The sequence below is a fragment of the Schistocerca cancellata genome, chromosome 5 (genome assembly GCF_023864275.1).
Source record: "Schistocerca cancellata isolate TAMUIC-IGC-003103 chromosome 5, iqSchCanc2.1, whole genome shotgun sequence".
NCBI classification, from domain to species: domain Eukaryota; kingdom Metazoa; phylum Arthropoda; class Insecta; order Orthoptera; family Acrididae; genus Schistocerca; species Schistocerca cancellata.
This window is the reverse complement of record NC_064630.1, coordinates 246388279-246643832: the sequence shown is the minus strand read 5'-3', so window position 1 is coordinate 246643832 and position 255554 is coordinate 246388279. Positions and strand designations below refer to the sequence as shown.

The window sequence follows — 255554 nt, the reverse complement described above, 5'->3', positions numbered from 1 at the left end:
ATGTTTAGAAGGAAAATCGTAGATGAAAATAGCAAGATTGCTCCAAAAAACCAAAATATCCATTCATACAACACAAAGAATAATCAAGATTTACATATGCAGTTTTCACATACAACACTAAAGCAAAAAGGACCCTTGCAAGCAGAAAAAAAAACTGTATAACAAATTACCTAAGGAAATTAAGGCAATAACTGGCATGCATAAATTCAAAACTGCAGTGAGTGACTACTTGCTACGGAATTGCTACTATAGTGTTGATGAATTTTTATCTACAATGTAAATATGTGAAAAATTTAAATAGTTTATACAATGAAGGCCAAAATAAGAAATGTGTACATGTAGATTTATCTCTGTATTATATGTGGTCTATTACATACATGTGTGTGTCTGTATAATCTAGGCCAAAAGTATGAAATGTGTGCGTGTAAAATTTATTTGTGTACTTGTGAAATGTTATTCCCATATGTTAGAGTTATATTGCTATATACTGAAAACCATCAACAGTTTTTCTGTTAAACTTTATTAAAAATTATTTGACCTGTCCTATATCATTATGTACCCCTGTACAGTGTATGATTCACAGGACCAATAAATATACAATTTAGAAGAAAGATTAAGGAAAGGCAAACCTACGTTTCTAGCATTTGTAGACTTAGAGAAAGCTTTTGATAATGTTGACTGGAATACTCTCTTTCAAATTCTGAAGGTGGCAGGGGTAAAATACAGGGAGCGAAAGGCTATTTACAATTTGTACAGAAACCAGATGGCAGTTATAAGAGTCGAGGGACATGAAAGGGAAGCAGTGGTTGGGAAGGGAGTAAGACAGGGTTGTAGCCTCTCCCCGATGTTATTCAATGTGTATATTGAGCAAGCAGTAAAGGAAACAAAAGAAAAATTCAGAGTAGGTATTAAAATCCATGGAGAAGAAATAAAAACTTTGAGGTTCGCCGATGACATTGTAATTCTGTCAGAGACAGCAAAGGACTTGGAAGAGCAGTTGAACAGAATGGATGGTGTCTTGAAGGAAGGATATAAGATGAACATCAACAAAAGCAAAACGAGGATACTGGAATGTAGTCGAATTAACTCGGGTGATGTTGAGGGTATTAGATTAGGAAATGAGACACTTAAAGTAGTAAAGGAGTTTTGCTATTTGGGGAGCAAAATAACTGATGATGGTCGAAGTAGAGAGAATATAAAATGTAGACTGGCAATGGCAAGGAAAGCGTTTCTGAAGAAGAGAAATTTGTTAACATCGAGTATAGATTTAAGTGTCAGGAAGTCATTTCTGAAAGTATTTGTATGGAGTGTAGCCATGTATGGAAGTGAAACATGGACGGTAAATAGTTTGGACAAGAAGAGAATAGAAGCTTTTGAAATGTGGTGCTACAGAAGAATGCTGAAGATTAGATGGGTGGATCACATAACTAATGAGGAAGTATTGAATAGGATTGGGGAGAAGAGAAGTTTGTGGCACAACTTGACCAGAAGAAGGGATCGGTTGGTAGGACATGTTCTGAGACATCAAGGGATCACAAATTTAGCATTGGAGGGCAGCGTGGAGGGTAAAAATCGTAGAGGGAGACCAAGAGATGAATACACTAAGCAGATTCAGAAGGATGTAGGTTGCAGTAGGTACTGGGAGATGAAGAAGCTTGCACAGGATAGAGTAGCATGGAGAGCTGCATCAAACCAGTCTCAGGACTGAAGACCACAACAACAACAACAACACAATACAAAGGTTACTATGATGTTGGTTGACAGTATAGCTCATAAAATGCCAGATTTTAATTTATAACCTCATGATACTAACGGTTTGTTTCTTACATGAGATTTGTGACTGTTGATGTTTTATGCTTATACTTTAAACGCCCGGTTATGGGTTCCACAGATTGACAGATACGACTAAGTTCCATTGAAAAATAGTGATACGACAAGGTGGAGCATACGTAAAAACATGTGGCCAGCAATAATTTGAAGTTGCTAACCCCCTTTCAGTTCAATTTGTCAGATAGTGTCCACGCTCACTGATTGCCACACGAGATCTGTTGACAAACAGTAAAACAAGTGTCACAGTTTAAAATTCTGGATAACTCATGGTAGCCCTGCTCAAGCGTGAAGCATACATAAAAACATGTGACCAACAATAATCTGAAACCGCTGCCCTATTTCAATTAAGTTTTCCTGCCAGTACCCACGCTCGCTATCATACGAGATCTGTTGATGCACAATAAGTAAAGAATCACAGTTTAAAATTCTGGCTAACTATTGGGAGTCCTTAACGTCGTTTATGAACCCTACTTTCATCAGAATATTGTCGACCTTATAGCCCTTACTTTCATCAAAATATTGTCGACCTGATAGTATCATGTTTGATTCCCTGGCCTGTACCTATACTTCCTTCTCTAGGTGTTAACAAAAAGTGTGTTCGCAATGCCCAATTCATTGCCACCAAAGATTCCTATTAATATTCCTCCCTTTTAATGTCTCCTGCAGCGAAAAATTCACATATTATTTTTTGTTCCTTATGATACCTGTATCAACGACTGCCGTCCAGTCTGCCGTTATGGTTAATCATCCCCCTAGACATATTTTATGGGCTCATTAATATTATCGTACACTTCTTCAGTTTCAGTAGTATCCACATCTGTCATATGATTAAAGTGTCCATTGAATAGCCATTCAGTTTTACTGTCAATGTTATTTCCATTTGATGCAGGACCGCTACTGCTGCAGTCTGCAATGGTTCTGGAAGTAGCCATGGGCTGGCAGGGGAAGGAATTTCGCTATACACAATGGGAGTAATGTGCACGTAACAGTAGAGTGTGATATTAATTGCGCTTGTGAGGATAACAACTAAAGTATGATGGTGGGTTGCTAATTAAAGATGGAAGTGAGACTACCTTATGTAATAATTAACAAAATTACATGACAAAAACAATTAGAGATGAAAATAGTTATGTGGAGAAACGAAAAGTTGATGATACAAATAATAACAAAATTACATGAGAAAACAATTAGAGATAAAAAACTGTTTTCAGATCTGGACCTGACAGTTTTAGAATAGCAGTGATAATACACGTCTGTGGCACATTTTGCATGATTACATCACATAACTTAACTGTAACTTAGTCCCCAAGAACACTTGATTCTGCAATTTCTTGTTAGTCCTTTAGGTTCAGCAAGCCACTGTTTTAATGACTGTTGTGGCTGCTTCTTTAGACAGATAAACTTAAATCTTACTGCAGCTATGTAGATCTGTGTTTCAAAATGCTCATTGGCTTACAAATGAGGTCCTCATAAGGAAGTTCTTCAGGACAAGAGTCTGGCCACCACTTAAGACAGAGTCTGTACATGTCAGTTCGAATTGTGAACAGGAGATAAGCAGTGTCCACCATATCTTTAATGTTGTAAGCTGTGAAGTGAGCTACCAGTTGCACATGATATTCCAGCCAGTCCTCATCTTTACTGTTAATGTGGCAAAACTTGGGAGCAGCAGTTGGTTGTGGTGCTACTTGTTGAGACAAAAACATGGTCTTATGTTGAAAAATAAGCAGCAGTTGTTCAATTTGCTTTGCCTGAAACTGAATAACTTGGTTTAGAGACATTTCTTGGGCAGGGGGCTCAGACTCAGTTAAACACTTTGTTGAATACAAAGATAAAGGTGCAATTGAATTTCACTGTAACAAGCATTTCCCAACAAGCTACAATGTAAGCATGGGAAGGCTATTTACTGAATAAATATACATCCTTCAGCATCGCCATTATGTGGTGGGCAAAAGACTGAAAAGGGCTACCTTCATCAGCATTGTGGCATATTGTAGCAAGTCAAGTTCAGGAGGAGGTCGAGTGTATACAGCACACACACATATTATTAGTAATTTTTTAAAACTTGAAAATGCTAAATACTTAACTTTGAAAACCAGTGACACTCACACAAATGACATGCAATTGTTGCTGTTGCTGACTCTTATAACATTTAGCACTTCCTTACAGAATAATGGTTTCACATCAGAGTACAATAGCCTTTAACCAATAATAAGTTCAGAAAAACTGTTACATTGGCACACAGCCAGATGTGCACTATGACAGTGCTGTCATCATAAGCAATGATTGCAGTGGATCACTGATTACATGGAGAGTGGGGTGAGTGGCTCCACACTTGGATATGAGGGACTTTTCAGCTGCAGCAACATAAGGAAACACATGGGGGTGTTTCTATGCCAATGTTTCCGATTTGTTGCTGCATTTGGCAGCGACTGTCTTGACTTGTGGTGCCTTCTTGAGGTAACAACTTTTGCATGCTACCTTATTCTGTGGATGTCACCACACTTCCAGTTTCCTTTTTCCAAAGAATTTTCCACATATTGCTCATTTTCACATTATCATACTCCTCCCCATTGCCTACATCCATACCATGTTCATAGTATCTCTCATAGAGATGCCTTACACTGAAAATCAGATCCACTGTCAACCTTCCTGGCTAAAAACATATTGTACCTCTCTGTCCTCCTCGTGCTATCTTCTGTACTCTCTTTTCCAGAATCTTCTCAAATACCTTGGCACCATGAGACATCAAAGTGACCCCCCTGTAATTTTGACATACAACCCTTCTTTAAAAAAATTGGTACCATGACTTTCTTTTTCCAGTCTTCAGGCATACTTCTTTCTTTCCATACTATTTCCATGATGTGATAAAGCCATTACACTCCTACAGTTCCAGCTAATATCACCATCTCCACACTTACTTCATCCAGTCCAGGCACTTTTCCTCCCTTCCAAGGTCTTCATCATTTCCCCTACTTCTGTCCAGGTAAGGTCCATCTCAACATCCTCTACATTTCCTTGCTCCTCATTTTTCTCTTTCATATTTCCACTGGAGTTAACTAATTTTTAAAAATATTCCGCCCGCTTCTTCTCGATTTCCAGTGCATTTTCAACTTCCTTTCCTTCTTCATTGATCATCCTAACATTTTCCATCATGTCTTTTTTGTTAGTTGTATCCATTCCACAGAGTGCCTTCCCACTCCCATAACTGTCTTCTTCCATCATTTTTGCCCATTCTTCCTTCCATTTCCTCTTCTCTCCTGGTGCTACTCACTTAGCCACCTTCTCATTGTAATTCTTTCTTGCTTTCTCTGTCCTCGCCTGAAACCATATACAGAATGCTTTGTTTTTCTTTACAGTTTACTGTATCATTGCGTCACGGTGTTTCTTTCCACCTTCTTGCATCATTGGTTCTTTTGCAGACTTTTCTGCTGCTTCCACCACTATTGTTTTGAACCTTCCCCATTCCTCCTCTACTGACTGCTTTTCATCACTTGGTATGTTGCTCTTTATTAGTTCCTGAAATTCTTCTTTGCATTTCTCCCCTTTCAACTCCCACACTCTTATCCTCCTCTTCCATCTTTCTTTCCCCTTTCCTTCTTTAATCCCTCTGACTGTCACCACTAAAAGATGGCGGTCACTATCTAGGGCTTCAGAAGGTATTATCTTGACATCTGCAACGGTTCTCTTTGCTTTCTGGCCCATGTTACGTAGTCTACCATAGATTTACTCAACAAATCAAAGCTGTACCATATTACTTTATGATGTTCCTTCTTCTTAAACCAAGTGCTGCACGCTGCTTGTTCATTCCCTTTACAAAAGTCTTAACAGTTTTCATCCTTTCTCATTTCGCCTTCCCCACGTTTCCATTCCTGCTACTTCCTCATACCCAAACTTTCCTTGCTCATACATGTATTTAGGGAACCCATTTTCATGACCCTCTGTCCAGTTATTTGTCTCTGCATTTCCTCTTCAGAATCCTCCTTGTCTTTAGCAGAATATCCAAAATGGTGGTGCATATGTGGGGTGATTGTAATTATAGTTTCATATATTAAAAAAAGATGCTGTGACTTACCAAACGGGAAATCACTGGTAGATAGACACAATAAAAAACACACAAACACACACATAAATATCAAGCTTTTGCAACCCACGGTTGCTTCATCAGGAAAGAGGGAAGGAGAGGGAAAGACGAAAGGATGTGGGTTTTAAGGGAGAGGGTAAGGAGTCATTCCAATCCCGGGAGCGGAAAGACTTACCTTAGGGGGGAAAAGGGACATGTATACACTAGCACACATACACATATCCATTCGCACTGTCTGCTTGTGTCTGTATATGTGCGGATGGATATGTGTGTGTGTGCGAATGTGTACCTGTCCCTTTTTCCCCCTAAGGTAAGTCTTTCCACTCCCGGGATTGGAATGAGTCCTTACCCTCTCCCTTAAAACCCACATCCTTTTGTCTTTCCCTCTCCTTCCCTCTTTACTGACGAAGCAACCATGGGTTGTGAAAGCTTGATATTTGTGTGTGTGTGTGTCTTTTATTGTGTCTATCTACCAGTGCTTTCCTGTTTGGTAAGTCAAGCATCTTTTTTAAATATATTTTTCCCTTGTGGAATGTTTCTTTCTATTATATTCATATCATTAATTATAGTTTCAGTTTGAAATGCTGAAAAAAAAAGAACCAGTGCTCAGAATGACATCAAATTTGAATAGAAAATTATTGAAGAAGGGGGAAATGTTATGGAAACAATAACATTTACGAAAATTTTACCACTGGATGGTGCTGTAAGTGGCAGAATATGCAAAATAAAAGATTTCGAGTTCCTGCTGCTCTTCAATTTGGATCTAAGATGCTTGGCATTACTACTGCAACACAGGATTGTACACTACTGATAAAGCTCTTTTACAAGAATGGTGACAGTGCACCGGTGGTTCTGCAGAACTTCCAGACACTCAAGGGTATGAAAAAGGGTTTTGGTCCACTGTTTGCCAAGAGTCTGGGGAAAATGGTTATGAAGTTCAAAAAGACTAGTTCTTTTGAAGTGCCGTATGGCAGAGGGAGGAAAACAGTTTATCCAGCATCAGTAGATGATTGCAGGAGGGGTCAAGTGGTGCTGTGCAAAAATGTAGTGCACTGGGAACAGCCCGAACTTTAGATATGACTATGACCACAGCGCATAAAAATCTATGAAACATTCTGCACTTCTATCCATACAAAATTTCCCTTGTTAGGGAGTTGCTTCATGCTGATGTCCCTGTAAGACCAATGTTTGCTGTAGAACTTCTTGCTCATGTGGAAATGGACAATGAATGGCCATGGAACACTCTGTGGATGGATGAATCCCATTTTCATCTCCAAGGAAAGAACTATACACAAACCTCAGAATATGGGCAATGGAAAATCCACTTGCACATCAACAGTTACTGCTTCATTCTGCAGAGGTAACTGTGTGGTATGGGTTGACGAAATTGTTTATTGTAGTGCCAAATTTTTTTTGAGAAGATGAGTCTTGCAGGTCCTGGTACCTGTACAGTCATTGGTAAACACTTGGAGTCTCTTTGTGTACCTACATCATTCCAATAATTCCCTATAAGTTCCTTTTAAGTCTAAATAATTTCTCTTATTTCCACTATTTTTCAGTTCATTATGACCTACCTGACCTATTCCTTTAAGAGCTGTGTACTGAAGTACATTGGCAATAATTTCTGTGTGTCCTCTGCTTTCTTGAACTTCTAGAGCATATCTTTTATCTAGCAGGGCAGCAACTGATGCATTTTCTCCAAACTTACTTTTTAAATTTTTGAAAGACTTTCCAGCAACTACTGAGTTTTTGTGTGTGTTGCTCTTCTCATGCTGCTTCTAGGCAGACTTAAGCTCTGTTACACATTTAGAATTAGTGAATCCCTCAATTATAAAGTTAAGCAATTCACTGTTTGTATGATGACTTTGGAGACAGAAAATTGACAGACAAAACAAAATGCAATATCATTTATGGTACTATGTTTCAGCCATGGCTGGAAATTTCTCTCTCTGTATCCACACAAGGGAAGAGGAAAATGCCTAAATAGAGGGTTTTTGTCTTATCAGTAGGTTTCATAGCTATACCACAAACTGAAACAGTTGGATTAGTGCTGCTGGTGCTAGTGTTAGAAATAGAAAATAATGCTTTACCTTTATTTTCTCTGAGTTTTTCATTTTACAATTATTTTAATTCTTTTCTACTTCCATTTCATCATCATCAAACACCATGTTTCACTTTCTGGATCATGAGAACTAACCTCTGCAGTTACAGATGGAGATGACCTAATTACCTCATTTAGTTTAATAAATTTTTGTTGCTGACTGAAGAAGTCTGCACAAATGGTCTCAGGTTTATTTAATCCATGGGAGAGTGTCACGGAGATACTGAAGGAATGAAATGGAAGACTCTTGAAGATAGATGCAAACTATCCTGATAAAATCTATTAACAAAGTTTCAAGGACCGTCTTTAAATGATTACTCTATAAATATGCTACAACTCCCTCGATATTGGTCACATAGGAATCATGAGGTAAGATTAGAACAATTACAGCAAGCACAGAGGTATTCAAACAATCATTTTTCCCACACTCCATACATGAATGGAACAGGAAGAAATCCTAATAACTGGTACAGCGGGACGTATGCTCTGCCATGCACCTTACGGTTGTTTGCAGATTATGGATGCAGATGTAGATGCAGATGTAGATATGCTAGGCCATTTTGCCATGTTGCTACTTTCACTTCCAGTAACACATACAATTCACTAAACAAAAATGAAACATAGACCATGATGATAGAACATCAGTGCCTTCAAAACTAAGTTAGCTGAGGAGAAACTAAAGGATCAGAAAACAAATGAGAAAAATTTTATAGGACAGTGGTGAAGCATTTCAACTGCTGCTGCCCTCTCAAAGAAATAACCAGGATACGAACCAACTCTCATCTTGAAAGTAATACACTTGAAAGTAATACAAGGCTGAAACTTACACCTAGGCTGATTAAGATGAGGCAGAATATATATGATCTTGACTGTTTATATAAGGAAACAAAGCTACATATATTTAAGGAAAAGTACAATCAACCCAAAAAAAACTTTTAAGACAGACCTTTTACACTTGAGGAAACAGATGCAATAGAGTGTTCAGCCAACATTGGTAAGGCATCCTGGAGACTAATCAATAAAAATTGTAAAGCCAGCAGCAAGGGACAGAGTGAACCAATTAGCATTTGACATGAAGGCCATCTAGTGAAAGATCCAAATGAAATATGTAATTTATTCCATAAGCATTTTATCTCTCTTTTTGATCGATCAGTCCCTATTATAGATCTACAGGCTGGCACACCAAGTGATTCATGGATGATATAGAGCTTGAATTTATGGAGGTGAATCAGCAGGAAATATTTAACACAATACAGAAGCTAAAGAACAAGTGCTCATCTCGAGTGTGGTGCTAAAGAAATGAGCCAATGAAATAACTAAATCCCTTACCTATCTTATCAAATGCTTTATTAATGAAAACATATACCCAAATGCCTTAAAAATAAGTGTAATTCAGCCAATCCATAAGAAGGGAAGTAAAGAAGGAGTTTCAAATTATTGACCATATCACTAATCCCTACCTTCAGTAAAATATTTGAAACAGTTATGCTATCACAAGTCACAACATTTTTCTCAAGACACAGAATGCTTATCGAGTCGCAGCCTGGTTTTAGGAAAGACCTAAGCATGGCCACTGCTGTCACCAGTTTCTTCCATGAAGTATATAGCAATATAGAACAGGGTGTGCACACAGCCAGAATATTCCTTGACCTGAGCAAGTCTTTTGACTCAGTAAATCATGAGCTTCACTTAAAAAAACTGCGGGTGTACAATATTAGTGATGCATCAATGAAACTGTTATCCACCTCTCTGGTGAATTGAAAACAGTGTACCAAACTTACACATCAGATTGACAATAAGATCTTAATTTTTAAATCCACAAGTGAGACAGTGACACAGGGGTCCCTCAGTGCTCAATTCTTGGGCCTTTCCTCTTTTTAGCATATATTAATTACGTTGTACACCCCATTAACTTGCACATTGTAAATTATGATGATGACACATCAGTTTTATTTCATGGTAAAGATTGTGGGGAACTGAAATTTTCAGCAAGTAATGGGATACTAGAATTAAGTTCATAATTTCATGCACAAGGATTAAAGGTCAATGTAAATAAATCCCAGATTCTAATATTTACAACTGGCAGCTCACACCACTCATGCATAAATGAGGTATATGGCATAGTGGCAGAGGAAACAAATGAATGTAAATTTCTAGGGGTCCATCTAGACTCAAACCTCTGGCTGATTAACCACATTAATGCTGTACGCAAAAAAGTCAGCAATGGGCTGTATCTTCTAAGCCAACTGTCAAAAATGGTGCCCACCTACACGCTTAAAACTGTGTAATATGGGACAATCTATCCCCATCTTAGCTATTGTATAGAAATATGGGGTTGTGCTGCAGACATTCACCTTAGCAGATTACTATTGCTGCAAAAAAGAGGGTTAAGGATTATACACGGACTAGGCTATAAAGACTCTTGCCGTAATGTTTTCAGACCGCACTAGTACTTCACCATATACGCTTTGTATCTTTATAAATTAATTACTTTTTTGTCTCAAAAAACTGATGTAACTAAATGTAGTAATAACATGACCACAACACCATGCCAAAAGAGAATTACTACCGACAAAGAACAAGATTAAAAATGACGGACCAGAGCCCATATACTAATGGACTGATATGGTATAATAAACTGCCAAAGTCCAGGAAAAACAGTAATAAAAAGCAATTCAAATCAAAACTAAAAGAATTCTTAACTGAAAAGTGTCTCTATTCACTCAACAAATTTTAACTGGTTAAGTTTAAGAGCTGTAAAACAATGTATAAAAATAATTGGCTCTATTAATATGTGTAAGATATAATTTATTTTGACAAGCATCAATTTACTGTTTAATTATTACCTATAAGGCTAGGATCTAAATGTATTTTATGTTTGTAACAGTACTTGATGTTTGCAAAAGCTATCATATTGATGAGTCCACACAAAAAAATCGAAATAAATAAATAAACAAAAATGTGCTTTTATTGTTTGCTGTTAATGGAACTTATAAAATACATGTGCAAACACAAAACAGATACTAGGGAAGAACCACTCTTTCAGTAGATCAATCAACTAGTTCGTTTGCTTGTTTTTCAACATGCACAGATCATTGGATAGATTGTCCACCTGCTTAGCTGGGTGGTAATGTGCTTGTCTCCCATGCAAGCAGGCCCGGGTTCAACCCTCGGCCAGGTTGGAGATTTTCTCTGCTCGTGGGCGGTGTTGTGTTTGTCCTCATCATCATTTCATCCTCATCACCGGCTTGCAAGTCACCCAATGTAGCTTCGACTGAAATAAGACTTAAACTTGGCAGCCAAACTTCCCCGGATGGAGCCTCCTGGCCACCAGTGCCATACACTCATTTCACTTCCATTGGCTAGATTGAGGTTAAATTCATCCTTATAAAATCCACTTCAGATATATTTATTTTATTTTATGGCTTCAATATGGGCCAATAAATTGCTTATCAAATTAACAGAGTGGTTTGTCATATGTCTCTAACTGTATGTAAGTTATTTTAATTTTATAAAATGAAGTTTGACTTTAGACTTTGATTCCAAAATTTGTCTGCCTTATTTGGGTGGGACAAGCAAAATTTGGGTGGGCCCAGGCCCACCCCTGATGCTACCACTGTAACTAGTGCCACTCCACATCTCCTTCCTTCCTCATTGTCAGTCCAGTACAGACAATGTCCAGTTCTCAATTCCTTACTTCCTGTACCCTTGCACCTGGTTTCTGACAATCCTAGAATATCTAGTCTCTTCCTATATGTCAAGCACACTGCTTCCTACACCTCCTCTACCAGTGTGTGTGTCTGTTCAATGTACCAAACCATATTATCCATTTAATACTGATTGACCCCTGACTTTGAGCTCATATTCTGGTTACATCACGTGTTGCATATCATTGTGTTGTATCTTGCTAGAATCATAGAAATGTCTGCTTTTATTCTATTTATGAATACTACATTTTAGTTGAAAATGGGGTAATATTTGCAATAATATTTAGGAAAAAGTGTGCTTCTTTGAGCATTTCCTTGTGAGGGTCATCTTTGAGGAGGCATAGAAGCCAGACCATAATTAGGAGGAAAGTTCCCTTTGCCATGCTTAAAGATACAACCAGGTTCTATATGTAGACGAACTTCCATTATTTTCTGAGTAGTTGTTTTATCACTGTAATGTCAAATGCCACATGCTGTGATTGAGCTTACATTGTAGCTTATGCGGCGCTGCTTCCATTGTATGTTATTACTACTGAATACTCCCTATATTTGTCAGTTGAGAGTTTTTAAAGTAATTGTGCTAGTAGTTCCAATCTATGTGAGGCTGTGGTGAAGTGTAGTTGTCATAAAAGCATGCTGTTGCTCTAGTAATGTGCCAAAAGTGCCCATTCACCAGCAATTAATTGCAACTTTTTACCTGCTTCTAGTACAACTTTGCCACAGTTAACTGTTGCAAGTAGAGGGCAATAAAATGAGAAATTGCAAATGAACAAGCAACATACAAGCAGCTGTCATAAATGAACAATGAAATTTAGTGTACATTTTAATGGGAAATGAAAAATCGATTAGCTTGAATAAATTATGCAGGAAAGAATGATGAATGAAATAAAACCTACATTCATCACCTTCACTGGTGGGTGATGTCCTGTTGCCACTATTGCAGTTGCCTATCTGGAACAGCAATGGTTCTGTTGCTGAGTCCAGATGGTGGGCTCTTTGCGTGTACGTGTTTTCAGGTGTGTACACATGACTCACTGAATTGCTCAAGACACTCTGAAGAACACTTCCCAGTGTGAAGTGACACAACTGTGAAGTATCATTGATCTTAAGGGCAAGAATGCACTTACCTGCTACTCACCAAGGTGTGTGGGCACAATCACTGGTTATAACACTCTGGCTCGCTGATTGCTGCAGTGTGCGGGGTTTGCAGTTCTGCAATTTTGACAGGTTACAGTACACTGGACTACTAAAATCCACAGTGTGTGGGCTTGGTCTGTAATCTGTACTGCAAGTCCCATGGCAGATCTTGCTCTTTTAGTCATTTTGATCATAATACAGTAGATGAACATAATTTGTTTATGTGGATTATTGGAAATAATAAACAAAAATGAAAGTGCCTGCAGAAGCTGCTGTGACCATTTGGTTCTTGGTATGCCATTTGACGAAGGAAATATGAAGCAGATGTGGAAAACACATATGCTCAGTGCATCCTTCCCTGCACCAAAGAAATACAAATGGAGTTTCTGTCGTCTTGCGCAAGGAGTTAAGAAAATATGAGGCTAAATTTTTTAACTATACCAAAATGTCAACATCTTCCTTTTATGAACTACTTTCAAACATTAGAGAAACAGTAAATGGAATGACAACACACTTGTGCTCATGTATAGACCCTGAAGAAAAGCTACTGGTAACGATCAGATAAGCATCTTAATATTCAATTTAAATATTTTAATGCCATCAGGTTTCATATAATTAAATACACAGATCAATAATACAAGGAGCATACAATAAATAATGCAACACATTTTTTTATCAGCCAATTTCAATTGCAAAAATGTAGAATTTGTTGTGGGACATTGTGGAATATTCCTGTTTCAGCCTCTGCAGTTTCATGAAATTCCAATAGGTGATGGCAGTATACATAACCTTCAAAATGGCATCTGTATTGGAGGTGCATTCCAAGCAGTGAGCTGTCAGTGAGTTTCTGTTGATGGAAAACCAGAGTGTTGCAGATATTTGTAGACACTTGCAGAATGTCTGTGGAGATCTGCTAGTAAACAGAAGCATGTGAGTTGTTGGTCAGTGCATCTGTCATCATCACAACAAGGTTGTACAGAATTGTCTGATCTCCCGTGTGCTGGTCAGCAACAAACAGCTGTGGCTCTTGCAGTGTTGGAATGTGCAGACACTCTCTTTCGAGGTGATCAATGGATCACAATCAAACATCTCACTGCTTAATGAAGCCTGTCTGTTGCTAGTGCTGACACACTCATTCACCAGTTGGGGTACTCAAAGGTGCACACCTCACTGCCTAACACGAGACCATAAAGAGCAGTGAAGAATAATTTCTGTGGAACTGCTTGCACATTACAAGGCTGATTGTGACAACATTTGATCAAACTTCATTGCAGGTAGTGAAACATGGGTTCACCAAACTGAACCAGAAACAAAACAACAACCCCAGAGTGGCACCACACTATCTCTCTTCTGAAGAAAAAGTTCAAAGCTGTGCCCTCAGCCTGTAAAGTCATGGTGATTGTCTTCTGGGACTCTGAAAGGGTTATTCTGTTTCATTCCCTCCAACATGGTGCAATGATCAACTTTAAGTGTATTCTGCTACATTCAGGAAATTGAAGAAACGGCTTCAGTATGTTTCTTGCCACAAAAATGCAAACGAACTTCTCCTCCTCCTTGACAAAGTGAGGCCTCACACAAGTCTGCCCACCTGAGGGAAGCTCACAAAACTCATTGGACTGTTTTTCCTCATCCACACTACAGTCTGGATCTCACACCATCTGTTTGGGCCAATGAAGGATGCACTCTGCAGGAAGCAGTACATGGGTGATATGGGGGTTATCGATGCAGCAAGATTTTCGCTCTGATGTTGACCAGTAGAGTGGGCATACAGGCCCTCTCAGTACAGTGGCTTAACCCATTACAGTGATTGGAAATTATACTGAAAAATAGGGTTCTGTAGCCAAAATAGTGGGGAATAATGTGGTGTATTGGAATTCTGAGTAAAACCAACCCACTTTCAAAAGAAAAATGTTGCATTACTTATTGAATGTCCCTCGTACACACTGTTTCATTGTAACTCAATACTAACTGTTTATGTTATTCCGTGTGTTAGCAGTTTGGAATGGTCACTTGATTGGGATCATTTGATATCTTAGAGGAAGTTTCTGGAGACGTCACATCAGCTACATTTACATATATGTTTGTGTAGCTAGCTGATGGCTGGATGGTACTAATTACAGTGGTGTTCCATGGATAAATCTTGGGTGGTCGGTTCAGTTGACAATGACTTTTGACAATGACTTTCATAATACTAATTTTGGTTATTGTCTTCAGATGTTCAGGCAGTTGTTTGTGATCATTCAGCATTGATAACAAAGAAGTGGGAACATGTAGGATTGCCGCTTACAGGTTAATGGTGCAGTGGGCCAGAATCATTGCCACACATACAATAGTACCTGACAAAGGTCATGTCTGTATGGTTATGCATTTATCTGTGGTGAAGGAATACACCTTCAATTAATAATATATTTTAATAATGAAAATCTGTGCTCTCGTGATCGAATCACCACAGTAACAGGTGTTGGACAATAGATCTGCTCAAACGCTGTTCCCAGAGGGTGTACACTCCTCAGCGATAGAGCACATTGTCCAGTCACAAAATGCTAAGAAAATTATGGACATGTGAGTGGACAAAACTGGTAACTGTCTTCCCAAACCACAGGCCGCAGTGTGCTTTCGATTGGAATGAAACAAGACTGATGACTGGACAATGCTGACTAAATTATCCCATATGTGTTGTGGGGAGCTCACATTAAGCTGGCTTGCAGCAAGCAGAATCAGGCACCTGGGGAAGCATCTACAGCATTCCACTGCTCAGCTCTCAGTGATCTCTGCTTTGTCTCCTGCACACCCATGTACCTCAAGCTGTTGCTGAAATTTTGCCTGATGGTACATCTGCGGGCACCCTGATGAATGCTGGGCTCCCTAGCTTGTGTTGGCTGGAGCTACAGCTTTGGCATTGATGCATTTCTCAGTGTGGCTGCCACACAGATCTGCCCTTGGAGAAAGGAGCTCAGGATCTGTGAGAAGGCACCATTGACCAGCTTGTGGCTGGCATATTTGGAGCTTGTGCACTTTGTTCTGACATCAGCATGAGTGCGATGGTGGCAGGCTGGTCTGTGGTGATTAGGTGGCAGCCAATGGCAATTGACACTAGTTTGAGTCATAGGCTGCTGGATGTATTGTGATGGAGGCTGTCCAGTTATTTGTTGCTCTGCTGTTCACAAACAAAATCCTCAATGTTCATAGCAGTTGACAGTGATATTGTCTATGCCAGAAATATGCTGAATGTCTGTGGAAAACTGTGACATGTACTTCAACTGCAGAGACTGTCACAACAAACATGTGGTGTATTTGCCCAAAGTGTCAGCGATGGGCTTGTGGTTAGTGTAAATAATGAAGGAATGGGCTTCTACTGATGGGCAGAAGTATTTTACTGGCCCATATACTGCAAGCAACTCATGATCATAGCCACTCCAAGGACAATGTGACGTTGATAGCTCCCATGAGAAGAAGTCAAGTGGCTACTAACAACCAACAATTTGCTGCTGAAGCACTGCAGGTATAGCGGTCTGGCTAGCATTCACAACCATGGCTAGGTCAGCACCATATACTGGGTAAGTTAGCAATATCACTTCTGCAAGGTTTCATTTGGTTTCAGGAAAGCCTTTATCCAGAAAGTCCAGCCAGCATCCAGTGCATGGGTGTCCTTCCCTTCATGGTGGGACTGCGTAGAGCTACTGTCAGTGGTTCCTGCACATTGACAGCATTGGGGAGATGGCGCCGATGAAAGTTCAGCATACTGAATTATAGTGGCATAATTCTTTATGCATCTGTGGGGGCAGCATTTTTAAGAACACCTGTATCTTGCCAGGTAGTGGTGTGGATCTGCTCAGCATTATTAAGTGCCACTGAACATGCGCTTCAAGTGGTGAATAACGATGTCAGCCTCAGGCAGGTACTGAAAGATGGTTGTTAGATGTTGGCGGTGGAGTTTAGATGACTTTGAGGAGACCAAGATGTCATCACGATATGCGAATATGGTAATCCAAATAAGACGCCATCCAGGAAGTGCTGTCAGGTCTGAGCAGCTTTCCAAAGGCTGAATATCATATACACTATGTGATCAATAGTATCCAGACACCCCCAAAAACATACATTTTTCATGTTAGGTGCATTGTTCTACCACCTACTGCCAGGTACTCCATATCAGCAACCTGTCAGTAGTCATCAGACATCATGAGAGAGCAGAATGGGGCGCTCCACAGAACTCAATGGACTTTGAATGTGGTCAGTGACTGGGTGTCACTTGCATCATATGCCTGTACGTAAGATTTCCACACTCATAAACATCCCTAGGTCCACTGTTTCCAATGTGATAGGAAGTGGAAATGTGAAGGGACATGCACAGCACAAAAGCATGCAGGCTGACCTCGTCTGTTGACTGACAGGGACCGCCAACAGTTGAAGAGGGTTGTAATGTGTGATAGGCAGACATCTATCCAGACTATCACACAGGAATTCCAAACTGCATCAGGATCCACTGCAAGTACTATGACAGTTAGGCGGAAGGTGGGAAAACTTGGATTTCATGGTCAAGCGGCTGCTCATAAGCCTCACGTCATGCTGGTAAATGCTAAACAACACCTCGCTTGGTGTAAGGAGCATAACCACTGGACAATTGAGCAGTGGAAAACCATTGTGTGGAGTGATGAATCATGGTACACAATGTGGCAATACAATGGCAGTGTGTGTGTATGGCGAATGCCCAGTGAATGTCATATGCCAACGTGTGTAGTGCCAACAGTAAAATTCGGAGGCAGTGGTGTTATGGTGTGGTCGTGTTTTCACATAGGCAGCTTGCACCCCTTGTTGTTCTGTGTGACACTATCACAGCACAGGCCTACACTGATGTTTTAAGTACCTTCTTGCTTTCCACTGTTGAAGAGCAATTTGGGGATGGCGATTGCATCTTTCAATACAATCAAGCACCTGTTCATAATGCATGGCCTGTGACAGAGTGGTTGCATGACAGTAACATTCCTGTATTGCACTGGCCTGCATAGAGTTCTGACCTGAATCCTATAGAACAATTTTGGAATGTTTTGGAATGCTGACTTCATGCCAGCTCTCACTGACTGACGTCAATACCTCTCCTCCGTACAGCACTCCGTGAAGAATGGGCTACCAATCCCCAAGAAACCTTCCAGCACCTGACTGAATGTATGCCTGTGAGAGTGGAAGCTGTTTTCAAAGCTAAGGGTGGGCCAACACAATACTGAATTCCAGCATTACCGATGGAGGGCACCACGAACTTGTAAGTCATTTTCAACCAGGTGTCCGGATACTTTTGATCACATTGTGTACGTGCCCTTGAAGAGTCCCGATGGTGTGCTGATTGCCATTTTTTGAATGTCCTCAGGTGCCATTAGAATTTGCATGATCCCCTTTTTGCAGCTGGTTTTGCTGAAAATTGCTGAGGCCTGTCTAAACTCCTGAATGTGCAGCACTGGATATCGATCCAGAACTGCTCATGAATTCAAAGCATGATAGTCACCCACATTGCCACCACAAATTGTCTCTTTTGAGGAGTAAGTGCAAGGCAAAAGACCATGGCTGCTTGATGGTCAGACAGTGATCTGCTACAGCACAACCTTGAACTCAGCCTTTGCTGCAGTGAGCCCACTGGGTGCAAGTCGTCATGTATGGCATAAGGCGGGAGGACCACGTGTAGTTTTGGTGTGGCGGACCATCCAATGTTTCATGTCCCTTGGAGCACCAGGCAGGCAAGTAAGCTCTGGAAATTTATCATGATGTTGGCATAGGGTATGGGGCACTTGACTGGTTTTACATTGATAAAAGTGATCCGCCACCATTGTCCCACTATATTCAAACTTGTGGTTGCATCTATCAGCTGATGAGAGTTCGTCACCTCATATTTAGCCCACTGATCCTTTATGGGTCCCCAGTGAAGTGGGAATGTGTAGGATCAGCACTTACAAGTTAGTGGTGTATTGGGTTGGTTTTATTGCTACTGCCAGGCATTGTGTTCAGGGCGTAGGCCATGGTGACAATAACTGATAAAGAATACGTCTCCACAAGTATACATTTATCTGTAGTAAAGGAATACACAACCAATTAACAATATTTTCTAATAGTGGATGTCTGTGCTCTCACTATCACGACTGCAATATCAGGCATTGGACAATAGATTTGCTCAAACGCTACTCCCAGAGGGTGTACACTCCTCAGTGATAAAGCACATTGCCCAGTCCCTTAACAGTGAGAAAGAAATGGACACTTGAGTGGTCAGAACTGATAACCCTCCCCCTGACCCATAGGGTGCTGTACAGTTCACAGTCATGATGAAACGAGATTGACAAATGGACAGTGCTGAGTAAATTATCTCATACAAGTTGTGAGGACCTCACATTAAGCTCAACCCACATGACCGATGGCAAGCAGAATCAGACTCCTGGAGAAGTGACTACACTGTTCTGTTCCTCAACTCTGACTGGTCTCTGCTTTGGTCTCCTGCTTGCCTGTGCACATTGCACTGTTGCTACGATTTATTCCTACAGTGAATCTGTGGGCATGCCAGCAAATGCCAGTTACTGCTAGCTCGTGCTGGCTGGAACTACAATTCTGGCATTTCTGCATTTCTTGGTGTGGCTGCCACAATGGAAACGGATGGTCAGGGTCATCATCATTTCTTGCCAGACTTTCTGTCAATACTCCAACTAGCTATACTTCTTTGTTATCAATTTCTGTGTACTAGCCTTTGTCTTCTTCAGCTTTAAGGGGCTTAACATGGAAGTCTCATAAGGTTCTTCAGTAGCCTCAACTCTTTGTCCTGGTGTCCTATTTCAGTAGAACAAAAACTGTTATCCATATCATTTCTAACAACATTTACAAGAAACATAACCTCGCTGATGTAAACGTAAGTGGATTTCCTTGTAGCACTTGATCTTCTTTATAAACTGCTGACTTTCTTATACTACTTCCTGAAACTATCTCTCAGATTTTCCCATTTCTTTTGCAGTGATTTTCCTGAAAAGAAATGTGTTTTATTTTTTATGTACTTGGCTTCTGGATGTTCTTTTGCTGATATTCACTACACATATCGCTTGGAAAGAACTGCAGTCAGTGAAATTATGCAACAAGTTTGTGAAGTGATATGTATCAATATGAAAGCAAATGCCTAACCCAAGTGACAACAGAATATTGATTGGATATAGCTGACAATTTTGAATCCAAAGCAGATTTTTCTCATATTGTAGGAGCTACAAATGAGAAATATATCTGTGGAATAAAACCAGGCAACATTATAAACATTTTTTCATTAGTTTTAATGGCACTCTGTGATATAAAATATAAATTCATGTACATTGATATAACCACATTTGGGGGTTGTTAGTCCCCCATTATGCACCTCCTCAGGTGGTGGACTGGGGAAGCCTCCCAGATACGGATGGCACTGGGGAAATGAAATACCTGAGGTGGAGCAAAACTAGCAGCATAGGCAGTGTTTGTACTCCAGAGGAGCAGTCAGCCAAAGATGTCTGTACTCCACATTAGGAACAGTCTCAAAAATTGGATTTCCAATCAGTTCTGAACCAAGAATGGTGATTACACTTCAGACCATTGAGTCACAATCTGCCACAGGAAGGTAAAATATTCCAGAGTTAAATTAGCCCAATCTACAGATCTCTAGGTGGGAAGCTGTTTTGAGTCATGACCTACGACAGTAAGGTAAAATATTCCACAGTCAAATTAGCCCTATCTTCAGATCTCTGGGTGCGAGCTGCTTTTGTGTCACAAAATGCTAAGTCTTCAATATGAGAGAAGCAACCTTTTCAAATATACACATACTATTATTCACTAATCGGAGACAACATAATGACAGAAATAGAAGATTAATTAGAAAAAAATAGCTAGAAGAGTAATTAGAAAAAAATAGCTGGAGCTAAAGTGAAGTACTTCATAAAGGTGAAAAATGCCTTTGATTGAATTCAGGAAATCTTTTCTGTTTCTGTGGTAAACCAAATGGAAACCAAAATGGAGCCAGATTTTAATTAGTAAAATCATAGTTAGTTAGTTAGTTAGTTAGTTCCATGTTCCATGGATCATTTTGTATGATGGATCATAATCTTGTGGGATGAATCATTTTACATTCACATCACAAATTAATTTGTACATGTGTTATCTTGAATACCTACACCATGGTGTTGACCACCATGTGACTGCAGGTCACATGTCACACAGCCTATGGCCAGCCATTCTTAGTGCAGGCACGGTGCTAGCAAATATGGTAGTGCAGACATGGCCCAGCACATGCCCCACCATTGTACTCATGTTAAATAGCTACATGATGGTACCATGCCAATCATAGCATCTCACACTGTTGTAGACTCATATTCCTATGGTGCCCGGGGCTTTAGAAGTGCATGGAGCTCTTCACTTCAGTAGTCTCATCTTGGATTTTTCTACTGCTCGTACTGTGACACTACACCATTCAGATACTATCCTCAGGATATCAACCCCACTCTGGAACTGGACTACCCTAGGGATTCTGCTTCATGGCACTCTGACCTCAGTGTCAGCCAAGGACTTTGCTGATAACTGCCTAGATCATTTCATGCTCTATAGTATTATTCTCTTTTGGCTTTACCCTTGTTGTAGAGTAAACCTGTTGTCTACTCACAACTAGTGTTCCAAAAATGAGGGTATTTAGCTTTAAGTTTTGGGGGGAGCTTCTCTATGCTCTTGTGCTTGTTTTACTTTTTACTTATACTTTTTTGCCATGGTGGCTGCCCAGCAAGAGGAACCTGCATCATTTGTGAACTTCTTAAGTTTCAGGCAATGCAGTTAGATCAACTGATGGACAAAATGTCATTACTGTTGGAGGACTGACAGCTTCTGCAACAAGCCCTCTTCAGTGTCACCCACACTGATGGGAACAGCAGCAGACATCATTCAGCTCCACCATTCCACAAGTTTGACGCTGCCATAGAGGAATGGGACAAACTGCAACTGTTTCAACATTTCTTGGCCTTCAACATTTCGAATGGTGTTCAATGCTCATATTTCTTTTCTTGGGTTGGCATGGATATCTTGCACATTTGCATTAATTGTTTCCCCCTTACTCAGCCTGAATATGTTCCTTTCCTGGAAGTCACTACCACTCTCAATAAATATTTCAACTCACAGGTGTTGGTTGCTGCCGCTCGATATAAGTTCTTTTGAATGAAGTGCTGACGTACACAGCCCTATCAGCTCTGGTTCATGGTTTTACGTGATATGACCCACATCTGCAAATTGGTATGTCTTACGTGGGTGCCATGGTGTGGAACACTATTGTTCAAAATGTTACTGATTCCCAATTTTGGGCTGAGGTCCTCAAACTATCAGACCCTTTGCTTGAGGATGCCATTCATATAACCAAGGTACCCGGATTGTTTGACACATCAGAGCTGGAAATGTTGCCTTCTGTGCTGCCTGCTCGCGATATCCACCATTCTTCCCCACATGGTATGTCTGCTTCTTCTGGACATCATAAACAATCTACAACAGCCTGCAGTGACCTCATAATGGTGGCAAATTGCAATCCTGCCCTCGGTGTTACATCTCTCATGATAAGGATGCTTGTCATTTCTGCTGAGCCAAACATTTGGTTTTGCAAAAAGGTTGGGCACATACAAGACAGTTTCTGTAAGAAACTGTGAAACCTTTCTGTTCACATGGCAGTCCACAGTTCTGAGGCAATGGATGTCCATCAGGTCAATGTCGATGATGCCACACTCCTGAACCACATGGCTGGGGGTGGACAAGGATGTTTAAACAGTTGCTCCCTGGCAACAAATTCATGATGATGTCATGGGGCCATTTTTGGATTCATGGTGCCTTATTGTAGTGGACACCTTTTCTAAATTTCCTTTTGTGGTTCCTTTGAATTCCATGATGCTGGCTGGCAAGATTCGAGCTTTAGTGACTATATTCTGCCAAGAGGGATTACCAATTACCATTATATCTGATAATGGCCCACAGTTGACTTCAACAGAATTTGTATCATTCTGTAAAGCCAAAAGTCTGCTCAGCTACTTTCTCCCCACAATCCAATGAGGAAGTGGAAAGATTCATATGTACATTCAGGGTGCAAATGTTTAAATTAAGGCAGTCCCATATGAAGGAAAATGCTCTGCTCCTATTCTTATTGATCTGCTGTATTATGCTGCAGGGGAATAAGTCACCGGCTGAACTTCTGCATGGCAGTTGTCATGGGAATATGCTACATCACCTCCATCCTCCACCTTCCCCAGATGCTACCTCATCCTCCTTGAAATTTCAGGCCACTCATAAAGTATACTTTAGGGTTTTCAGCAGTGGTCATTAGTGGGAACCTGAGACTGTTGTCCAATCTGTGGGCAGAGCAACCTATATTATTCAGGACAGGTCATGACACAATCATCTGAGACACCAGAATCAGCTGTGCCCACAGGCTATTTCTGATCCTGATGTGGACCTTCCTGTTCCAGAACATGCTCCAGCAGATGATGTCTCCCCTAGCAGTCATCCTTCACAGGTTGCAAGCCAGCTGCCTGGCTCTTCAAGCAGGATTCCTCTGTTGCAACCATCATCACTGCAGCCGTTGGAGCCTGTGTCACCTCAGCCATGGGCTCCACTCCCTCCACCAAAGCAGCCCAGCTATCACAGGCCCTGGTGTTACAGCTGCCACCATCACAACATCGTTGTGGTCCTACCACTGCCATCCCAACTGCCACCGCTTTCCTCTTCAGCGTCATCTACTGTAATGCCTATGGACCTAGACACACCGTTTCCATCACAGGAGTGCTCACATCCAGGGGGAAGAGGTGCATTCTGCCTCTGGTTTTTCTTCTAAATTTTCTGGGTTTCCAAGCAGTGGATGCTGGAATGTGGGTCAGCTATCTCTGGACCCAGCTCGTGGTCCGACCTCATCACCCTGCCTCCGTCCGAGATCTTACCATCATCCCCATGGTCCTGCACAGTACTTTACCATGGTGAGGCATTTTGGTGTGTGTGTGTGTGTGTGTGTGTGTGTGTGTGTGTGTGTTTGTGTATGTGTGTGTGTGTGTGTGTGTGTGTGTGGGAGGGGGTGGGGGGAAGAGTGTGGTATCATCAATACCTACACCATGGTGACAGCCACCTCGTGACTGCAGACTGCAAGTCACATGTCACACAGCCCATGGCCAGCCATTATTAGCACAGTCACATTGCAGGTGAGATGGACAGCAGAGCACAGCCCATGCACATTGCTGTCTTCATGGCAATGCAGCAATGCTCAGACACTGTACCCAGGTCAAATAGCTACAGGACGGTACTGCGCCAGTCACGCTATGCCACGCCACAGTAGCCTCATTGATGGTGGGCATATTCCTATGCTGCCCAGAGCTTTATAAGGATGTACAGTCCCTCACTTGAGCAGTATCATCTTGGACTTCACTACCACTGATACTACGAGGCTACACGACTCGAATTCCCATCATTAGGATTTCAACTCCGCTCTGGAACTGGAGTACCCTAAGGATTCTGCTTCACAGCACTTCGAACTCAGTGTCATCCAGGGCTCTGCTGATAGCCATCCCTATTGGCTTTACCCTTCTTGTGGAATAAACTTGTCTACACATGCCTGCTGTTATTTGTTGTTCCCCATTCATGAGCCTAAGAGTATGTGTGGTTACATTTTTAAAATTTGTAACCCTTTTTTGTGATATTAGAAGGGACTTCAAGCAGACCAGCACATATGATCTACAAAATATCACAAGGTTATAAAATCCAAATATTCCAAGCATGGTGCACCTACTTCTGCTCACTTGGATGAGGTGATAGAATCTTTCTGAGTTCCTGAAAGAAACCTGTGAAAAAGGGAGAGCTGGTTTTTATAAATTAGTAATGGGTAACTTTAACTCCAAAGTTAGAATGTACGAAGAAGGTGATTCATTTAATGGCAGATATGGAACAGATGAAAAAATTGCAGAGGTGAGAGACTGGTTCAATTTGCTGAATGTAAGACAATGCCTATTATGAAAACATTCTTCAACAAGCAGCTTAGTCACAAATGGACTTGGAGGGGTCCTAACTTAAAGTGAAAAATGAAATAGACTTAAGTTTTGCTAACAGGCCTCAAAATGTTAAAGATACCTCTGCACTGGACAGTTTCAATAGAGTGATGACGATCTTTAATTTGTGGGGCGCTGAACTGCGCGGTCATCAGAACCCATACAAGTTCCCAATTTTTTCACAGTCCAGTTTTTTACACAGTCCAATCTAGCCATTGTCATGAATGATGATGATGATGACAACACTAATACCCAGTCCCCGGACAGAGAAAATCCCCAACCTGGCCAGGAATCGAACCCGGGACCCCGTGATCCAGAGGCAGCAACACTAGCCACTAGGCCGTGAGCTGTGAACTTCAATACAATGATAATTGGCTAAAAGTAAGATTTTAATTGAATGCAAAAGATGATTAACGGAAAAGGAAAAATTCTAAATTTCTAAAATCTTGAGGAATAGAAAGAGGAATTTCAGGAATGAATTAAGAGAAAATTAAAAGGAATGTGAAGCAGAAGAAGTAACAATTGTACCAATCACAACAGCTGAAGAAGTGGGTGCACAAGGTGCAAATCTCAAAACCTAAGAAAGAAGCTTACAAATAAAATGATAAGTTTGATGGACAAGAGAAGAAAAAATGAAAGTAGAAACAGACAAAGATAAGACAGAATATACAGAACTGTGCAAGGCTCTAAGAAAGAGCATGAAAGAAGACATGAAGAACTATGAAGAAGATACACTAAAAGACAGTATCGAAAATAAATCTAGTTTAATGACAACCAAGTGGAAGCTTATGATTGGAAAGGATCAGCTAATAGCTTTAGACACAGATCAAGGCTGAATCATGGATAGGAAAGAGATAAAATGAACTGCTCCTTCCATAATGAAAACTTATGTTAACTTGGCCTGACACATTCCACATCATTACAAAATGTCATAGTTGTGATCTATGAAACATGTAATAATGTAATGTAATATATCGCTCTATCAGTACTGTCATACTGCACAGCATTTTTAGTAAAATTTTGACTGCCAGATTGAGCAACACACTTGACCTAGCTCAACTGACTGAGCAAACAGGGTTTGACACAGGATTTGCTACAACTGATCATATCCTCACTCTATGCCAAACCTTTAGTAGAACAAACAAGTACCATCTACCTCTTTGCCTTCCATTCATAGATTTTGAAAAGGCATTTTATTTGATCAGTCAACCATCTGTGTTTGAGGCTCTAACAGAACAAGGAATAGAACAGTAATATGTTACATTTTCGGATTTATTTCTTTTCATTTATTTATTTAACAAGATCTGATTAGGGTTATCAGGCCCTCTCTTACATTGGACCAGGGCTTCACACACACAGTACCTTTTTTACATCATAGTGATCTAAGAAATAATAATTTTAATATGAGAAATAGTATTAAAATCCTTTTAGTATCTAAAGTGGCATTGTGAGTAAATAATACTGACTATGAACTACTAAAGTTAATACCAGCAGTACTTGTACTGGCACTGCTACCAGTAATAATGGTAACAGTAACAACAATAATGATAGTAGTAGATATAAAAAGAATTTCTAGGTGTAAAAGATAGATTTTTTCTGATATGGCAAGTTCTGGTGAAAGGAAATGTAAGGAGACTACACTAGCTAAGAACACTGGGAGATGAGTACAATCTAGATGGAAGGAAGGATGTACAAGTGTAATAAGTGTGTACAGGCACAATGGTAATCATTATTGTTATCTTAGTAGATATGTCATTCATTGTCTTCTGAAGCTGGAAATGTTATTCAGTTCTCTAATATAATGTGGGAGATTATTCCAGAGTTGGGTTCCTGCTACTGAAAATGACTCAGAGAAAATGGCTGAACAATGGAGTGGGCAGAAAGGATTTTGTTCTGGTGGGAATGGGTGTTCCCACCATGTTGTTCTGACAAGAGTGTTAAGGTCGAGAAGAGATATGGGGGACAGTGTACATTGATAAAACAATAGAGAAGACAGAGGGTATGAAAATCTTTGTGCTTGTCTGTACACAGCCAGAATAGCTGTGAATATGAGGGTGAAATGTGATGATTTTCAAATGTCATAACCAGTGCCAGGCACTATGAGCTTTATTGAGAAAGGCCTTGCAGGATAACATTGCTGTAAATAATAATTGGAAGCATAAGTGCTTGTACCAGTTTCTCTTTCAGGTCAAGAGAAAAGAGCCTTTTATATTTTTGTAGGGCATGAAGAAAAGCTGATGTATTCTTGCACATTGTAGTTAAATGCTCAGTCCAGTTTAGACTTTCATCTATTGTTACTCCTCTACTCTTTACTCAAGGAGAAAAGTTGATATTTACTCCATTCAGGGCTAAAGAAACTAGGGATTCCTGATCATTTGGGCCAATGAGCCTAGAATGACCAGCCAGTACCACTTGAATTGTGGATGGGTTGAGCTTTTAATGCTATGCCTTGCACCCATTTTGATAGAGCACACAGGGCAGTATTGAGATTCTTGATAGTCATTGTCAGGTTAATTTATTTTGCACTTAGATACAACTAGGGGTCTTCAATGTAGATGTGGTATCTGCAGTAGTATAAAACTGATGATACATCATTGACACACAATGAAAAGAGTATAGGACCTTATACAGAATCCTGGGATTCCTTGATACTACCTGCCTTCATTGTGACTTCATTGTGCCGAACATGCCACATTGCTGGTGAGATGTCAGGTCTGAGTGGAACCATTGCATTGCATCTGGCAAGAAATTTAGGCTGCTACGTTTGGCAAGTAAAATGTTGAAGTAGATGGTGTCAGAGGCCTTGCTGAAGTCTAAGAAGCACATGATAATTGTCTCTTTTGCATCCATGGCAAGCTTCGTGTCATCTGTTACTTTTGTTAAGACAGAAGTTGTGCTGTGGTGTTTAAGGAAACCGGATTGGCATTTGTCTAGTAAGTTGTTTGTAGTTCAGTAGTTTGTTAGCTGGTCATGGACTACATATTCTAAGCCCCTGGACAGTGCAGGAAGAATGCAAATAGGTTAGTAAATAGAGGGTACTGTGCAACATCCTATTTAGGTAGTGGCTTAACTAGTTCCTGTTTTCAAGCTTCAGGCAAAACACTTTTGGATAAAGGGAACTGAAGGTATCTGTTACAGTGGGTAGTAGTGAGTCAATACTAAGCTTCAACATTTGGACTGTGATGCCAGAATGTGCAGTAGATGCTGATATGATATGCTTGATAACTTTTTTTACTATATTCCAACTCCTAATGTAACCAAAAACTTTCAAGAAAATGTCAGTTGACTTGTACATGTTATCCAATCATACTTTAATCATTGGCAGAAACTTTAACCATCCAACAATTAATTGGGAAAATTACAGTTATGTTAGTGGTGGGTGTGATAAAATATTCTGTGAAACAGTACTAAGTGCCTGAACTCCACTCATGATGGAAAAATGTTGGATCTAATCACACTGAACAGACCTGACCTCTTTGAGGATGTACACATTGAAACTGGTATCAGTGACCAAAGTGGTTGTGGCAACAATGATTACCAAAGTACAGAGGACAACTAAACCAAGCAGAAAGTTATGTGTGTTCAATAAACTAGATAAAAATAAGTAGTGTCATATCTCAATGAGGAACTTGAAACCTTCAGCATAGGGCAGGAGCATGTAGAGGAACTATGGCTCAAGTTTAAAAGATAGATATGTATCCAGTAGAACAGTCCATAATGGGAAGGAACCTCCATGGCATAAAGTCACTGTAAAGAAACTTCTAAAGAAACAGAGATTAAAAATAATTGTAAAACAAAGTGTAGGACTATGAGTAAAGAGATGCTGAGTGAAATGCATTTGGCTGCCAAGAGAGCGATGTGTGATTCCTTCAATGAATATTATAGCAGAATATAGTCAAATGATCATTCACAGAACCCACAGAAATTCTGGTCTTATGTAAAGGTTGTTAGTGGCACCAAAGTTAGTATCCAGTCCATAGTGAATGAGAGAGGAACTGAAATTGACGGTAGCAAAGCAAAAGCTGAAATGCTTAACTCTTATTCTCAAATGTTGCTTAATGAAGGAAAATCCAGAAGAACAGTCCCAATTTAACCCTTGTATCTTTGAAGAGATGAAAGAAATATACATTAATGTCAGTACTGTTGAGAAACAGCTGAAATCACTAAAGTTTAACAAAGCTTCAGGGCCTGATGGAATCCCTGTTAGGTTCTATACTGAATTTATGGCTGAGTTAGGCCGTCTTCTAACCATAATCTGTCATAGGTCCCTTGAACAAAAAACCCTACTCAGTTCTTGGGACTGAGCGAGGTGGCGCAGTGGTTACCACACTGTACTCACATTCGGGAGGACGACGGTTCAATCCCGCGTCCGGCCATCCTGATTTAGGTTTTCCGTGATTTCCCTAAGTCGCTCCAGGCAAATGCCGGGATGGTTCCTTTGTAAGGGCACCACCGATTTCCTTCCCTAATCCGATGAGACCAATGACCTCACTGTTTGGTCTCTTCCCCCAAACAATCCAACCCTCAGTTCTTGGAAAAAGCAAAGGTCGCATCCATCTACAAGAATGATAGTAGAAGTGATCCACAAAATTACCATCCAGTATCCTTGACATCAATTTGTCGTAGAATCTTAGAACATAATGTGAACTCAAACATAAGGAGTATCTTGAACAGAATGACCTCAATGCCAACCAGCATGGATTCCAAAAACATTGATCATGTGAAGCCCAACTTGCACTGTTTTCACAAGACATTATGAAAACCTTGGATCAAGGCAATCAGGTAGATGCAGTATTTCTTGATTCCCAAAAAAGCATTTGTCTTAGTAGCACATCTACACTTATTGTCAAAAGTTTGAGCATATGGAGTATCAACTGAAATTTGTGACTGGATTGAGGATTTTTTGGTAAGGAAGACATAGCATGTTATCTTGGAAGGAGAGTCACTGTCAGGTGTAGAAGTAACTTTGGATGTACCACAGGGAAGTGTGTTGGGATCCTTGCTGTTCTTGTTTTATATTAATGACTTTGCAGACAATATGAATAGTAACATCAGGCTTTTTGCAGATGATGCAGTTATCTACAATGAAGTACTATACGAAAGAAGCTGTATAAATGTTCAGTCAGGTCTTGATAAGATTTCAAAGTGGTACAAAGATTGGAAACTTACATTAAATGTTCAGAAATGTAAAATTGTATGCTTCACAAAATGAAAAAAAACATAATATCCTATGACTATAATATCAATGAGTCACTGCTGGAATCAGCCAACTCATACAAATACCTGGGTGCAACACTCTGTAGGGACAAGGTGGAGAGAGGGTGTAGGGCAGCTATGTGCAGTCTGGAGATTAGATGGAGGGCAGGGGAGAGGTGGGGAAGGATGAGGGTAATGGGAAAGGAGAGAAGTAAAAATACTTGGTGTGATGGTAGAATGAGGGCTGTGTAGTGCTGGAATGGGAGCAGGGAAGGGGTTGGATGGGTGATGACAATGGCAAACTATCCTGAGAAAGTCTATTAACAAAGTTTCAAGGACCGACTTTAAATGGTGACTGTAGGAATGTACTACAATGTCTTACATATCATTCACATAGGGATTGTGAGAATAAGATTAGAACAAGTTTCTGCATGCACAGAGGCATACAAACAACCATTCTTCTCATGCTCAGTACGTGAATTGAACAGGAAGAACCCTAATGACTGCTACAATGGGATGTACCATCTGCGATGCACCTCACGATGGTTTGCATAGTATAGATATAGATGTAAATGTAGATGTAATGTGCTTTAGATAGAATTTTTCATGGCTACAGTTGTTTACCCCCATGAAGTAATCAATGAGTCTGTTTCATTTGTGGTTCAGTTGTGGTTGTAGGTAATGTGAAGTACCAGTTCAGTTCTTCAGATGGCGTAATTGGATCAGCTGTAACTTTACTTTGCCTGTAGCAGTACCATGCAGGTTTTTCCATGGAGCAGCTGGTCTACTTCTGTTGTCAGTAAATGTATGGACACACCTGAGTTTTGCATTTGTCCCAGGTTGATTGATTCTGTTCTGTTTCTGCTTTTAAGCAATATGATTTTCAGGCCTGGGGTGCAGTTCTTATGCTCATTATGCAGTGTGTCTGAAATTCATGATCTGTTTTAGTTTTTCATTTACCCAAGGTGCAGGTTTTCTTTTTACTTTCCTGGCCTTTATGGGGGCATTTTTGTCATACACTTGGTAAGTTTGTTAGTAAATATATGAGGTTTTTTGTTTATGACTGAGAAGGGAATAAAAGATTTTCCCCAAACTATTTCTTGCACCTCAGTTGCAGGTTCAGATAAATGAATGTGTTTGAAGTCTCGGCATGTAGTCAGTTGTATTTCTTTCTGGAACATTCTAGCAAGTATGTCACAAAAATTATGTCATGGGTAGACATGCCAGGAGCAGATATTTGAGGGATATGAATTACTCTGTTTGGGAATTTTGTTGCAAATATATCTATGAGAGTGTGACTATTGTTTGTATGATAGGTAGGAGCAAGCTGAAGGAGTGACAAGTTTGAAAAACAAAGTATCTGGTTAAATTTCACACTGGAAGGACTATTGTATGGAAAATTTATGTTAGTGTCACCAGCTATGATTAAATGCATGCATGTCAATTTGGGACTTGAAAGAGCAGTTTTGAAACAGGCAAACTTGCTTATTTTAGGAAATTTGTGGAATACACATATTGGGCACTTTCTGTTAAAGAATTTGGTGAATGTATATTCAACTCGTTTACTTCACTATTGTTAGATGTGTGTAGCACAGTAGGTGATAAATCAGATTGTGTTTATGCCCATATTCCACCCCCTCCACTTCCACCTCCAGTCTGTTGCATCTGTTGTGTCTCAGAAATATTTAGATTTAGCCATCTACATTTACTGAACATGTGAGAATACTTTGTTTGAACCAGGTCTCTAACAAAAGTATCACATAGACGTCTATGTCTTGAAATATGTGACGGAAATCTTCAATATGAGCTGGCAGAGATTAGACATTAGCAAGTGTAATGTGGAACTTGGTACATTCAGGTGCAGAGCTAGTGAGAACGCCACTGCTGGAATATTAGTGCCTCTGTGACAGGGCTAGCAAAGAAACAATGGATGGTGAAACACACTGAGGTAGAAGAGTGCAGGTTTCCAGAAGTGAAAGCAGGAGATATCTCCAGGATGAGAGACGTTTTGTGGCCAAGGCCAGGGGGCTTTTCAGTGGTCATTAAACAGCTGACTGGTGACAGGAAAAGAAATTTGCTAAACAGAGCTAGAATAATCTGCACACAGCAGTATTGAAAGCAAGATAAACATAATAAAAACAGAGTGTACTATTAACAGTGCTAATGGTGAGTAGCAGCAATAATATGATAAGAAATTGCTAAATAAAAATGGAGTAAGACTAAGTTGATACAGTGACTGACACAAAAAAAAAACTTGAATTAACAGTGAAGGAAATCAAAATTGTTAACACATTAGTTATTTTATGGTTAATTATAATCTACAATAACAATACAAACATACAATCTGGCAGCAGCAAAAGTTGACATATTCTTAGCTCCTAAAGACAGGTTTTCAAGTTCATTTGCTTTGCAAACTGAACTTTTTCAGTTTCCGGTCTTCAGCATTATCCTGCCGTCATCTGTCGATAGGTTTTGTAGCCCAAATTTTGAAACTGTGTTGTTCAAAATGCTTAATTTTTCAGAGGTGAGATCCTTTCATATTGTCAGACCTGACTTCATGATTTTCTTCTTCACTTTGAAGATTTCAGATCATTTTCTGTTTGACACAAATTTCACTATTGTTGATCTAGATTTTGTATATCCTGGCATCCTACATTCAACTCTTTGACTTCTGTCAATATCATTCAGTGTCTCATGGGTAAGATTCATCACCTATTCATCTGTATTTGCTCTACTATTCTTTGGAATCCCAAGCAGTCTGAGATTATTGTGTCTCTGTTACAGTTTGTCAGACTTATTGACCAATCTCCATTCAAGCAGTCATGCCCTATCCTCAGTTTCTTTTAATGACTTGTTCAGAGTGTTGATCTTGTTCCCATTTGTCTCCACAGTTTGCTGTATTTTGTTTGTAACTGCTGTAGTGACAGTATCAGTGGTGGTCTGGACAACATGCCCAAGTGTGTCCTGTGCTTGCAGAATGGCACTAACCTCAGCCTTGATAAGTGCTACGTAGTCAGCAATGCTGGGTGAAGCAGCCACACTTCCTGGTGTTGACTCTTGGTGGCCTTTCTGCTGGTGGTGCTGTATATGGTTCAGTGGTTTTCCATTTTGAGAGCATATTCAAGTAACATATACTGAAAATGACACTATGCACTTACCACATGACTCTTGAATATATAGAACAACCTAATTGCTTAATAAAACCTCCAAATTTATGGTAAACTCATGAGCTGAACTAACGTTTGTCATTCACTCACTACCATCATACAACATAGAACATACAGGGTGAACATTAATAAAACTGACAAACCGCAGGGACGGATTTCTGACAGGAAATGGAGGGAAAAAGCCCCTATGAATGTGTGTCTGGAAATGTGTCATTGTCACTTTAGATGGCACTGATGAATGAAAGTTCCTCAGACCATACACTGTGTGTTCCTTGTGTGTTGCAGGCTGTGTGATTGAGGCAGCATACTGTAAGCAGCAGAAGGGTCTGGTATTCATATTGGGAACAGGCTGAGATGATGTTTGCGTATGGCCAAGCAGATGGAAATGGTCAAGAGGTAGCATGATTATACAAAAACAGGTATCTTCACAGACACCAACTACATCATACACCATTTCAAGCTCTTTTTGGGTGTTTTCGTGATCATGGGTCCTTTCAGACAGAAGAATGTGTACAGAGGTGGTAGACAGTGTGTACACCAGATTTGAAGGACTGAATTCTACAGGATATTGAGACAAAACCTAGTACAAGCTCCAGGCAAGTGGCCCACTATCATGGTGTAAGCCAAAGTACAATTATGTGTATGCTGCATGATGGCTGCTACTACACCTATCAACTGCAGTGGTGCACGGATCATTAGCAGCAGATTTCCTTCTACAGGAAATATTTTGTCAATGGTTTTTGCACCAGACCATTGTAATTATGGGATTTCTGTCACCGGTCCTCTTTACCAATGAAGCAACCTTTGCCAGAACTGGGATCATCAGTTTCCATAATCATAGTCTCAGGGCTACAGACAATCCTCAGGGAATGGTTGAGGCATCTCATCAGCATCGGTTCAGCATCATTGTGTGGGCAGGGATTCATGGTGACCATGTATTTGAACCAGTTATTATTCCACAACACCTCAACAGAGGAACATACCTGGACTTCCTGCAGAATAATCTGCCTGGGATGTTTGAGAATGTACCTTTGGAAAAACGGCAGGTTATGTGGTTTCTGCATGACAGAGCACCACTCCACTTCTGCATTACAGTTTGCCAACACCTCAACATCTTCCCTGGATGCTGCATAGGACATGGAGGCCCTATAGCATGACCTGCTACATCACCAGACTTAAACCCCTGGATTTTTACCTCTGGGCATCTGAAAAGCATTGCATATGCTGAAGCAATTCCTGATGTGCAGACCCTTCAACAATGTGTTCACGAAGCATAGCACCCCATGGAGGCCACTTTAAGACTGTGTTCTCGGACAGTTTGTTGTCATTGCACACACACTGTCCATTTCTGGACATATGTTCATAGGACCTTTTTTCCTCCATTTCCAGGTGGGATTCCATCGCTACAGTTTGTCAGTTTCGTTAATGTTTACTCTTCATACAGAACCTCCACAGCACTTGTGAAAATTGTTACAGAAACCAATGAATTTCTCAGTGACAGGAGTGTAAAGCAAGAGACTACATCTCAAAAACTGTTTTAGCTGTCTTAGAAATAGCAATGTCTAAATTTTATTGGAGAATGGAGGGAATCCAGACATATGGATAAGAGATTAAATAATCTAAGGTTTGCTGATGATATTGTTCTGTTTGCAAATAATATAGAAGAACTTCAAATACTGGTTAGTGAACTTGTGTTAGTCCACTCTGAATTTAGTTTGAAAATGAACTATGATAAAACCAAGATCATGATGAATGAACTCACACTGGAGCGAAATATATCTGTTGTAAGTTTCTATCTGTGAGTGGTTACATAATATGTCTATGCGGATTAACTTGTAAATACAAAGAGAGACCTAAAGCCAGAAATATTTTGACATATTAAATTATTCTGGCAAGCTTTTGGGAGACACTCTTCAGTTTCGAATTGCAAGATGTCAGCTGCACTGAAGAAAACAGTTTTTCACCATTGTATACTGCCAGTAATAACTTATGGGTGTAAGATATGGACATTAAATGAATTCATTGTTAGAAAACTAATAGTAACCCAAAGAGGAATGCAAAGATCAGTGCTGAGCTACACAAAGAAAGATGGAAAGAAAACATCTGATATTGTATGGACAACAAAGGTCAGTGACATAATGGAAATGGCAGTGAGCTGGTCATGTCACTAGATGAAAAGGTGGTGACAGGTGGTCAAATCAAGTGCTAGATTGGAGCCCAGTTTACCAAATAAGATAAGGAGAGGATAACTGGGCAGATGGGACAGAGACTTAAGAAAGATAAGTGATGATAGCCACAGCTGTTGAAATTTATGGTAAATTTGCTTGAATAAAACCAAAAACAGCTGTTACTTGATGATTTATTCACATGACTAGCTTTGATGCATTAAAGCAGTATCATCAGGTGATACTACATATAGTTAAAAAATTAAGGATAGCCAATAGAAGTAAACCTAAATGAAAAGTAATTAAAGTAACACACATATATTGACACACAGGGATTCCCCCAGTGTTCACCATCAAAGAGGAGAAGTAGTCAACAAATAGCATTAGGGTGAATGGTGCAGAGGATGAGGGACTACGGCAATAAGAACTGTAGTTAATGTAATAAATATGATTAAATTGTAATACAAGAAGCATAAAATAAGATACTATCAGCAGAGTGTTTGTTTCAGAAACATAACCCATTAACCAGCCCCATTACTACAAAGATAAAAACCCCAGAACAAAAAAGTTACACAAGATTAAAAATCAGGAAATGTGAAGTTAGTTAAGCTATTGGGCCTACATGTGCAAACTGAATGCAGATAAGGACCAAAAGGTATTAAAAAAACTTACTTGTGTTCCCACCCAGATCTTTGTCCATCCTTGTCTTCACTGTAGGTGGTGTCTCTCATCCTCAGGTCTGAGTGGTCTGCCATTACTTTTTAACCTTCCACAGCCTGTCCTTCCTTCCTCCCTGACAAAGGAAACATAAGTTCTGAAAACTGCATAGTGTGTCCCTTTCACTATTATGTGTTTCTTTTGGCAGCATTATACATTTTGACTCCTGAAGGTAAAATAATGGTCAGCAATTCTGTCTGATTTATCAGTTTTCTTGATTGAATTTTCCTTTGATAGGATTGAATGACACATCTCATGGTTAAAACAAATTTTTGTAACTACACACAGATCACAATAACGCAGCGTGGGAGCAGGTAACACATTAATTAGTCTTTTAGATTATAGAGAGAGAGAAGAATTAAGGAACAGTACAAATACTGTAATTTGTTCTGAAGTGATACTGTGACTATCTTTTAGTTATATGGGGCTCCCAAAGGCAAGCGATATGCAGGTCACATGAGAACAGCCCCCGCTGTAGTACAGAAGCTTCCCACGAAAACACACACTATTGCATGTGCAGGTACCATTAAAAGTCCATTACAATTTTGTAAGTTGTTGGGGATTTATGATGTGAGGATATTTGACTGCTAAGCCACTCACATGAAAACAAATGATATCTAAGTCAGTTTACGATACTGAGTTGCACAAACAAGTTGTGATGTCTCTAATGCCTATCATGTGAAGGAGTCTGGGGAAGTTTCTGTGATAAACGTGTAACCTTATGATAGATGTTAAATATTGTCTGCTGCATATCTAACCTGTGATGAAAGCTCCTGTAATGAAAGTGTAACCTTATGATGGATGTTAAGTACTGTCTGCAGCATGTAGAGCTTGTGAACCATGAACATTTATGGGAAGCAGGTTGTTCATTATACTACTGGCAACCTCTCTGCTATTGTGTTTCTGACAACTTCTCTTTACCGGGTGTTATGTTCTCTCACTTTTTAAGTTGAAGGATGTGGCAAGATGCATTGAAAATGGGGATACTTGAGTTCCGATTTGCATTTGTTGTTTTTGAGAAGGTCAACAAACTTATTTTATTTGAGGTTTTACTGCAATTGAATTCAGAGAAAGTGTGGCAGTGTTCCATACTGCTGAAGACTTTATATTGATTCCCACATCTAAAGAAATTTGTGACTAGAAAATATTTTGAATCTTATGAAGATGTTAGCAGATCTCCCATAATTACGCTTCAGGAATGGAATATAGTCATTGAGGAAACACTGGACAAAGCACTTCAACCTAAAATAGGACTATATCAAAAAATAAATGCTTCTTTGACTAAAAAGCATAGTATTTCTCTGACAGGGTAAGACATTTTTGCCTTATCCTTGCAAATCTGTTCATGTTGTATTTCTGAGGTAGTCTGGCTATCCTCTGTCTTGTCTAGGTAACATATTTAACTGATTAACACTGCAAGATCACAGGTTAACGTAAGTGTAACCATCAGAATGTTGAATGCAAGCCAAGCATGCAAATGTGCATTCATTGTGTTATACAGGAGCCAGATGTCACTTTGTGGGATGGATTTACAAGCCTGTTGCACTTAGTCAGACAGTACAAGGACTGTTAATGCCATTTGTGGATGACGCTGGAGATGTCATCTAATGATGTCCCGCATGTGCTCAATTGGAGACAGATCTGATGATGGAGCAGGCCAAGACAATATGTCAATACTCTACAGAGCTTGTTGGGCTACAATGGCGATATGTGAGTGAGTGTTGTCCTACTGGAAAATATCTGCTGGAATGCTGTTCATGAATAGCAGCACAACAGGTCGAATCACCAGACTGATGTACAAATTTGCAGTTAGGATGTGTGGGATAACCACGAGAGTGTTCCTGCAGTCATATAAAACTGCACCCCAGTACATAACTCCAGCTGTAGGTCCAGTGTTCTAATCATCGCTGGCACTGAGGAAGAAGCAGCTTTCATCAGGAAACACAACAGACATCCACCCCAATCTCCAATGAGCTGTCAATTGACATCACTGAAGTCACAAATGGCATCAATGGGATCAATGGCATGCACACTACTGGTCATCTGGCTCAGAACGACCTTGAAGTAACCAGTTTGCAACAGTTCGTTGTGTCACTGTGGTGTCAACTGCTGCTCATATTGCTACTGCAGATGTAGTACAATACATGAGAGCTACACACCAAACACAATGGTCTTCCCTCTTGGTAGTGCCAAGTGGCTGTCCAGAGCCTAGTCTTTGCAACCGTACACTCTCATGACCACCACTGCTAGCAATCTTGTCCAATGACTACATTTCTGCCAAGTCTTCCTGTAATATCACAGAGGGAAAATCCAGCTCATTCAAAATCAGTGAGGTTTTGATAGTGACATCTTTGTCACCTTAAAGGCATTCTTGACTAACATCAACCCACCATATCCAATGTCAAAGGTAACTAATACTCATGACCATTACAGCGTGTATTTAAAGCAAACTTTATTTGCGTTCTCCTAGTGGCACTATTAGTGTGAAATGTGAATAGACATTATCTTTCAGATGTAGAAAAACACCTGCCCACTTCTATTAATGTCACACAACTCCTTAGTGTTGGGATTTTTTTTCTGTCAGTGTATATGTGTTGTACTCGCTTATTAGAATTGTAAGCCAATCTAAAATGAAGAGAAAGATTGAAGTGCTGAGAATAAATCTGTATTATTAGACCATAGCGTATGAACTGTCAGATGTTTTATTTGGGTTTGTTTATGTGCCCATTCTATATTGTTGGCCTGCTCTGCAACAGAAATACTTTTACAGTGGAACAATCACATATAGTTGATGATGAATGGCTGGCTATCACTTGCTTTCAGGAGCTTTTTGCTAGGGAAGAAATGGGAACTGGTTGGGAAAGTAAGGCATTTTTGGTGGGCAGCGGGGGTGGGGGAGAGGTGAGAATGTCCAAGACACTAGGTTGATAAGATCACAACAGTTGTGATGATGAGAGGAGGCAAATGGGAATAAATGCCTGGCATGTGACCTCCTCTACTCTGCTGGCATGCAGGAAATCTGCCCTTGTAATTCACTATGACTGCCTGATAGGACTCTACTTGTATTTCACAAATAACACATCAAATTTCCTCATTTAACTTGTGGATGTTACAAGGTTTATCAACATATGTCAGTGGTTTAAGATAACTCCAAAGAAATAAATCACAAGTTGTTGAGCCACATGGCTGTGGTTGTCACTGTTGGTCACCCTTACGTGAGATGAGGTAGTCTGAAAACCATTTGTCGAGCAACTCAGTCATTTCACAGGAAGTGTAAGAGACAGCACCATCCAGCCAGTACCACAATTTTTGAACATTCATTCTGTTGGAATAAGGCCACAAAAAGATCTGTCACTTCACAAAATTGGTTTCAATTAATAAAGCTTGTCTTGCTTCATATTCATTAAAAAAGAGCTGATGGTGCCGCCCACCCAAAAGCCACACCAAACCATTAACTGCTGGGGATGCATTTCCTCCTCTTGAACCATGCAAAGAATTTCTGATGTGTGGATATGGCAATTCTGTTTATTCATAAATTTATGTAAGTGGAAGTTAACCTCATCACTAAAGATGATGTTCCTCACAAAACTCCTGTCTTCTTGTTGTGTTCTCATAAACCAGTCAATAAAATGTTGCCTTTTCTCTTGATTGGCTTCTTTCAGATGGCGCATTAATTGAATTGTAAGGGTGATATTAGATAGAATTCAGTGTACTGAAGAATGCCCTATGCCTAATTCTTAGGAATGTCAATGAACTGCCTTCACTGTTGCAAATCACCCACATCAACCAGAATAAGAGCACCAAAATTAATATTTGCTGTTGAGTCCATTTCACTGAAATTGACAACAAGTCTGTGAAATGTAGATTCATTTAGTGCTAGACTGCATGAAGGAGTCGCACAGCTGCAGCACAACTTTCTACATTTTGATAAAATGTTTTCAGTAGCACACGCTGCACAAAAGTAAACTGCTCTGTAGTTTGACACACAGTAAGAAATGTGAAAAATTGAGACTGAAGCATCGATTGGAATGTTTATGGAAACTGAAATGATAGAAGACAATGTGATCATGTGATAAATAAAAATGCACTATGCAATTAAAAGCTGACAAGATTTCTGTGCCATGTTTCATTGGGAGATAATTGGAATGACAAGGTGAGAAGTAAAAATGTATTAAAAGAGGAAGAAAAATGAAAAATGGAAAGAATAATACAATTTGGAAATAGCAAGCAAGATGAAAAGTTAGGGGAAAATTTTAAATATTAGGGAAGACTCCTGTGATCCTTACACTTCTAAAAAGTCAAAAGCACTCCCCTTGTCTCTCAGTGCCACCCAGGCCTTGAATTATTCACTAGATAACTCTGTCAGTGCTACGATTCTACCAAATTAAGCCCTGAAAGCAGGTCATCTATTCTTGATATCCTCCCCACGCCAGCCATGGACACCTTCTGCTGCCCTTCTTACTCTTGCAGTGTCTTCACCTGACTGTATTACATACCCAAACCATTACTGCTACCCTTGTAATTTTTCCTACTGCAAAATCTGCCCCATGTAATTTCTACTACATACTGAGCCCAATCACTGCTAAGTCCTACAACATTAAAGGCAGAGCAACTTGTGAAACCATTTATGTTGTTTACCAACTGATGAGTGATCACTGCATGGCCTTTATACAGGAATGTCACCATTAAACTAGCTGTGCACATAAATGGACACAGGACTATCCACCTTCGTGATACCCATGCTGGACATGCTCTACAGCTTTATTCCCGGGATCTGAGTCTGATAAATCACATTGGTCATGTTATTTGGATCCACTTATCCAGTTCTTGTTTCCCAAAACAAAGTAGATGGGAACTTTCTTTCCAGCAGACCCTCTCATCTACCACCCTCCTGGACTTAACGTTCATTAATAACTCTATTCCTTCCACCTTCAACCCTCCCCCCTCCTTTCCCAGTTTGGTAGAATTTCCTATATCAAACTTTCTTTATTTTTCAGTCTCAGTTACAATAGGGATCATAACTGTTCCTGATTTCTTAAAAATTCATCATGATATGGTGTGTTTAAAAAGAACGGGAAAGGTGGTAATAATGAAGCACTGCAAAAATAGATTGCAAACTCAAACTTGTGTATTGCCTACAGGTTCACACAATTGACTTCATTACACATTCATGAAACTATGACTGAACAGGCGAGGAGAGACACTCATAGTGTAAACTATCCTGATTGGTGGAACTGAAGCCAACAGTTAACTGTATAACACTATAAAGCCTGTAAGTCTTAAATAACAAAAAGAAGATTCACAACATAAAACTGAATGTGAGATATACCCTCCTCAAAGCAAAAGTCAGTAAAAATTACTTAACTACTGATACAACTGCTAGACATTCACTAGAAGCAGGTTAGATGACATTGCCTACACGTACAATCCACAAGAAGCCAAACACTGGGGAAAGAGGCATGTCATTCTCAATGGAGAGAAATCTTCTGAAGTATGAGTGATTTCAGGTGCCATTGCTGTTCACAATATATATAAATGACCTTGTGGATAACATCGGAAGTTCACTGAGGCTTTTTGCGGATGATGCTGTAATGTATTGAGAGGTTGCAACAATGGAAAATTCTACTGAAATGCAGGAGGATCTACAATGAATTTACACATGGTGCGTGTAATGGCAATTGAATCTTGATGTAGACAAGTGTAATGTGCTGCGAATATATAGAAAGAAAGATCCTTTATCATTTAGCTACAATATAGCAGGTCAGCAACTGGAAGCAGTTAATTCCATAAATTATCTGGGAGTAGGCATTAGGAGTGATTTAAAATGGAAAGACCATATAAAATTAATCATTGGTAAAGCAGATAACAGACTGAGATTCACTGGAAAAATCCTAAGGAAATACAGTCTGAAAACAAAGGAAGTAGGTTGCAGTACACTTGTTTGCCCATTGCTTGAGTACTGCTCACCAGTGTGGGATCCATGCCAGATAGGGTTGACAGAAGAGATAGAGAAGATCCAATGGAGAGCAGCGCACTTCATTACAGGATCATTTAGTAATCATGAAAGCATTACAGAGATGATAGATAAACTCCACTGGAAGACTCTGCAAGAGAGACTCTCAGTAGCTCGGTACGGGCTTTTGTTGAAATTTCGAGAACATACATTCAACGAGGAGTCAAGCAGTATAGTGCTCCCTCCTATGTATATCTCGTGAAGAGACCATGAGGATAAAATCAGAGAGATTAGAGCCGACACAGAGGCATACCAACAATCTTTCTTTCCATGAACAATATGAGACTGGAATAGAAGGGAGAACCAATACAGGAACTCAAGGTACCCACCACCACACACTGCCAGGTGGCTTGTGGAGTATGGATGTAGATGTAGATGTAGATGACAGATGTAAGAATTTTATTATTTACTCAATATCTGTTAATGTGCAAATGTAATTTTATCTTCATTTTCCCCTCATTGTCTCTGTTCCACTCTCCCACCCCCTACCTCTCTCTCTATCTACAACTTCTTGAATTTTTCTCTCTATTTTCCCTTTTATCCTTGTTTCCAAATGGGGTGCACTCAGTCCATGATGCCAATTGTGTAGCTACTTGAATGAGAAGTAGCAGCTATGAGGTCTAGAAAGCCAATAGCAGTCAGGAAAGCATCATGCTGATCCTGTGCTCCTCAGTACTGAATCCAAATGATGCCATTAGCACAGGGTGAAACAATTGTTGCTAAGTGCTGGTTAGCCCATCTGGGTCAAAAATTGGATCTCTTCTTCTTCTTCTTCTTCTTCTTTCTATTTCCAGACTGAATTATTGCTTTCACTTTTTAATTCTCTTCTTCTTTTAATCCATGTTTACTTCTCACTCTGCCCCATCTGTCATTGCTGAACTGAAACTGTTGTGGTGCTTAACAGTATATTCTCTGTGACCTCCCACTCTGACACTTTTTACATCATCTTTGCAGCTCCAGGTCCTCACAACCTAGTGTGTAAGACATCTAACCACACCCCTCTCCCCCAACCCCACCCTCCCCTTTTCCAAACTTCCACAGGCAATCCCTCTGTCTTCTCTGGACAAGGGACATCTAGTTAAAAAACTAGAATTACTACTTTCTGCATTAAGTACATCTGTCAGCAATACAAAACATAATGTTTTGATGGTTAGTGTTGGCCAGTCGTTCTATTCCTGTATTTTTAAAAATTTCCTCAAACTGTATTTTCTATTTGATGCTATAGATTATATAGATGGTCAGAGCATTCCTAAAGTTTAGTTTTCTTTGTAGTTAAGTGAGGTGCTGGACTCACATCTGATTTTTTTGGAGAGGATTTTGGTGTGGGGGCTGGGTAATGACACAATTGTACTGGAAAAAATTAAATAGGAAAAATGAAATGATAAGAGATTTCATTAAACTGCACCTTTGTCTTTGTATCTCATTTTGGTAGCACATAGTCAGAACCTTACAATACATTACACACAAACCTCTCAAACACAGGGCACCTTTATGTTCAGCTAATTTGGGAGAGTAACAAAGAAACCACAAATACAGTTATTATTTTGTTAAAAAATGAACTTGGTTGCTACTATTTGAATTCCACAAAATATGTAAAGGAGATCTTGTATTCAGCAAAAAAATGCTGCACACTTTCACTTTACCCAGAACAGTAAATATTGTAATCCTATACACTGAGTACACTTAATTAAACAGTGCATGCCTCCACAGCTGGCCTAAAGAGGCCACCTCTCGTAGGCAGAGAAGCACAAATTGGCTGTATACAAGCCAGCTCAATGGGCCCCTTGGCCACTCTGATGCTTATGGGACTTACAGATTACTTTGCTGTCAGACTGTGTTTCTAAGTTGTGTGTTTATACTTTTAGTGACATTGTTCAGTGTTTCAGTATTTTCCTGTGTGTGGAAGCAGATTAAAAGTTGGTTGGTAGGAATTCTGATACTGTGTTTGTGCACCATTACAATACTTTTGGCAATAAGTGCAGTATTCTACTCAGCATATTTCATTTTGCAACTCACTATGGCCAGTATGTCAGTCTCTTGTAGATTACCAGTGGGCTCTCACCAATCAGCAGCAGGCTTTCTCCATTGCACTAAACAATCCAATGACATAGTTTATGCACCAGAGCTCTTCGCCATTGATGTGATCCCCACTGTTTCTTTCATCTCATGATACTGCGGAAGGTTGGGATTCTTATGAAAAATACCTTCAGCAACATTTCCAAGCTTTAGGTGTCTCTGAGCCAGGAATGTGTAAGGCTCTCTTTCTGTCATGGATTTCTCTTCCTGTTTATCACTTTTTGTCAGGTTATGGCTCTTCAGGAACCTGCCAGTCTCTCTTTTGATGAAATGTGTCAGTTGTTCTCTAACTATCACTGTGAACGTACCCATGTTATAGTTGTCTGCATTGAGTTCTACCATTGTCAAAAAGACCACAACAGTCATACAGAGTGTGTGTAACAGAACTTCATTGGCTTAGCCATTGTTGTTAGCGCTCACAGGGACTCATATTCTGATTCAATGGTTTGTGAGGCTATAATACATTTGATGCCTGTTAGAGAAATTCATGAATGTGCCTTACAATATGAAATTTCCTCTCTCACAGAAGTTTTGAACATTGCTCAATCTTTTGAAGTATCCAGGGAAGCATGAAATCAGATAGAAGCTTTGTATTAAGTAGATGCCATTATTTCTCCCCCTCAGCTGCCATTGGTTAGCTCATGGGGGGGGGGGGGGGGGAGGAAGATGAGACCACACAACCGTGCAACCATAGCCTCCATGTCACACACGACAGCGCCATGCTACACAGCAACAGCAGTCAGTATCACAACAGTGACCATGTGTGCCTCTCCCATCATGCCCTTGTTGGTTTGTTCATCATGAGTGGGCTGTGTGCCCAATGTGTTGCACGATGTGCAACCATAGTAAAGAAAGGAGATGTATTGTGTCTGTATACAACTCTCAATCTCATTCATCAGACATGAACATGGTCATGAACAGTGTTTCCCAAGTGACTGAAGCTCAAACCAAAAAGCTCCAACCAACGTGTATGTTGAAATACACATTATGAACAAAGTGTTAAAAATTCAAGTGGACACATGTGCGGCAGTAATAACTTTGTTAAAGTCTCAACCTATGTGGATATCAAATCACTGGCATTGTCTCATCTCTTATCATTTGGTAAGTTACAACAAACAACAAATTGCCATATTGGGACAGTTTTCAACTCATGTAGTGTGTAAAGCAGTGATTCAAATTATACCAATACCAGTGCCTTTCGTTCAGTGTCGCTAGCACCCCTGCTCTTTTTCAATGATTTTTGGAGCAACCCATGGCTTCCACACCAGACCACATTAATTACCTGGATGATACTGTTGTCTCTGGTTCCTGAACAGATGAACACTTGCAGAACCTTTGTGCCTTGTTCATGGTACTGCAGGCTGCTGGTTTGAAGTGTAACTTGGACAAATCACAATTCTTTGAACTGTCTATCATCTATCTTGATTTTGAAGTCTTGCATGCTGGTGTTAAGCCTTTATGCCAGCATGGTGATGCCATTACGCTTTGCTGCATCCTACTAATATCAAAGAGTTGTAGGCCTTTCTAGGAAAGGTTGCGTACTACCATAAATTTCTTCCTGATGCAGCCACAGTGACTCTGCAACTTTGTACTCTTTTATGCAAAGGTGTTCCTTTTCCCTTGTCACTGTCTGCAAGTATACTTTTACCCTATGGAAGTAAAAATTGCATTTGGCAACTCCCTTGATTTCCTTCCAACTGAACCAACATCTTGTTTTGCCCACAGATGCCTCCCAGTATGGCCCTGGGGCCATTCTTGCACACAAATACATGGATGATTCCACACACTCTACTGCATATGCTTCCAAAACTCTTAATCAAATGCAACAATGCTACTCACAGATAGAAAAAGAAGCCCTTACTATGGTGTATGCATTCAAAAAAGTTCTTGTTTTCCTTTATGGTTCTAAATTTCATTTTATTACAAATCATAAACATTTGGTTTCTCTTTTCCGCTCTTTGGCATCTTTACTGGACAAATTAGGTCCACCACCTGCAATGCTGAGCTCGATTTTTGTCATGCTATGAGATTCATTTCTGACTTGAGCACAACACGCTGTTACAGATGCTCTTTTGCAATTGCCAATTGGCCCCAATCTGGCACTTGATCAGGAATGTTGTATTTTCATTTAGCTGTTGAAGCCCAAAACACTGTGGACGGTTTTCCCATTACCAATTCTTGGATTTCAGCAGCTGTCATGGATGATCCTGTTTTGCATCAGGTTGTTCACTTTGTCCAATGCAGCTGGTCAGATGAACTACTGGGCATCGGGTCCCTTATGTAATTATTGTGCTCTTTGCCATGACCTCACTGCTCTTGTTGATGTATTACTGTTGGCCACTGAAGAGTCAACATCCAGGGATGTGTACACGTCTGCATTGTGATGAGACATCAAGTGCCTTCTCCACCTGGACCATTGGAATTTTTCTCAAACAAAAGTGGCCAGCCACCCATGGTGTGTTTCGGCTGGGTATTGACAATGAGATCACACACATTGTGTCAGCTTGCCCAGAGTGTGGCACCCATCAAGCAGTACCATGGGCCTCCCTTCCCACATGGCCCACCCTTAGTGCCACTGGGAGCATATTTGTGCTGATTTTCTGGGTCCCTTCCTTAGCTCCTTTTGGGTTGTGGTAGCTGACACTTTCCCAAAATTTCCTTATGTGATTTGTTGCCAAGCCACATTCACAGGAGCTATCATCAAGGCCCTTGCAAAAATCTTTTCCTTGGAAGGATTACTGTATACACTTGGGACAGACAATAGTCCACAATTTTTCTATTATGACTTTGAAAATTTTTGTACAAGGAGTGGCATCTGGCATGTTACAGCCCCTCTGTTTCATCCACAGTCAAACGGTGAAGTGGAGCAGCTGATCTGTACTTTAAAAACACGGATAAAAAAATATATCACACAGTCTTCTCCCTAGGAAGCCCTCGATAGGTTCTTGAGCTCAGGTAGGTTCACTCCCATTGGTGACAAAAGCCTGGCAAAGCAGCTTCACAGCCACCAGCCCTGTACACTGCATCACCTGCTCTGGCTGACACCTGGCCACCCATCAGCACATGTCTCGCAGTGGTTCCATCTGGCTCTGCTGTTTGGGCCCATGGGCTAGGCCAGCACCCTAAGTGGATACCTGTTGTTATCCATCACTTTTGAGGCCACTATCTCTGTTTTATGCACACCTCCAATGGCCTGGTGCCACAACAGTACAACCAGCTCCACCCTTGCATGACCAACCTTGCAACAGAGACTTTGCTGCCCCTGGTGTTGCCTCTGCCATGTGCACCAGCCCCTGCAGTGCAGTCTGTGGCCCTTTTGACTCTTGCACTCTCTTCATTCTGGATGCTGCCGCCTCCAGGTGGGGTGGTTAGTGCCAGGCCTCCTCCATCTCTAGCCCCTGTTACTGCTACCACTTCCACTGCCACCACTATCCCCTTTGTTGTCTCTGCTGACTCTGTCGTCAAGTGCCTGACCGCAATGTACACTCATGCTCATAAATTAAGGTTAATGCTGATACATGGTGAAACAATGCTCTGGTGGGCAGTTTGCGGGTTTAAATCAACTCGGGGTATGACCATGTGGTGCATTTGACCTGCGGTCGTCACACGGTGGCGCTGGCAGCGGTACACATACGCAAAGGTGTGTTGGTGCATGTCAGAGTATGGTGCAGCGAGTAAGTGTGCAGACATTTTCAGACGTGCTAATGGTGACTGTTCATTGAACATGACTAAAAGAACACATATTGATGACATTATGAGGGGTAGAATCCTAGGACGACTGGAGGCTGGTCAAACACAGCAGGTTGTAGCACGGGCCCTCCATGTTACACAAAGTGTAATCTCAAGATTATGGTAATGATTTCAGCAGACAGGAAACGTGTCCAGGCTCTACAGTACGGGATGTCCACAGTGTGCAACACCACAAGAAGATATCTCACCATCAGTGCCAGCAGATGGCCACGGAGTACTGCAGGTACCCTTGCTTGGGACCTTACCGCAGCCACTGGAACAGCTGTATCCAGACACACAGTCCACAGACAACTGAACAGACATGGTTTATTAGCCCGGAGACCAGGAAGATGCATTCCACTGACCCCTGGTCACAGGACAACCCATAAAACCTGGTGGCAAGAACACAGTACATGGTCATTTGAACAGTGGTCCTAGGTTACGTTCACGGATGAGTCCAGGTACAGTCTGAACAGTGATTCTCACCGGGTTTTAATTTGGCATGAACCAGGAACCAGATACCAACTGATTAATGTCCTTGAAAGGGACCTGTATGGAGGTTGTGGTTTGATGGTGTGGGGTAGGACTATGATTGGTGCATGTACACCCCTGCATGTCTTTGACAGAGGAACTGTAACAGGCCACGTGTATCGGGATGTCATTTTGCACCAGTATGTCCACCTTTTTTCAGGGGTGCAGTAGGTCCCACCTTCCTCCTGATGGATGATAATGTACGACCCCACCAAGCTGCCATTGTGGAGGAGTACCTTGAAACAGAAGATATCAGGCAAATGGAGTGGCCTGCCTCTTCTCCAGACCTAAACCCAATCAAGCACATCTGGAATGCTCTCGGTCAACATATCACTGCACGTCTTCAAACCCCTACGACATTTCAGGAGCTCTGACAGGCACTGGTGCAAGAATGGGAGGCTATATCCCAGCAGCTGCTCAACCACCTGATCCAGAGCATGCCAACCCGTTGTGCAGCCTGTGTACGTGTGCATGGTGATCAAATCCCATATTGATGTCAGTGTACATGCTCAGGAAACAGTGGCATTTTGTAGCACATGTGTTTTGGGACGGTTATCTCAACTTATCACCAATACCGTGGACTTACAGATCTGTGTCGTGTGTGTTCCCTATGTGCCTATGCTATTAGCACCAGTTTTGTGTAGTGCCAGGTTGTGTGGCACCACATTCTGCAGTTATCCTTAATTTATGAGAAAGAGTGTTCATGGACATGACACCCCAATCAATGATGCTTGGTTACAATCTCTCATGAGGGAGTGGGTGCCACACCTATACATGCTTGCACCATTTCAGATTGTATTTTCTGGTAAAGGCATACCTGATCCAGCAGTTGTCCCCTTCTGATGATTACACAGACATCTCTACAGTGAACAATTTTCCCCAATGGGGAAGGAGTGTAGTAAGCCTACACAGTGAGTGCACACAATTTCTGGCTTATCATTTTCCGTAAGGCCAAATGTCACGGTGAACCACCAGCTAAATGTAAGATACAAACAATAAACTCCACCTTTGACAAAAAGAAAAAAAAAACCATGCACACTGGTCAATGCTGCCAGTATGCAAAAAAAGGTAAAGTTAAAATATAACTTGTATTTTACAAGTGGCTAAGTGGTTAAGTGTCTTACTATCAAGCTAAAGCTCTGGAGTTCAATTCCCAGTTGATTCAAGTATTTTTTGTTATTTTTCTTTCACATTTGGTAATGTGAAAAATACCAAATGCATCATGGTGCAGAGTTCACACTAAACTGTAGGTCCCCCTACAACTAGCATAGTAAGTTACTTCGAAGTTGGTGAGAAGGCAACGGTGGAACAGCTCCAATAGGACCACACCTAGTAAAGCAATGTGGTGTTCAAACCAATCTTGAATTCAAGGAAAGCTTTACCTCACTTTCCCACATCCTTCACATCTATATTGCATAACACTGAGAGTAAAACAATATTTTGATTGAAAGGCCAATTATTTTATTTTAATGAAATTAGTTACTGACAAATTAATGTCAGTTTGTAGTCCTTACACTTTTCTCCATGTTAGTTCATTATACACACATTCATTATACATTCAACACAATACATAAATTGTTTGTCTTATATTTGTGCCTTTAACTTCAATTTTTCAACTGTGTAATTACTGCAACCAGAAATATACAGAAGGTTAGCACTATTTACTTGTGCAGTTGTCTTTATTATTTTGAAAAACAAAAGTTTTGTTCAGAAAAGTAATATATAGTCCCTTTTAATAACAACACTATTTTCAGTCAGAAAATGGAAAGCATTGACTTGTTCAGCAATAAACTACATGTAACCTAAGTATTGTTTAATTTTTATATCACTGTGTCTCAATAAAAATACATCCCCAACATATTAAAGAGCAGCTTTACAATTTAGTACTGCTTAAATCTTGCTAATATCATCTAATATTTAAATATTATCAGAGTATACAAAACATGTCTAGCAGTTGTTTGAAAAATCCAAAGTTCTACCTTTGCAACAATAAGTAATCAAAAATCAGCAAAAATTATAATTTTTAACATTTGTGACAAGTTAAAACTGTGTCCCTGAGTGGGATTTGAACCTAGATCCACACCGTTCATGGGCTGTAAGTGACTGACTGTGCTATTTGAGCACTCCTTTTGGACTGCCTAAAAGTTTTAACTTGCCACTAGTTCCTGTCCTCCATAATTTTCATTCTCAAAGGGGAATGTTCAACTTTCAAATTGCATACCATTACTTTTGGATGTAGGGCGAGGGGGCTGGGAGAAATGCCATGTGTGCTGTGGGGTACTAACAGCAGAGTATAGATAACTATATAAAATTATGCCAAATTGTACTCTCTTTCAGAACCGACAACTGGCCATAAAATATATGCACAGAACATAGAAGAGATAGTTTAATCATGGTCCAAATTCTGCAAAGTGCTTGCACCAATATACAGGTAGCCTCTAAGTAGTACATGAGGTTAAATAACCATAATTTCTAATAAAAGTATGTTTTATGACAGAACATGTAGCAGAAGTGTCATATTGCAGTGCTCTGAAAAACCGTTTTCTTAAAAGCTACAGGTTGAAATCCTGACTATCCTGCTGCATGTTACAAGTAAAACTTGCCAGAAAATGCTCTTTCACTAGACTTTATGATGATGAATCTGTGGTCTATTGCTCATGGTCCCCCCCCCCCCCCCCTCCTCCAACTCCCCCTGTATTATATCTACTATCAAGTACACAGATGATCTTACTCCTGCAGAGAAAAAATACATACTGCTGCTTAATTTTGTTCACTGTGTTCCAGACATTTCAGTTTTAGCTAGTGAGTCACTACATTAGTACCATAATAATGCATTCATTTTACAATGTATATTCATGCCAAATGGAAGAAAAATGAAGGATTTTCTTTGGTTAGGGTAGCATGCATCCGGTATTGCGATTTATTTATGTATCAGAGGCTGCCATCCTGTCAGCAGACCACTATACAACTGCAGTAAGAATACTATGCAATTATTAATAGTTGTAGTAGAACTGTTTTTAAATATCAAATCTTCGGTATATATAATGCAGTTGGTATTCATAAACTTACTCCGTTTATGTTAAACATATCACATATATATGTGTAATGCATCACATAAAGTAGAAAAATGTTCTTTATTTTTTATTTACTTTCAAACATTAATGGCTTTGAACAGTGCAGTCCATTATGGATATAACAAAACCGAGGTTAATGTATCCACAGTGGATCATACAGTGCACCAGCTGAAAACATGTCACTAGACATAACATGTTTTGTACCTGTTTTTCATATTTAATGGACCATTCATAAAGAGGAAATTCATTTATTAATGATTATAAGTTAACATATCATTGTAAGAAACAGCTTTTATTTCATAAAAAACAGCAATTATGACTACCAATGCGATATTCAAGCAATCAATATGTAGTTTTATTGTAACATTATATAAAACTGTTTTGCTAAAATGCTTCAGTTGGGAAGCATGTAAATAAATGAATCAATTACAATTTATCCATCAATTAACTGGTTCTAATACTCTTTTAATGGCTGATGTATTTCAGCTAGCAAAAACAAATAGGCAGATTCATAGGACAGTCTAAACACATGTCACATATAGGAATTCTCTAACATCACTTTTGCTAATTACTACAAATAAACACTGGCATAAAAATATGAAATAAAGGGTAGTACAAAATGGCACTTTAATGTGTGCTATTTCAAGGGAAATTTCTGCATTATGAACTATCTATCAATAATCCAAAGGCAGCACATGTTTAAATTTAAATCAATTACCTACAGCTTGGGAACAATGCACAGATTGCAGTATTTTTAATTACTACAATAATATTCCAAACATACATAAAACAAGTAAGTTCATGAATTATATGTAGGATGAATTGTGGAATCTATGTTTCATGGTATTTTCTTTTTTCATAAGTTTTCCTCAGTTTTGTTACAAACACACATTCCAGCAATACTGCACACACAGCTGCATGTGCAGGTGTGAAGACTTGCTTGCTCATTACTTCTCACATCTTACTGGCGGTTGCGTCGGCCTCCTGTGGAGAAACACATTTTAGTGAAACAGTTTCACCTAATTTATTCGTCATGTGACATTTGCCAACTGGTGCATTAAATAAAAGTAATAACAAAGAAAAATACTTCATGCAAATAACTCTTTTAATTTGCCTATGGTACCATATATTTTGACACTCCACTAACAAATATCTATTGGAAGTGCTTTTTCTCCCAATATTTTATAGTGGAAATGATGTCTTTAACATTAGTAGATATTGTTCATATCTTTATTCTATAAAGTGTGAGCATTTATCCTTGTCTCTTGCATATTTACATTTTAACAGAATGACTACTCATCCCTGTTTTAATAGTAGTCTACAAGTATGTTACCTGACTCCTCATATTTATGATAGCTTCCACTGGTCTTTTTAACTACAATTTCAGCTGCTATTACAGGAGTTCTCCTTTTGCAGCTAATTCTGAATGATTGCCTATATCTTTCACTTAGCCACTTAGTCCATTAAATGCATTCCTGTCAGCCTGCCCCTCTGCAAGATCTTGCACGTACCTAATACTGATTCACCTCTCCCCACAAAAAATCTTATTCTCCAATTTACAGACAAAATTCATTACAAACTGTACCAAAGCTGAAATCAAATTTCATTATTATATGTAACAGAGTGTATGTGTTTTTGATGTGAAAAATAACACCATATACATTATGGTATAACACATGCATGTAAAATTTAATGTTTTAATCAAAGCCAATGAAAATATAATCATACAATATTAATAGTGGATATATTATATACTAGCCTTTTAAACAATGGCTTTGCCTGCTGATGGAAACAGGACATATAGCCCATAACTCTCCTCCTCCTTCTCTCTCTGTCCATCTCCATCTCCCTTTCTCTCTGTCCATCTCCCCCTCCTCTCACTATCCATCTACTAGCCCCTCTCTCTGTCTATCCCTGACTCCCCCCCCCCCCCCCACCCCTCTGTCTGTAGATCGGCTTCTCCCCTCACTCCATTCCATATTCTTTGTTCATATCCTCCTCTATCCTCCTCTCCCTCTCTCTGTCCATCTCCTTCCCCCACTTACCTCCATCTGCCCATCGCCTTTTCCCATCTCTCTGTATTCATCTCCTTCTCTCCCACTTCTCTCTGACTATTTCATCCTCCCCCTTGCTCTGTCCATCTCCTCCTCTCCCTCTTCCTTCTCCCCCTCTATGTCCTCATCCTTCTCACTGTCTGTTCTCTTGCTCCTCCCCCCTGTCTCTATCCATCTCCTACTCCCACATCTACCTGTCCATCTCATCCTCCTCTCTTTCTCTGTCCTCCTTATCCTCATAACAAACTTGTCATGCAGGGCAGCCTAGATGTCATGGGGTTACCAGACCTTCTCACACCCACCCTCATCTCTGTGGGAGGTAGATGGTTCTTATCAGGGCAATACTTCTTCCCACACAGTAATTACAGGATGTTCCTCTCAAAAGAGGCCCCACAAACATGTTTAGCAATTTCGCTGGAACTGCACCGTGTAATTTGTGATGTCTGATGTGGCAACACTGCACTCTTGGAACATCATTCGATGCAACAGTGTGTTTCCATGCATAGCTATAGCTGGAGCTTGGTGTTTAGTGTTTAGTGGCAATTGCAATTGCTATTGTGTCGAAGAGCGCATGTTTCTGATAAAACAATATTGAATTACTGGTTCCATTAAGACATGTCAGTAATGTTTGTTGAAGGGTTTGGTGATCAGCATATACTGTGTAAATGCTGCATGCAAAAGTTATTGAACAAGATGGAGAACACTAGAATGGTGCTGGATCTTCATGGGTGGGCGACAGCTGCTATTATCAGAAGGAAAAGTGACTGACGTGAAATGATTATTGGTGTCTCCTGCATAGTCTGATCAATGTTTATCTTAGGAATGTGGAATGTGATGGAGCACATGTCACAGAGCTGTGAAGAAAGCTAGCATGTATCCATACAGGTTTACAGTTGTTCAGAAACTGAATGTCAATGACAAAGAAAGAGACACATTACATTTTGCCATTGATTTCAGCAATTTATTGCTCATAGGCCAAGAATATTGCAGTACACATGGTTGAGTGATGAGATGTGGTTTCACCTCTCTGGCTATGTAAACTCTCAAATACACATTTGTAGTATAATGAAAATCCACATGCACTGGTCCACCAATCTCTGTATTCACAAAAGATTGACATGTTCTGTTCAGTATCACAGTGTGGCATCATTGTACCTGTTCTTTTTCTTTTTTTAGTCTACAAATGCAGTTTACATCAGAATGTTCTGGGAATTTATGAACCAGTTGGATAATGAAGAACTTACCCTCAGCTGGTAACAACATGATGGTGCCACATGCCACACGTCTCAAGTGACCATGGCTGAGATTGAATCATTTTTCCCCAGCAGAGTGTTTTTGAAAGGACTGTAGCCCCCCCCCAAGGTCACCTTAATTAACACCACCTGACTTTTTCCTCTGGCAAGATATACAGGAACAACCCACACAACTTAGAAGATTACAAGAGATCCTCATCTGTGAAATCCAGGCAGTAGCTCAAAGGACCTAGCAGTGACATTTGAGAAACTACAGCGTTGTGTTCAACAGTGTTTACAAGTTGACGGTGGTCACTTCCAGAACCTTTTGTGTTTCATTTCTATTTCCCCATGAACACAGTACAAAATGTTAATTTCATTTCATTTCCTGGTTTTTTATGCAAAACCTTTAAGTGTAATTTAACCAAATTTTTATTTGTGGGGCTTCTTTTGAGTGCAACACCCTGTAGTATGTGTACCACATTTGATTGAAATTGATCCAGTGGTTTAGGAGGAGACAGGGAACACACACAGCATTCAGCACTGACAGGTTTGTCAATATAAATAAATGTGCAGTTAACTGTACCTTCCAGCATGCATTACAGTGTTCCAGTTTATGAATCACAGTCTGTAAATACACAATTGTAGCCAATTATATTGTAACAGATAATGTTTCCTACAGCTGACTGATACTCTGGGTAACAAGTCAGTATGAACAACTTTTCCGGGAGAACCTTCAACTAGCTAAACCTTCAGCAGTTGCAGTTATGGAGGCATTACAGCCAAACTAGTTGAAATTTTACACAGAGTGCAATTTTGGCCTGTAGATAATCCAACCATCTATTAGAATTTTAGAGATTTGATAAGACTGTGTCAGGATAAACTGACATTTATTTATATCATTTATTATTTTTCAAATTAAAACATTATTCTAATGAATAATTGCCATATTAATGAGTAAAGGTTCTTAATATGTGTCTAACTACTATAATAATTCTATCTTTCCACATTTCACAAAAGTGAGAAGAAGAGAAGCTGTGAACGGGGGTGGGGGGTGGGGGGGGGGGTGGGGGGGGGGGGGCACTGCCGGCATAAGATCAAGTTATGGGTTTCAGCTCCAGTGGGACACATACTTTTAATCTTCTAATCTACCAGATAGTTTTTAAGTAATTCTGTTATTGGCATAGTGTTTTTATGCTTAGTATATAGTTTCTGCTTTGTCCACAGTATCTCACTCGGAATCAACAGATTTCACTATCATTCACTTCCACATGCGAATGTAGTGTTCCTATGTCATATCATTAGAGCTATTCACTTACCATATTTTACTAGTCAATAGATCTGAATGTCTTCACTGAATTCATTCATTACTTACTCATGCTTCAGACAAAGGTTTTGGAATTATGAATCTGATTCACAAATGAACATCTGAATTGAAACTTATTGCCCTACTTAGAAGCATTCACAAGTTACTACTTGAGCAATAACAACTGTTTGAACCTTTCAGGCAGATTGAAACAACCACACAGTTTTAATTTATCAAGAAGTTTCATCACAGTGCACACACTGCTGCAGAGTGAAATATTCACTCTGAAAATAATGTGTTAGGCTGTGGTTAAGCAATTTCTCTGCAATATCCTTTAGTCTGGGAGTTCACACTCCATGAGATAACTACTGCGAAGTTTGTAAAGTAGGGGAGAGGTACTGCCAGGAGAAAAGCTCTGAAGAAGGGTCACAGTCATGCCTAAATAGCTCAGCTAGTAAGAACACTGCCCGCATAAGGCGGGTTGCAGGTTTGAGTCCCGGTCTGGTACACAGTTTCAATCTGGATGAAAATTTCCTAAAATTGAATGCTCCACTGCAGAATGAAAGATTCATTCTGGAAACAGTTATTTACTTTCAGATGAGCATTACTCTGAGATAAAACAACTTTGTTTTTAAAAACATCACAATTGTTTTCTTACAACGTGCACTGGCATCAAGAAAATCAAAGCGTTCCAGGGTATGCTATTAAGATAAAAGGAAATATTTCAATTTTTATTCAAGCTATGTGCACATGCATTCCATGCAAAACATATGTAAGTACTAAGTCTAAAATAACTAAATTATCTTTATTTTAGTATTTTGAAGGGCATTAAATTGGGAATCAAATTCCTTCAGTCTTCAACAATTCTCTCTCTCTCTCTCTCTCACACACACACACACACACACACACACACACACACACACACACACATCCCTATTTCCTATTTGTGTTTGTATGGGTACCTATTTGTTCAACTATCACAATCACTGTTATTGGCGTTATTCATAGTTATAGCAAACTGCCTTTTTTTCCAATAATTTGACTCCAAGACTTCTAAAATCTGTATTTTGTTGTTGCCCATATTGTTGAGTAAAGATGTAGTGATTACTAGCACAGACTGTTCTTAAGATTAACTGTATTAATCTATGTTGATATTATTGCTGTTTACATACAATATCCCTGTTATATGAGCATGGCTTCATTAATGAAACAGTGCTGTAGGTTATCTTAAATAAAACTTTTAAAAATAGAAGCCTAATCTTCTCATACCATCCAATTTACCTCCAAAAATACTATCAATGAATGAAAAAAATGCAATCCCATTTGACAAGCTTTTACAGAGATCAGAAAACAGTCTGATAGTTTAAAATGTATGGCTATTCACTGGTATCAAACGGATGTAAACATAAATGTTTGCACAGTAATGGATTGATTGCTCTGCAAGATACATTGCAAACTTGTATATTATGATACCATCAGTTGAAATAATATTTCTCAGTGTTAATTTAGTAAGCCTCTAAGTTAACAGACCAATTGCTCACTGTATACAAGCTACACTTTGTATAAAGGGCTGTGACTATGTTACTTATTTTTTCTTGCACTGATATTCATGAATTAATGTGGCAAGAACATTGTATGCTGTCTTGTCTTTTAGAAATATTTAATTACTTCTCTTATCTGACACAGACACCTTAGATTAGATACAGATTATTTTCCTTATCTGTATGTTAGATCTGCAAGATACTTTGTGTGATTTACCTTTTCCAGCCTTAGCACCTTTGCTTTTACACTTCTTAGTTATTTGTCGGCTCTGTTCACATGAGGGGTCACTGTTGGCCTTAAGAGTGTCACTCCGTGACATTTGGTTTTGGGGGGAACACTCGCTCCATGTGCCTTTCTCATAACGGCAGGCTGCAGCAAGAATGGGCAACCATTAATATTGCCTTTTACTACAATTCTGTTATTGCACTCAACTACACAACATAACAAAACAACAAAACAGTAAATCAAAACCACAGCAGTTTTTAAGGCTGCTAAATTAAGAAGACACTGATTTACACCCATTTCACTAACAGTGAATCACTATATTCATACAACATTTTATTAATGTAATACTGCAGTCACATTTCAAACCCTATTATGAGCTTCCCCGTATTGAAATATGCAATGATACAACTGAACAAATAAACATGTGCTGTGTCTCATAATTCAATATATTTAAACATATAAGTTCAAAAATAGTGTTCCAGTCATGTATGTGTTGGTGTGGAGGAGTATAGAATTTCATATGGCCCAACACATATGCAAACAGTGACAAATAAAGTGACAAGCCAACCTATAGGAATGGTGGGACATGATTAAATCTTTCCCATTCTCCTCCTGAGTTTTTTGCTAAGGATATTTTTCCAGCTGCTATTTATATTGTGTGGGGAACAAGGTTAACTGATATTTGAAAAACTCAGAGACTAGATAAAACATTATTGCAAAATGGAGTTCACATTACCCAATCATTATTAAAATAATCACTTAATTCTTTCTTCAAATTCAGAGTAATCTTCAGTATTACACCAAGAAATGTCTTCATTTATTCTGATGAAATATTTTTTTCCATGAAGGCCACAATGAATTTTTTGTTAGTGGAGCCACCTTTTGTATCTTTCTGTTGGCAAAACATTTTTATGGTTACAATTTCACAAATAAAGCAATCCATAAAATAGAGCTGGGAAGATTCAAGTTCAGTTGTTGTTTGGCTGCCTTCAGGGCTAATGAACCCCTGTTGTTGGAGTGACAATGGAAACTTTATACGACCAACATCAGGAAAAACCTGTCATTAAAATCTGGTAGACTGCACATTATTGTGTCTTTCTTCTTCATTTCTAATTTCACATTACCAGGGATTTATGACTGCTTTGATCAAAAGATAGTTCTTGCTCACTCTCACACGTAAACTCTTCTTCATCCTCAGTACCTTCTGAAACCAACTCTGTAATATCATTGCCACTTATACTCCTTACGCCTACCATCTCCATACAAGCAAAAACTGTACAAAAAGGACTGAATTACTTGCACGTGTCTAAGCACTTGACCTAAGCGCTTGGTCTAATGGGGCTTAGGGTGAGAACTACCTGTGACTATGTCTTGATGATGCTGCTGTATATGGGAAAGTGTTATCATTGGAAAACTGTAGGAGCATACAGGATGACTTTGATAGAATTTCTATTTTGTGTGATGAATGGTAGCTTGTTCTAAATGTTCAAACATACAAGTTAATGCAGACGAGCAGGAAAAATAATCTTGTAATGTTCAAATACAGCATTTGTGGTGCACAGCTGGACACAGTCATGCTGATAAAATATCTAGGTGTAAATTTGCAAATCAATATGAAATAGGGCAAGCAATAAGATTTGTAGTAGGCAAATGGTCAACTTTAGCATAAATGTAGTACAAAAGAGTGTTAGATGTCATTCAGCATTGGAACCAAATCAGAAAGTCTGTACTTTGGATGAGGTCTGATGATGGAGTGAAAAGTGTTGAAAGCCCATAATAAACCTGAGTTTTGTGAACTGAATATCACCTTCATAAAATCTAGTACTGGATCTCAAGGCTTAATAATGTAACTTGTACTTTTGTGCAATATTTCAATCTCAGATCATTACAGCTGCCAAATTATAATTTTTAGCTAGGTTGTCTTCTTGTGTGCTGAGCAATTGTGTTCAGTGACAAATGCATGTACAGGGTTTTTCACAATTCATGTTACACACGTCTAGAGGCTGTAGAGGGGACTTAGTAGATCAAGTTTCACACAGGAACCCATGTCTGGAAATGTCATCCAATGACGCTACAGAGTGTCAGAGTTATAGAACCAGCACCTGTAAATATATGAATATACAAGGTGAGTCCATAATGAAGTTACAAACTTTTTAGAATGATGAAGGAGGATAACTGTATCGATTTGAGATAAGGATATTGGTACTGTTAACAAATGAGTTGAAAGTTATAAGTGAAAACCGTTCTCATACCTCTGACAAAGGAACACTGTTGTTGCTGAGATTTTAGGATAGGCAGCTTTCAGAGTTGGTAGCATGGATCAAAACATGGAAAAAATGTCCAGTAAATGTGGGCTCTAAAATGCATAATTGAGGAGCTAGGAGCACATGTTCACCTTTGCTACTGTGAAACACATCATCCTAGAAAGTTTATACCATTGTCACAGACTCACCTTGTTTATACATACATTTACAGGTACTGGCACCTATAACTTTGTTGCTCTGTAGCATCACCGGGTGATGTTTCAGACATGGGTTCCTATGTAAAACATTAGCTACCAAGTCCCTTCTACAACCTCTAGAAGTGTCTAATGTGAATTATGAAACACCCTGTATATAGCTTGCACTTTTGGCTTTTGTGATACTGCTCAGTGGAATAGCTTTCAACTCAATTTTAATGACACCAAAGGCCATTCCTGTTATTATTATTCATATTTTGTGCTTATCATAGTTTTACCTGTGTATGTTTCCGCTGCTTATGGTGCTAATTTGACTACTTGCTTAGTCCGCTTGTTGTTTTTTAGTTGCTTTCTGACTGCACTTGTTAGTAGATTTATCCTTTTTGCAAATGGATGGAAAGTGTGCTTGTTGTGTATGGATACATGGTGAGTTGGTTGCTGTCTAGAAACAGTAGGAGCTGCATTTGCCACAGCTGACAGACTTCAGGCTGCTGCCATGCACTTCAGTGACATTAATGCACCTGTAGCTGCTGGAATTCTCTGGAAAACATGATGACACTGTCTCTTCTGATGTGCAGCATCTTATCAGGTGAGTGGTGGACAGAGTTGGATTCACATACCTTTGGGAAGAAAACAAAAATGGGAACTGGCCGTGTGGATATCCCGCCACATCTTAACAACAGGTTTGAAGAGCTGCCCAGTGTTGATTACACATCAAAGCCAGTGTGGTGTGCATTGTCTGTTGATCCAATAGCCAGTTTTCCTGTCACATGTCAAGCACAGAGGGTTCATATGCTGGTCATTGTAAGCCCCAACATTATGCGGGTAATGGAACCTACCAGCAAAATAGCAAGCAGCTCATGAAAAAGGGCCAGTATGCACAGGGTGTGCTTGTCAGGAGGTCACATCTGAGATGTAAAAGAGACTCTGCTGTCAGCTATTGACTGCACTAGGAGCAACTAGCATTTCATGTCTCACTGTTTGCAGCAACATACCCAGAACAAATCAGGGTCCTCTGGTTTGACATGAACTGGAAGCTTTAAATCAGAGGCTCTGATGATTTTGCAGTGATCTCAGGAACAAAGTTCTTGAGCTTCACTAATAATCTGAGAATTGTAGGGCCCCCATCAATAGATCAGGTATGAGTGCTACTCAGGTAGAATAGCATACATTACATCCACATGTAATTTCCCCCACCCCCACATTAAATAAAACCCACTCCCCCCTTCCCCATGGAGTTAACGATGCATTATGTGCAATATTGGGAAAAATATGAGCCATGTTACATCCAGAGAATAACTTTTTTCCTCTGTTGATCAGTATGAGAGGATGTTAATTTGTTAACAGCAAACTGCAGGTGCACCCATAGAACATCATCACAGAATTCATTTCACTTGTTAAAGGTAAACAGTGCCAACACAATATTAGGAATAGAAAACTGATTGAAACTGGAAGTGAACAGCAGCATAATCCTAAATTAAGATTGGGATACATATCACATGGATAGATTATGCACCACAGTATCTAACTCTATAGTGTCTATTGAAGTTCTTACAGATTTCAAATGTTAAATAAGCTGAGTGAATGAATGTAAGCATCACTGAAGATCACACATGGTAAGTGGATGAAACTCCCTGACAGATCAAAACTGTACGCCAGACCAAGACTCAAACTCAGGATCTTTGCATTTTGCAGGCAAGTGCTCTACCAATCGAACTACCCAAATATGTGTGCAAACTTCACAGAAGTTCTCCTGTAAAACTTACAGGACTAGCACACCTGGAAGAAAGGTTATTGGGGAAACATGGCATAGCTGCAGCCTGCCCCCAGGCTGTTTGCAGACTGAATTTTCCACTCTGCAGTGGACTGTGCACTGATATGAAACTCCCTGGCAGATTAAAACTATATTTTGGACTGAGATTCAAATTTGGGAATCCTGTTCAAGTCTCAGTCTGGCACACACTTTTAATCTCCCAGGAAGTTTCATATCAGTGTACATTCTGCTGCAGAGGAAAAAATTCCTTATGATAGTTGGATGATTTTATAGACCACCAGGTATCAGAAACTGTAGTGTCAGAGCATTTCAGAGTAAATCTGGAGAACACTATTGCTTTTCTATTCATGCTATTATAATAGAAGAGACTTCAATTTGCCAGTTACAGAATGGAAGAGTAATGTGGATAAAACTGATGCCAGAGATGGGCTTCTGAGAGATTGTTCTGAATATTTTCTTTTTCTTTTTCTGAAAGAATAACCCAACCCATGAGTGCATGCTAGTAATTAACACACCTAAAATTTTAAATAAATTAACATGGAGGTGAAATCACTAATTCCATGTGCTACAGGGAACATTAATAAAGGTAGGAAAATATTTGTAATTAGCAAAAGTGGCAACAAACAAATTGCAAAGTAAATGAGCAGTCAACATTAGGTATTCAGCTTCAGGAATGTAGATGTGAAGCACTTACAGATAAAATTCAGGAGCATTATATAATACACCTTTGGCCAGTAGATCTGAGCGAGACTGTAAGGGATTGGAAAGACCTGCAGGGTTCAGTAACCTAGTTAGAAAGTTGCTATGAAAGCAAAGAGTGCTTCACCACACATTTCTATGCAGTAAAGGCCTTGTTGACAAACGAAATCTGATCAAGTTCAAAAAGGATGTAAGGAGACCAGTTCAAGACATTTTCAGTGAATTTGAAATTGCAATTTTGCTAGGCAATCTGACTAAAAATCCTGACAGTTTAGTCCATATCAAATCATTAAGCACACTGAAACATTTATTCAGATGTTCAGTGACCATATGGCATTGAAATGGGAGAAGAAGAGGGAAGGATGAAATAGTGTATTTGGTTTAAGATCATAATATGGTTCCTCATTTTAGTCACTTCACAGACACCTAAATAGCATATATTGGGATAGATGATATGGAATAGAAATTCAACTGAAATTGTACAACTGTGGAAAGCCACCTTGACTGGACAAGATACCTGTGAGATTCTATGCAGATAACGCAAAAGAACTTGTCCCCTTGTATCAGCAGTTTATCAAAGGTTGCTAGAATGACAAAGGGTACCAAGGAACTAGAAAAAAGCACAGTAAGACCCTTTCACCAGAAGGGTCATCTGGTGGATGTGCATAATTATAGACCAGTACCATTGACATCAGTTTATTGTTGAATTATGCAATAGGTTTATATTCACAAAGTATTACCTTTTTGGAGAGTGCAAAATCTGGTGTATAAAAACCAACATGGATTCTGCAAACAGAGATCTTATGAAACTCTGCTCATCCTGTCCATCCAAGAGATTAAAAACGCCACAGACTCTGATGCTCTTGTTGATGCCATGTTGTTTGACTTACAAAAAGCATTTGATACAGTTTTGTGCTGTCATTTAGAGAACAAAATATGAGCTTACCACATAGCCGACATGATTTGTGACTGGATTGAGGACTTCCTAGCAAATATAACTCAACAGGTCATTGTTAATAGGATGAAAGTATCAGGTGTAAAAGCAACATGGGAAGAACCCCAAGGGAATGTTATAGTTCTCCTACTGCTTACAACATACCTAAATGATCTAGTGGATAAAATAACAAGCTTTGTGAGGTTGTTCTCAGAAAATGCTGTTGTCTATAGGAAGCTAGAAAAACCTGCAGCAGATCAATGACTGGTTTAAGGTTCACAGTTCACTGAACATGAATAAATGTATTGTATTGCATGTAAGCAAATGAAGAGCTACATTACTGTTTGATTACAGCACTGGCAGATGCCAGGCTGAGATTCATTGGAAAAATCTCAAGTATGTGTAATTCGTCACAAAAGAAGTATGTTTCAAAACACTCATTCAGGCAGTTCCTGAGTATTGTTCATCAGTCTGGGACCTTTAAAGGGTTGGATTAACAGAAAAGATGGAGAAGATCCAACAAAGAGTGGTGTGTTTCACTTGGAATCATTAGGTAAGTACAAGAAATTTAGGGATATGCTCACCAAACTCCAGTGGCAGATGCCACAAAAGAGGTATTGTTCATAATGGAGAGGTTTGCTCTGAGAGAATGTGTTAGCTGGGAAACATATCACTTCCTGCCACTTATGTCCCATGAAATGACTATGATGAGAAAATCAAATTTGTTAGAGCTCATACAGAGAATTACCAGAAGTTGTTCTTCCCATGCAGCACTCATGAACAGAACAGGGAAGAGAGGAATTGACAGCGGTACTGGACTTATCCTCTGCCCCATACCATAAAGTGGCTAGCAGGGTACAGATGTAGGTGTAGGTGTAAGGATGGGCAAACTATAGTCCACAGACCAGAGACAGCCCCAGTAAGATATATTCCAGCCTGTGGCAATTTTATTTATTTATTACCTCTATGATCATGATCATAGCCACACTTTTCGTAATTTGAACATATGGTTCAAAATTTAATGTTATTTGCTGTTGAAACTTTTCATTACTAAAAAAGTTGCAAATTGACCTCTTCTGATATTTTTGTCTTTAATTAAATCTGTAATCAGGAAAGTTTGTTAGTCACTAACTTAGAATGTAATGTTATTAGAGTGTGACATATGCTGCTGCATGTCAATCACTTCTGGTGTTTTAAGAACTGATCCTCTAACAACCATTGTCTATAATCAAGGAAAGCGTGAACTGCAATGCATGATTTCAGCATATTTGCTTTCTTAATGATATATGGTTCCAGGGACACAGACCTTGCCTTTGGCACAGGAATCAGAGAGTATAAAGATGTTGGCTTCGGTCCATGACGTAATGCTGTTGTGGCATGTGACATAATATGCATGCAGACATCTAGAACAGAACATTGACAACACTTATTTTATTTATGTATTCTTTTTTGGAATGGAGGTAGTAGTGCCAGACTAATCTGTAATATAGCCTTAGGTCTTGGTTAGATTGGAAGGTGACAGTTTGTTTGAGATTTGGCAAAACCAATGAATGTGAGTATGAAATCTTTATTGTGGTGACATACAGCTCTTCAGTGTAGACCAAAGTCTATACTAGTTTGAAAGATGACAGTCAGTGAAGCCATTGAATGTGATGTCATGAGAATAACTATAATACTCCTGTGATGGTGCATATTTTATCCTCGCTGGATTTCAAAGAGTAGTTTATGCCTCCCATTTTAATTATTTATAAATTAGTTTCAAAGCAAATCATTAAACAAAACTAGAAAAGGCACAATAACTCATCAGCAGACAATATTTAGCCATTCTATATAATTCCTCAATGGTACCTCCTTATGACAATACAGACAGATGTTATAGTGTGGGTGCATTCACAATAAGACATACAGAAAGCAATGAGGTTGCTAAGCTGCTGGCTTTCATTGATGATATCCCTAGTACAAATACAAATACTCTCTTAAAGATACTGTAGACCAAAGGATGATGGGCAAAATGTCTTGTCTTGTATGATGGTCAAGCAGTCTGTTGCCAATGTGGTCAAATGACTCTGCCATGTGCAGCACTCTTACCTTTCTCCTTAAATCAGTGAAAAAGAGCAAAACAGCTGAAAATTTACTGATGTTGACACAGAGACAAATGTAAATAAAATGAAATTGCTCTCAGATTACTTTTGTGCATCTTCATTTTGACATATGGTGTATGTTCTCTTAGTGACAGTATTTATAACAGCTCTCACATCAGTTTATCTATTTTATTTAGGAAATATGTAAATGGAATCAATATTCACCAACTCTCAAGCAACATGGTATATAATTTAGTTATCTAATCATAATGATTTCTTACTATGACTCAGCTTTTATTTCAAATGCTTATACATCAACCTTATATTACACAGGAGCAATGATGTTCTTGTTCCAGGCATGCAGTGCTTGGTGGTCACTTAAGAGGGAGCCAAGGACATATAAAATTCATGTAATAACTGCTAGAACATTGACACTATTTTCTGTTACTGTTGATCAATTTATTTGGCAAATAAGAAACCTAGAGGATGAACTTCAATGTTGTGAATGCAGTTATGAAATTGCTTGGTTTAAAGTCATAAGCTTGGCCATAACAGTTAAAAAATGCAGCATTCAAGAGAAGCCCGTGCTAGGTATCATTTAATGGAAAGGAAGATTTAGCAGCAGGACTCATTCAGACCACATAACAAGCTTAAATCCAGCACAGCACTATTTTAACAGAAAATTTCATGCACACTTATACAGCTTTGGGCATGTCTAATTTCATTACTTTTTGGGCTCTCTAGGTACACTGTAAAACATAAATTAGTCTGTATTAAAATAGCTTTTGCATTATGATATACTCAGTAAAAATAATGAAGCAATGCAATGTATAAAAATTACATTTTGTAATGGTATTTGTTGCTTTTCCCGAAGACAGAGCACAAAACAACAGAGATGGATAAACTGTAGTAACAGGGGGACAAACTGTGCTCCTTAACACAACCCACCTTTTTTGCACTTTTTCTGAATTGTCTTTGTCTGCTCACATGCTGCTTGGTCACCTTTCTTCAGTGTTAGAGTACGAGTTCTCATGTTAGTTTTTGGGTCACATTCTGACCATGCTCCCTTCAGGTAGCGACAGGGATCTGAAAGAATTAGGAGATGTCATTAGTTCTAATTCAGGCAATAAAATTTAAATAAAGATTATTACATTCTCAAATTTATGACAAATTAACAGCTTCTACATTTATTGCAAGAAGCAAACATATCATTTATTTTGCTCAGTCACCTTTATTACAATATTAAATCATGTTGTCATGAAATGTGATTTGTATGCTTTGGCAGAACACTGATTTACATGATGAAAATACAGGGTGTCCTGGGGGGAATGGACAGTATTCAGGGATATGACCGGAAGTATAATCTGAAGCAAAAAAGTCTAGTAAACATTGGCACTAAAATGTATAAATTATTAGTTATGAGCACTTGTTCAGTAAAAGGACATATTTTACAGCAGCAAAAATCATCAAGTGCTCACTGCTCTTGAGGTACACACTTTAGAGCCCATATTAACTGAAAATTTTTTCCTTGTTTTGATTCATGCTATCCTCTAAAAATATGGAGAGCTAAGAGCATGAGATTTGTTGCTCACAGCTCTTAAGGTATGCATTGTTGAGCCCATGTTTACTAGACTTTTTTACTTTGAATAATTGTTCCTGTATATCCCTGATTATTGACCACTGCTCCTGGGACACCCTGCATGCATGATGTTTCTATCAGTTTTCTGGGGATTTATGCCTCCTAAAGGAAAGTAGTGGTCAGACTATCTCTCACTTTGTGACTTTAACATGTTTCTGAATGTAATTTTCATATATTTGCATGAATAGCGAAAAGATAACTGGGAAAACTGTTTGAGTAAACTCTTCAGTTTCAAGCCACATAATTTAAAATAAAATTCTTGAGCTTTCAACAAGTGTCTCCACCAATATCTTCAGGAGTAAACATGGCTAATTTCTGGCCTAGGCACTGCATTGTGCTTACTTAGGTGGTGCAACACTGGAACCTTCCAGAAAAGAGCCAAATTGAAGCATGTGTAGGAAAATGAGTTGTGCAATTTTCAGCAGGTCCATCCCCTGTGAGACTGAAAGATGTTGCATGGGAGAAGGGGAAACACTGTATTTGAAACTTCTGCTCCTGCCTCCCTGTAAGTGTCAGCTATCTTTGTTTTCATTTGGTGTCCAAAGTCTGTCACCATGCCATAATATGTTTCTGAGCCAAGGTCTCCATCTTTTCAAATTGTTTGCCAGTGTCCTAGATTGTGTAGAGCTAGGCTGACTTCTCCAGCTCCCTTTGTTTTATGTCACAAATGTTGTATGCAAAACGCTTAGTGACAATGGGAATTATTTGGCCTATATATGATTTGTGATCAAAAAGTAATGGGAATTTTTGTTTTTCTTAAAGAATTTTTATTGATACATACATCAACATCAACTTTTTCCCCTTCAAAGTAATATCCTTCAGATATAATACATTTATCATCATCATTGTCTTCTTCCTTTCAAGGATGAGGCTGTTGCCTGTTCTGAACTCACAAACATAAACATTCCCACCTTTTTCTAGGTCTTCCAACATCTCTTCTTCCATTCAGCTTGTAGTTCAGGATCTTCTGAGGAATTCTGTGGCCTGTCATTCCCATGAGGTGTTGTTTCACAATATTTTTGAATTTTTTCATTCATGCTGAAAACATTTAATTATGTTCAAATATATTCATTTCTGATCATATCTCTTCTTATGCAGCTCTTCACCTTTCTTAGAAACCTCATCTCTGCTGTTTAATTTGTTGTTGTTGTTGTTGTGGTAACCCAGATTTTGCTTCCACAGGACAACATGGAACCACCACTGCTTTATAGAATTTCATGATCGTTTCTTTTTGTACTTTATGGTCCAATGTTCTGCTAATGGTACATGGTGCCACAGACAAGTTGGAATTTGTGTATTTTATTTTCAATATCAGGGTCCAAATCGAAACTTATAGCACAGCCTAAATAGGAGATTTGAGACACTTGTCCTAAAACTGAATTATCCAATCAATTTTTGGTCTGACTGGATATTTTCCTCAGAATACCATTAGTTTTGTTTTGTTACTAAAAATTTTAAAGTTGTACTTCTTGCAATTTGTTTAGCTGGTATACTGATCTTTTGAATAATAACAATGTCATCAGCAAACAATAGTACATTCAGGTATTCCTCATTCATTACTTTAATTCCTTTGTTTACTTCACATTTCCATTTGTGAAGAATGAAGTCAGTGTAGATATTAACAAGGGTAGGTGGTAGTCCTCATCCTTGTCTGACACTTTGGTCTATAATTATTTCTTCAAATTGATTCCTAACTGTGTTTATTACAGTGTGTGTAGCTTTGTAAAGCCGTTTTATTACCTCTATTAGATGATAGGGATATCTGCATTCAGACATAACCTTCTATAGGCTATCACAGCTCACACAGTCAAAAGCCTTCTCAAGGTCAATAAAGGCCATATGGGTTTATGTATTACATTCTCTGTGATGTTTTTAATTACAAATACATTGTCTGTGCATAAATGACCTGATCTAAATCCATTTTGTTCTTCAGAAATAATAGCTTCATAATATTCTTCTGTCATTATTGATGATCTTTGAATATAGTTTGTAGCCAGTATTTAGAAGACTTATGCCATGACAGTTTTTACAGTCATTAGGTTTCCCTTTTTTGAAAAACCTGCTGTATACCAAGGATGTGGGATCTGGCATTTCGACCAACATTCATTTATTAATTGTAATACACATGTGCCATCACATTTTCCAATCTTGAAAGCACTACTGGAACTAATTTTCCATTAGGGTTTTCAACTCTTTCAGCAATTTTGTATATGTCTCACCAATGGTGGCAAAATGACGTCTGTCCATGGTTCTGTTCAGCCTCAGGAATAGCAATAAGTTGCAGTGGCCATGTCTGGTGAATAAGGTGGCTAGGGCAAAATAACTGTTGGATTTTTTGCCAAAAAATCAGGAACAAGAATTGAAATTTGAGTGAGAACATCATAGTGATACAATTTCCATGACTGATTTTGCCACAATTTTGGTCATTTTTGTGGGACTGCTTCATGCAAGTGGTGCATAACTTTCAGGTAGTTTTCCTTATTGACCATACAACCATAATGCAGGAACTCATGAGGTACTATCCTATTGTAATTAAAAAAAAACAGTGAGAAGAACCTTCATATGTGATCAAAATTGTTGAGATTTTTTTTTCAGTCTTGGCTTTTCAGGCAGTTTCCACAGGGATGATTCACCCTTGGTTTCAATGTCATGCCCATGTACCTATGTTTCACCACTTGTCATAACCTTCTTTAGAAGTTCTGGATAATTGTCAACTTCATTCAGCAATTCCTGAGTGGTGTCTATGCAATGCTTTTTGTCCAAATTCAACTATTTCGGAACAAACTTTGCTGCTATGCATTTCATGCCCAAAACATCTGAAAAAATTGCTTGGCTTGAGCCAAAGAACATGCCAACAGCATCATCAAGCTCTCTGATGGTGACTGAGCAATTTTCCAGAACCATTTTCTTTACTTCTTCCACATGGTCATCAGTAATAGGGAGTCCACAGCAGTCATCATCTTCAATGTCTTCTCAACCCTCTGTGAAACATTTATACTACTTGTAAACTCCTGTCTTACTTATGGTAGATTTGCCAAAAGCCACAGTCAACGTTTCAAATGTGGAGCTGCACTTTCTTCCATTTTTCAATCAAAATTTAATATAAAAATTCTTTGCTCAATTTTTCCAAAAGTAAAAATTCTCCAATTCTTGAAAACACAACAACCTTTTCAGCTGCCAATTATAAGCTAAATATTCAAAACAGCTGAAATGCAAAAATATATCAGGAACATGATCACCAACAAGATAAAAAAAGCTTTGAAAATTCATATGTATAAGGCCAGCAAAATTAAAAAAAAATTCCCATGCTTTTTGATCACACCTTGTAGATATTGCCAAATTCAGAAGGGACACTGTACGTGAAGGGATATAAAGTGGAATGATCAGATAGGTTCAATCACAGTTAAAATAGCTGGCACACTTCAGATCACTGGCAGGATACTGGGAAAATGCAGTTGGTCTTTGCAGTCTGTTTACAAATCGCTTGTGTACCCCATCTCAGAATAATGCCCATATATGTGGGACCCATATGAAATAAGCCTAACATAGAGATTGAAAGTGTACAAAGAACAACAATATGAATGGTCACAAATTCGTTTGACTCATGGGAAAGAAAAAAAGCTTGAATTTGCAAATTCCACACAAAAGCCTACTTACAGAATTACAAGAACCAATATCTAGAGATATTCTTCATCCCTCCTATGTATCACTCCTGTAGGGACAGTGAAAATTATATGAGACTAATTACTTTATGCCAGAGGCATTTAAGCCATCATTCTTTTCATGTTCCTTATGCGATTAGAACAGGAAGAAACCATAATATTTGATACCATGCTAGGTATCCTCTGCTGTGCACTTCACAATAGTTTGCAGAGTTTGTATGTAGATGTAGGTGTACAGATTCTGGATCTTGGAGGCAATCTAGAATATTGGTTTTAGTCCTCATCTCTGGAGCATGTTTTCTATTTTGTTGGTCGTAGCCCCACTGCATGAAGAAATGACACTGCCTTGTTCTCTTACACTGTGATACAAGAATCTTTCATCATTTGCACCTGAAAAAGTTTGTAATATCTTCTTTTACCTGGAAATGAGCCTCAAATGCTGAAATTCTGACTGGAGATTGTCATAATAATGTGTCATCATAGGTCTCTGCACTGAGACGCTAAAGACAGTTTCTTTGTGCATAACATAATGAAACCTACTGGCATTGTGGTGGCAGCCTCAGTGGTTTCATTTGGTATATATTAAATGACAAACTGGCCATCTGCCTTCTGGTCTGCTAACACACCCAGGAGAGGCAGCTTTCCATCCATGTCTATCTCACTATCTTTGGTCATGTGTGCTGCAGAGTACTTACACTGTCCGTCTAATAAGATGACATGGGACTTTGTACATGTCTTCATAATTGCACTGCATGATAAAAGAGGCAACCAATATGAGATTGTATCTAACAGTTTTAACTGAGATCAGTCAGGCAGGGTAACGGGCTTCGGACACTGAATGAAAATGGTGAGGGATGCTTGTGGCTTATAGGGATGCAGCAGCAGCAGTTTCAAATGAGGTACTGGTCTGCTGTGTCATGAAATATCATTTGATCATGTGACAGAAGTTGCTCAACTTGCCCTCCCATGCATGCATCACTTGGTCAACATCCAGAAAGTTCTAGGTGCTGCTGCCTTTCCTATATAATCAGAACACAGTGCCTACTCCAGTAGTCAGTACATTTACTCCTGAAAACAATGTCGACAACAGCCATCAGAAGCTCAGTGATTTTATCTGAAATGATGTGACTCGAATACTGAGAAATGTGTTGCCACTGCAAAAGACTAGGATATAGCAAAATTGTTAAAATCACAAAGAGACAAATAGGGTTGTCATTACTTATATTCAGGAATCAAATCTCCTAGGACCATCAATAGGAACACAAATAAATACAATGCAGCAGTCCTAGGTGTCAGAACAATTTATTCTTTCACCACATAGCAAAGGTCTTCTCCTTCACCTTTGCCTCTCCCAAAAAAAACCTCTGTTATTCTAGAAGCTAATATTACTGTGATATGTTGTTCTATATTCCTTTCACCAGTAGCTGCAGCAGTGAGGGAAAAATGAAGAGACTCACACAGCATACATAAGTGTGAGACCTACATCAAACTAGTCTTTGGATTGGAGGCAACAAGTCTTCTGTAGACCCCATAAAGATAAACCTACAGGAATGTTGAATGAGTCAAGAGAGACTTAATCTGTATGTTGTATTAACAGTGAAATATCTTTGGATCATTTAATGCTATTTATGTGTGTGTCAGCCAAATTTACCCTTTAATTAGAAAGAAAGGTGTTATTTTTTTAAGATTCTGTGGCTTCTTCAACTATGTTTGATAATTATTCTTCATCTTCTATAGGTAGATAAATATTTACTTAATTGCTTTGGTATTTTTAAGACAAATAGTTACATTCTGTTATAATATACAACTACCTGTCATGCAGATCTGCATTGCCACTTGCTATGGAGCTAACAGCAATTTTCAATCCAGGTAATAAGATTTTGTAGTAGATGCTAATGCGGTATTTTTTTGAATTTTTCTTTGAGTTAGTAGAGAGACCCAATTTCTTACGTTATGTTAAATGGAAGTTGATTGTACACTGTTTCATCAGAGTACATAACTTGACTACCAAGCAAGCCGTTTGTGTCTTTATTATTTTTTAGTGTGTGAAAGTCTTTCGCAAGCTGTCTTAATTCATAAGCTAATGAACTGAGAATAAGGGTTAATATTCCTTCTGCAGTAACAATTTAAAAATAAAATTATGAGCTGGAAAAAAGAGAGTAAACAGTAGACAGAGTTTTAGACAGAGGACATTATGAAGTCATTTTCATGCTGCTATAAACCTTTCACATGCATGAAGATTATATCAAACAGAAATAAATTATACAGTGCTTGACAAAAAAAGTGAAGCACCCCAAAGGGAAGGAGGAAATAAAATGAAACTAAATGGGTTGAGAGGATGCATAATGTGATTTTAGTGATTACACAACCATGTCTGATTGCAATGAACTTAGCAGTATGGGCCCACATATCAGTATGATATTGCACCTCCTGTAATCTGGATGGAAGCACTCATTCACTTAGGAAAGCTGCAATAAAATTGTTATATCCTCTCATGAGCCAAGCTGGCCCAGAGTACTTATAATACTATCTCACATGAGTATGTGGCATCCACATATCCCTCACAGTGATCACTCAACAAGTGACAATATCACACCCATTACATACCCTACCATACTTGGCAACAACACTAAACACGAACAAAACTAATGCACTCTGGAGCCCATTCTACCTATCACAGAGAATTGCAACTCAAATCATTTACATACCCACTTATGATGTGTAGGTATACACTGTTACATTGGCATCCGACCATGTCTTCTGGATGCTTCCCTTCTTTGTCAGGCACTGAAGATAAATCATGTTGGTTGTTGTTGTTTAATACTCATGTGGGATTGGAATTCAATAGTAGGAAAAGGAAGAGAAGGAAAAATATTAGGTCAATATGGACTGGAGGAAAGGAATGGAAGACAAAGCCTCCAGGTATAATTTTGTACACAGCATAATTTAATCATTGCCAACACTCGGTTTAAGAATCATGAAAGAAGATTGTATATGTGGAAGAGACCTGGAGACACTTGAAGGTTTTAGGTAGATTATATAATGATAAGACAAAGATTTATGAACCAGATTTTAAATTATAAGACATTTCCAGGGGCAGAGGTGGACTGACTACAATTTATTATTTATGAACTGTAGATTAAAACTGAAGTACCTGCAAAAAGGTAGGAATTTAACGAGATGGGACCAAGGGCAGAGGTGGACTGACTACAATTTATTGTTTATGAACTGTAGATTAAAACTGAAGTACCTGCAAAAAGGTAGGCTAAACAGAAAGAACCAGAGGTTGTAGATAGGTTCAGGAGAGTATTAGGGAATGATTGACAAGAACAGGGGAAAGGTATATGGCAGAAGAAGAATGGATAACTTTGACAGATGAAATAGTGAAGACAGCAGAGGATCAAGCAAGTAAAAAGATGTTAGTAGAAATCCCTTGGTAACGCAAGGAGTAGGAATTAAGTCCTGGGAGAAGAAATAAAAACTTTGAGGTTTGCTGATGAAATTATAATTCTGTCATAGATGAGCATTTGAATGGAATGGACATTGTCTTGAAAGGATGTAGTCAAATTGAATCAAGTGATGAGGGAATTAGATTAGAAAATGAGACATTGAAAGTAGTAGATGAGTTTTGCTATTTGGGCAGCAAAATAACTGATGATGGTCGAAGTAGAGAAGTTATAAATGTAGACCGGTAGTGGCAAGAGAAGCATTTCTGAAGAAGAGAAATTTGTTAGCATCAAGTACACATTTAAGTGTTAGAAAGTATTTTCTGAAAGTATTTGTCTGGAGTGTAGCCATGTATTGAAGTGAGACATGGATGACAAACAGTTTAGACAAGAAGAGAATAAAATATTTGGAAATGTAGTGCTACAGAAGAGTGCTGAAGATTAGATGGGTAGATTACACAACCAATGAGGCAGTACTGAATAGAATTGGGGAGAAAAGAAATTTGTGGTACAACCTGACTAGAAAAAGGGATCAGTTGGTTGGACACATTCTGAGACATCAAGGGATCACCAATTTAGTACTGGAGAGAAGCATAGGGGGTCAAAATCATAGACAGAGACCAAGAGATATATATAGTAACCACCTTTAGAAGGTTACTCAGAGAGGAAGAGGCTTGCACAGGATAGAGCAGCATGGAGAGCTACATTAAACCAGTCTCTGGACTGAAGACCGCAACAACATCTGTGTTCCTTGATAACTGAGATGGACACACATTAAATACATGTTACTGTGTTAGTACTCATTCTTCCCATAGCATTCCCAGGCTGAATGAGAAGATTCTTTGTACAGTTCTAAAGGTTTGGTAATGAAAGTAATTTTATCTTTGTTAGCACACTAGCAGCTCGTGACAATATATCTAGAAAATTATTAAAATGCTGCTGCAGCCATTAAGTAAAATCCTTTGCCATATTTTAGATGCATCACTTAAGCAACAAATAGTTCCTGAAAGACTGAAGTGTGCAGTTGTCAAACTTCTGCTTAAGAAGGGAGATAAGGCAGATACTGCAAACTATTGGCCAGCCTCACTACTGACAAGTTTTTCCAAGGTTTTATAGAAGCTAATGCAGGCTAGTCTTGCTTAGCATCTCAGTGAGAATAATATTATCAGCAAAAATCAGTTTGGATTTCAGAAGGCATTATCAACAGAAGATGCAATATTTGCAGCTGCTGCCATGTTTTAGGTATCCAACAACAAAAAGATGATAATGGTTGGAATATTTTGTGTCCTATCAAAAGCATTTGACTGTGCCAGTCACCAAACACTTTCACACAAAACAACATATCTAGGTATATGTGATGCAGCAGGGCTCAGAGGTCTGTTCTGGGCCCCTTACTTTTTATTAATGATCTACCTCTTTGTACAGAATATTGTAAATTTACCATTTTTGATGGTGACTCTATGCGACTTATTGACAATTTAATACACAAACTTGAGGTATCAGCTAATAAGGATTGTACGGATATTTTAAACTTGTTTAGTTACATTATAAAGATTATATTCAGTTTCACACAACCTCTAAAGATGAAAGAAAAACTAGGTGACCAGCAAATAGCTAGGGTGGATGGTTCAAAATACCTGGGCTTACATACTGTTAGCAAACTAAATTGGTCAAACGACATCCTCAGTCTGCGTAAAGACTGAATTCTGCAACTTATGCTTTATGCATTGTTTGCTCCTATAAAAATATGGAAACCATTAGATCACCTTATTATGATTATTTTCATGTCATTATGGCATATGGAATCATATTTTGGAGAAATCTTTAATTGCCTAGAATAGCAGTATATGCACAGTAAAGGTCATAAGGATCATGAGTGGAGTCCATCCTAGAGTCAAGTGCAGAAATATTTTGAAGGAACTTGAATTCTTACATTGAGTGCACAATATATATTCTCCCTGGTTTTTTTTCATAAGGAAAAAAAACCCTTTTCAAACCTAATAGTGTGTATCATAGTCATGAAACTAGAAGGAAAGACAGTATCCATTACGAGCATGCAAACCTGACTATGGTACAGAAGGCAGTGATTTATAATGGCCTCCTTTCACAAATTAAGCATCTAGTAGATGATGTACTCTTGTTTTAAAAAACTTAAGCAGTTCCTATTGTGAGAGCATTTTCCACTACAGAAGAGTTCCTAAACACAGTGAATAGTACCCATGTACTCTTGGATACATTCCTAGGATACATTCCCTGGATACATTCCTAGGTTTCCTGTCTCTTTATTATTTTAAATGGACTTATTTTTCTATAACAGATTTTCTGTAACATTTGTTTTCTGTAATATTTATTTTTTCTGTAACATTTATTTAACTGCAAAATTTATTTTTCTTTAATAGAACCAAGCTGTAGTATTTTAATGCAAAACTGATTAGCACTATTTATATACTACCACAACAAATTTGTAAAACTGACACTGATATATTTACAAGATGGGTCACTGGAACATGAAATAAGTACACAAATAAACAAAATAACAACATTGTGGACTGAGAAATTTTGTATCGCTCAGAAATTTTGTAGTTTTTAGGTCTTCTGTGCAGGTATATATCAATTAAATATGTGAATTTACAGTATGCTAACAAAGTTTTTATAATGTAAATCCCATCTCTCTGTCCCTGTAGTATTGCTAATTCATTTATTATTGTTTCTATAGACAGTTTCAAATGGTATATAATTTATAAAATTCAGTATTTTAAACATAGCTGTGCAACAGCAACGGTTCCACATAATAAGACTAAAAAACAGCCGACCAGTTGCAATGGATAAAGAAATCTTTACCTAGGTTTCAACAGATTTAAATCTGTCTTCTTCAGAAGGCGGCAATTTTACATTAGTATGGACTGATGTATCATCGTTGTTTTTACAAATATTTTAATTTGGACAAATGGATCTATGCAGATATTTGTAAAAACGACGATGATACATCAGTCCATACTAATGTAAAATTGCCGCCTTCTGAAGAAGGCAGATTTAAATCTGTTGAAACCTAGGTAAAGATTTCTTTATCCAACTGGTCGGCTGTTGTTTAGTCTTATTATAAAATTCATATAATCTTGATGTATAGAAATTAGATTGGTGGAATACATATGAAAGTAACGAATAAGTGGTAGTCCAATTGGGATACAGTGATTTATGTTTTACCTAATCACATAAAACCACTGGCTCCATGCAAGCAGTAGAATAGGTAATAAAATAAATTGGAGATCCCAAAAGGTGTTCTGAGACTCAAGTTTTTGGAAGGCTGACAGAACCAGAGGACAGTAATGTTACTATCTTTAGTTCTATCTGTGAATAAGAACATCCCTCTGTTTGAGTAGAGCTTTAAGGGATCTGTAATGAGTCCAAGTCCTCAATTGACAGTAAAAGTTTACTGTAGGTACTGGATAAGGAATTTTTTCAATTTACAAAATAATGGACTGTATCTATAATAAAACAGATACATACAGTTGCTATTCTTTTAGATAATTTTCATTTATGCAAAGATGTTATGGAAGTGTGGAGCTGCAAAATTACATCACGAGTATGTCATCCAAAGTTACTATATAGACAGTTTCAAATGGTGTCTAATTTACAAAGTTCACCATCTCTCTGTCCCTGTACTATTGCTAATTCACTTATTATTGTTTCTATAGACAGTTTCAAATGGTATATAATTTATAAAATTCATATAATCTTGATGTATAGAAATTAGATTGGTGGAATACATATGAAAGTAACGAATAAGTGGTAGTCCAATTGGGATACAGTGATTTATGTTTTACCTAATCACATAAAACCACTGGCTCCATGCAAGCAGTAGAATAGGTAATGAAATAAATTGGAGATCCCAAAAGGTGTTCTGCAACTCAAGTTTTCGGAAGGCTGACAGAACCAGAGGACAGTAATGTTACTATCTTTAGTTCTATCTGTGAATAAGAACATCCTTCTGTTTGAAACAAATTATGTAATGCATACCATTAGTGGTGACATTTATCTAACAAGTCAGGAACAGAGCAAATGCCATGGTAGTTTGAGACATACTGACAGCATACTTTATGAAACTGACCTACTTAGTAAAAAATAGTAACTCATTTAGTAACAGTCACCAGTACACCGCTCCAACATTGTTTTTATTTGGTTGCTGACTGTATGGAGACCAATAAATGTCAAATTTATGTGCCAGTATAAAATTTCCTGATGTGTTAGCTGATGATAGTCTTCTTGGATCTGCAACCAGATCATAAAATCAGCTTGACACAATATTTCAGTGGACCATCTGGTTAGATGATTTACGATCTGGCTGCAAACACGACAAGAATTTGATGTCAAACTTCACTTAAATTTTGCTTATTGGGATAGTTAACTTGAGATTAATTCTTATGTTGTTTTTATATGGTTGCAGAAATTATGGGGGTAAAATTTTATAAAATGTATCTTTAATTTTGCTTATAATGCTATAATCATAAATCTAATAGTAGACAACCTATAATTAAAAATCTTACGGTGATATGGTTAGCCTCATGTGCCCATTTCAGATCACATCTAAGGAATACCAATTGCAATCAAGAGAGACATATGTTATCAAAATTTGCATTAATATGTAGCACATAAAATGAACATAATTTTGTGGATCAACAAATAACAAAGGAATAAAAGTTAATTTGGGACTTAGTAATAATTTTTGTAGCCTTTTTCTTTTGGTTCTTTTTTTTCTGTGGACATAAATAGTATTAATTAAAGTGGAAACAATCTTGAGAACACTGAAATAATGACTAAGTATTGTAATATGCAAGTACATAATATAATACAAAAATGACTTCTTGTAACTAGAGGAAAGGTTATGCAATTTTAAAGTATTGCTTAATCCTAAACAGTGCCAGTATAGCAACTGGACCATTATTTTTAAATAACTGGCCAATCCTACTGTAACTTTGGTGGTATATTAATTGTGCTAATGTTTTACACAATACTCTAGCACAGTAACTTCTCTATTGTTTTCAGTGTAGATATGAACAATAATGTTTATGATTTTTGTTGATTGAGTTTAGAAATACTTAAAGTTATTGCATTACCATAACTCTATACATTTGTAACACATACCCCTATTCTTTGCACCCCTCTCGCTGCGGATGAGTACCTCGTGGTCATCTTCCTCCCATATTTCTCCCTCAGCCACAGCTACACTTACCAGGAGGAGGGCAGCAACGAGGATGGACACCCACTTCATCTTAAAATTGTGCTGTTGGCATGAAAATGATTTCCTTACAGTCTCAGTTCAAAGAAACGAATGATAATAATTATATAATTGGTGTCATGTTGAGGGTACTATGACAATGTGGTACCAACCACTAAAATGCCTCAGTACCATACATAATGAAAACACACATAAAAAATTGAACTTCAGATTTATCGCTTTGGTTTATAGCCCTTAAAAATGAAAATTGTTGAGTTTTATATCTCTCAGTAAAATCATTATTTCTTGCTAAAGGTTTGTGTATGTATAATTCTGGATCCTTCACCATTTCCTATCAGTGTTCTAAGAATTCTAAGGAAGTACTTATCATATTACCAGCATTAGCAATGCCCAGAAGTGCTCCAAATTCCAAATAAAAATTCTATGATAGAACTCATCATTATTGCATCAGTATAACAATGGAAATTTCTCAGTTGGTGACCACTCATTCCATATCACTGATGATAAGCTATATAAGAAAATATAACAGGCAAGACTCATATAGTGTGTTACATCACACATTGGACTAAGATACAGCTCAATTCTGTTACATTTATATGTGTATTGTTGTATTTTTATCTTTTCAATCTACATAAGTTATTATTAATTACATTTAATGCTAGTATTTTACGTCAGTTTTTCCCAATCTTCGTCAAATGACATCTACAGATGCCACATTTGTAATGTTCAGTACATACCAGAATGAATTATTTTTTATAAAACAATGTAAACTGCCATAAGAAATTACTAGAATTGGAGACAAGTGAAATTTATAATGCAGTTTTGTTTAAAATTGGCATTTTGTGATATTAATTGTTAAAAATGCTAATGACATAATTTTTGGATTAGAAATCATCTGTACTTGATAAAACTGACAATAAAAACTATATTTATGTTCTATGCTTTGCAAAATGACAGACTTAAATAATTACATATATACCTTTCATAACTGTAGGTTAATTAAAATATTATTGTCGAATATGCCTAAAATTCTTATTATAGTTGCTGCAGCCACACCCACACAGAACTAGTAGCAGTGACATTATGAGCATAGCTGTTATTATACCAAGGTGAATTATGTACTGAGTTTTCAGGAGATAGTTAGTGAGTTCAATATTTTGAAACGGAATACAAGTTTTGTTAAAGCACAGATGATAACTGGAGAGAGGCTTTGGAAAAATTCTATCTTCATGAAAATATGCTTACGCATAAAGAAGGTGTTCTGAAACTAAATTATATTACTAACTGAAGTGTGGCCTTCCAACTGAATGAACAGTTAGATAGTGATATGAAGAAAGGCCGTTTAGCTCTTGAGACAAGTTTACTACTGTGCAATTTCTATGCCAACAAGAACTAGCAATTAGAGGGCACAAAGATGTAAATTCAATTTTTTTTTCAATTGTTGGAACTCCTAAATAATGACATACATGAGTTTAGAGATTGGTTAGGGCGTTTGGGGTATAAGTGGACGTCCCACGATATTCAAAACGAGGTCATTGATCTACTTGGAAAGTCTGTGTTGAGAAAGTTATTGGCTTCAATCAAGAAGACTGAACATTTTTCTATTATGGTTGACAAAACAAGTGATTCTTCAATTCACGAACAAGTGTCATTTTGTACTCGTACTGTCAATGATTCCTTAATCATCAACGAAGACTTTATTGTCTTAAACGGGACGCCCAACACTGAATACAATTTGAAAGTCTTCATCACTATTCTATCTTGGTAAGTTCAGATGTCTGAATAACAAACACATTTTCTTCACAGCACTGCCCAGTATCTTTCCATTGTACAGAATTGCATTGTAATGGAACCCACTTCCTTCAGGATGGTCCTTTCAGTGACATATCAGTTGCCACAAGGTGAAGGGCAGCGTGTCTGTTAAACTCTTAATTTAATCATCAATTTTTGGTGCTAAGGACGAACAAAATAAAAACACAATGCAGAGCTTCAAATAATAGTATATTTGAAGAATTAAAAGATATTGTTTACACTTCGTCCATGTGTTATTTAGTAATGCAGACACAATCAGTGACGCCACTGAGAATGAGGAAAAAAGCTAATACGACTGCATGGATGAATGCACATTATTTACGTTATGTACTACATACACTATATGATCAGAAGTATCCGGACACCTGGCTGAAAGTGACTTACAAGTTCGTGGTGCCCTTCATCAGAGGTTTGAGTCCTCCCTCGGGCATGGGTGTGTGTGTGTCGTCTTTAGCGTGAGTTAGTTTTAGTTAGATTAAGCAGTGTTAAGCTTAGGGACCGATGACCTCAGTAGTTTGATCCCGTAAGACCTTACCAAAAATTTCCAAATTTCCCTCCATCGGTAATGCTGGAATTTCCACTCTTTGCAGGCATACATTCAGTCAGGTGTTGGAAGGTTTCTTGGGGAATAGCAGCCCATTCTTCACGGAGTGCTGCACTGAGGAGAGGTATCGATGTTGGTCGGTGAGGCCTGGCACGAAGTCGGCGTTCCAAAACATCCCAAAGGTGTCCTATAGGATTCAGGTCAGGTCTCTGCGCAGGCCAGTCCATTACAGGGATATTACTGTCGTGTAACCACCCCGCCACAGGCCCTGCGTTATGAACAGGTGCTCGATCTTGTTGAAAGATGCGATCACCATCCCCGAATTGCTCTTCAACAGTGGGAAGCAAGAAGTTGCTTAAAACATGAATGTAGGCCTGTGCTGTGACAGTGCCACGCAAAACAACAAGGTGTGCAAGCCCCCTCCATGAAAAACACGATCCCACCATAACACCACCACCTCCGAATTTTACTGTTGGCACTACACATGTTGGCAGATGACGTTCACCGGGCATTCGCCATACCCACACCCTGCCATCAGATCGCCACGTTGCGTACCGTGATTAGTAACTCCACACAACGTTTTTCCACTGTTCAATCGTCCAATGTTTACCTTCCTTACACCAAGCGAGTCGTCGTTTGGCTTTTACCAGCGTAATGTGTGGCTTATGAGCAGCCGCTCGACCATGAAATCCGTTTTCCCACCTCCCGCCTAACTGTCATTGTGCTTGCAGTGGCTCCTGATGCAGTTTGGAATTCCTGTGTGATTCCTATTATACATTACGACCCTCTTCAACTGTCGGCGGTATTTGTCAGTCAACAGACGAGGTCGGCCTGTACGCTTTTGTGTCCTGCTCTCTGACGATGTCTAATGACTACTGAGATTGCTGATATGGAGTACCTGGCAGTAGGTGGTAGCACAATGCACCTAATACGAAAAACCTATGTTTTTTGGGATGTTCGGATATTTTTGATCACATAGTGTATAAACTACACAACCCAATATACAATGCATGACGGAGGGTACTTTGTACCAACTGCAATGTAACATTACCCTCTGACGATACGTCTTTCAGTTTAGTTTCGCGGTTTAGACATTCGCGCTTTTGGTTGTTCCTTACAGATTTCTTTTACACAGTCAGAGAATTCACTTGAGGCATTAATTCCGCTGTCAGCGTTAACCTTCGGATGTCACCGGAACACGAAGACAAGGGAAACGTGAGAGGAAATTTATTCGTTTTGAACAGAGGTCACCTATGGGCGTTTGACTGACTCCATGAAGTGTCCTCCAAAACGGCTATATCAGTTATTATTTTTATTATTGTTATAAGAGGACCTTCGGCAATATATTTATGTGATGTTAGTATTCAATATAAGCATCAATTTCATCTGACTCACTGCAGCACCAGCGAAAGTAACATTACCGCCTTAATACTGATAAAAAATACAGTATAGAAAAAATGAGGGGAGGTTACGTACGTATTTGGCGACGTCATATGAACCATCCCACAGCTCTGAAAAAATTAATAAGTATAGTAATTTATAGGATAAGTTCTGTGGATTGTGCGATTAAATTTTTATGTTCTCCTAGCAACTTTTGCTACATATTCAACTTATGTGTGAGAAGTTGTGGACTGGAAAGGATTGGGAACGTCAAAGCCAGAAGTGGAACGAGTTGCGAAAAATAACGAAGTACGTAGACAGCACCGCAACCGGCGCTGGACAGTAGACAACGGTTTGTCGTAAAATGTTTCAAGCCTTATTTCAAAGTTTTTGTTGCTTCAAAACTAATGCATAAACTTTTACTTTTATTTCCAATGCTTGATTGGACGTGCATTCATAGTTAATATTACAGACTTGCTTAGCAGCACTTAACACTTTCTTTCTCCCCACTGCAGCAAAATTGCGCGCGCAACTTGAGTTGTGTGATTTATCATACTATGTGTTTGTTCACGTGTAAGGAATGTCAGATTAAGACTTTGGGATTTTTTGAATGGTATCACAAAAATGGCAGAGCAAATTACCGAAATTCCTGTATCAACAGAGCCATGGCATAACGTTAGCCAAGTTAACCATGCTTACACGAGCTCTGACGGGTATAATTGAATCGCAGAAAAAACTGTCCACGACAGTGTGAACACTGTCGGTACCGATCGGCAAAATATCTGCCAACCAAGACGCAAAACTGGAAGCAAAGTCAGACACAGTTGACAAAATGTCCACCAGATATTTTAACCGAACACGAGGAGACACTTTCAGTTTATCCCAAAACCAGGTAAAAATATTGAAAAAAAATTTAAAAAAGAACCAATTGAAACCATTAGCAACTATCTCGAAGAATGGTTACGAAAAACAATACATTTGTTGAATTGTGTGATAGCAAATTCGACAATTATAAGAGTAAACAACAAAGCCAAAAGTTGTTGTAATGTTACGAAACACAAGCAAAGGAACGTGAAAGACAGTCCCGATAACGTATATGAGGATTACAATGAAGAGTCGCACACGGGATTCGACGAATTTGTGACCGAAAAGTTAAATGAAAACTGTCTCGAATGAACAGGGAGATTCGCGAAAATTTAGAGTATAGGTGAAAGCAATAAGGACGTGACACGAAAAACTTACAAGCGCGCTCAAGTCTCGCATAGTCTAGAGAATATACGAAAGGCAGTGAGGTAATATAAAACCCAAACACCATAAGAGACGCGTCTTTAGTGCGAAACTTGGAATCAGAACTAAAGCAGTTGGGTACTGAGATCAGCTTCGGATGTACGATATTGCGAACAGGGGCAAAAACTTAATAGTGCCCCCCCCCCCTCCCCGCCCCCTTCGGGCGTTTGAGAAAGAACGTCAAATATTAAAAAAAAAGATTTTTCAAAAATATGTTCATTTCGTAGTGCACAGCTTTCAGAGGAGTTTGATGTATAAAACATATACGTTTGAGAAAATGTAAGACATGTTATTTGTTCTTAAGTGTGCAAAAGTCCAGTGCCATGCATCTTCACACAGCAATATTCTATCGCACGTCATTGCATTTCACGCTGTGGAATTCAAACGTGTAGGTTTTGTAATGGAAGTCAATTGAAATGTCTTGTGTCTCTCCTGCGCCCCAGCCGGCCGGTCTGACATCCCACCCCTTTTTTTTTAAACAAAAAAAAAACTCACAATCAATAGTGGATGGGGTTATTTGTAACCAGGAGAATAAGAACTCTTCAGAAAACTTGCATTCTTTATTGCCTCTTTCTCTTTTGTGTGACGTAACATTAAATATAGGAAACATAAAACCGGTAAAGATAAGAGACAAGCAAGACAGTACATATTTCTTCAATCCTTAGCTCTTAGCATTTTTTTTCTCTCTAATCTTGTTATAGCTTTGCACGGAGTGCTTTCCTTTCTGCGAAAGAATCTATTACTTCATCAAAGTTCGTCAGACGTTTTGCTACGTGAAAAATCAAAATGTTGTCTGATATTGAAAAAGCTATTAATACGAATAGTATCCAAGACTAGCGCGGTTTCTCAATTTGATTACGTCTATTTTGTCACTGTCTGCTAGACAGAACGAAATTGGCTTTTCTAATATTGGAGCAATTGTAACACACGCCAAAGAAGCGAGACTGCTTTGGCACAAATGGTCATTTTTATCCACGTCATCTACATAAATAACGCGACAGAACATAAATCACGAAGTACCAATAGCAAATGCCTATTAGGCCTATTACAAGCACAAAGTTTCATATTAGGAAATAGTTTCACATTCATTGACACCCTCCAGTTTCTCAAGCTTGAGATCGAAAAGCAGTAATACAAAATTTTTATATAACTTTGGGACCGTCATATCGTTCCATATAATTCGTGTGATGTACCCGTTTCTTCTCCTTCTTCGTTCTAACAAACAATCTTGTCATCACTAATTCTGTAACTGTTCCTGCCATTCTCAAAACTTATTCTCCAGTTAACTTCACTAACGCTGCCAGAATCATCAGTGTAGTTATCCCGCGTTTATTCTCCGGTTAGGCGTTATTACGTGTTCGTACAATGCGTTTTCTGCGCTGTCCGAGAATAGAACTAAGGCGACTGCTAACCGGGAACTGTACAACTGGCCCTTCCTTAGTGGTGTAGCGATCTGACAAAACTCTTCTGTCAAACTTTCATTTTCTTGGAGACAGCGAGAAGATTAATACGTAATCATCCTCACACGCTACTGCTGTTCGTCGTTTATTTCCGCTCTAATAGTCTGAATTTCGTTGATAATTATAACAACGCTGATCATTCGCACACTCAGTCAACCACATAAATATACAGCGATTGGTTTTCACCCGCTCGAGTTTATTCGTCTTAGCTCGTATAGCCCTTCTGCCTGCGGGAAAGTTTTTTTTTATTTCTAGGTGCGACAGAATGGGTTCAAATGGCTCTGAGCACTATGGGACTCAACTGCTGTGGTCATAAGTCCCCTAGAACTTAGAACTACTTAAACCTAACTAACCTAAGGACAGCACACAACACCCAGCCATCACGAGGCAGAGAAAATCCCTGACCCCGCCGGGAATCGAACCCGGGCGTGGGAAGCGAGAACGCTACCGCACGACCTAGGTGCGACAGAGATTCCCCTGGCAGAGACATTACATACTCTATGCACTTATTCAAAACTCAACTTACGATTCGTTCAGAAATCAACTTAGAATGTGTTGAAAAATGGTTAAAAACCAACAGGGATGAATTTCAAAAAATGTTGAAATGTGTGTAAATCCTGCTTAAGTCATCGGTCCCTAGACTTACACACTACTTAAACTAACCTATGCTAAGAACAACACACACACACACACACACACACACACACACACATGCCCGAGGGCAGACTCGAACCTCCAGCGGGAGGCAAGAATATGAATCTGGCGCCCACTGAAATTGCCGCCCGTGGCAGATACCCGGGTTTGCCCCCCCCCCCCCCCCCCACCCCCCCTCACCACCGCCGCCCCTTTCCACTCTAAGATCCGGGCCTGACTGCGATGCGTGGCACGGCCAACACGGTAAATACACTCCTGGAAATTGAAATAAGAACACCGTGAATTCATTGTCCCAGGAAGGGGAAACTTTATTGACACATTCCTGGGGTCAGATACATCACATGATCACACTGACAGAACCACAGGCACATAGACACAGGCAACAGAGCATGCACAATGTCGGCACTAGTACAGTGTATATCCACCTTTCGTAGCAAAGCAGGCTGCTATTCTCCCATGGAGACGATCGTAGAGATGCTGGATGTAGTCCTGTGGAACGGCTTGCCATGCCATTTCCACCTGGCGCCTCAGTTGGACCAGCGTTCGTGCTGGACGTGCAGACCGCGTGAGTCGACGCTTCATCCAGTCCCAAACATGCTCAATGGGGGACTGATCCGGAGATCTTGCTGGCCAGGGTAGTTGACTTACACCTTCTAGAGCACGTTGGGTGGCACGGGATACATGCGGACGTGCATTGTCCTGTTGGAACAGCAAGTTCCCTTGCCGGTCTAGGAATGGTAGAACGATGGGTTCGATGACGGTTTGGATGTACCGTGCACTATTCAGTGTCCCCTCGACGATCACCATCACGATCACGTCCACGCTGTCGCGGCATGCTACCAGTGTTAAAGACTGCGATGGAGCTCCGTAAGCCACGGCAAACTGGCTGACACTGACGGCGGCGGTGCACAAATGCTGCGCAGCTAGCGCCATTCGACGGCCAACATCGCGGTTCCTGGTGTGTCCGCTGTGCCGTGCGTGTGATCATTGCTTGTACAGCCCTCTCGCAGTGTCCGGAGCAAGTATGGTGGGTCTGACACACCGGTGTCAATGTGTTCTTTTTTTCATTTCCAGGAGTGTATGTCAGACTCGTAAATGCGTACCGGTGTGATGTTATGAGGACTGAACCAAGTTTTTCCTTGTACATAAAAGAGAAAGAAATGTTGGGCAAACAGTCAGTAGTTTTTTATCTAGCAAACGCCACTTTTTGTGAAGTCTTTTCACGGCGAGGTGCGACTTGAATAGACTAGTGGCATGTAAGGGGAAATTTACACTACATTAGAGATTTTCTTCGCTTTTCCATTCACGATATTAAGCGAGGGGGAAAGGACCGCCTATATGCCTCCGTACGCATCCAAGAGGTTACATCTACTTCTTACGGGTAAGTGTACACAAAATCGTGCGATTGTCTAGACACTGTAGAGGGACTGGCTATAGACATGTAGCTAGACGATGTATATAGGAAGTCCTGATATTTTTGTCTTGTCTACACACGTGAACATCGAACGCTTGTTCCTCGATATTTGCTACATAGGTTAACGTTGTGGGATCGCGGCTTGCGCAGTGATAATATTGGATAGTGAAATAAATCGAGAGAGGAACGTTGGCGGAAACGTAAACTATTTTTGGAGGGGCCTCGTTTCGGTTGTAATTTATTTTCGACTTTGAAAGTGATGTTTAACAACAACAAAAACAAAAATAATAAAAAAAACAAAGGAAGTGTTTTCCACGTCGCAATGTGAATAACAGGATACCGTGTGTACCAACACGTCCGCACTACTAAATGTTGCGTAATACTGCCTAAGAATTGTCTCATGTCTCCAATTTCAAACATGAGTCAAAGCTTCTGCATTTTTGTTGCAAAACTGTATCTACAGACAAGAAATGTCTCTCAGTTTTCTGTAATACACAAAGTCGCTCGTTTGTCTGTAGACACCCTGCAGTTAAAGAAGTTGCTAAACTTTGTGTTAGTGTGACAAGGCCTTACGATCCTAGCAGACTGTCTCTGAATTCGTTAGTCTATTCTCATGCCTATTTGACGACTACAAACGCTAGAAAAATACTCTAGATTAGGTCGTGCAGTTTAGTATCTTGTATGAGATTTCCTTTACACATGTACTGCACTTTCTCAGGATCCTTCGTATAAATCTAAGACGTCAACTTGCCTTCCCTAATACTGATTTTACGTACAGTACTCGTTCCGTTTCATGTCGCTTCTTTGTATTTTCACCTCCCCTTTATTCTTTATTGCTACTTCATCAGCCGGCCAGAGTGGCCGTGCGGTTCTAGGCGCTACAGTCTGGAGCTGCGTGACCGCTACGGTCGCAGGTTCGAATCCTGCCTCGGGCATGGATGTGTGTGATGTCCTTAGGTTAGTTAGGTTTAAGTAATTCTAAGTTCTAGGGGACTGATGACCACAGCAGTTAAGTCCCATAGTGCTCAGAGCCATTTGAACCATTTTGTTACTTCATCCCCCTCGTGCCCCATATGGGCACGGTGTGGGTTGTCAACGGTACAAGCAACCCGGTTACAGCCAATTGAAATATAAAATTGTTGTTGTTGTTGTGGTCTTCAGTCCAGAGACTGGTCTGATGCCGCTCTCCATGCTACTCTATCCTGCGCAAGCTTCTTTATCTCCGATCAATTACTGCAACCTACATCCTTCTGCCGGCCGGTGTGGCCGCGCGGTTCTAGGCGCTACAGTCTGGAGCCGCTTGACCGCTACGGTCGCAGGTTCGAATCCTGCCCCGGGCATGGATGTGTGCGATGTCCTTAGGTTAGTTAGGTTTAAGTAGTTCTAAGTTCTAGGGGACTGATGACCACAGCAGTTAAGTCCCATAGTGCTCAGAGCCATTTGAACCATTTGAACATCCTTCTGAATCTGCTTAGTGTATTCATCTCTTGGTCTACCTCTACGATTTTTACCCTCCACGATTCCCTCCAATACTAAAGTGGTGATCCCTTGATGCCTCAGAACGTGTCCTACCAACCGGTCCCTTCTTTTAGCCAGGTTGTGCCACAATTCCGCCTGCTTCCCAATTCTGTTCAGTACCTCCTCATTAGTTACGTGATCTACCTATCTAATTTTCAGCATTCTTCTGTAGCACCACATTTCGAAAGCTTCTATTCTCTTCTTGTCTAAACTATTTATCGTGCATGTTTCAGTTCCATTCATGGCTACACTCCATACAAATACTTTCAGAAAATACTTCCTGACACTTAAATCTATACTCTATGTTAACAAATTTCCCTTCTTCAGAAACACTTTCCTTACCATAGCCAGTCTACATTTTCTATCCTCTCTACTTCGACCATAATCAGTTATTTTGCTCCCCAAATAGCAAAACTCATCTACTACTTTCAGTGTCTCATTTCCTAATGTAATCCCATCATCATCGCCTGATTTCATTCGACTACATTCCATTATCCTCGTTTTGCTTTTGTTGATGTTCATCTTATATCCTCCTTTCACCACACTGTCCATTCCCTTCAACTACTCTTGCAGGTTCTTTGCTGTCCCTGACAGAATTAGTATGTCATCGGCAAACATCAAAGTTTTGTTTCTTCTCCTTGGATTTTAATTCCAACTCCAAATTTTTCTTTTCCTTCCTTTATTGCTTGCTCAGTATACTGATTGAACAACATCGGGGATAAGCTACAACCCTATCTCACTCTCTTCTCGACCACTGCTTGCCTTTCATGCCCCTCTACTGTTATAAATGCCTTCTGGTTTCTGTAAAAATTGTAAATAGCCTTTAGCTCCCTGTATTTTACCCCTGCCACCTTTAGAATTTTAAAGAGAGTATTCCAGTCAACAATGTCAGAAGCTTTCTCCAAGTCTAAAAATGCTAGAAACGTAGGTTTGCCTTTCCTTAATCAATCTTCTAAGATAAGTCGTAGGGTCAGTACTGCCTCGCGTGTTCCTCAGTGTTTCTACTGAATCCAAACAGATCTTCCCCAGTTTTTTCCATTCATCTGTGAAAAAATCGTGTTAGTATTTTGCAACCATGGCTTATTAAACTGATGGGTAATTTTCGCTTCCGTCGACACCTGCTTTTTTTGGGATTGGAATTAAATTAATTAAATTGGAATTATATTAAATGAGACGAAAAACAGAATAAATATTTACATTGAATTTAAAACTTTTTAAAGGTGTAAACTAAAATGGAAGTTTTTACATATACGATAGTTGACTTCTTGCACTGGTAGTTAAAGACACTAATAATATAAGGTAAAATGAAACACAATAAGCACACATACAAAACATGTTTCCAAAACGCTGATATTTAAAAGAAGCACCTTCCTGTCTCTAGAAACCGAGGGCCTGCCATGGGATATGGAGTCAGTTGGTGATGGGGAAAAGATTGGCCAGTGACGAGAATAGGAATGTGATGGTATAAGGATGGAAAGGACTGGTGCATGGCGGTGATGGGGTAGGTGTGGCTGTTGAAACATAAGTGGGGCTGGAGTAGAGGGAGGGAATGGGTGACATAATACATAGTTATTGGAAAAAGTGGAGGGAGGAAATAAAGGCAGATTGGGAGAAAGGGAATAAGGAAATGTGGGGAGGAGAGCGACGGGGTGGATCTGTAGGCTGGTAGGATGGGTAAGTTTATGATATGTACGCCCTCCCCCTTTCCCCACTATTAATACAATGTGAGGTTCTCAATATGTTCAAAACAAATCTTTTAATCGGGTACTATCGGATTCTCTCTTTGTTACACTGCAAAATTAATTCTATGAAGAAGGTGAGCAAATACAGCCTGCGAGATACATTCGCCCGTTAGCAAACAAACGGAATACGACGGACTGGGTCAGCCGAATAACCTCTGAAAACGTCGGTATGTTTTCAGTAGTCTCCTATTTACGACGGAAAGAAGTGAAATTTTCGAACAACACGCCAAGTCTTCAAGGTTATCTTGCAATAATCCATTCCCCGTTATTACCAAAATTTTTAGTGATTTTAATCTACATAGTGGAAAGTCTATTATTCTGCATTGATTAGAATGTGTGTGGATGAGTTTTCTTAGCTTGTGAACTTGTTATGAATTCTAACTTATTTCAGAAACATTCACTTCGTTATACTGTAGTACCTTCTATGCCTCATTGTAGGTAAAGTTGAACTATCATTATTTTGTAGTTTTATCTGGCCTTCGGCCCTGCTGCAGCATGCAACCATCATTATACTACCGTATGGTTATTTATTTATTGCCCACTGACAAATATCAGCAATTTAGCCAAAGATATTATGCTAAAATTATCGTATGTCCGCTACATAAAGTATGTATACCTGTGGAGTGAGCATAGCCTACTACGCATGTTCTCAACATCAGGCCGGGCTAGTCACGTGATTCTCGGACGACGCTGGTTGTCTATAATTTGTAGTAATAGCGAAACTTGAATATTACACTATTCGCCTTCATTTTTACACATTTCTGTGCGTTTGAGTTTTAGTAACAGCTATGGTGCAGTATGGTTGTTGCTACGGATGTAAAGAAGGACCAGTTACTTTTCATAGGTACCTATCTACAACAAATGTAAAATTGCAAACGTCATATTGATATGAGGTACTTTATATCTTGAAAAATATCGAGGTACGGTATTATAAAATTTTGTGATGTAGAGATAACTTCTGTGATTTTATGGCCACGTGTTTTATGAGACAAGTGCTACTTGAATTTGCAATTTTGTTTGAATTAGCTGCCTGTCAGTAGGCCTATGCACATATTGGTGCTATGTTCATAGGCACATAAAATTTATACATGACAGTTTCCGACAATTTATGCATGTTCTCAAACCCTTTCTACATGAGACAGTTTCCTATACAAGATCATTGCAATGTAGTTAATCACAATAGATTCGACAGTATGAATCACTGCAACGGAAAACTAATAAAAAGTTGTTGGCCGGCAGTCTTTTATTGCTCCAAAATTCGAGGAGCGATCTTCTATGTTTTATTTTTTTTCGTTTCGTCGTGTATGGTTTTTACTTTTCTGATGAGATGCTGAAAAAAGTAATAGATATTTTACTTGACTATAAAAAGCATAATGGTAAATAAAGAAAAATTGAAAATAATAATGGACAAAAGCAGGTGGTGCAAATCGCTTGCGTTATTTTTTCGAGTGTCATTGTAACGTAATTAATTAGAATAGAGATTTGACTATATAAATAAGCACAATAAAAAACGTAAAAAATATAGCTGGCCATCACTTCTTATCCCGTTAAAGTAAATAAAGTGGAATCTGAGTTAAAATACTGTGGCGAAATAGCACAAAAACACCACTCTTCGCCTCTTCACATCTTTAAGCCAACTTCTGTTCGTGGTATCAGATTGTTAAGATGTCTGTAAAACGCTTATACAAAGATTAACTGTACGGCTGAAGGTGATCTATTTGTAACAGCGAAGTAATAACACTCAAAATACGCTAAGCAGTTGTTTTGTGGTGCCATCAGTCTCCTGACTGGTCTGATGCGGCCCGCCACGAATTTCTCTCCTGTGCCAATCCCTTCATCTCAGAGTAGCACTTGTAACCTACGCTCTCAGTTATTTGCTGGATGTATACCAGTCCCTGCATTCCTCTACAGTTTTTGCCCTCTACAGCTCCTTCTAGTACCACGAAGTCATTCCCAGATGTCAGAACAGATGTCCTATCATCCTGGCCCTTCTCCTTGTCAGTGTTTTCCATATATTTCTTTCCTCTCCGATTCTGCGCAGAGCCTCCTGATTCCTTACCTTATCAGTCCACCTAATTGTCAACATTCGTCTGTAGTACCACATCTCAAATGCTTTGATTCTCTTCTGGTCCGATTTTCCCACAGTCCATGTTTCACTACCATACAATGCTGTGCTCCAAACATACATTCTCAGAAATTTTTTCCTCAAATTAAGGCCTATGTTTGATACTAGTAGACTTCTCTTGGCCAGCCCTTTTTGCCAGTACTAGTCTGCTTTTGATGCTGCCCTTGGTCCGTCTGTCATTGGTTATTTTGCTGCCTGGTAGACTTGGCCACTGTTTCAATGTTTCGATACAGTGTATCGATACGTGGAACTGTTTCAGTGTTTCGGAACGGCTGTGGTTCACTGTTTCGAAACAGCGGTGTTTCATTCCGCCCTTGTCTCGATCTCGAGCCAGACACAGAAACTGTATCGTTGTTTCAAAATAAGGCTGTTTCAGTCCACCTGTGCTTGGAACGGACTGATTGTATCGAAACAGTGATGTTTCATTCCGCTCTGTGTCGGACGAGATTCGAGCTCGGCACAGGTACTGAAACACAACATACCACTTCGTGAAACACTTTCAAGAGTGTCGAAATCTTTTTGACAAGCAATAGCATGAAGCTTAAGATGTCCGAAAATAAAGCTTCGTTTCTAGCTGACTGTCCTATTCCGAAATGGAGTAACATCTGCTTTGTAAACACTAACCAAACAATAAAACAACGCATACTATTCACATTCAAAATAATAAATATGTGAAAATCATTCAGTTAAATTACACTTTTTTATACATATTCTTCTCTGTTCATGTACTGTAATCATATTAAGAAACGCAAGTAAGCCTACAACATTTTGAATAAAAAAGGCGTAGAGTGACACAGTTATTAGACATATACATAAATTTGATGTAGGTATAATTGCAAGCATCTGTTTGACATATCACTGATAGTGTAATGGTGAACGGGAAGGACTAGGAAGCATGGTGAATGTATAGTAACGGTTCGAAACACCTTGAAAGACAAAAATTTTTTGTTATTTTTGTTATTTATTCGAATTATTTGGCGTTATTTGTGAGTCTATAGTGACTGTGCCTATTATCCTCAATGATTCCCTTTGTGTGCATGGAAATAATCAGGATGGGTATATTACCCATACTAATGGAATGTGGGAACCCCAGTAGCATATCCGTTGTTTCTGCAGTTTGCTCCCACCTCCAGTTCCGTTCGTGGTGGTTCTTCTGTCTTCAGCTATGGCTGTCCCCAGCCAATTGAAAAGTATGAAAGTCACACGACACGAAAGCAGTGCATTTGCTGCAGGAAATACGAAACTGTCAAGACGCCTAAGTGATAGTTTCATACTTTCTGCGACATGATTAGTGCTCTCGCACCTCATTTGTGTTTATATGGACATACTTATACAGTAGACAATCAAGGTGATAAAATGTGTAGGTTTATTAGATTACAAAACACAAATTGTTTCACTGTTTCGAAGCAGCGTATCGAAACATTACATTGTACTGTTTCATTTGTTTCGAAACAGTTACGTGTTTCAGTTTGCCCATCTCTACTGCCTAGGTAGCAGCTGTACAGGCTAAAATGCGCCGTCCCAGAATCACGTGACTCGAGCAGCAGCAGATGTTGCGCACAGAGTTCTCGTTCTGCGCAGTCGAATGTTCAGCGCACAAATATTTATACTCTATGGTCCTCTACAGTTAGTGCGCAATAATGTCTTAGAAGACGGTATAATTATTTTTGAAACATTATAATAGGACTGATACACGAATATCAGGACAAATGAATAATTCATTCGAGTCAGCAAACAGCGGCTCGATGTATTCATTCAGCTGCTCTAAGCATCCCAAACACGTGACGTCAAAGCGCCTGCTGCCACCCGCCATGTTAGGGTGGCGCGCGAGATGAGTATTGATCAGGTCGGGCAGGCGGACCGCGTCTTGGCTTCGATGTTACCGAACGAGCTCGCTCGCTGCTGCGGGAGAATACGGCAGGTGCGTCATGGGACCACCACTACAGGTGTGGTGAGATACGTGGAAAATGTCCGGAACTACTGTCGTGGCTGAAGAACTAATTCAAGTACGTCGTTGCGGTGGAGAAACTATTTACTTATGATGTTAATCACCAAGTGTGTTCTGAAACGTTCTCTTATCTCATTAATTGCACATAGCCGAAAATGGCAGTTTTAAAATAAATATACCATATGACTACAAAATAAGCAATATCTTCTCTTTCTCTTTACAGGGCTTACAACTATCTTTCTGCATGTTGTTGTTACCGTTGTCTTTAGTCCGAAGACTGGTTTGATGCAGGTCTCCATGCTACTCTCTATCCTGTGGAAGACTCTTCATCCCTGAATAGCTACTGAAACCTACATCCTTCTCGGTCTGCTTACTGTATTAATCTCTTGACCTCCTCCTACGATTTTAACCCCCCCCCCTCCTCCCCCCACTCTTCCCTCTTGTGCTAAATTGGTGATCCCTTGATGTTCAAATGGTTCAAATGGCTCTGAGCACATGGGACTTAACTTCTGAGGTCATTAGTCCCCTAGAACTTAGAACTACTTAAACCTAACTAACCTAAGGATATCACACACATCCATGCCCGAGGCAGGATTCGAACGTGCGACCGTAGCGGTCTCGCGGTTCCAGACTGTAGCGCCTAGAACCGCACGGCCACTCCAGCCGGCGATCGCTTGATGTCTCAGAGTGTGTTCTGCCAACCGATCCCTTGTTGTAGTCGGGTTGTGCCACAATTTTCTTTCCTCCCCAATTCTGTTCTGTACCTCCTCACTAGTTACGTGATCTACCCATTTAATCTTCAGCATTCTTTTGCAGAACCACATTTCCAAAGCTTCTATTCTCTTCTTGTCCAAACTGTGTGTCGTCCATGTTTTACTTTCATACATGGCTAAACTCCAGACAAATACTTTCAGAAAAGACAGTTAAATCTATACTTGGTGTTATAAAATTTCATTTCTTCAGAATCGTATTTCTTTCCGTTGCCGGTCCACATTCTACATCTTCTCTACTTTCTCTAAGTCTGCAAATGCTATAGACTTTGGTTTTCATTTTCTTAATCTAACTTCTAAGATAAATCATAGGGTCAGCGTTACCTCGCATGTTCCTACAATTCTCCGGAATCCAGACTGATTTTCCCCGAGGTTGGCTTCTACCAGTTTTTCATTCTACTACAAGGAATTCCTACCCATTATTATTGTACGATTTTGAACTGATCTGAGCTAAATATATTAATGATTTTGAGTTAGTGCATGCGTGTAACTGATATCGTTTGTAATATTTTCTCCGTGTCGGACAAGCCATGCGAACGTTGTATGTATTCTTGGTTATTCAGTCTCACTGTACCGCACGTATCTGTTCATATTCTTTGTGAGATCGTCGTATTTGTGTTTTATTTGTTCCTGCACAGCGTTTTCGATGATCGGTCTGGACACCCTCTATGATAAGAAAAATTCCGTAAAGTTTCATCGAAAGAATCTGAGGGATATCTTGCGGCACACGACTAAGAAGAAAAAAGACGAAGAAACACATATAAAGGGCAATGGAAAAAAGTGTAACCTGTAGCACACAATAGCTCCCTAGCATCTGTTTAATATTTACAGCACATTCGAACAGGCGAAGATTACGGCAGGAAAAGGGAATGGAGCATGGTGCGGGAGAATAGCTGTGTTGGTAATGTTTCTAGTAACTGCACAACACACACACACACACACATATTCACATTGCGTCAATGTCCAGGTAACATTACAGCCAAGTGTGTACCGATCGTGGGCAGGATTGGGCAGAGACCAATCTCCCCCCCCCCCCCCTCTTAAGAGGGGAAAAAAACTTCGTAAACCGAATCGCTTTTTATCTCACCAGTCAAAAGTATTCGGGTACCTATTAGTGGGCTTTAACATGGAACGTTTCACTCTTCACCTATGTGACTGCTTGAACTCTTACTGGGTTTCTTTTCAGTGAGCCGTCTTTGTCGTACCGGTACCTCCTCTCCTACGTCACTGTTCGGACTACGCAAGATGGCAGGTTACGTTCTCCAGACATTCACCAAATCCAAAGCCTTCCATCCGATTGCCTCAGGCTATAGCGTGATTTATCACACAGAATCACTCGTTTCCAGCCATTCACTGTTCAGCGACGTCACTCTTTACACCATCTCAAGCGCTGCTTGACACTCACTACAGAAATGTGTGGACTATGAGAAGCTGCTCGACCATTGTACCCAATTCTTTTTAACTCTCTACAAACAGTGATTGTGCTCGCTGGACTGCTGGCTGACTTCGGAAGTATTTCCGCTGATTTCATGTGACTTTTTCCACCCATCCTCCGCAATGCTCGACGCTCCCTTTCTTTCATTATTGTGACATTGAATTAATTCTGGCTGCTGACGAAGAGAGGCAGTAGTTGGTTCAAATGGTTCAAATTGCTCTGAGCACTATGGGACTCAACATCTTAGGTCATAAGTCCCCTAGAACTTAGAACTACTTAAACCTAACTAACGTCAGGACATCACACACACCCATTCCCGAGGCAGGATTCGAACCTGCGACCGTAGCAGTCCCGCGGTTCCGGACTGCAGCGCCAGAACCGTACGGCCACCGCGGCCGGCGGCAGTAGTTGTTCTAGGGTAGAACAGCCAGCAGAGAAAGAGACTTACTTAACAATAACAGTAGAAACATTAGGGTTATATATTTGTGTGTGAATTTCGCGTGGAGTGATGCGAACAAACCCATTTAGTGCCATGAACATGCTGAGTTTTGTATCTACGAAACAGCATTTGCAGGAAGTGTTACTCCTCTGCTTTCATCTTACGAAATCTGCGGAAAGGCATCTTTTCCTAGCGGAAGAGTGTACACTGTCGGAAACAACGAGCAGAGATTGTAAACAATTTTTGATGTTGCTGAGCAACAGTGAATAATTTTCTTAATTTATGGCCAGTTTTGAGCTTGATGTCCTGCAGTATACGATAATGACATTAACTAAATCACTTGAAAGTGGCTTAAAAGGCCGAAACCTGGGTCGTAACTAAATAGATAACAATAACGGTGGGTTCAAATTTTTTTTTTTTTTTTTTTTTTTTTAAAAGAGCAGGGACTGGTTTCGACGACTCAACGACAGCGGTATTGAGTGCATGGCGCCCTGGTCGGTGTGGTGTGCTGTGAGCTGATCCAACTGATCAAGGGGTGAATGCTGAACGCAACGAAGCACTATTACTCGTTTTGAATCGTACACTTAGGTACAAACGCTCGAAATATGCTCACTGACATCTCAAATTCGTTCTGACTCATGACAATGTCAAACCACATGTTATGAAGTCGAGTGATGGTAACCTTGAATTGAATCGATGGGATGTCTTCTCCCGTCCCCCCCCCCCCCCTCCCCCCGCCTCTTCCATATTCGCCAGTTATAGCCCCTTCCAATTGACATTTCTTTCTGTCCATGCAGCATGGCCTTTCTGCACCACACCCCTTCAAACGATATCGAGAACTGTTTCGGTCACCTCAAAAGAACCTGAATTTTTTTGTTGCCGAATATATTTGTTACGAACTCCAAAAGTAGGAAGAGGACGCTACTTTCAGTAAATTATAACCTATTTTAGTTAATGTAATTATGCCTGTGAGACAAAAAAATGTTGTTTTCTTACGTAAACAGTCAACGTCATTTTTTGTATCTTGTGTACAAATAACATCAGTGTATGTCGCACATCATTTTATCTGTGTTTGCGACATTAGTTATTACCTGCAGATGGCTTAAGAAAACGAAAGCTCCTTCGTGACTAAATAAATGTAATTTAGCAGAACATCAGGAAGTGTTTACTATTTAATGTTATTGTCATTTTCTGCAGAAAATTCAGTTGATGTTATACCATTACACCAAAATAAACTTACGTTTTCTGTTCACAAACAGAATTAATTCAAGTATCCAATACATGAGGTCTACCTAGTTTTTTTGGATTAGCTTTTTCACTTCACAGTCACATCACGAACAGTCGACTCGGGCAGTTTTAGAAAGGTCGAAATATCCCTGATGCATTTCTTACACAGGTGACATCCAATGAGCAGTCCACGTTGGAAGTCACTGAGCTCACCTGATCGACCCATTCTGCTGTTATGCTTCTCTGTTGACAACAAGGTCTGTTGATAAAATATCGATATACGAGGGTCGTCCACAACGTAAGTTCCGTTTCTATTTCTATCCGCGGCAGCGCTACGATCGCAGTTCCTAGCATGCACGGTAGTTACTCTGAGTCAAGGAGAAGACATGTACGCCATTTTCAGATCGCTGTTGCTGACATGTGCTTTGTAATGCTTCTTTATAATGTCAGCCGTAATTGAAAATGCCGCCGCGTGTGAAATCAGATCTGTGATTCGTTTTCTAAATGCAAAGAAAGTTAAACCAAAGGAAATTCATGTGCAAATCTGCGAGGTTTACGGACAAAATGCTATGAGTGATTCAATGGTTAGAAGATGGGTCAGACTGTTCAATGAAGGACGTGATCAAGTGCACAATGAAGAACGAAATGTCTGTGGTTACTGATGAACTGGTTCACGTAATTGAAGAGGAGACTAAGCACAACCATAAGTTTACACATACGTTAGTGCCCTTGCCTTGGAAGTTTCTCACGATCACTAATTCATGAAATTGTTACTGAAATACTGAAATTTCGAAAACTTTGCTCACGTTGGTTGAATACACAGGCGGCAAACTTCTGTGAAGAAGGCGTACAAAAACTTGTGCTACGCTATGACAAGTGCCTACAAAATTACGGAAGCTATGTAGAAAACTTGGTTGGTTGGTTGTGTTGGGGAAGGAGACCAGACAGCGTGGTCATCGGTCTCATCGGATTAGGGAAGGATGGGGAAGGAAGTCTGCCGTGCCCTTTCAGAGGAACCATCCCGGCATTTGCCTGGAGTGATTTAGGGAAATCACGGAAAACCTAAATCAGGATGGCCAGGCGCGGGATTGAACCGTCGTCCTCCCGAATGCGAGTCCAGTGTCTAACCACTGCGCCACCTCGCTCGTAGAAAAGTAGTTAAATAGGTGTAGATTTTTGTACAATAAATATTTTTTCTGTATCTGCACACGTTTGTTTTATATAACCAAGCGGAACTTACTTTGTGGGCATATCTCGTATATCGGCAATATCTCTTACCTCGATATATCAATACTGAAATGGCAATATCGAGTGCCGAATTTTTATTTTATATTTTTTCTCAATTTTGGTAAATATATGAAATTTCTTTTTTGAAATTGTAGAACGTAATTATACTTTCGCTGTGTAAGGAGTCTTACTACTTTTTGAGCTCCCGTCACGTCCAGTCTTTTTCTCCGACTGTGTGAAGCAAGTATAGGTGGCACAAAGACGTTCGATTGCATTGGAGGGTGGCGGTGTGAATGAAATGTCAAGATATCCGATATGCAGAAATAGCCTTCCATCGGACGATTTTTAACGCAACTAGTATATTATTTCTTCAGGTCGCTGGCGTTTGCAGAAAAAAAAAAAAAAAAAAAAACAGTGAGGTCGGCATGAAGTGTTCCAGACAAACCGATATGTGACGAAACCAAGCGGCGGACCCGTTGGACACCTTTTATTGTGCCCCTTACATGCACTGTTAGCAATGTGGTTATCGCCAAGCGTACGTGCATAGTTTTCCTTTCAATTCTTGCTCTAAAGGGGATAAGCAGGCAGTTAGCTTGTTGATATACGGAATATCTAATAATAAATCAATGATTAAATATACAGGTCTAAAACCGGCAATATACATTTACAATGTGCAGCCAGTATTTTTACAAACCGTACGTCGATAGTTTTTTCGTCGATATGTCGATACTTTTTTATATATATCGATGACCGACCAAGATATTTTTTAAATATCAATATATCGGATTCCCAAAATTTTTAAAAACATCTACAGTCCTACTGACAACCCAATACTCCCGCCTCCTATTGCACTGCGGAACTGCTTCTCCTGAACTGCAGTGGTCAACTTCACATTACGTAAGGGTGTCTATATTTACACCCATACTCCGCAAGCCACCTAACGGTGTGTGGCGGAGGGTACCTTGAGTACCTCTATCGGTTCTCCCTTCTATTCCAGTCTCGTATTGTTCGTGGAAAGAAGGATTGTCGGTATGCCTCTGTGTGGGCTCTAATCTCTCTGATTTTATCCTCGTGGTCTCTTCGCGAGATATACGTAGGAGGGAGCAATATACTGCTTGACTCCTCGGTGAAGGTATGTTCTCGAAACTTCAACAAGAGCGCGTACCGAGCTACTGAGCGTCTCTCCTGCAGAGTCTTCCACTGGAGTTTATCTATCATCTCCGTAACGCTTTCGCGATTACTAAATGATCCTGTAACGAAGCGCGCTGCTCTCCGTTGGATCTTCTCTATCTCTTCTATCAACCCTATCTGGTACGGATCCCACAGTGCTGAGCAGTATTCAAGCAGTGGGCGAACAAGCGTACTGTAACCTACTTCCTTTGTTTTCGGATTGCATTTCCTTAGGATTCTTCCAATGAATCACAGTCTGGCATCTGCTTTACCGACGATCAACTTTATATGATCATTCCATTTTAAATCACTCCTTATGCCTACTCCCAGATGATTTATGGAATTAACTGTTTCCAGTTGCTGACCTGCTATACGAGGTGCATTCAAGTTCTAAGGCCTCCGATTTTTTTTCTCCAGACTGGAAAGAGATAGAAACATGTGCATTGTTTTAAAATGAGACCGCGTTCATTGTCAATATGTCCCAGAGATGGCAGCACCGTACGGCAGATGGAATTTTACCGCCAGCGGCGAGAATGAGAACTGTTTTAAATACTTAAAATGGCGACGTTTTCCTTACTTGAACAGCGTGCAGTCATTCGTTTTCTGAATTTGCGTGGTGTGAAACCAATTGAAATTCATCGACAGTTGAAGGAGACATGTGGTGATGGAGTTATGGATGTGTCGAAAGTGCGTTCGTGGGTGCGACAGTTTAATGAAGGCAGAACATCGTGTGACAACAAACCGAAACAACCTCTGGCTCGCACAAGCTGGTCTGACGACATGATCGAGAAAGTGGAGAGAATTGTTTTGGGGGATCGCCGAATGACTGTTGAACAGATTGCCTCCAGAGTTGGCATTTCTGTGGGTTCTGTGCACACAATCCTGCATGACGACCTGAAAATGCGAAAAGTGTCATCCAGGTGGGTGCCACGAATGCTGACGGACGACCAAATGGCTGCCCGTGTGGCATGTTGCCAAGCAATGTTGACACGCAACGACAGCATGAATGGGACTTTCTTTTCGTCAGTTGTGACAATGGATGAGACGTGGATGCCATTTTTCAATCCAGAAACAAAGCGCCAGTCAGCTCAATGGAAGCACACAGATTCACCGCCACCAAAAAAATTTCGGGTAACCGCCAGTGCTGAAAAAATGATGGTGTCCATGTTCTGGGACAGCGAGGGCGTAATCCTTACCCATTGCGTTCCAAAGGGCACTACAGTAACAGGTGCATCCTACGAAAATGTTTTGAAGAACAAATTCCTTCCTGCACTGCAACAAAAACGTCCGGGAAGGGCTGCGCGTATGCTGTTTGACCAAGACAACGCACCCACATATCTAGCTAACGTTACGCAACAGTTTCTTCGTGATAACAACTTTGAAGTGATTCCTCATGCTCCCTACTCACCTGACCTGGCTCCTAGTGACTTTTGGCTTTTTCCAACAATGAAAGACACTCTCCGTGGCCGCACATTCACCAGCCGTGCAGCTATTGCCTCAGCGATTTTCCAGTGGTCAAAACAGACTCCTAAAGAAGCCTTCGCCGCTGCCATGGAATCATGGCGTCAGCGTTGTGAAAAATGTGTACGTCTGCAGGGCGATTACGTCGAGAAGTAACGCCAGTTTCATCGATTTCGGGTGAGTAGTTAATTAGAAAAAAAATCGGAGGCCTTAGAACTTGAATGCACCTCGTATTGTAGCTAAATGATAAGGGATCTTTCTTTCAGTGTATTCGCAGCACATTACACTTGTCTACATTGAGATTCAATTGCCATTGCCCTGCACCATGCGTCAATTCGCTGCAAATCCTCCTGCATTTCAGTACAATTTTCCATTGTTACAACATCTCGACATACCACAGCATCATCCGCAAAAAGCCTCAGTGAACTTCCGATGTCATCCACAAGGTCATTTATGTATATTGTGAATAGCAACGGTCCTACGACACTCCACTGCGACACACCTGAAATCTCTCTTACTTCGGAAGACTTCTCTGGAGTGAGAATGGCATGCTGCGTTCGGCTATCTAGGAACTCTTCAATCCAATCACACAATTGGTCTGATAGTCCATATGATCTTACTTTGTTCATTAAACGACTGTGGGGAACTGTATCGAATGCCTTGCGGAACTCAAGAAACACGGCATCTACCTGGGAACCCGTGTCTATGGCCCTCTGAATATCGTGGACGAATAGCGGGAGCTGGGTTTCACATGATCGTCTTTTTCGAAACCCATGCTGATTCCTAAAGAGTAGATTTCTAGTCTCCAGAAAAGTCATTATACTCAAACATAATACGTGTCCAGATACTTCCGTTGAGATAGTATAACACACACAACTGTGTGAGTTCTGTTTGATAGGAAGTCATCATTTCTGGATCCGATGCCGAGCAGAAGTTAAAATAGAGGAGAAAAAAGCAGTGGCCATTACCTCCCGATGTGAAGTGTAGAACCGACCGTCGGAAAGGGGGTCTGGGGTGCTGCAGAGAGCAGTGTGGCGGGTGGCGCTTTTTTTTTTTTTTTGTGCCGCCTGTGGAGGGTTGGCTGTGACAGCGCCTGATGGATGACCCCCACCCCTCGCCCCTCCAGAGCCCGTGTATCATCAGGCCCATCTGCTACACGGCCGCCGAAATACTGCAGGCAGCGACCATTACTCCCCTGTCTCATCCCTCTCTGCCCCTCCCTCACAGCTCCCTAGTCTTTTGCTGCTCAGGTGCTTTTGCCTTTACTATTTATAATATCGATGGGATAGTAGTGAAACGTAAAACAGGGGCTGCTCTAGTTAGATTAGATTAGATTAATACTAGTTCAATGGATCATGAATACGATATTTCGTAATTACGTGGAACGAGTCAAATTTTCCAATACATGACATAATTAAGTTAATTTAACAACATAATTAAGTTAATATAACAACTTTTTATTTTTATGTTGTTTTTTTAATTTTTAAATTTTTTTTATATATTTTTTGTTTTTTTCTTAATTTATATCTAAAAATTCCTCTATGGAGTAGAAGGAGTTGTCATTCAGAAATTCTTTTAATTTCTTCTTAAATACTTGTTGGTTATCTGTCAGACTTTTGATACTATTTGGTAAGTGACCAAGGACTTTAGTGGCAGTATAATTCACCCCTTTCTGTGCCGAAGTTAGATTTAATCTTGAATAGTGAAGATCATCCTTTCTCCTAGTATTGTAGTTATGCACACTGCTATTACTTTTGAATTGGGTTTGGTTGTTAATAACAAATTTCATAAGAGAGTATATATACTGAGAAGCTACTGTGAATATCCCTAGATCCTTAAATAAATGTCTGCAGGATGATCTTGGGTGGACTCCAGCTATTATTCTGATTACACGCTTTTGTGCAATAAATACTTTATTCCTCAGTGATGAATTACTCCAAAATATGATGCCATATGCAAGCAATGAGTGAAAATAGGCGTAGTAAGCTAATTTACTAAGATGTTTATCACCAAAATTTGCAATGACCCTTATTGCGTTAGTAGCTGAACTCAAACGTTTCAGCAGATCATCAATGTGTTTCTTCCAATTTAATCTCTCATCAATGGACACACCTAAAAATTTTGAATATTCTACCTTAGCTATATGCTTCTGATTAAGGTCTATATTTATTAATGGCGTCATACCATTTACTGTACAGAAGTGTATGTACTGTGTCTCATCAAAATTCAGTGAGAGTCAGTTTACAAGGAACCACTTAGTAATTTTATGAAGGCACGAAACTAAATTTAGTTGAATTCGTGCTTTCCTTCGAGATTACGACAGACGTCTGTGCAGTTGCCCCAACTCTCTTCCCTGACCTCGAGGTGACTGGGTGTTTGTGTTGTCCTCCTCATTTCATCATCATTCATGCACGTGGCAAGATTGGACTGAGAAAAGGTTGGGAATTTGTACTGTCGCTTACAACCGCGCAGCTGAGCGCCCCACAATCCAATCATCATCATCATCTCTTCCCTGAAGAGTGTTTTTAATTAAACATGTAGAAAAAATTAGGGGGTTGACTTTGGCGATCAAAACACGAAAAAATATCCAACGAACGTACTCTTTCGAGTGTGATCTGAAACTTTCTCGTGTTAAATGTTTTGTATTGACTGTTTTTTCTGAAGATGAAGTCATTATCTCGATACATATTGCATTGCTGAAATAATTTAATCTAGATGACAAGTAATTGTGGGTGTAGGGCTGTCTGTGGCGCCTGTTTGAGGATATTAACTGGCAATCACGGTAGGGTGCCAGCCGATGTGGCTGTAAATTGTTTCATGCCAGTATGGAAGCACGTTATTGACAGAAATTGTCACTTCGGCCGGGTTCAAACACGCAGAGGAAGCAGTGTCGCCACAGATAGTGGCATACTGCAGTTCGCAGTACAGATGCATGTGTGAACTGACAGTTTTCAGTAGCCCAACTTAAATAGACGCAACTTTTGCCACGCCACAAAAAGTTCAGGTTGGTTGTATTTTGTTACGTCCTGTTTTTCCAGTAATGCTCCCTGGTGGCTGTATTTCGAAACACGAGCATCCTGTCGCACTCATCGTCGAGTAATAGATGCTGTACGCCATTCGATTGCTACATATTTTCATTTTATTACTGAAAAACGTCAAAACAGTGGTCGGTAGTTACACATCTGCAGCTTCTAGAACAATAAGAACAACTTACTTTTAATTTTCTGTAGCAATGTGTGTGTGTGTAATATTTGCAGTCGGAGGTTTACGCCTATCCCACAGTCTTGAAAGATTATTAGATGAATGAATAAATAAATAAAAGCCTGATTTGCAACAAAAAATACAAGTCACTTGATTTCATTTGAGCTGTGTTGAAAGCTGTGCAACTACGTATAAATTGTGGCGTCCCGTGTGAACTGTGGCGCACGGTGCCGCTACAAAAAACCGTAAGCTGTGGCGATACATTAGTTGCGTGTGTGAACCCGCAAGGCACTCGTACTGGCTGTTCGGAGAGTGGTGCGTTTTAGAAAGGAATAGCACTTCGCGCAACCTGCTATAATTATGGATGTACAAGGGAAGCAGCAGAATAACTGCGGAGCATTTTTGTTGCAACTGGGGGGAGGGGAGGGGGGTATTGTTCAGTGCAAAAGAGAGTTTACAACGGGGATTCCTCGGAGGATTACGTTGAACACAAAAGCTGCGTTATCGAGAGGCGAGTTAGGCCCCAGTGGCTTCAGATGCAAGGCCGCGCTCTAGGTTGTGAGGCAGACGACTTGTTTTCTTTTTATTTTTCCCTACCTCTTTGGTTGCCGTCTGAGGAGGGCGGAGCTGAGCCCCATTCTTCTTCCCGGAGGCTCGGGCCAGAGGGTGCGGACAAAGGCGACGCAAAAACTGGCAGCAGATAGTGCCGGAAGCACAAAGCAGGCTGGGCTTAACGAACGGCACGAGACGGTGGGGCAGGCGCTTTTCATAGTCAGGGCCTACCCCCAGCGGCGCTGCCTGAAGCTAGTGCATGCCGACTACCGATCACTTTGTTTAGGCCTATCTCGTCAGAGGCCACCGGATGTAATTTCAATATTGTTGGATGTGAGGTCCGCCAGTTATGCAAAACACCGTTTTTGTCAGTACCCAGACATGTTTCGGCACCACTGTGCCATCGTCAGTGGGTTTTCATTTTTATTTATTCTGCAATGTGAACCTTTTTTTGTTAAATGATTATAAAATTATCTGCATTTTTAGTTCAAACAACAGATCGTTTCTTTTTGTAAATACCTTTACATTTGGTGTTCATGAATTTTCTGAATCACTTGTGTGTTAATTACTACAGGTAGCTTGTCATCTGAAACCAAACGATGTTGATAGGATTTTTTTTTTTTTGCTTGGAGTTAACCTATCTTCTAGGATGTAATTCAGTTTTTCGCGATGTTTTCCCGCCTATATTCGTTTTTACTTACGTTTTCGTGTGGCAAGCACCTCCATTCTCCGCATAATGCTGAGGTGTTGAGATGCACACGTAACTATAACAAGTATTTTTCACAAATAATGTAGTAAAACACTTTTCACTTCACTAACATGTTGCCAATTAGTTCTTTCACGTGCAGACGGACCACAAACCATCCTCCCCCCCTCCCCCCTCCAAAAAACGATCCACTACAGTAGCTATAAGCATATAACACGCCATCTTTCAGACCGTAAATACCACCGAACCATATCCCCATTGTGATATTTTTCATCTTCAGAACGCCGCAAACTCGCTCTTTCTTAGACTAAACTTATAGTCACACAGTCCGTATTCACGTGTGAGAACGTCGGTTGGCTTGACCAAAGAAAACGAACCGATTTGTAGTTCCCCAATTATCGTCCTAAGTCTGTACGTTCGGGCGATGAGACCCGCTACGGTGTGACCGCTTTAGTGCCGTAAGGATTTGAAAAGATCGGCTGTCTTCGGCCGATGTCAAGGCGTCGGTGGAATCCACCGACATCGGTGCCACTGTGACCGCAGCCTTATCCGACTTCACGCATTTCCTCATTTGGGTACGAAACCACGAACCTGCGCGTGAGACAGCAGTCAGTTTTAGGTTCAAAACAGATAATGTCTAAGTTCGAAATATCGTAATTTATCCGAAATTACTAATCAGATTTTGAAGAGTGGAACACTGTTAAAGTTATCTGTTTTAGAACTACCGTACGAGCATCAGAAATTACTATACAATTTGAAAACCCGAAGTTGATAACGATATCTTTTTGATTAGTATAGCGATGAAAAGAGACTCTACGACATTTAGTGAGAATTTTCTAATAATTCGTCTGTGTGAAAGTAGAATTACGATGCATCAAAAGGTTACGAAAATAATGAGGTGGTCAGCTTAGCTATGGTACAATGGGAAGTATTCTCTGCCATGCATTTCAAAGTGGTTGTAAATTATGGATTTTTAAGTACTATGTAAGGCGATAAGTAAATGCTATCTTACTGATCTGATGGAATTAAATTTTCCTGACGACATATGAGTCTCAACAAGAGTGGTCTGTGCAGGTGTGATAGTCACAATGCCACGGCGATGAAGTGGTTAGCACACATGTCTATTAACAGCTAGGGCCTTCAAGTCATGGCCTTGGCACAAATTTTAGTTCATTATTTCATCTTCTATCCTTGTCGAAAAAAATGATACCTTATTGTTGTAATAAAATGCTGTAAGTACGTGGTTATACACTACTGTCCATTAAAATTGCTACACCAAGGAGAAATGCAGATGATAAACAAGTATTCATTGGACAAATATATTATACTAGAACTGACATGTGATTACATTTTCACGCAATTTGCGTGCATAGATCCTGAGAAATCAGTACCCAGAACAACCACCTCTGGCCGTAATAACAGCCTTGATATGCCTGGGCATTGAGTCAAACAGAGCTTGGATGGCGTTTACAGGTACAGCTGCCCATGCAGCTTCAACACAAGACCACAGTTCATCAAGAGTAGTAATAGCGTTTTGTGATGAGCCAATTGCTCGGCCACCATTGACTAGACGTTTTCAATTGGTGAGAGATCTGGACAATGTGCTGTCTAGGGCAGCTGTCGAACATTTTCTGTATCCACAAAGGACCGTACAGGACCTGCAACATGCGGTCGTGCATTATCCTGCTGAAATATAGGGTTTCGCAGAGATCGAATGAAGGGTAAAGGCACGGGTCGTAACACATCTGAAATGTAACGTCCACTGTTCAGAGTGCCGTCAATGCGAACAAGAGGTGACCGAGACGTGTAACCAATGGCACCCCATACCATCATGCCGGGTGATACTCCAGTGTGGTGATGACGAATGCACGCTTCCAATGTGCGTTCACCGCGATGTCGCCAAACACGGATGCGACCATCATGATGCTGTAAACAGATAAAATGACGTTTTGCCATTCATGCACCCATGTTCGTCGTTGCGTACAACATCGCAGGCGCTCCTGTCTGTGATGCAGCGTCAAGGGTAACCGCAGCCATGGTTTCCGAGCTGATAGTCCAAGCTGCTGCAAACGTCGTCGAACTGTTCGTGCAGATGGTTGTTGACTTGTAAACGTCCCCATCTGTTGACTCAGGGATCGAGACGTGGCTGCACGATCCGTTACAGCCATGAGGATAAGATGCCTGTCATCTCGACAGCTAGTGATACGAGGCCGTTGGGATCCAGCACGGCGTTCCGTATTACCCTCCTGAACCCACCGATTCCATATTCTACTAACAGTCATTGGATCTCGATCAACGCGAGCAGCAATGTCGCGATAAGATAAACCGCAATCGCGATAGGCTACAATCCGACCAATCGGAAACGTGATGGTACGCATTTCTCTTGCTTACACGAGGCATCACAACAACGTTTCACCAGGCAACGCCGGTCAACTGCTGTTTGTGTGTGAGAAATCGGTTGGAAACTTTCCTCATGCCAGCACGTTGTAGGTGTCGCCACCGGCGCCAACCTTGTGTGAATGCTCTGAAAAGCTAATCATTTGCATATCACAGCATTTTCTTCCTGTCGGTTAATTTTCGCGTCTGTAGCACGTCATCTTCGTGGTGTAGCAATTTTAATGGCCAGTAGTGTATAAAGTTCTGCATGTCTCATCTCTCAAGATAAGCCTGAAATGACTCGTAAATGAGTTAGTGAAAATGAAGTAGTAAAGTTGAGTGAGTGGTCGCAGCTACCTGCAGTTAACGTTTCACGGAAGATACGACAATGGCACCGGGCCACTCACCAGTCATTAGTACTGCAGAGTACCCCGGCAAGAGCAGAGCGGCGTGTTGTTGTTGGAGGCAGAGCGACAGCGGCTATACCTGCGCGCTGCCCATTATACCTGCGCGGCTGTCGCCGGCTGTACCACAGCCCAGTACCAGAACCGGTTGCGCTCGCTCGCTTTGTCCGAGCCAGGACGCCACTGTGCAGGCGGAAGGAAACGCAGGGCAAGCCGGACGAGGCCCCGTCTGCTAGAATTAATGACACGGCGCTCGACGCCCGCCGGCAGCCCCACCGCGTCCACAAATGGTCGCGGCCGCGAGTAAATCTCCGAGCTGTCTGATAAACAGAAACACATTACGAGACCGCAACAGCCCTGGCCGGAATTCTGTTCACAAAAAGTATAGGAGATCTGAGGCACAGAATTACGGACGAACGTCTGTTGCAGCATCCTAAAGCAATTTCTGAGGTGAAACGTTGTTACGTCCTTGGAGGGAAAGAAACAGCGTGGATCCAGGAAAAACGACACGTGTGAAACATGGCTTGACTTTATTCATACACAATATTTTGCAAACTATAGATGAATAGGCGGATTCGGTCTTCTTCAATTAGCCGGCCGCTGTGGCCGAGCGGTTCTAGGCGCTTCAGTCCGGAACCGCGCTGCTGCTACGATCGCAGGTTCGAATCCTGCCTCGGGCATCGATGTGTGTGATGTCCTTAGGTTAGTTAGGTTTAAGTAGTTCTAAGTCTAGGGTCCACCGGCACGGTAGCTCACCGTGTTCGGTAATAAAAAAACTGAGTGGAAGGATCAACAAACGAACTTAACGGATGTCATGTGACGTCCGCAACGACCAAAGACAACGATCAACAACGAACAAATTGAAAAAAAAGGGGACTGATGACTTCAGATGTTAAGTCCCATAGTGCTTAGAGCCATTTGAACCATTTTCTTTTTCGATTCGGGAAAAAGTATTTGACTTTGTACCACATTCTTGACTAATAACTAAAACACGACTGAACGGGGTATTTTTAGACGTATACGATTGTCTCTATGAAATTTTACTAATGTAATTAATTTTTACTAATACACTCCTGGAAATTGAAATAAGAACACCGTGAATTCATTGTCCCAGGAAGGGGAAACTTTATTGACACATTCCTGGGGTCAGATACATCACATGATCACACTGACAGAACCACAGGCACATAGACACAGGCAACAGAGCATGCACAATGTCGGCACTAGTACAGTGTATATCCACCTTTCGCAGCAATGCAGGCTGCTATTCTCCCATGGAGACGATCGTAGAGATGCTGGATGTAGTCCTGTGGAACGGCTTGCCATGCCATTTCCACCTGGCGCCTCAGTTGGACCAGCGTTCGTGCTGGACGTGCAGACCGCGTGAGACGACGCTTCATCCAGTCCCAAACATGCTCAATGGGGGACAGATCCGGAGATCTTGCTGGCCAGGGTAGTTGACTTACACCTTCTAGAGCACGTTGGGTGGCACGGGATACATGCGGACGTGCATTGTCCTGTTGGAACAGCAAGTTCCCTTGCCGGTCTAGGAATGGTAGAACGATGGGTTCGATGACGGTTTGGATGTACCGTGCACTATTCAGTGTCCCCTCGACGATCACCAGTGGTGTACGGCCAGTGTAGGAGATCGCTCCCCACACCATGATGGCGGGTGTTGGCCCTGTGTGCCTCGGTCGTATGCAGTCCTGATTGTGGCGCTCACCTGCACGGCGCCAAACACGCATACGACCATCATTGGCACCAAGGCAGAAGCGACTGTCATCGCTGAAGACGACACGTCTTCATTCGTCCCTCCATTCACGCCTGTCGCGACACCACTGGAGGCGGGCTGCACGATGTTGGGGCGTGAGTGGAAGACGGCCTAACGGTGTGCGGGACCGTAGCCCAGCTTCATGGAGACGGTTGCGAATGGTCCTCGCCGATACCCCAGGAGCAACAGTGTCCCTAATTTGCTGGGAAGTGGCGGTGCGGTCCCCTACGGCACTGCGTAGGATCCTACGGTCTTGGCGTGCATCCGTGCGTCCCTGCGGTCCGGTCCCAGGTCGATGGGCACGTGCACCTTCCGCCGACCACTGGCGACAACATCGATGTACTGTGGGGACCTCACGCCCCACGTGTTGAGCAATTCGGCGGTACGTCCACCCGGCCTCCCGCATGCCCACTATACGCCCTCGCTCAAAGTCCGTCAACTGCACATACGGTTCACGTCCACGCTGTCGCGGCATGCTACCAGTGTTAAAGACTGCGATGGAGCTCCGTATGCCACGGCAAACTGGCTGACACTGACGGCGGCGGTGCACAAATGCTGCGCAGCTAGCGCCATTCGACGGCCAACACCGCGGTTCCTGGTGTGTCCGCTGTGCCGTGCGTGTGATCATTGCTTGTACAGCCCTCTCGCAGTGTCCGGAGCAAGTATGGTGGGTCTGACACACCGGTGTCAATGTGTTCTTTTTTCCATTTCCAGGAGTGTATAGTCCTGCACATCACACTGGATGACGGATGTTCGACACAGACGAAAATAACATCGGGTATGCTTCAAGGAAACGTTATGGGGCCTCTCATCTTCTCAAAACACAAACGGCTTATCTCATCGGGTCACCATAACTATGTGATCATTCGCTGATGGTGATGTAATCTACAGAAAAAATCTCTTACCACTAAATATGAGGGGATACCGTGTGCAGTTTCCCTTGTAAGAAGCAATGAGTTATCAATCATACAGAATGTAACAAAAAAGATATGGTCAAACTTCGACGAAACATTGCTTACTCGTAGTGGAAGAAAATCCATACTAATGTTATAAATGCGAAAGTAACTGTCTGTTAAGCTTTCACGACTAAACCGCTGAACCGATTTTGATAAAATCTGCTATGGACATAGTCTGAACGCTGAGAAGAACATAGGCTACTACAAAAAGTGTGTAGTACAACGTATTTACTGATTTGAAGAATGTAACACGAAATATGGAACAATAATTACTTTTGAAAAAAGCTATATACTCTTTGAAAGTTGAACTTTATCATATTTGTGAAAATGATTTTATTGTTTGATATTTCTACATATTACGATTCTATGTAATGAATACAACGCTCATACAGTGCTCGAAGTGTGTAATCCATACTTCCGTACTATTACTAATCACAAGCCCGTCATATTTTAGCCTCTGAGCGCCTTGCGTCACTTATAAACTTATCTGGTGATTCCTAATTTGTGCGAATAGCTTGTGGTCACGCGGCTAGCGTTCCAGTTTTTTGATCGTGGGTTCCCCGAGTTCAATTCCCGCTTGCGCTTTTTTTCTGCTCGCGTCTGGATGTGTGCGTTGTCCACATTATCATTTTATCCTCATCGACGTCCAAGTCACCGACGTGGGGTCAAATAAAAAGATTTGCACCAAGTTCCCGAACATCCCAACTGGGGTCTCCCGGCCAATAAAGCCATATGCATATTTCATTTCATTTTACTGATACGCGAGCGCAGCCTTGAGTAACAGCTGTAATACAATGCATATACAATCCTCAACGTGTTTAATCCATACCTATCCATACTGCCACACTGATAGAATACATCCGAAAGTGTTAAGTTTTCACGATTAAACCTCTGAACCGATATCCATGAAATTTGACATGGGATAGCTTGAACCCTGATGAAGAAGACAAACTACATTACAAAGTGTGTAATACAAGATATTTATTGACTTGGAGAATACTATGCAAATTAAGGAAGAATATTTACTCTCTGAAAAGGCTATACTCAAAACAATGCTCTAAAACATACAATTTTCTAAATCAGCCTATGATCTATTCGCAATTAATAATACTGGTTATAGCCGGCCGGAGTGGCCGAGCGGTTCTAGGCGCTACAGTCTGGAACCGCGAGACCGCTACGGTCGCAGGTTCGAATCCTGCCTCGGGCATGGATGTGTGTGCTGTCCTTAGGTTTAAGTAGTTCTAAGTTCTAGGGGACTGATTACCTGAGAAGTTAAGTCCCATAGTGCTCAGAACCATTATGTCACTACATGCATTATGTAACTACATACAAAGATATATCGTCAAATTACTAGCTTGCTTACTCACCATCACTCATCATAACAAAACTACTGATACGCTAGCGAAGCAGAGGGTAAAGGCTAGTGTGTTACATGGAAATGGGCCGGAAATCCCTTTTTTCCATTTTAGAGCTCATTTTAAATGGTTCAAATGGCTCTGAGCACTATGGGACTCAACATCTTAGGTCATAAGTCCCCTAGAAGTTAGAACTACTTAAACCTAACTAACCTAAGGACATCACACACACCCATGCCCGAGGCAGGATTCGAACCTGCGACCGTAGTAGTCCCGCGGTTCCGGACTGCAGCGCCAGAACCACACGGCCACCGCGACCGGCAGATCATTTTATAATTTCTTCTTAACCTCATTTGGGAAACACACAGAACGTACCAGCATTACATGAAACGTTTTCTTACATGAAATGTTCAACACATCCACTTTGTTACAGCGTGGAACACTTTCCTAAACGAAATGTTCAATATGCCCTCCATTAGCAAGCCAGCAAAAAAATTAGGCTAAAAAAAATTCTACCCTTGTCTACTCTCTTAAGAATATAGATGTGTCTGTACGAGGGCGACGTACTTCAGGGTAATATTATGGAAATGGAAGAGGATGTAGATGAAGATGACATGGGAGATATGATACTGCGTGAAGAGTTTGACACAACATTGAAAGACCTAAGTCGAAACAAGGCCCCGGGAGTAGACAACATTCAATTAGAACTACTGATAGCCTTGGGAGAGCCAGTCCTGAGAACACTCTACCATCTGGTAAGTAAAATATATGAGACAGGCGAAATACCCTCAAGACTTCAAGAAGAATATAATAATTCCAATCCCAAAGAAAGCAGGTGTTGACAGATGTGAAAATTACCGAACTATCAGTTTATTAGGTCACGGCTGCAAAAAAACTAACGCGAATTCATTACAGACAAATGGAAAAAGTGGCAGAAGCCGACCTCGGGGAAGATCAGTTTGGATTTCGTAGAAATATTGGAACACGTGAGGCAATATTGACCCTACGACTTATCTTAGAAGTTAGATTAAGAAAAGGCAAACCTACGTTTCTAGCATTTGTAGACTTAGAGAAAGCTTTTGACAATGTTGACTGGAATACTCTCTTTCAGATTTGAAGGTGGCAGGGGTAAAATACAGGGAGCGAAAGGCTATTTACTATTTGTACAGAAACCAGATGGCAGTCATAAGAGTCGAGGGGCGCGAAAGGGAAGCAGTGGTTGGGAAGGGAGTGAGACAGGGTTTTAGCCTCTCCCCAATGTTTTTCAATCTGTATATTGAGCAAGCAGTAAAGGAAAGAAAAGAAAAATTCGGAGTGGGTATTAAAATACATTGAGAAGAAATAAAAACTTTGAGGTTCGCAACCGGTCGGTGTGACAGTGCGGTTCTAGGCGCTTCAGTCTGGAACCGCGTGACCGCTACGGTCGCAGGTTCGAATCCTGCCTCGGGCATGGATGTGTGTGATGTCCTTAGGTTAGTTAGGTTTAAGTAGTTCTAAGTTCTAGGGGACTGATGACCACAGATATTAAGTCCCATGGTGCTCAGAGCCATTTGAGTTTCGCGGATGACATTGTAATTCTGTCAGAGACAGAAAAGGACTTGCAAGAGCAGTTGAAGGGAATGGACAGTGTCTTGAAAGGAGAGTATAAGATGAACATCGACAAAAACAAAACGAAGATAATGGAATGCAGTCGAATTAAAACGGGTGATACTGAGGGAATTAGATTAGGAAATGAGATACTTAAAGTAGTAAAAGAGTTTTGCTATTTGGGGAGCAAAATAACTGATGTTGGTCGAGGTAGAGAGGATATAAAATGTAGACTTGCAATGGCAATGAAAACGTTTCTGAAGAAGAGAAATTTGTTAACATCGAGTTTAGATTTAAGTGTCAGGAAGTCGTTTCTGAAAGTATTTGTATGGAGTGTAGCCATGTATGGAAGTGAAACATGGACGATAAATAGTTTGGACAAGAAGAGAATAGAAGCCTCCGAAATGTGGTGCTACAGAAGAATGCTGAAGATTAGATGGGTCGATCACATAGCTAATGAGGAGGTACTGAATAGAATTGGGGAGAAGAGGAGTTTGTGGCACAACTTGACTAGAAGAAGGGATCGGTTGGTAGGACGTGTTCTGAGGCATCAAGGGATCACCAATTTAGCATTGGAGGGCAGCGTGGAGGTTAAAAATCGTAGAGGGAGACCAAGAGATGAATACACTAAGCATATTCAGAAGGATGTAGGTTGCAGTACGTACTGGGAGATGAAGCAGCTTGCACAGGATAGAGTAGCATGAAGAGCTGCATCAAACCAGTCTCAGGACTGTAGACTACAACAACACAACGCTGCATAGCAGACAACTGTTAGCAGGCACTAGGTTTCAGAGCCGTGACGTTGAAACACACACAAGCGGGGCTCAGTACGGGAACAAGACGCCAGCCGTGCTGTAATAGACACACTTGCCTTGAGTAGTGTAGATAAGAACGTCGCTTGTGTAGAAGGATCCTTACGCAGCATGGGGGTACAGGGTTAGCTGCTAGCTGCGATACATAGAGTAAGCATACTGACGTCCGGATTTTTAAAACACATCACGCGTGACGTTGTATCAACGAAGTGTTCCGCAGCCACCCGACAGCGAATAGACAGCGAGGGAGGGAGTTACTTCTCGGCGATCGGAAATGCGATAAACCGGAGGGCGGACAAGTAGTCGGTGCGCATGCGCAAAGCTGTCTGATGGCGTCTCTCCAGCTCCGTTCTTATCAACCTTTTCTTCATCTCTAAATCTATATCTATTATGTACATCTGTACTCCGCAACCCGTTTTAGGACTTATGGTGGTGTTTTGCTGTTATGACTTCTCTTCTTTTTATTCCATCATTTCTCTCTTTTCTGTGCCGGCCGGAGTGGCCGTGCGGTTCCAGGCGCTACAGTCTGGAACCGCGAGACCGCTACGGTCGCAGGTTCGAATCCTGCCTCGGGCATGGATGTGTGTGATGTCCTTAGGTTAGTTAGGTTTAAGTAGTTCTAAGTTCTAGGGGACTGATGACCTCAGAAGTTGAGTCCCATAGTGCTCAGAGCCATTTGAACCATTTCTCTTTTCTGTTCTGTTCGCGCGAGTGGTTCACCACAAGGTAGACAAATTGGTTCAAACGGCTCTGGACACTATGGGACTTAACATCTGAGGTCATCAGTCCCCTAGACGTAGAACTACTTAAACCTAACTAACCTAAGGACATCACACACATCCATGCCCGAGGCAGGATTCGAACCTGCGACCGTAGCGGTCGCGCGGTAGCAGACTGGGGCGCCTAGAACCGCTCGGCCACATCGGCCGGCACAAGGTAGACAGCGTGATTAGCTCACCACAAGGTCGAGAACCGGTAAGCCTCCGTATGAATTCTTAGTTTCTATGAATTTCCCCCCATGGTCACTCTGTGGAACATATTATGCTGGAAATAATGGAATGTATGCCGTCGGACTTTTAACAGAAAATCCTTCGGTGATGCACAACACCTCTGTTGTAGCGTCTGCGACAGGTAGTTGATGTGCATGTTCGTATCGCTTATTAAACGAACCCGTGACGAAACGCGTCGCTCTTTTCTGTATATTCTGGATCTTTTCTATTAATCCTAGCTCTTAAAGTCTTACAAACTACGTATGGACAACAGCATAGTCCGCAAGTTGCCAAACAGAGCCTCCAATTTTGTCCATTACAACATTAATATCAATTGTATACAGTAGCGCTTCCATAACGCTTGACTGGGATACTCCGGAAATTATCTTTATATTTTAGGATTTTGTTACTTTAAGAATGTGTTGAGTTCTATCTGCACGGGTATTCAGTCGCAAATCAGGGCCGGCATTTGGAAAGCTCACATTGAACGTGGGAAGAATGAAAGCTTAAATATGTCTCTTTTTTTTCTGTATTGTTATTTCTCCTCCTCGCCCCATGTGGGTGTTCAACATTCCACTCTTGAGCCAAGAGCTTTTTTTTTTATAAAAAGAAGACGGAAAACAAGTATTATTACAAGTGAAAGTTTACAGATGATTTTTAGAAACGCTAAAAGGGATGAGTTTTGTTGACATCTACATAAAAAATTAACACCGTTGACTTCTCTTTTTTACATTGAACTCTCAGGACTAAAAGCTAAAAAAGCCACAAGTATACAAGCATATCATGGAAAGATGATATTCGACATTCCACTAAGATAAAGCACGCCACTTTCACTTAAAATCTGAAGGACCTGCACTGGAGGAAAAGGATTTGGGGAGGAGAGAGTATATTCTTTACGGTAGACGGGTGTGATTCGTTAGGTAGTAAACTATGGAGATGAAGGTAGGTGTTGGGGTGGAAAATGAGAAGATAGGTGAAGAGAAGTTTGGTGAGTGGGTAAGGCAGTGATATCAAGATGGGGAGCGATGGAGAGGGGATAGGAGGAGGAAGCCCTGATGAGATTGGGATAAGTGGGGAGGAGTTATAGTTGGTAGAACGGATAAATATCGGGGCAAATATTTTGTCTGGGAGAGTGAGTCGGTTAAAGTTGAATGTCTTCTTTCGCTCTGTATTTATCTACTCTTGTCTTGAGATCGGCAAGAGGGCACTGAAGTGCTTTTCTTGAAGCTTAATAAGTTTGCTTTTGCCGGATATTTGGAATGTATAATGACGAGTTTGCCAATTCAGCTTTTTCAACATTTCCACGGCTTTCTTCCGTGATTCACAAACCTGTGGCCATCATGATCGCTATTTACACCACGATACGCGCTGCAAAGCTATACCCACACAGGGCGTCACCATCCAGAGCGGTCTCCAGCCATGGAACCACAAGGTTGCGATTAGTCGCCACACAGATACCGGGAACCCTACTGTGCTTACGCCACTAGACAATAAAATAATCCGCTACATGCGCTGATAGCCTTGTCTGACGCCGCAGAGAGAGCTGAAACCAGCAACTACTTCTCATTTTCGCAAAACTGAGCGCAGATGGCGGTTGATCCACCGATCGCGGATAGTAGCGGCTGCTCACCTTTACTCAGCAGTCACCGACCATTTGCCAGCAGTCATCGACCAGTTGTCAAAGTCACCTACGGTTACCTCAGTTATAGTCCAGCAGCTAGCAAAGAATGATGACGGACAGCTGACGCCTAGTCTCAAAGTGTTTATCATATTTTGAGCCCGAACTATAAACTTTCTAACAACAGTCCTTACTGAACTAATAGTATGGTTAGTCCTCACTGAGATTAGGTTCAGAATTTTTACTTCAGTGCCACACCTACACATCACGCTAAGTTGAGTATTTACACTGAGGTGAAAAAGGTCATGAAATATCTCCTAATATCGTGTCGGAGCTCCTTTTACTCCGGCATAGTGCAGCAGTTTGACGTGGCATGGGCTTAATACGTTGTTGGAAGCTCGCTACAGAAATATTGAGCCATGCTGCCTCTATAACCATCCATAACTGCTTAGGTGTTGCCGGTGCAAGATTTTGTGAAGGAACTGATTTCTCGATTATGTCTCATAAATGGTCTCAGGGATTCATTCCCTCAAATTGTCTAGAATGTTCTTCACAGCTGTCGCGGAAACTTATGCCCAATGACATGGTGCATTATCATCCATAAAAATTCCATCGTTGTTTGGGAATATAAACTCTATGAATCGTTGCAAATGCTCTCCAAGTAGCCGAACATAACCCTTTCCAATCAATAACCGATTCAGTTCGTCCAGAGGACCCAGTCGATACAATGTAAACACAGCCCCCATCATTATGAAGCCATCACCAATTTGCGCAGTGGCTTGTTGACAGCCTCGATCCATGGCTTCTTGGGGTCTGCGCCCTACTCGAACCATACCATCAGCTCTTATCAACTGAGATCGGGACTCATCTGACCAGCCGTCTAGGGTCCCACCGATATGGTCACGAGCCCAGGAGAGGCGGTGCAGGCGATGTCGTGCTTTTAGGAAAGGCACTCGCGTCGGTTGTCTGCTGCCATAGCCCATTAACGCCAGATTTCGCCGCACTGTCCTAACGGATATGTTCGTCGTACGTCTCGCATTGATTTCTGAGGTTATTTCACGAACTGTTGCTTGTTTGTGAGAACTGACAACTGTACGCAAACGCCGCTGCTCTCGGTCGTTAAGTGAAGGCTGTCGGCCACAGCGTTGTCCGTGATGAGAGGTAATGCCTGAAAATTGGTATTCTCGGCACACTCTTGACTAACTATTTCCGAAATAGAATGTCCCGTGCGTCTAGCTCCAACTACCATTCCGCGATCAAAGTCAGTTAATTCCCGTCGTGCGACCATAATCACGTAGGAAATCTTATCATTTGAATTACTTCAGTTCAAACAACAGCCCCATCAATCACTGTCGTTTTGAACCTTGTGTACGCGCTGCTACCGCCATCTGTGTATGTGCATATCACTATCCCATGCCCCACAAACCAGATATCATATATATATCTTGTACCTGTTTCTTAATAAACGATTATTATTTGTTATCGAGTTGCCTGTCGTATGTGTCACGGTAGTATTCGCTCAGTAACGACAGTTCAGTTGCAATCTTGCAAGCACGCCACCAGGCCAGAGCAGCTGCTTTTATGTGACTTCCTGCTAGCTTTAATACTCGGCGCCAGAACTATTTGGTATATAAAACAATTATAACTATATATGACGGTAGTATCTGTTCCCGAAAGAACAGTTACCGTCGATAACCATGTAGCTTTGCTAGAAATGAAATGATAATTAAATTGACACCCTAGCTGCAAGCAGGCGTTGATACACTTCATTGGGGACATGTTGAAAATGTGTGCCCCGACCGGGACTTGGTAGATTAATCTGCCACGAGTAATGAGTATGATGGGCAAACATCTATTAGGCGCACTACGAATGTAGTGTTGTGGACATGTTGCGAATGTGGATCTCACGGGGGGCGTGCAAGGGATAAGTCCCTGCAGACGTACTATCCTCTGTGCCCGCGGTGGCTCAGATGGATACAGCGTCTGCCATGTAAGCAGGAGATCCTGGGTTCGAGTCCCGGTCGGGGCACACATTTTCAACATATCCCCAATGAAGTGTATCAACGCCTGCTTGCAGCTAGGGTGTCAATTTAATTATTATTTCATTTCTAGCAAAGCTGCATGGTCATCGACGGTAACTGTTCTTTCGGGAACAGATACTACCGTCATATATAGTTAAAAATATAGGTTCCCGGCCTTTGACCTTCTTGTGCGAACGCACACGCTATGCCCGAACTCGTACGGGACTTGGTAGATTAATCTGCCACGAGTAATGAGTATGATGGGCAAACATCTATTAGGCGCACTACGAATGTAGTGTTGTGGACATGTTGGGAATGTGGATCTCACGGGGGGCGTGCAAGGGATAAGTCCCTGCAGACGTACTATCCTCTGTGCCCGCGGTGGCTCAGATGGATAGAGCGTCTGCCATGTAAGCAGGAGATCCTGGGTTCGAGTCTCGGTCGGGGCACACATTTTCAACATGTCCACAACAATTATAATGATGATGACGATCTATGCTGGTTTGGTGATATGTATGCCTTTGAAGTTTGGGCACCTGTGACCTTCAGTTGTACACACTGTTTCAATGGGAGCTACATTCACCGAGCGTCTGTCTGTAGCCGTGGTAACAAGTGGTGTCGCGACCTCGCACTGGAACGCTAACGCGAGGCCTGCCCAGGCGTGTAACGCAGCCCGCACGACACGCCTTTGTGCCGCCCAGACACCAACCAGCCGAGTCTGACAGAAACCATGGAATAGCGATATGCACATATGCAGATGGCCGTAGTACCGTGCACACGAGGTATAATTGGAAAGTGCATTGGCGGAGCTGTCATTTTTACTGAGGTGATTCATTTGAAAAGGTTTCCGATGTCATTATGGCCGTACGACGGGAATTAACAGACTTGGAACGTGGAATGGTTGCTGACGATAGATGGATGGAAATCATTACGGAATTCAATAGTCCAAGATCCACAGGGTCAACAGTGTGCCGAGAATAAAAAATTTCAGCCATTACCTCTCACCACGGGCAACGCTGTGGCCTACGGCCTTCACTGAACGACCGAGAGCAGCAGCATTTGCGTACAGTTGTCAGTGCTAACAGACAAGCATGAAATAACTATAGAAGTCATGGGGGACGTACGACGAGCGTATCCGTTAGCACAGTGCGGCGAAATGGGCTGTGGCAGCGGACATCTGAGCGAATGACTTTGCTAACAGCATGACATCATCTGCTGCATCTCTCTTGGACTCGTGAGCATATTGCCTGGATCTAGACGGCTGGAAAACCGTGCCCTGGTCAGATGAGTCCAGATTTCCGTTGGTAAGAGCTGAGGTAGAGATCGAGTGTGGCACAGACCTCACGAAGCAATGGTCCCAGGTTGTCAACGTAGCACTGTGCAAGCTGGAAGTGGCTCCATAATGGTATGGGCTGTGTCTACATGGAATGGACTGGGTCCTTTGGTCCAGCAGCAGTGATCACTGACTGGAAATGGGTATGTTCGGATACTTGGAGACCATTTTCATCCAGTCATCAAGTGTATGTTCCCAAACAACGATACGTTTTTATGGATGACAATGGGCTTGTTGCACTACACCGGGCGAAAGGAGGTCCCCGACACGACAGATGATAACACCTTCCTGAGGGGGAGCGGTGTTCCCAGCGGTGTGTAGGATGCAGGATGCACTGGTAAAAGAATCCCAACATTTGCTATCTTGAATATTCGTGCTACATTACACCACAACTAGAACCACATCTAAAGCCCCCATTCAACCTTATGGAGTGTGGTGAAGAGTACTTCTGGTCGCACAGCTATCGTCCCCTTCCTTGTTCTATATTGTTTGACTCTTCCGGCAACGCACGCTCCCGGAATTTTAACAGTAAACCACATCGTAATGCAGAACACCTCTTTTTCAGCAAATGCCACTGGACGTGGCTGACCGTCTTCTGACGCTTTCGCTCTTACTAAATGGACCTGTAACGAAACGCGCTGCTGTTATTTGGGTCTTCCCTGTTTCCTCTATCAGTTCCATTTGGTATGGATCCTTGACTGACGAGCAATATTGGGTGAACGAGTGTCTTATAAGCCGAACTAGTGTCATGTAAACTACTTGGTTTGTGGGTGAACTACACTTCCTGAGGAACGAAACTCAGTTTGGCCTATACCGTACCTGTGATTAATTATAAATGGTCATTCTACTCTAAACCACTCAACGCACAGTCCTGGATATTTCATGGATGTTGAAACCTCCCCTTAGAAAATTTTATGAATTACTGTGCTCATAAACCTCTTACGTCATTTGATTTTCAAACAGCTGAGCAAAACTGAACGTACTCAGACATTCACTAAACTGACACACAATATTTATAGCGCAACGCAAACTGACTTTCAATAACCCCTACAAAAGAATGGCCCTGACTAACAATAACCTATACCCGCGTTAAACCTAAACAGCCTAGGCCAGCCGGAGTGGCCGGGCGGTTCTAGGCGCTACAGTCCTGCCTCGGGCATGGATGTGTGTGATGTCCTTAGGTTAGTTAGGTTTAATTAGTTCTAAGTTCTAGGCGACTGATGACCTCAGAAGTTAAGTCGCTTAGTGCTCGGAGCCATTTGAACCATTTTTAAACAGCCTACTTACAATGTGACTGCTTCTAGTGAATGTTCCGCAGTCGTGTAATCGGACGCTAATAGTTCTTTCTGCCTATTTATGTAAATATATTACATCTGTTTATGTTGAGAGTCAGGTGCCAATCACTACACCACGGTCGATCCTCTGCAGGTCTTCCTGCATTTCGCTGCAATTTTCTAGCGTCATTATTTCTCTGTAAACAACTTTATCAAGTAGATGATTAATACCGGGTGGTCAGAAACAGACTGAAATGCTTGTCAAGGTGTTGCAGGCTAGGATGTGCTGAGAAATGGTTGTTAAGAGTTCAGAGCTAATTAGCACTGAAGTGATGTCCTTCAGTCCGTCATGCGCGCAAATTTAAGCGGCCTGTCAGATACAATTAGTGTCAGTTGCTCCTACTGCGTAGATGATAGCGCACGGGACTGCTCAGCCTATGAATCAGATTCGGTTCTTATTATCGTTCCATGTCCAATTTGTGTATCGCTCTCTTGTTCGGTTTTGGGAAACCAAACGAAGATTTTCGGTTGCAGGTCCTGTACGGGTCTTTCTGGATACAGAAAATGTTCGAGTGCTGCCCTGGCCAGCACATTCCCCAGATCTCTCACCAACTGAAAACGTCTGGTCAATGATGGCCGAGCAACTGGCTCGTCACAATACGCCAGTCACTACTCTTGATGAACTGTGGTATCGTGTTGAAGCTGCATGGGCAGCTGTACGGGTCTTTCTGGATACTGGAGGACCGCTTGAATCTGAGCTAGCAACAGCCTGAAATGTTTCCTGAGTGCGTAGTAAACGTGTCTACGAATGATTTCGCCACCACGGCTTACTAAAACAGATTGTGCTGAGTAGCTGGACCTAGAGATATTGGACCTAGAAAAAGTAAATCTCTTTCATCAATCGTAAAGTTGAGAGAGCTGTTTCATGACGTCCTGAGTGCATATGAAAAAACGCATTAGAACTGGAGTTTTGAAGATACCTTGTAGTATCATATGATTAGCGAAATGTAAACAGTATTTCTTCCGATATTTTAAAACATCAAATCGTAAAATGTCTATTTCCGTATTTTTTAGTAACTTCTCGTAACTGCGTTATAAAGGTGGCAAATCCTTACCAATTACGGACACATTGCAGTAGTTGGCAGCCGTGTTGTAGTACGGGAAGAAGTCCGATACCACTACGGTCCAAGGATCGGGTGAGAGTATTTTAATCTGATAGTAGAGAAGGCGGTAACAGGCAGAACACAATGCTTTCACAATCTCTTCGTAGTTGTCTACAGAGGTGGCAGTTTCAACGTATTCCTTCCCACGAAGCTTCTCCCGCATTTTCCCAGGAACGCGAGAGATGTTTTTATTTTTTTTTTATTTTAGTTCTCTTTTCAGTCAAACGCGGTGCCACGTGTACTGCTGCGGGACAGCTTCTGGCGGGTGCCCGACGTTCTGACGTCGCGGAGCGTCGGAAGAAATGGCGCTCGCGACTGGTAATGGATTCAATTTCGTGAGGCAATTTTGTCATTGGCCCGTATCAGCGCCGGGTTCCAGGAGGTGGTGGGAGGGGGAGGACAGAGATGGATGGGAGAGGTAACAGGGAAGGGGGCAGGGGAGGGGGGGGGGGAGACGACATCACAGATTGGAGCGGCGCGTGGCGTAATAGCACGCATAGCAGCTCCTCTGGCGGCAGCGATCAACGACTGCTGCTGGCGTGTCGAGGCGCGAGGTGCGAACACCAGGCGGAGGGAAACTTGGAAGCCAATGGCAACCGGCAGGGCGAGACAATGGCTCCGGCAGTAATGGCTGAGCTGTCAGAGGTGGCACACGGGTAACGCGGTCGCGTACGACAAGATGGCAACGTCACCAGATATTGCGAAGTGAAACTTTCAGTGACTTGTTTAGAGTTACTTCGCCCTCACATTCAAAAAGAAGACACAAGTACGCCAAAATACACTCCTGGAAATGGAAAAAAGAACACATTGACACCGGTGTGTCAGACCCACCATACTTGCTCCGGACACTGCGAGAGGGCTGTACAAGCAATGATCACACGCACGGCACAGCGGACACACCAGGAACCGCGGTGTTCGCCGTCGAATGGCGCTAGCTGCGCAGCATTTGTGCACCGCCGCCGTCAGTGTCAGCCAGTTTGCCGTGGCATACGGAGCTCCATCGCAGTCTTTAACACTGGGAGCATGCCGCGACAGCGTGGACGTGAACCGTATGTGCAGTTGACGGACTTTGAGCGAGGGCGTATAGTGGGCATGCGGGAGGCCGGGTGGACGTACCGCCGAATTGCTCAACACGTGGGGCGTGAGGTCTCCACAGTACATCGATGTTGTCGCCAGTGGTCGGCGGAAGGTGCACGTGCCCGTCGACCTGGTACCGGACCGCAGCGACGCACGGATGCACGCCAAGACCGTAGGATCCTACGCAGTGCCGTAGGGGACCGCACCGTCACTTCCCAGCAAATTAGGGACACTGTTGCTCCTGGGGTATCGGCGAGGACCATTCGCAACCGTCTCCATGAAGCTGGGCTACGGTCCCGCACACCGTTAGGCCGTCTTCCGCTCACGCCCCAACATCGTGCAGCCCGCCTCCAGTGGTGTCGCGACAGGCGTGAATGGAGGGACGAATGGAAACGTGTCGTCTTCAGCGATGAGAGTCGCTTCTGCCTTGGTGCCAATGATGGTCGTATGCGTGTTTGGCGCCGTGCAGGTGAGCGCCACAATCAGGACTGCATACGACCGAGGCACACAGGGCCAACACCCGGCATCATGGTGTAGGGAGCGATCTCCTACACTGGCCGTACACCACTGGTGATCGTCGAGGGGACACTGAATAGTGCACGGTACATCCAAACTGTCATCGAACCCATCGTTCTACCATTCCTAGACCGGCAAGGGAACTTGCTGTTCCAACAGGACAATGCACGTCCGCATGTATCCCGTGCCACCCAACGTGCTCTAGAAGGTGTAAGTCAACTACCCTGGCCAGCAAGATCTCCGGATCTGTCCCCCATTGAGCATGTTTGGGACTGGATGAAGCGTCGTCTCACGCGGTCTGCACGTCCAGCACGAACGCTGGTCCAACTGAGGCGCCAGGTGGAAATGGCATGGCAAGCCGTTCCACAGGACTACATCCAGCATCTCTACGATCGTCTCCATGGGAGAATAGCAGCCTGCATTGCTGCGAAAGGTGGATATACACTGTACTAGTGCCGACATTGTGCATGCTCTGTTGCCTGTGTCTATGTGCCTGTGGTTCTGTCAGTGTGATCATGTGATGTATCTGACCACAGGAATATGTCAATAAAGTTTCCCCTTCCTGGGACAATGAATTCACGGTGTTCTTATTTCAATTTCCAGAAGTGTATATTCTCTTCTACTTGTCTCTCTAATGACACGTTTACTAAAGTATCACGACGTGTAAACGTATAGCCCACATCGCCCGTGGAAGAACTGGAGAACTTCGATCTGTTTTTATTTCATTGCAGTCTCACTTGTATGTTATGCGTACAATACTGATTTTTTTCATAACCTCTTCCTGGGTAATGTATGACGGGAAAGGTGTGACACCTCTACCATTTTGGTAACTGCCAGTGCTGTTTCGTATTTATCCTTGATCGTAGTTTCCACAGCTGTTGAAACTCACGATACAATGAGATCAATTCTAAGAAAACTATTTTTCACTTTACGTGTGAGGCGAAACATCGACACAAACAACGTCCACCACCTTGTCAGACTTTCCGTCAGTCGAAATTTCGCGCAAATACTTCAAACTCGATCTGTGTTTGATAAACACGTCAAATAGCACCGTACACGGTCAAATGTGTGACAAGCACAGTAAAGTTTGACAAAACGTTTGATCGTGAACGGGAACCTGTAGTTCTTTCGTCAGGGTGGAAAGACGGGATTCTGTGCCGCCTCATTCCATGATTAGTTAGCTTTGAGACTTACAAGGCATCACAGAAACACAAACAAAATCTAAATAAAATAATTATATCCGTGAGACTTTTTAAAAACATAAACTCTTCTGTTTTGGCATTTCGTACAGCATTATTAAGCTAAATACGCCGGTCATTCTTTCGCACAATATTAGTACGTTCAAATTAAAAAAAAAGCTCTCGATAACTAATCACGCTGTAATGCATTTGTTAATTATCGGAAGTGATACAGATTGAAATGGGTTTAAAATGAATTTTTTCCATTAGAATGTTATCACATTACGAGTGTAACGCCATAATGTTAATGCGCAGGGTAATAAGTTCTGATTACACACTTAGTGCTCCAGCGTACCAATCATAATTTAACACCTAATTTACAGCGTCAGGAAATGATTTTATGTTCTCGCTACAGAAGCATTAGGTAAACAGCTCAGTGAAATTTTATTGCTTCCGCATGACACACAAAAAACAAAACTCTGAACTGTAAACGATTTTGATCCCAAAGGCATGACGTAGAGGGAAAGCAAAGACTGAGACAGGGAATTCTGCCTTGAAAAACTATGTTTCTTAATTTATAATTGACGGTATCAGTACCTACCCGTGAAACGCCCCTAATAATATCAGCATCTCCTCCTCTCCCTGTCTCTGTTCATCTCCTCCTCTCCCTTCTCTCTCCGTCTCCTTCTCCCCTTCTCGCTGTCCATCTCCTCCTTTTTCCTTCCTCTGTCCATCACCTCCTCCTCCTGTCCTCCTCCTGTCCATCTCTTCCTTCCCCTCTATCTTCTTCTCTCCCCTCTTTGTACCTCTCCTCCTCTCCCATCACACTTCCTTCCCTTTCTGTTCATTTTCTGTTCCTCCTCTCTCTGACCATCTCCTCCTCTTCCTCATCTCTTCCTCTTCCCTCTTCGTCTATCTCCTTCTGCTCTCTTCTCTCTCCGTGTTATTACTCCCACCCCAATAGTAGATTACCGGCTCTTACCCTAACAATACGTATTTGCAGATAGAAAGTAAAATGTGTACCCAGTGGTTCAGGAGACATGTAACATACATACTGTACATTCATCCACTTTTACACGGTCCAGTCACATTGTAACCGTCGCCTATGTTCGACGTCAACATGCAATAACAATCACAGACGACATGAGGTAGGCGTGTCGGGGAGGGGGGGGGGGGGGGGGATGAGGAAAACAGTGCAGTCGTCGAAATGCGGAAACAAGCGTTTTATCTGACTGATATCAGCATTATCATTGGTTTTCAGGCCAATGGTCGAAGCATTTCCGAAACAAATAAGTTTTTAAACTGTTTGCGTGTCGCCACGCTTAAAGTATACCGAACATGGCAAAATGGCGGTGTCCAAACCGGCGCCGAGGCAACCGTCGTGCACCTCGGACCGTATACGGCAGGGATGAGCGACGGCTGCGGAGATGCGTACGGGCGAATAGACGTGGGACTGTTGAGCAACTGACAACCCAGATGAACCAAGGGGCTGCCAACAGTGTGTCGTTAACGACCGTTCAGCGAACGTTGCTGCGTATGGGCTTCCGCAGCAGGCGCCTGTTTCAAGCACCCATGCCGACTGCTGTTCGTCGGCGATGAAGGCTGGAATTTGCACGCCAATACCGCAACTCCACGTCCACTGAGTATACGCCATCAGACACATAGCCGTTGGCGTTTATTGTGAGAATCGTCGAAAAGAAAACACGCTGCAGAAATCGTAATTGTCCGGGGAATGTTTTCGTGGCGTTTCCTGTGTGATCTCGTCATTCCGGAAGGCGTAATGGATCAACATAAGGATGCACCTATCCCCGGGGACCGTGTCAACACTTACGTGCAGTTTGTTTTTCCTCGGTAATATGGCATCTACTAGGACAATGCCACGTGTCACACAGCTCACAGTGTACGCGCACGGTTCGAAGAGCTGCAGGGTGAGTTTACCGTGCTTTCCTGGCCACCAGACTCCCCGGATCCTACTGTTCACGCCATGGATGCTCAACCGAGATACGTAGCGCAGCTGGACTACCATCCTTGTCGGTACCTTCCCGGAGTAACAACGGTACGCCCTGTCAAGCTTCTGACAGGTGACTGGGCAGTGTATAATTATGTATGAATAATGAGACAAGCGACTACTACGAAGAGGTAGATTACGTTAGTAGTTCCACTTGTGGTGCTATTTGTTATATCCTAGCCAGTAATGCCAACCGAGCCCGCTGCCAAATGGTTGGCAGCATCAAAGTCCGGACGCCGTCCGCATAAGCAGCGCCAGCGATACAGGAAATCGCCGCAAGTCTGCGCGCGCCACCGCTGGCTTCTGGCTTCTTAAGCGCTGGAGTCGCGAGCGCTAGGACAATTCTGTATTCGCCGCTCAGTTGGTCTTCAGCAAGGTCCTGGAATCTATCCTCACCCGCCGCATCCACCAGCATCTCCGCCGGCACCGCCTCCTCCCCGTTACCCAGTGTGGCTTTCGGCCGTCCTTCTCTTCCGACGATCTTCTCCTTCACCTCACTCATCTCCTTTCCGAACAGCTCAATTCCCGTCGCTCCGCCATCTTCCTCTCTCTTGACCTCGAACGCGCCTATGACCGCGTATGGCACTCCGGTCTCCTCTTCAAGCTCCAAACCTTCGCCCTTCCCATTAACTACGTTCGTCTGATCGGTTCCTTTCTCTCCCGCCGTCCTTCCTATGTCACCATCCATAACTCCGATTCCTACACCTTTTTCCCCTCCGCCGGTGTGCCCCAAGGATCCGTCCTCTCCCCCCTTCTGTACTTGTTGTACACGGCGGACATGCCGCCGCCGCCACCCCCCGTCCACCTTCTCCAGTTTGCCGATGACACCGCCTTCCTTGCCCTTGCCCCCACCCTGCAACGCTCCCAACACCTTCTCCAATCCCATCTTGACCGGTTCACCGCTTGGTGTAACCAGTGGTTGCTCACGGTCAATCCTTCCAAAACCCAGGCGATCATTGTAGGCAAAACCACCCCTTCCTTCCGCCTCCTTGATTTCTATCTCACCGTTTATGGCCGTCCCATCGCTCTCACCCCCACCCTTAAGTACCTTGGCGTCACCCTCGACCGTCGCCTCTCCTGGACTCCCCATCTCCAGACAATCCAAGCCAAGGCACGTTCCCGACTCCGTCTCCTCAAGCTCCTTTCCGGCCGTACGTGGGGTCTGGACCCCTCCACCATCCTACACACCTATAAGTCCCTCATCCGCCCTATCCTCTGTTACGCCCATCCCGCCTGGATCTCCGCCCCCCCTTCCTTTTATAAATCCCTCCAAATCCTTGAACGCCATGCTCTCCGCCTTGCCTATCGCATCCGTCTCCCCTCCCCCACGCGGATCCTGTATGATCTTATCCCCTTCCCTCACCTCCTCCTCTTCCTCGAAAGGATACGAATCCTCTACACCTCCCGTAAACTCGATCCTCCCCACCCGCTCGTCTCCCCGATCCTCTCCCACCCCCGCCCGCTGCCGCGCCTGTACTCTCATGTCCCACCCGGTCTCCATCTCTCCACCCTCCTTACCCTCTCCCAAGGTGGCTTCCGCCAGCTCCCCCTCCCTGATGATGCCCTCCTCCCCTCCATTTACCCCTCCTACCAACTTTGATCCTCCCGCCCTTCTCCCGTGCTTGCTCCTCCGGGCACCCTCCCTCCCTTCTCTCCCTTTTTCCCTCCCTCCTCCTTTTCTCTCCCCTTCTCCCCCGGGCCCCCCCTCCCCTGTCCCTCTCCCTCTTGCCCCCGTCTCCCCCGCCGTTGGCATCCTATTCTCCCCTCTCCCCCCACCTCCCCCCTGTTCCACTCTTGGCAGGTCCCCGGACTCGCACACGCTACGTGGACTTTCGCGCGCCGAAGATCGCCGCCATCAGTGTCTTGTGTGTGCCGTCGTGTTTCGTGTTCAGTGTTTCCCGTCACGCTCCGTTGTTCACCAGTGCCATCGTCTTCTTCAGTGTCTGTGCGTCGTCTCAACAGTTTGCAGTGTGGTTTATCGTCAAGTGTGAACGGCTCCGTGTTTGTCTCTCTGTGTCTCCTATTTTATCGCCCACCATTTTGTGACTTTTCTGTTTTTCTCCTGTTTTTTGTGCTTCTGTCTCATTTGGCTGAAGAGCAGCGTAGTGTGCTGCTGCCAGCCTGCTTATTGTATAGGCATTAAAATGACAATAAAGTAAAAAAAAAAAAAAAACCGCTCAGTTGTATACTCGCCACCGATTTGTGTACTTGCTAGTCAGTTGTGTGTTCATCGCAGCAGAGTTGTTGTTTGTCGTCAGCCGACGCTGACCTAGCCGCTCCGACTCGAACTAGACAGATTTCTGTAGACACGGAGTTCACTACTGTGTTTCTGTATCTTCGTTAATAAAGATAAGTACCGACTTTTATTTAATCAGAGTGTTTGGGTTTTCATCTTTCTGTTCACTGTTCCAGCGGACCGGTCGGCCCGCTATTAAAAGTGTGGCGGTGACTTCGTAAGCCGTTTCTACAGTGAAGTGTTTGTCGCTACGAACGCCGCCACAAAACTATTCTTACAGAATATGCTTTCAGGTACTGAGTTTACATGCTGCATCTTGTTTTTGCCTGTTAGGACATCGTATTAGGCACGATTTTCTGTCCGACATTTCGTCTCCAGTTATGCGACAGATCCCAACTTGAAACATGTCTGACTTACCTGGTTCGAAAATCGAGTAGACGAACATTTTACAAATTACCATAGAAAGTACAATTATGATAGTATTTACATGTATTTCGCTTGGGTTAGCAAACACTACCTATAAAGTAGTTAGATGTTTTCTATTTTCGAAGCAATTTAGATATTCCCTATTATGTAAGAGTAGACCAGATATGCCTCAAATTCAAAGATACAGTATCAACAGCAATAGATAGATTCATACCGCTTAAGTTAATAAGAAACGGGACTGATCCACCATGGTACGCAAGACACTTCAGAACGCTGAGGCAGAAGCAACGAAAAAAGCATGCCAAATTCAGAAGAACACAAAATCCCCAAGACTGACTAAGTTTCACGGAAGTTTGAAATTTAGTGCGGACGTCAATGCGATATGCTTTTAATAGTTTCCACGATGAAATGTTGTCTCAAAATATGGTAGAAAACCCAAAGAGATTCCGGTCGTGTGAAAAGTACACCAGTGGCAAAAAACAGTCAATACCACCACTGCGCGATAGCGATGGAAATGTTACCGTTGATGGTGCCACTAAAGCGGAGTTACTAAATACAGTTTTCCGTAATTCCTTCACAAAAGAAGACGAAGTGAGTATTCCAGCATTCGAAACCAGAACAGCTGTTAGCATGAGTGACATAAAAGTAGATATCTTAGGTGTTGCGAAACAACTCAAATCACTTAAGAAAGGCAAGTCTTCCGGTTCAGTTGGTATACCAGTCAGGTTCCCCTCAGAGTATGTAGACGCAATAGCACCTTTTTTAGCCGTCATATACAACTGCTCACTTGTAAAGGTCTGTTCCAAAAGACTGGAAAGTAGCACAGGTCACACCAATATTCAAGAAGGAAAATAGGAGTAAACCATTAAATTACAGACCCATATCACAGACCTCATTTTGCAGTAGGATTTTGGAGAATATACTGTACTCGAACATTATGAATCACCTTGAAGAAAATGACTTATTGATACATAACCAACACAGATTCAGCAAATATCGTTCTTGTGCATTCCCACGAAGTAATGTGTGCTGTCGACAAGGGATCTCAGATCGATTCCGTATTCCTAGATTTCCAGAAGGCTTTTGATACCGTTCCTCACAAGCCACTATTAATCAAATTGCGTGCATATGGAGTATCGTCTGAATTGTGTGACTGGATTCGTGATTTCCTCTCAGAGAGGTCACAGTTCGTAGTGATAGACGGTAAATCATCGAATAGAATAGAAGTGATATCTGGAGTTCCGTAAGGTAGTGTCATAGGCCCTCTGCTGTTTCTGGTTTACATAAATGATCTAAGTGATAATATGAGCACCCCCCTTAGACTGTTTGCAGGTGACGCTGTAATTTACCGTCTAGTAAAATCATCAGACGATCAATTCCAATTACAAAATGATCTAGAGAGAAACTTCCTGGCAGATTAAAACTGTGTGCCCGACCGAGACTCGAACTCGGGACCTTTGCCTTTCGCGGGCAAATGCTCTACCATCTGAGCTAACGAAGCACAACTCACGGCCGGTACTCACAGCTTTACTTCTGCCAGTACCCCGTCTCCTACCTTACGAACTTTACAGAAGCTCTCCTGCGAACCTTGCAGAACTAGCACTCCTGAAACAAAGGATATTGCGGAGACATGGCTTAGCCACAGCCTGGGCGATGTTTCCAGAATGAGATTTTCACTCTGCAGCGGAGTATGCGCTGATATGAAACTTCCTGGCAGATTAAAACTGTGTGCCCGACCGAGACTCGAACTCGGGACCTTTGCCTTTCGCGGGCAAGTACTCTACCATCTGAGCTACCGAAGCACGACTAAGCACGACTCATGCCCGGTACTCACAGCTTTACTTCTGCCAGTACCTCGTCTCCTATCTTCCAAACGAGGTACTGGCAGAAGTAAAGTTGTGAGTCCGGGCGTGAGTCGTGCTTCGGTAGCTCAGATGGTAGAGCACTTGCCCGCGAAAGGCAAAGGTCCCGAGTTCGAGTCTCGGTCGGGCACATAGTTTTAATCTGCCAGGAAGTTTCATATCAGCGCACACTCCGCTGCAGAGTGAAAATCTCATTCTGGATCTAGAGAGAATTTCTGTATGGTGCGAAAAGTGGCAATTAGCACTAAACAAAGAAAACAAAAGAAAAGTGCGAGGTCATCCACATGGGTACTAAAAGACATCCGATAAATTTTGGGTATATGATAAATCGCACAAATCTAAGGGCTGTCAATTCGACTAAATACCTAGGAACTACAATTACGAGCATCTTAAACTGGAAAGACCACATAGATAATATTGTGGGGAAGGCGAAACAAAGACTGCGCCTTGTTGGCAGAACACTTAGAAGATGCGACAAACCCACTAAAGAGACAGCCTACATTACACTTGTCCGTCCTCTGCTGGAATATTGCTGCGCGGTATGGGATCCTTACCAGGTAGGATTGACTGAGGACATCGAAAAAGTGCAAAGAAGGGCAGCTCGTTTCGTGTTATCGCGCGATAGGGGCGAGAGTGTCACTGATATGATACGCGAGTTGGGGTGGCAGTCACTGAAAGAAAGGCGGTTTTCCTTGCGGCGAGATCTATTTACGAAATTTAAATTACCAACTTTCTCTTACGAATGCGTAAATTCTTTTGTTGATACCCACCTACTTAGGGAGAAATGATCATCATAATAAAATATCAGAGCTCGAACGGAAAGATTTAGGTGTTCCTTTTTCCCGCGCGCCATTCGAGAGTGAAATGGTAGAGAAGTAGTATGAAAATGGTTCGATGATCCCTCTGCTAGGCACTTAAGTGTGAATTGCAGAGTAAGCATGTAGATGTAGATGTAGATTTTTTCGCAGCAGCATCCGTGTATAAAATTTTCTCAGTTTTCTAACTGACGTCGTATCAGCCAAGACTCGCGATTTGGAAGACGAGACACGCATCGTCATCATCAGGAACTAACTGACTGCAGATCTTGTATGGTACATGTAGTGTCTAGACAAGACAGCCTAGACACAATGAGAGGAAGCCGAAAGGCACGCGCTTAAACTCACGCAGGCTGGCGTGAGGTCTGAAACAGGATACGTAATGAATGCTATAAAGAAAAGTACGTAGCTTCTGGAATACTTAACTTTAATCCACATTTGTAGAACATCGCTCTTGATGATACATTAATAGAATCTCAATATCTATACTGGTAATGGCGCCTTGCTAGGTCGTAGCAAATGTAGCTGAAGGCTATGCTAACTATCGTCTCGGCAAATGAGAGCGTAGTTCTCAGTGAACCATTGCTATTAACGTCGACTGTACAACTTCCGTGTGGTGGCGCTCGGTCTGCAATTACTGACAGTGGCGACACGCGGGTCCGTCGTATACTAGCGGACCGCGGCCGATTTAAAAGCTACCACCTAGCAAGTGTGGTGTCTGGCGGTGACACCACAGTACACTCCGATTAAAATAACCTTTTGATTGACGGAGCAGTAAGTTGAGTGGCAGGAGATAGCTGTCAGTCTCGCAGATCTTTGTCGAGCACCTCGTGCTTGCTATGTTGCCTGTGCTGTAGAGCTTTTCCGACAAGGCTGGTTACAAGGGTCGGAGGCAGGAGAGCGACACACAGAGTGAAACTGTTCGGCGGATCAGGACTCGAGCCTAGGACCTTCTCTTTTGACTGAAACAATCCTCCAGCCTGAGACTTCGGAAGGCACGATGGACCAACATAAGTATCTATCTTATAACACTTGTTCCATGAGTTCTAGTCCTGCAAGGTATGCCGGAGAACGTCAGGTAAGTTCGGAAGGTGGGAGGTGAGGTAATGGTGGAAGCACTGTGATAGCGGGTCATTGTTTGTGCCTGTATAGCTGAGTCAGCAGAGCACTAGGCCATGAACAGGGAAGGGTCTCAGCATCTAGTTCCGATCTGGCATAGAATTTAAATCTGGCAGAAACTTTGAAATCGGTGCACATTCCACTCCAGAGTGAAAATTCATTCTGGAAAAAACATGAGTGCTTTACGAGGGTGGTTTGATAAGTGCAGAAAAAAGCAAAAAAAAAAAAAAATGTTTGCCTCTTAAACATCTCACCTTACTTCTCGGTATAATCTCCTTTGAGGGATATACACCAGTATCCTTCAGTTTTTTTTTGTTTTTTTTTGTTTTAGGTTATGACAAACTGCAAAATACTCGTTGGCTGCAACTATCACTTCTAATTTGATGAAAATTTATTTCCAGCGAGCCAAAGTTTCAAGTTAGGGAACAGCATGAAGTCACTTCAGTACTAAGTCTAGTGAATACAGTGTCTGAGGAACCAACTCAAAGCCCAGTTGATGCACTTTCGCGATTGTTATGGCTGATGTATGGATGGTGCGTTATCCTGGTGAAAGAGCACTTTCTTGCGTGTAAAAATTGGTCTTTTTTCAGACAACGCAAGTTTCAGACGATCCAACAATGAAGCATGATAGGATCCAGTTATGGTGCCATCTTTTTCCAAGTAATCTGTTTGGGAGTCCCAAAACATAGTGGCCATTACCTTACCAGCTGATAAAATGGTCTTTGCCTTCTTCAATGCACTTTCAAAAGCCTTTGTCCATTGTTTTACCTGCCATTTTGACTCTGGTGTGTAGTGATGACGCCATATTTCATCAACAGTGGCAAATCGGAGCAAAAAGTCTTGCTGATTGCGATTAAACACCGCCAGACATTTTGTTGAAATGTTATGCCGTATGCGCTTTTGGTGGACTGTGAGCAATCGCGGCACTTACCACTCATAATCACTCTTTATAATCATTTCTCCATGCAGGATATTATGCACTCGCTCAGTTGAGATGCCTACAGTGTCAACAATCTCACGAATTTTTATTCGGCGGTCTGATTACCGTATCATGGATTTTGTCAGTTGTTTCCTTTGTGGTGTCCTCATTTGGAAGGCCGGAAAATGCTTCGTCTTCGATGCTTGGCCGACCACCTTAAATTCATTAGTCCAAAAGCAAATGGTCTTCAATTATGGTGCAGAGTCCACGTGAACTTTATCCAATTCTGTTTTGATTTTGATGGAGTCGAACCCTTCAAATGCAAATATTTAATAACAGCACGAAACTCAGTTTTCTCCAATTTCAAAAGCAGCCGACACACTTCTCAATTAAGATCACTGTCAGCAATGAAAAATGTACATAGTTGAAATTCTGTGTACCACCCCTGGAATAATCAAGTTAACCATCACGAGCACCCAACAAAAATGTTGCATTTTTCGTGGAAATTTACCAGACTTATGAAACCACCCTCGTATATCAGTCACATGAGCACGTGACATGGCTGAAATTTGTTGAGTTATCTGGTTCACACTGACATCACCTGAGGTGCACTGGCATCAACTAACATGCCTCGATGTAGTGCGTCAGCTGGGGACGTAAGTGGGCCAAAAGATTAATGACTCTCAGGAGTCATCAAGCTAATACCGAGCAGCATCGCCTCTAGCGTTGAGAATGGTCTAAATTCGGTGGGAGGAGCCAAATTGCGGGGATGTTTATTGTTAAGTTTCGCGGGTCAGTCGAGATGCGATAGGATACCTAAATGTGCATATAACCAGGAACGGTATGTGAATAGGGATGTTGCCATTTTGGAGAGCCTGGAGAGTCCACAGTTTAAGGATGCAGAAGAAAGGGCAACATTCATCGATAATGTTGAAATGAAGAAGCTACGGTAAGACATGTCTACGGTAACATGAATAAGTGGGCACACTTCATGTTGAAAACAACCTTCCCAAAACATCAAAGAACCACCACTGGCCTGAACTACGTTCCCCCAAACATTATGGGTAAAACACTTCAGTGGGCAGTCGTATAACTTGAAGACAGGCAAACTTACGACTCGCCGGATCACGTTAGACGCTTCTAGTCATCTGCTGCCCATTTTCCTTGGTGTTTGGCCGATTGAAGGTGTGCAGCTATGGTCTTTTGTGAGGTACCCAACTCAAAATGGCATGCAATTGCCTTCAAACTGTTAGCTCGGAAATTGATTGACATAGGCTTGCGATCTGCGATCACTTCTAGCAGGAATCCCTGTCGGTTTTGAAACCGACACTCGTCTCTGATCTCTGACGGTTAGAATATTTTTACGACCTCTGCTCTTACGCTGTGTAACTTAGCTAGGAGTGGTATCCCATTTCTTCTAAACACTTTGGTTAGTCCATGCGATACCCCAGCTTATCGGTCAAGCAGCCTCTCAGCTGGCATTGCAAGCATGAGTGGACCCATTCCAGTCCTTCCTTCAAGAAAAAGTGCCAGATACGTCCGGGAATCGAGCCCATGGCCTCCATGGAAATCAGCTACGGAGGCGGACAGATTTGCATGAATGCAAGCCTCTATTTAATCAAAAGCGGGTACGTGATGACGAAGAATACTGTATTTGCGATTAATACTTCAGTAAATACTGGTGCAAGTTAAGTTAATATTTTTCTCTCACAGGCAGCAGAATGTTGTACACCCTCACCGAAAATGTTAGAATGAGCAGTATACGTGATACTCCGTAGCCTTTTAGTGGAAGACAACGCAAACATCGCTCGCACTACGACTTATCCCAGAATAGGAAGTAGAATTCCTACATTGTTTCCAGCACTCTGAGTACGGCACTGACTTTGACAACAGCGAAATTCAGGATACGAAGAAATGGGAGAGGATGAAATGTACACTACTCGCCATTAAAATTGCTACGTCAAGAAGAAATGCAGATGATAAACGGGTATTCATTGGACAAATATATTATACTACAACTGACATGCGATTACATTTTCACGCAATTTGGGTGCATAGATCCTGAGAAATCAGTACCCAGAACAAGCACCTCTGGCCGTAATAATGGCCTTGATACGCCTGGGCATTGAGTGAAACAGAGCCTGGATGGCGCGTACAGGTACAGCTGCCCATGCAGTTTCAACACGATACCACAGTTCATCAAGAGTAGTGACTGGCGTATTGTGACGAGCCACTTGCTCCGCCACCATTGACCAGACGTTTTCAATTGGTGAGAGATCTGGAGAATGTGCTCGCCAGGGCAGCAGTCGAACATTTTCTGTATCCAGAAAGGCCCGTACGGGACCCGCAATATGCGGTCGTGTATTATCCTGCTGAAATGTAGGGTTTCGCAGGGATCGAATGAAGAGTAGAACCACTGGTCGTAACAGATCTGAAATGTAACGTCCACTGTTCAAAGTGCCGTCAATGCGAACAAGAGGTGACTGAGACGTGTAACCAATGGCACCCCATACCATCACGCCGGGTGATACGCCAGAATGGCGATGACGAATACACGCTTCCAATGTGCGTTCACCGCGTTGTCGCCAAACACGGATGCGGCCATCATGATGCTGTAAACACAGAACCTGGATTCATCCAAAAAAATGACGTTTTGCCATTCGTGACCCACGTTCGTCGTTGAGTACACCACCGCAGGCGCTCCTGTCTGTGATGCAGCGTCAAGGGTAACCGCAGCCATGGCCTCCGAGATGATAGTCCATGCTGCTGCAAACGTCGTCGAACTGTTCGTGCAGATGGTTGTTGTCTTGTAAACGTCCCCATCTGTTGACTCAAGGATCGAGACGTTGCTGCACGATCCGTTACAGCCTTGCGGATAAGAAGCCTGTCATTTCGACTGCTAGTGATACGAGGCCGTTGGGATCCAGCAGGGCGTTTCGTATTACCCTCCTGAACCCACCGATTCCATATTCTGCTAACAGTCATCGGATCTCGACCAACGCGAGTAGCAATGTCGCGATACAATAAACCGCAATCGCGATAGACTACAATCCGACCTTTATCAAAGTCGGAAACGTGATGGTTCGAATTTCTCCTCCTTACACGAGGCATCACAACAAAGTTTCATCAGGGAACGCCGGTCAACTGCTGTTTGTGTATGAGAAATCGGTTGTAAACTTTCCTCATGTGAGCACGTTGTAAGTGTCGCCACCGGCGCCACCTTGTGTGAATACTTTGAAAAGCTAATCATCTGAAAAGCTAATTATTTGCATATCACACCATCTTCTTCCTGCCGGTTAAGTTTCGCGTCTGTAGCACGTTATCTTCGTGGTGTAGCAATTTTAATGGCCAATAGTGTAAAAAATATGCCATGGGGAATCATATGCGATGTAATAGGGAAACTGCGACCCCTCCTTATAGTAACCGTCACCTACGAAATCCGAGTGCCGTAAGTAACTTTGGGCTCACCAGCGCGATCTCAGGACGCCTGGATGTGCCCGTGGGGGATGGAGGCTTTTCGCGCCGACGCTGACGCCCGCGGTCGGCTCCCAGATTGGATCAGCTCGCTCGCCAATGACTTCTAAATTAGTTTATCCTGAGAAGGTTAGGGGTCGCTGGAGGTCCGCCGATAGCCGGCCAAGGTTGTCCTCTGTGCCGGAGGTCAGATGAAGCGACCTCCCCCCTGCGGGGAGTCTTCCAACACTGGCAAACAGTTTCTCACTAGCGAAAAGCCTCCGGGTAGGCGAGGCATTGTGAGCTGCCTCTTCCCCAGCTGGTTCCACACAAACATTATGACCTAACTGGAACTAAATAATCTTCTGCATGGAGAACAGCACGGATTCAAGAAACAGTGATCATGCAAAAATCAAGACACTCTTCAAACATCCGTGGTGCAGTGAACAGAGGAAACAAAGTTGATTCTGTGTTTCTATACTTTCAAACATCTTTGATTCAGCACCACATTGACAAGAAATAAGTTCGTATGGGACAACTAATCAGGCTTGCGCCTGTATCTAGTCTACATTTTTCTGACCGTCAGAATGTATCACGGTATCCTGGACAGAGAGTTATTAAAGAAACCGAAGCAACATCTGGTGGTCCACAGCAGAGTAATTAGACCGCTGCTGTTCATTTTGTATTGGGTACTAGATTTAATTCTCGCTGTTTGTTGGGGACAAGACACATTTATTACCAAATTGTTTACTGAAAGAAGTGTTCTTCGTTAGCTACAAACTTTTCCCACTTTTTGGGTAACAAATAATTCCGCGATAAAAAAAATGAGGTTCGTTTGAGGTAACCCACTCATGAAGGCAATCATGGAGACTGTTGAAAGAATTTGAGGTGTTGTTCAGAAAAGCTATGCTGCATGTATCGAAACAAACGGTAATCGGAATTGGCGATGTCTGATGAATATGGCATATGGCATGGCACCGACGGGGAGGGGGGGGGGGGCGTCAGAGTGACTTGAGGTAAACCACTCATGAAGGCAATTATCGATTCAAATTGGTCAACTGTGCAGAATGAAATTTACACTCTGCAAGGGAGTGTGTGCTGATACGAAACTTCCTGACAGATTAAAACTGTGTGGCTGACCGAGACTCGACCTCATGACCTTTATTTTTGGCGCGCAAGTGCTCTACCAGCTGAGCTTCCCAAAGAGGACCCACGAGCCGCCCTCACAGCTTTACTTCCGCCAGTATCTAGTCTCCTACATTCCAGACTTCACAGAATTTGGCCTGCGAAACTTGCGGGGCTAGTACGCCTGGAATAAAATCATTGTCGCGCAATCGTGGAAACCAATCACGTTGTTTCCGACAGAGCGTGTTCTCCACAAGCTGGCGCTAGCAAACAACGACTTTACGCCCCAGATTTGTTGAGATGAAAGAAGAAGAGTAACATTTTACCCCAAACGTTGTTTTGTAGGTACAAAATCCGACATATTCAAAGCTCTAAATACACTCCTGGAAATTGAAATAAGAACACCGTGAATTCATTGTCCCAGGAAGGGGAAACTTTATTGACACATTCCTGGGGTCAGATACATCACATGATCACACTGACAGAACCACAGGCACATAGACACAGGCAACAGAGCATGCACAATGTCGGCACTAGTACAGTGTATATCCACCTTTCGCAGCAATGCAGGCTGCTATTCTCCCATGGAGACGATCGTAGAGATGCTGGATGTAGTCCTGTGGAACGGCTTGCCATGCCATTTCCACCTGGCGCCTCAGTTGGACCAGCGTTCGTGCTGGACGTGCAGACCGCGTGAGACGACGCTTCATCCAGTTCCAAACATGCTCAATGGGGGACAGATCCGGAGATCTTGCTGGCCAGGGTAGTTGACTTACACCTTCTAGAGCACGTTGGGTGGCACGGGATACATGCGGACGTGCACTGTCCTGTTGGAACAGCAAGTTCCCTTGCCGGTCTAGGAATGGTAGAACGATGGGTTCGATGACGGTTTGGATGTACCGTCCACTATTCAGTGTCCCCTCGACGATCACCAGTGGTGTACGGCCAATGTAGGAGATCGCTCCCCACACCATGATGCCGGGTGTTGGCCCTGTGTGCCTCGGTCGTATGCAGTCCTGATTGTGGCGCTCACCTGCACGGCGCCAAACACGCATACGACCATCATTGGCACCAAGGCAGAAGCGACTCTCATCGCTGAAGACGACACGTCTCCATTCGTCCCTCCATTCACGCCTGTCGCGACACCACTGGAGGCGGGCTGCACGATGTTGGGGCGTGAGCGGAAGACGGCCTAACGGTGTGCGGGACCGTAGCCCAGCTTCATGGAGACGGTTGCGAATGGTCCTCGCCGATACCCCAGGAGCAACAGTGTCCCTAATTTGCTGGGAAGTGACGGTGCGGTCCCCTACGGCACTGCGTAGGATCCTACGGTCTTGGCGTGCATCCGTGCGTCGCTGCGGTCCGGCCCCAGGTCGACGGGCACGTGCACCTTCCGCCGACCACTGGCGACAACATCGATGTACTGTGGAGACCTCACGCCCCACGTGTTGAGCAATTCGGCGGTACGTCCACCCGGCCTCCCGCATGCCCACTATACGCCCTCGCTCAAAGTCCGTCAACTGCACATACGGTTCACGTCCACGCTGTCGCGGCATGCTACCAGTGTTAAAGACTGCGATGGAGCGCCGTATGCCACGGCAAACTGGCTGACACTGACGGCGGCGGTGCACAAATGCTGCGCAGCTGGCGCCATTCGACGGCCAACACCGCGGTTCCTGGTGTGTCCGCTGTGCCGTGCGTGTGATCATTGCTTGTACAGCCCTCTCGCAGTGTCCGTAGCAAGTATGGTGGGTCTGACACACCGGTGTCAATGTGTTCTTTTTTCCATTTCCAGGAGTGTAGCTACGTTCTTTCCGACCCACTCGAAAGTCATACACACAGCTGAAAGCCTGAAGTTTTTACTGTTAAATGGGTCTTGTGTCGCACTACTGCCCTCTCTTCGTCAACGTGGAGAATTAATTCAAGCTCCTAATACAGTAATGACTCAATCGAGAGTATTAGTCGCAATGGAAAACTTTTCACAAATGACGTAGTGTCGATGAGAAAACTTTGCGCCGTACATATTGTTGCGCTATCCAGTTACTTCTCCACAAAATATCAGCCTCATGCAATAACTGGTAACTAGCTCATTAATGCAGAGAAATGCAAAGTTGTAAATTTAACGAAACGCAGAACAGTTGTATCCGCTGAGTGCAGGCTTAATGATTCACAATTAGTCATGTCATATAAATATTTGGAAGTTGCAGTATGTACAGATAAGAAAAGGAACGATCTCACAGGCTCAATTATAGGTAATAGAAATGACAGGCTTCGATTAACTGATAGGGTGAACCTGAATTTTTCGAAATTTAATCTATACAAAAAATTTGGAGGAGCTGTATGCCAATAATCGCTACGCATATAGGACCCAAATCAAGTCAAACTTCTCTAGCGGTTGGTTACAGGTGTGAAGGGTCGATGTCTATAGTCTATCGAGAACGTTTTAGAAGTCTACGGAAATAAATTGCATGTAGTGGTCCCCATAATAAAAGAAAAGCACACCGTCTTCAGGCCACGAGTGGCCTACCGGGACCATCCGACCGCCGTGTCATCCTCGGTGGAGGATGCGGATAGGAGGGGCGTGGGGTCAGCACACCACTCTCCCGGTCGTAAGATGGTATTCTTGTCCGAACCCGCTACTGTTCGGTCGAGTAGCTCATCAATTGGCATCACGAGGCTGAGTGCACCCCGAAAAATGGCAACAGCGCATGGCGGCTAGGATGGTCACCCATCCAAGTGCCGACCACGCCCGACAGCGCTTAACTACGGTGATCTCACGGGAACCGGTGTAGCCACTGCGGCAAGGCCGTTGCCGGTCCCCATAATAGCAAAAACGAATAGATGACATACCTGGTTTCGTGTATAGGGGTTTAAGATGGTGCCAATGAGGCACCGAAACTGGTTCAAAAATGGTTCAAATGGCTCTGAGCACTATGGGACTTAACTGCTAAGGTCATCAGTCTCCTATAACTTAGAACTACTTAAACCTAACTAACCTAAGGACATCACACACATCCATGCCCGAGGCAGGATTCGAACCTGCGACCGTAGCGGTCGCTCGGTTCCAGACTGTAGCGCCTAGAACAGCTCGGCCACCCCGGCCGGCACCGAAACTGGTAGTTAAATAAAGTTTTTAAATAAAATTACTGCTGTTGGTTTCTATCTTCTTCAAGATTAATGGGATGACTACAATGAAAATTTGAGTGTAATTCGTAATAAAACAGGTACTGCAATGTCGTATTTTCTTCAAGTCTTCGACGGGCCGCAGTCCCACTTCATTTGCACAGGATGAAGTTAACACTGAATTCTGTACAACGAAAGTGGAGATCTGAACCACCATCTTCCCAAATGCGAGCCCAGTGTCTACATTATCACCTACAGTCCGCAAGCCACCTTGCGGTTTGTGTCTTACGGCTGCGCAAACTAGCTTGGTTAACACTTGACTTGAGGAAGGGAAGTGTGGAACGAAGACGGCCGCGCTAACAGCTGGCGCTGGGTGCGTCCGCGTTTCCTACACAGCCGTCCGTCCCTGCTCTCGTGTGTCCATTGTGGAGACAGATCTATAGACGGTGACTCACACGCAGCACAGCAGAGCCAGGCTCCAGGGCTGTCCAGTGGCAGGCACACCAACGCGCCAGCCGCCTTGCCGCGCCCTACCTGCGGATACAGTTCTGCTGAGGGAGAACTGTGCGAGACAGGGGGATGACCACAGGTGGCGTAAATGTAGACTCGCTGCGCATGCCAGTCTTGTTTACAAAATGGCTAATACAATGCATGCAAGAAAATCAGAAACCAGCAGCGCTGACGTCCGTCTGCTGCTGGTGGAAGCCAAGCTCCTCGCCATCTGCACGGCTTCACGAAAAACAACTTGATACATCCATAGTTGAAATGGAGGACATTGGGACGTCAGCTGGTATAAATTTATTAAAATGGAGAAAGCCGGACGGAGTGGCCGCGCGGTTAAAGGCGCTACAGTCTGGAACCGCACGACCGCTACGGTCGCAGGTTCGAATCCTGCCTCGGGCATGGATGTGTGTGATGTCCTTAGGTTAGTTAGGTTTAAGTAGTTCTACGTTCTAGGGGACTTATGACCACAGCAGTTGAGTCCCATAGTGCTCAGAGCCATTTGAACCAAAATGGAGCCGGCCTCGGTGGTCTAGCGGTTCTAGGCGCACAGTCCGGAACCGCGTGACTGCTACGGTCGCAGGTTCGAATCCTGCCTCGGGCATGGATGTGTGTGATGTCCTTAGGTTAGTTAGGTTTAAGTAGTTCTAAGTTCTAGGGGACTGATGACCACAGATGTTAAGTCCCATAGTGCTCAGAGCCATTTGAACTATTTTCTGAACCAAAATGGAGAAATTCCTCTAGCTGTATTTAAGGTGTCGATTTTATTTTGGCAATTAGTTTCAACGTTGTAACAACGCCATCTCCAGGCCCGTACACTTATTGACGTCAACTGCGTGCGGCTGTAAATCGAATCTGCGGTGCCGTTGCACAAGTTACACCAGATTTGCTGCAACGAGTGTGGGAAAAAATTGCCTACCGGAGGGTTGTTTGCCGCATCGCAAATGCACATCGAACCAAGTAAAACTTGTGATTCTTTGCCACAAAATGACCCATGCACCGATTCTGTAAGTCATCTCAATAAATCTCTATATCATTCCAAAGCTGCAAAGTTCTTTTTGACTCACCCTGTATTACTCTGCACGTAGTGAGGTATAACGACAATCATATAAATGACTCAACTTATTTCAGACGACTGAAAATCAGAAAAGAGTTACTAAAAATAACGGGACACGCTTTCTCTGTGAAACTCGTTGACAACAACGATGGAGTGTAATGGAACAGACTTGTGTCATCGCTTCCTGGCAGGCAGTAGCGTAGTTCAGAACAAAAAAAATATGCAGTGGACATTTTTCGCACCCTGGACACTTTACCTCACTTTCCCCTACCATTTTAAGATAAGGAGTGACCATCTTGACCACGTCACATCGTATAAATATTTAGGGGTAATAATAAAAAACGTTATGGAGTACGCCGAACACGTAAAATCTGTGATGGGGAAAGAAAATCTCGCACAAGACTCCAGTGCGACACTGGAGTAGTGCTTGGGCATTTGGAGTCATCATCAATCAGATATTACACCAAACATCGAACGAATTCGCAGTCGTGCAGCTAACAGCATTTAATGCTACTATGTCATGACTATTTATCCTTATCAAACTATGTGAGAAACAGTACCATTATTTTATAAATTTTTGTTCTACTGTCTGTTCTCATTTCGTTATTCAGTCTTCTTATGATGGTCCCACGTATACATTCGAAGCGTTGCACTTTTATTTCTACATTTCTGATCTTTTATAACTTACGTCAACCCCCGCATTAGCGAAGTACGATACCTGTTCAATAGGTTTGACACGGATAGCTGTCTTTGATTGGGTACGAATGTCGCCACTTTAGATCTTGGGACTGATATTTACAGGACGCACTTTTTTGTAATCTGTTTTAATTTGTACATAGAACTTGTTTTTTGTATAATAGTAATAACGTCACTGCACAAAAATAAATATTTTTTACACTGCCAGAGTTGAAAGAAGCACTGATATCAATTAATATAAGAATTCTAATAAGCAAATGCCATGCCAATTTACATGATTTTATAAATTTTATAAATTACTCGATGTACGAGGAAATGGACATGTTCCGGCTATGTCGTATTGGTAGAAACCATCATGTCCTACATCAAGAATGATCGGCGAAACCATGGATTGCATATGAGATTCCTTTAATCCCGTGATCTGCCAATACTTCTGCGCTGTTGTGTTTCATCATCGAACAATTTTACATATTCCTTTATTGAAATTTAATTGCCCACCTTTGCGCAGGACCGATATCGCGTAAACCTCATTTCCGAATTGGTCTTCCGGAAGCATGTTGAATGGAACACGATTGCATGTAGAAACCTCGTTACAGTGATAATGTCGGAAGTTACAAATCACTGTGAAGTGCACGGCGAACTATTCGTTGTACAAAGTAGGAAAGGTTTCTTCCAGTTTCATTCTCCGATGGAGCGAGAGAGGAATAGGTGTTTGTACGCCTCTGAGCGAGCTGGTGTTATGATCTGATTTTATCTGCACGCTTTTTGCGGAATAGATGCGAATGGGGCTGAATAATATATAGAATTTCAGCCGAGAAAGAACAGTTTTTACAGTTTTCTAAGCAGTGTCTCGTGAGATGTACGGCGTCTATCGTCGACTGTAGAGTAAATAGGATTTTCCAGTGTTTCCATCAAAAATAAGCCTATGACCACTGGCCCAGCGCTTGTTTGTATACGCTCGATCTCTCTTATTAGCATGACGTGATATGAGTCCAATTCACTTTAACAGCATTCAAGTACGGGCCCTACAGGTGTTTTCTATGAAACTTTTATACAGATAGACTGCAATTTCCCAGTATCATATCCTTGCTTTTAATGGTTCCCTTTCGGGATCCATTCTTTGTAAAAACTGAACTAGATTCTCCCATTTTCTTCTGTCTTTTACGCTTCATATGTCTAATCCGTTTATGCTACTAACATTTTCATTTCTGTTTATTATTTTACAACCCTTGACACTTCTCTGAAATCTCATCTGCGCGCTCGAAATCTGCATTTCTTGATTCTTGTTTACCGTTCATTATTCACTTCCGTATAATAGTGTTAGCAGAGCAACAATCAAGTAAGACTTTTAATCGCGTATGTTTTTATTTTATTTTTCAGATATTTCCTCATTGTTCAACAAATATTACTAATCTTGTTCACTTTATTCCTTACTGTTAGCATTTTAAGCTGCTTTTCAACACAAATAGTGTTTATGACAGTGCAGTACATTTCATATCATACATGGTTATGATTAAACTTTCGCTATTTGAGCGGGCCCCAAGAAATATGAGTTGTTATAGGTCCTTGGAACTTTGTGGAATCATTTATAAGGACAAATAGAAGAGAAATAACAGATTAACCATTGAAAGAAACACATTTTAATTTCCACATGACATGGTACCATTTGTTAATTTGTACCAGGTTTATGTTTCGTGCTGTAAATGTTGCTCGGTGTGATCACCATCGGAATCCACAACAGCCTGGAACCGCACTAGAGATACCATTTCACAATTGTTTACAGTACTTTTCGAACGGTGGACCATGGAATGTTCAGCTGTCATGACGCACCTCGTGCGCTGCTTGAAGATCGCAAATTCCATCAAGCATTCACAGCCGTGGCAACGGTAACTTCTTCAACAACTTGTGCCGCAACTGGTCGTCGGCCACTCCCTAGAACAATTCCCGAATTACTAGTGAATTCGAACTTCCGAATTATGTCCTTCAAACCCAGTGCGTAAAGAGAGGATCTTTCCGAATGCTTTAACGCGTCTATATTCGCGAAGAACAGCTGCACAATGCTCTCGTTTTGATAAGCTTTAAAAGGAAAGCCCTGCTCACCCGTGTTGACTGATACTTGCGGTTCAACCCTACGTCACCGTTACAGTACAGCCTTCTAACTGCAAGTCATGACAGTAACATTAGTAACAACGCAAATCCTGCAACACACTGTCAGAACATCATTCCTATAAAGTTAGTTACCTACACGATAAATAGTTTTCGTCTACACCGGCTCAAGTGGCGAAGATTTAATATTATAACCACCCTGTGCATATCTTAGAACGCATTAAGAACTTCCAGGGAAACGTTTCCAGCGTTGAAGTTCTCATTCGACACTTCCTAGCTCATCACCGGCCATTCAGTCTCGCAAAGAATATGCCAAAGCAACGGAAATTATAGGTGTATTGCAGGAAGCTTGGCAAGTCGCGTAAGGCAACAAAATCCAGACTGCACTCTGTCTGCAGGGCAGACGTTATGGCCGGACGCGCCCTTTTATCACGTGTCAATAACGGGAAAGTGCTCATAAAACGGGACTGCTCTGATAAGGGCGCAGGTAACGGAAGGGCGGCCATAAAACGGCACCGAGGGGGGACGTAGATGGCACAGACGGTGGCGACACACGCGGACTTGGGCCGAACTAACTTGGCTGTCGCATTCCGGCAGGTGGCCGCCACAGTATGGTCATCGGTATCAAGTCGAGGGTAATTAATTTTGGAAATAGAGTCTTTATATAATTTTATTGGCATCTGATCTGCAGTTTTTGCAGCCAGCTTTGAATTTAAACAACAGTACATCTTATGAATACCATAAAAAATGTAAATTCATATGGCATTCCTTCAAGTCCTCAGAGTGGGCTGTTAGCATCTGTTTGAAAATTCTTGTTCTTAACCCACTCGTACTAGGGAAAGGACACCTACAGTTAAAGTAAACTCCGAAACACATGTCATCCCTGGCATCACATCATTAACAGGTGATGGCAGACTGAAAATTCAGGTGTCTGACCGGTATTTGATACTGCGACCTTATGGTCTACAGGTTAGCACTTTACCACTAGGCCACCAAGCCCGGCCATGATTACAATAGATTTATGTTCGTAGATACACTGTCCCGTCACATTAATGTGACCATCTGTCAAAAGCCTGAATAACCATCTTCTGCAGCGCGAACCACCACGAGACGTGCAGGAAGACAGTCAGTGACGGTTTGGAAGGTACCGACTAGGTTGTGGAGCCACGGCAAGCTGCGATAGGTTTCTCGGTTGAGCATCCGTGGTGTTAACAGCCTGATGTAGGCGGTCCCACAGATTCTCGACTGGCTTTAAATCTGGGGAGTCTGGTGGCCTTGGGAGTACGGTAAACTCATCCACGTGCTCTTCGTAACCGCGCACGCAGACTGTGAGCTGTGTGTATTGTCCTGCTGGTAGAAACTGTCGTATCCAGGAAAAACAAACTGCTTGTAGGAGCGGGCATTGTCCCAAAAGATAGATGCATACTTGCGTTGATCCAGTGTGCCTTCCAGAATGACGAGATCACTCAGGGAAGACCACGAAAACATTTCCCAGACCTTAACTCTCCCTCCTCCGGCCTGGACTATTGTTGCAGGTTGTATGGTTTCAGACGTTTCACGCCGTACACACTAAAGGCCATCTGTCTGATGGAGCAGAAAACGCGATTCGTCTGAAAAGGCCAAGTGTCACCGCACAGCTGACGTGAAGTTGCGGTACTGGCGTGCAAATTCCACCCTTCGTCGTCGATGAACAGGTGAGCATGGGTGCATAAACCAGGCGTCTGCTGCGGAATCCCACACATAGAAACGTTCGCTGAACGCTCGTCAACGATACATTCTTGGTAGCACCTTGGTTCATCTGGGTGGTTAGCTGCCCAACAACTACACTTCTACACTCTATACAGCTCCGCAGCCATCCTTCACACCTGTCATCTATGGCTCAAGGGGCACCACGGTTGCCTCGGCGTCAGCTTTGGACAGCGCCACTTTGACATGTCTGGTACAGATTAACCACATCAGCACGCGAACAGTTTACAAACATAGCCGTTTCGGATACCCTTCCACCCTTGACTCGAAAGCTAATGATCATATCATTTTTGGACGTCAGATAAATCGCTCCGCGATCGGCTATCTTTGGTAGTGTTCTTGGTCCGTCTGCTTGAGGGCGCTCACACAGAGCGAATTACACTGAAGAGCCAAAGAAACTGGTACACTTGCTTAGTATCGTGTAGTGCCCCCGCGAGCATACAGAAGCGCCGCAATACGACATGACATGGACTCGATTAATGTCCGAAGCAGTGCTGGAGAGAACTGATACCATGAATTCAGCAGGGATGCCCATAAATCCGTAAGAGTACGAGGGGGTGGAGATCTCTTCTGAACAGCACGTTGCAAGGCGCCCCAGCTATGCTCAATAATGTTCATGTCTGGGGGGTTTGGTGACCAGTGGAAGTGTTTAAACTCAGAAGAGTGTTCCTGGAGCCAACCTGCAGCAATTCTGGACATGTGAGGTGTCGCATTGCCCTGCTGGAATTGACCAAATCCGTCGGAACGCGCAATGGACATGAATGGATGCAGGTGATCAGACAGGATGCATACGTACGTGTCAACTGCCAGAGTCGTATTTAGACGTGTCAGGTGTCCCATATCACTCCAACTACACACGCCCCACACCATTACAGAGCCTCCACCAGCTTGACAGTACCCTGCTGATATACGGGTCCATGGATTCATGTGGTTGGTCTCCATACCCGTGCACGTCCGCCCGCTCCATACAGTTTGAAATGAGGCTCGTTCGTCCACGTGACATATTTCCAGTCATCAAAAGTCTATTGTCGGTGTTGACGGGCCCAGGTGAGGTGTAAAGCTTTATGTCGTGCAGTCATCAAGGATACACGAGTGGGCCTTCGGCTCCGAAAGTCCACATCGATGATGTTTCGTTGAATGGTTCGAACGCTGACACTTGTTGATGGCCCAGCATTGAAATCGGCAGCAATTTGCATAAGGGGTTGTACTTCTGTCACGTTGAACGGTTCTCTTCAGTCGTCGTTGGTCCCGTTCTTGTGGGATCTTTTTCCAGCCTCACAGATGTCGGAGATTTGATGTCTTACTGGATTCCTGATGTTCACGTCAAATGATCGTACGGAAAAATCCCACTTCATCGTTACCTCGGATAAGCTGTGTCTCATTGCTCTTGCGCCAACTATAACACCACGTTCAAACTCTCTTAAACCTTGATAACCTGCCATTGTAGCAGCAGTAATCGATCTAACAACTGCGCCATACACTTGTCTTATAAAGGCGTTGTAGACCGCAGTACTGTATTCTTCCTGTTTACAATAAGCATATCTGTACCAGTTTCTTTGGCACTTCATTGTATTATTAATTAGGTATGATGGGAAGCAGACGTTTAACTGAATGGTCAAGGAATTTTTTCTTAAACTGAGCTGCTAAATACTGACTATAGATTTGCTGGAAATGTAGAACAAGATGACGATGAGAGTATTAATGGATTTTGAAAAGAGTTTTGTGAAGAATTGTGAGTCGAGTAAATCCGCAGTTTTGCGTACTTGCGCGTGGTTAAAACTTAATTGTAAAAGTAATTGTCGTATCGAAATTTGGTTGAAACATATCTCATGGAATGCTCACAGCTAGGGAAGTTAATTGTCTCTCTTTCTCTCTCTGTCTCTCCCCCCCCCACCCCCCCCCACCCCCACCCCCACACCATATATGTTTTTTGAAAGAATAGAGGTTGTTCTGGGTAGGTTAATCTTTGTGTAAAGGAAAATTTTTGAATAACTAATCTGTCAAAAGAACCAGTCATTTTTGTATAAAGTCAATACTGTTCACGATCTTGAAGTCAAGCAATAAAATACTTCTTTCTTACAAAATTATTCCATAAAAATCATTTGTAAAACTTTAGCATCAAAAATTATTCCCATGCAAGAAATAATTTGTTTCTTGTGTCCGCATTGCACTTGGCGGTATATAAGCTTTTGAATGTCATTTGCAGCATACCATTTTATCTTAGCTTTACTGCGGCGCTGCTTGCTGTGCTCCATTTTTGTGAAATCTTTTACCGTCCCGTGTTAAGTGCGAGAATATTTCAGGGCCATAGTCATACTATTACATTATATATACAGAACAATATCAGTACACAATTAATGAGTGTTTAGATCATACAGCTTACATTACGTTTGGAAGTTGTTTTCTTGTTACACAAAGTACATTCCGGTGAACAGTGTGTCAGATCTGTGTGTGAAACAATTTACGTATTCTGAGTTTTGTTTCACAACTATGTACGTAAATCTGCAGTAATTTGGATAATTTATTCAGACAAACGTCAGCAGCTCATTTGATGTATAATTTTTGTTAGTTTTTTTGTTGTCATATTTTTTGAGGTGTTTAAAACTGTCCACTGTGACGTCTGGTAGCACGCCACTGTTCAATCGACAGGTCTTAAGTGATCGCATTTTCAGTAATTAATTTCCTGTACTTCACTCTATACCACACACACACACACACACACACACACACACACACACAGAGGAGAGAGAGAGAGAGAGAGAGAGAGAGAGTTTGGGGCGGGGGAGGCTGAAGAAGAAGAAGTTGCAGAATGTATCACTGTTGTCCTTTGCTGTATCTGCTGACATCCGTTTCCGGGCCTAATAAGCCACTGAAAACTACCAAAAATAGTCCGAGATATTCACGCCAGTCTCGTTCACCTTGCAGCGGCTATTCTCGGATGGCTTCGTATTTTCAATTATGATAGTGAGTTGGCTACACGGCGAACACTGAAACTTGTTGAACAGTCCTACCTCCTGGTTCCGAGCGATACTACTGCATTGTCTACAGAGCCTCGCGGGGAGGCAGTACTGGTTTGCCTCCTTATTCGGTCGTATTGTCTGAAACCTTGAGGAGTCGCCAGTCCTTTTTATTCCGGCGTCTCCTGGTGGAAGGACGTTGATACCTCGGATGAAACGGGGCAGTGGCTGCACCTCTAGAATTACTGTGAAAGCAGACACAGTTCCTCGTCCTTAGACTTTCAGAAAGATTCTGATTCAGTTCCAGATCGAAGCCTTTCGAAGAAAATATACTACTAAGGGATGTCTTACCAAGTTTGCCTATGGAATATCTTAACAGGTTTGCGGCTAAAACGAAAATTCCGCTACAGTCTGGACGCAACACGTTATACAAGATCGAGAAAATTTTTAATTTTCATGACTGTTGTTGGTGAAGAACACAGACTTCTTTTCACAGTCGCAGCCCAAGGGCAGTGTAGGTTATTTTGCGTCTTTTGCTAATGATAAGAACTGTTGATTTAGAGATGGCAGTTTGGAAGTTAAAAGCGATAAATTTCTGACAGTGAATTCTACTTACAGGGATGACGGAGTTGTAAACGGTCTGCATACTGTTGCCTGATGTATATCCTCTTTACTTCACATTACATTTACACTGTCGTTTGAAAGAAGCTGTCTATGATACAGTTAGTTATTTTTTTTTTACATTACATACAGAGATACAGTATTAAGTGATTTCTGCAAAAATGTTTTTCTCTTTTAAATATATGATTGGGCTGTACCACACCAGAATACTGACATGTACACAACTCGGGTGTTACAAAAAGGTACGGCCAAACTTTCAGAAAACATTCCTCACACACAAATAAAGAAAAGATGTTATGCGGACATGTGTCCGGAAACGCTTAATTTCCATGTTAGAGCTCATTTTAGTTTCGTCAGTATGTACTGTACTTCCTCGATTCACCGCCAGTTGGCCCAATTGAAGGAAGGTAATGTTGACTTCGGTGCTTGTGTTGACATGCGACTAATTGCTCTACAGTACTAGCATCAAGCACATCAGTATGTAGCATCAACAGGTTAGTGTTCATCACGAACGTGGTTTTGCAGTCAGTGCAATCTTTACAAATGCGGAGTTGGCAGATGCCCATTTGATGTATGGATTAGCACGGGGCAATAGCCGTAGCGCGGTACGTTTGTATCGAAACAGATTTCCAGAACGAAGGTGTCCCGACAGGAAGATGATCGAAGCAATTGATTGGCGTCTTAGGGAGCACGGAACATTCCAACCTATGACTCGCGACTGGGGGAGATCTAGAACGACTAGGACACCTGCAATGGACGAGGCAATTCTTCGTGCAGTTGACGATAACCCTAATGTCAGCGTCAGAGAAGTTGCTGCTGTACAAGGTAACGTTGACCACGTCACTGTATGGAGAGTGTTACGGGAGAACCAGTTGTTTCCGTACCATGTACAGCGTGTGCAGGAACTATCAGCAGCTGATTAGCCTCCACGGGTACACTTCTGCGAATGGTTCATCCAACAATGTGTCAATCCTAATTTCAGTGCAAATGTTCTCTTTAGGGATGAGGCTTCATTCCAACGTGATCATATTGTAAATTTTCACAATCAACATGTGTGGGCTGACGAGAATCCGCACGCAATTGTGCAATCACGTCATCAACACAGATTTTCTGTGAACGTTTGGGCAGACATTATAGTGATGTCTTGATTGGGCCCCATGTTCTTCCACCTACGCTCAATAGAGCACGTAATCATGATTTCATACGCGATACTCTACCTGTGCTGCTAGAACATGTGCCTTTACAAGTACGACACAACATGTGGTTCATGCACGATGGAGCTCCTGCACATTTCAGAACGAAGTTTTCGTACGCTTCTCAACAATAGATTCGGTGACCGATGGATTGGTAGAGGCGGACCAATTCCATGGCCTCTACGCTCTCCTGGCCTCAACCGTCTTGACTTTCATTTATGGGGGCATTTGAAAGCTCTTGTCTACGCAACCCCGGTACCAAATGTAGAGACTCTTCGTGCTCGTATTGTGGACGGCTGTATTCATTACAATACGCCATTCTCCAGGGCTGCATCAGCGCATCAGGGATTCCATGCGACGGGGGGGTGGATGCATGTATCCTCGCTAACGGAGGACACTCCTGTAACAAAGTGTTTGAAGTCACGCTGGTACGTTCTGTTGCTGTGTTTCCATTCCATGATTAATGTGATTTGAAGAGAAGTAATAAAATGAGCTCTAACATGGAAAGTAAGCGTTTCTGGACACATGTCCACATAACATATTTTCTTACTTTGTGTGTGAGGAATGTTTCCTGAAAGTTTGGCCGTACCTTTTTGTAACACCCTGTATACATATGTGTACGGGGGGGGGCTTTGCTGCACCATTGGATACAAAAAATAATGATTATAAATATGTTTCAACTTCACAAGCAATTTGACTACAGATGATTAACCGGTACGTGAGGTGTACTGGTTTTATGTGGGACACTCTGTATCAAAACAGACCAAAATATTTATGAACAGCGTGCAATATTTAGTCGATGCACTTCGGGTTCCCTTTATGTATTTCGTCCCCGTATTTGGAGTACCGGAGTAGCTTCAAGGGGCATTGGTGCTTTTTGCTTGCAGCCGCTCGCTGAAGTGAAGGGGAACTGGAGTTACATTTACGGCCTAATCGTCCTGCGGTGCGGAGTGACGGTGGCGTCCATTATGCAGGCAACAAGCCCGGTGGTCGACTGGTTTACGCGCGGCTTGAATACTGGAGGATGCGGCCGTGCGGCGCGCTCCCTCGCGGTCCCTCTAATTGATGAACAGTGTTACGTCTTCCCACTGGACGCGCCGCGCCACTCTTGACAGCCAGAGTCGTGAGTAATGTGGCGGATATTTAGCGACCAGCACTCATAGACGCAGCCGCGCACTAACGCCAGGCGGCAGGGCTTTTGGCGGCCTCCTAAAGATCTGTTAGACGGTCGGACAGCTCTATAAATTGCAATCTCCCATTTCAGCGAAACGCATGCTGATGTTTCACGCACATTTGTTAACCAGCCACCCCACCCCCGCCCTCTTCTCCCACACCTCTTTACACTGGGCGATCTCGTTGGCCTTGGTGCAGTTCTCCTTTCCGGAACATTCACGAACATGAAACACAGAATAATTCAGCGCAAAGTGCTACAAGCCGGAACTACACTGATGAAAGTCATGGGATAGCGATTTTGCACATATACAGGATCGCGTTCACAGCGTGTAAAAGGGCAGAGCATTAGCGGGACTGCTGTTTGTACTCAGGCGATGCGTGTGAAAAGGTTTCCAACGTGATTATGGCAACACGACGTGAATTAACAGGCTTTTAACGCTGAGCGGCAGTTAGAGCTAGACGCGTGGGACATCCTAGTTCGGAACTCTTTTGGGAAGTCAATATTCCTAGATCCGCAGAGTCACGAATGTGCTGAGAATACCAAATTTCAGGCATTACCTCTCACCAAGGACAACACAGTGGCCGACGACCGACACGTAACGACCGAGAGCAGCGGCGTTTGCGTAGAATTGTCGATGCTAACAGACAAGCAACACTGTTTAAAATAACTGCAGAAATCAATGTGGGATGTATGACAAACGTATCCTTTGGCGTTAATGGGCTACGGCAGCAGACGAGTGCCTTTGCTGACAGCACGACATCGCCTGCAGCGGCTCTCCTGGGCTCGCGACCATAGCGGTTGGACGCTAGACGACTGAAAACTGTAGCCTGATAAGATGAGTCCAGATTTCAGTTGGGAAGAGCTGATGGTAGGGTTCCATTGTGGTGCAGATCCCACGAAGCCATGGACCCCATGTCAACAAGGCATTGTGCAAGCTGTTGGTTTCACCCTAGTGGTGTCACTGTGTTTACATGGAATGGTCTGGGTTCTCTGGTTCAACTGAAGCGGTCATTGACTGGAAATGGTCATATTCGGCTACTCTGTGACTATTTGCAGCCATTCATGGACATCGTGTTCCCTAACAACGATGGAATTTTTATGGGTTACCGTATGCCACGCCGCAGGCCACAGCTGTTCGCGATTCGTCTGAAGAACATTCTGGCCAATTCCTCCGAATAATTTGGCCGCGCATCGAACATTTATGGGACATAATCGAGAGGACAGTTCGTGATCAACATACTGCACCGGCTACACTTTCGCAATGGAAATGGAAATGCCGTGTGGCTAGGGCCTCCCGTCGGGTAGACCGGTCATCTGGCGCAAGTCTTTCGAGTTGACGCCACTTCGGCGACTTACATGTCGATGGGGATGGAATGATGATGATGAACACAACACAACACCCCGTCCCTGAGCGGAGAAAATTTCCGACCCAGCCGGGAATCGAACCGGGCCGTGAGGTATGACATTCCGTCGCGCTGACCACTCAGCTACCAGGGGCGGACACTTTCGCAATTATGGACGGCTATGGAGGTAGCATTGCTGAATATTTCTGCAGGGGACTTGCAAAGACTTGCTGAATCCATGCCACATCGAAATGCTGCTCTAAGCCGGACAAAAGGAACACGATAGTAGGAGGTGTCCCATGACTTTTGTCACCTCACTGTACTGTGATATGTGATCGTTGTAACGTCTAGCTTGGTTTACACCGTTTCGATCACAACCTAACGGAAATTCTCTTTCTTATAAACGATAGGCTAGCGAGAAGGTGTATGCATATTCCAATAAGGCGAAGCAAACGCTCGCACATCGAACCAAAGTATGGTCCACGTCACTAACGTATACCCTGAAGACAGAATTGTCAATACAGGCCTTCTGGCCCACAAGGTCCCCGAACTTAACATCGTGTGATTTTTATTTATGGGACACACAAAAAAGCAAAGTGTATGCTCACGACAATCCTCGCACGATAGACGATCTTATATGGAAATTACTAGAGAAATTAACAACATCACGCCTTCAAAATTACGGCGTGTTGCTGGTAACGTCATCACATGAAGTCAGCGATGCCTGGATGCCGATGGTCACCTTTTCCAGTATCTTCTATAAACAGGTAACTACGTGTTTTTAACGTTACTAATATCTATTCTTCTTCAGTTACAGGGTGTTTCAAAAATGACCGGTATATTTGAAACGGCAATAAAAACTAAACGAGCAGCGATAGAAATACACCGTTTGTTGCAATATGCTTGGGACAACAGTACATTTTCAGGCAGACAAACTTTCGAAATTACAGTAGTTACAATTTTCAACAACAGATGGCGCTGCGGTCTGGGAAACTCTATAGTACGATATTTTCCACATATCCACCATGATAAGCAATAATATGGCGTAGTCTCTGAATGAAATTACCCGAAACCTTTGACAACGTGTCTGGCGGAATGGCCCACATGCAGATGAGATGTACTGCTTCAGCTGTTCAATTGTTTCTGGATTCTGGCGGTACACCTGGTCTTTCAAGTGTCCCCACAGAAAGAAGTCACAGGGGTTCATGTCTGGCGAATAGGGAGGCCAATCCACGTCGCCTCCTGTATGTTTCGGATAGCCCAAAGCAATCACACGATCATCGAAATATTCATTCAGGAAATTAAAGACGTCGGCCGTGCGATGTGGCCGGGCACCATCTTGCATAAGCCACGAGGTGTTCGCAGTGTCGTCTAAGGCAGTTTGTACCGCCACAAATTCACGAAGAATGTCCAGATAGCGTGATGCAGTAATCGTTTCGGATCTGAAAAATGGGCCAATGATTCCTTTGGAAGAAATGGCGGCCCAGACCAGTACTTTTTGAGGATGCAGGGACGATGGGACTGCAACATGGGGCTTTTCGGTTCCCCATATGCGCCAGTTCTGTTTATTGACGAAGCCGTCCAGGTAAAAATAAGCTTCGCCAGTAAACCAAATGCTGCCAACATGCATATCGCCGTCATCAATCCTGTGCACTATATCGTTAGCGAATGTCTCTCGTGCAGCAATGGTAGCGGCGCTGAGGGGTTGCTGCGTTTGAATTTTGTATGGATAGAGGTGTAAACTCTGGCGCATGAGACGATACGTGGACGTTGGCGTCATTTGGACCGCAGCTGCAACACGGCGAACGGAAACCCGAGGCCGCTGTTGGATCACCTGCTGCACTAGCTGCGCGTTGCCCTCTGTGGTTGCCGTACGCGGTCGCCCTACCTTTCCAGCACGTTCATCCGTCACGTTCCCAGTCCGTTGAAATTTTTCAAACAGATCCTTTATTGTATCGCTTTTCGGTCCTTTGGTTACATTAAACCTCCGTTGAAAACTTCGTCTTGTTGCAACAACACTGTGTTCTAGGCGGTGGAATTCCAACACCAGAAAAATCCTCTGTTCTAAGGAATAAACCATGTTGTCTACAGCACACTTGCACGTTGTGAACAGCACACGCTTACAACAGAAAGACGACGTACAGAATGGCGCACCCACAGACTGCGTTGTCTTCTATATCGTTCACATCACTTGCAGCGCCATCTGTTGTTGAAAATTGTAACTACTGTAATTTCGAAAGTTTGTCCGCCTGAAAATGTACTGTTGTCCCAAGCATATTGCAACAAACGGTGTATTTCTATCGCTGCTCGTTTAGTTTTTATTGCCGTTTCAAATATACCGGTCATTTTTGAAACACCCTGTAGCTCATTGTTACTTGAATGTCAGCCGTGAGGCGTACCGATTTTATGTAGGACACCCTGTATTAAAAAAAAACAGCACAATAAACTTAGTTCAATGTAAACTCTTACAAATACATACGTTGCTTACGTTTATGGCAGCTACAATTACGTGGGTGATGCGCCACTGTTATTTTAGGGGTTTTTGTGTAACAACCTCATGTATCAACTGTACAGCAGATTTTATGAAGTACACCGTGTGACAGACTGTATATGTTTTTCACATTTCATTAATCATACTTTACTGTTATTATCGTTATTATATCTTTGAATACAACGCTACTGTGTACATTAGTCACTGAAGCAAAGTGAACTGAAGACATCAGGAACTACATGTGATGCAGCAGGTATGGAAATGCAAAACTGTTGCCAACGTGAGTGTCTCTAGTTTTTAATCACCAAGTGAAAATGCTCGCCTGGCTTCTGACTATGTTCTCCATTCTAAGTGTGTTGAAGCTTCTGACATTTGCATTTTTAACGCGCGCAGCAAAGGTGCATCGATGGCAACAAGGGTGTTGCCGAACTAAGTGGTCTCAGACAGAGACTATGCCATTTTATTCACCCATGTTTCGATGTTGAATTCTCCCGTATCACGCCTTAGGAAGGCGCGAGAACGGAGGTATAAAAAAGCACAAAAACACCATTCTGCTTCAGATCAAGTTCAAACTTCGTCGAACTGTTTTGAGTGATCCCTAGTGGTTCCACCCCGTGTGGCATAGCAAACATCGCTGTCATGCTACAGTCCAGAAGGTTGCGATCACGTTCAATGGAGTTGCAGCCCCTCAATGACCATAGAGTAGGCTTTAAATGCCCTGAGGGGGCGGAGGGGGGTGGGGGGATTGTAGCAGTGGCCAGACTTGTCAGAACGTCGACCTGTGGCTTCACTGACACCCTTCATGGTAACCCCAGAGGTCTTTTCGTATCGATTCTGAGCGGTAGTATGTCTGAAATGCTTTTCTCGGCCACCCATAACAAAGCTGCGATATTTCAGTGATGTGTGTCTCGGTTCTGATCTGCATCGCAGGGGCGTCAAAAGAAGGGGTGAAAAGTGGGTAAGGGGGTGGGTATGACAGCTGGAAACATGGTTCGACACGTCCACTGTGGCGCTGAGCAGAATTGCAGTTAAATCTGGTGCCAATGTAACATCATTTACCCACCTTACAGCTCACATGAACTTCTGAGTTGTGGCCTTTCTTTCGCACGGGTCGAGACCTTCGTGTTCGAAGCGTAGCGGAACCGGAGGTTGAAAACGTAAAAGCGCCACTCTTTTGTACCATTACAGAGAAAGGTTATTGGTACGCTCGAGCCAAATTTCATACTTATGCGTCCCAATGGGGAAGAATTACGGTGTTTCGAAAAATGACTCTTTCACCATTCTACAGGGTGGTACATTGATAGTGATTGGGCCAAATATCTCACGAAATAAGCGTCAAACGAAAAAACTACAAAGAACGAAACTAGTCTAGCTCAATGGGGGAAACCAGATGGTGCTATGGTTGGCCCGCTAGATGGCGCTGACATAGGTCAAACGGATATCAACTGCGTTTTTTAAAAATAGGAACCCCAATTTTTTATTACATATTCGTGTAGTACGTAAAGAAATATGAATCTTTTAGTTGGACCACTTTTTTCCCTTTCTGATAGATGGCGCTGTAATAGTCACATACGTATAAGTACGTGGTATCACGTAACATTCCGCCAGTGCGGACGGTATTTACTTCGTGATACGTTACCGGTGTTGAAATGGACCGTTTACCAATTGCGGAAAGGGTCGATATCGTGTTGATATATGGCTGTTGTGATCAAAATGCCCACGGGCGTGTGCTATGTATGCTGCTCGGTCTCCTGGACGACATCATCCAAGTGTCCGGACCGTTCGCCGGATAGTTACGTTATTTAAGGGAACAGGAAGTGTTCAGCCACATGTGAAACGTCAACCACGACCTGCAACAAATGATGATGCCCAAGTAGTTGTTTTAGCTGCTGTCGCGGCTAATCCGCACATCAGTAGCAAATAAATTGCGCGAGAGTCGGGAATCTCAAAAACGTCGATGTTGAGAATGCTACATCAACATCGATTGCACCCGTACCATATTTCTATGCACTAGGAATTGCATGGCGACGACTTTGAACGTCGTGTACAGTTCTGCCACTGGGCACAAGAGAAATTACGGGATGATGAGAGATCTTTTTGCACGCGTTCCATTTAGCGAAGAAGCGTCATTCACCAAAAGCGGTAACGTAAACCGGCATAATATGCACTATTGAGCAACGGAAAATCCTCGATGGCTGCGACAAGTGGAACATCAGCGACCTTGCGCGGGTTGATGTATGGTGCGGCATTATGGGAAGAAGGATAATTGGCCCCATTTTATCGAGGGCAATCTAAATGGTGCAATGTATGCTGATTTCCTACGTAATGTTCTACCTATGTTACTACAAGATGTTTCACTGCATGACAGAATGGCGATGTTCTTCCAACATGATGGATGTCCGGCACATAGCTCGCGTGCGGTTGAAGCGGTATTGAATAGCATATTTCATAACAGGTGGATTGGTCGTCGAAGCACCATACCATGGCCCACACGTTCACTGGATCTGACGTCCCCGGATTTCTTTCTGTGGGGAACGTTGAAGGATATTTGCTATCGTGATTCACCGACAAGGCCTGACACCATGCGTCAGCGCATTGTCAATGCATGTGCGAACATTACGGAAGGCGAACTACTCGCTGTTGAGAGGAATGTCGTTACACGTATGCAATGAGGTTGACCGACATCACTTTGAGCATTTATTGCATTAATGTGGTACTTACAGGTAATCACGCTGTAACAGCATGCGTTCTCAGAAATGGTAAGTTCACAAAGGTATATGTATCACATTGGAACAACCGAAATAAAATGTTTAAACGTACCTACGTTCTGTATTTTAATTTAAAAAACCTGCCTGTTACCAACTGTTCGTCTAAAGTTGTGACTATTACGGCGCCATCTATCACAAAGCGAAGAAAGTGGTCCGACTAAAACGTTCATATTTATTTACGTACTACACGAATATGTAATAAAAAAATGGGGGTTCCTATTTAAAAAAACGCAGTTGATATCCGTTTGACCTATGGCAGCGCCATCTAGCGGGAGAACGATAGCGCCATCTGGTTTCCCCAATCAAGCTAGACAAGTTGCGTTCTTTGTAGATTTTTCGTTTGACTCTTTTTTCGTGAGATATTTGGCCCGGTCACGATCAATAGACCACCCTGTACACTGGGATAAGCGAAGAGCCGTTGTGTTGAGGATCCGTCTAGCATGAACACAGCACCATCTGACCGTGGGTGTTCTGTGGCCGCCTCGGGAGCCGGCACGTGCGACCTTAGCCCCTGGCCGGCACACAAGTCGGACGGCGGTCACCGGAGCCGGCTCTTCCTTCGCCCCCACCGCCCCCAGGCCGCAATCTCGTGGCCGCGGCTCTCATTTCCTGCTCTCAGGGGGGCGGCAACCAGGCGCTGGGGTTCCGCCGCCGACGTCATCAGCGGTCCTACCGCCCTCCCCCTCCCCCTCGTCGGAACACAAATATGCGATAACGACGCGCTCCACAAAGAGACGCAACTTTTCACACCTTCATTCCACTCCGTGCTCTCGACGAAGAAAAAACGCTCCTGCTTTTTTTCTCACACGACTTCTTTCAAGCTGTAGATCCACATTAACACGTAGTATCGTCTCATGCGGGGACAACACGGCAGTCGGACTTTCGGAATTTTTTTTTTTTTTTTTTTTTTTTTTTTTTTACATTAATGATACGTGAAGTTCAGAACTCTAATGTCGGTCCGGAAAGGCAGCTCGATGCAACTATCACAGATTCTCGAGAAAATCGAGTTTGAAGTTTTGCGACCGTCTCTAATACGCTAACCCGTGTTCAATTTTTCTCGGCTTATCGTGTGCCTCTGTGGTAGAATGCTCGCCTATCACATGTGTGGCACGGCTTCGGTTCCCAGACCTCCCAGAATTTTAAACAAACAAGCATGTTCTATGAATATTGCTTTGTTGCTTTGAAGCGTAAAATACATCACAACGAAAAAGGATTTAATTTGTTATCTTTTTTTTATTTTAAGCAATCTTTTGTAAAATATCAGTAATTAAGGATTTATACGAGGTGCGACCAAAAAGTAACGAGAATTTTTGTTTCTCTTAAAGAATCTTAATTCATTCATCAATGTCAACTTCGTCTCTTTCGAAGTAATCCCCCTTAGATATAATACAATTGTGCGAGCTCTTTTTCCAATATTGGAAACACTTCTGGAACTCACTTTTCGTTATGGTATTCAGATCCTTCAGCTGTTTTGTTTTTATCTCACCAATGGCGCAAAACGACGTCTTTTCACGGGTCTCTTCAGCCTTGAGAATAAAAGAAGTCGCTGGGGGTCAAGTCCGGCGAATACTGTGACTGAGGCAACATAACGGTTCCAATAAATCGCGAATAAGCATTGAGACGTGAGCGGGAACATTATCGTAATGCAATTTCCACGAATAGTTTTGCCACGTTTCCGGTAGTTTTCTTCAGACTGATTCACGCAAACGTTGCATAACTTCCAGATAGTATTCCTTATTGACCATACGACCGTATGGCAGGCTGAAATGGTTCAAATGGCTCTGAGCACTATGGGACTTAACATCTGAGGTCATCAGACGCCTAGAACTTAGAACTACTTAAACCTAACTAACCTAAGGACATCACACACAACCATGCCCAGGGCAGGATTCGGACCTGTGACCTTAGCGGTCGCGCAGCTCCAGACTGAAGCGCCTTGAACCGCTTGGCTACACCGGCCGGCCTTATGGCAGGAACTCATGGTGCACTGTCCCATTATAATCGAAGGAAACTGTGAGAAGAACCTTCACATGTGATCTAACTTATCGAATTTTTTTCGGTCTTGGCCCTTCAGGTTGATTCCATTGGGACTATGAGGCCTCCGCTTCGACGCTGCACCGTATAGCCATGTTTCGTCACTTGCTATAACCTTCTTTACAAGTTCTGGATCGTTGACAGCTTCATCCAGCAGTTCCCGAGCGACGTCTACACGACGTCGTTTTTGATTGAAATTCAACAATTTTGAAACAAATTTTGCTGTTACAGGCTTCGTACCCGCCGACATCATCAACAGCTTCCCTAATTTTGATTCGGCGATTTTCCAGAACCGCTTTTTTTCCTTCTTTCACATTGTCGATAGTAATTGATGTGCTAGGACGTGAAGGGCGATCGTCGTCTTCAACGTCTTCCCGGCCCTTTTCGAAATGTTTTTCACTCGTAAACTCTTGTCTTATTTACAGTAGATTCGCCAATAGCCAATGACAGCAATTCGAATGCAGTGCTGCACTCCATTCCATTTTTCAAGCAAAATTTGTTGCAAATTCTTTCATTTTTTTTATAAGAGTACAAATTCGTCGAGCACTCGAAAATATGAATAACCTTTTCGATTGTCAGCAATAAACTAAATGCTGTCCGCTGTAGCCGAGCGGTTCTAGGCGCTTCAGCCTGGAACCGCGCGACTACTACGGTGGCAGGTTCGAATCCTGCCTCGGGCATGCATGTGTGTGATGTTCTTAGGTTAGTTAGGTTTAAGTAGTTCTAAGTTCTAGGGGACTGATGACCTCAGATGTTAAGTCCCATAGTGCCATTTGAACCAATAAACTGAATATCCAAAACAGCTGAAAACGCAAACATGCATCAGGTTCAAATGGCTCTGAGCACTATGGGACTTAACATCTGAGGTCATCAGTCCCCTAGAACTTGGAACTACTTAAACCTAACTAACCTAAGGGCATCACACACATCCATGCCCGAGGCAGGATTCGAACCTGCGACCGTAGCAGTCGCATGCATCAGGAACATGTGTACCAACAAGATACAAAAATTTTGAATATCGTATGTATAAAGCCCGTAAAATTAAACAGTTTCCGTTACTTTTTGATCACACTTCGTATTTGCTATGAAAACCCGATTTTTGTGTGAATTATGTAATTAGAAATAAGAAGACGAGTATTTTTCATAAAAGTAACAATTAGATATGTGTTAATTAGCATATATTTGTTGACTTTTGTATTTAAATGACGTAGATATTCGAAATGAACGGAAAAAACGAAAGAAAAGACCGAAACGAGATTTGATCCAGCGATTATCAGTTTTCAGGGCTACTGATTGTTTCCTTCTGTATGTGTTTTAAACTTCACGGAATTGCTAGTAGAACATGCACCTCTGTTTTGACATTTGCTTCATGTGGGAACAGAACCTAAAACCCCTAAGCAGGAGGCGTGTTGGAGAAAAGCGGCTTTGCTTTAGAATGTTATAAGCGGTCGGAAAACTTGGAATTCGATTTTTTCGGAATAAGGAACTGTAGAATAACTAACACAGTACTTTCATTTTGTGTACAGGAGGAAGCTGTTTGTAATTATGTCAGATAAAAACAAAAATAAAGAGAGAAAGTTACGGGTTGTAGTCATCCACACAATCAATGGTGAATTTATGGAGCCTCTCGTATCGTCAGTCTTACAAGTTTCGAAAGTATTACAAAAACATAGTGCTAATTTAAGATGGTGGTCTTAATGCTTCAGGTGTTCTATATAACCTCCGCTCACTTCAGTACAACGCCCAGAACGTTCATACAGCCACGTGAAACTGTCATGGAAGTTCTCCTTTGCGATGTTGTTTAACTCGCGCATCACATTCGCAGCTTCTCCGGGCCTTGACCAACCATCAAAGACCCATTCCGTACTTTGCCGTTATGTGATAGGTTTGTATTGATGACACAAAGTCTCGTCACTCCTGACGATTGTCCGCGTTTGTCATTTCAATCGAGCCGCGACAGGCGTCCAGGCGTTGTTGTTTTCGTTCGGGAATCATGGTGTGAGGGACAAGCTTTGGACACACTATTTTCCTCTTCAGAGTATTCTGGTGAATGGTTTGCTTTAGAAATTTTGCTCCACTGCGATTTGTTTGCACAGCAACGTTGAAACATTGCGGCCGCACATACACTGTTTAACACTGCCTGCTCACAAATGACTAGACGAAAACTGGAACAAACGAAAGATCAGTTCTTCAGAACTGTAGTTTGAATGTCATGGAAGAACTCTTCTTCAGAAGGAATCAAACTGGAGACAAGTTTTATGCAGTTCTGTCAAGAAGCCTTAAACTATTGCAAAAATCGTACGATTTCTCGGAGGAAGACAGTTGCAGCGAAGCTATAATTTTTTGGTTTCAATAGAAGCACAGATTTTTCTTCCATGGAAGGTGCAGTGAAATCCCTCCAATTAACTGAAATAATTGATGTGGAGGAACTGTATGAAAAGCTTTGTCTTGCCAACATTCCTGTCAGTATTTTGGAGAATAGAATAGATGCCTCAAAGAAGTTGTTGTCAGCGTTTACTAGTTACAAAGAACAACAGAAATTAATAGAATGAGAAAAGCGTACGTCTTTTGTAATAAGCGTCCAGTAGCTTGGACTAAAAATGAACTGCTAATTACTGTAAACCTCAATTTGTCTTGTAGAGAGTTCCATTGCATAATAAAGTTAGACAGTGCAGTTTTAAAGTCAGCTAGGTCAAAAGTGAGGTACAGATGGTGAAAATAAGGTAGTTCTAAGCCCGGTCGGCTAGCCGCGCGGTCTAACGCGCTGCTTCCCGAGAGGGAAGGCGTGCAGGTCCCCGGCACGAATCCGCCCGGCGAATGCGGGCTGGTTCCCCTTATTCTGCCTCAGTTGCGCTATGTCGGCAATTGCTGCGCAAACACTGTCTCTACGTATGTGTACACCATAATTATTCTACCATGCAAACATGCAAACATTTGGGGTTACTCTTGCCTGGTAAGAGAAATTCCCAGGGGGCGGGGGGGGGGGGGGGGGGTGTTCCATTGGGAGCCGAACCGCACAATAACTCTCTTGGTTCGGTGTGGGGCGGCGGTGGGGTGGGTGGACTGCTGTGGCCTGTTGTGGGGTTGTGAACCACTGAGGGCTACGGCAGGACAGAGCTTCTCGTCGTTTCTAGGTCCCCGCTTTAATACATACATACAACGTAGTTCTATGTTTTTTCTGCATGTTTTGCCGTACCTAATGCACTCGACTGTATGCACTGTTAAGAGGGTTTAATTTAGTTTCTTTTACTAATTTCAATAATCATCTCATTCTGTTGATTAAATTAATTATAATGTAACTGAAATTGGTACTTAATGTTTAATCTCCAAGTAGTTATGAACTGTCCTTATTTTTATGAAAAATCCCGTATTTTTAGGTTAATGCCCCTTACTTCTTATATAAAGAAATGGTAACCCTACTCATGACGCTTATACGCCAGGAATAAAATCAGTCTCGGAACTTTTTGGGCGAACAGTGTATATCAGTCTCTTACATCCTATATGAACCACAAGTAAATTTCCGGGAGATAAAGGCTGTCTACAACTCTTACCGATAACAGTCTGTAGTTGTAAGACTGGAAGTGTACGAAATGGAAGCAATAACATTTAAGAGAGTGAGAATCGTTTATAGACAGGGACAGCAACGGACTTAGAAGAACGGTTGAACGGAAAGGATAATGTCGCCAAAAGAAATTATAAAATGAACATTAAGGAAACTAAAACAAGATTATTCGCATATAGTCGAAGGAAATCAAGCGATACTGAGGTAACTAGATTAGTATATGAGGCACTAAAAATGTAGACAAGTTTTGCTATTTGGGGAGCAAAGTAACTGGCATTGGTTGAAGGCGAGCGGATATAAAATGTAGATTAGAAATAGCTAGAAAAGCATTCGTGAATAAGGAAAATTTGTTAATATCTAATATAAATTTAGGTTCAAATGGTTCAAATAGCTCTGAGCACTAAGGGACTTAACATTTGAGGTCATCAATCCCCTAGAAATACTTAAACCTAACTAACCTAAGGACATCACACACATCCATGCCCGAGGCAGGATTCGAACATGCGACCATAGCAGTCACGCGGTTCCGGACTGAAGCGCCTAGAACCGCTCGGCCACCACGGTGGGCTAAATTTCGGTGTTAGGAATTCTTTTCTGAAGGTATTTGTCTGCAGTGAAACGTGGGCGATAGGAAGTGCAGACAAGAAAAAGACAGAAGCTTCCGAAATGTTGTGCTATAGAAGAATGCTGCAGATTACACGGATAGATCGAATAGCAAATGATGGTGTACTGAATTGTACATCGTGGAGGGAAACCAAGGCCTGACTATAGCAAGCAGGATCAAATGGATGTATTGTTTTGGTGCATAAGTTCGTAGCGTTTTTTCATAAGTCGGATGCACATGACAGAGATTTTAGTCATCAACAGTACATTCTTCTTCATTGTTTACAATAGTCTGCCAACGCTGGTGTAACTTTTCGATTCCGCGACTGTAGAAATCACATAGTTCTGAGGCGAAGAACTCTTCGAGTCATATTCGTAACGGATTTTCATCAGGAAAGGAAGGTCCTTGAATATTGTCCGACAGAGAGCGGAAAACGTGAAAGTCTGGGGGCGCAAGATCAGGTGAATACGATGAGTGGAGAGTGACTTCCCAACCCAGCTCCTGCATAGCGCTTCTTGTCAGGTTAGCAGAATGCGGGCGTGCGTTGTCGTGGAGTAGCATCACTTCAACACACGTCCTGGTCGTTGTGCTTGGATTGCGTCTGCAAGACGTCTCAGTTATTGACAGTAAATATCAGCAGTGATGGTTACACAACGGCGAATCAATTCGCAGTATCTTTTCTGAACACGCGCAGGCGTTTGTACTTTGCTTAGGCTCAAACATTCCTGTCTTTTCCTTATGTTAGGATAAAGACACCATTTCTCGTCACCAGTGGAGATACTGGATAGGTATGGTCGGTACTGCTCACAAGCCAGTTGACTAGCAAGCAGAGATGCATATATGGCCACCATCTGATTTTTGTCATTTTGGTTTAGAGCATGCGGCACCCATACACCCTGTTTATTAGCCATCCCCATTCCATGCAAATATCGCTCGATGATGGAATGATCACAGTTCCTAACATTTGTCGGTTCACGAGTACACTGGCGTGGATCATTGTGGGTTAATCGTTTAACCGATCTTCATCAAACCCTGAAGGTCTTTCTGAACGTGGAGAGTCACTAACGTCAAAATGATCCTCCTTGAAATGAGAAAACCATTGTTTTGCGGTGCTCTATCCAATGGCATTATCCCCATCACGGCGCAAATGTTTCTGGTTGCTTCCACTGCTGTTACCCCGCTACTGAATTGAAACGGAAGAATATATCGGAAATGTTCCGATTTCTCCACTTGTCAGTCCAATTTCTAGCGTCCACAGCCCCACTATCTCCAAATGACAAAATGACAGCCGAGCGGTTCTAGGCGCTTCAGTCCGGAACCGCGCTGCTGCTACGGTCGCAGCTTCGAATCCTGTCTCGGGCATGGATGAGTGTGATGTCCTTAGGTTAGTTAGGTTTAAGTAGTTCTAAGTCTAGGGGACTGATGACCTCCGATGTTAAGTCTCATAGTGCTTAGAGCCATTTGAACCATCTGAACAAAATGACAACTCAAACAGCTGCAGTGAACTACAAATAAAAAATGATAATCAATAAATAAACTCATAGGAAACGGAATACCAACATGCAAAATGAAAATTCTACGAACTTACGCACCAACCTAATGGACTGTATTAGTTGTGCAGGGATGAAGAGAATTGCACAGGATAGGCTAGCATGGAGAGCTGAATCAAACCAGTCTTTCGGTTGCAAAACGACAACAAGATCTACGTGCGTGCAATTGAAAAGGGACAAACACCTAATCCGTAGCAGGAATGACGAACAGTGACACCAGTTTTAGACCACTGCTCCGCCGTGTGGAGCCCTTATCAAGTGCTCATTACAGCGGACATCGAACAAATTCAGAAAACAAATTGGTAGAATCGTAAGTGGTTGGCGTAGGCTTCATGTTGTCCCTTGCTTTTAGCAGTTCTTGGGACTGCTCCATTAGGCATTAGGCATTAGGCAGTAAGCGAAACCTATCCATTTCTCGCGTATATCTTTGATATTCCAAAGAATTCATGAAAATTCGGTATGCAGATGACCTAGCATTAGTCTTCCAGAGCCAACCGCGGTGGCTACGCGGTTCTAGGCGCTGCAGTTCGGAACCGCGCGACTGCTACGGTCGCAGGTTCGAATCCTGCCTCGGGCATGGATGTGTGTGATGTCCTTAGGTTAGTTAGGTTTAAGTAGTTCTAAGTTCTAGGGGACTGATGACCTCAGATGTTAAGTCCCATAGTGCTCAGAGCCATTTGAACCATTTAGTCTTCCAGAGTAAAGGCTTGATGCACTGTGAGAGTGTGCTGACACGTGATCTGACGAAACTGAATGATTACTTCTAACCTAAATGAGGTTACAGCAGTCCACCTAAGTAATAAAAAAGCCCAAAGGAGGCCACAAATGACTTTCAGTGGGATTGAAGTACCACATAACTACAGTACAGGATATCTAGAAATCACTCTGGATCGGTCCTTGACATTCAAACAACACATAAGAACTCTCCCTTGTATGATGCCCTACAAGATCCACCAACAACTCATCTGAAATCAAGCAAACTACCCTGGGACGGTTTATAAAGTATCGGTTCTTCTGATATGACCCCCAAATGGTGAAAACGCTGGAACGACATCCTCCCAATAACGCTGATTTGGTTCAAGATCCAACAAAGAAAGTCGAGGGATTCGAAGTATCACGCCAAAACTGGTTGAGACTGAGCCGCATTATGAATGGCGAAAGAAGATATAGTTTCACCTATAGTTTCCGTCCATCTGCTGACTGCAACTGTGGAGTGGAGGTGCGTTAAGGAGTACACACTTCGAGCATTTGACGATGATCTGAGGATTTCACATGAAGTGCCTCAAAGTGCTCTTGATTGGTTTAACAATTGGAAATTTTCATTTCACTGTACTTTCGTGTACTTGAAACACCATACGATAAATAAATAGATAAGTAAATAAACCAGACAGAAAAGAACCATTTTGGATACCGACAGGCAAGCGACCAAAACAGGCTTCCCAACGCTGACGAACCCCGTACTGAACTTTTCGTTGACTGTTACATTAGTCTGGTGGGTCGTCCCTCCACGAACAGTGTGATGTCTCCCGTTATCGTTCGCGGACTCTCGGTCCTTAATGAGCCCGCCGTCGACGGGCCGTTAACCCCGCGACGCGCCTGCGTGTATGACGCACGCCGGCCCGCTATCGCGGCCAGACAGCCAATTTGCCGGCACCAACCGAGCGTCGCAGGAGCGGCGCCATGTCTCCTCCTCGTTATCTGTAATTGGCGCAGTCGGCGCGCGGCGGCCCCCCTGCGCGTGCGCCTTGCCGGCTCCCGCGTCGTCCACTGCAGCGAGCGTGAGGGCAACACGACAGTTGAAGGACGCTCGCACGCGCTCGGTAAACTGTGACAGAAACGAATAACAACCAACCCGCTGTCCGTGTGCCCCATACATTGTACAGGGTGATTCAGATGCCCCTACCGCTAGGTTTTAATAGCTCGCAATGCCTTTAAATACCGCGAGCGAGATATTCATATTTTCTCGCTCGATACGTTCAAACTCTTAGTCCCACAGAAAAATTGAACAGGACATGTTTGAAGAAAAATTAACATAGCTAAATTTTTGTACTGGGATGCGTTTTCAAATTATTCAAGCAAAAAGTGTAAAAATGATTGCCAAATGCGGTGTTCTTGAATAACTCGAAAATCATGACCTTCAGTGTAATTTAACTACATTGAATTTCCTAAAAAAAGTCCCCCTTCGTTTTTCAAGAAGGAATAATACACTACTGGCCATTAAAATTGCTACACCAAGAAGAAATGCAGATGATAAACGGGTATTCATTGGACAAATATATTATACTAGAACCGACATGTGATTACATTTTCACGCAATTTGGGTGCATGTTGTTGTTGTTGTGGTCTTCAGTTCTAGGACTGGTTTGATGCAGCTCTCCATGCTACTCTATCCTGTGCAAGCCTCTTCATCTCCCAGTCTGCAGCCTACATCCTTCTGAATATGCTTAGTGTATTCATCTCTTGGTCTCCCTCTACGATTTTTACCCTCCACGCGTCCCTCCAGTACTAAATTGGCGATCTCTTGATGCCTCAGAACATGTCCTACCAACCGATCCCTTCTTCTAGTCAAGTTGTGCCACAAACTCCTCTTCTCCCCAATTCTATTCAATACCTTCTCATTAGTTATCTGATCTACCCATCTAATCTTCAGCATTCTTCTGTAGCACCAAATTTCGAAAGCTTCTATTACCTTCTTGTTTGGTGCATAGATCCTGAGAAAACAGTACCCAGAACAACCACCTCTGGCCGTAATAACGGCCTGGATACGCCTGGGCATTGAGTCAAACAGAGCTTGGACGGGGTGTACAGGTACAGCTGCCCTTGCAGCTTCAACACGGTACCACAGTTCATCAGGAGTGGTGACTGGCGTATTGTGACGAGCCACTTGCTCGGCCACCATTGACCAGACGTTTTCAATTGGTGAGAGATCTGGAGAATGTGCTGGCCAGGGCAGCAGTCGAACATTTTCTGTATCCAGAAAGGCCCGTACAGGACCTGCAACATGCGGTCGTGCATTATCCTGCTGAAATGTAGGGTTTCGCAGGGATCGAATGAAGTGTAGAGCGACGGGTCGTAACACATCTGAAATGTAGCGTCCACTGTTCAAAGTACCGTCAGTGCGAACAAGAGGTGACCGAGACGTGTAACCAATGGCACCCCATACCATCAGCTGGGTGATACGCCAGTATGGCGATGACGAATACACGCTACCAATGTGAGTTCACCGCGATGTCGCCAAACACGGATGCGACCATCGTGATGCTGTAAACAGAACCTGGATTCATCCGAAAAAATGACGTTTTGCCATTCGTGCACCCAGGTTCGTCGTTGAGTACACCATCGCAGGTGCTCCTATCTGTGATGCAGCGTCAAGGGTAACCGGAGCCATGGTCTCCGAGCTGATAGTTCATGCTGCTGCATACGTCGTCGAACTGTTCGTGTCGATGGTTGTTGTCTTGCAAACGTCCTCATCTGTTGACTCAGGGATCGAGACGTGGCTGCACGATCCGTTACAGCCATGCGGATAAGATGACTGTCATCTCGGCTTCTAGTGATACGAGGCCGTTGGGATCCAGTACGGCGTTCCGTATTACCCTCCTGAACCCATCGATTCCATATTCTGCTGTCATTGGATCTCGACCAACGCGAGCAGCAATTTCGCGATACGATAAACCGCAACCGGGATAGGCTACAATCCGACCTTTATCAAAGTCGGAAACGTGATGGTACGCATTTCTCCTCTTTACACGACGCATCACAACAACGTTTCACCAGGCAACGCCGGTCAACTGCTGTTTGTATATAAGAAATCGGTTGGAAACTTTCCTCATAACAGCACGGTGTAGGTGTCGCCCCCGGCATAACACCCAGTGGTAGGGGCAGCTGAGTCACACTGTATACCCGTAGTAACCGACTGCTCTTTGTAGCCCAGTTATATATCTACCCCTTACCCAAGTGTCTTGGACCATCGACGTAAATGTTCGTGTTTGGTTTTATGTGTACAAGATGTACGAGTAGAATGATTTCTCAGAACACCGAGGTGTCGGATAGCGGCCTTGTGCAGTTTTGATGTCTTCTAGAAAGTTCCACAGAGTTAAATTCGTTCTGTTCGACTTAAACATCAAAGTGACTTTCTTCATTCAGCCTAATGACACCAAAGAGTATGTCCTCAACACTAAAATCGGTCATCTCTGATTATTTCTTCATGTCACATTCCTTCTACCCCTATACCAATATCTTGAGGTGCATAGGTTGCCGTATCTACACAGTACTTTTGTCTATATAGTATGCAATATATGTACTACATATTGACGCAACTTTAGGAGATTTAGAAATAGTAATAAGGAAACAGAAACTCCTTATTCATCTATTTCGTAGTACTTCTTGTACTTGGCTAACGTTGGAAACATAAACAAACTAACAGTGCAGTTACATTTTCAGATTTTACTTTTTCCCACCGTTTACGCTATTTTCTCTTCGTTTCATCCTAAACCCTATTCTCCTAATTAACCGTTTCTCTGACATTAACAATTTCGTTTCTTGTGTGGATAATATTTCTCAAAGTTGGTACTTTTGAACTACTACCACAACTTTAACAACGATCGTCAAATCGACTTATGTGGGAACTACAGTGCATCACGATTCCTGTCACGCACAACCAGTAGGATAATACTTAATATAAAACAACATAATCTGTTTCAAAATCCAAATCGTTTTGGGTACTGCGTGAAATGTTGGTGGCATTTTTAGAGTCACTTTCAAATGTTTTTACAATGTTTCACTGCCTGACTGCGCTCTAAATTGCAACAAATTATCAAAAACAGAATCTGAATTTGCTTTTCCATTTAAAGGCAAGTCATGTATTGCACAAAAACAATATGCAAGAAACAAGTGATTTCAATTTAGCGCAGTTAGTTTGTACTAAGCCGCAAAGTTTTTATCGAAGAGTTGTTCTACACTCCTGGATGTGTTTGTTATAACAACCACAAAATTGCTTGACTTTTCAAGTGCATTTTTATGCCATTCAAAATTCACGAGTGTTGCTGCAGATTCGCAAAACTTTCTGAAACTGGTGAAGGACGGCTTATGAAAACACCATGATGAGTGTCATGTGTTACATGTGGTCAAAAATGCACTCACGGATTACAAAGCTGCTTTACAATAAACAAATCACGGGTATAATGGCAGCCAGTCCAATCGAATTGTTCTCTTTATGCTATTTACGTCATTCTTGAAATTATAATTTTTGTGAGGTTTCTATGGATTAAATAAAATCTTGCTTTTTTCGGATCGTGTATGCATTATACACTTAACTCTGTTCGAACAGGCCTCGAAAGACCCAACGGTACCTACCGACCGCCAAGTCATCCTCAGAAGATAGGCGTCAGTAGATGCGGGTATGGAGCGGCATGTGGCCAGCGCACTGCTGTCTCAGCAGCTTTCAGTTTTCATGACTGGATCCGCTTCTTCTCAGCCAAGTACCTCCACAATTGGACTCACAAGGGCTGAGTGCATTCCGCTTGCCTATAGCACTCCGTAGACCGCAACAGTCACCCGTCCAATTGCTAGCCAAGCCCGACAGCACTTGACTTCGGTGTCGTGCCTGGAACCGGTGTTATCACTGTGGCAATGCCCTTGGTACATTATACACTGCACTTGACAGTAAATGTTGTAAGAGTAGATTGCATACAAGGAGGTAATAAGTGTAAAAAACTGATAAGTTGCTACCAACAGTGGCGAATTGTATGCAGAATCTTATTTGCTTGATTTTTATGTTGTCTCATATAGTGTGAGAGGATGAGAGAGTGCGAGAGGGACAGGCAGTTCGTCTTTCTTTTTGGTTCATGGTATGTCTCAGTTTTGAGTAAGGTTTGGTGCAAAGTTTCATGTTCATACCCTTCACTCAAATAGGTATCCCCAACCCTACTTACCAAGCGAGTTGGAACACAGGTTAGACTCGGGATTCACATTCTAGAATACGACGGTTCGATCCTCATCCTGCTCTCCCGATGAAGGTTTTCTGTGGCTTCTCTGAGCCGCTTACGGCAAGTGGTAAGATTTGAGGAAAGACACTAGCGAATTATACTCTAGAAAGGAAAAAAAACCTATGCATCACGAGGGAATTATACGAGTGGGACGGAAATCGGTAGATGTGATGTGCATGTACAGACGAACAGGTGCATACTCAGGTTCAAATGGCTCTAAGCACTGTGAGGTTTAACATCTGAGGTCATCAGTCCCCTAGACTTAGAACTACTTGAACCTAACTAAGGACATCACACGCATCCATGCCCGAGGCAGGATTCGAGCCTGCGACCGTAGCAGCAGCGCGGCTCCGGACTGAAGGGTCTAGAACCGGATTACGCAGGCTTGGTATTGATTGCTAGAGTTGTTGGGTGTCCTTCTGAGGGATATCGTGCCAAATTCTGTCCAATCGGCGTGTTATATCGTCAAAATCCCAAGCTGACTGGAGGCCCCTGCATATAAAGGTCCAAACGTTCCCAGTTGGACCAGACCAGTTGGAGAGAGATATGGCGAGCTTGGCAAGAGAATTTGGCAAGCACGAAGATAAGCAGTAGGAACTCTCGTCGTGTGCAAGCGAGCATTATGTTGCTGAAATGTAAGTAGAAGATAGTGTGTCATGTAGGGAAACAAAACCGGGGGTGGGGCTCCCCCAGGCCATCACTTCTGATTGTCCGGCGGCATGGCGGGCAACACTCCGATAAGTTTCTCTCCGCTGTCCTGGGCGTCTCCAAACAAGTCTTAGGCCTAGAATCTCACTGACTGGAGTAGAAGTATCTTCAGTGATGTGTCGCGCTTTGAACTGAGCCACGATGACTAGGAAGGACGTGTTTGGAGACGCCACGGACAGAGATGGGATACCAACCTGGTTGTCGCCCGCTATGCTGCCCGACAACCACGAGTGATGGACGGTCTGGGATGCCATTTCATTTCATAGCAGGACCCCTTTGATTGTCATTCGCGGCACCGCTAAAGCACAGCAGTACGTCAACCATATTCTACGCCTCATTTTGTTTCCTTTCGTGGGGTGCCATCCCGGATTTTCAGCGAGATAATTCCCGCCCACACACGGCGAGAGTTTCTACTACTTGCCTGCGTGCTTGTCAAATAATACCTTAGCCAGCAAGGTCGCTCGATATCTCTCCACTTGAGAACGTTTGGAGTTTTCTGGACAGGTCCCTCCAACCAGCTCGGGTTTTGGACGATCTGACCGGCCAATTGGACAGAAATCGGCACGATATGCTGCACGAGCGTGTCCAACAAATCTGTCGATCAATGCCAAGCCGAATAATAATTGCATAAGTAAGGGCCAGAGGCGGACCAACGCGTTATTGACTTGTGCAATTTGTTAATCTCTTTCTTCCGAATAAGCGTCCATTTTTTCTGAAATTGTAACCATCTGAAACTTCCTGGCAGATTAAAACTGTGTGCCCGACCGAGACTCGAACTCGGGACCTTTGCCTTTCGCGGGCAAGTGCTCTACCAACTGAGCTACCGAAGCACGATTCACGCCCGGTACTCACAGCTTTACTTCTGCCAGTATCTCGTCTCCTACCTTCCTCTCCCGAGTTCGAGTCTCGGTCGGGCACACAGTTTTAATCTGCCAGGAAGTTTCATATCAGCGCACACTCCGCTGCAGAGTGAAAATCTCATTCTGGAAACATCCCCCAGGCTGTGGCTAAGCCATGTCTCCGCTATATCCTTTCTTTCAGGAGTGCTAGTTCTGCAAGGTTCGCAGGAGAGCTTCTGTAAAGTTTGGAAGGTAGGAGACGAGATACTGGCAGAAGTAAAGCTGTGAGTACCGGGCGTGAGTCGTGCTTCGGTAGCTCAGATGGTAGAGCACTTGCCCACGAAAGGCAAAGGTCCCGAGTTCGAGTCTCGGTCGGGCACACAGTTTTAATGTGCCAGGAAGTTTCATATCAGCGCACACTCCGCTGCAGAGTGAAAGTCTCATTCTTGTAACCATCTGTTTGTCTAAATGTACGTCACATCTACCGGTTCCCCCCCCCCCCCCCCTCCCGCCTTTCGGATAATTCCTTCGTGGTGCGGCATTTTTTGTCTTCGAATGTACTTCCCCAATATTAGCTTGTGCCCATCATGTAATGAGATCAAACCTTTTTTGTCCAGGTAAACACGCACATAGTTAATATCGGCTCATACAGTCCAGTAGCTAATTAAAATTCTTCTGGGTATTATGCCGCGTCATTGCTAAAAACTAACAACAATAATAAACTAAAACCGACGTTTCGGCCGAATTGCAACGGCCTTCCTCAGGGCACGACTGGTTTTGCATGGGGATAGATACTTCTATTTATTACAGACTATCGACGTCTGACGTCACTGTTGTAAAACAGACATCGATAGTCTGTAATAAATAGAAGCACCTGACGTCACTGTTGTAAAACAGACATCGATAGTCTGTAATAAATAGAAGCACCTATTCCCATGCAAAACCAGTCGTGCCCTGAGGAAGGCGGTTGCAATTCGGCTGAAACGTCGGTTTCAGTTTATTATTGTTGTTGGTTTGTAGCAATGACGCGGCATAATACCCAAAAGAATTTTAATCACTATGACACCGGCCGCGGAAGATTACGTTCTTGGCTGGCCGAAGTGGCCGAGCGGTTCTAGGCGCTACAGTCTGGAACCGCGACACCGCTACGGTAGCAGGTTCGAATCCTGCCTCGGGCATGGATGTGTGTGATGTCCTTAGGTTAGTTAGGTTTAAGTAGTTCTAAGTTCTAGGGGACTGATGACCTCAGAAGTTAAGTCCCATAGTGCTCAGAGCCATTTGAACCATTTGATTACGTTCTTATAGTCCAATAGCTGTTATAAATTCGAAGCTCTGCCTAGCGGTGGGATGAGCAATAAAGACTGCCTCTGCTTTGTGGTCATTCCTGTGTCCACACGCTTAGCAGCAGCTATGGCGATTTCTTGTGTCTAGACCAAACGAATTACATGTAGCTGATAATGGGCACTGATTTACGTCAGCGGAGAAAGCTGAAAATTTGTGCCGGACTGGGGTTCAAACACGGGTCTCCTGCTTACTTGTCGGATGCTCTGACCACTGAGCCGTCCGCATACAGTGATCATTCGAACTGCAGGAACTACCCTAGCACGCCTCTCATCAGACACAAATTCCCAGCTTATCCGCACACTACTGATGTATTACCCCTGCCCGTTATCCTCATTACTCGCGGCGTTTCGCCGATATAAACTCCTGGAAATGGAAAAAAGAACACATTGACACCGGTGTGTCAGACCCACCATACTTGCTCCGGACACTGCGAGAGGGCTGTACAAGCAATGATCACACGCACGGCACAGCGGACACACCAGGAACCGCGGTGTTGGCCGTCGAATGGCGCTAGCTGCGCAGCATTTGTGCACCGCCGCCGTCAGTGTCAGCCAGTTTGCCGTGGCATACGGAGCTCCATCGCAGTCTTTAACACTGGTAGCATGCCGCGACAGCGTGGACGTGAACCGTATGTGCAGTTGACGGACTTTGAGCGAGGGCGTATAGTGGGCATGCGGGAGGCCGGGTGGACGTACCGCCGAATTGCTCAACACGTGGGGCGTGAGGTCTCCACAGTACATCGATGTTGTCGCCAGTGGTCGGCGGAAGGTGCACGTGCCCGTCGACCTGGGACCGGACCACAGCGACGCACGGAGCACGCCAAGACCGTAGGATCCTACGCAGTGCCGTAGGGGACCTCACCGCCACTTCCCAGCAAATTAGGGACACTGTTGCTCCTGGGGTATCGGCGAGGACCATTCGCAACCGTCTCCATGAAGCTGGGCTACGGTCCCGCACACCGTTAGGCCGTCTACCGCTCACGCCCCAACATCGTGCAGCCCGCCTCCAGTGGTGTCGCGACAGGCGTGAATGGAGGGACGAATGGAGACGTGTCGTCTTCAGCGATGAGAGTCGCTTCTGCCTTGGTGCCAATGATGGTCGTATGCGTGTTTGGCGCCGTGCAGGTGAGCGCCACAATCAGGACTGCATACGACCGAGGCACACAGGGCCAACACCCGGCATCATGGTGTGGGGAGCGATCTCCTACACTGGCCGTACACCATTGGTGATCGTCGAGGGGACACTGAATAGTGCACGGTACATCCAAACCGTCATCGAACCCATCGTTCTACCATTCCTAGACCGGCAAGGGAACTTGCTGTTCCAACAGGACAATGCACGTCCGCATGTATCCCGTGCCACCCAACGTGCTCTAGAAGGTGTAAGTCAACTACCCTGGCCAGCAAGATCTCCGGATCTGTCCCCCATTGAGTATGTTTGGGACTGGATGAAGCGTCGTCTCACGCGGTCTGCACGTCCAGCACGAACGCTGGTCCAACTGAGGCGCCAGGTGGAAATGGCATGGCGAGCCGTTCCACAGGACTACATCCAGCATCTGTACGATCGTCTCCATGGGAGAATAGCAGCCTGCATTGCTGCGAAAGGTGGATATACACTGTACTAGTGCCGACATTGTGCATGCTCTGTTGCCTGTGTCTATGTGCCTGTGGTTCTGTCAGTGTGATCATGTGATGTATCTGACCCCAGGAATGTGTCAATAAAGTTTCCCCTTCCTGGGACAATGAATTCACGGTGTTCTTATTTCAATTTCCAGGAGTGTAGTTCGAGCATGGTGTGCATCTGCACTGAAGGGATAATTGGCCAGAGTCGCCTTAACTGTATATGTGGTGTCTGTTCATTCGGACATGTCCGCGAAACAACAGACACCATATGATTTCTTCAGTGCCTACGTTATCAAGGGCGTGCAGCAGGATAATAGATGGCAGTTTCAGTTACAGGCAGCTATTAATCAAAATGAAAGGGCCGCGCAGTTACAGTACGGGCCGCTGTTCCAGCTCGCACCCGATGTATCTAGTTCCCATTCCAAACGCAGGCGACCCGGCACGACATTATCACGGAAATATCTGACCCACGGGCGGCTATCAGCACGCACCAGTGGTCGAGCTACAAGCAATTACTCCATCACTGCGACGGACGTCTCATTAGTTAGTGGCGTTTCGTCACGAGGAGGCATTATCAGGCGCTCTCATGGCCTCGTGCTTATCGTCGTTCACGCTGCGGCATTGAAATACACAGTTTAATGAAATGTAGTGTTCCCAAAATATTTTAAGCAAAACCAGTCACTTTTCAAAATATTTTACAAAAATTTAGGACTAGTGGTAAACAGGCAGGATCGAATTTTCAGCCATACAGATGTACTACTCACATATTTATTTGTTCAAAATAGGGTATCAGTAAGCATTACTGGGTATACAACTCAATTATCAACGCAAATGTTACATGTTTTGAATTGAAGTTGATAGAATAGGCTCTTGGTAAGAACTAAGATACCTTTCTTTCGATAAACCATCAATACAGGTTCCAGATTGAAGTCTGCGCAGCTGGTTCAAAAGGTTCAAATGGCTGTGAGCACTATGGGACTTAACTTCTGAGGTCATCAGTCCTCTCGAAGCCTTGCCGTTTAAACGACCCTTCAGTAGGTTGTACGGGAACAAACGCACCAACGCTGACACTTTAGACCAACTTTGCAATATACTATTTATGTGCAATATAATGCATTTTCTCTTATCGTGTATTTTAACGATGTTTAAACTATGAGTTAGTTATTACAACGTACTAATTGTGCATTGTAATATATGGGCAATTGTAGTATCGTCATCATACGCCAGTACAACGTACATTGTATAATTTCATATTTATGAATGCCAACAGGCATGTCAACTCCCTGTTACAATGTCTTTCAAACAACACTCTATATTCAAGACAATAGGACACTACAGGAATTTCACCGAAACCAATTTCAAATAAATTTATCGTTCATTTATTGCTTTATTTACTTAAATTCATTCACCACACATACAATTAACCGACGAATAGCGACAACTTTGTTTCAGTATACTTTTGTACAACATTCGTGTAGGAATCTTCTACGGACCTGGGTAGCTAAATGAAAAACAAAATTAAAAATAATAATCTAGCTTCGAACACGAAGTGTAAAAGTGTGTCACCGCTCCGGTTGAACTGCTTACTCGCTAAAAGCCATATAAAGTACGTCAAAACTTGGCCGTCGTTTTTTGAGAAACGGTCCACTGTCTACGGATGGGCCGCGACAAGTGTTTGGTCATTTTGACTCCTTTTCCACTAAGCGAAGTTTCTGGGAAACAAAATTCCGTGTTCTCCTCGTACGTGCTGGACTGCAGTCTTTACTTCTTTTGATAGGTGTTTATTTTGCTAGATGTTGTCAAGTATTCATATGAACTTAAAGACAATTCCTCCACTTGTCCACGGGGCGAATCACGCAATTCTAGCTCTTGCCTGAGAGATGAACTAACTTGCTCCTTACTCATTGTATTGAACATGTGGACTACTGAACTTGCTTGAGAGTTAGTCTACGGCCTGCTCGTGCAATAACCGGGCCATTGGCGACCGGGCAGACAGTTAGCTTGGTTTTTCAGCAGCACTGCCTGGCTCCCAGCCGTGAGCGGACGCACCCTGCCTGTATTTTTGAGACTTCCTGTTTACATCCTGCCCGCGTGTCATCGCCCCTCCCCTCTCCTCCCCTCCCACACCCCCTGTCAACAAGATATTATAAATAGCACTCCGTGTTGAATCTCTCGGTTTATAGAATGATATCCTTGTTTGAATAACGGATGCGCGGGACATAATACGTGCCACGGGAATGGGCCGTGAAGAGAGTGGGCTAAAGCTAGACTCCACTCCGGAACCAAGTTCGCTTCCATCTCCATCCCCCCGTCTGTACCCCAGCCCCCAATCTCTTGTCTACCCAACATCACTACACCTCCCTCCTACAGATAATTTCACACATTTGAATACCGATTTGCCGGCCGAGGTGGCCGTGCGGTTCTGGCGCTGCAGTCCGGAACCGCGGGACTGCTACGGTCGCAGGTTCGAATCCTGCCTCGGGCATGGGTGTGTGTGATGTCCTTAGGTTAGTAGGTTTAAGTAGTTCTAAGTTCTAGGGGACTTATGACCTAAGATGTTGAGTCCCATAGTGCTCAGAGCCATTTGAACCATTTTTTTTGAATACCGATTTCAGTGAGTGTCCTGGAAAGAATGTCCCGTATCTTATTAACAGCTTGGGCAGTGGAGTCTTGAACATAGAGTGTTGTTTGAAAGACACTGTAACAGGGAGTTGACATGCTTGTTGACATTCATAAATATGAAATTACACAATGTAAGTTGTACTGGCGTATGACAACGATACTGCACTGCAGTCCTTATTTATTGCCTATATATTACAAAGCACAATTATCACGTTGTAATAACTAACTCATAGTTTAAACATCCTTAAAATATATGGTAAGAGCAAATGCATTATATTTGGAGATAAATAGTATATTGCAAAGTTGGTTTAAAGTGTCAGGGCTGGTGCGTTTGTTCCCGTACAACCTACTGAAGGGCCGTTTAAACGACAAGTCGCTGGACATTATGTCGCTTTTAACTGTTTTTTTTTCTTTTATTTGCATGTTCTTGAAACACCATTTGCCGTCACATATTTGACACTTTCAAATATATATTGTGCAATTTGTTTGAGCCATACAAAGCACACGCAATCGATCAGACAGCACCATGTTCCAAATTCAGTACATGTTGAGCTTACTATGACGCGCTTGGCGCCAACAATAATATATATTCCCAGCTTCCAGTGCCTTCTAAAACAGAATATGGTCCAAAATAGTATTAACATGAATGTCTTAACTGAAATTATTTTTCAGATTTAATTTATATATTGTTTCCTGAAAATCATTATTTACGTGAAGATTCATAGGTCTAATGGTTAACAAAAAAGACTGCAAATTTTGAGAATATGAAAAGCTGAAGTTTCCTTTTCTTTTATACAATCGATTTCGTTATCGATGGTAAAATTAGAAAAATTATAAATGAAGACAAAAATTTCGTTTACATGAAAACTTAAGCATAACAATATTACATTTAGATCATTTAAGCTGATAACTGGGATTACTAATTGTCATTGAACAAGATCGATATTACGATATGGATCGAAATGAATAATAAAAACGTATTAACAGAAAAATAGTTTTATGGCAATCAAATATGTTCGGAAAAATCTACAGATCAGAAATATAATTGAAGTAAGAAAATTAACCAAAATCTGGCCAAACTATATACGGAATACAACATTTTCCTTACCAAGTAGAGGTTCTGAGGAGGCTGGGTTCATTACTCTTCTAAGTAGTAAACAGTATAGGCGATGGTAGAAATCCGTGGAAGACGCTTTTCAGAAGAAGAGAAAGGTTCGCCGGATATGTACTAAGGCTGATCAGAACTGCAGACGCTGTTTCGAGGAGGTTTAAGATGCATGGAGAACTGCACCTGTGCATACCACAGTTCAACATGACAACGCTCGAACTGTATGGCGAGGTATGTGCGAGCCTTCTACGAAGAACTGCTACACTACACAGTCATACGACAAGGCGCTTATCGAACATGTCCGAGATATGTTTTGTCGGTGGCATGTTCTCGAGAAAAGTTAATGAACGTAAAATTAGTCAGGTTGCATGCTTTTTGCGGACTAGTCCGGCCAAATGTACACAGCTCAGGCCTGTTGGGCTTTTATTAGGCTTTTTAGCGTTGACGTACAGAACACACAACTAAGGTTCGTTCCAAACTAATAAAGTAAGCGTGACGAAGAAGTATAAGGGTAACAAGGAGGTAAATCACCAGGATATACAGATACATCAATTATTAAAATTGGCAGGATATTACTTTGCTGTTTCAGCCCATTAGCCCACCGTCGAATGGGACACAATCACAAAGGTGATTTAGTATTTATCCACTTTCAGCAACTGTAGTCGTATTCACCAAAATGATCAGCAACCAACTGCACAAAATGAGTTTTATTATTTTAACTGGTTTCCTACACTTAGTGCCCTGAGGTCATGTGGTTCGTAGTGACTGTATAAAAATGGTATAAAGATGCCAACCATTTTTGTACAGGCTCTATGAAACACATGACCACAGAAATACGCTGCATGCTTCTTATTGTTCACACTAGCAAATAATGTGATAGTTACAGTCTTGAAACTTCCTGGCAGATTAAAACTGTGTGCCCGACCGAGACTCAAACTCGGGAGTTCGAGTCTCGGTCGGGCACACAGTTTTAATCTGCCAGGAAGTTTCATATCAGCGCACACTCCGCTGCAGAGTGAAAATCTCATTCTGGAAACATCCCCCAGGCTGTGGCTAAGCCATGTCTCCGCAATATCCTTTCTTTCAGGAGTGCTAGTTCTGCAAGGTTCGCAGGAGAGCTTCTGTAAAGTTTGGAAGGTAGGAGACGAGGTACTGGCAGAAGTAAAGCTGTGAGTACCGGGTGTGAGTCGTGCTTCGGTAGCTCAGATGGCAGAGCACTTGCCCGCGAAAGGCAAAGGTCCCGAGTTCGAGTCTCGGTCGGGCACACAGTTTTAATCTGCCAGGAAGTTTCATATCAGCGCACACTCCGCTGCAGAGTGAAAATCTCATTCTGGAAACATCCCCCAGGCTGTGGCTAAGCCATGTCTCCGCAATATCCTTTCTTTCAGGAGTGCTAGTTCTGCAAGGTTCGCAGGAGAGCTTCTGTAAAGTTTGGAAGGTAGGAGACGAGGTACTGGCAGAAGTAAAGCTGTGAGTACCGGGCGTGAGTCGTGCTTCGGTAGCTCAGATGGCAGAGCACTTGCCCGCGAAAGGCAAAGGTCCCGAGTTCGAGTCTCGGTCGGGCACACAGTTTTAATCTGCCAGGAAGTTTCATATCAGCGCACACTCCGCTGCAGAGTGAAAATCTCATTCTGGAAACATCCCCCAGGCTGTGGCTAAGCCATGTCTCCGCAATATCCTTTCTTTCAGGAGTGCTAGTTCTGCAAGGTTCGCAGGAGAGCTTCTGTAAAGTTTGGAAGGTAGGAGACGAGGTACTGGCAGAAGTAAAGCTGTGAGTACCGGGCGTGAGTCGTGCTTCGGTAGCTCAGATGGCAGAGCACTTGCCCGCGAAAGGCAAAGGTCCCGAGTTCGAGTCTCGGTCGGGCACACAGTTTTAATCTGCCAGGAAGTTTCATATCAGCGCACACTCCGCTGCAGAGTGAAAATCTCATTCTAGTTACAGTCTTCTGTACAACCTTCTGAAGAAGGGCACTAAGTGGCAGAAACCGGTTAAAATAATAAAATTTCTTTTGTGCAGTTGGTTTCTGATTGTTTGGATAAATACAAGGATGTTTATGTTGTGTAATTTAAAATTTTTTCTGTCAATAGTGTTCTTGATATCATTGATTAAAATGAGAAACATTAACACTACACTGCAGATTATTGTTATTCCTTTATAAGTTTTATTGGAATGACCAAGGTACTTTTCCGACTCAGAAGAATAAATAATTGTTTATATTTGTTTAGTGTAGAACTTTTAGTTTATTTTGACATAAGATTATCTTAGAAAGAAGACTGGGGAATTAAGAAAACTGAGCACATAGTTGCTTTCATAATTGCCAAATTATGACGCTATTTATTGATTGTTTTTTAGTTTAAGGGCTTTAATGTTGATCCAAAACTAACTAATTTTTAATGAACGACTGAACATAGCCAAGTGACTGTTTCTGACTAAAACAGTAGTCCGGCTTTTAGGGTAAAATGTCGAGAAAAGTATAACGCTGACTTCAGGTTCTCTATTTTTGGGCGTTAAAAAACTGAACATAGCCAAGTGACTATTTCTGACTAAAATAGTAGTCCGGCTTTTAGGGTAAAATGTCGAGAAAAGTATAACGCTGAATCCAGGTTCTCTGTTTCTGGGCGTTAAATTCTGCATGGAGGCTCACCAACAATCGTAAAAAAGTAAATAAACACCACCCACCATGAAGGAATTATCCGAAAGGGACGGAAATCGGCAGGTATACGTGATGTACATGTTCAAACAAAAAAAATGGCTCTGAGCACTATGGGACTTAACATCTTAGGTCATCAGTCCCCTAGAACTTAGAACTACTTAAACCTAACTAACCTAAGGACATCACACACATCCATGCCCGAGGCAGGATTCGAACATGCGACCGTATCAGTCCCGCGGTTCCGGGCTGAAGCGCCTAGAACCGCACGACCACCGCGGCCAGCCCATGTTCAAACAAACAAATGATTACAAACTGAGAAAAACTGGATAATTTATTTAAAAGAAAGAGCTTCAGAAATTCACTAGTCAATAACGCATTGGCCCGCCTCTGGCACATATACAACCAGTTAGTCGGCTTGGCATTGATTGATAGAGTTGTTGGTTGACTTCCTGAGGGATATCGTCCCAAATTCTGTCCAACTGGTGTGTAAAATCTTCAAAATACCGAGATTGTTGGATGGACGTGTCCACAACGCTCCAAACGTTTTCAATTAGAGATAAATCTGTCGGCCTTGATGTCCGTGGTAGGGTTTGATAAGCACGAAGACAAGTAGCAGAAACTCTCACCGTGTGTGGACGGGCGTTATCTTGCCGAAATTAAGCCCAGGATGACTTACCATGAAGGGCAACAAAACGAAGCGTAAAATATCGTCCACGTACCGCTGCGCTGTAAAGATGCCGGGGATGACAACCAAATGGGTCCTGCTGTCAAAAGAAGTGGCACTCCGGACGATCATTCCTGGATGTCGAGCCGGATGGTGGGCGACAGTTGGGTTGGTATCACACCGGGGACCGGGGTGTCTCCCGACACCTCTTCGGCCTGGAATCTGATTGACTGGAGTAGAACTGCCTTCATTGATAAGTAACGCTGGGCAGTGGTGGGATACCACAGCCTGAGTGTCGCTCGCCATGAGGTCCGACAACCAGGAGTTATGGTCTGGGATGCCAAGTCTTTTCGTAGCAGGACCCCTTTCGTTGTCATCCGCGGCACAGTTTCAGCACAGCGGCACATCGACGATACTCTACGCCCCATTTGGTTTCCTCGTGGAAATCTATCCTGGGCTTACATTTCAGCAAGATAACACCCGTCTGCACACGGCGAGAGTTTCTGCAGCTTCTCTTCGTGCGTCTCAAACCCTACCTTGGCCAGCTCGGTCGCCCGAGCTCTCCCCAACTGAGAACGTTTGGTGCACTGTGGGCAAGGCCCTCCAACTGGCTAAGGATTTCTACATTCTAATCCTCGAACTGGACAGACTTTGGCGCAATATCCCTCAGGAGGCCATCCGGCAAGTCGATCAATCAATGCCAAGAAAAATAACTCTTGCATAAGGGCCAGAGGTGGATCGATACGTTACTGACTTGTCAATTTATGAAGTTCTTTCTGTTGAAAAAATAATCAACTTTTTCTGAAAATGAAATCAGTTACTTGTCTGCACATGTACATCACATTTACCGATTTCCATCCCATTCAGATAATTCCTCCGTGTTGCGTCATGTTTTTGTCTTAGGGTGCAGATGCAAGATGTATGTCGATTAATGTCTTTGGCTATACTGAAGCAGAATCGTGTTTTTGTCACTTACCTTGTGAAATAAGCGGACACCATTTCACTTTTTAAGTTGTTCACACTGAACAGAGCCTCCAATATTCTTTTCATGGCCTCAAAACCTTAAAACGAACCATATCGGGCTGCTGATGTTGGCCGGCCGGTGTGGCCGTGCGGTTCTAGACGCTTCAGTCTGGAACCGCGTGACTGCTACGGTCGCAGGTTCGAATCCTGCCTCGGGCATGGATGTGTGTGATGTCCTTAGGTTAGTTAGGTTTAAGTAGTTCTAAGTTCTAGGGGACTGATGGCTACAGATGTTAAGTCCCTAGTGCTCACAGCCATTTGAACCATTTTTTTGCTGATGTTGGAGACAGTTGTTAGTGTCTGACAACAGTATAACAGTCAGAGAGCTTACTACAGAGATATAAAGGTCACGCCAAAATGTCCAATGAACGGCAACTGGAAGACTGCCCTCTTTACAGAATACAGACACTGCTCGGCTTAAATAAAACAACATACATCTAAGGAAGTATTTGTTTGCGGCTGTTTGCTTATAGGCTAAGTTTCGACGAGTACTACCACTACCTGCAAGAATTTGGGGCACTTTTCTCTTGAAACACCCTACACACCTGCCCAAAGAAGTACGCGAGCGGGTATGTCTTGATTATTGTCTTTATTTGTTTGCTGCCCGTGACACAAACTCCTCAATCTCCTTTAACGTGGTTACTGTTTTCCCACTGATGACGTACAGAACTTCCGTGCAATGCGAGAGCTCATAGCTACAATGTGTTGGTCTTTCAGTTCCAAAACTTGGTGAATGACGAGTATTTTGAAGCGGGAAGTTTTTAATGTGGTGACCTTAATAATCATTCCACTATATATTGCGCTTCTTGTCTCAGTATTATTTCAGAATCTTCCTTCTTTTCTGGTACGTTTGCCCAGCATCGACGCAGGGGTCGGCGTGTTTATTTTCGGACTTAGCGTGGTTAATTTAAGGAGTGGCGGATGCCCTTCCTGTTGCCACCCCGCCTCTTCCCAGCTGTCTGCCTCGAGTGTTATTCATGTGAAAGTGTACTGAGTTTTCTACACGTTTGCAAATCGTGTAACTGGGGTTGGACTTGTAAACCAGCCCGGTATTCTCCTGCCGGGACTTGGGAATCCTCCTAAAAACCACATCCATACTGGCCGGCACACAGATCTTGGACGTTAATTTGTCGGCCGGATTCGATCCGGGGCCAGAGCACCTTCCCGTCCCGGACGCGGTGCTGTAATACGCACGGCTGTGCAGACAGGTTAAGTATTGTTTCAGAATCTATACCACATTTAGCAAAAATCGTAAAACACACCCACCTATTTTGCTCAAATATCGAACTTGACGGATGTCATTTCTGATTATGATGTTGTTGTTGTTGTGGTCTTCAGTCCTGAGACTGGTTTGATGCAGCTCTCCATGCTACTCTATCCTGTGCAAGCTGCTTCCTCTCCCAGTACGTCGTGCAGCCTACATCCTTCTGAATCTGCTTAGTGTATTCATCTCTAGGTCTCCCTCTACGATTTTTACCCTCCACACTGCCCTCCAATACTAAATTGGTGATCCCGTGATGCCTCAGAACATGTCCTACCAACCGATCCCTTCTTCTAGTCAAGTTGTGCCACAATCTCCTCTTCTCCCCCATTGTATTCAATACCTCCTCATTAGTTATGTGATCTACCCATCTAATCTTCAGCATCCTTCTGTAGCACCACATTTCGGATGATTCTATTCTCTTCTTATCCAGACTACTTACCGTCCATGTTTCACTTCCATACATGGGTACACTCCACACAAATACTTTCAGAACCGACTTCCTGACACTTAAATCTATACTCGATGTTAACAAATTTCTCTTCTTCAGAAACGCTTTCCTTGTCATTGCCAGTCTACATTTTATGTCCTCTCTACTTCGACCATCATCAGTTATTTTGCTCCCCAAATAGCAAAACTCCTTTACTACTTTAAGTGTCTCATTTCCTAATCTAATTCCCTCAGCATCATCCGATTTAATTCGACTACATTCCATTACCCTCGTTTTGCTTTTGTTGATGTTCATCTTATACCCTCCTTTCATGACATTGTCCATTCCATTCAACTGCTCTTCTAAGTCCTTTGCTGTCTCTGACAGAATTACAATGTCATCGGCGAACCTCAAAGTTTTTGTTTCCTCTCCCTGGATTTTAATACATACTCCGAATTTTTCTTTTGTTTCATTTACTGCTTGCTCAATATACAGATTGAATAACATCGGGGAGGGGCTACAACCCTGTCTCGCTCCCTTCCCAACCACTGCTTCCCTTTCATGTCCCTCGACTCTTATAACTGCCATCTGGTTTCTGTACAAGTAGTAAACAGCCTTTCGCTCCATGTATTTTACGCCTGCCACCTTCAGTATTTGAAAGAGAGTATTCCAGTCAACATTGTCAAAAGCTTTCTCTAAGTCTACAAATGCTAGAAACGTAGGTTTGCCCTTTCTTACTCTAGCTTCCAAGATAAGTCGTAGGGCCAGTATTGCCTCACGTGTTCCAATATTTCTACGGAATCTAAACTGATATGAAACACATTTTCATACTTTTTTTCGAGGAATCGTCTGAAACCGGAAGTATTGCTACTCAACTGATACAATCTCGTCCAGTTCTGCGTAAATGGTGAGCCAGAAGACCCACATCAGAGCAACAAAAAGGTAAATTCACTGAAGAAAAGATAATTCTGATGTTTCTGAAAAGTATACACGACCAGAACTATGAATACACTGCTCTGCAGTCCGCAGCTTGTGGTCTAGTGACGCCGGCACGGTAGCTCAGCGTGTGTGGTCACAGGTACTGCGTGATCTCTGTAATAAAAAAAACTGAGTCATGGATTCAACGATCAACTTGAACGGCTGTCTTGTGACGTCCGCCCAGACCAAACGCAACGAACTATATCGAACAAAATGAAAAAAAAAGAAAGAAAAGTGGTAAATAACAATTAAAAATGTTGCTAGCGTTGTTGCCTCCGGATCACGGGGTCCCGGTTTTGATTCCCGGGCGGGACGGGGATTTTCTCCGCCCGGGGATTGGTTTTTTGTGTTGTCCGCATCATTTCATCGTCATTCGGGAAAGTGGCGGGATTGGACAGTGAAAAGACTGGGAATTTATACGAGCGCCGATAACCACGCGCCCCATAAACGAAGCCTCATCAACACTGCTCCGAAAAGCTTAAGGGCGAGGTAGACAAAGCAGCATAATACCTTAAATACTCGGTGGAAATGAATGAAAGTGAGGGAGCATATTGCTAGAGGTCTCCCAGTCCCCCACAGATAGGTGGACGTCACATGTCGCGAAATGTGCAACAGTGCTCTGTGGTGCTGTTCTTCACGGCCCGGAGCCAACATTTAGATGACTTCACATGGGGAAGTATATAGGGAAACTGGAAGAAAGACAAAGCGTGACGAGTATAGCCCCGGAGCTTGGTATTACTCACAGCATTGTTTCACGTGTTTAGGGAGTGTTCCGAACTACAGACTCTGTCGCCCAAAGGAGAGGAAGCGGTCGACAACGGTCAAGTGCAGCAGCAGATGACCGCTACATTGTGCGACAGCCGTGAAGGTATCCATGTCAAACAGTAGGTTCAACTGCAAAACATTTAACAGGATTTCAAGACACGCAGTCTCGTGCTTCACAGTGGCGTCGGAGTGGTCTCTTTGCCCGACGCTCGGTGCGTTGTGTTCCGTTTGCACCCGCGCATTGGCGCATCGTTTGCAATGTTTCCTATAGCATAATTTGCTGTCAAATGTACAGTTTGGTTTTAGAAATGGTTTAACAACTGAAAATGCTATATTCTCTTTTCTCTGTGAGGTTTTGGACGAATTAAATAAAAGGTTGCGAACGCTAGTTGTTTTCTTTGATTTAACGAAGGCTGTTGACTGTGTTGACCACAAAATATTACTACAGAAGTTGGACCATTATGGAGTAAGGGGAGTAGCTTACAATTGGTTCGCCTCTTACTTTAAGAACAGAAAGCAGAAGGTAATTCTCCGCAATATTGAGAGTGTTATTCAGAAACTAAATGCTGCTTTATTTACCATTTGAACAGTATCTGAAATAAGTGACAGTTCAACAGGAAAAGTAGTCTGCTTCGCATATTTTCATACGCTTATGTCATATGGTATTATTTTTGGGGTAATTCTTCTGATTCAAAAAGCGTATTTTTGGCTCAAAAACGTGCTGTTCGAGCTATATGTGATGTACGTTCGAGAACCTCTTGTCGACCCCTATTCAATAGTCAGGGAATTCTGACATTGCCCTCACAGTATATATTTTCTTTAATGTCGTTTGTTGTTAGCAATATTAGCTTATTGCCAAAAGTTAGCAACTTTCACTCAGTTAATACTAGGCAGAAATCAAATCTGCATGTGGAATGCATTTCCTTGACTCTTGTGCAGAAACTAGTGCAGTATTCTGCTGCATCCATTTTCAATAAGCTAACACAAGAACTCAAAAATCTTAGCAGTAGCCCAAACACTTTTAAGTCTAACCTGAAGAGTTTCCTCGTGGCTCACTCCTTCTATTCTGTCGAGGAGCTCCTGGAAGAGCTGAAAAATTAAGCAAATTCCAGTGTTATATTGTTGATTTTCTTTATTTAAACTTACGACTTGTCGCCTGAATATGTTTCTTATATTTTATTTTATCTGTTTCAACTATCGTGTTATAATTTCATGTATTGACTCGTTCCATGACCATGGAGAGTCCTCTTTAATTTTGCCCCACAGAACAATAAATAAATAAATAAATAAATATGGATTGGACCAATAAGGACTAGGGTCGCTTTCTCTTCTCGGACGACAACAGGTTCAGTCTGAATAGTGATTCTGGGTGTAGCTTCATATGGTGAGAAGTGGGAACACGTAATGCAGCTAGGGACACTGTCGAAGGAGCTCATTTTGACGGTCCAGGTGTTACGGTATGGGGAAGCGTAACGTTGAATTGGCCTACTGACCTCCAAATCTTTCAACATGGCAAAGTCACTGGTCAGCGTTGTTATACTCTGTACCCACGTTCGTCTTTTCAGGGGTGCTGTCGGGCCTGACTTCATTTTTATGGATGATAATGCGCGACAGCATTGAACAGCACAGTTGGGGGAGCACTTGGAACTAGAGGATATTCGGCGAATGGACTTGCCCGCCTGTTCCCCCGACTTAAATCCCACCGAGCACGTGTGGGATGCGTTGGGGAGAGACGTACTGCAGCAGTTGTCAACCGCGTTGGTGGAGGAACGGAACATCCAACCACAAGAACTCGACACCAACATTGTGACCAGAATAGGAGCACGTTGCAGTAATTATTGTCATTCAATAAAAGTCTACTCCTCTTCGTTTCATTGCGTATTTATTTCAGTTCGCTTCTATACTGTACTGTAGCAGCTCTTTCTATGTATGGTCCAAATTGCATCTTAAGTTTTGTAAGCGATGTTTTTAGCTTTGTTGTGTTTTTATCTGTTCGAATATAAAACCAAGAGCCGTCGCATTAATACTCGAAATTTCGTGAAATTATACTACTGGACATTAAAATTGCTACACCAAGAAGAAATGCAGATGATATACGGGTATTCATTGGACAAATACATTATACTAGAACTGACATGTGGTTACATTTTCACGCAATTTGGGTGCATACATCCTGAGAAATCAGTACCCTGCACAACCACCTCTGGCCGTAATAACGGCCTTGATACGCCTGGGCATTGAGTCAAACAGAGCTTGGATGGCGTGTACAGGTACAGCTGCCCATGCAGCTTCAACACGATACCACAGTTCATCAAGAGTAGTGACTGGCGTATTGTGACGAGCCACTTGCTCCGCCACCATTGACCAGACGTTTTCAAATGGTGAAAGATCTGGAGAATGTGCAGGCCAGGGCAGCAGTCGAACATTTTCCGTATCCAGGAAGGCCCGTACAGGACCTGCAACATGCGGTCGTGCATTATCCTGCTGAAATGAAGGGTTTAGCATGGATCGAATGAAGGGTAGAGCCACGGGTCGTAACACATCTGAAATGTAACGTCCACTGCTCAAAGTGTCGTCAATGCGAACATGAGGTAACCGAGACGTGTAACCAATGGCACCCCATACCACCACGCCGGGTGATACGCCAGTATGGAGATGACGAATACACGCTTCCAATGTGCGTTCACCGCGATGTCACCAAACACGGATGGCACCATCATGATGCTGTAAACAAAACCTGGATTCATCCGAAAAAAAAATGACGTTTTGCCATTCGTGCACCCAGGTTCGTCGTTGAGTACACCATCACAGGCGCTCCTGTATGTGTTGCAGCGTCAAAGGTAACCGCAGCCATGGTCTCCGAGCTGATAGTGCCTGCTGCTGCAAACGTCGCCGAACTGTTCGTGCAGATGGTTGTTGTCTTGCATACGTCCCCATCACTTGACTCAGCGGTCGAGACGTGGCTGCACCATCCGTTACAGCCAAGAGGATAAGATGCCTGTCATCTCGACTGCTAGTGATACGATGCCGTTGGGATCCAGCACGGCGTTTCTTATTAGCCTCCTGAACCGACCGATTCCATATTCTGCTAACAGTCATTGGATCTCTACCAAAGCGAGCAGCAATGTCGCGATTCGATAAACCGCAATAGCGATAGGTTAAAATCCGACCTTTATCAAAGTCGGAAACATGATGGTACACATTTCTCCTCCTTACACGAGGCATCACAACAACGTTTCACCAGGCAACGCCGGTCAACTGCTGTTCGTGTATGAGAAATCGGTTGGCAACTTTCCTCATGTGAGCACGTTGTAGGTGTCGCCACCGGCGCCAACCTTGTGTGAATGCTGTGTAAAGCTTATCATTTGCATATCACGGCATATTCTTCCTGTCGGTTAAATTTCGCATCTTTTGCACGTCATCTTCGTGGTGTAGCAATTTTAATGGCCAGTAGTGTAATTGTGTTGCTACATGTGTAATGTACAGTAGGTTTCAGTTCTTAACATCCTTGCTTGATTTCATCTGCAAATGACAACTATGTGTTTCTGTCAGCGCCACGTATACACAACGCGTATTCATAGTCGGATTGCCTTATTCCACCCGTTACGAGATACCGATGTCGGTTTCGGAGATCAGCACAGCAGACTTGGGGGCAATCGCGGTCTATTTTCATATATATTGTCTGAGTGGAGGTGGGTGACGGGAACTTATGGAACGAAGTGACTTGTAAGTCCTCGGTTCAGTTTCTCTCCCTGTGTTATGTCGGTTCTCTAACTTCGTTCTTGTTTAACTTGGAGCTAACCTACGGCCAAGTTTTCCCGAACTCAGGACGGAAAGATATTGCCCCGCATCGGTTAACTTCTTCTGTTTCTTTTTCGTTCAGTGTTAGTCCAGCTCTATCGAAAATGGTGGACTATTCAGAAAAATAGGCGACTTTACAATATTTCTCGAACAAAGTATTCTCAAGATTCCAGTAGCGAGGATCTTTGTTCTTCCTTTCTTATTCTCGCGACACGACGGGCGGCGTTCAGTAGCCTCACATCTTATGCGTGTAAATTTGTCATCATCGTCATCTTTCGTTTATTATGCGTGGTTGCCTCTTATGTCTCCTTCGTCTGCTGTGTGACGAACTAACTGAGCTCGCTATTCAGTTTGAAATTTTTTATGGTAGCTTGAAAATTCCCTTTTATCCAAGACACTGAATTCAATTTTGCCCGCATCCTTGAAGGTATACTATTATCGGTCAAGTCGATGTATTCTCGGGAAGGAAGTTTCGATGATGATGTTGGTGGAGTGATCGTCTTTTGTCAGCGGAAGTAAACCTATTATCGTCGCGTTCACTCACGCTGTAGAAAGTGGTGCGTTTTGTGCTCTGCTGGGTGCTTACTTTTTATTTCATTGCTTTGTTTGTTTTTGTCACATACTGCTTGAGAAGATTGACGACAATTTCCAGCAAGAGGTTTCCGATAATAGATTAAATGTCAGAACACGAAACATGATTTAGTTTTCACAATACCTCGACAACAAAATACCATTCTGCATAAATAAGAACATAAAGAGAGGAAGATTTTTCAATCAAAATTTTTTCAACAGTGAGAATATCAGGAGTGCTGGGGGTACAAAATACCGATTTTTTGATGTTATTTTACAGTTAGACGCTAACGAGGAGAACACGGCAAGTGCCATCCCGATTTCCCATAAACTTCGATCAGTGGAAGAGGGGTCAAAATAAGCGGACACGCATCTCGGCTTATTCGTAGGTACCCGACCGTTTGTGAAGAAACGACAATCAGTTTCTTAGAGGAATTTTCCAGGTACTGCATTGCCTTTTACCGCGCGGTGTATTGAGATGAGGTGGTGGTGGAATAACGATTAGCGTCGCAGGTTCTGAATATTGCTCCCCGTGTTCGAAACTCGGTTATTACTTTTATTTTGTTTTTATTTATATATCCATGTCCGTATAAGATTTCTACACTAACGTTTTCAAGTGTATATTGCTATAACGCTGTCCTCGTTCGTCTACAAATTGTATGTCAGATGAATGAATTAGAAAAAAAATGAGAAAATTATTTGAAATTGTTTTCGATGAAATTCCTGTAGTTTATCTGGATTCATAATAAATTGCAAGCGCCAGTTTTCGAAAAAGTGATCGAAAATTATTGCCAACGCGCGAAATCTTCACCAACGTTTCTTTATCGAGTGACAGTCATGCGAAGAAATGTCACGTGGCAAACCACTTTCGCTCAGTGCTCGTGGTATTCTCTATATTTGTGTTTCGAATGTTTCTAAAATCGGTATCACCCAAGGGAAAGCAGCAAATCATCCTGAAGAATAAACATATGAACAAAATGTAAGATTTGACATGGGAATGAAATATCGTAATACTAGAATTTAATAATACTGTAACCCTTCAACATACCACACAGACAAATATATAACGTATGTGTGACACTTATTGTGAAATCCATTCGTAGTTTCTCTATAACTATAACACATTTGTATGCCCTAATTTTATAAGAAAAATTCATGTAGTAGCCTTCTACAGTCATGGGTAGATAAATGAAAACAAAAAAATAAAAAACTGAAATAATAGTGTTTCGAACACGGGGCGGAAAATTAAAAAGCAACGGCACTGACCACCGAGTGGTTTGACGATATCGCAGCGTAAACGGCACATAAAGTACCTCGAAAACTTTGACCGTCGTTTTTTCGAGAATCGACTGATAAGCCGAGACACGTGTTCGGGTATTTCGACTCCTCTTCAACTGAGCGAAGTTATCGGAACACTTGCCGTGTTCTCCTCGTACGGATGAAGTAAAAAGGAGCCGTGTACTCCTTTCAGAATTATTTTATCTGTAAATATTTTCTAGAGCAAATAAATGTTGAAGTTCTGAAGTGCTTGGAACGCAGTCTGAATATTCGATGAGCTCGATATGACCCAAGTGAAGAACTCTTCCTATGCAGTTTGCTTCTGTCATTCATTTCCGAGAAAGTACGCTCGTAGAAGAAAGAGCCTGTGTATTGCTTCCTTGCACACACCTCGCGGAGAGACAGCTAGGGAGGGTCGAGCTCACACGGGGGCTTACCAATAGTTCTCCTTCCCGCGCGCCGTTCTTCAAGACAGGAACTGGAAAGGGAGAAAATGAGAGTGGTGCACAAATTACCTTCCGCCACACAGTATATGGCGAAGTACAGAAATGAAATCTGCTACTATAGTTAGTGCCTTAATGCTGACACCACATCTGATACGACAATATGTCGGACGCTCGCTCATAACCTCACTTTCACATTTCCGTACTATGCTAAAGCCGTACTCTCAAGGGAAGTGAAAACGCACGTGGACGAGGAGATGGTGACGTCACAGCGTAAGATTACACGTTCCACTACAATGCGGAGAGTCAAATAAAGAATACGGTATGTCAGATTTTTACCTCGTGGAGAGGAACATGGCCAATGAATTGTGACATCGTTTTACGTTACAAGCAGAAGATAGAAGCTGCCGCACTGATGGCGTTAAATAACGTATTTGGTGGGTTTTCTTTCACATACGCCGGCCGTTGTGGCCGAGAGGTTCTAGGCGCTTCAGTCTCGAACCGCGCGACCGCTACGGTCGCAGGTTCGAATCCTGCCTCGGGCATGGATGTGTGTGATGTCCTTAGGTTGGTTAGGTTCAAGCAGTTCTAAGTTCTGGGGGACTGATGACCTCAGATGTGAAGTCCCATAGTGCTCAGAGCCATTTGAACCATCATTTGAACCTTTCACATAGCGTACATGGTATGAATATAAGCTGTTTCAACGCATCAGCAAATGGAGGACCTCTCGAAAACGCGTCATTTTAGCTACTATTTGTTATAATTAAATGTCAGAAAAATAAATGTCTGTACTTGCTGCAGTTGGTTTAACGTTGTAACTTGAGCGCTACGAAAAATATACCGTTTCATTGCTACGGTGCAATGATGATCTACCGAAAACGTGTCTCTCTCGTAAAATTTGCGTATTAAATATGAAATAATCACATTTGTAGATACAGTCTTCATAGACTGTGTACGATATACGGGGGAAAGACAGAAATGTCGAAGCTGTAGCGTAGTTGACAGCGTCGTGGGCTGTGCGTTGGGTAGTAAAAGCTCGCAGGTTAGCATCCGCCACCTTCCATAAGTTTTTTCATGTTTTCTTTTCTAACAGATTCTGGGTATTTCATTTTCATTTACTAGAAGTATTATCTCAAAAGTCGGTGCTCTTTACTGTAAATAGTGTATTTGCTGCAATTCTTATTGCAAAGGCTAACGACTGGGGTGTTTCCCCAGTGGCTGCAAATCTTACCGTGACTGCCACTTAATGTTAAAGTAAAAGCAAGTTACTCACTGGAAGTTTCTGCTATTATGAAACTTCCTTTAAAATACATATAAAAATGGTTCAAATGGCTCTGAGCACTATGGGACTCAACTGCTGAGGTCATTAGTCCAATAGAACTTAGAACTAGTTAAACCTAACTAACCTAAGGACATCACAAACATCCATGCCCAAGGCAGGATTCGAACCTGCGACCGTAGCGGTCTTGCGGTTCCAGACTGCAGCGCCTTTAACCGCACGGCCACTTCGGCCGGCAAAATACATACACATCTGTGAGTTAATGGACCTCTTCATGTTTGGTTTCTTGCCGGTAAATGCCTTCCATTCAAAAGAAATTACGAAACGAATCTCGATCTTGAAGCCTATGTGATGAAGCACGTTATTTCAGAGAGTTAGCAGTAAATGCAACATCGAGAACATATGGATTATGCACGCGCCGGCCGGCCAGAGTGCCGCTACAGTCTGGAACCGCGCGACCGCTACGGTCGCAGGTTCGAATCCTGCCGCGGGCATGGATTTGTGTGATGTCCTTAGGTTAGTTAGGTTTAAGCAGTTCTAAGTTCTAGGGGACTGATGACCTCAGAAGTTAAGTCCCATAGTGCTCAGAGCCATTTTTTATGCACGCGCCAATTGACATTAGACGCTATACCTTAACTGTGTTCTATTTGAAACCGTAGATGGGATGAAAACTCAATAGAGTTACCAAATAACTTCTACTATTTTCTCAGGTTGTTGAACAGCATTACATAGTGTTCCTCTACCAGGTTCAAAATGTCTCTGAGCATTATGGGACTCAACTTCTGAGGTCATCAGTCCCCTAGAACTTAGAACTACTTAAACCTAAATAACCTAAGGACATCACCCACATCCATGCCCGAGGCGTGATTCAAACCTGCGACCGTAGCGGTTCCTGACTGTAGCACCTACAACCGCTCGGCCACCCCGGCTGGCTGTTCCTCTACCAGGAATTCGCTGTTCAAGCCATCGATGAGTCAAGAATCTTCTCCGCGATTTTATTCACTCTTCTTTGACAATCGCAGTTTTACGCGTATCCATTTTCGTAAAGAGACTGTGTGGTCTGCGAGCCAAATAAAGCCGACAACGGCGCTGGAGAGAGCGCAGATTACTTTAACCAGCTCGTCCCGTGTGCCGACAGTGCTCCGCCGCATGTCATGTCCATATCAACGCTAGATGCATCCTCCCATGTGAGAACGGCTTCAGCGAGTTATCTTGATGAACGTTCCCTTTCCTGCGATCACACTTGCATCTGACAGTTCCGCTGACGTCCAGCACAGCAGCGAGAGGGGGGGGGGAGGGGGGGAGAAGGGAGGGTAGTTTTTTTTACGGCGCCATTGTCTCAGACAGGTCCTCCCACCACCCCTTGTGGCGTTCACTTCACTTCTTTTGCTTTCCGCCGCCGCCGCCGCCATCCTCTTGCTCTCGTGTGCCTGAGTCACTCATTAGCGGCAGAGCCTGTGCCCCCGCCTATCGCCGGCACTAACTAACCAGCCTCTGTCCTCACCACCCTCTGCCACGCTCCACTGTCTCCCGCTTCTTCCCCCATCCCCCTCCCCATGCCCATCGTCAGTGCTTCTTCAGTACACAGGCTGCACTAGGGTGACGCCTCGACTCGTAGAAGCGTCGATGCCTTCCAGCACGAATCTGTAGCGGAGTGTATACACTGTTGTGAACAGGGTACGATTTGTGCTTTTACCAGTGGGGGGGGGGGGGGGGGGGATGTCTTAGGGGGTTAGTAGAATTATATGTTACTAGCTTGGACCGTGGCGTTACGCATGGTTAAACAGCTATTTATAAATAGATGTTAATGCCGAATCTTACTATTCACGCGTATGCACTATCAGAAAATCCATCCCTTGTTATATCTTTAAAAGTACATTATAGGTGAAGCTTATTTACAAAATCATCTACATACAGGTATACGAGGGGAATTCAAAAAGTAGAGGCACATTTGTGAAAAGCTGTACGTATTCTGATGATAGAAAAATGAAACATATTAATAGTATTAATAGCAAGACTTACTAAAAACTTAATGTTCGGCTCCACAAATTTAAATTATATGTAAAGTTTTACTCCAGTGCGTGGGAAATAAACATCCCAGGTTGGGATGCATAAAGTAAAACCAGAGGAGGAGATGGTCTGATGCAGAGGGGGGGAAATCCCCCCCCCCCCCATCCCACCCATTCGTTCCACCATGCAGCCTGCAACTGTTAATTTTTAGCATATTTTCGTATTATTGCACAATTTCCTGCCTTAGGTCGTTTTCAAGTGCCATTCATTACCTGTTGGTCATCAATAATCTCGCTGTCCGAACAGGCCTCGGAGGGCCCAACGGTTCTTAGATGCGAGTATGGATGAGCAATGTGGTCAGCACATCGCTCTTGTTCAAAAAAATGTTCAAATGTATGTGAAATCTTAAGGGACTTAACTGCTAAGGTCATCAGTCCCTAAGCTTACACACTACTTAACCTAAATTATCCTAAGGACAAACACATACACCCATGCCCGAGGGAGGACTCGAACCTCCGCCGGGACCAGCCGCACAGTCCATGACTGCAGCGTCTCAGACCGCTCGGCTAATTCCGCGCGGCGCACATTGCTCTCCCGCCAGCTGTCAGCTTTCGTTACTAGAGCCGCTGCTTCTCAATAAAGTAGCCCCTGAGTTGGCCTCACAAGGGCTGAGTGCACTCCACTTGCCAACAGCGCTCGGCACCCTCGGACGTCACTCATCCAGGTGCTAGCCAACCCAACAGCGCTTAACTTCGGTGATCTGACGGAAGCTGCTGTTATTACTTCGCAAGGTTATGTGCTCATCAACAATCTGCATTGTTAAATGTTACAATACTGGTATTATGTACGATTTGTATATGAAGTATGCTCTTAACCTAGTACTTGCTAGTGTCATACATTGTGTTATCAAAAGTATCCGGACACCTGGCTGGAAATGACTTACAAAGTTCGTGGCGCCTTCCATCGAAAATGCTGGAATTCATTATGGTGTTGGCCCACCCTCAGCCTTGATGACAGCTTCCACTCTCGCAGGCTTACGTGCAATCAGGTGCTGGAAGGTTTCTTGGGGAATGGCAGCCCATTCTTCACGGAGTGGTGTTCTGAGGAGAGGTATCGATGTTGGTCGGTGAGGCCTGGCACGAAGCCGGCATTCTAAAACATCCCAAAGGTGTGCTATAGGATTCAGGTCAGGACACTGTGCAGGTCAGTCCATTACGGGGTGTCGTGTAACCACTCCGCCGCAGGTCGTGCATTATGAAAAGGTGCTCGATCGCGTTGAAAGATGCAATCGCCATCCCCGAATTGCTCTTCAACAGTGGGAAGCAAGAGGGTGCTTAAAACATCAATGAAGGGCTGTGCTGTGATAGTGCCACGCAAAACAACGAGGGGTGCAAGCCTCCTCCACGAAAAACACGGCCACACCGTAACACCACCACCTCCGAATTTTACTGTTGGCACTACACACGCTGGCAGATGACATTCGCAGGGCATTCGCCATACCCCCACCCTGCCATCGGATCACCACATTGTGTACCGTGATTCGTCATTCCACACAACGTTTTTCCACTGTTCAATCGTTCAATGTTTACGCTCCTTACACTAAACGAAGCGTCGTTTGGCATTTACCGGCGTGATGTGTGGCTTATGAGCAGCCGCTCGACCATAAAATCCAAGTTTTCTCACCTCCCGCCTAACTGTCACAGTACTTGCAGTGGATCCTGACGCAGATTGGAATTCCTGTGTGATGGTCTGGATAGATGTCTGCTTATTACACATTACGACCCTCTTCGACTGTCGGCGGTCTCTGTCAGTTAACAGATGAGGTGGGCCTGTAAGCTTTTGTGCTGTACGTGCCCCTTCACGTTTCCACTTCAGTATCACATCGGGAACTGTGGACCAAGGGATGTTTAGGAATCTGGAAATCCCGCGAACAGACGTATGACACAAGTGACACCCAATCGCCTGACCACGTTCGAAGTCCGTCAGTTCCGCGGAGTGCCTCATTCTGCTCTCTCTCGGTGTCTAATGACTACTGAGATCGCCGGTATGGAGTACCTGGCTGTAGGTGACAGCACAATGCACCTAAGATGAAAAACCTATGTTTTTTGGGGTGTATGTATACTTTTGATCACATAGTGTATATAACGTTCGTCACTTCAAATTGAGTGCGCATTATTTGAGGTGCCTGGTACCAAAGACGACAAGTGCAATTTTTTGCGATTTTCTGATATCGACTAGTGTTATCCGCTTTGAATCGGATAATAGCCTCACTGTCAAACGCGGACAAAAATGCTTGAAAAAGCCGTTTAGAACAGTGGCTTTGCTTCAAAAACGGCCAAGTCCTAGCAGGTGTTGCTTCACAAGTGGCCAACTCCAACAGTAAGTATTTGTAAGACAAGATACCGTACAGAGCATTCTATCTTGTTCTGTTTACCTGCGTGCTGTGTGGTTATTAGCACTGTTTATTAATGCGTTGTTGTTAACTTTCGAATTAGCTGTTTCTTGTGAAAATTGAAGTGATTATGTCAGAAATTCCTCCTAACGATGTACACAAAAGAAAAATTAATGTTTGAAACATGTTAAGTATTTCTCTTTTTATTCAAGAGCAACCAGTGCTAAAATTCGTGTTAATGCAACTTTTTTTTTTAGATGACTCAGTTAATAAATGTTTCGATTTGCTCGTTCACTAATTTTCTTTTGTTCAAATTCTTCCATTCTTTCTATAGTGTATGTTTATTCCATATTAAGTACCAGTAGTGTCACTCGTAAAACAAAAGTGCATGAGGCATGGACTGTTAACTATTTTTTCAAAACTTATAGCAATAACTAATCTAAGAAGTACGTGGATACTGTGTACTTTTGTTTAGTTTAAAAAGCGGAAAAATCAAGTAGTTAGGATCAAAGCTGACCAAGTTCAGCTTTTAACCCATTTTTACGCCTTAACTATTGATTTTTGCCACATTCTCGTTGATGAATGTCATTTACTTGAAATAAAAGAGAGCAGACAAAAAATTTCACAAGCGTAGTTATTCTGCTACTGTGGCTTTCAGTTTTCTGTCTTTCGTGTAAAAAAACAATAGGAAAAGTGGACTGGCCATCTTTGAAATTAGGTTCCTCATTTTGTTAAACATAAGGCTTATTTTCCATACTTTAGTATCTTTACAGTACGTTGATACCTTATTGATAGACAAAATGCCCTATCAACCGTCCCTTCCAACTGCCTCTCGCCACTGGGGAACTAAGGCCTGTATTTGCGCACAGTAGAAGTCAGGACCAGATCTGAGCCACTGTCTAGCAGCCTTGAGACGGGAATCCTCATCTTCAAACCTCGTTCCGCAAAGGGGCTACTTTAGTTTCTACATCTACATCTACATCCATACTCCGCAAGCCACCTGACGGTGTGTGGCGGAGGGTACCTTCAGTACCTCTATCGGTTCTCCCTTCTATTCCAGTCTCGTATTGTTCGTGGAAAGAAGGATTGTCGGTATGCCTCTGTGTGAGCTCTAATCTCTCTGATTTTATCCTCATGGTCTCTTCGCGAGATATACGTAGGAGGGAGCAATATACTGCTTGACTCTTCGGTGAAGGTATGTTCTCGAAACTTTAACAAAAGCCCGTACCGAGCTACTGAGCGTCTCTCCTGCAGAGTCTTCCACTGGAGTTTATCTATCATCTCGGTAACGCTTTCGCGATTACTAAATGATCCTGTAACGAAGAGCGCTGCTCTCCGTTGGATCTTCTCTATGTTTTGTATCAACCCTATCTGGTACGGATCCCACACTGCTGAGCAGTATTCAAGCAGTGGGCGAACAAGCGTACTGTAACCTACTTCCTTTGTTTTCGGATTGCATTTCCTTAGGATTCTTCCAATGAGTCTCAGTCTGGCATCTGCTTTACCGGCAATCAACATTATATGATCATTCCATTTTAAATCACTCCTAATGCGTACTCACAGATAATTTATGGTATTAACTGCTGCCAGTTGCTGACCTGCTATTTTGTAGCTAAATGATAAAGGATCTATCTTTCTGTGTATTCGCAGCACATTACACTTGTCTACATTGAGATTCAATTGCCATTCCCTGCACCATGCGTCAATTCGCTGCAGATCCTCCTGCATTTCAGTACAATTTTCCATTGTTACAACCTCTCGATACACCACAGCATCATCTCCAAAAAGCCTCGGTGAACTTCCGATGTCATCCACCAGGTCATTTATGTATATTGTGAATAGCAACGGTCCTATGACACTCCCCTGCGGCACACCTGAAATCACTCTTACTTCGGAAGACTTCTCTCCATTGAGAATAACATGCTGCGTCCTGTTATCTAGGAACTCCTCAATTCAATCACACAATTGGTCTGGTAGTCCATATGCTCTTGCTTTGTTCATTAAACGACTGTGGGGAACTGTAAGTGAAGACATGGTAACGACACGCTGCCTGATCGTGCATCTGTGGTGGATGTTTCAGTGTTGCTCCCCAAGCTTTGTGATCTCGGAACCCACATGAAGCAAACCGTTTTCAGCTTCAGCTGTCTCAGTATTCTGTGCATACTGCCTCCTTTTACTTTACCTTTGACTGACAGTTGGTTCACTGTTACGTGTTTGTCAGCCAAAACCAGATTATGAACGCCTTGAACATGGCCAGTAGTCTGTGCAGTGCTCGATCTGCCCTGGCGCTTGAAGGAAGCAAGAGAGATTAGTGGCAACGGCATCATCAGAGACACAGCAGAAGCTCGGATTAAGGAAGGTGGGGAAGGAAATAGATCGTACCCTTTCAAAGGAACCAACCCAACATTTGCCTTAAGCGATTTAGGCAAATCATAGAAAACCTAAACAGGAGTTTGAACCGTCGTCCTCCCGAATGAGAGTCCAGTGTGCTAACAACTGTAACAACATAACCTGCTTGCCGAATGATTGATTGTGCTGCGATCAACAGCGTCCTCCCCATACACCTTCTTTAATCTCTTGTGAATTTTTGTCACTGGTGTAACAACACGCTGCTTCAGACGAACATCAAGTGCCGCGACCATCTCGCTGGAGAGCTATGGCAGAGCGACGTGTTTCACTGCTATGTGTAATTTTAATCTTGTGACCCGCTACCATTTCAATAGGACTACTTGTAAGTCATTTAAGAGGCCTTTGGCAACTGTGGACATGGCTTCAAAGAAAACCACACACACTTGTCTTTCGCGGGGAATTGTGTTACACAAGGAGCTACTCAAACACGGCTCAAAAGGAGCCATGACAGCTCCTGGACCACTCCCCTTTTCAATCCCAGAACCTCTTGTACATGCCTTTCCGATTAGGATATTACGGAGATATTACTTAGCCACTAGCTATTTAGGGAGTTGTTCCCAGAATGACATTTCGCTCCGCACCAGAGTATTGGATTTCTGAAAATTTATTGACAGACTAAAACTGTGTGTAGGCCGGGACTCGAACCCAGTACTTTGACTAGCTAGCACGAATTCATGCAATTCATTCTCTGTGCTTCAAAATGCCGTATGTAATGTGCTAGAGGTTAAAAATAAAAAAGAAAAAAATAAATTGAAGAAATTTTAAAATTTGTACATGGCTGGAGCAGCAACCGTAGAATGAAATCTTCTAGTAGAAATAGTAAACACCGATCAGTTGCAATTTGGAAGGTTTCTTAAAACCCCTTTACCATGATTGTTGAATGTGAGGTCCGCCAGTTACGCAAAACACCGTTTTTTCTCAGTACCCAAACATGTTTCGACACCACTGTGCCATCATCAGTGGGTTTTCGTTTTTATTTATTCTGCAATTTGAACATTTTTGTTGAATGGTTATAAAAATTATGTGCCTCTTTGGTTCAAACAAAAGATCTTTTCATTTTGTAAATACCTTTACATTTAGTGTGCCTGAATTTTCTGAATCACTTGTGTGTGAATTGCTACAGGTAGCTTGTCATCTGCAACCAAACGATGTTGATGAAAAAGTTTTTTCTGGGAGTTAACTTATCTTCTAGGATGTAATTTAGTTTGTCGCGATGTTTTCGCGCCTATATTCGTTTTTACTTACGTTTTCGTGTAGCAAGGACTTCCATTCTCCGCATCATGCTGAGGTGTTGTGATGCACACGTAACTATAACAAGTATTTTCCACAAATAACGTAGTAAAACACTTTTCACTTCACCAAACGTTACCATGGTTTTAACGTTTATAAAAATGTCTTATTCAGAAGGAAATATAGACAACAGAATTACATGTTGAGGCAGAGGTACGTTAAAATATAGCCGAGAGGCGTCAGTCAAATTTAAAATTATTATGGACGTGAAATTTTATATTTCACTGACGCCTTTCAGCTATATTTGTACGTACATCTGTCATAACATGTAATCCAGTTGTTCTATATTTCCTTCTGAAGAAGATGTTTTTATAAACTTTGAAATCATCGTAAAGGGGTTTTAATAAACCTTACAATTTGCAACAGACTGGCTGTTTGCTATTTATACAAGAAAATTGAAGAAGGTTCTGCCAGCCAATTCATTACGTTATGTCAGTGATCTCTATACTACCTGGGTGTGGAGTGATTAATGCAGCACGCTATACTGTTGTGGCAATCCGATGGAAGGGTTTGGTTTGACAGATGCCTGGAGAATGTTTCCTGTATTGTGTGTGGAGCCAACCGAGTAGGTGGTGTTACGGTATAGAAGTGTTTGTCGCGATTAGGGTGTGGTCCGCTTGTTGCACTTAAGAAAACACGAAACGCTACGACAAAATTTTACAGCATAGTATACTGCATACGATAGAGGGACAGTTCGGAGACGATAATAATTCATCCTGTCACGAAGCAACATCGGTGAGGCAATGGTTTGAGGATTATAACGTTCCTGGAATGGACTGATATGCCCAGAGACCAGACCTCAGCTTAGTGGCACACGTTTGGGATGAGTCAGGAAGCCGATTTCGCTTCAAACCACGGCATCAAACATCACTGCGTTCTCCGATTTTGGCTGTTGAGGAAGAACGAACTGTCATTCCTTCACAGACATTCAGACACCTCACTGAAAATGTCCCCAGCAGAGCTCTAGACCGATAAAGGCGAATCGTGGACGCGCCCCTGTATTGATGTCCACTACTGAGTTTCCAGATACTTTTAATTATATAATGTACTTGTAGATATGTTTGTCACTGTTTCGAGTGATTGAACACTAGTAGTGTAATCGAAAAGTAATGTTTCTTTCCGCCTATTTGTGCTCAGAACCTTATATTTAATTACGTTTAGAATTAATTGCCAACTCATGACCGAGCGAGGTGGCGCAGTGGCTAACACACTGGACTCGCATTCGGGAGGACGATGGTTCAATCCCGTGTCCGGCCATCCTGATTTAGGTTTTCCGTGATTTCCCTAAATCGCTCCAAGCAAATGCCGGGATGGTTCCTTCGAAAGGGCACTGCCGACTTCCTTTCCTAATCCGATGAGACCGATGACCTCGCTGTCTGGTCTCCTCCCCCAAAAACAACCCGCTGCCAACTCATGAACTTAACGTTGATCCTCCTCTCGTCTTCCTGCATTTCGTTGCTCTCTTGCTGTACTGCAACCAAATTGTAAGCAACCTCGCGAAGTTTCCTACTTTTCCAACAGTTCCACCGTCTCTGCATGCAAACAACTCCGTTGCCGAGTGAAATACTGATTTTGGAAGCAATTCCCTAGGCTGCGTCTAAGCCGTTTCTCCGTGATTTCCAGTCTTCCGTGAGTTCTAGTCCAGAAAGATGTTCTGGAAAAGTATTAAGTGAGGAAGCAGATGAGACAGGCGGTAATGAAGCTCTGAGAGTGGGAAAAGGGGGGGGGGGGATGAATCGTGAGACGTGCCTGGGTAACTAAGTCGGTAAGTGGTTGTTTACTTGCAGCTTTGGCAAGTCATCTGTCACAACCGATCACTAAACCGCCGAAATTGCCTAGAGTTTTATTTTATCATGCTCTATCCATTTCAGCCTGTCTCTACATATACTCTGGACGATGTATGACGCAAGGTATTTATTTACACAACAACAAGATGTCGTTCAACGGCGTAGTCATTAGGAGCGCGTCGCAATTTTGGCAGGACGGACCTCGGAATTCGCCGGATGCAATTTAACGAAACCGAGAGATATCTAGATCAGAATGACCGCACGGTGATCTGAACCGCGTCCTTCTAAATGCGAATCATGTGTCTCCCCACAATTCTAAGAGGAGAATAAGTCGGAAATATTCCGAATTCTCGACTTTCCACTCCAGTTTCTAGCGTCTACAGCTCCTCTCACCATCCCTAAATGACAAGATGACAATATGTAAACTCAAGCCGGCCGAAGTGGCCGAGCGGTTCCAGGTGCTACAGTCCGGACCTACGGTCGCAGGTTCGAATCCTGCCACGGGCATGGATTTGTGTGATGTCCTTAGGCTAGTTAGGTTTAAGTAGTTCTAAGTTCTAGGGGACTGATGACCTCAGATGTTAAGTCCCATAGTGCTCAGAGCCATTTTTTTGTAAACTCAAATAGTAATTGTGGACTACAACTGACAATCGATATATCGATAAGTAAACCCAAACCGCAATACCAACATTAAAAACAAACACGATACTAGCTTATGCACTAACTTAATACTAAGAACTGGGGTTCAGTAGCTGAAAGGGGATCCGATAACGTACGTAAGAAAAAGTAAGGATTACTATAGCGTTCGATTGCAAGATTGATGGTGGAAATCTGAAGCATGACACTTGTTTTAAATATGGAGGGGTAATACCAACAAGCGATTTGAAATGAGGATAAATTATTAACTCAGTAGCAGGAACGGCGAAGGAAGGCTTTGATTTATTGGAAATATTATAAGAAAGTGTACCAAATCAGTAAAGGAAATCTCATACATAACGCTACTGTGACATAATCGAGGGTACAGCTCCACCAATTGGCGATCTTGTCAAGCAGACGTGACAGCAGACACGCGACGAGTTCTGCGACACGCTTCTAGGACCGTAACAGGTCTGTAGAGCCTATCCCACGCGAAAGGATGACAGAGATGGTCGAGGAATTTAAGTGGTAAAATGACGACGTTTTTCCGGCGAAACCCTATTGAGCAAATTTAGAGAACTGGTATTCCAGGAAGAGTGTACGGCAACTCAGCTGCCACTATCCTAAATTCTGCGTAGAGGTAATAACGTGTGAGAGATTAGTGCGCCTACAGAGGCGCGTAGTGAATGCACTATGCAGGTAACGGACAGAATAGTTTTTAGACAATACTGATGCGAAGTATCCTTCGCCACGCACTGCATGGCGTCTTGCGGCGTGCGTGCGGTCGCGTGTGTGGAGTAAAAAGCAGAATGCAAACGAAACTGGTCACAACTTCTCGTCCCCGTTAAAATATAGCTCGTAGAAGGTCTAAATTGGTTTCTACATAACCCATTACTGTGTAGTTATAAAAGAATAGTGCGTACACTATGTACCCTGCCCCACACACCATCAGGTTGCGAACGGGGTATAATTATAGAGGTATAAGGGTGGCTTGATTGGTAAATTTCCATGAAAGAATTGAACATTTTTTTGGGCTTTCATGGTTGGTAAGCTAGATTGTTTCAACGATCGTATAAACGATTTCAACAATGTACAGCGATCAGTTCGTTGTTGACAGCCGTCTGAATTGGACAGTGTGTCAACTGCGACTGAAAATGGAGAAAAATGAGTTTTGTGCTGTTATGAAACATTTTCACCTGAAGTGTTTGACTGCCACACTTATCAAAACAGAACTGGATGAAGTTCTCGCGGACTCTGCACCCTCATTGAAGACCATTTACTTCTGGATTAATGAATTTAAATGTGATCAGACAAGCACCCAAGACGATGCGCGTTCCAGCCGTCCAGCTGAGGTCACCACAAAGGAAAAAAAAATGACAAAATCCATGATATGGTAATGCAAGACCGCCGAACAAAAATTCATGAGATTGCTGAGACTGTAGGGATCTCAAATGAGAGAGTGCATAATATCTTTCACAGTGAATTGGCTATCAAGAAGCTGTGTGCCATGTGGGTACCGCGATTGCTCACAGTCAGCCGAAAGCGTATCCGGTACAGCACTTCAACACAATGTCTGGCTATGTTTAAGCGCAATCAACAAGACTTTTTTGTCCCAATTTGTGACCTGGATCTATCATTACACACCAGATTCCAAACGGCAGTCAAAACAATGGACAAAGGCTGGTGAAGGTGTACTGAAGAAGACAGACCATTTTGTCAGTTGGTAAGGTGATGACCACTATTTTTTGGGGTTCCCAAGGAATATATCTCGTACAGTACTTGGGAAAAGGCAGAACCGTAATTGGGCCCTATTCTGCTCCATTGCTGTATCGTTTGAAACTTGAGCTGAGTGAAAGAAAGACCAAGGTTGGCACACAAAGAAATGCCCTTTCACCAGGATAATGCACCATGCCACACATCAGCGATAATGACAAAAGTGCATCAACTGGGTTTCGAATTGGTTCCTCATTCATCCTATTCGCCAGGCTTAGCCACAAATGAGTTCCCTTTGTTCCCTAACTTGAAATTTTGGCTTACTGAGAAGAAATTTTCATCAAATGAGGAACTGATAGTTGCAGTCAACCAGTATTTTGCAGATTTTGACAGACCATATTTCTTCAATGGACTGAAAAAACTGGAGGCTCACTGGACCAAGCGTGCATCCTTCAAAGGAGACTGTGTCAAGAAGTAAGGTGAATTGTTTACGAAACAAAAATTTTCCTTGCTTTTTTACCAGGCTTGTCAAACCACCTTTGTAAAGCCAGGTGATGAAAAGAGCGGTCCCAAAAACCACTGAGCTAGTTTCGGTGCCCAAAATCTATCTTCGTTTGGAATTACACACACCTACACACAAAGGCACACTCACACACACACACACACACACACACACATACACACACACACTCAAATAGTAATTTTTCTTCGTCTGGACGAGGAGCGCCGTACGTGGAATGTGCATCGCTGAAAAACGAGTGCAGAAATGATAGTTCGCATTTTTGCTTGAGCAGCAAGAATTAATTTCACTTATGCTTACTGTTCTCCTGTGTGCTCCTGAAAACACGCTAAAGTTTAACTTAAAGAAGGGTGCATATCAGCGATTACAACTCTGAGCTGACCAAGACTCAAACCTGGACGCTTGCCTTCGAGTCCTGGTCAGGTACACCGTTTTAATCAGCCAGAATGTTTCAAAACAGCGCACATTCCGCTGCAGAGTAAAAGATTCAGGCTAGTACAAATCGCAACTGATTACTGCTTGATAACCAGTTTCGGTAATATACCCATCCTCAGACCAATTTCATTCCGATGGCGACATGGCAGCTGTTATCAGCCCAAAGGTTGGTGTGAAGACCACAGTGCTCCCCTACGTATGGTTGTTGCTTTCTCCAGCCTTTGAGTTGATTTAGCCAGCCAGTGCAACTCGACGTTTTTCACATTACGAAATAACTACCAAATATAAAAAAAGAGGTGTAGTTGACAGTACCGATTGAGGATAAAACTTAGTACATTTGCATCTGTAGTCCGGCAATTACAAACTAATTTGACTCTGTGTTGTATTTGCTAGATGGAATTACTTCTTCGATGTTGCCGCCTCACCGTTCAAATTAAAATGGCCTGCGGAAGATTGTATAACAGAAAACCGTTAATGAGATACAGTGAACTGCGACTTTTATAGCCAACAGCTGCTGTTTCTTAGACGCTAGGTATAAAAAAATTTGACGACAAGTCTGCTAGACCATCCTCGGTTGGACACTCTCATATTTTGTTACAGGAGTACGCTGGTGGTTAGAAGACGCCTGCTCTGTTTGTGGAGCGCGTTTTTCTTCCGTTCCCAGCTACAGTGGACGCGTCTGATGAAGCACTCGGCGATTGTCGAATCGTTTACCAGTGGACCAGAAATGAAAAACCGAAGTTGAAAACTTGGATACCATCTTACCAGATTTCCGAAAGGCGTTCCACACTGTATCACATCGCCAACTACCACATAAGATAGGATCGTGCCGAGATGCGTGAATGGTGATATGTGAATGGCTATTTTTTTTTCACTAATAGGACCCAGTAAGTTGTACTGAACTACGAATGTTCAACAGGAACGAAAGTAATAGCGGGTGTGGCCCATGGAAAGCAGTAGGACATCTTTTGTTCTGAATGTACTGCACATCAGCGATTTATCAGAAGTGTCAGCAGCACCAACAATTTGTTCGCTGACGTTGCTGTTGCAGGATGCATATCCAGGGGGGTGGGAGAAGGGGCGAAGGGCTACGGGGCTACAGTTTCGCCTCCCCCAGAACCACACCTGTTCCTTCTTAATTTAAAGAGAGAATGAGAGAGATAGAAAGAGAGAGATAGAAAGAGAGAGAGAGAGATACATTCTTTGTAACACAGCTTTCACACTTAACAATCTCTAGAATATTCTCGCTATATCGTAGTTGGTATTATAATAGATTACAGAAATACCTTCGTTTGCTGCGATGTGGTGCATCTGGAAAAGAAATCTCATACAAGACGCTAGTACGTCCAGTCTTAGAGCATTTCTCATGTATTTACAGTGCTTACCAAGTAGGCGTGCAAGCCAGTTGTCCTGCGAAAGTCTACTTACAAAGTCTAAAGAACCAATAAGTGAAGAATGTAGAGGTGTTCTTGAGTCCCCTGCGTATCGCTCGCGTAGGAACCGTGACAACGTTAAACTTATTACAAAGGCATTCCTGCTCTCCATTCGCGATTGTAACTGGAAGGAACCCTAACATGTGGTACCACGCTAAGTACCTTCGATCATGAACTTCTTAGTGCTTTGCAGCATATGTATTCAGGGCGTGCTGGAGGAATCGTCAGTATTCAGGGATACGACACGAACGACCATTTCAAGCAAAAATGTCGAGTGAACATGGGCTCAAAAATGCATACCTTAAGTACTACGAGCATTTGTTCGTCTTCGAGACTGAAACAAATCTCTTCTATCGCCAAGTTCTTTGCCTTCCACACTTTGAGAGATTGTTCCATGGACAAAAATAAGAAAAAAAAATCGAGTAAACATGTGCTCTAAAACGCGTACCTTAAGAGCTGTTGTGAGCACTTGTTCGTCATCGCCACTGTGAAAAACATCTCTTCTACTGAACAAATGCTCATGGCTCTTAAGTTAAGCATCTTAGAGTCCATGTTTACCAGGCTTTTCTGTTTCGAATGATCGTTCCTATCGTACTGACCATTCTTCCCGCGACACTACGTGTAGCTGTACAGCAGAAATCGAAAGAATTCGGATTTTGGTGCTAGGACCATAGCAGATCGGTGTGGCCCATAGGAAAGTGTAGGAGAGATGCTACAAGAACTTGGACGGGAATGTTTCGAAGAAATGCGACGGTTCTCTCGATAAATGCTATCCAGTTTCATTATAGAACCGTTATTCTACAAAGTTTGAGGCAGCTCTGATGCCTCGGTAATATGTCTCGCTTATGGAGAATGGGAATAAGGTAAGAGAGAGATTACAGCGCGTACAGAGACGTGTATAGGCATTTTTCCCTCGCTCATATGCAAATGCAATGTGACTAAATTACCTCTAATATTGGTACGATTTATCTTCGGCCATGAAAAGTACAGTGGATGGCGCTGTACATGTAATGCGGGTAGCTGCACGGCGTGTGGCAGGAGCTGTAACGCGGGCTTACCTGAGTAAGGCGAGATGTGTAGGTAGCTATGAGCTGCTGTGTGTGTCGCTGCTGCTGCTGTCTCGCCGCTTCGCTGCTCAGAGTCCGTCTCCAGTGGGCTAGGCGGGTGCAGCCGGCACAGTGGAGAGCGTCGTATTGATCGGCGCAGCCGCCAGACTGCGCACGAGGCGCCGCCCCAGCGCCCTACCTACTTGGGGGTGGTGTGGGGAGGGGTGGGGTGGGGGCCCGGCAGCGGCGGCCGCTGGACCGCAGCATCAGCTGTAGCTGCTGCCATCTGCCGCCGGCGGCGCTAACTCTTCCAGGTCACGTACACAAAGCCAGAGCGAGCAGCACACAATACAACACTGCGCAACACAACACTCCAGCGCCCGTGGCGGCGCCGGCAGCTGGAGCTGGAACACACGGGCGTGCCTGTCTGTGCATCGACTGGAAACGAGCGCCGAGTTAGCCTCCAGCGGCACCATCATTATGCCGCCGCAATGATTTTATTGTTCTCTCTGCTGGCTGCTCTACGTAATGAGTGAACATTTTCAACTGCCTCCCTCACTATGTTATTCTAGTTTTTTTTTTTTCCTTTCCTGATCGGCATTCTACAAGTTTCGAGGGCTCTTCCTCTCGCCAAGAATTTTTTACACGTGCTCCAATGTATGCGAACAATTTTCCAAAAGTAATAGCTGAACAGCCCTACAGTTGGTTCATAGCAAAGAGTTGCAGTCTTAATCTCACAAAGGCTTACATGTTACAATTCCATTCAAACAAAAATTACCTGCTAGAACCAAAAGTCGACGTTAATCGGTCTACACTACACGAAGCATTGAGTAAAATTCCTTGCGTTCCATCCGGATAACAAACTGGAATATTACGTTGGTGCATAAATTCGTAGCGTTTTCCCGTAAGTTTAATAAACACGACAGATAACACATGAAAGAGACTTTAGTCATCAATAATACATCCTCCTTCACTATTTACAGCAGTCTGCCAACTTTTTCGACTCGATGATAGTAGAAACCACGTGGTTTTGAGGCGAATAAATCGTCGAGCCATGTTCGGAGAGCGTTTTTATCTGGAAAGTGAAGGTTCTTCGATGTTGTTGTTGTTGTGGCCTTCAGTCCTGAGACTGGTTTGATGCAGCTCTCCATGCTACTCTATCCTGTGCAAGCTTCTTCATCTTCCAGTACCTACTGCAGCCTACATCCTGCTGCATCTGCTTAGTGTATTCATCTCTTGGTCTCCCTCTACGATTTTTACCCTCCACGCTGCCCTCCAGTACTAAATTGGTGATCCCTTGATGCCTCAGAACATGTCCTACCAACCGATCCCTTCTTCTAGTCAAGTTGTGCCACAAACTCCTCCCCAATTCTATTCAATACCTCCTCATCAGTTATGTGATCTACCCATCTAATCTTCAGCATTCTTCTGTAACACAACATTTCGAAAGCTTCTATTCTCATCTTGTCTAAACTATTTATCGTCCATGTTTTACTTGCATACATGGCTACACTCCATACTTTCAGAAACGACTTCCTGACACTTAAATCAATACTCGATGTTAACAAATTTCTCTTCTCAGAAACGCTTTCCTTGCCATTGCCAGTCTACATTTTATATCCTCTCTACTTCGACCATCATCAGTTATTTTGCTCCCCAAACAGCAAAACTCCTTTACTACTTTAAGTGTCTCATTTCCTAATCTAATTCTCTCAGCATCACCCGACATAATTCGACTACATTCCATTATCCTCGTTTTGCTTTTGTTGATGTTCATCTTATACCCTCCTTTCAAGACACTGTCCATACCGTTCAACTGCACTTCCAAGTTCTTTGCTGTCTCTGACAGAATTACAATGTCATCGGCGAACCTCAAAGTTTTTATTTCTTCTCCATGGATTTTAATACCTACTCCGAACTTTTCTTTTGTTTCCTTTAATGCTTGCTCGATATACAGATTCAATAGCATCGGGGAGAGGCTACAACCTGTCTCACTCCCTTCCCAACCACTGCTTCCCTTTCATGTCCCTCGACTCTTATAACTGCCATCTGGTTTCTGCACAAATTGTAAATAGCCTTTCGCTCCCTGTATTTTACCCCTGCCACCTTCAGAATTTGAAAAAGAGCATTCCAGTCAACATTGTCAAAAGCTTTCTCTAAGTCTACAAATACTAGAAACGTAGGTTTGCCTTTCCTTAATCTTTCTTCTAATATAAGTCGTAGGGTCAGTACTGCCTCACGTGTTCCAACATTTCTACGGAATCCAAAGTGATCTTCCCCGAGGTCCACTTCTAGCAGTTTTTCCATTCGTCTGTAAGGAATTCGCGTTAGTATTTTGCAGCTGTGACTTATTAAACTGGTAGTTCGGTAATTTTTACATCTGTCAACACCTGCTTTCTTTGGGATTGGAATTATTATATTCTTCTTGAAGTCTGAGGTAATTTCGCCTGTCTCATACATCTTACTCACCAGATGGTAGAGTTTTGTCAGGACTGGCTCTCCCAAGGCTGTCAGTAGTTCTAATGGAATGTTGTCTACTGCCGGGGCCTTGTTTCGACTTAGGTCTTTCAGTGCTTTGTCAAACTCTTCACGCAGTATCATATCTCCCATTTCATCTTCATCTATCTCGACTTCCATTTCCATAATATTGTCCTCAAGAACATCGTCCCTGTATAGAACCTTCATATACTCCTTCCACCTTTCTGCTTTCCCTTCTTTGCTTAGAACTGGGTTTCCATCTGAGCTCTTTATATTCTTCGATAGAAAGCGGAAATGCTGAAAATCCGAGGGCGCAAGATCAGATGAATTAGAAGGATGCGGAATGACTTCCCAGCCCAATTCCTGTATGGTGTTTTTTGTCAATCTAGCAGAATGCGGGCGGGGAGTATCGTTGAGTAACATCACTTCAGGCAGTCCTGGTCGTTGTTCTCGGATTGCCTCTGCAAGACGTCTCAGCCGTTGACAGCAAATGTCAGCAGTGATGGTTACACCGCGGCCAAGCAATTCGTAGTCCACCATATCGTCGCTGTTCCACCAGATGTGTAACATTATCCTTATCATTGTCTTTGCACGGGCTGTTGCTGCTTTGTCTGGGCTCATCAATTCCTTTCTTTTTCTTATCTTAGGATGAAGATACCATTTATCGTCACCAGTAATGATAAAGGATGGGAATAGTCGGTATTGTTCACAAGCCATTTGATGACGAGCAAGCAGAGATGCACATATAGCCATCCGCTAATTTCTGTGATTTTGGCTTAGTGCGTGCGGTACCCATACATCCAACTTTTTAGCCTTTCCTTTTGCGTGCAAATGTTCGACAATGGTGGAATGATCACAGTTCAACCGGCCGGTGTGGCCTAGCGGTTTCAGGCGCTTCAGTCCGGAACCGCGCGACTGCTACGGTCGCAGGTTCGAATCCTGCCTCGGGCATGGATGTGTGTGATGTCCTTAAGTTAGTTAGGTTTAAGTAGTTGTAAGTCTAGGGGACTGATGATCTCAGATGTTAAGTCCCATAGTGCTCAGAGCCATTTGAACCATCCCAGTTCATCGCATTTGCTAGTTCTCGCATAGAATGACGTGATTTATTGTGGATTAAGGCTCGTATCTAGTGAGGCGGGGTAGGGGTGGGGGAAGGCAAACTGAGGCATCTTCGCCGGGCGGCAATTTTAGGGGGCGCCAAATTCATATTCTTGAAGAAAAAGAAAAAATCACAAAGCGCCTAGCATCCAGCGCACATTGGTCTATCGATTATTCATATGATACTGTATGACACTGAAACGCATCCCAGTTGGTTTTAGATATTTTTGAACACATTTTAAGTTGATTTCTCAAGGAATCATAAGTTGATTTATGAATGTGTGCATAATGTAAGTGATGCCTCTGCCAGGGGAATCTCCATCGCATCTAGAAATAAAAAAAAAAATCCCGTAGACAAAAGGGGGTGGGGCCATACCAGCTGAGCCGAATAAACTCGAACGGGCGAATGCCGATCGCTGAACAATACAAGTAATCGGCGGTGGCAGAACACCAGGAACGCTGCAGGATGAAGGTTGAATTTCGAGAGCTCCGCGCACTGGAGAAACAGCCTTTTAGCTTGAGAAGGAAGATCAGAGAGGCTATAGAAGTAGCCAAGCGATCCGACAACATGAGTAGAGAAGACGGGTACCGACACTCAGCGTCTTGGCTGCCAGCAGTGACAGTTCTGCGAAAGGACAGCTCTCGCAAAGCAACAGGCGCGCGGCAGGCCACAGCGGCGGAGTGCTGACGCGCCCTAGCCGATACCAGGCAGATAGTAAACAACGCTACGCTGCAGTCGCCGCTCAGTTTCCTATTCGTCGATTTCCACCAATGACAAGCAATAAAGGTAACTCCAATGGAAAACATTTCCACCAATGACAACACGAAATGCAAAGACCAATAAAAGAGCGCCTAACATCCTTCCTCCTCACCCTCATATCCGACGTCCGCCGCTCGTGGTCTCGCGGTAGCGTTCTCGCTTCCCGAGCACGGGGTCCCGGGTTCGATTCCCGGCGGGGTCAGGGATTTTCACCTGCCTCGAGATGACTGGGTGTTTGTGTTGTCCTCATCATTTCATCATCATCCAGGAAAATGGCGCAATTGGACTGAGCAAAGATTGGGGAATTGTACGGGCGCTGATAACCACGCTGTTGAGCGCCCCACAACCCAAACATCATCATCTCCCTCATATCCGACGATAGTCCTCCTCCATAATATACAGGGTGTTACAAAAAGGTACGGCCAAACTTTCAGGAAACATTTCTCACACACAAATAAAGAAAATATGTTATGTGGACATGTGTCCGGAAACGCTTAATTTCCATGTTAGAGCTCATTTTAGTTTCGTTCTTCCACCTACGCTCAATGGAGCACGTTATCATGATTTCATACGGGATACTCTACCTGTGCTGCTAGAACATGTGCCTTTACAAGTACGACGCAACATGTGGTTCATGCACGATGGAGCTCCTGCACATTTCAGTCGAAGTGTTCGTACGCTTCTCAACAACAGATTCGGTGACCGATGGATTGGTAGAGGCGGACCAATTCCATGGCCTCCACGCTCTCCTGACCTCAACCCTCTTGACTTTTATTTATGGGGGCATTTGAAAGCTCTTGTCTACGCAACCCCGGTACCAAATGTAGAGACTCTTCGTGCTCGTATTGTGGACGGCTGTGATACAATACGCCATTCTCCAGGGCTGCATCAGCGCATCAGGGATTCCATGCGACGGAGGGTGGATGCATGTATCCTCGCTAACGGAGGACACTCCTGTAACAAAGTGTTTGAAGTCACGCTGGTACGTTCTGTTGCTGTGTGTTTCCATTCCATGATTAATGTGATTTGAAGAGAAGTAATAAAATGAGCTCTAACATGGAAAGTAAGCGTTTCTGGACACATGTCCACATAACATATTTTCTTTCTTTGTGTGTGAGGAATGTTTCCTGAAAGTTTGGCCGTACCTTTTTGTAACACCCTGTATAAGTAAACAAACCAGCGCCCCATTCAGTAGTTAGCAAGACACCCTGAGGAAGGCGTCTTGCAATAGTCGCCGAAACATCGCAATTTTGCAATCGACAATACGGTCCCAAACGCAGAAGAATTTTATTGAGTGAAAATATTTCTTAGCTCTTCCCATGTAGAAGATAAATCATGTATGAGCATTTAATCTCTGAAAACAGGTTTTACAAAAAATGGCTCTGAGCACTATGGGACTTAACTGCTGAGGTCATCAGTCCCCTAGAACTTAGAACTACTTAAACCTAACTAACCTAAGGACATCACACACATCCATGCCCGAGGCAGAATTCGAACCTGCGACCGTAGCGGTCGCGCGGTTCCGGACTGTAGTGCCTAGAACCGCACGGCCACCTCGGCCGGCGGCTTTACAAATTTTAATAGTATGGGTTGGTCCGCTTCATGAAGTAGTTCAAAAACGGTCCTCTTTATTTATACATTCATTTAATGCAGATTTCGTACCATCGAAAGCCTGGGGAATGAGTTTACGGGCATCATTAATGGTAATGTTAGATACTGCTCCACTATCGGCAACTGTGTTGTTAGTTGAGAACATGACTTACTTTGTTTGCTGGCAAGTTATTCAGAGATAAGTTGAGATAGCACCGTCGCTGAATGCGCTGTGCTGGACTGTGCTGAGCTAGGCACGGCACGACTGTGTGACGCATACCGTGTCACGTTTCTTTCAGCTATGTGTGTTGGACCGGTGCTCACTGCTTGCTGCCTAACTGGCCACTGTTAAAGCCTTCGCTTCTGGACCGCGCTGATGCCGCTGGTTGTTGCCCTGATGGTCCTCTCAGGACCACCATTTCTGCTCCGTTCGGCCATTTCTGCGATCCTCTGCATTATCGTCCGTCTCGAAGGCAGGCTAATCTGGCCACGTCTTCTGTCGTCCGATGCCAATCTCCGGATGTCTACTTGTTTCTTCTTCTCTTCTCACTCCATATGTTCTCACTGGAGTGTAAGTGCTGCTTCTTATAAAAGTCTCAAAGCTGTCAGCTAAGTCAGGAGGAGGGCCTGATAGGTGCAAAGTGCCTGTTTATCTCAAAAATAATTAAGGAATCCTACACCTAGCACCAGAAATTATATACCTATGTCGAGTCCTAGCATATGTAAAGGGAAAAAGGGGGTTACAGGTCAGTGTGCATTCGCGAGCGCTTAGGAGCAAATGCAAAAAGACATACTTATAGTAATAGCAGGTTGATTGCTTCGATCAGCGCCAAATACTGTCGCAGGGCACCTACGAGAGGTGTGGATTTTCGGATGCGATAGGATGCTTGCAGGAGACTAAGGGGATTCAAGGGTCTGAATAAACTTATTTACTTCCTTCAGTCTAACTAATACATTGGAGGCTAATTGTAAGCACTACAAAAGCAAAGGATGCAACTCGCTGCACAACGGAAGTCAGTGTCTGAAGTAGCAGTCACTAGTAGCAATGTAAAGTAGAAACACTGAGAGCAGCACTGCAAGTGAGAAAAATAGACTTGTCTGAGCTTACCCGAGACTAGCGACGAGCGACGCACTTCCCTGGTGCCTCTGTCCAACCACGTTCAGTTCCTTTCCCTCTGGGCATATATATATATATATATATATATATATATAAGAATAAGTTTTGCGGTGTCGGACGAAGAAGCACCTAACAGGAATGTTTAGCTCTCTACTACTTGGAAGTAAGTCCACATCAAAACGGACTAAAAGAAGAGAAACTATAAAAATCCAAAATTTGAGCATTAATTGAAAATAACTGATTTCTATTAATCTCTTTATTTATGTACCCTTTATTATTGCTATATATATATATATATATATATATATATATATATATATATATACGACACCGCAAAACTTATTCTTCTTGACCGTGTAGGTAATACTTATTCGATATATATACATGCTGCACTCGTGACATGACATTTACGTATTGCGCGGAAGATAACTGAACAGCTACTTCGTTTTGTTCCAATAATAATTATTGTTCAGACAACACAAATGGCTACTGCTCACATCTTACAAAAAATACGTCTTCTCCATTCGAGAACTAAAGACAGACTCTCTCTAATGATTTTAATTGAAAGCAGTTTTTTATCATTTGGTATTCGCCTTCCGGCGTAGCAAAATATATCTTTATCGGCGCTTACAGCGGCCGCGCTAATAATTATTATCATTGGTTTTAAATTTTTGTCATAGCTTGTTGGAGCTTTTCCTTATGTACCGCCGACCAGAGTGGCCGAGCGGTTCTAGGCGCTACAGTCTAGAACCGCGCAACCGCTACGGTCGCAGGTTCGAATCCTGCTTCGGGCATGGGTGTGTGTGATGTCCTTAGGTTAGTTAGGTTTAAGTAGTTCTCAGTTCTAGGGGATTGATGACCTCAGAAGTTAAGTCCCATAGTGCTCAGAGCCATTTGAACCATTTTGAACCTTATGTACCTATACACCTCCTCCTGCTCCGTAGGTAGGGATGCTCCTGGCTTTTACACTAACGAACTCCGAGTTTCTTAGCAACAGCATTTAGCTGAAAACTAAACGTCACTGTCCATCCTATTATGGCTAGCAACAACACTGTTCTACATCATTTTTCCCCACTGTGAGGACTTTCGTGAGTGGGGGCCGTTATCCCAGCACCTCTACTCATTTTCCATCTCACTCTAACCTGTATGAATCCAGGAATGTTGCTGTTTCAGAAGCAAGTATCAATATTGTTGCCTACGTTAACATGTGTCTGTTTGAGACTATCTTCTGATGCGACACCTTACAACAGTTTCTGGCCGGCGTATGAAGTTACCAGTTATTTCTCTGAAGTGAAGCTCCTACACTGGGACAGGTGCTTGGAGGTCTGAAGTTTGTAACACCATTATCGATTGTAAGTAACTGGTACAGTGTAATTAATTATATGTAACTATGGAGTATTTATTCTTCACGAGTTAAGATCTTTGAATTATTGGAGGGAAATGGAACTTTATGATGTATAATTTGTTTAACTTAAGAATATGTTCAAATAATGAAATTTTTATTAAATATGTTTCTATCTAAATGTGCCTAAATTTCAGTGCTAAAGAGCATAAATGCTGTTAGTTAAAACTACTTGCTTCACAAGTAGTAAAAGAGGCACATAATATTGAAGCGATGAAAATCTTTAATTTGCTGTGAACTGCTTTTACTTTGAAAATACCAAAGTTTTAGTACTAGTGAACACAATTGTGGTTAGTTAAAATCACTTGTGAAGCAAGGCACTTAATTTTGATCCTATTTGAAATTTAACTCTAACGTGAAATCATTTTGAAGTTAATTAAGTATATTGTCAGTGCTAATGGTTATAAAGCATTGCAAAATAATTAATACCAAGTGGGATTGGAAATCTTTAATGGCAGGAGGAAGTTAATTTGAATCTGGGTTTTTGCTCATGAATCTGAAACATTACCATTTTGGAATGAATATGAAATGTGTTATTTCAGTGTCATATTATTGCATTTGTGATGTGTATATGTGTGTTAGTTAAACTTGAACTCTTGTTAGGTACTACTTAGTCTAGTGTTGTCTTTGGGAACATTTTGTGCTGAATTAAAGGTGAAGTAATGATAGTAGTTAACAGGGGTAAAGTCTCTTTTACATTTCTTTGATTGCTAACTTACGCTGTTGATAACTACTGCTACCGACAGTGTAGTTCGTCTGGTCGTTGTAGGTGTTCATTGCACTTTACTGAGAAAGAATTAATGAAAGTCCCTTTCAAAAGCGTATATTTCAATCTTTTGAGAATAATGTTTTCACATTATTATGCCTAATTACGCTGGCGACCTTTTTTGTTTCATTTACGTACATTTTTCACTACTTTCATTATTTTCAAAATTATATAGTCTTTCTGCTTTCTCCTAATTACCACAATACGATGTTCGATACCCTCTATCCGTTAGGTTGATGCATAGTCAAACTTTTCAAAATTCCTCACAGAGGGTAACACTTACTGCACGTTAAGGTCATATTTGGCATCCAACATCCCGCGGTTGCGTTATACTTGGCTTTTCTATGACTGGACTAGGAGATCGGTTATAAGGAAACAGGTAGCACGCAGCGCCAGTAGTGTTATAAGTTGACAGGCTTGCACCGCTACTGTTTACCTCTGGCAACCTAAACGCTAACACTTTTGCGTTCTCTCTGCATTGTGTCTCTGATTTCCTATCTTGGAATGCCTCTTTGGCCTCCAATAGCCTTAACCTCAACAATGTACAAGTCAGTAAGTAGGTAATACGCGACACTGTGAAACAGCCGCATCAATATAAATGATATATTCAATAGCGCTGGAAGATCTATGAGGCTGGTATACTCCATTCGAAAAAATGTAACAGGAAAGCTCGGAGAAAGGACGACATATTTGTCCCGAAACTCTGTTGGGTAAATTTAAAGAAGCTGCTATCTAAATCGATAATACTGTGTACAAAGATCTGAAGAGGATCGCCAATTGGTGCAGGGACTGGACGTGAATAAATAAAACATACTGCCCATACGTACGAGAAGAAATCCTGTACTGTACAATTACGCTATCGGTGGGAACAGCAACAGTAACATAAAGGAAATGAAGCGGTTTACAGAACACTTATACGACCGATTTTTCGAATGTGCTCATCAGCCTGAGACACTTTTCAGATTACATTCATAGAAGAACCTATGTAAAGCAGTGGTCTAGTCAGTGCAACTCCTGTGGTAGATGCTACAAAAGGGGCGGTTTATTTTTTCCCCTTTGTGATACCGATGCACAGGGGCTGGGGTTCGAGGCAGCTTTCTATTTAATGGAATGATAATGCTGCAATGTGATCAGGTTCCGAGAGAATATAATGCTAGATGAAACCCTTAAAATGCATATTATGTCTTTTATAATGCATAGATGGGAAACCAGCCGAAGAGTTTCATATGCTGATGTTCGACCTGTGTTTGTACCAGGTTAACCACATCCACATACCACCTAGAAGTTTTGAACTACAATTCGATTTCGTCTTCAGGAAGAAGTGTTTTGTTTCTAAAATAACTACCTCCATGCACATGCTTACTGCCGATGTGGAAGAAAATATATGCTACTCTAACCTAAATCTGGTACTAAAATCATTCAACTCTGGAAAAATTAAGAATGCACGTATTAAACCCCTAAGCATTGTGTGTTACCAAATAGCGGGAAGATACTGTTGTACGAAATAATGTTGATCTGTCGATGTTATACTAAGCAATGTACAATTAAAGATGCAGCAACAAGGGTCATTACATTACTGCTTTGGAGAACTATTAGTCTGCCTTCCTCTACGTTCTCGCCATTAAGTTTGTCTTCAAGATACACAACATGTGCTAATTTCGTCTTCTCAGTTTTGAGATGTTGGTTGCTTATGGTCGTCAGCACTTTTCTTTCTGCAATGTTAGATCACAATTTGGTAACTGTCCAATTCTGCATCCATTCTGTACATGGTGGTAGGCCCTCTACAGGTCTTATCGGGTTTTCTGCCCTTTCTTCCCTTTCTTCCATGGAAAACTGTTTACTACAGAGGCGAGAAACCAGTAATGTTATTATGCGCGTGCGATTCCAATGCTTCAATTTTTTGTTTGCTAAAATCAGCCAGTGAACAGCAAAAACTGTGTTGAAAGATAAAGTGATCTGCTAACTCATTCATCATATTTTGTTGCTCCGCCGGCACCCAACCAGCAGCGGTGCTGGAACGGAGTATATTTCCCCTCTGCTACGAGTCAGCCTTTCAAAAGCCAGAACGTGCTAGGGAAACTAGAAAATCTAAAAAGAGAAATGCGAAGGCTCAATCTAGATAATGCGGTAATCAGTGAAGTGAAATGGAAAAGAGACAAGGATTTCTGGTCACATGAGTAGGGGGTAATAACAACAGCAGCAGAAAATCGTATAGCGGGAGTACGATTCGTTATGAATAGCAAGGTAGGAGAGAGAGTGTGTTACTGTGAAAAGTTCAGTTAGAAGTCACCCTCATTCTGCCAACGGCCTTGTCAAAGAGGGCACTCTCTCGTCCCAGGGGAGGGAAACTGCCCCTAAAGGCGGAAGAATCAGCAATGATCAGCGGCATGAGGATGCAGAGGGAAATGGAAACAACTGCATTAAAGACATGTAACGTGTATCCGTAGGACATATGGCATGTAATTGAAGAAGTGTCATGATGGTCTCTCCATTGGCAAAAGTTTCCGGAATAGCCCCCCATTCGGATCTCCGGGAGGGGACTGCCAAGGGGGAGGTTACCATGAGAAAAAGATTGAATAATCAACGAAAGGATAACGTTCTACGAGTCGGGGCGCGGAATGTCAGAAGCTTGAACGTGGTAGGGAAACTAGAAAATCTGAAAAGGGAAATGAAAAGGTTCAATTTAGATATAGTAGGGGTCAGTGCAGTGAAGTGGAAAGAAGACAAGGGTTTCTGGTCAGATCAGTATAGGGTAATATCAACAGCAGCAGAAAATGGTGTAACAGGAGTAGGATTCGTTATGCCCTACCTTCCTATTCATAACGAATCCTACTCCTGTTACACTATTTTCTGCTGCTCTGTGAACAGTTTAGTGACAGGGTCGTTCTTATCAGAATCGACAGCAAACCAACATCGACAACGATAGTTCATGTATACGTGCCGACGTCGCAAGCTGAAGATGAAGAGATAGAGAATGTATATGAGGATATTGAAAGGGTAATACAGTACGAACAGGGAGACGAAAATCTAATAGTCATGGGGGACTGGAATGCGGTTGTAGGGGAAGGAGTAGAAGAAATGGTTACTGGAAAATAGGGGCTAGGGACAAGGAAGGAGAGAGGAGAAAGACTAATTGAGTTCTGTAACAAATTTCAGCCAGCAATAGGGAGTACTCTGTTCAAGAATCACAAGAGGGAAGATATACTTAGAAAAGGGCGGTTGATATGGGAGGATTTCAGTTAGATTAAATCATGGTCAGACAGAGTTTCAGAAATCAGATACTGGATTGTAAGGCGTACGCAGGAGCAGATACAGACTCAGATCACAATGTAGTAGTGATGAAGAGTAGGCTGAAGTTTAAGAGATTAGTACGAAAGAATCAATACGCAAGTGGGATACGGCAGTACTAAGGAATGAAGAGATACGATTGATGTTCTCTAAGGCTCTAGATACAGCAATAGGAATAGCTCAGTAGGCAGCACAGTTGAAGAGGAATGAACATCTCTAGAAAGGGCAATCACAGAAGTTGGAAAGAAAAACATAGGTACAAAAAAGGTAACTGAGAAGAAACCGTGGGTAATAGAAGAAATACTTCAATTGATTGATGAAAGAAGGAAGTACAAAAAAGTTCAGGGAAATTCAGGAATACAGAAATACAAGATGCTGAGGAATGCAATAAATAGGAAGTGCAGGGAAACTAAGACGAAATGGGTGCATGAAAAATGCGAAGAAATCCAAAAAGAAATGATTGTCGGAAGGACTGAGTCAGCATATAGGAAAGTCATAACAGCCTTCGGTGAAATTAAAAGCAAGGGTGGTAACATTAAGAATGCAACCGGAACTCCAATGTCAGATGCGGAGGAGAGAGTGGATAGGTGGAAAGAGTACATTGAACGCCTCTATGAGAGGGAAGTTTTGTCTGATGTGATAGCAGAAGAGACAGGAGTCGATTTAGAAGAGATAGGGGATCGGAATTTAAACGATCTCTGGAAGACTTAATATCAAATAAGGTAAAAGGGACATGTAACATTCCATCAGTATTTCTAAAATCATTGGTAGAATTGGCAACAAAAGGACTATTCACGTTTGTGTGTAGAATGCATGAGTCTGGCGATATAGCATTTGACCATCTGAAAAATATCCTCCACACAATTCCTATGACTGGATGGACTGACAACTGAGAGAATTATCGCACAACCAGCTTAATGGCTCATGCATCCAAGTTGATGACAAGGATAATATACAGAAGAATGGATAAGAAAATTGGTGATGTGTTAGGTGACGATCAGTTTGGCTTTAGGAAAGATAAAAGGCACCAGAGAGGCAATTATGACGTTGCAGTTGATAATGGAAGCAAGAATAAAGAAATATCAAGACTCGTTCATAGAATATGACGACCTGGAAAAAGCATTCGACAATGTCAAGTGGTGCAAGATGTTCGAAATTCTGAGGAAAAAGGGGTAAGCTGCAGGGAGAGACGTGTAATACTTGTATACAAGATGTACAACAGTGAAGACGGAATACCAAGAGTGGAAGACCAAGAATAAAGTACTCAGATTGAAAAGGATATAAGACAAGGATATAGTCTTTCGCCCCTCTGTTCTGTGCATACATCGAAGACACATTGATCGAAATAAAAGATTCAGAAGTGGAATTAAATTTCAAGGTGAAAGGATATCAGTGATACGATTCTCTGATGACATTGCTATCCTGAGTGAAAGTGAAGAAGAATTACATGATCTCCATGAATGGAATTTAGAATCTAATGAGTACAGAATATGGATTGGGAGTAAATCGAAGAAAGACGAAAGTAATGAGAAGTAGAGTAAATGAGAACAGCGAGAAACTTAATATCAGGATTGATGGTCACGAAGTAGATGAAGTTAAGGAATTCTGCCACCTGGGCTGCAAAATAACCAATGACGGACGGAGCAAGGAGGACATCAAAAGCAGACTAGCACTGGCAAAAAGGGGATTCCTAACCAAGAGAAATCTACTAATACCGAACGTAGGCCTTAATTTGAGGAATAAATTCCAGAGAATGTACATTTGGAACACTGCTTTGTATGGTAGTGAAACATGGATTGTGGGAAAACGGGAACAGAAGAGAATCGAAGCATTTGAGATGTGGTGCTACACACGAATGTTGAAAATTAGGTGAACTGATAAGGTAAGGAATGAGGAGGTTCGGCGCAGAATCTGAGAGGAAAGGAATATGCAGAAAACACTGACAAGAAGTGACAGCATGGCAGGGCATCTGTTAATACGTCATGGAATTATACTGGAATACATCCAGCAAACAGGTAGGCTGCAAGGACTGCTCTCTGAGATGAAGGAGTTGGCACAGGAGACGAATTCGTGGCGGACCGCATCAAACCAGTCAGAAGACTGGTGAAATATAAATCCAATAGCCGTGGTAATTCATCAGGTTAAAATCAGTGGGGCGTAGCACCTGTTAATCTGTCTAATAAAGTGTATTGGCGCTACGAGTCTCACCGACATCTGCCGCTCATAATTTGAAGTGATCCTGATGTCACACATCCATCATTGCTCGACTGTTTATAACATGTCACGACATGCGCAATGAGCCACTACAGTGCGATGGCCTACACCACCAAATACGGCACTTAACTTGTCACAAGTTAAATGGCTCGTATCTCTACAGGTTTTGGAAAACTGGAAATTTGTGGTAAGGTCTTATGGGACCAAACGACTGAGGTCATCGGTCCGCAAGCTTACACACTACTTAATCTAACTTACGCTAAGGACAACACACACATCCATGCCCGGGGGAGGACTCGAATCTCCGACGGGGGGAGACAGGTTTTGGTTTTCAGACAAACAGTTACGTGAACTTTCCTGCTAGTTTTGACATATACTACCTCTTGTAATAATAACTGAAACTTTTTTAAACACCCTATATATACATATATTAGAGCTTCTCACCGTCAGATGCTGTGATTTTACATCTAGGTCAGTTCCTGTTTTTTCATCTGTTTGCATGTGCTGTCCTCTGTTTCTACATTTGCCTTACAATCTAATTTTACTGTCTAACGTATAATTATTTTCGTGACACTCCAGTGATTATAAATTTTTCTATGTTGGTCCGTCTTCGTCTGCGTTACTCCCGTTGATCTGCTACCTCTATTAGTCTGGAACCGGGCGACCACTACCGTCGCAGGTTCGAATCCTGCCTCGGGCATGGATGTGTGTGATGTCCTTAAGTTAGTTAGGTTTAAGTAGTTCTAAGTTCTAGGGGATAGATGACCTCAGATGTTAAGTCCCATAGTGCTCAGAGCCATTTGAACCTTTTTTTTTTCTTGCTACCCCTATTACTGTGCTCCTTGCCACCTGTGCTGTCAGCGCTGTATGTATTCTTTATGGTGCGCTCGAGATATTCTACCGATCCGATCTGTCCATAGTGTCTGGTTTCCAAGCGATTGTGTTATATCGCTGAGTGAGTGCTTAAGTCGTCCTTCCTGCGACCAACAGTAACAGTACAGAACCAAGTGCTCTGGTGCCCCTCAGTTCTATGGGTGCACTCAGGTTTACATACAGCAAATGCTTGCGATAGGCCCATAGCCAGGTAATAAATGAATTATGCCCCAACTGGGATTGACATGTTTTATTATCCATCGCTCCTTGTTGCTGGGGAAGAATGCGTATACCCTACAGTCCTTTTTGCAGCTGTCTCACTACCTTTGCCAAGGGATCGCTTTCCAATTTTTGAGCTGTCTCACTCTGTCCATCCCCCCCCTCCCCCCCCGATGCCTCTCACTATGACTGGTCTGCCCGTATCTAGCCAATACGTTGATGTATGATACTTAACTATGTTACTTCTGTCAGGTATATCCCGAGCACCACACATGATGCCTTCTGTACCGTGGTGACGAACGCCCCGACAACAGTAGGAACACATTCTTCGCCCATTAACAGCTATTAAACACAACTAAGTAGTTTTATTGACAAGTAGTGCACTCTTATCGATAAAAAGTTCGTCCGCTATTTCTGAAAGTGAATCCGGTCTCGCTGCGTCGCCAGAGAAGAAACATGGCTGGAAAGATTGGCTATTTTCGTCCACGAGCGCTACACCCTGTTCAACAATTTTAACAGGAATGTTAGCTATAAGGGACATTCTAGCAAACAATACCTGACGAAGACTTTTCTTCATGAGATACGTAAATTTCATTTATTTATTTGTTTGGTTCGTTTCTACAACTCAGGTTCGCGAGTGACTTGTGCAGCACATTCTCTTCCTTATCTTGCCTCTGTGTTTTTCATTCTGATCCGAGTATCACTCTATCTGTATGGAGCAACTGAAGAGCACGTAAAAGACTGCAGCTGAAGATGGCCTTCATGAAGACCGTTCTGACCTCTAGGCGCAACATGAAAGTCGTTTCGGGCGAATTCCCTGTTTCTACATCCCGAATACTCTTCTCTTTGCACAAAGTTGCTGCGAAATTTTGTTAATCCTGCCACTGTGAATACACCTGAGGCGGTTTGAAAACAGCGGGATTCCCCTGCAGTGGCTCGTGCTATGCTACCGAGGATAAATGGATGGGAACGTTATTGTAGCTATCTGACATTTTGAGTTTTGAAGCTGGACGTTCAGATTGCGAGCGCTTCCCTTCGGCAAAATCTTCTTTTGAAACTATCGGAGTCGAGGAGCAGTTTCCATTGGAAAGAGACAAAACTACATCTGCAGATATATTTTGTGTAGAACTGTATCTCTCCCCCCCCCCCCCCCCCCCGCCCCTTTTCAGTTTGAACTGTGAATGGTAAGCGAGAAGACCGGTTGTTGGTAAGACTCTCTACGATGTTACTTTCATGATCTTTTCGCGAGATACATACTGTCTAATGAAAAGTATCCGGACTCAACTATGTATGCGTAATTGAGGCTAGATGTCACGAGACGCGGACACGTCAGAATACACTGAGGTGACGAAAGTCACGGGATAGCGATGTGCACGTGTACACATGGCGGTGGTATCACGAACACAAGCTATACAGGGGCAGTGCATTGGCGGAGACGACATTTTTATTCATGAGACCCATGTGAAGTGGACGTTATTATGGCCGCACGACGGAAATTAACCGACTTTGAAAACATGGGACATTCCATTTCGTAAGTCATTTGGGAATTCAGTATTCTGAGGTCCACGCTGTCAAGAGTGTGCCGAGAATACCATGTTTCATGTATTACCTCTCATCACGAACAACGCAGTGGCCGGCGGCCTTCACTTCACGACCGAGAGCAGCATTGTTTGCGTAGAGTGGTCAGTGCTAACAAACAAGCAACACCGCGTGAAATAACCACAGAAATCAATGTTGGACGTACGACAAATGTATCCGTTAGGGCAGTGCCTTTGCTAGTGGCTTTGGTAACAGCATAACATCACCTGCAGCGCTTCTCCTGCATTCGTGCCCATGTCGGTTGGGCCCTAGACAACTGGAAAACCGTGATCCGGTCAGATGAGTCCCGATTTCAGTTGATAAGTGCTGATGGTAGGATTCGACTGTGGCGCAGAACCGCACGAAGCCATGGACCCGTAGTCGAAAAGGCACTGCGCAAGATGGTGGTGGCTCCTTAACGGTGTGGGCTGTGTTTATGTGGAATGGACTGGGCCCTCTGGTCCAACTGAATGGATCATTGACTGGAAATGGTTATGTTGGGTTACTTGGAGTCCATTTGCAGCCATATTCCCAAACAACGATGTCATGTCACCAGGACACAATTGTTTGACTGGTTTGAAGAACATTCTGGACAATGCAAGCATGATTTGGCCACACAGGTTGCCCAACATGAGCCCCATCGCCGGTCGGTGTGGCCGAGCGGTGCTAGGCGCTTCAGTCTGGAGCCGCACGACCGCTACGGTCGCAGGTTCGAATCCTGCCTCGTGCATGGATGTGTGTGATGTCCTTAGGTTAGTTACGTTTAAGTAGTTCTAAGTTCTAGGGGACTGATGACCTCCGATGTTAAATCCCATAGTGCTCAGAGCCATTTGAACCATTTTTATGAGTCCCATCGAACATTTGTGGGAGATAATCGAGGGGTAGTTCCTGCACAGAATCCTGCACCGGCAACACTTTCGCAGTTATGGACTGCTGTAGAGGCAGCGTGGCTCAATATTTCTGCAGGGGGCTCCCAACGAGTTGTTGAGTCCATGTCACGTCGAGCTGTTGCACTATACGGGAGAAAGAAGGTCCGGCACGGTATTTGGAGGTATCCTGTGTCACCTCGGTGTATAAGGGGCAAGAGAGCATTGTGTAGGCAGTACAGAAGAAGTGCCAGCGGAAAGGATCTTTCAGGAGAGACCAGTGAGTTCGGACGTGGGTTGTCATTGGATGCCACCTGAGTAACAAATCCATCGGGAATAATTCAGTTCTTCTAAAGTTCCTCGGGTCGTCTTTTGGTGCTGCAGTTGTGAAGTGGAAACGCCAAGTAACAACCATCGCTATTTCAAGGCCAAACAGACCTCAAGTAGTAACGGACAGGGACCGTCATGCACTGCCGAGGGTGGTTGCTAAAAGTCACATGCAGTCGGTGGGAGAAATCACTGCTGAGTTAAAGAGTGCTAACATCAGTCCAGCTAGCACGCTGACTGTGCGCAGGGAGTTAAAAAGAATATTGTACCAGGCTCATGCAGCTCTTCATAAGCCATGCGTATCTGTAGTCAGTGCTTAGTGGAGTTTGAGGTGGTGTAAAGAGCGGCAGTCCGATGGAAGGCTATGTGTTTGGTGAATTCCAGGAGAGCGTTACCTGCCATCGTGTTTAGTGACAATAGTGAAGTACAGAGGAGGTGGTGTTACGGGAATATAGAAAAATACTACAATTCCGTACGTATCGGTCCCGTAGGCATCGTGAGGACAACATTGGATTAATTTCAGCGCGCCCAGAGGCATTTAAACATGCGTGAATGAAACGGAAAGACGACATAACAACACTCACAGTGGCAAGTACTTTCTGCCGTTTACTTCATAGTGATTTGCTGAGTATAGACGTAGATTTACAGATATAGGGATCTTTTTCTCTTTTCTTGTGTTCTCCTTATTTCGCTTAAGGAAACGCTAAATGCGGAAGAATATGAACGCATTTTACAGTATTGTGTTCTGCGTGCAATAAAAAAATAGTTCCGAGACAATGACTGTTTATATCAGGACAGTGCTCCCTGTCACAAAGCAGCATCTATGGAACAGTGGTTTGTGGACAATAACGTCCCTGAAACCGTCTGGCCAGTGCAGGGTCCCTACCTGAACCCAAGGGAACGCCTTTGACATGAGTTAGAATGTTGACATCGCTCCAGACCCTACCGTCGAACATCACTACCTTCCCGGCTTCGACTCTTGACAAAGAATGGTCTGCCATTCGTCCACAGCCATTCAGACACGTCACTGAAAGTGTCCGCAGCAACGTAAGGCCGTCATAAAGCAGACTGTAGTCACACACCGCATTAATGTCCACTAATATCTGACCAGATAATTTTCATCATATAGTGTATATAGGAGGAAGCAAATATATTGGATGACTCTTCTAGGAATGACTGCTCGCGGCATTTTAATCGTAACACATGCCCTCTTTTGTAGCGGCTGCCAAGAGAGTTGGATGAGCTTACCCACGACGCTTCGGCGATTGCTAAATAAACCCCTAATGAAACGTATTGCTCTTCTGTGGATCTCCTTTAATTCCTCTGTAAGTCCTATCTATTACGTATCCCAGACAGATGAGAACTGTTTACTTATTGGTAGAACGAAGGTTTTGTAAGCTACCTCTACAATATATAGACATCAGAGATACAAGTATAGGTCTATAGGTTTGTACGTCTGTTCGACGGCCCTTCTTGGAAACGGTAATGTTCTGCGCACTTTTCTAGTCACTGGGAACAATTAATTCTTTCAGCGACCTACGCTATACTGCTACCAGAAGAGGAGCAAGTTCTTTCGCGCATTCTACGTGGAATTTACCCCAAGCAAATTAGTAAAAAAAAAAAAAAAAAAAAAAAAAAAAAAAAAAAAAAAAAAAAAAAAAAAAAAAAAAAAAAAGAAAATAAAGAAAAAAAAGGAAAAGGGGGAAATAATTTATGAAGTGTTGAAACTTCGGACTTCCCAAAGATACAAACAGGGTGTGTAGTAGTAAGAAACAGAAAAGCCCGCTTCCTCACCCCCTCCCCTGTAGAGAGGGCGCTTTCCTCCACCAAAAAGAAGAGAATAGTAATTACAAAAAAAAGGTATTCCTCGTACAGTTATACCAAAAAAGGTCTTGTACATATTTTAAGTCAAACGTAAGTGTTGGAATAGTATTCTGACAACGCACAATTTTTGCGGCTATTACTGGTTTGTCAGCTATGTAGATGAAAAGGGTATTAAGTATATGGAAATATTTCGTACATTTTCAACTTGATGAAATGAACATTAGGTGCCTAACTATGAATACAGTAAGTTTCCCTACCCATTCACTCAGCGTTCCTCTACCACTGTTGCTGCCGTTTTTCCTACATGTGTCCGATTTATGTGAGTTTATGTCGTGAAACGATTGAAGCCGCGCGGAACAATTTATTTGATTGTGTTTCTAGTGTTTCTTCTTACTCCCTTTTCTTTTCCGTGGACTGAGAGAAGAATAATGCTGGATCCTACTACCTACTTTATTTGCGATAAATCTATTTCGGAAGGAGAGACATCACATGTGACGAAGCAGTCGTAATTTTTGATAAGTGTCCGCAAGGAACGAAATTACCACTCTCATGCTCTTCTAGAAAAGGTTGGAGTTATTGAAGTGCATGTCGACGTGAATATATTAAGCAACGCAACATGAAGAAATTAATTAACCAGAAAGCTGCATACGTGGATGATAAAAGATTAAGATCGTCTTCGCCCTATCCACTTTCGGAAAAGACTATTTAGTATGTGCTGAAAAATGTGACGTATAGGTTGAAAGGGAAAAAACCCTCCTAAAACGTTGTGGAATGTTTGAAGTTCGTTCTTTAACTCTGAAACATACACTGCGTGAAAAGACAGAGAAACGCTATGATGATTTCGGTAGAAAAGTTGCCGAATGCATCAGCAGTGATTTGTGTTTAGTAGTTTCAGAAAGCCATTATCAGATCACGATTGCTATGCTAAATTAGTGTCGACCCACTCATCTGTTCGAATAAGAGGTCACCTTCATGATACCAACTTTGATGCTGCTTTCCGAGAAATATGCAGTTTTGTAGATTCTCCACAGCAATGTCAGTTTTCAATGCACGATTTATTACAGAAAGTTAATAAATGTCTTCCAGAAGGGCATGCAGTGACCATAAAAGCTGTGAAAAGCAAATTGACTGACATGGCGATGATGGAACATTGTTTGCCACAATACCAGAAAACCATCCTGTAGTATGATTTAATGGCAGTGGGCTCAAACTGTTGAACCATTGGTACTATGAACTAGCTGTCAGTGAAAAAGATGAGCGAATGAGAATAGTGGAAGCAGCCGCAGGCATCATCGTGCGTGAAAATAGAGTAATGACTCCTTACCGATTATCTAGGTATCACTGATGTTGCTGAGAATGCTGAAGTATTGGTTCCTGAAACTTTACAAGGATTTGTAAAGGGTGTAGTTGTGAGAAGAAAATTAGTGTACAATCCCATTTTAAAAAATGACTGCAATATCCCATGTGACTGTGTCACCTGTGGGGCCTTGTCATTCATATACCCATTGAAACTTGATCTTGCACAGTACTTGCTTCCCACGGTGGGATCAAAAATCATTGTTGAAACTATCTCGAATATGGGTTTCTGCTTTTCCTATAGTAGTGTGGCTTTATCTGAGGCTTCCGCTGTTCAGTTCTGGAAACCAGATACTTAAAATGATTCGTTATCATCCCTGCCTCCATCTTTCATGAGACGACCACCAGTTCCAGACGGGGTATTACTACTGATTTCATGTGGTTGCACTCAAGGTTGCGGAGGAAATGCAAGTAAGTGAAAGCTGACTTATGGTGTACAATAATGTGAAAAATTTGTCGAGGACAAAACTGCACTAACGTGACCCGCAGTGGTTTGACAGAGGATTTCGAAGATGATTTTCTGTGAATAATTATACACATTAGCTTATTTGTTCAACGGCTTCTGTGTTATTTTAATTGTGTATACTGAATGTATTATTAAGGGTCGCGGAATTAATATGAAATTTAATCTTGTTGGGGATGTAACTTTGAATAAAAGTATTCAGTTTGCGTACATCGCGAACCTGTAGAAGTAAGAGATATAAATAAAACTACGCATTGATCTTGTTAAAGGCTGAGAAGCGATTTATTCTTTACTTTTGTTGCCTTGGCCTTCAACTCATTATATTGTTCTCTGGATTCTGAATAGATTGCGTAATCAATGAAATGTGCTGTTGCGGGCTGTTGACCTTGGCCGCTGACAAGAACTTGGCCCTGGACGCGCGAGTCGTGCCACTAGAACACCTTCTGGCACGGCGACGCTAAATTCACGAACTTAGAAAGTTTTTCGCCATCCTATTTGCATATTGCTATACAACTAATGTACCTGTTAAGGCGGCAGTCAGTCGTCGAAATGCCGCGCCGACGGATACATCGTGCATGCAAATGGCGTCCTACTAGTTACAAGACTGTGTTAGATGTTGAGACGGAGTATAATATGAATTTTGATGCTGGTAAACTGATTGATGTTTTGTATGGTCAGACAGTTTTTTGTTGTGGACTTTTGACTTTGCTTTGACAGGTGTTAAGGTGCGTCCTGGACAAGCGTAGTCAACTGCAGGTATTGTTCGTCTTGATTCAGCTCTACGACCTACTGCTACTGGATTGTAGAGTTTATCACCGCGTGATATGTTAGTATATAGGACATTTATGATTACCATATCTGATGTTATGACTCATAGTCGTTTTTTTTTTTTTTTTTGGTCATCAGTCTACTGACTGGTTTGATGCGGCCCGCCACGAATTCCTTTCCTGTGCTAACCTCTTCATCTCAGAGTAGTACTTGCAACCTACGTCCTCAATTATTTGCTTGACGTATTCCAATCTCTGTCTTCCTCTACAGTTTTTGCCCTCAACAGCTCCCTCTAGTACCATGGAAGTCATTCCCTCATGTCTTAGCAGATGTCCTATCATCCTGTCCCTTCTCCTTATCAGTGTTTTCCACATATTCCTTTCCTCTCCGATTCTGCGTAGAACCTCCTCATTCCTTACCTTATCAGTCCACCTAATTTTCAACATTCGTCTATAGCACCACATCTCAAATGCTTCGATTCTCTTCTGTTCCGGTTCTCCCACAGTCCATGTTTCACTACCATACAATGCTGTACTCCAGACGTACATCCTCAGAAATTTCTTCCTCAAATTAAGGCCGGTTTTTGATATTAGTAGACTTCTCTTGGCCAGAAATGCCTTTTTTGCCATAGCGAGTCTGCTTTTGATGTCCTCCTTGCTCCGTCCGTCATTGGTTATTTTACTGCCTAGTTAGCAGAATTCCTTAACTTCATAGACTTCGTGACCATCAAACCTGTTAAGTTTCTCGCTGTTCTCATTTCTACTACTTCTCATTACCTTCGTCTTTCTCCGATTTACTCTCAAACCATACTGTGTACTCATTAGACCAGGCTGTTCCAACCGAGCTCCAGGGAGCCGGAGCGCTCACTGCGGCAGCTCGGAGCCCGCATGGAGGGGGAAAGTGAACTCACTGCCCCCTGGCCGCATGCAGCCGCAACTGACGCAATAATCCGTGTTCAATGACAGCTATGACTAACCGCGGGAGCCCTGTACCTCTATTGGAGGATACCTTTCTATTCATTGAGAGGGATGGTCGTCCGCAGTGTCTTGTATGACATAAAGTATTTAATTCTGCGAAGAGGTACAATATACAACGACATTATACACGTCTTCACGCGGCACTCTACGATCAGGTAGAAGGGATTGCACGCAGAGAACTGGTAGCCAGGCTTAAGAACGACATACCAGGAGACGTAAGTTTAAAAACAGTTTCGTAATACGGAGTGTATCAAAACATGCAATATAGTTCGTGTTCTGTAACACGTTTATAATTTTCAGGTGAATGAGAGCGGTGGAAACACTATTGATCAAAGCGTTAATGGAAAAGTTACGTTTATTTGAGAGGCAGATGAGTAAGACATTTAACGTTCTTCATTCGTCTTGCTTCTTTAAAACTACCTGAAGATACTACTTTCGGCGATTACCAAGCAAAGTTAAAGCTGTTCATCACGTCGTTTGAAACACGATTCTGAGACCTCACTAGTTTGGGAATGGAACTTAGGTGTTCAGCACACCTTTTTCAGTTTCCCCCGATGACTTGTCATCGTCACTTCAATTGGAGATTATTGATTTGCAAAATTCAACTTCGTTGAAAGAGAGGTACTGCAACACGTTGGATTTGTCATGATGGTATCGTTCATTACAGAAAAAAAACAAGCTTCACAACAATGCCGCTCAGATCATGTGCATGTTTGGATCTACGTATTGTTGTGAGCAGCTCTTCTCAGCAACGAAAAGAGTAAAAAATAAGGAACATTCATTTCTTCAGGGTGTAACAATGTAGACCATCCTCCGCATTAACGCTGCGAACACTTTGACGCCTGTTATTTCTGATCTTGTAATGAAAAGAAAATGTCAAGCGACAGAGGCTCAACAAATTTAGTATGCAATTTCTTGTAAAAAAGTTGTTTCTTATTTATTTCATGAACATCGTATGTCACCCCGTCTGAGCAGCTAAGAGTATGAGGTTGTCGATCTTGTAAGACGCAGCTGGCACTTCAAAACGTTTGCCTTGCCGCCTGCCTCAGCCAGCCGTGTCACGTGCTGGCGTGCCGGCCCACTTGAATGGTCACAGCGAGCGACACGACTCCCTGGAGCAGGGAGCGCTCCGCGGCTCACAACGGAGCCGACGAGCTGGAACAGCCTGCATTAGACTGTTCATTCCGTTCAGCAGATCATTTAATTCTTCTTCACTTTCACTCAGGATAGCAATGTCATCAGCGAATCGTATCATTGATATCCTTTCACCTTGTATTTTAATTCCACTCCTGAACCTTTCTTTTATTTCCATCATTGCTTCCTCGATGTACAGATTGAAGAGTAGGGGCGAAAGGCTACAGCCTTGTCTTACACCCTTCTTAATACGAGCACTTCGTTCTTGATCGTCCACTCTTATTATTCCCTCTTGGTTGTTGTACATATTGTATATGACCCGTCTCTCCCTATAGCTTACCCCTACTTTTTTCAGAATCTCTGAAAACTGATCGTCACCTAGCGCATTCTCAATTTTCTTTTCCATTCTTCTGTATATTATTCTTGCAAGCAGCTTCGATGCATGAGCTGTTAAGCTGATTGTGCGATAATTCTTGCACTTGTCAGCCCTTGCCGTCTTCGGAATTATGTGGATGATGCTTTTCCGAAAGTCAGATGGTGTATCGCCAGACTCATATATTCTACACACCAACGTGAATAGTCGTTTTGTTGCCACTTCCCCCAATGATTTTAGAAATTCTGATTGAATGTTATCTATCCCTTCTGCGTTATTTGACCGTAAGTCCTCCAAAGCTCTTTTAAATTCCGATTCTAATACTGGATCCCCTATCTCTTCTAAATCGACTCCTCTTTCTTCTTCTATCACATCAGACAAATCTTCACTCTCATGGAGGCTTTCAATGTGTTCTTTCCACCTATCTGCTCTCTCCTCTGCATTTAAATTTAAATAGTCTTATGACGATTGTAAATGTATTATGAAGACAGTAGTTGTTGATTAATTCTACAATAATTCTTAATTTTCATGACAGTTGTTTTTGATTTCGATATAAATATTAAGGTGCATTAAATCTGAACAGAAAAATGTATAGCAGAACTGCTCTGAATCAAGAAATGTCACTTTTAAAACAAATTTCACTCTCTTTTTTTATTTACCGTCAGGTTTTAGTACTTACATTTCTGTGCTACACGTCTGTTTCCAATATATTTATAAAGGCAAGCAGTTGTGGAGAAACAGAAGAAAGAATTAACGGAATTTAGATCAAAGTTGAAAATTATGCCAAACTCAAAGGGCAATAGATTTGAAACCTTCCTGATAGAATGTCAGAAAAAACTGGTTATTTTGATTAAAACATGCATATGACCTTCTTCGAGCTGAATTTCGCTACAATATTTTTGTTGTATTAGATGTCTTCTGAAGATGAACCTTTTTCATAAAAATGAAAAAAGCGCCTAAAACTGAAGTAACTATTCCTTACTACTACATCCCTTATAAGTGTTTTCCCAAAGTTTCAAAATTGTCTCCCATTTTTCCTGATTTGCCTAGGTTAATAGTATGGATATCCCATCAGGACCAGTCGCATTTCCTCTGTTGAGCGATTTCAGTTAATTTTCCATCGCGTGGTCAATTATTTCGATATATGTCATTATGATCGTGCGACGATTAAGCCTCTGAAATGGGTTTCTGCTTGAAAAGAACGTGTCATACCCGGTAATTCAGTGATCAGCGCCGTCTTCTGCATGGTATCGTCTTCCAGGCAGACTGCTCGTGCACACACACACACACACACACACACACACACACACACACAAACAAACAAACAAAAAAACAATATCTGCAATCTGGTTTTCGAGGAATTTACTACTGGCACCCACATACGCGTGGTCTATGTTCCACAGTGAAGTCTACAACGCAGGGTTCAAGCCGAGCGTTAAATGAGACCCGCCGTATACACTCCTGGAAATTGAAATAAGAACACCGTGAATTCATTGTCCCAGGAAGGGGAAACTTTATTGACACATTCCTGGGGTCAGATACATCACATGATCACACTGACAGAACCACAGGCACATAGACACAGGCAACAGAGCATGCACAATGTCGGCACTAGTACAGTGTATATCCACCTTTCGCATCAATGCAGGCTGCTATTCTCCCATGGAGACGATCGTAGAAATGCTGGATGTAGTCCTGTGGAACGGCTTGCCATGCCATTTCCACCTGGCGCCTCAGTTGGACCAGCGTTCGTGCTGGACGTGCAGACCGCGTGAGACGACGCTTCATCCAGTCCCAAACATGCTCAATGGGGGACAGATCCGGAGATCTTGCTGACCAGGGTAGTTGACTTACACCTTCTAGAGCACGTTGGGTGGCACGGGATACATGCGGACGTGCATTGTCCTGTTGGAACAACAAGTTCCCTTGCCGGTCTAGGAATGGTAGAACGATGGGTTCGACGACGGTTTGGATGTACCGTGCACGATTCAGTGTCCCCTCGACGATCACCAGTGGTGTACGGCCAGTGTAGGAGATCGCTCCCCACACCATGATGCCGGGTGTTGGCCCTGTGTGCCTCGGTCGTATGCAGTCCTGATTGTGGCGCTCACCTGCACGGCGCCAAACACGCATACGACCATCATTGGCACCAAGGCAGAAGCGACTCTCATCGCTGAAGACGACACGTCTCCATTCGTCCCTCCATTCACGCCTGTCGCGACGCCACTGGAGGCGGGCTGCACGATGTTGGGGCGTGAGCGGAAGACGGCCTAACGGTGTGCGGGACCGTAGCCCAGCTTCATGGAGACGGTTGCGAATGGTCCTCGCCGATTCCCCAGGAGCAACAGTGTCCCTAATTTGCTGGGAAGTGGCGGTGCGGTCCCCTACGGCACTGCGTAGGATCCTACGGTCTTGGCGTGCATCCGTGCGTCGCTGCGGTCCGGTCCCAGGTCGACGGGCACGTGCACCTTCCGCCGACCACTGGCGACAACATCGATGTACTGTGGAGACCTCACGCCCCACGTGTTGAGCAATTCGGCGGTACGTCCACCCGGCCTCCCGCATGCTCACTATACGCCCTCGCTCAAAGTCCGTCAACTGCACATACGGTTCACGTCCACGCTGTCGCGGCATGCTACCAGTGTTAAAGACTGCGATGGAGCTCCGTATGCCACGGCAAACTGGCTGACACTGACGGCGGCGGTGCACAAATGCTGCGCAGCTAGCGCCATTCGACGGCCACCACCGCGGTTCCTGGTGTGTCCGCTGTGCCGTGCGTGTGATCATTGCTTGTACAGCCCTCTCGCAGTGTCCGGAGCGAGTATGGTGGGTCTGACACACCGGTGTCAATGTGTTCTTTTTTCCATTTCCAGGAGTGTATTTCCCGTGCGCAAGGCAAGCAAGAGCATTTTGATTCATGAGTGGTGTGTTTGTATACTGACTGATCGTCCACCTCACCACACTCCTTAGCGTCTCTGAGCTTGCCACGACTCCGTCGCTATAAGGAAGCACTGAACAGAAACTCGACATCGATACTTAAACACTACGGAACAGAATTAGATGTCAAGTTTTCGAAACCCCGTAACTGTTTCCCAATGCGACACAAAAGTTTGAAATTTGGCTCAAAAGTGCCTAAAAGCTTTTTCTGTAATGATCTAAATGCTTGACGCCCTGAGACGTCACCCTCGGGCTCGACGACGCTAAAAGCAAGTTGTCGGCACAATTGAAAAAAGGTCACAGCTCAGAATTTCATGTGACGTGTAAAGTGGGTTAATGATGTCACATTGGCATCAAATTTCACCAAAATTCTGTAAAACACCACCGTGGACGTGTCATATGGTATGAGGGTTGTCACAGTTCCTCTTACCCACATTTCACCCTTTCGTTTGACGGATTAGCGATGGAGGTCAGAACCTCGACGCCCGGCGTTGAAATCTGGCCAGTAAAAACATTTCAGACACACCGCTGCTCAGAATGGACAGCAAACCGCATCGGGGAGTAGCATAAAAGATGCCAATGAAACCATCCCTTTCCTTGGGCTATTGGTTCCTACACATTTTGCGGTCGGAAACGATCGTTTACAGCGGGATGAGCAAATAGGAAGATGTTCTTGATAATCTTTGATACTGCTGACATCTCCCTGAAACTTCAGCTAATCTTTAAGAACATCGTGGTCCAGCAACTCCATTGATCGTGATGTCACCCATAACGTTTACTTGGAAGAACATACGATTGGTTGACTCCCATTCAAATAACTTCGCATCCTTTCAAAACGTAACCCTTCAGGAGACTAATTATAGTCCAGAAAGCTTAGATCCTGCTGCTTCACTCGTGTAGATTGCACAGATTTTTTAAATTTATGTTTAAGGATTTTTTACGTCGTTCAAAAATTGCAACATCTTCTAAACTTTTCACGCTAATGAAGGCCGTAGTATCATGGTCCTATCAGAATGTGCTTCTGACCAAAAGCGATTCTGGTATCTGGAGTCAGAGATCTTTGTTAATTATGCCTTTTGAGTTCTCTCTGTGATATTTCCGTAGAAACTATTATCCCCTAACACATATTTCCTTAGAAGTCAATACCAATTTTCATAGGTTTTGCTTTTGAAGTGTTTTAATATGCCAGAAACGAAATATTTCATAAAATTTTTTTTAGTTTCTAGCCGAGAAGCTAAATGCAAATTTTCAGGGATTCAGTTTTAAAAATGGTTTCATAATTAAATACTTGCATATAAGCTTCTATCCCCTTTTTATCCCGTTAGGGGTGAATTTCCAAAAAGAATGAAACACATGGTTTTCTGTTTCTAAATGAGAAGCTAAATACGAATTTTCTTAGATTTAGTTTTATAAATGCTTTCATAATCAAATATTTTCATAAAAATTTTCATCCCCTGTTGCTTTGAATAACCAAAAAGACTGAAAAATTTTTTCTTTTTTTTTAAGTGAGAAATCAAATACCAATTTTCATAGATGTGGTTTTAGAATGATTTATTTTAAGTAATTAATCATTAATAATGATTTATTTTCAAAAAACTTTCACCCGCTATTTTACCCCCTTTGTGGTTGAATTTCAGAAAATGCTGAAGTACGCATTTTTTTATTTCTGACCGAGAAACCATATACCAACGTTCGCACCTCTAGCTTAAAAATTGCCTAATAGCGACATATTTTCAAATGGTTCAAATATTTATTTGTTTTGGAGGGAAACCAGAGTACCATATTTTCAAAAAACCTTTTATTCCCTATTCCACCCCCTTAGTGGACGAATTTCGAACAATCTATTGCTAAACGATGCTTACAGTATAAGATTAATACGTTCTCCAAGTTTCAGTTTCCTGTCGTTAGCGGTTTGGGCTGGGTGATGATGAGTCAGTCAGTCAGGTCACTGTCTTTTATAAATACGGTTTAGTTTCCATTGGCATATACGATCACGGTCGGACTTAAAATCCGAAAGGGATGGCATTGTCAGGTGGATATGCTGATGGAGTTACTCCTTAGAGTGTTTACAAACTGTGGGGTCTTACCCAATCGTCTCGTATAGGGTGCCTGACGGACACTGCGTTCTCGGAAGGCTACACAACAATTTAAGAAAATAACATTAGTAATTTTTATTACAAATAAGAAGATTGCCAATACTTAACTTTCAATTTACAACGGTGTCGCAAGCGACGGGCGACATGCAGCATAAATCAGAGTCCTTTGCTATAAAAAATTTTCATGCAAGTTTGACACACAGTTTGTGGATCACTAATAACTGCTATCGTAGCTTTCTCTGTTAGGCCTGCCCGTATACTGTCCCGATACTAAGCGGCCGAGGTTGGCTGGAGCGGCGCTCTTGTAGAGGCCGCTTCTGTCGGGCTGCGGTCCTAATCAGCGAACCACTGGCCGACGTCATTTCACTGCCTTTCTTCTCTTGCGTTCTTCATCTTCGTTCCGGCGCTTGTGGTTACGCCAGAACACAAACAACCAATAAATATGGCTATCAGTGACATTCGAAGGAATAGGCTCCACACTAGGATTGCACCCTACAGAGCAGCTGGAAACCTGACAATCGCGTATTTCGATCCACAAATGTTTGGAGGTAGATATGGTCCAAGAAGCCCAACCACAACTTCGCAACATCGAATTGCGTAGCAATTACTCCAGCTGGCTTTGAACTAAAACGCTTGGTAAACCCTTAACCGGATCCGCTGGGTGTGCTGAAGTGTTTTTCGAGTGGCACATACACTCCTGGAAATTGAAATAAGACCACCGTGAATTCATTGTCCCAGGAAGGGGAAACTTTATTGACACATTCCTGGGGTCAGATACATCACATGATCACACTGACAGAACCACAGGCACATAGACACAGGCAACAGAGCATGCACAATGTCGGCACTAGTACAGTGTATATCCACCTTTCGTAGCAATGCAAGCTGCTATTCTCCCATGGAGACGATCGTAGAGATGCTGGATGTAGTCCTGTGGAACGGCTTGCCATGCCATTTCCACCTGGCGTCTCAGTTGGACCAGCGTTCGTGCTGGACGTGCAGACCGCGTGAGACGACGCTTCATCCAGTCCCAAACATGCTCAATGGGGGACAGATCCGGAGACCTTGCTGGCCAGGGTAGTTGACTTACACCTTCTAGAGCACGTTGGGTGGCACGGGATACATGCGGACGTGCGTTGTCCTCTTGGAACAGCAAGTTCCCTTGCCGGTCTAGGAATGGTAGAACGATGGGTTCGATGACGGTTTGGATGTACCGTGCACTATCCAGTGTCCCCTCGACGATCACCAGTGGTGTACGGCCAGTGTAGGAGATCGCTCCCCACACCATGATGCCGGGTGTTGGCCCTGTGTGCCTCGGTGGTATGCAGTCCTGATTGTGGCACTCACCTGCACGGCGCCAAACACGCATACGACCATCATTGGCACCAAGGCAGAAGCGACTCTGATCGCTGAAGACGACACGTCGCCATTCGTCCCTCCATTCACGCCTGTCGCGACACCACTGGAGGCGGGCTGCACGATGTTGGGGCGTGAGCGGAAGACGGCCTAACGGTGTGCGGGACCGTAGCCCAGCTTCATGGAGACGGTTGCGAATGGTCCTCGCCGATACCCCAGGAGCAACAGTGTCCCTAATTTGCTGGGAAGTGGCGGTGCGGTCCCCTACGGCACTGCGTAGGATCCTACGGTCTTGGCGTGCATCCGTGCGTCGCTGCGGTCCGGTCCCAGGTCGACGGGCACGTGCACCTTCCGCCGACCACTGGCGACAACATCGATGTACTGTGGAGACCTCACGCCCCACGTGTTGAGCAATTCGCCGGTACGTCCACCCGGCCTCCCGCATGCCCACTATACGCCCTCGCTCAAAGTCCGTCAACTGCACATACGGTTCACGTCCACGCTGTCGCGGCATGCTACCAGTGTTAAAGACTGCGATGGAGCTCCGTATGCGACGGCAAACTGGCTGACACTGACGGCGGCGGTGCACAAATGCTGCGCAGCTAGCGCCATTCGACGGCCAACACCGCGGTTCCTGGTGTGTCCGCTGTGCCGTGCGTGTGATCATTGCTTGTACAGCCCTCTCGCAGTGTCCGGAGCAAGTATGGTGGGTCTGACACACCGGTGTCAATGTGTTCTTTTTTCCATTTCCAGGAGTGTAGATTCAAACATACTCGCTTGGCGCATTAATCTCTCCAGTACGCAATCCCAACAAGAAAAACATTACTATACATATTGTTTTAGATTTTCTTCAGCCAAGTTTGGTGGGCTCTCTTTGGATGCTGATAGGTTGTAGCCTTACTGTGGTGGCTCACTCTGTCAGCTGCCAACACCATCGAAAACTGCGTGGCTCGCACAAATAGAGAACTTCTGCAACACTGATATTCCAACCACTACTAGACTCCAGATAAATTCCCTCACTTGTAACACGATCTCATGCCCAGCAATGATTGCGTACAACATTTTAGGCATACTTACGATACACACCGACGGAAAAAAATCGCAACACCAAGAAAGAGTTGTGCGACATAAACGGCAGTTTCTAAGCGTGTTTCTACATCTGAAAGATGTTATCTGTTCAAATTTCGCGCCAGTCGCGTTAGAGTAGCGCTACTAGCTGTATATACTAGTACGCCCTGTAATGACCGTGAACATTAGTTGCCTTTGAGATTGGAAGTAGTGTGTTGATGTTAGTCAAGAGTGCCTTTAGGTCTCAAAGTTGCCGTTGTCGACACCGCACTGATTTTTAATAGAGTCGTGTAATATCGCTATGAGAAGCAGAATGTTTGTTCTGCGATATTGCAAAAAGACTTGGGAAGCACGTAGCCAGTGCAAATGATTGATTCCGGCGGTGGTCACGGGAATGTACGCTTGGAAGAAGACCGGACGCTGGACGGCCAAGTAGCACTACCGGGAGGGAAGACAATCGTGTTTGGCGTATGGCCTTGGCGCATCGTACTGCATCTGCAGTAGCAATTTAAGCAGCTGTTGGTACCACAGTGATACAACGAACTGTGTACAAATCCATTACTTCAAGGACAGGTCCGAGTCAAATGCGGTTTAGCGTGCTTTCCACTGCAACCACCACCATTTTCGACTTCAGTGATGTTAAGCGAGAGCTCATTGGGCAACAGGGTGGAGATCTATTGTGTTTTCTGATGAAAGCTTCTTCTGCCCCGGAGGCAGTGGTGGCCGTGTGTTGGTTAGGAGGCCAGTTTAGGGCCTGCAACCAACCTGTCTTTGTGCCAGACATACTGAGCCGGCCGATGTGGCCGAGCGGTTCTAGGCGCTTCAGTCTGGAACCGCGCGGCCGCTACGGTCGCAGTTTTTAATCCTGCCTCGGCCATGGATGTGTGTGATGTTCTTAGGTTATTTAGGTTTAGGTAGTTGTAAGTTCTAGGGAACTGATGACCTCAGATGTTAAGTCCCATAGTGCTCAGAGCCATTTGAACCATTTTGAAGACATACTGATCCTACACCTGGAGTTATGGCCTGGGGTGCGATTTAGTATGACAGCAGGAGCACTCTAGTCATCATCCCACATCCTGACTGCAAACTGGTACGTCAGTCTAGTGATTTTATTTGTTGTACTGCCATTCATGAACAGCTTCCAAGGGGTGTTTTCTAACAGGATAACGCTCACCCACATACCGCCGTTGTTGTACAATATGCTCACCAAAGTGTTGCCTTGGCCTCTTCGTTTACCAGGTCTGTCCGCATGCGAGCAAATATGGAACACCATTAGACAACTCTAGCGTCATCCACAAACTTCATTAACCGTCCCTGTATTGACCAACCAAGTGCCAACAGGCATGGAACTCCATCTCACAAACTGATATCCGGCACTTGCACAACACAATGCATGCACGTTTTCAAGCTTGCATTCAACATTCTGTCGGCTACACTGGTTACTAATGCACCAGCATTTCATTTTTCCAATGGCTTATCTCGTGCTTGCATTAACCTGTGATATTGCAGTGTTGACCACTTAAATATGTTACCTAGACAAATGTATTCTCGAATATCCATTATTTTACATTAATTATTTATTGGTGGTGCGATTTTTTTCCGTTAGTTTATGTTGAGGATTACAAACAAATAGGCCGGCCGGAGTAGCCGAGCGGTTCTAGGCGCTACAGTCTGGAACCGCGCGACCGGTACGGTCGCAGGTTCGAGTCCTTCCTCCGGCATGGATGTGTGTGATGTCCTTAGGTTGGTTAGTTATAACTTCTAGGGGACTGATGACCTCAGATGTTAAGTCCCATAGTGCTCAGAGCCATTTTGAACAAACAAATGTTTAGTCGAACTAGGCAATTCGTCAGAGTCTATGCCCTGGAGGAAGCCGCTTCTACACAGACGAAATGTCGATTATATTATTATTTTAGCTTTTTAAGTACTTTATACGGTGACGTGGCAGTACAACCAGAAAAATTTAATGAGTCATTACGCTGTCTCCAGTTAATTCTGTACAAGTTCTGTATAAATCTCGACAAGAGTGGAACTATCCAAAGGAGATCCGAAATGTGAAATAATTTGGGTGAATGTCATGGTTAAAGCAGGCTCAAACATGGTAAATGGATGTCTGTATAGGCTCCCTGGCTCAGCAGCTGTTGTGGCAGAGCACCTGAAGGAAAATTTGGAAAATATTTTGAGTAGATTTCCCGACCACGTTATGGTTCTGGGTGGAGATTTTAATTTGCCAGATTTTAATTTGCCTGGGAGATTCAAATGTTTATAACGGGTGACAGGGACAAAGAATCCAGTGAAACTTTTTAAAGTGCATTACCTGAAAACTACCTTGAGCAGTTAAACAGAGAACCGACTCGTGGCGATAACATATTAGACCTTCTGGTGACAAACTGACCCGAGCTATTTGAAACAGTTAACGCAGAACAGTGAATCAGCGATCATAAAGCGGTTACTGCATCGATGATTTCAGCCATAAATAGAAATATTAGAAAAGGTACGAATATTTTTCTGTTTAGCAAAAGTGACAAAAAGCAGATTTCAGAGTGCTTGACGGCTCAACACAAAAGTTGTATCTCAAGTACAGATAGTGTTGAAGATCAGTGGACAACGTTCAAAACCATCGTATAATATGCATTAGTTGAGTATGTGCCAAGCAAGATCGTAAGAGATGGAAAAGAGCCACCACGGTACAACAACAGAGTTAGAAAACTGCTGCGGAAGCAAAGGGAACTTCGCAGCAAACATAAACATAGCCAAAGCCTCGCAGACAAACAAAAATTACACGAAGCGAAATGTAGTGTGAGGAGGGCTATGCGAGAGGCGTTCAATGAATTCAAAAGTAAAGTTCTATGTACTGACTTGGCAGAAAATCCTGGTCTTATCTCAAAGCGGTAGGTGGATCAAAACAAAATGTCCAGACACTCTAAGACCAAAATGGTACTGAAACAGTGGATGACAGACGAAAGGCCGGCCGGCCGGAGTGGCCGAGCAGTTCTAGGCGCTACAGTCTGGAACCGCGCGACCGCTGCGGTCGCAGGTTCGAATCCTGCCTCGGGCATGGATGTGTGTGATGTCCTTAGGTTAGTTAGGTGTAAGTAGTTCTAAGTTCTAGGGGACTGATGACCACAGAAGTTAAGTCCCATAGTGCTCAGAGCCATTTGAACCATTTGAACTAAAGGCCGAAATACTAAATGTCTTTTTCCAAAGCTGTTTCACAGAGGAAGACTGCAATGTAGTTCCTTCTCTAGATTGTCGCACAGATGACAAAATGGTAGATATCGAAATAGATGACAGAGGGACAGAAAAACAATTAAAATCGCTCAAAAGAGGAAAGGTCGCGGGACCAGATGGGATAACAGTTCGATTTTACACAGAGTACGCGAAGGAACGTGCTCCTCTTCTTGCAGCGGTATACCGTAGGTCTCTAGAAGAGCGTAGCGTTCCAAAAGATTGGAAAAGGGCACAGGTCATCCCCGTTTACAAGAAGGGACGTCGAACAGATGTGCAGATGTCTCTAACGTCGATCAGTTGTAGGATTTTGGAACACGTATTGTGTTCGATTATAATGACTATTCTGGAGACTAGAAATCTACTCTGTAGGAATCAGCATGGGTTTCGAAAAAGACGCTCGTGTGAAAACCCAGCTCGCGCTATTCGTCCACGAGACTAGAGGGCCATAGACACGGGTTCCCGGTTAGACGCCGTGTTTCTTGATTTCCGCAAGGCGTTTGATACAGTTCCCCACAGTCGTTTAATGAACAAAGTAAGAGCATATGGACTATCAGACCTATTGTGCGATTGGATTGAAGAGTTCCTAGATAGCAGAACTCAGCATGTCATTCTCAGTGGAGAGAAATCTCCCGAAGTGAGAGTGATTTCAGGTGTGCCGCAGGGGAGTGTCATAGGACCGTTGCTATTCACAGTATACATAAATGACATGACCTTGTGGATAACATCGGAAGTTTACTGAGGCTTTTTGCGGATGATGCTGTACTATTTCGAGAGGTTGTAACAATGGAAAATTGTACTGAAATACAGGAGTATCTGCAACGAATTGACGCATGGTGCAGGGAATGGCAATTGAATCTCAATGTAGACAAGTGTAATGTGCTGCGAATACATAGAAAGAAAGATCCTTTATCATGTAGCTACAATATAGCAGGTTAGCAATTGGAAGCAGTTAATTCCGTAAATTACTTGGAGTAGGAATTAGAAGTGATTTCAAATGGAATGACCATATAAAATTAATCGTCGGTAAAGCAGATGCCAGACTGAGATTCATTGAAAGAATCCTAAGGAAATGCAATCCGGAAACAAAGGAAGTAGTTTACAGTAGACTTGTTCGCCCGTTGCTTTAATATTGCTCACCGGTGTGGGATCCGTACCAGTTAGGGTTGATAGAAGAGATCGAGAAGATCCAACGGAGAGCAGCGGGCTTCGTTACAGGATCATTTAGTAATCGCGAAAGCGTTACGGAGATGATAGATAAACTGCAGTGGAAGACTCTGCAAGAGAGACGCTCAGTAGCTCGGAACGGGCTTTTGCTGAAGTTTCGAGAACATACCTTTACCGGGGAGTCAAGCAGTATGTTGCTCCCTCCTACGTATATTTCGCGAAGAGACCATGAGGATAAAATCAGAGAGATTAGAGCCCACACAGAGGCATACCGACAATCTTTCTTTCCAGGAACAATACGAGACTGGAATAGAAGGGAGAACCGATAGAGGTATTCAAAGTACCCTCCGCCACACACCGCCAGGTGGCTTGCGGAGTATGGATGTAGATGTAGATGTAGAAACAAAACACTTCAAGGTTCCCTGGAAATAAATGCAGCCGACGTCGTCTTGTAAAGGCACAGCCGTCTATCAGGCTAAATTCCAAAAGGAAATACAATCCTTATCGAATGAAAATGTGAAACAAATCATTGCTGCTAGAAATCCTCGTCTCCATGATCTCGGAAATGGTATGATATTAATTTACCCATAATAATGGTGTTTAAGCTCCATGGTTTTGGACTGCATGACTTATAGAAATATAGCAAAAAGTCACTTTTAAGCAACTTTCTTTACGGCAAGACACGGATCAGGTTTTCACCCATCTTCAGTTGGCGTAATACGTTTATGTCTTCATCATTATTACGTTTATGTTGACTGCATTTTACACAGCGGTTGCCTTTTACTGGTAGACTTGTAGCTCCTTATTTAGTATTTGTATGCGTAGCACATAGGATTCTAGATCCACTGATGCAGCGGAGCATTCGCCAAATGACTGACTCAGCCACAGAACACACGTAGTATCAATGAAGGTGTGGATGTCTTACACCAATTGAAGATGGGCCAAATCCCCCGAAACGCGTCTTGCATAAATAAAATTTTACTAAATGTGGCTGGGTGGCGTATTTCTTCAAATAATGATGTATTAGAGCTCTTCTAAGAGAATATTCTATAAAAAAGTGTGGAGCGGGAGGTCAGAGTACACTAAACGTGACGGCTGTTTTTAACAAATATTTCTATTGGCGGGGCTAGATACAAAATGGGGACAAATGAATGCAATAAACGTCCAGTTTACGAAAGCTGTAGACAAAGACAAGAGAAAGATATTGCATCTACATATACATAATAACTCTGCAATTAACAATTAACTGTCTGGCCGAGGATTCATCGAATCACCTTTAAGTTACTTCTCTACCGTTCCACTATCGAACAAAGCGCGGGAAAAACGAACATTTCAGTCTTTCCGTG

The 255554-nt window shown here is 42.7% G+C and overlaps 1 protein-coding gene and 1 pseudogene across 1 annotated transcript; both read right to left on the bottom strand.

The window, feature by feature from the left end:
- Positions 1-51603: 51603 nt before the first annotated feature.
- Positions 51604-217056, bottom strand: LOC126187360 (uncharacterized). Its single transcript, XM_049928396.1, has 5 exons — positions 216898-217056; positions 79757-79895; positions 66816-66953; positions 57913-58065; positions 51604-52546 (listed from the first exon to the last, which is right to left on the bottom strand). Exons 2-5 carry the CDS (start codon positions 79881-79883, stop codon positions 52524-52526), a joined length of 441 nt encoding a protein of 146 aa, XP_049784353.1. The 5' UTR covers positions 79884-79895; positions 216898-217056; the 3' UTR covers positions 51604-52523.
- Positions 145012-145129, bottom strand: LOC126189212 (5S ribosomal RNA; annotated as a pseudogene).
- Positions 217057-255554: the final 38498 nt, after the last annotated feature.

Excerpts from the sequence above, each read along its gene's own strand:
- LOC126187360 (XM_049928396.1), bottom strand. The coding sequence starts at position 79,883 with ATGAAGTGGGTGTCCATCCTCGTTGCTGCCCTCCTCCTGGTAAGTGTA. Across the intron at positions 66,954-79,756 it reads GAGGGGTGCAAAGAATAGGG|ATCCCTGTCGCTACCTGAAG; the intron begins GTATGTGTTACA and ends TAATTCTTTCAG. Across the intron at positions 52,547-57,912 it reads AGGTGCTAAGGCTGGAAAAG|GAGGCCGACGCAACCGCCAG; the intron begins GTAAATCACACA and ends GTTTCTCCACAG.